The 288358-nt window shown below is 42.8% G+C and overlaps 3 protein-coding genes across 4 annotated transcripts; 2 read left to right on the top strand and 1 right to left on the bottom strand.

Annotated features, from left to right (window-relative positions):
- The first annotated feature begins 1027 nt into the window (after positions 1 to 1027).
- On the top strand, positions 1028 to 20065 carry SERTM2 (serine rich and transmembrane domain containing 2). Of its 2 annotated transcripts, none has more exons than XM_054038796.1 (2): positions 1028 to 1082; positions 16993 to 20065. In XM_054038796.1, the coding sequence occupies exon 2, from the start codon at positions 17581 to 17583 to the stop codon at positions 17860 to 17862; it is 282 nt and encodes a 93-aa protein (XP_053894771.1). In that variant the 5' UTR covers positions 1028 to 1082; positions 16993 to 17580; the 3' UTR covers positions 17863 to 20065. The 2 variants fall into 2 exon arrangements, with proteins under 2 accessions (XP_053894771.1, XP_053894770.1); XM_054038795.1 differs by lacking the exon at positions 1028 to 1082 and adding an exon at positions 7404 to 7831.
- Positions 20066 to 43336: 23271 nt separating this feature from the next.
- ALG13 (ALG13 UDP-N-acetylglucosaminyltransferase subunit) lies at positions 43337 to 100214 on the top strand. Its single transcript, XM_054039696.1, has 28 exons — positions 43337 to 43525; positions 43786 to 43948; positions 45211 to 45349; positions 47831 to 47936; positions 57027 to 57167; positions 58523 to 58606; positions 60732 to 60782; positions 61951 to 61997; positions 63163 to 63235; positions 64304 to 64385; positions 65404 to 65584; positions 66618 to 66693; positions 68287 to 68395; positions 70166 to 70230; positions 70972 to 71072; positions 73085 to 73212; positions 74113 to 74350; positions 74519 to 74632; positions 74860 to 75016; positions 77843 to 77978; positions 79335 to 79370; positions 79500 to 79554; positions 80437 to 80509; positions 81998 to 82169; positions 84387 to 84512; positions 95139 to 95179; positions 97239 to 97419; positions 99243 to 100214. The coding sequence occupies exons 1-28, from the start codon at positions 43445 to 43447 to the stop codon at positions 99515 to 99517; spliced, it is 3231 nt and encodes a 1076-aa protein (XP_053895671.1). The 5' UTR covers positions 43337 to 43444; the 3' UTR covers positions 99518 to 100214.
- Positions 100215 to 118083: 17869 nt separating this feature from the next.
- TRPC5 (transient receptor potential cation channel subfamily C member 5) lies at positions 118084 to 213010 on the bottom strand. The gene is made up of 10 exons (XM_054040192.1): positions 212633 to 213010; positions 189410 to 189931; positions 159454 to 159790; positions 154025 to 154164; positions 148292 to 148614; positions 141599 to 141794; positions 122782 to 122988; positions 122562 to 122603; positions 120425 to 120514; positions 118084 to 119213 (listed from the first exon to the last, which is right to left on the bottom strand). The coding sequence occupies exons 1-10, from the start codon at positions 213008 to 213010 to the stop codon at positions 118479 to 118481; spliced, it is 2970 nt and encodes a 989-aa protein (XP_053896167.1). The 3' UTR covers positions 118084 to 118478.
- Positions 213011 to 288358: the final 75348 nt, after the last annotated feature.

Below are 288358 nucleotides of genomic sequence, written 5' to 3' on the forward strand. Positions count from 1 at the left end.
AAGTTGACAGACAGCACTAATCATTTCTGCTCTCTCCACTTGAAATCCAGAGGTAAGAGGTTAGCACCACACTATGCAATCCCTTAATAAGGATGTTAACACCATCCCTGTAATTTAAAATATCACCTTTTCATGAGCTCATTTATCATAGTGAAACTTCCGGGATGCTCTGAATATAAAATTCTATGCATGACAATCTAATACTTAAAATATTAAAGCAAATTATAAATGGTCCCAAAATTTAGCAGCATTAACTCAAACAGAATATCCAGTGTCTCTGGTAGACAGTAATCATTTATATATAAATGGTGTGTGTGTGTGTGTGTGTGTGTGTGTGTGTGTGTGTTTTGGGGGATTGTGGGAGGGACAGGGTAGGGAGCAAACTCAGAACAAAGGCAAACATTCAAAACAGACTGAAGCCTTTTAAAAATGTCAATTCTTTGCATTCCTAACACATGAGCAAATTCAATCACAGTTTACTGGATAAAAGGAGATTGCTTTGGAAGATCACAAAAGGGGAACGGAATTCTGCCTGGAGTAAAAAGTGGGCATAATTCCCCTGGAATATCTATCTAGTACTTTACATCCATAGCTGTCAAACTGTTTTACAAAGGTTGATAAGTATCAATACCCCCCACCCCATTTTACATAGATGGAAACTAAGGCAGAGAGGTCACCCAGTAGTCAATTGGCAGATCCTGTAAGAGCTCAGATCAGTTCCCAGTCTAGAGCCTTATCCAGTGGTCAATCCTGCCTCTCCACTGAAGTCAGTATTAGCAATGCCTGCTTCTACAGCGTTGACTTTGAACCTGAGAACCCAAACGACGCGTGAACACTCCAAAGTCCAAGAAGTATGATCTCCAATCCTTATGTCTGTCATGGAAAGCGAGTGTGGCAGCTGCAGGTCATTGTGTTCAGGAGTGCAAGATGTTTGATTAGTTTTGTTTTAAAATTGACTTTTTCAGTACAGTGCTGGGAGAGTATCTCAAATAAAATAATGATGGCTACCCCCAGGATCTGGATGGAAATTTTGCCGAAGCACTCACTACAAAATTGGATGCAGCCAACTGGAGGGATGGAAGGTATGTTATGTCATTTTAAGTTCCCTCCCTACCCGCTCTTTACTTTAAGATAAAGAGTGTTCCTTTATAGACCTCTGCTCTGCCACAGCCCTTCCCTTTGTAATGTTCTAGGTTGCGCATTCGTCACCATTGTCTGCAACTGGCTGAAATGCCAGTCTTGCTCAGGTGTGTGTCACAGGCCACCTAAAAGAGAACTTTTCTTTACTTCACATGCTAGAAGAAGCATTGCAGGATTTCTCTCTCTTCTTAAAATCATGAGACTCTATATGGCAAGCGTGCACAGAATGAGAATGACCACAGAGTCTTAGCTGGCCGGGGATCTGTTAAAACTTTTAATGTGTATCTATATTATATAGAACACAAAAGCTATGTCAAAAGACCATTAAGATTGCGAAGTCAAGCACTCAAAAGTTAGGCAATGCCAGAATTAAAGTTGTTTGCGCAACTGTTATTTTGCTCCCTTGTGCATGTGCATTAGAAGTCAGTTTTTATTACATGATCTCAGTACCCCTGACTCATTCAATGCACAGAATGGATGACACTCAATTAAATGACCAGCTTTTCAATATTGTTTTCTCGTTATTTAATATGAGACTGTAGGTTCTCTTTATTGCACACTATAAAAACTTGGCACTGAAGACAGAATTATTAATTTTCATATGAGCTTCTCTATGGTGCTTAGCACTACAGTATCTGAGTGTTTCACCAACATTAAATAATTTATCTTTACAACACCCCTCTGTGGTCAGGAAGTGGTATTATCCCCATGTTACAGATGGGAAGGTGAAGCACAGACAGGTAAGGTCAAAAGTTTGCACTAATTTTGGGTACCTTGGTTGAGACACCTAGAACAGGGGTTCTCAAACTGGGGTTTGGGACCCCTCAGGGGGTCGCAGGGTTATTACATGGTGGGCTGTCAACCTCCACCCCAAATCCCGCTTTGCCTCCAGCATTTATAATGGTGTTAAATATATTTTAAAGTGTTTTTAATTTATAAGGGGGGGTCACACTCAGAGGCTTGCTATGTGAAAGGGGTCACCAGTAAAAAAAGTTTGCGAGCCTCTGACCTAGGATCTGATTTTTCAGAGTATTTAGCATTATATAACACTTCATAGGTTCACAGTACAGCTGCCATGGACGTCACTTGCAGATGAATGCTCAGCATTTCTGCAAATCAGATCCCAAATTTCAAGTTAGGCACCCAGAAAATGAAGAACACATGATTAGTGACCAGCTGTAAAAAGTCTGGTTTAAGTGATTTGCCTATCATCACAAACAGGGCTGGCTCCAGGCACCAGCCTACCAAGAATGTGCTTGGGGAGGCACCTGGAGGGGGGGGGGGGCGGCGCTCCGGCCGGCCGGGGAGAGCAGGGCCGCGGTCGGGCTTGCCGCCCTCCCCCCGGCGCTCCGGCCGCCAGGGAGAGCGGGGCCGCAGCCGGGCTCTCCGTCCTCCGCCCGGCGCTCTGGCCGGCCGGGGAGAGCGGGGCTGCCCTCCCGCGGCGCTCTGGCCGCTGGGGAGAGCGGGGCCACGGCCGGGCTCTCCGCCCTCCTCCCAGCGCTCCGGCCGGCCAGGGAGAGCGGGGCCGCGGCCGGGCTCTCCGCCCTCCTCCCGGCCCTCCAGCCGGTCGGGGAGAGCAGGGCCCCGGCCGGGCTCGCCGCCCTCCCCCCAGTGCTCTGGCCGCCGGGGAGAGACTGTCTGTGTCTGACATTACAGTACATTTTGGTCTTGCATGGGATCAGGTTTTATTCCCCTGAATTCACATGCAAGTTGTCCTCTTTAGTAAATCTTTGTCTTTCAAGAGGTAGAGGCTGCGCTGTGACTGGCCCTTGGGTAGATGTGTGAAAGGAAGAGCCAAGGTGCTTTCTCCACCTTACACAGTCCCAGTCCTCACACTCTCCTTAGCAAAGGGACTGTCCCTGCTAGTGTCTCTGAGGGTGACTGTCCCTTAAATGGGACGGAATGTAGAAAGAAGGCAGAGTCAGAGACCATCTGCATCTACTAGCCTGTGTGGTAATGGAGGGGAACGCATCATGGACCTTTCTAAGGGATACGGCAGTGGCTGTTCTCCCCCAGGCATTCCAGTAGGCACTGTGGGTACATTTCAGAACTGCACTACTGACCTGAACAGCCACTAGCTGGGCCAAAGGCTGTTAATAGGAAACTGGGCAGCCCACACACTGCACCCCTGTGAGGTACCAGTGGGGAGACAGGACAGTTAAGTGAATGTTTATAAAGCGTTTTGAAGATGTAGAAGTGCTAGGCAGCATTAATTACATGTGGCAATAATAATAATAATGTATTGGGCTAGTTGATAATCTGTCTGGCATAATTTTCTAAAAGTGCTCTGCTGGGAAAGATGGGGTTCTACAATGAACGCACCCTAAACCTTTCACACATCAGCTTAAACCCAGTCAGCCAGACTTTCAAGAGATAGCCAACCAATTTCTACTCCTGGGACCAAATCTTGTGGTCTTTATTCAGCAAAATTCCCAGTGACTTGTAAGGACTGACAGATTTGCTGCTTACCCATAGAAGAGAAGCTGTGAGGACTGAGAGGAGCAATAGAGGTTGCGAGATTACCAATACCTGGGAAAAGAAACAATGAGCTGGTACAGCCTGTTATCCTACAAATAACACGTGGCCGCACTGGACTAGCGTCATTAATATGCCTAAACACAGAACAAGCTTCAGACATTTCTCCAACTCAAAAAAATCACAGGCCATCCAAAACACCCTCAGTTAAGACTTAATCTCAATCCCTACCCCCTAGTATTTCACATGGTTGCAACTGCGAGTATGTAAGTGCCCCAAATTCTGAGATTCTGTTGAGTGCAAGAAACAATTGTTAGCAACAGAGATACACACACTCACAATCCACCAGCCCACACTCTCCCCAGCACAGAAAACCCACAGATACCTAGTGATCACAGGAGGTCCCTTTAATTTGAGGGCTTCGATTGCTTTTGAACAAAACAGCTTTGAAATAGTTGTACAGCAGATGAGTATGAGAGGAAGGATCGGAAGGGCAAGTGCTCTTTCTTCATTAAGTACAGCTGCCTTGAAAGCAGTAGTTAAAGATCCAAAGTACAGCATGTTTCACCCTGTTCATCGGATAAATTAGTTCAGATGGTAGAAGATCCCACACAGAAACATTCTGTACCTACCTACTAACCAGCATACTAAAACTTTGATTTAATAAAGAGCAAACAAAGATTTCAAGACTGGAGTGGGACTGTGGTGAACGCATGAAATGACTGGTTTACCCAGGAAGCAATTTAATTGCACATCTGTTTTTACAGTTAAGTATTACAGTTGAAAGAAGTAAGAGCCTAACCAGACCCTCAAGCCTCTGCCCCAAAATTCAGAACAGCTGTTTGAAAAATGGGACAGGCATATCTCTATTTCTCCAAGAGGATTTGAACACTTTTTTTTTAAAATGTACAATTTTATTATTGGTCAGCTCAACAAAAGTACAGAAGAAGAAAGCCTTATATGCTACTCCAAGATTAAGAGGTCATTCAGCCAGTTGAGCAATTTCCCAGCTGTGGCTGATAAATGCAGCATTGTCTAGAATTCATCTGTCTTTATTACACCCTGCCACAGAGGTAAATGAGAAATATAGGATTGTCTGTCCAGCAAACACTGGTGCTGTCCTGCAAGGGGACAGATGATTTACTGCAACGTCAACAAAGAGAAAATAAGCCAAGCGGGGAAGAGTAGATATACGGATAGGGAGAAAAGGCATTTCATTTCAGCGGTGCTCACCAGCACTGCTAGAGTCAGGGGTGTCTCAGCATTTCAATTATACACTCTCATTTTCCCAGGGCTGTAAAAGTTTCATTCCTGGCTAAAACTAGGCCCACACACTTTCTAAGAGGATGTCTGCTCAGGATTTTGAAAATTTACAGATAGTTTATATATGACCATTTTTAAGAAAATAGTACAAATCAACTTTAAATTACATATATTCTTTTCCCCCCAGATTCAGTTTCTTACACTCCTTACTGCAGGCTTATCAGGGAGCTCAGTGTCCATGATACAGGCTGTGTGGATGCAACGCTGGACAGCCTGGATAATAATGAATCAAGGAAATGGGAAAGTAAATTAAAATAATAGTAATTTTATATGGCTCGCCTTTCAGAGGGTGTGGCCTGCAGAGAAAGTGTAGGAGAATTTTAGCTTTTCAGAGGGCTACGTTTTTCATTGTCAGCGCTGGAGACTGAAACCCCCAGAAGAATGGGTATAACATGGGCAGCGAATACTTTCCCATACTGCCCTGCCAGTGTGCCTTAGGGACCACTTGTAGGGGTGAGTGAGTAGTCCAGTCCCTATTGCCCCTTCAGCCCTCAGCCGCTCTGCTCAGACTGCCACCATGGGCGCCAGTAGTTGGCACTTGCTTTTTTGAAGTGGGCAACCATCCACTAGGAACTAGTCTGAAGATGCAAAGCTAAATTTTCAATACATTCTTAAAGGGAAATGGCTCCCTGACGCATGGACATAGGGAATGTAAGAAAATCTCTCTCTCTCCCCCCTCCTAAATTAACATTGTTAGCACAAAACTTTCGTAGCCATTATTTGGAGAGTGAGGCAGATAAAGCTTCTACTTCCCCCTGGTGTATTCACTGTGTATTCCCTACCATACCTCTTCACTTTCTTGCTGAGAGGTAGTGTGTGGCCCTTCTGCTAAGCCTCCTGTGACCCATGTGCATAGGAGAGAAGTGCTACTTTATCACAGCCTTACCTTTTCTTGCCATACTACCTCCTACCTGCGTGGACTTGTCCCAGACTGATCCTTACCGAGATGCTGGAACCATTTGTATACTGAGCCCTGGTCTACACTGGGGGGGAGAGGGGGGTCGACCTAAGATACGCCGACTTCAGCTACGCAAATAGCGTAGCTGAAGTCGGCATATCTTAGTTCAACTTACCTGGCTGTGAGGATGGCAGCCAGTCGACCGCTGCCACTCCCCCGTTGACTCCGCTTCCACCTCTTGCGAGCTGGAGTTCCAGAGTCAATGGGGAGCACGTTCGGGGATCGATTTATCCACATCTAGACGAGACATGATAAATCGATCCCCAATAGATCGATCTCTACCCGCCGATCCAGTGGGTAGTGAGGACCTGCCCTACGGGTGCTGAGAGCCAATGGACCAAACTGTAAACCCTGTATATAATGGAAACCACTTCAAGCCGGAGGTGAAGCAGCACCCCTAGTTCCAGCACCTATGATCCTTACCCCTACTATAAGCAGAGGAAGCAGCCCCTCCCAATACAGTCCTTCTCTCTGCAGTGTGGAGGAGTGAAATGGTTTTCCAGTGCAAGCTTTCACAACTTGTGTGTCACCATCCCCCCGGGGGTCATGAAAGTTAATGGTGGGGGATATTGCAAAGCATTGAAAATTGTATTACAATCAAATCTCACTCCCCCACTCCCTGCACACCCTTACCTTTCAAGCTCGAGTATGCTGTGTCAACCTTTTGAAACACACACACGCACACAAATTAGATAGGCTTATTGTTATCACGGATGCATTTTTACATGTACAGTAAACATAAGGAGTTGAAAAGATTTGAACAAGAGGCCACCATTCTGAAAAGGGTTGAGAAACACTGGCCTGCTGGCTAGAGCAGTGAACTGAGATTTCCAGTTCTTGTCCTGACTCACTGTGAGATCTTGGGTAAATCACTTAAAACTTTCGGTGCTTCCATTTCCACATTCGTCAAGTGGTGAAAAGACTTACCTACCTCACAGAGGGTCTGTGGAGCTTAATTTGTGTTTGTAAAATGCTTTGAGCTCCTCAGAGGAGAGGTGCTATGTAAGTGCTAACTAAGGCATTATACCATAGCTTTGCCTCTGTTCTCACAGAAAAGAGCCAATAGAAAGTCACTAGATACCAAGCGTAGAAATGACATTTCTCATTCCAGTCCACAGTATGGTGAAGCCAGGGAGGCTTAGGTACGATTACAATGGTCTCATCTTGTAAATGACACTGATTCTAGAGACAAAAGGAATCATTAGATTACTACTCAAGAAGGCAGTGGAGATTTTTTTCTAGCAAAAACACCTTTGGGCATTAAATAAAAACTTGGGCACTCTCCAAAGAAACTAAGTTAACCAATCTCTCCTCCACGGTTAAGCTTTACTTCTTATCTGGCAGCATGGTCAAATAGCAGGACTGGTTTACAGCCCATGGGCTCTAAAGAGTTAAAGAAAGGCTTGCACAAACTTTGCTCACAGTGTAGCTTGCAGCCTCTTTGCTCTTGGTCTCTCCTCCCTCTCTCCCTATTGAGGAGAGGTAGAAGCAGTGCTAGAGAGCTACCTTTCCTTCTACAATCTAACAACTGCCAGCAGCAGCTGAAGGAGGGAACTGTCTGGCTAAGGCGGTTTCCATTCAAGCGTTCAGGCACATGAATAGAAGACTCCCCGCACCCTCCCTTGCTGAATGAAGGAAGAATATCAGCATTTATGCTGTTAAATCAGTCTGTCAGCTGGCATCTCAAGAGCCGGAATAAGAGTCGCCTCTGCCTATCACGCAGCAAAACATTTACTTCAAGAGCAGAGAAGGAGAAAGTGCACTTCGCGTGCTTGTTCGAAAGAAGATATTCGAGCTCCAGCAGTAAGACAGCAAATATTTCTTCCAAAGACCTAGCTAGTGGGGGGAGATGTTCCTAGACAAATTCTCAGCAAGTCCAAGGTCTAAACCAGATGCTCGAATGATTAGCCCCACCAATCCTGCTTGCTAGGAAAGGTAATTATGCTTTTTAAATTCTCTATTATTTTCCTACATGTTGGCACAGCTGAGGCTAGACACATTAGTTTATGCTCTGGCGTCAAAACAAAAGTATACCATCTGCCAACGAAAGAAGAGACCCCTACCCCCAAATTCCCACTGGGGAAAATGCAAGAAATGGGTGGAAATGGCATTTCAATGCTTTTTTGTGCTTATTTGACTTTTTTTTTAAAGTGTAACTTATAAAGCACACTGTGCTCTGTACCAGGGTCTTTCTGCTTCTGCCAGCCAGGCAAACGAGGATTGAACTACTAGCTTAGGAAAGCCCACGGTGGTGGTTTCGAACTGCGCCTCTTACTGTAATAATTGTCCTGATCAATCCTGTTCTCACCTCTCTGTGGTAGTTTTAGTACTGGATGGAACAGCAACACAACACAACAGTTGTCCTCAGGTTCAATGATCGTTTGCTACCTATTAAAACAAACTGACAGTGGAAAGAAAGTAAAGGAATGGAAGCATCTAGCTAAGATAAGAGCATTTACTGCAGTTGTCTAGCTATGCATTGGTTTTATCCTAGCCGTACTTACTGTGTTGCAGGGTTTGAACATCATTATTTCTCTTCCTTTGCTATATAGGCAAGGCAAACAAACTCAATCCTGAGCGTGCTGAGACCCCTCAACTCCTATTGGCTCCATTGGGAGGTGAATGAGTTCAGCACCTTGGCCCTCTGTATGTCTGTTACGTATGATGAGGGAAAGTGCTCTAATGTTAGTTTGTTTTAAGCCTCCATTTCCATTATTGACTTTTTTTATTAAACTACAGAACTTGCTTGATTTAAATAATTTCTCAAAAATAATTATAAAATTGTTATCTGTTTGGAATCACGGGGCCTCATCCACTAACATCAATGGGGAGCTGAGGGTGTGAGCAGCTCTCAGGATTGGACCATATTTTCCAAGTAGGTCAGAACCTTTTCTGAATTAACAAATATTGATCAACATCTTAGATTTTAGGGACTTTGGTTTCTACTTCTGATGCACTGCACTTTAATAAGTGTCTGTTAGTCTGACGATTAATTTGGAGGCTCCCAAGGCAGGGCAGGGAGGGTCTTTGCCTACTCAGTTCTGAATCAGACAGTTCAGATCTTAACCTGCTTTGGAAATTGGCTTTGTGCAGCATCTTTGCATATCAGATTTGCTTACCTGCTGTTACACAACCTCCATGGCTAGCTAGCGGGATGAAATGGCTATAGAAAATACCTTGAAATTCTGTTCCTGTGCCTTTTCTGCTAATAACAGAGTCTTTGTAAAACTAAAGCAAGTGTCCAAAGAGATCTGCACATTGAAATACCTGCTAGTCATTTCAAATTCTTATATTTAGCAGTGAAATGCTCTTTGACTGACCTTGGTAACTGAATCCTTTCTGGAAAAGATATAGGTAATTTCCCTACTTTCAACAGTCCAAATGAAGCTGAAGTCTCCTGATGTTACCTGCAATTCTATATTAATCAGACAAAAGTAATAAAAATCCATGCTAAATCTCCACTACTAATCTCTTACTTTTATTAATTCAAATTCTTGGCTTGGAATTAATTGTTGCATTTGAACTCCTAATGTGCTTAGCATTATACAGTCTAATTTTCAGAAGCAAGTAAAGCCATTAGCCACTCTGGTCCTTAGGGAGAGAAGCAGACTTCAGTTTTCTCTACCAGCTGAGACAGCTGCAGAATTGGGGTAAGGACAATGTTCTGCGCTTTACTCATAGCATATCAGACTACACATTGATTTCACTTCGGCAGCGGCAGAGAAATCATATAGTATTAAAGTAGGTGTATTTAAACAAGCTCCCTCCATATCTTGTATTTCCTACTAGCTACAGTGAGTCTGTTCTTTACAGAGAAAATTCATGCTTTACTCAGGCAAAGTGTGGGAATTATGGGAGTGAAATTTACTGCCCCCACCCACTCAGAGCCAAAGTACATGGCTGTAGCACAGCCTCATTCCTCAAGTCCTCTGCTGCAGCCTGTGTGCTGAAATAGCAGTGGCAGCTCCCACAATCACCACACCAATGCCATTTAGTGTGGTAAGATGCCAGCATCCTTGGGAACAGAGACTCTTGGCCCGCCCCTGCTCTCCATGCTGGCCTATGTGGGGACAGCACTGAGACCCCGTGGCACATAGGGGAGTGGTTCCAGCATGGGGCTCACATAGTCCAGGGTGCTTCTGCTGGCAGTCTCCACCAGTGTGAACTTCACCCCATACTGGATATGAATTCATTTGTACTATCACCACCCAGATGTCTCCTCTCTTTCTGTTTTTCATATGAAGGATAAATAGGCACGCCTCAGGTTAAGAATGGAAAAGTACTGAGTTTTTTAATAATGTGTGAGCGGTGTTACTAACCACTTTGTTTTAGAGAAAGGCACCCATATTATATTTTACATATATATTTGAGGCGGTCCAAATAATTAGAAATGTGGGCCTCACAAGTCTTTATATAGTATTTTATACAGATACAGGCTTATGAAAACACATTTCCAAAGTCACCAGTGATTTTGGCTGCCTCAAGTTTTGGGTGCTCAATTTGAGACAACATAAAGCACTCTGATATTCAGAAAGTGCTGAGCACCTGCCCTCTGGAAGTCACGCCCCTTTAGGGCATCATTTTGGGCTCCAAAACCAAGGCACTAGTTACTTTTGAAAATCTAGGCCTTGTTCTTTACATTTTTACATTCTGGTTTTCCAGGAGTATTGAAGTATTTAAAAAACATGGAATGGACCAGATTTATCTCTGGTGCAACTGCACTAATTCCAGGGGAATTGCATCAGCGACAGCTTTGTGCCAGTCTTCCTGGACAGGTTAATAAGTAATAAGAATGGAAGAAACTTTGGAAGAGAAAAAAGCTGGGAATCCACCAAAATATCACAAGAACTCCTGCGTTCAAAAGTGGATTTCAAAATTGGAGGTGGAGAGTATCATTTGCATAGGTGTAAACTTAAACTGAAGGAGTTACTCTGGATATACACTAGTGTAGCACATCTGGCCCATGGACTGCTGCTGAAGTTTAAATGTCATCCTTATGCTCCTAATTCAATTAAAATAATATGTGCCAATGCTACGTAAAACCAGACTCAAACACAGGGATCACAATCTGCAGAAGTCCAAGGGTTTTGTTTGTTTTCCGTGGAGCTTTTTTGCTGAAGCCATCTGGGAAGTCTGGAGATCGATAGAAGATGGTTGGGGGAGAGAAAAAGGAATAATAAAGCCTGTTTGAAACTTTCAGAAATAATATCTTTCTAAGGACAATCCAAACACTTTGAAAACACATACCGTTTTATTTTATCCTCTGCCCTCAGGAAGGCCTACAATTGTGTGCTGATAAACCAGCCTCGTTTTAAAACTGCATTTATTATAACAATGCTGTCTGTGCCAATGTGAGTGAGCATTTCTCAGCATTTCCTATAAACCTTTGATTTCTTGTAACTTGGCCATGAGAAATTCATTTGGCATAAAATGTGATCATCTACAATGCAAATTAATTATTTTAGCTACTTGGGTAAAACAAGCTTTTGCTATACTGACGGCCCAAAGGTTGTGTCCTACACTGCTGATGAGAGAATTTCAAGGGAGATTTTCAAGAGCACCGAGGGGATTTAGATGCACAAATTCATTGACTTTTAAAGGGACTTTGTCTTTTAGGTGCTTTTGGAAAATCCCACCTTTCATTCCTAGTGCCGTTCCTTCACATGCCAGTGCCACAGAAATGCAACTTGCTGGGGACGTTGCATGCTTAGTCCCCAGGGATTTGCACTATTCAGCAGTAACCATCACTACGCTGCCTCCACCTCTAATCTGGTCTACTGTGAAGCAGCATTCAATAGACAAAGAAAAATTGCACTACATAAATATTAAAGTTAACACTGATCTGAAACATTCTGCCCATTGCAAATAGCCCTAGAACAAACTCCCAGGTGTGCTGGAAAAATGGCTTTATTCCATTTTGCCTTCCCCCAGATCATGGGGCCGATGGGGGCTGGTTTAGGGCCACTTAGGAGCTGGCTCAAGGCCCGACAGGACTCACAGCAGCATGCTCTGACCGTGCCCCTTCCTGCCCCTACACCCCAGTGGGTTGAACACAGCCAGATACCCAACTCAGGAATTACTCCAGGGGAATCCCCAGCTGACTGTTTAAGCCAGCAGTAAAGCCCTGTTTGACCATTCTATCTTCCAGCAGGATCTGGCCCACCATTCCTTAAGTTATCTTTTTTCTGTTTTTAAACTGTTTGAAACAAAGGGGGATCCTAGCAAATGCTGGGAGTGGTGTGGAGACAGTGTGTTCAGCCCTTCGATAACCCCCAAGCCTAGGGTTACCATATTTCAGCAAGCAAAAAAGAGGACGGGAGGAGCCCCGCCCTAGCCCCTCCCACTTCCCGCCCCCCCAGAACCCCCAACCCTCCCCCCGTTCCTTGTCCCCTGACTGCCCCCTCCTGGGACCCCTGCCCCTAACTGCCCCCCAGGACTCCACTCCCTATCTAAGCCTCCCTGCCTCTTGTCCCCTGACTGCCCCAACCCTTATCCACACCCCCACCCCCAGACAGACCCCTGGGACTCCCACGCCCCATCCAACCACTCCCCACCCCCTGACAGCCCCCCCCCAGAACTCCCAACCCATCTAAACCTCTCTGCTCCCTGTCCCCTGACTGCTCCGATCCCTCTCCCCACTCCTGCCCCCTTGACAGCCCCCCCAGAACTCCCAACCCATCTAAACCTCTCTGCTCCCTGTCCCCTGACTGCTCCGATCCCTCTCCCCACTCCTGCCCCCTGACAGCCCCCCCCCAGAACTCCCAACCCATCTAAACCTCTCTGCTCCCTGTCCCCTGACTGCTCCGATCCCTCTCCCCACTCCTGCCCCCTGACAGCCCCCCCCAGAACTCGCAACCCATCTAAACCTCTCTGCTCCCTGTCCCCTGACTGCTCCGATCCCTCTCCCCACCCCTGCCCCCTGACAGCCCCCCCAGAACTCCCGACCCATCTAAACCCCTCTGCTCCCTATCCCCTGACTGCTCCGATCCCTCTCCCCACCCCTGCCCCCTGACAGCCCCCCCCCAGAACTCCCGACCCATCTAAACCCCTCTGCTCCCTGTCCCCTGACTGCTCCGATCCCTCTCCCCACTCCTGCCCCCTGACAGCCCCCCCCAGAACTCCCGACCCATCTAAACCCCTCTGCTCCCTGTCCCCTGACTGCTCCGATCCCTCTCCCCACTCCTGCCCCCTGACAGCCCCCCCAGAACTCGCAACCCATCTAAACCTCTCTGCTCCCTGTCCCGACTGCTCCGATCCCTCTCCCCACTCCTGCCCCCTGACAGCCCCCCCCAGAACTCCCAACCCATCTAAACCTCTCTGCTCCCTGTCCCCTGACTGCTCCGATCCCTCTCCCCACTCCTGCCCCCTGACAGCCCCCCCCCAGAACTCCCAGCTCCCCACCCCCCTGCTCCTTGTCCCCTGACTGCCCCTTCCTGGGACCCCTGCTCCTAACTGCCCTCCAGAACCCCACCCCTAAGCCTCCCTGTTCCTTGTCCCCTAACTGCCCCCTCCTAAGACCCCCCCCAACTGCCCCCCAGGACCCTACCCCCTACCTGTACCCTGACTGCCCAAAACTTTCTCCACTCCCCCCAAAAGCCCCCCCCCCCGTTTCTTGACTGCCCCCTCCAGAACCTTCCTGCCCCCGGTCCCCCTTACCCTGCTGCTCAGAACAGGGTGTTGGGCTCTGTGCGAGCGGAGCCGGACACGTGGCTGCGCTCCCCAGCACAACAGAACCCGGTCCCTGGCCCTGCACAACAAAACCCGGTCCCTGGCCCTGCACAGTGCTGCCGGACCGGGTTGCAGGAGAGGCCAACTCAGAATGCAGGGCGGCTCCGGCTCCTCTACAGCTGCTCAGGAGTCCAGCCCGGGATTTTTCTGCAGCCCTCCCAGCCGCTCGCTCTGCCGGGGGAGGGGGAAATCCCGGATATTGTGAGTGCTTTACAAATTCCCCCCGGACGCTATTTTTAGCGCGAAAAGGAGGACATGTCCGGGTAAATCCGGACGAATGGTAACCCTACCCAAGCCAGCTAAGTGGTAGTACTGATGGGACCCACAGTGAATTAGAGCTAGCCTTTTTCCCTCCAGAGAAGAATATGGCACTGACTTGTCGGCAGAACTCGTTAATAAACAGATAAATAAATAAATAACTTTTCCCTCTGAAAATGTATTTATATCAAAATTAAGATGTTTCACTTTGTTTTGTTTCAATAATGTTGAAATTAGGGACATCAAACGATTTAAAAAAGTAATCGCTATTAATCACACTGTTAAACAATAGAATATCATTTATTTAAATATTTTGAATGTTTTCTACATTTTCAAATATATTGATTTCAATTACAACACAGAATATAAAGTGTACAGTGCTCACTTTATATTTATTTTTATTACAAGTATTTGCACTGTAAAAAAACAAAAGAAATAGTATCTTTCAATTCATCTTTATCATGAAAGTTGAACATACAAATGTAGAATTATGTACAAAGAAACCTGCATTCAAAAATAAAACAATGTAAAATTTTAGAGCTTGCAAGTCCACTCAGTCCTACTTCTTGGCAGGGCCGGCTCCAGGCACCAGCTTGGCAAGCAGGTGCTTGGGGCGGCCACTCCAGAGAGGGGCAGCAGGTCCAGCTATTCGGCAGCAATTTGGCGGACGGTCCCTCACTCCCGCTTGGAGCGAAGGACCTTCCGCCGAATTGCCACCGCAGATCGCGATCGCAGCTTTTTTTTTTTTTTTTTTGGGCTGCTTGGGGCTGCCAAAACCCTGGAGCCGGCCCTGCTTCTTGGTCAGCCAATCACTCAGACAAACAAGTTTGTTTACATTTTCAGGAGATAATACTGCCTGCTTCTTGTTTACAATGTCACCTGAAAGTGAGAACAGGTGTTCTCATGGCACCGTTGTAGCCGGCATCGCAAGATATTTACGTGCCAGATGCGCTAAAGATTTGCATGTCCCTTCATGCTTCAACCACCCTTCCAGGGAACATGTATCCATGCTGATGACAGGTTTTGCTTGATAACAATCCAAAGCAGTGTGGATCAACGCATGTTCATTTTCATTATCTGAGTCAGATGCGACCAGCAGAAGGTAGATTTTCTTTTTTGGTGGTTTGGGTTCTGTAGTTTCCGTGTCGGAGTGTTGTTCTTTTAAGACACCTGAAAGCATGCTCCACACCTCGTCCCTCTCAGATTTTGGAAGGCGCTTCAAATTCTTAAACCTTGGGTTGAGTGCTGTAGCTATCTTCAGAAACATCACATTGGTACCTTTTTTGCGTTTTGTCAAATCTGCAGTGAAAGTGTTCTTAAAATGAACAAGTTGTGCTGGGTCATCATCCAAGGCTACTATAACAGGAAATACATGGCAGAATGCGGGTAAAACAGAGCAGGGATCATACAATTCTCCCCCCAGGAGTTCAGTTAAAAAAATAAGGCATTAATTAAATTTGTAACTAGTGTCATCAGCATGGAAGCATGTCCTCTGGAATGGTGGCCGAAGCATGAAGGGGCATACGAATGTTTAGCATATCTGGCACGTAAATACCTTGCTATGCCAGCTACAAAAGTGTCATGCAAATGCCTGTTCTCACTTTCTGGTGACATTGTAAATAAGAAGAGGGCAGCATTATCTCTTGTAAATGTAAACAAACTTGTTCTTCTTCAGCCAATCACTAAGACAAAGTAGGACTGAGTGGACTTGTAAGCTCTGAAGTTTTACATTGTTTTGTTTTTGAATCCAGTTATGTAACAAACAAAAAAATCTACATTTGTAAGTTACACTTTCACAACAAAGATTGCACTACAGTACTTGTATAAGGCGAACTGAAAAATACTATTTCTTTTGTTTATTGTTTTTATAGTGCAAATATTTATAATCAAAACTTTGATTTCAATTACAACACAGAATACAATATATATGAAAATGTAGACAAAGTCCAAAATATTTAATACATTTAAATTGGTATTCTATTGTTTAACAGTGTAATTAAAACTGCAATTAATGATTATTAATTTTTTGAATCACGATTAATTTTTTTGAGTTAATCACGTGTGCTAACTGTGATTAATCGACAGCCCTTGTTGAAATGTTTTCTTTCAACTTTGTTTCATTTAGACTTTTACATTTTAATATTTAATGTGTGCATATTAGATTTTTTACATTGCGTTTCAGCATTAACAAAAAATTTTTACCTCATCAAAACAAAACATTTTGAGGTTTCCTAAGAGAAATATTTTTGGAATTTCTGTTGCATGAGAAATTTTTAATTGTTACAATTTGGAATGAGATCGGGTTTTGAAATGTCAGAATTTCCCACGGGATGGAAATCCCTTTTTTGACCAGCTTTGCTTGTGGGAGGTAAGTGGGCATTTTCACACAGGACCCAGTCCACATTGGCAGAGCTTCAGCAGTCTTCTTCACAGTGCTCATAGGACACTCTGTGCCAGCAGTATCCGAGTTCTCAAGTTATAGCTGAGACATGCAGAGTTTTATGTGTAGGAAGGCAGTGGGGTTCATATCTTTTCCTCCATTAGTTTTAATGGCCCACATCTGTATAATCAGTGGGTGTTTCCCTAACCCACAAACAGGGCCGGCTGCAGGCACCAGCGTAGGAAGCAGGTGCTTGGGGCGGCCAATTCAAAGGGGTGGCACTCGGTCTGGTATTGGAGTGGCATGTCTGGGTCTTCGGCGGCAGATCCCTCATTCCCTCTCTTACTCTTTGAGCGGCCGTCGAAGTGCCGCCGCTCGTCTTTTTTTTTTTTTTTTTGGCCGCTTGGGGTGGCAGAAAAGCTGGAGCCGGCCCTGCCCACAAAGCACAGAATACTAGAATAGGAAACAAAAGTGAATTCTGCAGGGTAACAGTACCCTTCCTCTAAAGGTGTAAAGAGCCTTTGTAAACACATAATGCTCTTCTGGATTGCCGAATGGCTCACAGGACCACGTCAGCAAATTCACTTAGTACCCCTGGAAATGCAATGCTCTAATAGCGATCAGAGCAGATATCAATTTCATGTTATCCCTTTATCTGTCAGGTTGGTATGATGAGAGTACAGTACAAACTGGGTTTAATAATTCTTTTTGTTCTCTCTTTCCCTTTTAGAAAGGAAGAGTTTTTAACTGATCCTAATGACAGAATCAGTTCAATGTGGAAAGTGGAAAAGACCCCGTTTTTTTCCAAACTCTCCTTCATCTAATCACTGACACCCATAACTCTGGAGAGTGGAGATCATCAACCATATTAGCAAGAGATAAAACAAGCTTGCCAGATCACCCAGGAATAAATCATCTGGAACGTGATAGGTTGGCAGAAAATTCACTTCCTTTGTTCAAAAATGAAAGCCTGTATAGAGCTAAGCCTGGCAGCAACTTAGATCTGTCAGTTCCAGAAGAGGACTAAAGAGATTTGGGCAAATTAAAACTCTGACAGCATAAGAAGTTATAACAACAAAAAATAGTCTCTAACAGGGGCATGTGAGAAATTACTTCCAAAGGCTCCTGTAGAGCAGTTTGCTTAACCAAGAGGAGTGAAGGTCTCATAACCAACACAACTGTGCTTTCTCTACAGAACTCTGGGCAGAATTCACTTTCAGGTGTAAATTCCCTTTCTGGATTTTCTTCATGAAATGGGTGAAGGAAGGCAACATTTTAACGGTGAATAGAGAAAATGGACAAAACCTGAGAGTGAGCAATGACTGAGATTTATTTTAAATACCGTGGAAATCTTACTGGCCGTGTCCACTTGCCAACCCTGTCTACAGAAGTAAACACAACAGCAGATAAATATGCCAACCTGTACATGTACGTTGGCTTGTTCCTAACACTCCTGGCCATCCTTCTCATACTGCTCTTCACCATGCTCTTGCGCTTGAAGCACGTGATCTCCCCAATCACCACCTCTCCAGAAAGCACAGAAAATGTTCAGCAGTTTACGGATGTAGAAATGCACAGCAGGATTCCTAGCATTCAATAAGACAGAAGCAAGAGGAAGGAGTTGCATGGTTCACAAAGCACCTTTTGTTTGGCAAAATATGCATGTGCTTTGTGGGGAGGAGAACCCCCACCTGCCCATTCTGCTCTGCAATGTACTGCACCTGATAGGGCAGTATCATTTGACTCATTTGTGAATTGACAGTCATAAGATATCCAGTAGGCTTAGGACACTCCTGCCCCCTGAAGACTGCAAGCAACATGTGTTGAGAAGTTTGGTTTCTAGGAGAATATAGAGCACACGTCCTAAATAAAATCTAGACCACAGAAGTCCCGTTGCTCTCAGGAGAGACTCAGCTCCTCCTGAAAAGTTTTAATGCAAATGATAAAAGCTACTATAATGACAGCCAAAAAAACAAAAACTTACAAGAATATTTTCTGAAAGATGTATTTGCTGAGTTATCTTCCCCTCTATTGCTAGAGGAGAGTCCTCGCCTGATAAGAGACTTGAACTCAAAGTTAATTTGTGGCGCAGGCTCAAAGAGCCCACAGGGCACATATGAAAAATGAATAGTGGTGTGAAAATCCCCAGACATCCATCCCATTCAAGAAGGAAAATCTTAAATGGTGTTTTTTTCCACTTGGAATAGCACATTTGCAAAATGCAATTTTGGAAATAGAGACGTGTTCCTGCTATAAGGCCAATGTGCATCATATACTGGGGCTATTACTTTCAGACATTAAGAATCAAACAAACAGTAATAGTGCATTCCAATTATCAGAAGGAGGCAGTTCATTCAGAATGAAAGAAAATAAAAGGTAAAGGTATGTGCATGAAACAAGCAGCGTGTGTCATATTCAGAAGAGACACTGCCTCTGGATCCCTGCCCTTCCTTCACAGGAATTGCATTCCCTAAAACTAGGTTCATTTCTTTCAGCTTTCCCAATGCCACTCTGTAATTCAAATACTATTTAATGTTACTGAATTAAGTGGACATTGCTAACAGTGATAAGGTTGTTCTGAATTTGGACCTCTCTCTCGACTCCATGTAGTTTCCCCCCCAGAAACACGCCAAAACTCCCAATACTTTTCTCCCAAGGATACGGGGACAGGGGAGAAGGGGAAGGGAAGAGAATGCCAAGACCCGACACTGCAATAATAAATCAGCATACACAGCTCTGTACTCTGGAGTTATCCTAAATGACCAACTAGTGTGCTTACAAAATTAAAGGAAAATATGAGCACTGAAATAGGAGAGCAAGATTCCAATTGATCAACTGGAACAGTAAGAAAAAAATATCTAACATTATGAAACAATATGTTGGAAACGTCCTTTTAATGTCTCTCTATATAAACATATAATACCCTATGTAAAAAAATAAGGACTTTCTTCACATGGATCAGAAAAATGGCAATCAAATATAGCATCTCACTTCTGTTGAGCCACTATCTCTTGTAACGGCACTTTTTAGACAGGGATAATTTTAAACTCATATGTACTGGGCAGGTGCTTCCCCATGGATTTTAACTAGCACATCTTACCTCCTTTGCTCCTATCTAAATCTAGCCTTGTGATAAAGCTCCCTTGTGCTTTCCACTTTATATACAATTATTTGCCAATTCTGCTCTCTCCAAGGGCCTGGAAAGTGAAAACTCCCCACACACAGTGCTAAAATTAGCAATGGCACTGACTCTACAGACCTGTAACAACAATAAGAACTTGTTCTTCCAATGCTTCGGGAATTGTGGTTTCTTTGTCCTTGTCGGTCGGTTGTTCGGTGGGTTGTTTTTGACTAGAAGTCTGGCTTCTTTATCTCTCTATGGGGAAGAACAAGATGCTAAAACCACACTGGTCATGAATGGTCCACAGCAAGGATTAGCAATTATTGTCACTGCTGTTTTGACTGGAAGACTGTTTAAAGCCTCTTTCTCCACATAGAATAGCATCTTTTGTACTCAATGTACTCCACGAGATGCAGGCTCAACATGGAAAACGGTTAGTGCAGTAACTATGTAAGCAAACACAACATCCAATATATTACAGCAATATCTCCCACACAGTCTTGGACATTAGACTGTATTTGCCTGGAAAAGAAATGTAGGCCAGGTCATAGGTTATTCTGTACTCTTGTGCCATGGGATCATCACTTGAGCATCTACTAGACCAGTGGTTTTCAAACTTTCTTTCTGGCAACGCAGTTGAAGAAAATTATTGATGCCAATGAGCAATTCAGAGTGTGGGAGGGGGCTCTGGGCTGGGGCAGGGGGTTGGGAGGAGGGGGTCAGGGCTCTGGGCTGAGGGTGCTGGCTCTGGGGTGGGGCCAGGGATGAGGGGTCTGGGGTGCAGGAAGGGGCTCTGGGTTTGGGGGGGCCTTACAGATGGGGAAGGGGCTTTGGGTGTGGTTTGGGGTGTGGGCTAACCTCTGGCGGCTCCCGGTCAGTGGCACAGCCGGGTGCGGAGGCAGGCTTCCCGCCTGTCCTGGCAACGCAGACCTCGCTGTGCCCCAGAAGCGGCTAGCAGGTCCAGCTCCTAGGTGGAGTGTGAAAAATTGGGACAGGGGTGGGGGGGTAATAGGAGCCTATATAAGAAAAAGACCCCAAAATCAGGACATCTGGTCACCCTAGTGGAGGTGCACAAGCAGCTCCGCGTGCTTCTCGCGTGCAGCCACCGGACCCCCCAAGCTCCCATTGGCAGTCTGGTGCTCAGGGCAGAGCCCCATGGCTCCCCTACCTACGAGCCAGACCTGCTGCTGGCCACTTCCAGGGTGCAGCGCGGTGTCAGAACACATAGGGACTACTAGTTTTTACTGGGCGGCCGCCCGGGTCCCTGGGTGCTGAGCAAGGTGACCCAGTGCCTTGCATTCCACGACCCAGTACTGGGTGGTGACCCGAACTTTGAAAACCACTGTACTAGACAGGACCTTGGCTTAACAGTTCATCTGAGGGATGTTACCTCTAAGAGTGCAGCACTCTCCCTGTTGTGATGCGCTATCAACACTGCTTAGGAGTCCAGATTCTACTTGTTGTAGGATTTAAACCTAAATCCTGCTAAGACAGATTGCTACTAACTGAGCCATGCTGTCATGTATGTTTAAGGATATAAAAATAGGTTTACTTGATACAGTTTCATTCTTTCAGCAGCAAAAGCACAGAATACTGGCTAGTCCACCGCCATCTTTTTCAGGACCCTTTTAAAAGTGTACAAGAGCCGTAGGATTCTGACCATTCCTTAACCCATGTGGCAATTAATAGTCTCTATGAAATAATAATCTTCTATCACAGCCACCCAGAGAAGGAAAAGTTTTGCTCCCAAGAAACAGAGAGAGCTGCAGATATATCTATTTAATGAAGATATTTCAGTACAAAGAAAAATGACACACGAATTGATTTGGGGCCCAATCCTAATAGCACTTAATTCAGTGGCAGACTGGGACCCTTAATTTTCTGTTAAAATATTTTAACTCATAAAAGTACTCTTATTCAAAAATTGATTTAATAAATATATTGTAAATGAAAGGTTGATCCATTCATATTTAATCATATATTATATTTGGGCAGATAATATATTTCTATACAATACTGCCAGGAAAGGCATCCAGAGCTACCAACATACAGCATCAGTTTTCCCATCCGATGTTTTGTGTCTCCATTTCAGATAGCAAGTAGCTGTTCAGCTCAGTATGTCCCATGCCCTGGTATGCTCCCTCCATAGGCTATTTACATAAGACCTATATATATTTTTGTTAGAAAACACATATTCACACTGTATGCACTGCTTGTCTTTTTCAAGGCTAGCAAATTTTAAAGTCTGTATTTCTCAAAGAAACAAATAAAATACATGTTCTCCGTTTGTAGTCTTTTTGTTCCTATTTGTAATTTTCAGGAGCCTGGGCCTTCTGGGGAAAGGCTTTATTTGTTTGCTTCCCACTTGTCCATCTGCTAAAAATTATTTTTATAAAACCTAAGAGAAATACTATAAATCAATTCTGCATCAGCTGACTGCTTTATACTACTACCATAATGTGCACAAGGCCAGCAGCTCATAGTAGGGCTCACATGGAGGAGTCATATACTCCTCCAGCGGTCCCACTGACTTCAACTGAATCATGAGGACTGCTGGAGAATCACAGAAGTAAGGAACTACTAGATGAGATTAAATGTAAGCCCGGCTGTGCACCCATGCAGGAGAATAAGGGAATGTAAGGAGCCCCCATACTCTGTGTGGGCTACCTGTATTGCCAGAGCCTTTGCAGATCACTTCCACCCTAGAGCAAAGGACCAGGCTTCACTGACTGAGTCCTAATTTGGTTCCAACCCTTCTCCTGGTAGAGGGCAACTACACATTGCTCCTTCCTTAGGCTGGATTGTAAGGTTACAGTCCAGCCCTGTTCGAATCTGATAACCTTACTCAAACTCACAATCATCAGGAAACAGAAGCCATCACAACTGCCCTTAATAGTCCTCAAAAATTCTCCCATCATATTTAGTCTAAAGGTTGCCAAGAACCCTCCTCCCACCCTGCACACAAATTGGACATAACCGGACATCTAACTTTTTATGGGATTTATTCTTCTCTTATCCCATATGCATAACTCCCATTGACATTACTGATAACACTGCATTAATAAACCCTTGAGTGGGGAATAGAGCAGGAATGGTTTACAGTATATGCTCTTAAACAAACAGACATCTTCCCATCATTTTAATATAATATATGATGGGATATACCTACTGGAAGGGACCTTGAAAGGTCATTGAGTCCAGCCCCCTGCCTTCACTAGCAGGACCAAGTACTGATTTTGCCCCAGATCCCTAAATGGCCCCCTCAAGGACTGAACTCACAACCCTGGGTTTAGCAGGCCAATGCTCAAACCACTGAGCTATCCCTCCCCTCATCACAGGCCTCCAGAGGTGAATTTAACTTTGTAACAGCAAAGTTCAGCAAAGGGTAACCATCAGACTTCAGGAAAGGAAAACTTTCTTTTTTTAGATGGGACAAGGCCAAAAACACGCTCTTCCCAACTCTGGTTAAGAAAAGCAAATGGTATGAAATCGCCCATTAGCTTAGTTGCCTTAATCAGGGATGAAGACTTTGCTTTGCTCTTGGGCCTGGTCTTCACGAGTGTCCTTTCCTGGTGTTAGCTAACATATGGTAAAATCTGAGATCATCCACCCTGAAGGCTGGCCCTTGTCATGACAAACATGCCTGTAAATTCTAATATAGAGAGGACACATATGCTTGTTCATAATCATGTTTAATCCTGTGTCCTGCAAAAAAAGTGTGTCCTGTCTACAGTCATGTTTCACCACATAATGAATTTATGTTAAAACAGCAAAAGATTCAAATACAAACATACCTTCAGGGCTAAAAATCCTGATTCACAATCTGTCCAATCACCCTCTATGAACTTTCATGGTGGGGGGGGTCTCTGATGGGAAAAAATCCACAAGTAATTGTGGCTGCTTGATACATTTAGCATGCTTGGAAAGGACTGTAAAAATGATACATAAAAAGCATTCAAGTGTATTCTTATACATACTGATAAATACACAAGAGCTGCTGAGAAAGGATTTAGGACCTCTTCTTCTATAGGAATCAAGCAAAGCTAGGGGATCTCCCATATCAGTTTTCAGCTGCTATCTATCTACCTGTGAAGATCTGGGTTCGAATTTAATATTTTACAGCAGCATTCATTCATGACACAAACATTACACATGCACTAGTGCTGTTTTAGAGTCGTGGCTTCAAGGCATTGAGCATAAAGTTTAGACTCTATGTGGGGCTGTGTGTCCTTCATCACCCTCAGATCTGTAGAGACAATGAAGGTCCAAAAGGAATATGAGAAGTTTACAGATACTAAAGTTCACCCAGGTACTTATAAAAAAAATTACCATTTGCCTAGGCTTCAAAATGAACAAGCAAAGAGCGGAATGAAAAGTTAACTCCTAGATTACTAGATTCTCCTCCCCTCTCCCTGGATTGCTTTATATGCAGATTTCCCTTAGTCCTTTCACAACAGAGGAAGATTAAGTCCATCTTCCAAGGTAGTTAACGTTCTGTATGAACAATAACATTAAACTTGTTTTTGGCAGAGTGATTTTTATCGAAGGTGTTCTGGGATCTTCTTAGATGTGGGCAGAAGGAACTCATTCGGCAGTAGATTATATTTAGCTAATAGTGGAGGTGGGTCAATGACAATCAGGAAGGCGTCTATCCAATTCAGATACAATTTATAAATACCTATATGGACATTAATGTGAATTTAGTTTTTATGTAAATTTATAACGGGGGGAGGGGGTGGATTAATCACATGGTACTAGCCATCACATGGATAAGACCTCAGGAATGGTCTTTGTTACCTTCTCTGATTATTTTATTGTTTGCAAGCTATAAGTGTCTTTCGCTTATTCTAGGATGGTCACTTTAAAATTATTTCTCCAATAAGGTCCAGAATGACTTTGTACTCCTAGCAGCCAACCAGTTGACACTCACTCTCATGGTTTTACAGACACAGGGATCTATCCAGATGACCCATTTAATGGGTTGGTGCTATTGGACTTACCTAGTATAACAATTTCTAATAGACTACAAACTTACTAAGACTAACGGTCACATTTTTAGATTGCAAACTATTAATGGAAAATAAATAACTAGGACATACCCTGGTTTCAATTTCTGGCCTCATTTTCTCAGTGTCTGCCCTAGCAACTGCAAGCACTAGAGAGGCAGTGAACCCAACCCTGGAAATGTGGAGTGTCCCTCTGACTAACCTAGACAGAGGCACTGATGGCCCCTACAGGAAGCCCAATCCAGTTCTAAGCTAGAGGGAGGTGACACCTAACTTCAGGGATCAAGTAGAAGTTCAGGGATGTGGCTAGAATAAGGACTCATGAGAAATAAATTTTATAGGAACTTTATGATTCCAGTCATTCTTTCAGTCAATTTTCTGCATAAGTGAGTCAAACCCACCCAGGCACAGAGCCTCTGTTCTCTCTCCACCCTGCACTGAGGCTCAAAGTCTGTGGAGCACTAATGTGGCCACATATGGTTCGAGAAAGGTTACCTCCCTCACAGCCATGTTAGGTCCTAGACATTTGATCCAAATCATTGGCCCATTCACTATAAAATATTTTAAACTTGGCATTTGAATGAAAAAATGATACCTGAAGTCCTTGAACTAACTTAAGTCTCACCTTGAGTCCCTCTTCGCTGCAGAATAAAACTGGGCAGGTGTTGCCCCTCATTCCCCTGCCCCGAACCACACATACAAGAACCACATCCCAGATTTTGGTGATGCTTTAAACCTAAGCTGGCTAGCTTGTCTATGGCCATAGGCTAAAGCCTGAGTGTCACCACACCCACTTGACAGCGAGAACACAGGCTAGACTACTTGAGAGCCAAAAGTCCTCCAATGCCTTCCCACAATTCCCCCTGGTGCCCAGAGAGACAGGCAAGTTCTTCCACAATTCACTGGGAAAGAATCATAGGGCTGCTTAGCCTAGTGCATGGTTCATGAGATATGCCCCCAGAAGTCTTAGCAAGACCCAGGTGAGTGGAGCACCAGTGAGGACACAGTAACTTTAGTGCCACTTTGTAGTGTGGCTGCTTAGACCCAGGGTAGGCAAACACGGGTGCCAATCAAGCAAATAAGACATACCTATAGTTAAGACAAACTATAGTTTCTAATCCCTTAGCAACTTTAATTCAAACTAATTCAAGTTGATTGCAAACCAAAACAAAAAACAAAACATTGTTCTGTCAACATACGTCCAGTTTGTCTGATGCTGAAGCACATTTAAATGCACAGAAAGCTCCCATTTGGGTCATTGATGGACTGCTGCTATACAGAGACGGGCAGCAAGGGGAATTTCCTCCCCACCCCAACTGGCAACAAGAGTGAAACTAATGTGAGTTTCACAGTTGCTCACAAATTTTTTCACCCTACTGCAGCTTTGAAAAATTCTGAGCAGCCCTAGATGCACTGAACCTGCCAGTCTGTGAATTCATGAAGACAACACTACATTGGGTTTCACTTGGCTCATGTTGGAAAGGTTATTTTCACAACCATGCAAAAGAAAAGAAACTTTTTTTTTTGCGCTGTTGCTGTTAAATACATAGACATGAAAAGGAAGAAAATGAGAGTTCTAAACATGCCTCGTTTTCATTGATGTACTATTGTAGCATGTACTGAATTTCAAAGCTCTTCGCAGTTCTACTGTAGAAGCAACACTGAAATGACAGCTGGCAGATAAGCACAGCAGAGACAGACTCTCCACACACAGATCTGCAACTAGAAGAGCCATAATCGGAGAAAGAGGCCGGCCAGGATCAGAACGCCAAGACTGCTTTGCCTTTGTTTCACTTCTGCTGGTAACTCCATCAAGTTACAACCTGATTCAACATTTCCCAACCTTACCGCCTGCCTCTGGATCCAGAATGAAGTTATTTGCAACAAAACAATCAGAAAACGGTGTGTATGTAGTGTACTGGTTAAGTGTGTGGTTACTATGGCTAGGAGATTGTTAAAAAATAATAATTGCAAGATGGGATTTTTCCTCCCTGATGACTTTTGTCTGGTTTAGAGTCCGTGAACCAACCCCAAAATATAAACCATTTCTGAAAATTCAGTTTTCATTGAAAATTTTGAACAAAAAATAGATTCACTCTTGTGGTGTTTGAAAAGTCTTTTCACTCAATTCTGAGACAAGCTACCTCAGGGAGAGTTCATGTGTTAGGCCGAGGGCCTGGAGACTAATCCTTGAGCTCTATTACCACTCTGGCTATTGAGGAGCTTTAATAGTTCAACATCGTTGCCCCTTTTTTCCCAGTTGGGGAAACAGAAACTCTCAGATGTGACTTGCCCAAGATCACCCACTAAGGAGCAGCCAGCATTGCAATACACACACATTGACAACCAAGACTTCTGGGTCAGAGTGTGGATTCTACACTTGTGTAGAAGAAACACCAGGTAAAAGAGACAGACTAGTAATATGTACAGTGATGGTTGCACAAAAAAGGGGCATCTCTGTGGACATTTGTGTTCAAAGATGTGCAACATCTAGCTTCCTCCTGTAGGCTATGTGCTTTACTAACTCAACGCAGACTGCTGGCAAGACATGCATGATAGATCATCGGAATGATTCATCGCAGAGCACAAGATACACACGTGTAATCTAAGAAGACAAAGCTAGAGCCCAGATGTCCTTTTCCTTGGTCACAAAGAAAGAAAGTCAGAAACAAAACAGGGACCAAACCAAAGCTTTTTTAGTATGTATATTTGTGCTGAATATAAAAAGACAGATGTGAAACTTACATAGCATAGTAAGTGCCCTATAAAATCAGTGGGAGTCAATTCAATTAATAAGGCTCAAAACTCAGAATTTTAATGAGAATTCATTGTATGCCTAAATGTGCTACTGTTTTTTTCCTTAGTGCTTAGCTTTGCGCAATATTTATCTCATCATAAACAGCACCGTATATCCCTCCCCAGAAATGGTCCACTAAGTAGATGAGGATAAATACCTGTTGAGAAATTATAATACGTTTTCTTTTTTAACACTGGCTGGCCTAACAGACCAGTGAAATATGGGACTAATCTTGGACTAGATAGCACTATTCACTGGCAGTCCTTTTTCCATCACAAAAAGAAATCACCATCGTAAGTGGCAGTCGCAACAAAGAGCCAAAGGACTGAATAGTCATGACACTTAGTTACCCTCTTACTGCAAGAGATGGTTCTTCCAGGTCAGGGTTTGAACACAGGAGTGGGCCAACTTTGGGGTAGCTTGCACTCTGGCTGCCCATATCATACTTACTGTGTCTCCCCATTTAACCTCATGGACCTTAACATATCTACTCTGGAAGGATGAAGCACAGAGTCAGCCCAGCTGGGAATGGAACGTGTGGTTCCAGAGACTGTAGGCATTTCTCATTTGTTACTTAGATTTATGTTACCTCTCTAGCAGTGGAATCTGAGAAACAAGCAATATGCAAACCAAATTACAGCAGAAGGCAAATAAGAAACTATACCCTATTACCAGTCAAAGTCTTCTGAATGCAGAGAGCCTGAGATGTCTTTTCTCCCAGGAGCAACCAATTTTCAACAAGTCCCCTTTAGCGAGCTGTCCCTTGGGCTAGGATCAACTACAGTAGGTGCCTGGTTTATCCAGAAACCTTTATATAAACATACAAATGCATGTGTGTGTGTATGTATGTAGAGAGAGACTGTCTCGAATACATCTCCCCTCGCAATTGCGTTGACATATCAGTGCTCTGGCAATAATCACTTACATAGAAAAATTAATACCAGGAAGATATTTAATATAATTTTGGCTTCTCTGAATGTGATTTAAAGATGAAAGGAGGAGGAGCCAGCCCCATGTGATCAGTCAGCACTCCATGGGCCATCACCACATGTTCAGGGACCAATTTGAGAGCCACTTTCATAGGGGCACTTTTCAGTTACTGGGTTTGTCTTTTTTTTAAGGGTAGAGAGATAGGCAAAAAAAATGGCTTACTTTTTGTAGCCTCATGTATAGGTGTGTACTAGTTCTTTTACCTTTTCCTCCCCCACCAACTAAGAAAAGCTAAACCCAGTAAACAACATCCCCATCTACTTGGATCATTGGGAGCTACTGTCCAACTCCCAGGAGATTCCATACATTGTCACTGTGGTGATTATCATTTGTATTATCATAACGGGCAAATGTGGAAATCAGGGTGGCTTGCTAATCTAAAATGAGCTGTGTATTTATTTATACTGGCCTGTTCCTGGAGTAAGTCAGGTGTCATTTCAGCTAGTAATTATCTTTTCTTTAAAAAAAAAAAAAAAAAAAAAAATCTGTAAATAAATACAACATGCAGTACACCTCCTGGGAAGGCTGTTTATCTTCTCTCTTTAGTAAGTCTGGAAGATCCTTCACTCAGTGTTTGTGAGTAAGGGAGGCCTTTCTCAGGAGTGAAGAGTTATAATTAGCTTTCACCAGAGAGGTAGATATGGGAATACAGGTTTCAGGAAATTTTCACATTAACAGTGTCTCTTTAATAAGTGCTGCTAGTTTAGAAACGCAGAACAGAACACTGTATTGACTACACTGGTGTCTAGGAAAATGTTTAAGTACAGTGATCTCATTCTTAAGCGATTTTTACCCTGTTCTTTAGGAGTACTCTAATCTTTCTTTTCTATAACCACCCTCTGCTGAGTTGAATTTGGAAAGACTTGCGGCTGTATTCCCTACTCGTTTATTTTCTTTTCAGTCGTTGCAGTCTTTTGACTAATCCATAGCACAGATTTGAAATGTAACTGTCATTTTCAATCTCCTCAATAGCACCAACCAAGTCTGTGGTGGATATTGGAGAGAAGAGGTCTGAAGCACAGGACTGGCAGTCGGGAAATCTGGGTTCTCTTCCCCTCTTGGTCACAGACTTACTATGTCATCTTTCTCCCCATCTGTAAAAGGGGGGAGATACTACCTCCCAGTGGTGGTTTGAGGCATACTTCATTTTTTTTATATCCGTTGTTGGAAGACATATTATAGATGTGGAGAGAAAAATGTTAAATGTAAACCGTCTGCAATGCAGACGTGCTCCTGGGAATGAAGAAAAGCGGCAAGCAAACAAAACCTCACAGACCCTGCAGAGATGGTTGATTTCAGAAGGGGAAATATTGATTTCATTCTAAGGCTAGGTCTATACTACCCGCCTGAATCGGCGGATAGAAATCGACCTCTCGGGGATCGATTTATCGCGTCCCGTTGGGACGCGACAATCGATCCCCGAATCGGCGCTCTTACTCCACCAGCGGAGGTGGTAGTAAGCGCCGCCGACAGAAAGCCGCAGAAGTCGATTTTGCCGCCGTCCTCACAACGGGGTAAGTCGGCTGCGATACGTCGAATTCAGCTACGCTATTCACGTAGCTGAATTTGCGTATCTTAAATCGACTCCCCCCTGTAGTGTAGATGTACCCTAAGCTTTGCTTCCCCTAGCCTGGCTTCACCAAAACAGATTAAGCATGCCTGCTTTTCAGGTGCAAGAACATAAATTCTGCCCTCGGGTGGCTCCCAATGATATCACAGTGTGCGCTGTACAAGCCCCAGAGCAAAGAATGTGGCCTGTGGAGTTGTGGCTAAGAATACATTCAGTGTATGCCCTTGTTTGTCTTCATAGTTGCCTGTCTAAAGTTAACAGCCAGTCGATTTTTATTTTACTGTTTGCCTGCGCTGCATACTAAGTGCATTTAATGTTGCTGAAAGCTGCAAATTGGCAGCAATGGGAACTGAAGTCCTTTCTACAAAGAACAAGTTCAGTATGGGCTTCTCCCTTACTGCCGCATCCCGATGCTGAGACACTTCTGTGGTCAGAGCAATTCAGGGCCCAGGAACATCCTGTCTTTGCCTCTCAGTTGGGACTGGCAACAAACGTGCTAAGTAGTACTGACTGTGATGTGGTTTTATGATATGACTCTATTGACATCAGTACAGCTATTCCCTACAGAACGGGGAATAACTATTCTAGTCTAAATCAGCTTTATAACAGTAACTGCAGCCATATTAGGGCTTTTAACTGTGTTTTTTTTACCAACAGTTATATAAAGTCATACCTCTAGCCAAAATAGTTATGTCAGTTAAATTCAGTGTAAAGTTATACTAGTATAACTGTATCTACGATAGAGCTTTTACCAACACAGCTATGTCAGGGGGGAAAAGTAAAATCACACCCTAACTGCCGTAGCTATGCTGATAAAACTCCTAAGTATAGCCCAGGCCTTAAACTTAATAAAAACCCATAGTGAGGCTGAGAGGAGGTCAAATAAGTTATGATATTCTCTTTTGTCTCCTATGATAGCAGTTTCTCCCTCTCATGTCCAGAGCAGTTTAATGTAGTGAGTGGATGGCATATGCTTTCTCTGGCTGGCTAATGTATTAAGAAATGCATTATAATTGGAGTTGTTTAAGATGTTTAGGATTTCTATTCGGAATTAGTTCTTTACAGAATGAGGGATTTTTCCATTGTGGGATTCATACCATAATTAGACAAAATGATGGACTAAGCCCCAGTGGAAAGAATACACTGTAATTGGTGTTCATTTGTGCTAGATAAACCCACAGAGACAACTCTATGGTTCCTTTTATCATAGCCGCTTTTGAAGCGCAGTGTTCAGCTTGAAATCAGTATATCATTGTTATTTAAGTATCTACAACTCTCCTTAAAACTTGATCCCTCTATGTTTTTAGGCTAATAGTTCAACAGGAAGTAAGCAATCTTGTCTTCTACCAAGAAAAATAAGATGTCCTGAAGAAAATACAATCCTGTCAATGGCTATCCTCAGAAGCACCATACTGGACTAGGACCACCATTGGTCTGTTCCAATATTCCTGTGTTCCTCTGTGTCCTAGAGCTAACATCCCTGGGGAAACTTTTCACATGCTCCAAATCCTATTTGTCTGTGTGATCTAATCAATGCAGACTATGCGGGAGTATGCTCCAATATACACAATATAGAATCAAGCCAAAAGCCAACTGAATATGGTTGTTGACGAAGACCACCCCTGTTTAATCTAAGCAAATGCTATGTGTGGTCATGTTCTACTGAAAGAAGATAACATACGGTACCAATATTGAAACTTATTTATTGCATCTGGCATAGTATCAAGAATGACTGTTATCAAGGAATTAACCTTCAATACCTATAGTCCAAGCCTAAATAAAGTAGAACTTAGTTTAAGATGAAAAACTTGTCTCAGAAATCTTTGCAATCATGCTGTTAGTGTCCTAGATATCTGGAAACAACAAGTAACCCGGTAATATTCACCTTGACCACAAATGTATTTGTATAGAAAAAACACAACAATATTGTTTGTATATGCAGTTCTTGTAGCTAATTAGCACCTGGGGGCAGGTTGTGTATAAACAGAAAACAATAAGGGACCTGAAATATATCCCCAGCTGAACTCTGCACACTATCAGCTGCAGCACCAGGCAGGACTTTTATATGCACCTTCATCAATCTTCCACCTTTTAAATAAAAGGAAGATTCAGATAAAGAGAATCGAAATGGAACAATTTTATGCATCGTGACAGAGCCATGAGACTTAGTGCCCTAGAGAAATAAAGAAATGTAACACCGTCTGCTCTGAGACGAGGTTAGGCAGTTTTCTTGTGATTTTACATACAAATAATTTCTTTGACATCAAAAAAGTCACCGTTAAAAAAAATGAACTTACTAGTAACTGTGCCAACAGTGTCTTCATCAGAACTCCTCTTCAGCAGGCACCTACAGATGTATCCTCTGTATGATGCCTCTCCCTTACCACATACAGCACTTATAGGGAATCAGCAACTGACCAGGGGACTAGTAATTGGACATGGATCATTTCACAGAGGTGGCTGCATCAATTTGAGATCTGGCTGATAGTGATCTAAAGTTGTTAGAATCTGATCCTTGTTCAGTGGTCTGTGTGATGGTGATCTCAGACCAGTTCCTAGTGGACAAATGTCTATTTCCCAAAGCCAAATGTAGTGGCATTGTCTCTGCAAAGTAGCCAAGGACTGATAACACCACAAGGAATGGAGAATCCGGTCACTCCTATTGGTAGTCCCTCTGGAGTACAGCTGAGGCACACTCCCATTTCTACTCCTACTGCCCAGGCTGTACCTTTGCATAGATTAAACACCTAAATCTATCCACATCTGTCAATCCATTATTTTCACACAGACTGCAGCTCACTTAAAAATCAAATAACTAAGCTTCAGTTGGTGGCAATTTCCCTTTACTTGGCATAACCATACAATATTTCCACAGTTGATCAGTATTTTAAATGTGGTACTGTGACAAGAACAATGTTTTTTTCCACACTGAAAGCGAGAAGTTAAGTTACTGTAGTTGGAAGTGTAGGTAAATAGGCAGCCATGTTTGTTTTAGGCTGAGACAAACAGGACAACTGTGAGTTCAGCAATGTTCACTCTGGGGAAAGAGTAATGCAAAATAGTCTTGTTTTGACATTAGCACATCTAGCAGTAATCACTCTCCCAAATATAACAGACTTCTGTTTTAGATCTAAACTGGTTAAGCTACACCCTGTCTGAATTTGACCCTATATGTTTGAGTGAATTCTAGCAAGACTGATCATTAGACAGCTGACTGTCTGGAATTGCAACACATTTGCTGATTTCTGATTGAGAGAGAACACCATATTTGTAAAGTACACACAGAGCTTTCCAAATTCATTACATGTATAAATGGACTTATCTGGATTATTTCTCCTTCCTCTTCCAAAAAAAAAAAACAAACAAAAAACCTGCCTACAGCTCAAAACTTCATCATTCCCTATTTATGTGAAATTTATGTTGCGCTATCCACCATCTGGTTTGCCTCCACATAACTGATATTTTTGACATTGCTGGTGATGAAAATTATTAAAATTTAAAGAAACACAAGAAGTGAGTAGAAATATTTTTTAGCACAGATTCTGTTTGGATCAGAATCTCTAAACATATATAAAAAAAAGAGCGCTGGCACAGACTGGATAGTTCGAAGATTCTCAGTTTGAGATGCCTGAGTGAGGCTCAGAAGTACCAAAAATCACCACTTTCTATTGATGTTAGACTGCCTTTGTGGAAGAGTTAGTGGTTACAGGGCAGACCCCACCTGGACAGATAAATACATCACAAAGCTGTCATTGCTATTGGCACCCTTGGTGGCAACTTTATAGGCCTAGGAATGAATGGACAGGCCCACCAAGCTCCCCTCTCATCTCAGCGAGGAAAAGGCAGTTATGGGGGAGCTGGTGCCACCAATACCTGTGCGGTACTTGTTCTGTAGATAAAATGAACTTAAATTCCTCAATGCCACGAGACTGGGACTTTTCATAAGAATTATATTTACTAAAAGAAAACACAGTATCAGGTTCAAGCCCAATTTAAAAATTAAAAGAAGAGGATAAGCAGAGTTCAAAATAATTAATGTCCACCTTAGATGTCACGTAGAGGAGGAGGTGTACATCCCTCAGGCAGTTTTTGCTGTGACCAGACAAGCTGTCAGTCTGAACATAGCACAATTCCCGAAGTCTCATGCAGATCCCTATATCCGTCTGTAACTTTCTTGAGCACCTCCCAGTGGCTGGGTGTGGCATGGCAGTCCTTTTCTCATCCCCTGGTGCCTCTTGCAGCAGCAGGCTGTTGAACTTGGTTGGCAGGTCTTCGGTGGCTCACTCCTCTACCCTGGTTACAGTCAAAATGAACCCCTTCCAAGATAGACAGTTTTTGTTGGACTCTACTATCTGTCCTCACCAGGGTCTTCAGCCCCGACTCTGGACCCTTTAAATTCAGCTCTTTGCTCAGGCTTTTAAAGGAGCCTTGTCCCCTGCTCAGAGGTTACACCACTTTGCTGATGAGGGAACCCAGCCCCACTCATTATTTCAGGTTCCAACACCCGCTACATATCACTCACTTCAATTAGTTGCTGCTGTTTCCCTGGACCTCTTCCCAACTGGCCCCTTTATCTTCACCCCTGACCTTAGGGTTAAAGTTCTCAGGTCCTCTCTCCCCCAACTTAAGCAAATGCAGCCAGTCAAGCTTCTGTGGCCAGAGAGAAGCCCCTTTCCTTGCCTCTTTGGTCCCAGCCCAGAAGTGCCCTGCTAAAACCATGCAGCTCCTTTTATCTGAGCCTGCTGGGCTGCTGATTGGCTGCTTCCATGAGACCTCCCTAGCTGGCCTGGAGGACCCACCTTTGCTGGGGCAGGATGTAGTAGGACCACAGAACCTCCTGTAGGGAGCCACAAAGGCCAGGTACAACCCATCACACTGTCCATCCACTGTGAAATGAATGTAAAATCCATTCAGATTCTCTCTACATTTTGTTTTTACAATGAGCTTGGAAATAACAAATGGATGACAGCTAATGAAAGGGACTGAAAAGAGTAAAAATTAGTCTATTTGATGCCTTTTGAGCCTGGTGTAATGTCTGTCTGAATGTGCAGTACTGCCCTCTATTGGCTACACAATGTATCATACTTGTTCAGTGCTTTGCTGCTTTTTCAGTTTCCTCCTCAGGCGTTTAGCAGCGCTTTTAGTTAACTAGATGCTTAAGCTATTCCCACACTGCATGTACATTGTATAGCCAACAGTGGTGATGTCTATACATCTCTATTGGTAGGGTTATATTGAAAGGAGGAACAGAATATTTTAGATGTAAAGCAGGTCTTTGTGCCTGTGAAAATGCACATATACCACCTCAGGGTCTGATTACACTTATACTAACACAGCTGCCTTTGGAGAATAAAGCACAGAGATTTCAGTGAATGTGATTTGCCTGGATGAAAATTAATTTAAAATAAAATAGGTATATCCAAGGGATTGTGTGAAAATCTGAACTGGTATTGGACTCACATGGTGGATTGCTGCTGATGTATTTTCTGGTAGCTGGGATACAGGAATATCATTTCACAGAGAGCAAGAAACAGTGCCAAAGTGTCACCAGCTGAGGTTCCCTAGAGGATATGCAAGAGACTGGTTGCCAGGAAACGCCAGCCATATTGAACCTTCACAGCCAGGATAGCTCTCCCTATGTTACAGACTCCCTTTCAGCCCTTTGCAGAGGCCTGTATTTTGTCCACTATCCAAACTATTTTGTTTCCTTTTCAATTTTATGCATGTCTCTTACACTGACTGTAAGTTATTGTTTTCTCTTGGTTTATTTGAGGCCCATTTTCCATTTCTGTAATACAGCATTTTTATCTACATGTTTGAGAGGAAACTAAGCATCATGTGTATGCAGCAAACCAGATTCTCAGCTGGTATAAATCAGCATAGCTCCATCGCAGTCAGTGGAGTTACACCAATATACATTAGTTGAGGATCTGACCAAATATAGGCTAAATACCAACTTCTGTTCACATGAGCCAAGTCAGAATAACGGGGAATACCCCAATCCATTGTCAGGGCACAGAGCACCAGCACAGCTGTGCTGTACTATGGATTATACTTCAGCCCATGGACTCAGCCCCAGGCATTCAAGAGTCATGAGACAGGCCTCAGAAAAAAAAAATCACTAAAAATCATATCACATTTTCAAGCCTTTCTCTGCAGCCATAAGGGCTAGAAACCAACTTTAAAAAAATAATTCTCACATGAATCCAGGAGCTGGGGATATAACACAGACACCAAATATTGCAAGACTCACTGTAAAAGTCATGAGTTGGCAACACTGTGGACTATAGTAGTGGTCACACTATCTAAATCCCCTCCTTATGTGGAGGATTAATCCAATCAATGCACTATCCCTCTGCCACTGCCCAGTTCCCTCATGCACCTTCTCCCATCCTCTTCTCCCCGCACAGCATTCCCACTGCTTTTGGGGCCCTGTACAAGAAGGAAAGGATTTGTACCTGTTTTCTGATGTAAAGCTCTCCATGGAAATGTACCCACCTATTTTCATTTATTTATAATACTTTTAATTTGTAATATGTTTACAGTTAGATAAGTATGCAGATTTCCCCCCCATTTCAATTTCCTTCCTGCATGCAATATTTCATACATAAACTATTAAATGCACTCCAGAGTAGTAAGGGCTCCCTGGTGATAGGCCATCAATCTTGGATGTTTTAGATTAAATACATTGAAAACAGATTATCTTTGACAGGCTGGTGATGTAAGGTCAGGTCTTGCAAGGTGCTGAGTACACGCAACACACATAGAAAATGAAGGTGATTAGCATCAAAAAAAGTATCAGGCCTATTTTATATGGGAAGAATTCTGCTGTGCTTTCCTAACTTTGAAACATGTTTTGATAACAGAGCTTTGGTTAATAACTACAATGGAATAAAAGTTATGTACATTTGGGATCAAAGTTAGTTCAAAACTCATAACACATATGGGGCTTACCAAGAGGTCAACCTACTAGTTTTTTCTTTAGCAATGTGTAATATTTATTCTTACTTAACATGGCACACTCCTGAGAAGCCCTAGGGGAGTCACAATTCAAGCCAAATATAGAACACCGACAGGTATCATTCAGAAGGTTTTAGAATACAGCATAAAATGATATCTGGATGAGCATAGGCTATAGCTTTTTGGGACATGGACACACAGATGGCCAAAGCAATCTTTGATAATAAGGAAGGAGGACTGTATTCATTCCCACAACACTAACAGCACGTACGCCAAACCTCAGCATTACCAGTCATCTGAATAATAGACAGTCTGAGACTAGTGAAAACTCAATTTTTCTGAATATGCATTTTAATCTACTGATATGAAGTTTTAGGAGGCAACTAACAAGACTGAGTATCAATATTTTGTTTCTGCTTACTAATGTATTGGAGTGGCTTCGTGTCTGTACCTTTATTTTAGAAAAGACTTTCCCCCACCTACCTTTATATGATATTTCAGAACTATTAGAATATTCTATTGAAAGGTTGTTTTTGTTTTGTTTTTTAAAAATATCACTTATGTATTCTGAAAATGATTTAGAGACTTACTGACTCCGAGGCAGAATCTGATCTCAATCACACCTGTGTAAATCCGGAGTATTAACATTCAACCTAAACTCTGGCTTTCCCACATCCATGCCAATATTATATCACATCATAATATATACTACATTCAAATACAACCTTCCTAAATATCCATTAATCGGTACAGTCTGCTTTATTTAAGTTAAACAATTTGCAGTTTGGCTTGTGCTAAATTAAAGCAATAGGGCATTAATTATTATTGCCAATGAACCATCAACATGACAAACAGTTGTATAATCAGATTCACTAAATCTTTTGTGCATCTTCCTAAAAAACTCGTTGTTGTGTGTGACCTTGTCATATTAACTAACACAGGAAATAAATAGGATTAGTGCTTATTTTTGATAGTTCCTTCTCACATGTACAACTGTATATTGCATTAGGGTTAAGATAGTGTATTTGTGGTTCAGTTTCTGTGGCCAATAAAGGATTATTCTTTGCTACAAGGGTTGAGACTTGTATATATGTATTCGATATTAGATATTAGGGTTTTTGTTTGAATAAAAAAATTAAAAAAAAAAAAAAAAAAAAACACACTACCCAAGAAGAATTTTGACCCCCAACAAGGGAGAGGTGCCAAAGACTTCATGAAGTCCATTAGGTCTTCACTGATTTTATGTGGAAATCACTCTGATGCTACAATGATGGATGGCAGTAAAAAATCCTAAGGTAGATAGAATTCCTCCTGCCCTGCAGGAAGTAAGAGTCATAGCTAGAGGAACTTGGGGACATTCAATGGAAGTCACCCATTCCTACAGGCAGGAAATCTCCTAACAAAAGCAATTTTAAAGTGCCAGGATTCTCATCCTGCAAAAGCTTATGCATATGACTAGCCCCACTGTACTCAGTTTTCAGTTAATATTGCTCCTCTCAGCAGTAGAATTGCCATGTAAATAGGATAAAAATAATTTTCATCATAGTTTTAAAATGATTATTTATAGTTTTCTCAATAAACACTCCTGCTATCCTTGCTTATGTAAGTAGTCCCATTGATTTCAACGGCATTTGACACATGAATAAATGTTACAAGCTCAATCCCTATAAAAGTAAGATATGAGGAAACAAAAATTTTACCACATTCTCAGATGCTAGCTGTACTCGGTTAGCATTCCATGTGCTAACTCATGCTTATCTACAGTGACTGATGCATCATCAGCACAGGTTGTACTGGAACGGGGTACATAGAGTGGGATGTTTGCGTCATGGGCGCTGCTCTTCAGAGCCCTACAAAACAAAATTAAGACACTGTAAAACTTTTTGAAAACATTCCCATGTTCTGTGCTCATATGATAATATTACTGCTTTTCAGGAAGGTTTTAATTAGGAGACTGCTTAGCACATATGGAAATCTAATGCTCTGTACAGTACTGTATAAACAGTAAAGGGATGTGGTTATCTTGAAAATCTCATTTAAATCTGACCATTTTGATATTGTTACAAGTTAACTCCGAAAAGGTCTATAATTTGAAAGACAGAGGGGAAAACTATTTTCCCTCTGTTTATTAGTAAGTTTCCTTTGTGCTTTGACAGCACTTTGTGTATGGCCCATTGCACTTCCTCCACTAACACAATGACCTCGCTCTTGCCACAGGAAGACAGTATCAGATTTGCACTGTCCCATAAATAGGGCTTCTGATTTTCAGTTTTTATGAACACCAATAAAATACCCCCACTTAAAAAAAATAAACTGGAGTTTATCCAATAAAAACCAGCAACGGTTACTTGTACCTAAGGCTCATCTACACAAAGCAGTAATGCAGACTACAAGGGAGTGATTTCTAAAGCATATACTATAGTAGAAGCAAATATAATAGAAGCCCTACCCATATACCATATGTGTAAGATAGTCCTCTCAGAGCACCCCCTTGTGGCACAACATGGCCCTGCTGATACTGGCTTTAGCTCCATCTGGGGCCCTTGTAAGAAGTCACCCACAGACAAGAATACTGTAAACTAAGATTTCTGCTTTGTAAGGTTTTATTTATTAAGTCTCTAACAGCAAATCAAACCACTCCTTCACTCCCCCAGTCCAGCCCTTGTTCCCAGGATCCTATAGCCCTCCTCCTATGATCTGCTGCACTCTTAACTCACATAGGTTTTTCCCTTCTTAAGTCAGAAATGCCACAGCTCTCCTTTTGGGCTCTGTACTGATCATTCAGGCCAGCTGCAGCCTTTACACAGCTCCATCAAAGCTAGCCCCTTTCAACTCTATAAAGCAAAACAGGCCTCATCTCCCTTTCTGGAAGCTTCCCTTTTATTACCAGGCCTGAACTAATTTACCCATATGACCTCCCAGTCATAGAGCTACTCTAATTTCCTGCACCTGGGGAGGCAGACGAGTCACAGGTGGGAAAGGGGCCAGTCAAGCTGTCACCTTGTGACAATGCAAAGCACAGTTGCGTACAAGTTTGCCTGCTGGTTTGTACTGTGGGTCACTTTGTAAGAAAAAGTCTGTCATGTGGACTCATCTCCCATCCCAACACCTCTCTAATCCCACTTCTTGGTTCTCATAGGATTGTATTCTATGAGGCCAGCAGGAGGTATGCTTTTCCACAGGCCTTGCAAGAGGATGGTAAAAAAGCAGAGGCAAAGCTGAAACTGAAGGCAGGAAAGTGCTTAGACAGAAAAGCAGATGTGTAACTCTGACCATGGCTGGTGATGATAATCACAAACCTTCCAAGGGGCCCTTCTAAACATCAGCCGGGGCCGGAGGGGTGAGAGCAGAAAAACCCTTTTACAGTTATTTTTCCTTTTAAAATTATTTAATTTCCCTTTGATTTGTTAATCCTCACACCTCTCTTCCTCCCCCTTGCCCCCCTGCAAGCATACATAGGTAAGTAGAAGTAATCCCATTTTTCAGGGGAAGACACAGAAAAGGTAAATAGTTTGCCCAAGATGCAATAGCCTGTCAGTGATAAAGGCAAGATTAAAACTCAGGAGCACAATGGATCCTAGCCTGGTGCTCACTCCACTAGGCAATGCTTTCTGTCTCATTGCTGTTAATTTTTAAGCTCTTTGCAGTTACATGTCAAGGTAACGTGCATTCTTGGCTCTCCTGAAAGGTTTGCCTTTTATAACCTGAAGCATTTAAAATCTTTTATGTCTCCTTTGTGCACAGGATTTTTTTGAGGTCAACAAAGGGTTACCAGACACTAATTTCCAGGAGAACATGCATAATTTCTGGGATTTATTTTTAGTTAATGCTCTCTATCTGCAAGACCACATACGGAGCCAGAGTTATTTATGCTCACAGGATTCTAAATAAAATATAAACCCAAGAATTGAAACCACATTTGTCTCTTTTCCTTCTGTCTCCCATATCATGATAGTTTTAAGTGTGTGCTGTTTTGGTATTGGTGAAAGGCTTTGCTTTATTTGACCTTCAGGTAGTGGGTGAAGCCCCAGAGGAACAATAATGGCTGTTACAAAAAATAAAAAAAGAAAAGAAAAGAAAAGAAAAAAGGAAGGGCCAGAAAGACAGAGGTCAGCTAAAGGGATTGTTGCCAATTCTTGTGGTTTTAATGCAAGTCTCACAATATTTGTTTTTTTCCTTAAAGCCCCAGCTACTGGAATAAGACATTGCAAAAGAATCTCAGCTTTCATTTTAAAATGAAGTAATTTTATTTATTTTGAAGAGAAGAGCTTGAAAAAGTGGCCCAAGAACACTTTGAAGGCTCAAAAATCATTACACAAAGAAAAAGAAAACAAAAATGTATGATTAAAAAAAAACTGTGATTTTTAAGTCAATATCATGATTTTGGGGATCTTGACTCATTATTTTTTAATGGGGTTGGCCATATTATAAATGCCTTAGGACAAATATAAAGGGCTGACGTTGCGGGTTCACTCAAAGGGTACCAGAAGAGAACAGATAGCAGAGACCTGCGGACAAGACCCCTGCTCTGAGAAGGTGTCAAGGAAGACAGTGAATGCTACTGAAGGGAAACTATGGTCATTCTGCTTATTTTCCTATCTGTACTTAACTTACTTATTTTACTTTCATATCTCTACTAAAACTACACTTCTAATATGCATTATCTTACTCTTCTAGATACTCTGGATTTTCTTCATACACAACAAGTCTCAGAAACTGCTCCACTAAGAACCTTTTATGGTGTTGGTTTGTTCCCGTGGGCTCTTACAACTGTCACTGCACCAAACTCTTTCATCCACTGACAGAGAAGGGAGGAATTCACCTGGTTTTGAGAAATCGATGCGCACCAGAATGTATCTATTAAAAGCTCTTCCTTTCCTACATATACATGCAAATATAATATTACTATTATTTTAGTATACAGTTCCACCTCCAGACATCTGAATGAACTATGTGTTTGGTTAGCATTTTCCTTTAGAAACATTGTACTAGTGAGGTACTTTAGCTCCTCCACAGAGAATAGGTGGTTTGCTCTGAAGAGAGACAACTGGAGACAGGTATCAGATGGGACCTCCAGAGGAAAAAAAAACAGGAAGGAAATTAAAAGAAACAAAGTAATTAAGAAGTAGATAGTAGCAAGTTCCAGTGGGAGCAGGAGCAATAGAATTAAAGGGTGTCTACACTTCGAGCTGGAGGGTGATTCCCAGCTAGGAATCACACCCCCAGCTCAACATCCATGTAGACATACTCAAATGTGAGCAGCCACACAGCAAAGTCAGACATACCTGAGCTAAAGTGTCCTCACTGGTGCTGCACTCACCCCTGGGTCCTTAGGCGTTTGGGGGACATATCCCATGGTTCTTGGTACTGCTCTTCCCAGTAAATTGTGGAAAAACTTGTCTGTCCTTCTAGGCAATGGGGCAGGGGACATGAAGTACAGTACTTCTGCACTATAAACTGGGAGGGTTACCAGGCCAAGTAAAAGTGGCACCTGAGCTCTAACACCCAGCTAAACTGGGTTTAAAGCATCACTAAACTCAGGTCAGAGGATTTTGAAGGGGGGGGGAGACTTGAGGGTGAGATTATGGGCAACAGCTGATTAAGAGCCTGAGTTAACTCTGCAGGGACAACAAAAGTTGCAAAAATGAACTGCATTTTAACCCTGTCAAAGGAGTAGGTTTTACAGTTATTTGTGCCAGATGTCACAGGGATAGGTGCTGCAGTAACACCAACAAATAAACCACGATTATCTAAAGGCTAATTATCCAAATTCGAGTTTGTTTGCTAAAATCTTTGAAAAGTAAGAGTTACCTATATAAATGTAAAACCATGTATAAGAGTGTAGTTGGGCCCTTAAAGCACATAGGAAGAGAGAAGTCTTTGCCCAGGTCTCCACTAACCACAGCTTTGTTTGGGAATGATTGGGTATTCCCCATTTCAGGTCTTTCCAGGGTGGTTTGTTTCATTGACATTGAGGGCAGGGGAGCACAGCACAGAAAAAATATCTGCCTTTTATCTAAGCTATGTAGAGTGTGTCTAGATGCCACAGTTGGTCAGGAATTCTTGTGATAAAAATAATTAATTAAAATTAAAATAGCAAACTAGGTGTAAACTTAGCTAATTGCATGCAACCTTCCTTGTCCCTTCTCCAGTCCCCAGCCTAGCTCCTGTCTCTTGGGAAAAGCATATCTAGCTAATCTCAACATTGCTGGGTGAAACCACCACCAAATAGCAACTCTGTGCTTAGCAGTAAAGGAACACCTGGCTCTGAGGGCAGGCTGAGTATGGCTTTGCTTACCTTTATGTCAGGGTTTACACGTGATGGGCAGGGGTTACATTGGGGGCCATGTGCATGCGTCTGTTTGTGGGCAACGTGTGTGATGGACCATGACCATTTGTCACAGGGCGTCACTGGTAGGGTGACCAGACAGCAAGTGTGAAAAATCAGGATGGGGGTGGAGGGAGGGGTTATAGGAGCCTATATAAGAAAAAGACCCCAAAATCGGAACTGTCCCTATAAAATCGGGACATCTGGTCACCCTAGTCACTGGGGTGACACTGGTCCCTGGGGGAGCTGGCTCGGGGACTCGCCGCCTGCAGGTCCCTTGCTCGGGTCAGGCCCGGCTTTGCTGAACCGAGGGCGCCCCCTAGCGGCCGCTCGCAGCCCGGCTTTCCGGGAGAGACGCCGCTTGGCCGCCCCCGGACCGGCTCAGCGAAGCGGCCGGCCTGGAGCCGGCCATGAAATCGGCCTTTGTCACCGTGGGGACGACCAGCTTCGAGGAGCTGATCGCCGCGGTGACCGCCCCGGAGACTCTCCAGGTGAGGCCGAGGCGCCCTTCCCGCAGGCGGCGGGGCCTAGTGCGACCCTGGGCCTGCCGCGGCTCCCGGCTCGCGCCGCAGGCCCCAGCCGGCCTGGCTGCTCCCTGCCCGCGGGGGGGTGTCTGCTGGGCCCCGGGGCGTTCCCCTCACTCGGCGCGGTGCTGGCCCCCGGGCCGGCCCAACCCAGCCCGCCTCGTGCCCGGGCCAGGAGGCGCAGAGCCCGGGGCGATGTAACCTCCCCTCCCCCCGTCTCGCTGTAGGTCTTGCGGCGCCTCGGCTACGGCCGACTCGTGCTGCAGGTTGGCAGAGGGGCGGCGGCCCCGGCCCCGTTCCGCACGGCGGCGTTTACACTGGACGTGTTCCGGTTCAAGGAGTCGCTGGCTGAGGAGCTTGAGAGAGCGGATCTGGTGATCAGCCACGCAGGTAACGCGGCTCCGGGGGGGGGGTGTTTGAGCGTCTGGCGGAGGCAGGTGTCCGGGGTCAGGGAGGCGAGCTCTGCTCTCTGCTGCGGAGAGGCTGCCTGCTTTGGGCCAGAGCAGGGCCACTCTGGTGAGCTGAGGGGCTGGGTTTGCTCTGGGGCAGGGGTCAGGAAATAGCCTGAGGGGCCACTGCCAAGTTTTAGAGCTTTTAGCTTTGTCACTCTGATGAAGTGGGGATTGTCTGTAATAGTTTCATGACACCGGTGCGTGCCTCAGTTTCCCCTATATGCTGCATTGTTACCCAAGGGGTGGAAAAGGGCTCTTTGCTCTCAGGGCAGGTTAACAGGCATTGATATGAATATCACCTGGCTGTCTGAGCTTCAGTGGGGCATTGGAAAAGGACTGGCAGAGGCTGACCCCATGCCAATGGAGAATTTGAGAAGATAGTGGCAAATCCAATCACCGGGATAGTGACAACTAACAGCCAATGACCCAGAAGGAGAGAGATTTCCCCACCTCTGCAGGGTAGCTCAGCAACATACCAGCTCAAGGACAAAGGATGGGAAAGCTGTGAGGTGGGGGATAAGAATTGATGGCTGAAAGGAGACATCTCTTAGCTGGGAACTGACTAAGGAGGTTAGAGAGAGAGAGCTTGAACCCTGTGGGTCACTACAGCTTGGCTGGACTCTGAGTTAACTAGAATGGTGTGTGCCATGGTTTAAGCTTAATTTCTCTATGCTGACCTAAAAACGTCCGATGCTGTGTTCCAGTTGACTAATAAACCCTAATGTTTTGACAATGCAGTTGGAGTATGTCTGCAAATGCTTGATGAGGTGCATTAATTCCCGAAGAGTGGACAAGTCCCCACCAGGACTCTAGCTCAGTTGGACTCACTGAACAGAGCTCACAGTGTGAAACGGGAGTGCTGGAGCCCCAGAGGTCATGTCTAAGGAGGCGGTGAGGCCACAAGGCCCACCCTGTGCGGGAAGAGTGAGACCCCTTGGGGGGATTGGCATGCTGAAGGTGTTCCTCCTAGAGAGTTTTCCAAAGCTAGAGGCAGAGCACCAATTCTAGGGATCCGTGACCCAGTTAAAAATTTGTAAAATTTTAGTTAAAACTCCCATTCAAACCAAATGACAGTGGAATCATACAGCATAATGGGAGTATGGCCTGAGTAAATACTTCAGGGTTAATTGTGTTTTACTGCAAGAGTGTAAGGTGAAACTTGGATGCAAATACTGTTCATGTTACTGATTTCTTCTGTAGGTGCAGGCACTTGTTTGGAGACACTGGAAAAAGGAAAACCACTCTTGGTGGTGGTAAATGAAAAGCTGATGAACAATCATCAGCTAGAATTAGCCAGGCAACTATACAGAGATGGACACCTCTTTTACTGTACTTGTAGGTATGGCACATATTTTCATATCATTTGTGTCTCCTCCTAAGGGTAGAGCCAATTGTTCTCACTTTGTTCCCTTAGAAGAAATTGACAGCAGCCATCTTGACTGAACGAGTATTATTATTAATAGTATTAAGGTAGTGCATAGGAGCCCTAGTCATGGCCCAGGACCCCATTGTGCTAGACATAGTTTTCACAGTTTTATTTTACAGTGTCACTTACAACACATAGATTTATTGGGGGGTGGGAGGGATCTCTTCTCTGCAACTGTACATCAAAGGCAAAAATCAGTAACTCTTCCTCAAACAGACAATGACTAGATTGGGCATAGCTCCCTCCAGAGCTAGTCTACCACTGCTATATATTTTTCCCAAGGTAGATTACTACTAGAGTTACGCTTGGTGCTACTTTCACCAAACGGTTGAAAATCTGGTTCCAAGGTTATCATTTTTAAGGGCACTACTGATTCCGATTAAATGACAAACACTCTAAACAGAGCAAAAGTGTAGGAGTTTGAGTTATAGTTATTCAAACTGTTCAGAAAAACAAACAAACAAATCCAAACCTCTGAAGTTGGTAGAAAGCAGCACTGGCCAATAGATCTAAGTAACATACCTTGTAAGGTAAATTTAATAAAAGGCCCTGTCTCTTCAGAAGCTTCTATTTGAACTTATTTAGGTCTTCATGTTGAATACAGCCTTAAAACAACATCAGAAGTTTGGGTTGATCAACCACTATCCTACCCAGAAAGACAGTTGTTGAATAACCATTTAGATCTGACACAAGCTCTCTTGCCTTGCACACTGATTACTCCTGCTGTCAACTTAATTCTAACACCTGGTCAAGACTCTATATGGCTGTCTGTGGTCAAGAGATCTTAGGAAGGTAAAAACAGGATACAGATTGGATAATGTGAAATGCATTCACAAGTGTCTTAAATTTAAGTAATCTTATTACTTATATAGTGCATGGTACTATTAATGAATAAAATAAGATGAAGTCCCTCCCTCAAGGATCTTAAACTTAATATATACACAGAGAACACAATGAATATTATTGTCCTTCATAAGTGAAAATCATTCAGGAAAAATTAAGAAGGGAGAGTGGGAAGGCTTTAGGATACATGTATGTTTTATGATTCATGTTTGGGAACTTTGGGTTATCATAGTAATTTCTTATGTTTTGGTAAATTTAAAACTACTTCATGAGACATAAATAACCAAGTGAAAATGTTTAGTGGAAGAAGAATTTTGAGAAGGGATCTGAAGGGCAGACAAAAAAGGGAGTGTACGGTGGCTTTTGACCTGGGACAGCACCTAACCCACTCTGAATCTGGGTCCACATTGAAAGGAAAAACCATTGGTCATGTTACTCCTGGGGAAATTCGGCAACAAAAAAATCCAAAATTCTGCATATTTTATTTGTCAAAATAATGCAATATAAACACACCAGTTTCATTTATTTTGGTAATTTATTTAAACTACCATACAGGAAAAAAAAATCACAATAACTGTTCAGCATTTCCTAAACACATGAAAGTTCAGTCACAACTACTTGGTAGCCAAGACCCTGCATGCCAGTTATAATCCTGGATTTTCATTTACATTACTTTTATTTTGGTGTTCTGTAAAGTAGACTGCCACTTTAAATTGCTCAGACTTTCACACATGAGAGTCATACAGTTTGCTAATCATTGTTCTGCATTTATTTTAAATGGATAAGTAAAGTAGATCCTGAGCTGTAATCTAACCCCATTGTGCCTCTCTGGCATAGGAAAAAAAGGGAGAAAGCCCATAGACCTTCCTAGCTGAGGAGTCCGTTACTGTCATTTACAATAAGGCTCCTTTACACCACTCTGACAAGGTAAAAGACAATGGAAACATTAGCAGCCTGCTTGTTTAGTTGTTACATTTCTGCTCTGCCTCAGGGACGGAGCTTGCTTCACACTGCCCTATGCCAGTCCAAGCCCAGGATGCAGCAATAGCGATGAGAGGGACAGAGTGAGTCTCTCTCACTCATTTGCACCACCTTACTCTCTCTCCACAGACACACACACGCATATCCAGCCTCCCTTCCCTCCCATCAACCCCCCATGGTGATCTGCTCTCTGCTGCCGGCTGCTCCCAGCAGATGTGCCCTGGCTGCTGCTGAAGGGGCATGTGTTCCCCACAGATTTCTTTGCTCCCCCATTTTTCTGCAGGGGAGTCAATAAATCTGCGGAGGGTATGAATTCTGCTCCCCCCACACGGCACAGAATTCCCCCAGGAGTATTGCTGAAATAGTATCATTTTCATTTTGCTAATTCTCTTTCCACCTATGGTGTCTCTTTTCCCTCTAATGTGTGTTCTTGTTCCTAATCTAATGCCAAAGGGACTCATGTGCGTGCATGCTTTAAGGTAGGATTAGAAAAAATAGTGAAAGACAAAATACCCCCATGTGAAGTATTTAATCGTTCATGTTGCCTTTGGTTTTGCTTTGTTTTTATAGCACCCTTTTGGAGTCATTGAAGTCAATCAATTTGTCAACACTGAAACCCTTTCCTCCTGGACAGCCAGAAAAGTTTGCTGCATTCTTGGACAGAGTTATTGGATTTGAATAACTAATCCAGAAAAATGAAAATGTTAGTATGTGATCAAATTCTTCTAATGTCACTTCCTTAATAGGAAAATCCACTTATTCAAACCAACACTTTTTGTATCAACTGAACATAAATATGCCTGTTCAATTTCAACTGACATTAAATATTTTCCCATTTAATGCCAATTTAAAATCTACTGGCATCATGCTTCAAGTAACACAGTAGAAGTATAGGGTTATTTTTTGTTTGACAACTCTATCTAAAGGACTTATCTAGCAAGAGCCAAGGAAAGCCAGAAACTAAAGGCCCACAACTTGACTCTTGCAGACAAGGTCCAGATGGCAAATCCAGCTAACAGACAAAAAGATGTTTCCTTGCAATTTTCAGTCTCAACTGTGTGTAAGATCTTAAAGAGAAAGAGAGAAATCCTAAACGAGTAGCACAATAGTTCAAACTACAATCAAAAATGGCAATGGGTGGGGAAAAAGAACGGGGTAGAGGAGGCAACAGAAATGGGACTTGAAAATTTTGAACCAGTCAACAGGTGGCTTTACTGGCAGAAAGCATGAACTAACATTGTATTTAAATGGAGCCACGGTGAGAGAGATACTGGTATCTGAACTCAAGCACTGGACAACAGATGTCCTACCTTCAGTCTTGGCCAAATTCTCTTTGGAGGACATTTATTGCTGATTTACTTTACAGCAATCCCAGAGGAAATTCTGGTCTTTAAAAAGTCATAATTAGCAGCAAAATAGCAAAGGAAAGAGTCACTGTTCTTGTGTGTGAAAGCCAAACAGGCAAAGATAAAATGAAAATTCTTGTGATTGAAAAAAGGAAAATGCCATGTTGTTTTCCTGGTGTCCCCTCCCTGTCTACGATCTATAAAGCAAACAGGAATGCATAAATGATTGTCATCAGAGTCACTGAATGGCTTATGAACATTGACCAAGAGATGAGGGGAAAACAAAGGGAAAATTGCAGTGATTCTCAATTGTTCAGCCCATCCTATACCGGAATTTACAAATGTGAAACTGAACTTTCTGCTGCCCTGTACAATTTCTCTACACCAGACTACAACTGAAGGGGTTATTCACAATTTAAAGCTCCATTATAGAAAGATCATGGTGCATAAAATCTTCATGCAAACTGATGGTGGCACAGCAAATGTGAGAAAGTCCACAAAAGATCTTGGTGTTTTGGATGGTGTTTATGTTGCATAGTACCAGGCTGGAGGTAACAACTTTGTCAGTTGTAACTGAAAAGTTGGTTTTGCAGCTGACATCAAGGAAATCACACTCTTATCTTGGAGGACTTTTCAGCTGAACTTGGTGAGACTTATGTCCTTGGCTGATTTACATGAATACTCTAATACAGATGCTGACCTTGAATGCTTAAGTCAGATGACATAATTAAGATCTTTGTAGATCAGTTTTGGAGCCTACTGAAGTGAACAAAACTGGGGAGGAAGATGCAGTCCTAAAACTAACCAAAGAAGCTGTTTTTAGAACAAGCTTTTGGTTGTAGTGAAGTGAATAAAATTATTACTAAATCCATTCTACAGTTTGATAAAGCCTCAGTCTCTGTCAGGTACTAACAGCATCATCTGATCCCATCTACAAGGCCAAATAGTGTTTTAACCATATTGGGAATTAATGTGAAACCAGGCCCTCCACCACAGCAGCTTCTTTTATAATATAGCCTGGTCCACACTTGGAACAGAACTGTACTAGTTACATTTATGTTGATACATAGTTTTTATCAAAGTTCTAACCACTTCTCCCAGATCACTGCAGTGTGGTTGGGTTTTGTTTTATACTAACAGTCACACGCAGTGGTACGCTGCTAAAAAGTTAGTCTTTGACAAAATTCACTAGCACAATTTTCAGGAGAAAAAGAATCCCTGTCCACACTGACTGACACCCTGCTAGTTACACCCATATCAACAACCATGTTTTAGTGTGGTTCTGATCATTGTAAGTAGGATACAAGCCAACCTAAGCCTAAATTAATGTGCTCTTCCTCTAAATGCTCTTTAAATGTGTTTGTATGTGAAAGCGGACAGTGATGCGGTTCCAACTGTCACAGTATATGTGAACACAAACGATTGAAACAAATTAATTTTATTTCATTAATGCCTATTGAGCTAGGCAGCATACATACTTAATAAAAAGACAGTCCCTCCTCCTAAACGTTTATAATTTGTTTTGATATTTTCCCCCAAATTTAGCTGTGTGATTTTGGACATGCAACAAATATGTGAAAGGGACAGAGCAGAACAGAAGCTTTTGTTTGGAGTATTAAAGAGCTGAAAAGAGGAAAATTGGCTCAACTTAATAATTTCCTAAAAAAAAGTATGAACACACACTGTGCAACAGATTTCAGAATTCTTAATTTCAATTATGTACCTTCTGCTGACATCTTTATGTCAACAAATGGGTTTTTTTACATGTCATAGCATCAAAAAAGCAAGGCAAGGAATCTGATGTATTTATTCACAAAAATGTACAGTGAAGTAAGGTTTGTATTAGGGCTGTCAAGCAATTAAAAAAATTAATTGTGATTAATCGCATTAATAAAATACCATTTATTTTAAATATTTTTGGATGTTTACTACATTTTCAAATACATTAATTTAAATTACAATACAGAATACAAAGTGTGCAGTGCTCACTTTAGTTTTTATGACCATTTTTTTTACAGTGCAAATATTTGTATTTTTCAGTTCACCTTATATAAGTACTGTAGTGCAATCTCTTTATCATGAAAGTTGAACTTACAAATGTAGAATTATGTACCAAAAAAACTGCATTCAAAAATAAAACAATGTAAAACTTTAGAGCCTACAAGTCCACTCAGTCCTACTTCTTGGTCAGCCAATCACTCAGACAAAATAAGGTTGGTAACAATTTGCAGGAGATAATGCTGCCTGCTTCTTGTTTACAATGTCACCTGAAAGTGAGAACAGGTATTTGCATGGCACTGTTGTAGCAGGCGTTGCAAGAGATTTACGTGCCAGATACGATAAAGATTCATATGTCCCTTTATGCTTCAACCACCATTCCAGAATACATGCTTCCATGCTGATGATGGGTTCTGCTTGATAACGATCCAAAACAGTGCAGACTGACACATGTTCATTTTAATCATCTGAGGCAGATGCCACTAGCAGAAGGTTGATTTTCTTTTTTGGTGGTTTGGTTCTGTAGTTTCCGCATCAGAGTATTGCTCTTTTAAGACTTCTAAAAGCATGCTCCACACCTCATCCTCTCAGATTTTGGATGGCATTTCAACATCCCCAACAGTAATTTTCTGGCCTGGGAAGTAAGTCCTTTCTTGCAGCTGTTCGAACAGCATGGAGTTCTTAAAGATACGAGCGTCATGCACCTTTCCCGGCCATCCCACGTTAATGTCAGTGAAACGTCCCTTGTGATCTGCCAGTGCTTGCAGCACCATTGAGAAATACCCCTTGCAGTTTATGTACTGGTTGGCAAGATGGTCCAGTGCCAAGATATGGATATGCATTCCGTCTATTGCCCCACCACAGTTAGGGAACCCCATTGCAGCAGCCAATCCACTATGGCCTGCACATTTCCCAGAGTCACTACTCTTGCTAGCAGAAGGTTAGTGATTGCCTTGGCTACTTGGATCATAGCAGCCCCCACAGTAGATTTACCCACTCCAAATTGATTCCCGACTAACTGGTAGCAGTCAGGCGTTGCAAGCTTCCAGAGGGCTATTGCCACTCGCTTCTCAACTGTCAGGGCAGCTCTCATCTTGGTATTCCTGCAGGTCAGGGTGGGGGAAAGCAACTCAGAAAGTTCCAGGAAAGTGGTCTTATGCATGTGAAAGTTTCACAGCCACTGGGAATCATCCCATACCTGCAACACTATGCAGTCCCACCAGTCTGTGCTTGTGTGCCGGGCCCAGAATCGGCGTTCCACTGTATCAACCTGCCCCACTGCTGCCATGATGTCCCAATTGCCACATCCTGTGCTTTCAGGAACGTCTGCGTCCGTGTCCTCACAATCGTCCTCGTGCTGGCGGCTCCTAGCCAGGTTCTGCACATACTGCAGGATAATGTGCAAGGTGTTTACTATGCTCACAACAGCAGCGGTGAGCTGAGTGGGCTCCATGCTTGCCCTGCTATGGCATCTGCACGGGTAACCCAGGAAAAAAGGCACAAAATGATTGTCTGCCGTTGCTTTCACGGAGGGAGGGAGGGAAGACTTGACGACATGTACCCAAAACCACCCACGACAATGTTTTTGCCCCATAAGGCATTGGTAGCTTAACCCAGAATTCCAATGGGCAGCAGAGACTGCGGGGACTGTCGGATAGCTATCCACAGTGCCCAGCTCCGTGAGTCGAAGCTAGCCATGGTATTGAGGATGCACTCCGCCGACTTAATGCACTTAGTGGGGACATACACAATCGACTGTATAAAATCACTTTCTAAAGATCGACTTCTATAAAATCGACATAATTTCATAGTGTAGACATACCCTTAAACTCCTGTTTTTCTACTCCAGACATAGCCTAAATGTTTTCTAGACTCCAGGTTTGATTTATTTATACAGCTGCAAGTCCGTGTCAGAGTTCATGCAGGTTGAAATGTAAAAGTGCCAATAATTCCACCAAACTGAGAACAGAAAGTACACCTATATCAAATAAATAAAACATTGTTTTGAGAGTATCAGCATAATGTATACATATGCACACATATACACAAAGCACCAATGAAATGCAGCATCCTCTAAGGTGGGAGTGTGGTAACCAACTAGTATACCGCACAGTGCACAACAGCTAAGGATGGAAATTTTAGTCCAAGCACACCAGGAAAAATCACTGCTATTTCAAGAAGTGTAATTGGTTATTTAATGTCTATGGAGAGAAAACAGGACTTTGTTTAAAAAAAAAAGTTTAATTTATAATAAGCTATATTTTAAAATAATTTTAACCAGGGCTAAACAAGTTTTGTTAAACTCTTGGTCTCATATTCACAGACACCAGCATTGTTAGATGTGATCAAACCCAGCACTAAAAGAAGCTATCACTTGTACTAAGGCAGGCTGCCTCTAGTCTAAGGACTTGGCTTCACTGCAGAGTTAACCTGAGCTATAACTTGAGTGTTGCCCTCAGATCAAATCCCATCCACACACAAAAACTATTAACTCAAGCATGGTAGTTCTTTTAACTTGATTTGGCTGTCCAGTCAATGGAGCTCAAGTGAACACAACTCAGCTGGCAATTCAATCACTACAATCTGAATGTTATTTTACAATGTGGCTGTTCTCATTTGAGTTAGGCTAATTTGAGGCTTTAACTGCAGTGAAAACCTGGGTTAGAAATTAACAGACTGTACAGTCACTGTGGCCAGCCAGTAGGGGTGGACAGGTGAAGTAGGCTCTCTTATTACTAGAGCTAGGTGGGAAATGGTTTTCCCATCCAATGAAAGTTTTAAAGATTTTGAAATTTATCCTGCCACAAATTGTGACAAATTATAAATCTCATATTTTTATGAACTGAACCTGAATTGTTTTTTTGTTTTTTTGTTTTTTGGATTAGGTAAAATGAAATGTTTCCTTTTGATCATTCCAAAACTTTTTATTTTTATTTCAACCTTTTTTAACCTTTCTTTTTGGAGATTATAAATTAACAGAAATTTTCAAAACAAAAAGTTGTTTCAAACCAAAAATGAAACTTTTTGTTTAGAAAATGTTGAAACAGAATATTTTGACAATTTGAAACCATTTTTTAAAATAAAAAATTCAGTTTGGGAAATTTGTCAAAGCCAACCCTTTCCCAGAGTTTCAGTTTTGACAAATAAGCATTTTCCAGTGAAAAATATTTAGTTGGAAAACTCAGATCATCTCTACTTATTACTTAATTGTTCAATTGTCACAAAAAAGAAAAATACTGTTTGTATATCATTCTAATACACTGTATCATATATTCTCCTCCTTGCTCTGACCTGAGCTTTAGGTTGGGACGGAGACGGAAAAGATTTGAGATGATTCATTAACACTTTATAAAAAATGAAGTTATGTGTTTTACAATGTTTTTAGTACCTACTCCCCAAAAATTGTTCAGGTCTTTAACTGCTGGGACACTGTTCATATTTCATCCTGGATCATCTAAAGACTTGTAACCTTCTGATTTCCTATTATATGAATCTCTGTACAAGTCGCCATTTCTCTTCTATTGATCAGACACTCTAGTCATTTCTGAGCACTAGTATTTTTATGTCCAGGTCATGGCATTTTCATCATTTTTAGTTAAAGGAACAGTCTTTGATAACTTTTTACAGTACTAATATTAATGTTTTTCATTTTTTAGGTAAAAGGACTGGTTTGCTCTCTCATTGTAGGATTCTGGTCATCTTTTTGTAGTGTTTTCTACTAAACCATCAGAGGCCTCTACATTTGGGGGGAATCATGGCTTGTGGGATTTGGAAGTGCATTTAGTTTGCCAGTTCAAATCCAGCCCAAATCAATAGTAAACAAAAGTTTCAAAGAGGGTTATTTACTTTAAAGAAAAACAAAACCAGCAGAATAAAAGCATGTCCATCCAGGCTCTAGGTGATCTTAACAACAATTAAAAGCACAATCCAAAAATAATTACAAAGAAAATGACCAAATCAAAGTTCCATCCTGCAAGTTGCTCCCAGTGGTCTAGCCTCCTATGCCTCTGTGGAGCAGCTGGCAAAATCAGCCCATAGCAGCCATCAGTCAGCAAAATTATTAAAGTTCCTACTCTACCCTTTCTCTTCAAATGAATCTCACTCCTCCTCAGATGTCTTCTCAGACAAGCTTTGCAATATACCTATTGCAAAGGAGTTTTTAGTCCACAACAGGAAGAGGGGCCCTCAGAGAACATATTAAAAATCCCCATTCAAATTGGTAGTATCAACATGGAGACCAAGGATAGAATAGGCATGCACACTAATATTCTTCCACTGGTGAAAGTGCATTGTTAGTGTGGTGTAAGGCTTGCACTTCCATTGCCCCTGCAGTATTTGTTCTGCAAATAAATAGAAGTCTTCAGCACTCTCACCATAGGCACTTACAGGAGCATGGAAAAAGAGAGTAAGAATGACAAAAATGCCAGCAAGAGGGCTTTTAGAGGGGTTTTCCCCAAAGGCAGGGGAGAGGGATTGGCAATACCACCCATCAATTACACGATACTACTCTGCCATTATTTTGTCCTGTAAATGTCAAGCAGATACAATTATACCTGCCCCATTTTTTAAGTAAGAGTTGTAAGCCTTGACAATAGCCACATAGACTATTTTGTTTCTACTACTAAATAATGAAGTAATTGTGCAATTGGTATTAAATGTCACTCCTTTAAATACTGTTTTGCCTAAAATAAGTTGTTGTTTTTTAAAGTTCTGCATGTAGTTGTTTGATGTCGTTACATCCCTTATTAACACCTGATAAACACAAATGACAGCTGTCTTCATAATCAAACCATTTGTATTCAAATACTGCACTGTAACCAGTTTATCTGGTGTCCAATGGCACAACAGTGAATTTTTCTAATCCCAAAAATTTTCTTCAATGAGATTTTCACTTCCTAAATTGGAACAGGAAACACTGTTTGGTTACCACTTTAGGCCCAACTCTTGCAATACCTAGTTCACAGAATCCCTATGAAACTACTTAACAGTTTTGGCTGAGTAGAGACTGAAGGATTTAACCCCTAGTTTGCCACATGCTATTTATAGTCATATACAGGCACATCAGAAAAAAACCTCTAAATAATCAATATGAACTCAGCCGAACAAGAAATCCCTTCTCTTCCTGGGGTGGGATGAAGAACTAGACAGTATCTCTTGTCAGTATTTTATTAATTTTAGTCAAAGAACAATCAATTTTAAGAAAAAAAACTGAGATACACACATGGACCCTGAACCTGCATGTGAGTAATTTTACATGGGAACAGTCCCACTGAGTTCAAGGATTTGCAGGATTGGGGCCTACAAATATAAACAAGAAAGACAAATGCTTATTACTAACTTACTCTACATCTAAAGGAGTCTAGTAAAACAGATAAATTTTCATGTTCTCTTCTCTGATGCCTCATTGGTTAATTGTCACTAGCTCTGTGTATTAGGCACCTGTTTTTGAAAAGGAGTAGAAGAGCCTTTGCACCTGCCAAGAAACCACCCAAATCTGAAGGGAGGGGCGGCACAGAAAGGGCAATATAACCTACGAAAGACAAACCAGAGCAACTAATAGTGGAATTCCAAGGAAATAAAGTCTTTCTTTGTATTTTAAACTTTATTACATTTTGATGCATTACAAAAGACAAGTTAGACCACATATGCAAATTAGTCCTACATTATCTTCTATTATAGGCATATAATATAATACTACTTCACGCGTAAGCTAAACAGCATGCATTTTTAACACTACTAACAGTCCCTGGAGCAGAAACCGCTACAAGGAAACACATTTACGGAAACACAGGACCATCCCCCAGAATCAACACGTGTAGCTTTGGATTCGAAGCCTGTCCTTGGGGGCTGGTTCGGTTTCAAACACTTGTGATTGTTTTCCCTCCCTTGGGATGTTATGCAAGGCGAAGAGGAGTGAGCAGTCCCCAGGCCCGGATGCCAGTTCTGTAACTTTTACACTTTGCTCCTATGAGCAGCGCCATGGGGCTTGAGGCACCGATTGATTCCCTGGCCCGCTGTCCCCAGGGCCGGCTCGCTTTGCTATATGAGGCACGAGACCAGGGCCGATCACCAAAACGGGTGCAGGAGCATGGCCAGCCCGGGCTCATTGGCCGCAGCTGGGCTCCCAGCAAGCGACGCCACGCGCAGCCCCGTGCGCCCAGGGGACTGCTGCGCTCAGCGGCGCTGCCGCGCGCCCCCTCCCCACTCAGCGCATCCCCGCCCCACCGCCGTCTCCCCTGCAGCCTCCCCAGCGAGCCCCTCCTCCTTCCCCCCAGCCCCACGGCTCCAAAGCCCCCGGGGCCACAATGCTGCTGTCCTCCCACCAGCCTGGTGCCTGCGCCTAGTCCTCAGGCTGGACCCGGGGCTCTTGCCTCGCAGAAGTAGGAGTTCCCCCCTTGCCCCAACCCGCCCCCGGTCGGAAGATGCAGAAAGGCTGGAAGAAATACTTCGGCCAGAAATCCCTCAGCGAGGTCACCATGGATGAGTATCTGGCCAGCCTGGGGCTGTACCGCAAGCTCACCGCCAAAGACGCCTCTTGTCTCTTTCGGGCTATTTCCGAGCAGGTAAAAGGAGTTTCATTCCCACCCCCGCCTCCCCAGGGGGTGAAGTTGGGGGGCTCCCGGGGCTGCCCCTCAAGGCTCCTCGAGGGCTGAGCTTGTTCCCCTCATAGGCCTGACCTGGTCGTTTTCCCACCACCTCCTAGCTCTACTAGCTGCAGTTAAATACAATTTATGCCTTTGGGGAGATAATTTCACCTCTCCCTTCCCCCCGTTTTCCTGTCCCTTCTCTCCTAAAAAGAGCCAGATGAGCTTGTAAACGGGGTTCGACTTGTTTTCTTTTGGGGGCAGAGGGTGGATGGGGTTGGTTAAGGTAAAGTAGCATTTGCTAAAGTTATATTTCTGGCTTTGATGTATCCGTGTTGGCATAATCTTCATCTTTCTCTCCATTCCCAAAGCTGGAGCAGCAGGAGTTGGATAAAAGTTTCTAGTTCTGCTCTGTCCCTTACACAACTGTGTGTTAGTTCTAGTTTTGCAAAATGAGCTGTGGCTGGGGTCTAGTTTACCTTTTATCCCAGCTGCCAAAGGTTGGGTTAAAGGTTCTCGTTTGGACTAATATTCTACCAATGGTTACCTAATTAACAATCCTTTATTTTCCTTTAGCATCTTCAAATTCTTCCACTTTAAAATGTATGGGCAAATAACATAAGGCACAGATGTGCTGCCAAAAAGGATCATGCTATATATTGAGGTTCTATTTGAGTAGCTTATAAAGGGTTTTATTAAATGACTAATCATTTTCTATACACTGTTAGCCCAATGGGTCTAGAGGTTAATTACAACTATCTATCACCTAATGGTGTGCTTATAATTACCTATAGTATGTGTTGTTCAGGTCTGTAACATGCTTATAATATGGTCACCTTGTAATGTAAACCAGGGGTTCTCAACCTTTTTCTTTCAGAGCCATCCCTCCTCTCCCCTCCCCTGCCCCCAAAATGATATAAAAACTTCATGGCCCACCTGTGCCACAACAACTGATTTTCTGCATATAAAAGCCAGGGCCGGCATTAGGGCGTAGCAAGCAGGGCAATTGCCTGGGGCCCCATGCCATAGGGCCCCCGCAAAGCTAAGTTGCTCAGGCTTTGGCTTCAATCCCAGGTGGCGGGGCTCAGGGCCCTAGGCTTCAGCCCCAGGCAGTGAGCCTTCGGCTTTCTGCCGTGGGCCCCAGCGAATCTAATGCTGGCCCTGCTTGGTGGACCCCCTGAAACCTGCTCATGGCCCCCTAGGGGGCCCTGGACCGCTGGTTAAAAACCACTGATGTAAACTATATGTAAAGGGAGCCTTAAAGTAAAGTGTAATTTAAAATTAGCTGCAAACCTTCCATTTCAGTGCTTTTAAACACCTTTTTTATTTTCTAGCTGTTTTCTTGTCAGATTCATCATACGGAAGTCAGGAAGGCTTGTGTTTCATTTATGAGGGAAAACCAACATAACTTTGAGTCTGTGAGTAGACTTGTGTATTCATGATATGCAAAGTTTTATGTGTACACTTAGGAAATAACGGTGGTGTTTATACATAAACATATTATTTATGTAGATCTGTGCACTGAAAACCTACATCTCACTGTGCTTTTTGTTTTTAGTTTATAAGTTTTGGCCAAGCACAGGTTTATAATAGTACTAAACAGGATGAGAAGTTGAGGGTAAAATGCTTGCTCATTTGCCTTACTCTGTATACCGTCCATTAGTTTGTAGTCAACTTTAGATTTGTTTCTAAACCTTGGAAATATATTAATATGGCACAACGTTTTTATTTGTAAAAGGAAATACACATTTATTCTAAACATCTGATCTCTCATCTTAAGTAACTGTGATTACAGTACCATATAGACATTAATAAGCTATCTTTGTGAAACTGAAACTTCTTGTGTCTGTGAAACTATACATTTTGAAGTAAAACATGCATCTCTAAGGACAGTGAAATACTGCATGGCTCTTTAACCATGGTTTTATACGTGCTTTAATGTCACTGTACACTTTCAGTGGATGACTTCAACAACTGTAGAAGCCTGCTATTTTCACCCAGTGAAGACTCTACTTTAACTGAAGCGATAGAGGTCTGTGGTTTTCATTCAGAAGATCACAAATTCAATCCCTGCCGACAACTGCAGTGTCTTTATATACCTAGCCTCAAGTTTGTTACAATACTGCTGAATATTAGGAAATGTACTTGTTGCTGATGATGTACAATGGATCAGTGGTTGTCAGAAACAGGTAAACTTACCAGTGTAGACAGGTCCTGTGACTGCTTTGAAACAACTTGGTCCTGGAAGAGCATTCTGAATATTCTACTGGCTGTTTGAACTCTAATTCACAAATGGCTTTCCCTGCATCCTAAGGGAACAATTCTAAATGTTTTATCCACAAAATAGATAGCAATAAACTAGCTTCTTTTAGTATTATAATACAGTCTTTCACATCAAGTGATATTTAAGTGCTTTGTACACTGTGTACATACCCCCACTTAAATGCAGCTACCATTGGGGTGGAGGGATACATCCAGCTGGCTCAGAACATGCTGCATAATAGTGAGATAAGAGACTTTTTTTTGGTGACAGGCACTTGCACAAGTTACTACTCACAATTATTGCTGTGGTATTTTAACTTCCATACAGAGCAGCCAAGATTTTTACTGTCTCTCTCTTTTATTGGATAAGGCAAACAACGTGGCATTTAACATATTGAGCTCAGGAGGAAGGGCTGGGGTGAGCAATGCTAGTATTTGCACTCATGTAGGATATCTACCTTTTCCCAACCTTAAGCTATCCCTTTTCAACTTGAGGAGTAGATATAAAATTTGATGATAGCTAAAATTGTTACCTTGCAATTTAAAAACAAACATGCTTGAAAAGTCACTTCTGCAATGCACTGAATGGGAGCAGGTGGGGCAAACTGTTAAAATTAAACTATTTTCAGACCGAAGTATTAGACGCAGATATAACCAAATTGTACATTTAGTTGTGCGTGAGATATCTGGACCTTCCAATCCCTCTATATGATACAAGACATTCCCACATGCTTCCTTAATATAGCAGTGCTTCTTCAAACATAATTCTGACTTGGGGTGGGGGTGTTATTTTTCTGTTTGATCTACTGCGTATAGATTAAAATAGCTTTTCAGCAAGAAGTTACCTCCTTTACGAAGCACATACATATGCAATTGTTCCTAAATGTAGGGGAGAGGGAGAAATCATTCATGATCAGGAAGGTTACTTGTCTTATGAACATGAAGGCTGTTGTGCTAAGACCACTGCTTATATGCTGACCAATATGGTCTCATTGTTTCCTTGTTGTCCTCCTGTCCCCAATTGTCTACATCCATCTGTTGTCTTACTTAGATTATAAGCTCCTTGGAGCAGGGACCATCTGTTGTTTGTACATCACCTAGCACAATGTGGTCCTGATCCGTGACTTGGTTCCTAGGCGCTATGGTAATACAAATAAGAGAAACATTTTCAGTTTTCCTCTACATTCTTTAAATACAAAGAACAAATTCTGACTCTTAATGTTTCCAGCAGATTTAGGAATGATATGCAACTGATTAAACCAATTATATCTTCTTTTTAAGTATGTGGAAGGCTCATTTGAAAAATATCTGGAACGGCTGGGAGATCCAAAGGTAAGGCTAGATTCATATTCCTGAGGCTGAGCCCAAAAAGCTCATGATGTTTGCTGGAATGTGAGTTTGAATGTTGTTTCTGTTCTCCCTGCTAACTTTTACCTCAGTCCTGCTGTCAGATCCACATAGGCGGACCCACGCATCTGAACAGAGCCCTGTTGATTTCAATAGGACTTTGTGTGGGTGCAGTAGGACTCTGGATCTGATGGCAGGATCAGGACCTTGGTTCTTGCTTGTGGGTAAAAAAGGGGCAATGTCAAACAACAATGTAATTTAAGCTGAGGGAACCAAACATTGGTCCTGTCAGCCTGGACCTTTTAAAAGGCTGTTACAAAACTGGGTGCATGATTCATAGCAAATGTTTGACAAATTTTGCATTTTTTTCCCCCAGATGTGGAAAAAAAAACCTGCTTTCTTTCTTAAACTTATTGTTTCTTTGAAGATTTTTAACTAGTGAACATGAGCAGGATACAAGAGTATCTAAAGCAAATTTAGTATGTTTATCAAAGAAATATTTTGAGACTGCTACAGGTCTAGCTATTAGAGCTTAGCTGCAACTTTGCCCAGGATCATTGGGCCAAAAATTGAATACTTCATTGTCCCGTGTCAGTGATCTTCTCTTCAGGAATCCTCATGTCTTACAAATTTCCAGATGCAGAAGGAATCATAATTTTGCAAAAGATGGAACTGAAGTATTTGAGGAGTACATCATCACTTCACTTTGATTCTCTCTCTCTCTCTCTCTCTCTCTCTCTCAGCGGATTTTCTTTAGTGCCCACATAAATATTTTTCAGGCAGTCTCTGAGGGGTTTTACAGTTACCACTAACTTTTAAAGATTGAGGAGTAGACCCTTCTTCTCCTTGTCCATATAAAACAGTTATTGCAGAGGGCAGTATATTCAGATGTACTCCTTTATAGAGCTTGGTTTGAGACTTTTAGAGCTTTGAAGATAGGGGCTAAGAATTTTACCCAGTAGTTAGAGCTGTTCAGAAAATGCTTTTTTAAAAAAAAAAATGTTGACTAGCTCTATTAATGGTATAGTGAGGGCCAGTATAGAGTTCCAAGTACTGCAGTGCAGGCTCAGTGGTCAGCTCCATTACAGATTTGATGAAGAACAGTTATTTTCGTACCTTCTAACATGATATCAAAATATTTTTATACACTTAGGAAAGTGCTGGCCAATTGGAAATAAGTGCTCTATCATTAATCTATAAGTAAGTCTCTTCCTTTTTTTGTTTTTTGTTTTTTTTTAATTAAAATCTAATTTTGTAATGTGCTGTGAATGGTTAAGGGTGCTAACTGTGGGGCCCAGAATCTCTTGATTAATAGATTTTTAAGGTTAGAAGAGACCATGATCATCTAGTTTTGATGCCAGCTTAGCTTAGGAGTGACTGCCATTCAATGTTTATTACATGAATGGGTGGCTGCAGACCAGTTCCAGGTAAAGAGGATCCCATATCCTGAAATGTACTGAATTGGCATCCTTGTTAAGTCTCACAAGAGGACAAAGACCTGGTGGCCATGGAGATTGAGCTAACCCTGACTACTGGAGGTTTCATTGCTGCTGCCCAGGCAGTACTGGCTCTGTGAATTATCAGAGGGCTTCAGTCTCTAGTGATGTCTATTTGGCATTTTTCATAACTATTAAAATCTTTATTTAAAAAAAAAGTTTACAGTGAGAGACGAAGTGATGTGGAGTTGTGTGCACTGGAAACATCTGATGCTAGCTATAAAAGTTAACTGCCAACACACAAGTAAAACTCTGTGCTCACTAAATGGAGTGTCCTTGAAAATTCAGGAAGTGAGAAGTGCTGCTCGCAGTGTAAGCCTGGAAATGCATTTAAAATAAATTATAATTTCAGTTGACATTTGAATCTACTGCAAGCACTGTCTGTCTTGCTTAAAAAAACCCTGCCACTTCTGAACAAACAGTTTAGGAGCCTAATGGCAGAGACACTAAAACACTTTGCATCCTGTTCCAGTCCAAAATGAACAATTAGACTTCCACAAGGTTCTAATGGCACCCTGTACTAAGATTTTAACCCTTTCGGAACTAGTTAATTTAGGGTTAATTGCCTCACTATCAGAGCAATCTGTCTTGAGATCAGAAATACCTGACCTAATAAGATGCATCTTTTTATTATCTGAAACCAGACATAGTAGGTTTTACCAAATATTTATTTCAAGTTGATGGTTCCACTTTGTGAATTTAGTTATTGCTTAAATTTTATATTGACATTCACTTGTTAAGAAAAATATTCTGCTCCCATTCTCTGTTAACCAACAGTGGATTCTTCAAACGTCTTCATAACAAGTATTTGCATTAAACGCATGCTCTTTCAATTCTCTTGATTTTTTTTTTTCCCTCTTCTTGCCTAGTCGAGACTTTATTCTGTACCGGTACCCTGGAAAGCCACCTACCTATGCTACAAACAATGGCTTTGAAGACAAGGTAAGGAGATGTGAGCCAATTTTCTACTCTCCCACTCTTAGATAACTCTAATTTCACACAGTTCTAATGAGCTTGTCACTTCAGTTTTGCTCTTGTAACTCCAGTGAAGTCTCTGCACGTTTGGCACACTTAAAAAACAAAACCAAAGCTAACTTCAATAAGGCTAATGCTCCACAAATGAATTATTTCACAGTTGAATACTCTCATTGCACAGTAGTTAACCTTTTGCTAGACTAAGTTCCTGTTGGCTGCAGGAGTTATAATATTACAGCCCAGGAATCTTCCCATTTGATCAACTTGAGCTTTTCTGGGGTGAGGGTGCTCGAATACAGTTCCCGGTGGCTATTCTTTTTTAATCTCACTAGCTAGAATGAGACACTTGGATTGAGTTGCTAATGAGTAAAGGGAAGGTGGCAAAATTAGACAAATATATGGTGAAGAAAGGGCACTCTTCTCCCACCCCTAAAAGAGAGCAGACAAGATTTGGGGGTCTTTTGGGGTGTATTTTTTTCCCTCCTGGATATAAATTAATTAGCTTGATTTTTGTGGGTTGTGCATTGTTATGTAAAGCAGTAGATAGTCTAAACCCACTTGAGATTTTGACGCAATTAAAGGGTGTAGGGAAAGTTCTGTATTTAGCTTTTTCTTGTGAAATAGCTTTTCCTCTAGTTTGATACTAGTGGGCCAATAAGTTTTTGCTGTTTGGGGATTCTAAATGTAAGAGTGATTGACATTTAACTTCTAGACCATTAGTTGTTCATAAGGTAGCTGACTCACAGTAAAGTCTCTCATATTTCACCTTCAGCAGTTCATGAGATGACTAAACAGTGTCCATGTGGGTAATAGGCAAACTTATTTGTACACTTGCTACAATCCCTTTTATAGGGATCAACTCTGTTTCTAACACTGTTTGTGTTTATACTAAGCATACCCATTGTTTGGACAGCGAGTTAAAGCACTGGCCTTACAATAAGTAAAGGATTTGTAGTCTCGAGCTAGAACATCAAATAGAAAATGTTTGGTTTTCTTTCATTTTTTCCTCAAAGCTTTTTGTTTTGTTTTTTCAAGATCTTGCTGTGTTGTTCCAGTAACGGCCATTACGACTCTGTGTATACAAAACAATTTCAGGCAGATGCTGCTGTTTGCCAGGGTAAATTAACTGTTACTTCAAATACACTATTTTTAATAGAGTACCATATATACTCGTTCATAAGCTGAATTTTTTTAGTAAAAAAGGGAAGCACCAGAGAGGGGGTCGGCTTATGAACAGGTATAGAGAGGGAGAGGTGGGACACAGCCCCTCCCCCCAACAGAGGGAGCAAGGAGAGGCAGCACAGACAGAAGGGAAGAGGCGGGGCCAGAGACTCTCTGCTTCTGGCCACGCTGCTCTCCCCCCAGCCTCCAAAGCAGCTGCAGCTCCGGGGCTGGCAGGCTGCAGATGTGCCGCTTGGTCCTGCCCCCCAGAGCAGGCTGCGGCCGGCCTGGCCCACCGGAGCAGGCTGCGGCCGCCCCGCCCCACCTGGCCTGGCCCGCCAGAGCAGGCTGCGGCCAGGCCAGAGACATCCTCCCCGGCCCTCCCCAGATAAGGTGGGAAGGGGTGGGATGGGGAGAGTGTGGGGGTCCTGGGCTAGCGGTGGGGTCATGTGGGGGGTGGTCACAGGGGTTACTTCCCTGACCCCCAGTTTCTCCCCCTCTGCCCCCCTCCCCCAAATTTCCCCACCAGTTGCTGTCCCGGCCCGTCAGGGACACTTTGTTTACTTAGGTTTACCTCCGTGACTGCGGACACTCAAGGTAAACAAACCATCTCGGCCAGCAGCGGCTTATCCTGATGGCCTGTGAGCCAGAGTTTGCTGACCCCTGAATTATAGGGTTGGCTTATGGACGGGTCATACAAATTTTCCATTTTTACTTATCCATCTTTGGGGGGTTGACTTATAAACAAACCGGCTTATGATGAAGTATATATGGTACTTATCAACAACGTCTCTTTTTTGGGAGCAGAGGGGTCCTGAAGGGAGAAGAAAGTGGAAAGCTCATTAACCATTATTAATGGAGTTTAGTGTAATTGGTATGTTGTGAAAGTCTACAATGTGCACATCTGCTACTCTAAGGTCACCTGTCTCACACCAAGTCAAAACCATTGGGTTCTGTGTGCTTTGTTTGCCCAGCTGTCTTGTACGAGATCCTGTACAAAGATGTGTTTGACATGGACGAGGAGGAATTGAGAACTGCAGTTGAGATGTTTCGAAGTGGGGCCAAAAAGAACAGAAACAGTGTCTCTGTTGGAAGTGAGGATGCAAGCTTTGATTGCCTTCCTGAGAAAGTGTCCAAAACTTCATCAGAAAGGAGGTATTAGATTAAAAACAAAATATCCTGTGAATGGTAACTGATCACTTAAAGGTGTTGGAGGGACTAGCCTATTAGTTGTGTTCTGAGCTGCCACGTGGAACATCTGTGTCCATTCTCCAATGTCATGGTACTGAGCCAGTGTGAGCATATTGTGGGAAAAGCAGCGTGCTTTCCCTGGGACTAGGAAGTGAGGTGGCTGAGCAGCAACCTCTCCCACTGGCTATAGTCAACTGATACTATCAGATGGCACATTCTTACTGAACAAATCATGAGTAATCAGAATCATTGGCTTACTTTAGTGAGAAACTATTATACTTTAATTCCGATTAGTATGGCCGCAGCAATGCTGCTATGAGAAAATGAGCTGGATTCTGTTCTGGCTTGTATATCGTTAACAAAACTATGCCCTAAGTTTAGGACCAAACCCTACCATCAGTCGCAGTGCCACTGTGTAGCCCTTTTGTTTCTGATGGGGTAGTAACCAATGGGATTGTACAGATGAGAGGACAACATTTGACGTTATCAATGGTGATGAAGTGCAAGCCAGAAAGAATCCAACTTAAGTTGCTGGCTCTGGCAGTTCTTAAACACTTCTAAATTAGACACACTTGTTAAGGAGTCCTTGAGCTTTTAAAAAAAAAAAAAAAAAGTGTGTGGGGGGGGGGAACTCCATAATGCCCATGAGTGGAGCAACTGAAGGAGTGTTTAAGTTTGCAGAATGGAACTGGGCTGACCCTTCCTTAAACATAAAACAATGTTAGCTGCCACTGCATGGAAGACCTGAAATTGAAGGGGTTGGGGGGAGAGAGCATTTTATTTACAATCAGGAAAAGGTTTAGTGTGCTTGAGTGCCGCACGTGCGAAACTTCATATTTGTACTACATTATAATAGTGTTAGGTTCTGGCTTGTATCTCATCACTTGATGGCGCCATGGTTCTTCTATAAGTCATTCAACCAGTTTGATCTTGTTGATTTCAGTGCTGGCCAGAAATCTTGCACTGTATTTTATAATCCTATTTTTAAATTGCTTAGAGTGGAAGACTGGGAAGGTAATGATACTGACAACCCACCTGAAGATAAACTCAAACAAGGCACTGAAGAAGCAAAGGTTTGACAATTAAGGGAGAATCCTTTAATTCTTTCCCATTCGTGTTCACGATACTGTGATTAAGGTTGAATCAGCCCTTCTTATTTTAAATGCTGCTGTTGGGGATTTACACCTTTTTATTTCCTCAGTCTAACATGTGCATGTTTAGTTTTTAGCCCTGGTATTCTTTATCTCTTCTAAATTATTGTTGAGCCTTTTATCATATAAAAAGCTTATTTCTGAGACTCTTGTTCTCTAGCTAGCTTTAAAAAACCCCAACAAGTTTTAAAAACAATATTTGGCAAACAGTCCCTGATCTGGACTCTTACTTAGAAACCATCTAATTTATCTTATTTAATCTACTTTTATTTTAGGCACATGAACATTGCTGTTGTTCTATTTTTACCAGACCTGGCTCAAAACACTGCTCTAACTAACATTCAAGGAGCCGGGGGGGAGGGGGGACCGGCGCATGGCTACATTTGCAGATGTAGAGCGCTTTGAGTTAAACTAGCCTTCGTAGAGCGCAGTAGGGAAAGCGCTGCAATCTGTCCACATTGACAGCTGCCAGCGCACTGGCATGGCCATATTAGCAGCTCTTACAACAGCCACAGAGAGCAGTGCATTGTGGTAGCTATCCCAGCATGCAAGTGGCTGCAGTGTGCTTTTCAAATGAAGGGGGATGGGGTAGAGTGTGACAGGGAGTGTGTTGTTGTGTGTATGTGGGGGGAGAGAGTGGGTTTTTGGGGGGCTGAGAGCATGTCAGCATGCTGTCTTGTAAGTTCAGACAGCAGCAGACCTCACCCTCCTTCCCCCCCCCCCCCCCCCCGCCCCTCTCTCACACTCACAGCATTCCACAGTAATGCTTGCTTTGTCTTGGAGCAGATAAGCAGCCGGCTGTCAAACGGAGCTTTCAAAGGGCATATCCAAAACAATGACAAGAGTGGCCACTTGACTTAAGGGGATTATGGGACGTTATCAGAGCGCAGGAATGCAACACCTTGTTCACACGGACGCTGGGGTGCTCCAGTGGGGGCGCATCAAACATTATTCTACTCACAGAGATGGAGTACCAGGAGTGCTCTAGCCGTGGAGTCAGAGCGCTCTACGTGCCTTGCCAGTGTGGACGGGTAGTGAGCTAGTGCGCCTGGAGCTCCTTTAATGCACTGTAACTCGCAAGTGTAGCCAAGCCCTATATATATCTAGATCTAGATATATAATTACACACACACTCATTGACTTTGATTTGGAGTTGTGTGGTCAGCAGCTTCTGAAAGTCAGCCCCTAGTTAGTTTCCTTTCCTATTTTTACCTAGTAACTAAAAATTTTCTATCTTGAAATCAAGCAGATCGGTATAGAGTCTGTGGTCAACTTCTTCAACATGATTTCTGCTTTGTCCTCAAGCCTCAGAATCCATAATACCTAAAGACTTGTTCATATTCTTCTTAGATTCTGAACTTGAAACAAACTAATTACATGTCATAGTGGAACTGAAAGAGGCAGGGAAGACAAAGTGTATATGCTTGTTTAAAATAATTAGAACCACTGCAAGGAAAGAAAAGTGTGCCATATATTTACAACCCTTTTCATTGTGGTCCATTTTAACTGTTTTAGCCTCCAGAAAATCCGTCAAAGATGCCTTTTCCCTATAAAGTGCTAAAAGCCCTGGACCCTGAGATCTATCGAAATGTAGAGTTTGATGTTTGGTTGGACAGCAGAAAAGGTACCTTAAAAAAACCCTTTGTATATTTTGTAAATTCCTGGCTGAAAGTAAAAGTTTTATTGAGGCTCAATGATGTTATTTTATAGACTGATTTACAAGTATGTTGGACCTGCACAGGGGCTTGAGCAAATAGACATGTACCTAAAACTTAAAGGGCATTGTCTAATCCAGCAAACATATATCTGTGGAGCATACATCCTGTTACCAGGCAGAAACTTCTTATTCTCATCTCTAAGCAACCAGTAGAGTACTTCCAATCTTATATGATGTCTGTCCATGCTCCTGAAATCTGTTCTGTTGAGAAAAATATATTTGGTTCTGGACTAGAAAATGTGTGGTTTCAGGAAAGCTAAGTGCAATAGCAGAATATCGTCTTATAATGCTATTTTCAGATAGTGCTCAAATGTAAAATGGGGGCTTTATTTTTTTTTACTTTATGGTAGTGTCTGCACAAAGGCTCGTGTTCCATAAATGGGTTTGGGTTCAAAGTAATAGTAAAGGATGGGGGTCACTTAGCAGTTAGTGTGCACTCTGAACTGCCAAACGAGACAAGTGGTCCCTTCCTCTCCAGCTCTCCAGGGGCTTGAGCACAAGGGAAATGTTACGCTCTCCCCACATCTCATCTTGCATGCCAAAGAATCCCAAATTGTGAATGCAACAATAGGTTCACTTCACTCATCACTGAAATTCAGTCCAGTCCTTTCTGGGACTAAACAGAGCAGCCAGTTCCCAGTGTGCAGCAGCGCTATACAGAAATTTAGGAGTGATAAAGGGAGAATAACTTTTCAGAATTTTCCTGTCAGGGAGATTTAAGTAGATTACAAAATGATCACAATTGGTCAGCATTTGGTGTTTTCATCTCTTCCATCAGCACAGCAGCCCCTAATGCCCGGCTGGGCTTTTGACTCTCAGTATAGCTACACTGCATGCGCCTTTTGGATCTCTACTTGCACAAGCAGTGCCTCTCCTGTCTACAATGGTGCCCTTCTTCCCCCCCCCCACACAACTGCTAGTCTTTCCCTGCTGCAGGGAAAGGCTCTGGGAGCCTTTCTGTGCTGCAAGGGCCTGCCAGAGCCTTTCCTCACAACAAGGAAAGGCTCTGGCAGGAAGGAGGTAGTAGAGAGAAACTCTGGCAATTCCACACTGCCAAGCCTTTTCCCCACTGCCTCCCCCCTGCCAGAGCCTTTCATTGATGCATGTAGCTACACACCAGTGTGGATGCAGCCTGCTTTTCATTGTGATGTGTAGCTACACATACCCTACACGCCACTGCAAGTGGTATGCAGTGTAGACATAGCCTCAGTGCTGAACCAGAGGAAAGGGACATTCTTTGTTTCTGGCCCAAAATTTCTATATAGCATTGCTGCACACTGGTCCCAGAAAGGACTGAATTTAAGTAATGAGCAAAGTGATCCTGTTGTTGCATATGTATTTTGTAAAGTGTTTTGGGATTCTTTGGCATGCAAGCCAATCTGGGAGGCACAATCTTCCTCCAGAGCCCAGCTGCCGTCAGTCATATGAGACTTGTCACTATTTGTGGCATCCCAAGTTGTGGGGAGAGTGCAATGTATCCTTAGCGCTCAAGCCTTGGAATGGACTGCTTGTCTCATTTGGTAGTTCAGAGTGCTCACATAATGATGTCCAGGAAAATACAGGAGATAATTCACTCGTTTCAGCCTATAATATTTACCCAGAATTGCACTCAAGGGAACTAATAGGTAAAAATGAAGAACAGTACCTAGCTTAAACTTTCACTTTGATCTCTTGTAGAACTTCAAAAAACTGATTACATGGTGTTTGCTGGGAGACAGTACTATTTAGGAGACAAATGTCAGGTTAGTACTCGAAGCCGATTCAGTAATGATGAATTATTAAAGTTGCTTTAAATAAGTTTTATGACTTAATATACATCTGAACTCATAGGTTCTTCAGAGATTTCTTCTCTCATTCTAGCTATTAAATATGATGGAGTCATCTGAATTTTTTTTTATTATAACTTTCTGTAAATTTAAAACAAGCACAGGATAATACATGGGAAAGGGTGCTTGAAAGCGGACCATGAACCAGTGCTATAAATCCTGAAAGTAGAGGAGTTTAAGACTGAACTCTTCAAATACACAGACGCCACAGTGACTGGCACTGTACATGAACCTCAGCAGAACGGCGATGACAGAGGGACAATAAGAGGTGTTTTGTGTGGTTTTTGTTCTGTGTTTTGCAGTGCCTAGCACAATGGGTCTTGTTTAGTTTAGTTGTTGAATCATACAAGGCAGTTCTGGTTCTGACCTGTCCCCTCCCTGCCTTTCTTCCATCCATGAGGCCTTCTCTTGTTCATTTTTCTCGTTGTTTGTATCTGTTCCTGCAGTGTCTCTCCCTCTGCTGCCCACTCTTCTACTGTCTCTGTTGGGTAGGGCAGGGAGTGCTGGGCTGAGGCATTCCAAGACTCTCAAGTTAACTCAGTGGTATGTGAGCAGCATGAAAACAGCTCCTATGTTACCAGCTATTGTGGGGTGGAACCAGAGCACCATTAACGCATCACCATTTGCATTTACCTACTTCCCCCTTTATTTCCTCAGGTACGTCTGGAGTCTGGGGGTAAGTACTACAATGCTCATATCCAGGAAGTTGGACATGATGGCAACATGGTGACAGTGTTCATTGAAGAGCTGGCAGAAAAGTAAGCAAGCTGGAGATAGCCTTAGAGCTGTGTCTCTTATTTGCTGAAATCCTCCTTTTTGTTGAGTCTGCACATACACACCTCTCTCCCAACAGATGTTTAAATTGTGGCTGTCAGAATGTTTTGAAACTCTGGGTTCAGTTTCTTTTCAGAATAGAAAATAAAAACCAAACCCAGTTCTTTACCAGTTTAACAGCTTGGCAGTAGCTACCATTCCACCAGTAGCAGATGGCAGGAGTCACACCTCTTGGGTTTTCACTGAAAACATTCCAGGTATAATGTAACTACCATGCGGATAGAAAACAGAAGTCTCCTGCTGGTTGGGCTGAGTTCATGGTGAACAATGAGTCTACACAACTGGCTTCTAGAACTTCTTAGGCGTGGGACTTGCATCGCAGCTAAATAAGGGGTTGCTTTAAGTCCTTCAAGTTTGTGCTGACAACTCTCATTCAAATTCTCTCCTTGTCCCTCCCCCTTAATTTTGGGAGTTTTGTAAATGCCTTAAGATAAGTCATACATCTAGCAAAAATGCAACTTGTTGGCACATCCCAAATTTACCTCTGATCTGTCTGTATTGTTCTCTGTAAGATTAAAAAATGCAATTCTGGTGCTGTGTGCATGTTATAAGTAACAGGTATTGCAGCGTGCCCTTGAGTTAAACAGTGTACAAGAGTTAGACTGGATTAAAGATAAATTAAAAACAATTCTGAGAGTAGCTAGCTAGCTAGTCTCTGAAAACCAAGACAATGCTGGGATCCAAAAAACTTTAACAAAGGGGAAAAAAAACATTGACTAGTGTACAAATTTTACATTAGTATGCATGTTACCAGTGCTGTTACAGGGATGATTCTGCCTCTGACACTGGGTCTGTCTCTAAAGGATGAAGTTGCCATTGATGCAAGTTACATACCTATAGCAGGGGGAGTCTTGTTTCACCCTCATCTATCTCTGAAAAATCTCAAAGTAGGATTACTATATGCATGGATTAGAATGATTAAAAAGCTATATTTTAACTGTCCCCTGGTTTTGGTTAACACAGATGTACATAAACTTCTAAACTGTCTTTGTTTTTATGTGCTTCTTATTTAAAAAAAATCTGTTCAGTAAGATCTGCTCACACTTGATAGCAGCATGGCCGTCATTTTTGTCTAATGTGGCACTGTCAGAGTTCCTTCCCCACTCTGAACTCTGGGGTACAGATTTGGGGACCTGCATGAAAGACCCCCTAAGCTTATTTTTACCAGCTTAGGTTAAAAACTTTCCCAAGGCACAAAATCCACCTGCCACCACCAAGTGATTTAGACAAAATCAGGGAAAGGACCACTTGGAGTCCTATTCCCCCAAACCCTGCACCCCCCTTTCCTGGGAAGGCTTGAGAATAATATCGTCCCCAATTGGTACAGGTGAACACAGACCCAAACCCTTGGATCTTAAGAACAATGAAAAATCAATCTGGTTCTTAAAAGAAGAATTTTAATTAAAGAAAAGGTAAAAGAATCACCTTTGTAAAATCAGGATGGTAAGTACTTTACAGAATAACAGACTCAAAAACACAGAGGATTTCCCCTCTAGGCAAAACTTTAAAGTTACAAAAACAGGGATGAACCTCCCTCTTAGCACAGGGAAAATTCACAAGCTAAAACAAAAGGTAATCTAACGCATTTCTTTGTCCCAGTCTAAATACTTACTATTTTTGCAAGATTATATGATTAGTTCAGATATAGTTTAGGGAGATGTATTTTCCCTTCCCTGTTTCCTTGTTGACTCCGGGAGACACAGACAAAAAAACCTTCCACCACAGATTTGAAAGTATCTTCTCCCCTTATTGGTCCTTTTGGTCAGGTGCCACCCAGGTTATCTGAGCTTCTTAACCCTTTACAGGTAAAAGAGGAATTAACCCTTTACAGGGTAAAGAGGGATTTTATGCTACCCTTAGTTGTATGTTTGACAGGCACTGCCTTGCATTAGTATGCATTCCTGTGGCACTACTTACACTAGTATTTTTCATGTAGGCATATTGTTCCATTGGCAAACTTAAAACCAGTGACACAAGTGACACCTGTCCCTGCGTGGAATGTGGTTCCCAATCGAAAAGGAGGAAACTATCAGAAAATAACAGGCGGCTATGTTTCAGAAATAGGTTTGTACACGGTTTCAATAAGAATCTTTCCCTCTTTTGTTGTTGTTTGTTGTTTTTTTGTTTAGGGGAATGAAGGAGGTTCGTAGCAGTCTTCAAATATTGGATATGATTGAATTCAGTTGGTAATATAAAGCTCACTTCAAGGGGGAAGGATTGAGGAAAACTCTTCTTTGAAGAGGGGATGAATGGAAGTAGTTGAACTTCTGATGGGTATTTTGCTGGGGCACTTACAAATAGCAAATCCATTGAGAATGTGTTTAAAGTTAGTATTTAAAACTTCACAGACAATGTAGAAAGGCCAGGTCCCTTCACCAAAGAGATTATCTAATTTCGTTATAAGAATGATGGTAACAGCAGAGAGGGAATGAAGTGAGCAGGGGCAGGGCTACAACAATACAGTTCTATAGTAAAGCAGTGTAGACTTGTGTGCCTCTTGATTCAATAAAGGGTTTTATCATTGACTTGTTCCCTATGGGAATCACAAAGTAAGGTCTTCAGGGAGGGGTTTGAATGATGAGTACTGGCTTGGCCTAGCCAAAACTGGGAGGCCATCCTGTGCATAGGAAGCTTATTTAAACATTCTGCTCATCTACCTCTAAAGGCTTAAATTAGTACTTTAATAAGCTCACACATTTGGTTGCACTTTTATGGGTGGATGAGTGTGGTGGTGGGTTGTTTTTTTTTTTTTTTTGTTTCCCCCCATACTACATATCCAAATATTAATTTACAGAATTTCTCATATAAAATTTTCTACCACTACTTTATAATCTGAATGTACCTCTGGAGTTTCTTATTTCTCTATTTAAGGTAGTCATGTAGATCCATACAGATGTTTAACTGATCTAACTCCTCTTTTCCACTCTCACCCCCGTGTGTTTTTGTGCTGCTTTGAAATTGCAGAAATGGATATGAAATCACGGAAGAGACTGTTTAAGAAAGTTCGGGGGAAGGAAGTTTACATGACAGTGGCTTATAGTAGGGGTCAGCCAGTTCTTCCACCCCGGCTACAGCACAATGTTCCTTCAGGTCGCTCTTCTCCAATTAATTGCTCTCAAAGTTGTGGGAATATGGCATCCTATGATCACTACCGTCCTCCGAATTCTCCTCAGAGGCATGGCAGGGGATATGGAATGCCCAGGTATGAAGCCTTGGAACCCTGACAAAGACTAGTATTCATTCCCTCCCACAGTTCTGGCCCTAGTTAATCTTCAGGTATTTAATAGATGACACTACAGGTGAGTTTCATCTGAGAGACTCCGTAGGCACTTCTTGGTAACTGGATTTTTTTTTAACCCTTTAAACTTAGGGGATCTGCCCGATTTATAAACAGGAACAACATGGTTGGCCCTCAAATAGCATTCTACCCGGGTCCAGGGAAGAGATGTTATCAGAGCTATGACAATTTCTCCTATAGGTCCCGGTAAGTGAGTATAAATTTCTTTACAAAACATTGTACTACAAATAAGGGGAAAATAAGCTTTTTAAAATGGCATGATACTGAACAATGGGTAAATAGCACTTCTGCCAACGTACGTAAGGGCATTTCCAAAAGAAGTATAATTAAAACTTAATAATGGAAATATACTTAAACCCCTGTGTGTGTGTGTGTGTGTGTGTGTGTGTGTGTGTCTTGATTTTTCTCTAAAGTTCATATAGCCGTAGTCGTCGGCAAATGCAGTGTGTCAATAAGGAATGTCAGTATGGATTTGTACCAGAGACTGGGGAGGAGCCTCAGGGTTTGGAAGAAACCATAACTTTCTATGAAATTGAAGAAGGAGATGAGGCTGCTTTTCCTGCTTTACCAGTAAGTCATGAGCTAGAAGTTCATTTAGAAATGTTTGCCGAATGAAAAGGAAATCCTGTACAAATGTGCAATGTTGGGGTGGGTAGTTAAAACACACAGCTCATATTTCCTGCAATAGGCTTTTCAGACTTGGATGTGCAGCATTGAAAGATGTGGAAGGAAGCTCTCCTCTTGTTTGCCCATGCTATAGTTAGAATCTCTTAGTTAAATAACTATGAAAGCTGTAAGGAGATATGGTAGAGATTCAACTCTTATGAATTTCCTACAACTTTCTACAGAAAGTCTTGCCACTCACCTGTTGCATCAACATCTGCATTTATGCGTGGTATTAAGTGACAAATGGTTGTGATATTAGAGAACAACACACTAACACTCAGAAGCTACTTTCTTCTGCAAAAGAAAATAGCAACAACCTCCAAACTGACTTTTTCCTGAACTCCTCTTTGCACACAAGTGTCTATAAAATGAAACATACTACAGTATGTGAATCCCATTGTAGGCACAAAGCGACAGAGTCCTGTGGCACCTTATAGACTAACAGACGTATTGGAGCATAAGCTTTCGTGGGTGAATATTCACTTCGTCAGATGCATGTAAGCACAGTTATTCCCCATACGAAGACCAATCCAAAATGAAAAGTTTTAAATTCTGCAAGTAAAATGGAAGAATTGAGCATCCAGTCTAAGTTGTGAAGCCTAGCCCCTTTGGTGTCTACTCTTTAGAAATAACCCTTTTATCAGTCTACTTGCTTTTCCAAATCCTGTTGTAGGTTTAAACTAAACCAAAGTGAGTGTGCTAAAAAGTCAGTCAGTATTTAGCTCTCTGGGCTGGAGTTGAGGCATAAAACTACTTAAATGCTGACAATTGTGAATTCAGCGGTCCTGTCTTCCAGTATTTTTTTGCCACTGCCATTTTGATATAATGAATTTCACAAACCTAGATTTGGAGTATAAATTGGTATCTTCAGTGTTTACATGCCAGAAGAGAAGGAAAAAACTCAGGATTATGTTTCAGCAGCCATACTTTAGTCCCTTCTTCTGTTCTGGGCTCAACCTATGACCTTTGCTCAGCGTTCTTGGAAGAAAACATTCATTAGCAACTTAGACACACTATTCTACAACTTCCCTTTCAGATTCAGTAGCATTTAGCAGAAGTGTGTGCATCCCATTTTCCCATCCTCCCTGTATGTTTGCCTGTAGTTATTATTGGATTATTTCTCATGTTCAGCCATCTATTTTGTATTACTTTTTCTTTCATATTTCTTTTCTCTTCACTTGAAGTACTTAACGGCAGTGCTGCAGCACTTCAGTGTAGACACTACTTAAACCGACTCTCAGTGTAGGTAGTCCTTCTCCCCGAGAGGTGGTAGCTAAGTCAATGGAAGAATTCTTCTATCGTGCTGTTTACGGTAGTGGGGGTAGGTCACCTTAACTATGCTGCTCAGAGGGTGTGGATTTTTCACACCCCAGCGTGAAGCAGTTAAGCCGACTTAATTTTCTAGTGTAGAACAAGCCTCATTCTCCAGCTCAAATGTACACAGCTGTCTGCTAAGACAGGGAGAATAGAGATCAGAGGGACGTGCTCCTCTCTGGACAGAGAGGAAGAGGAAGGCCCTAACTTCAGACACTCCCTCTAGACTCGTTTCTGTGTCTCTCACCAGAAACATGTCACTCCTGCTCCTCTCTCCCCAGAGTCCTTTTAATTACTTACTATCCCTTGAATCTCTAGGCTCCAAGCCTTGGCAAAACAGTGGTGTAACTTGGGCTGGAACCTGGAAGTGTGCCGTTGTCTTGGAATTGCCCCCCAAGTGTGTGTTTGGAAGGTTGTTTTATCATGGTGTTGCTTTTCTGCTTTTTTCCCCAACAGCCCCCTATTGAGTTTAGACAGTACATTCATATGTTAAAGTCTAATTGCCCTATATGTGGTGACTTTATCTCACTGACCATGTCCCATACAGTATTCTATAAAGTTATTACATTGCAGCTCCATGTCTGCCACGGGAAGCTAAAGCCCAATTGCCATGGGAAAGCTGCTGACTCTCTTGTTTACTATGCAGTAGTAGTGTTTGCAGATTCAGGGTAATGAAGAACCACTTCTGCCCAAGCCAGGGTTAATATAAATTTGTAAATCTGGAATTCAGCAAAACTTTTTCTGTGAGCAGTGTGGCCTGTTCCAGGCCTCTTGTTCTGAGTCCCAGGCTAGTGCCCAAACCACTGACCATCATTCCTCTGATCAGTAACCAGGCAGTATTGAAAGGGGTGTGTCATTACATTTGTGAGCTCCGAGTCACAAAGTGAATGACTCGCTATGAAGGCAGCACTGGCTTTGGGCCCTGCTACGTTTCAGCTGGGAGAAAAGGGAGCAGGTTCCGTAACCACCAGGAGGATTTCAGGGTGGGATATCTCGGATCTCGTGAATGGTGAGTGACACAAACACACACTAGTTTCAACTAAGTTTAACACTGAATTGAGGTTCATGTGAATTTAAACTCTGCTATTCCAGCTTATGTTCATCTAATATAACTCTGAGGTGAGAGTGAAACAATTTGTATTATGGTCCAGCCTGGAGACCCCAATTAAGGATCAGGGCCATTATACTAGGCATTATATACACACAGAGGGAGAAGTTGGTCTACGTATATTATGAGAGACACCTGGTGGATACAACACGGAGGGAGCACAGGGTATCAATGAGATCATTGTATGTGTAATAAGTAGTGTTTACAGCAAAATTGTTTTGCCAAATCTGATTTCAGGATGGTGAGAGAGCCTGCCCCATGGTGAGTTCACTTTGTTCTAATAAAACACATTTTATCTTGTTTCCTAGAGTCAGGGTAGTCCTGCCCCAATAGTCCCTGCCCCTGCAGGATTCTGGGTAGCTAGAAGAGGCCCAAGCCCCATTCCACCCAGCAAACAGACTCTGAATTCCTCTGAGGAGGAAGTCGATGAACCGAGTGATAACGGTAAGTTCTAAATAGTCCAACACATAAGTGTTCTGATTAATCCAGAATCTCCATTTTTGTGTATTCCCATTCAATGTTTGTTTGTGCAGCCTGCGAAAGCAGATCCCTTTAGCTCTGCTGCTGATCCCCGTTGCCTTACAGTGATGTTCACTGGGTACACCGATGCCTTCCATTTTTCTCGTGCGAAGCCCAGCTTTAGGGCAAACATCTGTTTCAAGTACTTTGAGGTGTTGCACATGTGCATGCTTCTGTTTTTATTGCATGGCAAAAGGGTTCATCCATTTCATTTAATAGCTTGCCAGACTAGTGCTGATGTGACTCTGCAGGCGTGTAGCAAGACAACTCATTGCTTGAAACATACAACCTAGATTCCATTTGGTGAAAGTTACTATGGCCTTCGGTGGAATGGAATAAACTAGTATCTTTATTTTCTTCTGACATTCCTCACAAAGTAATACATTTAGTTGCTTTGATTTAGTTTGTATATCATTAGTATGCTTTTAGCAGTAGCCTTGGGTATTCGCATCTGCCTTATTGACAAAAAGGAGCATGTCCAAGACACCTTAGTAATCTTTCTAAAAGTGCCAATGGCTCCTTTTTCATCAATCACGGAAGCCAGGAAGGGCACCCAGTTTAATATCTCTTGATTAAAATGAGTGGTATTGGAGAGTGTACCAGTATAGTTCGTTTCTCATTTCCCTATCCCTTAATCCTCTCTCAAATGCGTTGCCTATTAATTACAGTGTATAAGGAGTAAAAGGTGCATTTTTTCAGATACTTCATTGTAGATCTATTTATACATAAAACACTTTGTAAATAGTGACTAGAGGATGATAGGAATATAGTGTTACGGATAACTATTGTTTTAAAGGATTTTGCATTTAAAATCATTATGGGAATGCAACTCTTGAAACACTTGTGGCTTTTTTCTCCATGTGTTCTTTACTTAACTGTCTTAACCTTAACTCATGTTACACAGAGGTGTATTAAATTAAGCTATAAATTTAGCACTACTTTTCAAATGAATGTAAACTAGGGCCAAATTCTTAGATACATCTAGCTACACTTCATTCTGTACCTCTAGATTCAAATTCGGATAGTCAGGGACTATAGATGATGATGTGTTTGACTTTGGACTACTTCATTAATGTCCCTTGAGCTGTGAAAGAGCTGACCACGCAATGGTAGATGTTTGTAGGAAAAAGCGGAAACGGTGCAATGTTGGTGTATCCCATTCTAATATCCTTTTTCTTAAGATGGCTCAATTCACCTTTGCTGGTGACTGAAATGTAATTCTGATCTTTTCAGTGTTTTAACTTCTTTCTGAAATGAAGCTATCCATTTCCTCTTTCCTAGGGGAATTTCATGAAGAATATATGTACACCCCTTCAGGTCAGTAAGAATTGGACTCTCCCATATTACACACAGTGAATGTAAAACAATAGTTTATGATCTCTCACAAGTTTTTGAAGGATTAGATTTAATACTCCTGTTTCAATTAATTTTGCCCATGCCCTCCAGATCCAGACTGTGAAACTCCAACAGTATTTAGTTCAGCAGAGACTACAGCAAACTTGGTAAGCTTTAGTCACTGTTTGGATTAGGCTTCCTAGAAACACATAACATCCTTCAAAGAAATTGGCCCTGGAAGCAAGCTTAGTGTAGCTGCTCAGGGGTGGTTTTTAGGAAGAAGGAATAATAGTTCCATTTATATTTCACATTTCTCCAACACTCTCCCTTCCCCCCCTCCCCCCACCTTTTCAGCTAGATAGTGAATGCTTGTCTCTGAAGGGGATCCTATTGAAATGAGACCTCATTACAGTATCATTGTAAGGTTGGTCTTTAAATCAATGCACAGTGCTTATCAAGTATATGCACATCCTGGTGGTGGCTTTTACAGTCTGAATTTTATTTGTAAGAGTTCTGCTCCATGTCTGTCCTCACACTTTTGTGGGGAGAAGGGAGGTGGAAAATCATCTGTTTTTTGTAAAGCCCTGATTCTTCCCCCTCCTAGTTCTGTTTTATACACTACTCTTCAAGTCCCACACCAGTGTATGCTAGCCTTCAGAGACAGGACTGGACCAGACCTTGCCTTTGAAATCAATCAGTTTGTTAATGGGCTTGGAGAGGCTATTGTTTAGTGAAACAAGGTGTTTTCTCTTCTCTACCCCACGCCCCTGCAGCTTGCTGGTCCACAGATCAGGTAATCAAGTGCAGTTATAGAAGACTACTCTGCACCTGCCAGTGCAGAGAGCAATTGTGAACTGGCCTAACTCCAGTTAATTTAGGGGTTTTTTAAGCAAACTGCAAGATTTTTGAGTATATTTTTAGAAAATTAAAGAATAACTAAAAGAGTGTTGGGTTTCTGGCACACACACACCCCCCCCCACTCCTTTTCCCCACAAATCTTGTAGCCTTGTGGCTTCTCTACATTTTAAACACACCGTTTTGCTTTGAAATCTCTTCAGGATGGAGGGACAGGCTCTGTCTCACCTCAAGATGGAGTTGCTTCATACAACTATTCCCAGAAGGTAATCTCAATCATGGACCATTAAGTCACATGTGACCATGGAAAGTTGAAAAATTAATGAAGGAAAACAAAAATGAACCTTTTCTGCTATAAAGAGGTGGTCTGCCTACCTGTGTGTACAGGGTTGGGGCTAAATCCTACTTGCTTTATGATGTGAGTAGTCCCGTTGACTTTGATAGTCCTACTTGAGTCAGTGAGGAAGCAGGATTTGGCCTTAACTGCATTAAACTTAGACATCATTTGCTCGCCCCCTCCCCACTCCCACCCACACTCTCTTTCTTTCTCTTTCTTGCTGGAATACTTTAAAAAAAAATCACACCGTACTGTAGCTTTTCACTTGATTTAAACACTAGAAGTGAAGTGATATTGCTGATTATTCAATTGCTGCATGAATTCCTTCAGAATATATATTTGAACTCTCAGTATAGCATCTCTGTGTAGTGGATGTATTGCACTTGTTCATTTAATATTGTAAGCCCTCTCATGGAAATGGTGAAGTTTTTTGCTTAGCATTTTATGATGTAAAATGCCATGTGAATCCTAGCACAATATAAATATTGATATAATTTAAATAAAAATTGAGGGGTTCTTGATAGCAGATGTTCATTATTCCATATTCTCTGTAGTATTTTCAGCCTAACTCCTTTATGCTCCTCTGAGTATCTCAGCCTAAACATATATGAAAACTACCAGACCCAGGTACAGAACCAGGGCGACTTTAAGTGAGGAGTTAAACGTTGTTACGTTGCTGATCAATTAGGGAACATGCTCGTTTAAAGTTGTGTAATGCTCCCTTCTAGCATTGTTTGGCAGCCGCCTGCTTTGTCTACTGCTTGCAGGAAGAGCAGCCCCTTGCAGCTAGCTGCTGGGGGCTTGGAACCAGGGTGGACCGGCAGCCCCCCGATCAGCTCCCTGCTCCCCTAAGTTCCCTGTGCAGCAGCTGCCTGCAATTCAGCTGTGTCCCTCCCCCCACTGCCATGTGCTGCTCCTGCCCTCTGCCTTGGAGCTGCTCCCCGGAAGCGCCTGCTTGCTGTGCCAGGGGGAGGGAAGGAAAGGGGGAGGCTAATGTCAGGGTGTCCCCCTCCCCCCTGCTCCTGCACCCCGCTTACCCCATCTTCCATAGAGCAGGGCTCAGGACGGAGGGAGCTTGCAGCAGCTGCGATCTCAGCAAGCTGATCTAATTAACAAGGCAGTGTACTTAAGGGAAATGCGCATCTCTCCCTCCATTCCTGCTGCCTTGCAGAGTGAGAGAGTTAACCCTGGAGGGCTCAGCCAACTGCTAGTTCTTCATTTAGCAGTAAGGGAAATATCCCACCCTCTGACTCCTCCACCTCAACCCAGCTTCACAACTATCATCACTGTGTACCAGTATTAAAGGAACATAACTACAACATTAAGTGAGGAGTTACTGTAGTATTTCAAAGACGTGTGTGGGGGAGTTTAAATCAAAGTTGGCAGTGTATTGAAAACTCTCCTGGCTCTTTTGCAGGTGATGGTGAATTCTTCAGTGATCTCAACCTCCTCTTGTGTTAATAATGCCCCAGCAACAGTCTTTTCCTCCAGCACGGCAGCAGCCACTCAAGCCAATGTTACCACATCCCTTCCCCCCCAGACTGCAGTGCAGCCCATCCTGGTATCCCCTTCTTCTGCTGGAAGGCCAGGTAGAGTGTTAAGATACAAAACCGTAAATTTCAGGTTCTACTTCTGTTTTCTCACTTCTCCCCTCTCACCACCCAGAATACACACTGATGAGTTCTTCGGGGTATTTCCATAGAATGTGGTTCACTTTGCCATGAATCTTTATTACCCTCACTGCTGACTTTCCTCATATGGATCACATTTTGGAGGGAACACTGACAAGCAAGGTTTACAGCTCCTTGGAGTCCCCCTTCAGCAGAAACAAATATAGATGGCTCCCTAACTTGCATAGAACTGCACCCATCTAGTCTGGTATCTTGTCTTGGACAGTAGCTGGTTCCAGATGTGGGTTACTCTGCCCCCAGCATCAGGTCCCATCCTTGTCTCTAATAGAGATTGTCTTAAGCACGAAGTTTAATATTGTTGCCTCTTAGCACAAGTGTCTAGCCAATATGCAAGGCCTTGCTGGGTTACTGCTGTAAGGAGTTGAAATTGGTGACATGGGTCAGGTATTTCTTCGGTGCAATCTCTATTTACAAAGAATGTACACAATGTCCTGTTTCCCTGAACACAGTAGGAACAAAGCTGACACTTTGCTTGCTCACAATTTCCAAACTTACCTTTCCAGCCAAGCAGCTCTGTCTCTGCTCCCCACAACTGCAACTCTGGATTCCTGCTCACTTCCTCATTTTTCTGCCTCTCGTACACACAGCTGCAACCAGTTAATGTCTCAGTCACTGTACTTGCAATCAATCCCTGGGGAAATCCCTCAGCCCACATGGGTTAGCTGCTCATTGGCCTAGTACCTCATGTGGTGGCTTCCATTGTCTCCAGCTACCTAACTCCATAAAAGAGCTTAATTGCTTTTTCCATTTAGCCTGAATGAAGGCTGGCTGGCATACCCATCAGCATTAACATGGTCTCTGATTGCCTTGTAGATCAAACAAATGCTTGATGGCAGCCATCGGCAACTTCCAACATAACAATATCCCACCAAAGCTTTTTATCATCATAATTCTGGATATTTTTATATCCATATAAATGTCTAATCCCTCTTTGAACCGTGCTGCTACTTTGCCTCAGTGACTTTCTGTGGCAATGAGTTCCACAGCCTAACTATACATTGTGTGATGACATTTCATTTTTATCAGTTTTAAATTTGTCACCTTTACCTTTTGTTCCCTCCTCCCTTAAGTTATGAGACCAGGACAACAGAATTTCCTTAACTACCTTCTCTAGATCATTATTTTATATAGAGTGCATTAATTGTATCCACTCTGTCATCTGCTTTCTATGATAAACAATCACAATCTTTTCAGTCTCTTCATATGAGAGTTTTTTTCCATGCTCTCAAACTTCTGTACGCTCCAATTTCATTCACCTTCCATGGATTCTAACTTTTGCTCTAGTCTCATTCCTTTTTTTCCCCTCTCCCACACCAACCATCTCAATTCATAGTGTGGTTTTTTGTTTTGTTTTTTGTTTGTTTTTACATTATGGTTAAGTTACTTTATGTAATCACTGCAGCTTGCAGTTATGATTAACATTGCATTGTGTGGGTTAGCCACTTGGTGGTGGTGTGACAAATAAACTTCTACAAACAAATACACTTTTTGTTTCAAGGGGCACGGGCCACTTGGAATCTGGTCAGTTTAAAAAAAGTGTATACAGTAGTTTCAACTACTACCCCACCCTGAACCTTGCAGTCATTTTTTGAGTTTCATAATCACACTTCCCTAACTTTTTAAAAAACAGCTGCCTATGCCATCCCTTGTGGCTGTGGGGAAACGAACTACAGTAACTGACTATGCAGGGGAAGAAGTGAAGCTGACTATACACAAAGGCTCAAATCCTTAAACGTATTTAGGCACCTAACTTCCACTAGGAAGCCTTAAAAATGCACAAAATAAATTGCAGAAATGTCTTTTATTAAGTTGTTTGAGTTAGTCATGTCTCTTGTCTTGACTGTAATAAGAGTAGGTAATACATTTCAAACCAAAGTGAATTTAATTACGCAAACCATAAGACAAAAGGGGATTTTAAAAAAATCCCCAAGATGTTTTTAATTTGTCCAGAAGGAATGCTAAATCCTTAGAACAGAAGCTGATAACTATACATTTAGAGAGCATGATGGCAGTTCATACTAACTGTACTGGCTAGTAGCTCACTTGTTTTAAAACTGTTGAAAATCTGATTTGAGACTGAATTTATTTTTAATTTTTTTTAAATTTTTTTTATAGTAGTGATTCCGTCAGTGCCATACCCATATCATCCAGCTCCCCCTCCCCCTGTCAGCGAGGTGGGAGATAGTAGCAGCATTCCTCCACCTTACTCCTGCGATCCCAGCGGCAGTGATCTACCTCGAGGTAAGAGGGATGCATTCTCCAACACTGTGCTCTTTCCCTTGTGTCAGCTGGCGCTCTCCTGATTGGAGATCACTGCTGTAGGATATACAATCTTTTTTACACACAAGATCACTTGTTAAATTTAAGTGCAACCCAGGATCTACCCCACCCCTGACCCGCTCACTCCATTCTCCCTCTTCCTCCCCACCTCCCCCCAGTCGCTCGCTCTCTCCCATCCTAACTCACTTTCACTGGGCTGGGGTAGGAGATTGGGGTTCGGGAGGGGGTGCGGGTTCTGGGTTGAGGCGAGGGGTTCAGAGTGTTGGAGGGGGCTCTGGGCTGGGCCTGGGGTTGGGGTGCAGGAGGGGGTTTGGGGTGCTGGCTCTGGGAGGGGGCTCAGGGCTGGGGGAGGGGAGGTTCAGGGTGCATGAGGGGGTATGGGTGCTGGTTCCAGTAGGGGGCTGGGGATTGGGATGTGGGCTCCCGCCAGGCAGTATTTGCCTCGGGCAGCTCCTGGTTAGCAGCGCAGTGGGGCTAAGGCATGCTCCCTGCCTGCCCCAGCCCCACGCTGCTCCCGGAAGGGGCCAATGTGTCCCAGTGAATCCTGGGGGGGGGGAGGCACATGGCTCCGCGCACTGCCCCTCTATGTAGACACCACCGCCGCAGCTCCCATTGGCCACAGTTCCCCATTCCCAGTCAATGGGAGCTGTGGGAGCAGTGTTTGCAGGCAAGAGCAGTGTGCAGACACTCCTGTCCCCTCACCTCACCCCACCCCACCCCCTGGGGCTGCAAGGGCATGCTGGCTGCTTCTGGGAGTGGCATGAGGCCGGGGTAGGCAGGGAGCCTGGCACACCCTACTGTGCCACCAGGGACTTTTAGCAGCCAGAGATCGTGATAATCTGGGAGAGTTTCCAGGATCAACCAGTCAATCGTGATCGACCAGTTGGTGACCACTGTCCTACAACAAGCTTAACAGAGAATATTTGTAGTGAGGAAACACTGCTCTGTACAGATGATGCAGAAGAGAAGGGACTATTAAGGTTGGTTATGGGGTTGGGGTATGCTTAATTTCACAATTTGGAAAGAAGCTTGTGCAGAGGTCTCAGGAGTGTGTTATGGAAGATTCAGCAAAGTAATTAACTTGTGGAGAAATAATGGGAAGCCCAGAGTTGTTTCAGCTGAGAGTCGCTTTCTGTTGTGATTTTTTTGTTGTTGTTCCACATAAGAAGCCAGTGAAGAATATGTCAATTGTTCCTGCCATAATTTTGAGAGTAAAGTATAATATAGGGGAAATCCTGGCCTCATCAATGTGAATTTTGCCATTGTCTTTAGTGGAGCCCAGATTTCATCCTATGGCTTTATCAACTGGAGTGTATATACTTCCCAGTATACAGCACGTTCACGCTCCTGTCCCTGATTATGCTGATGGTTTGTTTTTTTGTTTAATATCTGAAACTTACTACCAGTAGTAAACATGAAGAGAACATAAAGTTTGGCATCAGCCTTCAAGTTTTAGGCAGTGGTTTGCATCTTCTGGCTTCATCTCTTAAGTGGTAATGTTTACATCAGTCTGCTGTGCCCTGTCTTGAGAATTTCCATTAACTGTGCAAGATCACATTATACTGAGCAGTTTGGTAAATGACATACAAAATACTCTTTTTATGTTTGGAGTTAGTACCTAATAAATATCTCTCTCCTCCCTCCTGCCCTCTATACCTCTCAAAACAAAGTCAGAAATATATAATTCAAGAGAGCTTTGCTTGCTAATCCAATGAATGGCCTGCCCTCAATCTCTGGCATTGGCAAAATGCCTCAGTCCTATTACCAAGGGTGTGAGCACAATGGCAAGCTGTTCAGCATATATGGAACCCTCTGGATGCCCATTTGTGCTATATACCGTATACCATGTATATCTACAGTTGGAGGCTAATGAAGCTGATGATGAGCTGAGACACAATGTGTCTTGTCAAAGAATTCCTTTATCATCTGAGTATATAGGCTGGGCAGTTTAAATAAACTCCTCCCTCTTCTCTTACTCTTTACACAATCCTTTGATAGTGTCCTGCCTTGTCTTGTTTTGGGCTGCACCGAGGTTAAGCCTTCAGAGGAAGGGACTAGAGGAAAAATCTGTCAATCAAACTGCCTGTCCTTTTGATACAGACCTGCTGACTCTCATGATATAAAGAACATAGGCTGGAGAAAGCTAGAGCTCTGTGTAAAATGCAGGCACATGGGAGAAGGGTGTGACTTGAATTCTGGCTATAGCTGTACGTACGCTGATACTGCAGCACATACAATAGCTACAGTTATTTCTGCCTTCTCTGACTGGTAGTGAGCACAGAGGGGAGGCTATTTTTGGCAGTAATGAAGCCAAACTAGAGGTGAGCCGGAGTGTTCTCTAGAGAGCAACAGTGTGAGTTAGCTAGCAGCTTTGGGGTTTTTTTTTTTTATTCTAATAGAAAATTTCTGCTCATGGGTTGGTGTCCTCATTTTTTCTGCTGGATTTTTAATTAAATACACTGGGAACCTGGGATATGTTACATCTATGGCTACCTTGGTAACATTCCTCTGATACAGGAGATGACAATAGTATAGGTTTATACCACTGAACTCATTCAACAGTATCCAATTTTATCTCTGTGCTTCCATTGAGGTTTTGGTAGGGAAAGCGCCATGATGCTGCATCCAGATCTATCTTTGCAATGTATTGAACTATCTAATGTTGTTCAGGTCACACAACTTCTTGTGTCTGCAGCTTCTTCCAGCTGTCCCTGAATTTCAAAGACATTTGAGTACTTTACATCAGAAATTCTGTCACTTTGGTCTCTACTAGAGAGACTGCCCTCTATGAAGACTGAGAGCTGAAGGTGAACTGGCAGTAAACGTGGCTTTCATATTATTTATCTCAACATATTGCTATCTAGGGAAGCAACTTAATTTTTTAGGTTGTTTTCCCAATCTGGCAGCCACTTTTGACAATGAAACAGACCTAGGGGGAGAAGTCTGCTTTAGGCAATCGTCAAGAGTGGCTCTTTCATCTTGAGAGAGCTGTTAATGTAATGTTCTCCTGGTTCTTGCATTCAGGCCCCGTTCTAGTGCACTGGGACCTTCAGGCCACTTGACCCTATAATATACTTTTTCTGAGCTGTCCTTTGCAGCAGTTTGACAAGTGTTGAGCAGTCATGCTGCCATATTTTGCAGTGTCCATGTTCTACAATCTGGAGTGGCTGCCTCTTGGACAAGTGCCCTCTGAGGTCCTGTTTTCACTTCTTGCAGTCTTGAATTTCAACTTCTCGTTTGCTTTGTCCTTTTGCAGTACATTACAGAATCAAGCCCATGCTGCTTGTGTCCTTTAACTCCCGCTGAAGAAAACAGGAATTGAGGGTTAAGGGTTTTCAGCACTTTCATAGAATCAAGTGTTAAATGTGCAGAAGAGAATCTGGAGCAGATATGAGCTGAAGATCTTTTCCATAGAGGGCCAGCAGTTCTGTATTTCTCTCCCAGTTCAACCACTCCACAGAATTTTTTTTTGAGCTTCCTTTGGGGAAAGGCTCCAGACTTTTTTTAAATATAGTGTCTAGTATGGATTTTAGGGGAGAGGACTACAAATGAGTCCTGTGTAGTTTTAATATTAAGTATTGTGGTAAGTGGGCATGTTGCCTTAGTTTGTAATGGTTATGAAGCTTTCATTAAGGCATCCATAGGCCTGTGAGCAGGGAGTGACACAAATATTATATTGGTGTGGCAGTGCCTTTATAGTTAAGCTTGTGCCCCAACTTCTGTGTATAGGTCAAGCTTTCTAAGTCCTCCAAAGTGGACATGCTTAGTTGGAGTCACTTGAATTTGATGTGCCTCAGGAGGGTGCAGGGCAGCGTAGGGGACCCAAATTTGAAGCCATTGGAGCCAGGGGTTCCAGAGACGTCTTCCCAAAATAGTCATTTTAAAAAAATTTCTACGTGGCGGTGTGTGGTTTTTATTTATTTGCACAGGACTGGAGAGTAAACTATTGATATGACATTAGTCAAAATGGTCTCAGTCTTTCAAATTTTACCCAATATAGTGCATGGCACCCGCTAAATCTTTGGATGACCCAAATTGAGAGCTGTATTTAAGAAGGGGAAAAAAAAGAAAAAAAAAAAGGAAGATGTTAACACACTATGCATGAACCAATAGAGAAAAATGGCTAGAGGGTTTCCATTCTCACCACCATTTTATATGCTCTAAAGCTCGACTCTTGTAAGTACTGTAAAATTTGAATGGCTAATTGGATTGCTTTGAAATTTGGTGTGCCTCCGTGGCAGTAGCATTCATGATTCAAATTTGGGGTCATTGAACCCAGGCGTTCCCAAAGAGCACCCCCTCCCACCCAAACACCAGATTTCTTCTGCTGCCTTGCATTGAGTGATCTGACTGACTGACTGAATTAGACCTCTGTTGAACTCACCCTTCAATTAACTAAGGAAAAGTTAATTACAAGCCCCCACCAAAGACAAAGGGCGTTCTGAACTGAGTGACTGGAGGTTGCTACAGTTTGAGTTGTGGGTGGCAACTTGAGTTTAAGAGGAATATAATCAAAGGATTTTGGGGAGCAGGGTAGAAATTTGACGTGTGAATTCTTCCTGTGAAGTGTGAAAGTTTCTAGGTGGGTTGTGGTTTTTCGGGGCGGGGGAGGGGAGGTTGTGTGTAGGCTTAGATCAAACTGTTGATGTGATGTGGGTCAGAATGGTCTCAATCCATCAGTTTTTACCCACGATAGTGCATGGCAGCCACTGAGTCTTTGGGAGGCCCAAACTGTGAACAGCATTTAAGAACACGTTCACTTCACCTACATAAATGTGCAGCCTGGAAGGATTATAGTGCGTATGCACCAATGAGGAAATGAACAGTAAGAAGGTTTCTAAGCACCCACTTTATGCTTGCCTGGGTAGTTTGAGGGAATATGCAGATGCCACTGCCCTTGTTGAGCACCCTGTCACGGATGTTTCTAGTCAGAACCTTTCTACACCTGTGCAATAAAGATTTAATATCTCATGTTGCTTGCTACAGGTTGTCTGTTATATTACAGCATGGATTTTACTTTGAGGTGGTTTACTGTGAACACAGCAAAATAGTCAGCTGCTGGTCTAACCAAAGTTGATGTTGTTGGGAACAATAGCACTAGAGACAGAGGATTTTGTCTGGCGGGGGTGGAGGATGGGACGAGGGAAAGGGGTTGCAGCTGCAGAGGGCAATATGCATGGGTGATGGGCAGCTCTCTGGTTGTTTGAGAACATCTGTATCTTACTAGTCCCTGGGGTATATGGAGAGGTGGCTAATTTATTTTGGGGGCAGATTAATGTGGTGTTTCCAAAGACATGTCGTGCGGAAGTTTGGAACTGACCGCACCGATACTTTGACTGCTGAGGGAAAAGAAATGCATGCGCTGCCAAGATTGCCAGCTTATGAATCCTGGGTGGTTCCTGGATCACGAGGATGCAAAAGTTGGCAGGAGCGTGAAGAGTACCCCTTGAAGTGGGGCTTGCTGACTGCAGGCTGCTTTGGCTTGGTATGCAAATTGGGGGGCATGATACAGACACTGCCTAAATGACTACTAACTCCTGCCTATAATATAGCTTTTTCCTGTTTAAAAAAACGAAAACAAAACAACTAGGGAATTCGGTGGCAAAAAATGATGAAAAAAGAGGTAATATTGGTTGGTGTCATCCCTTTGAGTTTTGCTTAATTTAATGTTTTGCAAATGTCTGAAAACCAGGAAATGTGCAGTTAAGGTGGCTCTTGTAACCTTAACTCTTCCCTCTTTCAGCAGTGTCCCAATACATCCTGCTAACACGCACACCTTTACTCTGCCATCCCTGCAGTTGCTGAAATGTAAAAACTCCTCACTTCCTTTTACAGCTCATTCAGTCTCATTCACAGATTCTATCTAGCACTATTAAAGGACAAAACAGAAAAAAAATCTGGTTTTGCTCTATTTTTGTTTAAAGCTTGACTGAACAGATGTGCATGTTACAAGTGTTCCTCTTGGTGTAGGTTGGTAGTCACTGCAAGAGTCAGAGCGACCCAAGTGTTTTTTAATGGCTTTCATACATCCACATCTCTTTGAACTTTCAGAATCTGTTCTGGATTCCCCTCCCTACAGAGTTAATTTAGGATGCTTGCATGCGCGCACTCTTACTGCATGCACCATTATATTTATTGAAGTTGTCAATGTCTGGTTATTTTGTGAGTCCTGTGTTTGAGACAGTTTCTCCCTCCCTGCATTAGCATTCCAGACAGATCAGAGACTGCACTAGTAAAACTCTTATCCAGAAAACTATTTCTTGAGGTCTTGTAAGGTGATGCTAAATTCTTGGTGACTATGATTGTCTTGTATTTATATATGAAGCTCATTAGCCTCACAGCTGCTCTGTTTGGCAGGTGTCACATTGTGGCTATATTTTACTGACTACTATTCTGGTTTCTGTAAACGTAAAAGAGCATCGTAAACAAAAATGGGCTCCCTCCTGCATTTGCTGCTGATCCAGTGTTCCACGGACATCACTATCTTCAGTATTAGCCTGTCATTTCATTCTTCTAGTGTCTTATGTTCTGTTATCTTCACTATGTAATGGCTGCTCCATTCAGCGCTTAGAACTGATGCTTATTTTGCATAGATTTGCATAATAATTGAAAAGTAAAATTAGATTTTTTTTTAATTTACCCTAAATGTGAATGAGTCTGCTGCTAGATACTATAGAGAAAGCATTTATGTTGCTCTTTCAGCATACTTTAATGCTTCAGTATCGTTATGGTTAACATTGTCACAGCCAAAGCAGTGTCACTAGGATGGCCCTCAGGGTAGGGTTACCATATTTTGTGCCTCCCAAAGGAGGACACTCCCACGGGGCCCCGGCCCCACCCCCCACCCTGCCCCCGCCCCAACTCTGCCCCTTCCCCCAAAGTCTCCGCCCCCTCCCCTGCTTCCCGCGAACATTTGATTCGCGGGAAGCCTGAAGCAGGTAAGGGGGAGTGTGGGGGGAGGAGGCACGGCCCAGGCTGGCCCCGGCCCTGGGGAGCCGGGCCCGGCCCCCGGCTGACCACCCCCGGCTCGCCCAGCACTGCGGTCCCCGGCCCGTCCCCTGGCCGAGTACCGCCGGTCCCCAGCCCGGCCGCCGGCCCGTCCCCCGAGCCCCTGGCCTGGCCTGGCACTGCTGGCCCGGCCCCCGAGCACCCGCACGGCCGGCCCGGCATGTCCCGATTTTCCCGGACATGTCCGGCTTTTTGGGCTTTCCCCCTGGACGGGGATTTGGAGCCCAAAAAGCTGGACATGTCCGGGAAAATCCAGACGTATGGTAACCCTACCTCAGGACATAAACTCATTGCCTGCAGGGGTGGGGAAGAATTCATGCATACATAGAACAGATAACTGGATAGATTATGGTCTGTTTTGAAATGTCAAATAATGAGGGGTGACCCTAGTTGAGATGGAGAAACTAACCATCTTTCATTCCATTCCATGGTCAGGTTTTAATTCTTTCTTTTTTAAAAAACTAAACAATCTCAAAACCCTGTAAATATCAATAAAATGAAATCCTGAAGTACAAAATTAAGTGGGGGTTTTTAGCCCCATGGTCCTGCCCAAACAGATTTCCACTAATATTTCTGAAAATGTGGGAGGTGTAGAACTTTTTCAGCTCACTTTTAGAGATTGGGAACAGAAGCAGTAGTTGACATTTTCTTAAAATAATCAGTAATGTGTGAATATCTTGAGATTACCTGTCTTTAGTGAGTCCATGTGGAGCTTTGCCTCCCTTTCCTCTTTGCCTATTTTCCTGGATTGTGTGTGAAGCACAGAGAAATAGCCTCCTGATTGCTGCAAATCACAATAAACCAAGTGCAGTGCAAGTTGGCATGCAGTGAAGAACCCTGCAGATCTGAGCTGGTAATACTCTCCTGTTCACACAAAGCATCTGTCTATTTCAGATAAGTGCTATAGCTTTTTTCTTTGCTGTATTGCTGTAGAGGGCTGAGAGATTAGAAGGAATTTTCAGTTAACTTTAATGTAGGCCCCTAATCTGGAACTAAAGTTACCCATTTCTTTCCCTAATTCTCTGAAATATAGTCAGTGAGACCAGCCAAGAATCTCATGTTTTACTGTTGCTCCTACCCATTTCCAAAATTGCACTGTAGAACAAAAAACTGTGTATTCCTGCCAGAATTGCAAATTTGAATATTCTAGACCATTTCACATTTGGGAAGAAGTAGTATGTTTGAGTTCAAAATCCGATTTGTTCTTGGTGAACAGTTTGAGGTCATCCTCGCTTTTGGGATTACTCCTTAGTGTACCATATAATTGCCCAGGACTATATTATCTCTTCCCTGGGAAGGAAGCAAATAAATTGGAAAATGGAAGTTGGACGGGTGTAGAAAACTGGATGCATTCTATCCTTCCAGGTGTCAGCGTCTGTGTAGAGAGAGAGGTGGCATGCTTTTTTATTGCATAGAGCTAGAAGACGTGGGGGAATCCTAATTTACAACTCCACAAATCTTGGTACTGTGTGGAATGCTGCCCCACCATGCTACTTGCAGGTCCCCACTTCCCTTAGCAGCACGTATATCTTGGTAAATATGCAAATCTTGGTGCCTCAGAGTAACAACTGCAGAGCAGGAATTAATAATGGGTAGAGACAGTATTCAGTTTTGGCTGTTGTTGGGGCCTAGTCATACATGCCATAACCATATGCATTTCTGTATGTGTAGAGTGGCTGCAGATGAATTGTTGCTGGTTTATGATAAGGCAGCTTGCAATGTACTCCTTCCTCCTCTGCATGCTTCCAGACTAGCATTATGAAGTTGTCTTTCCATAGTGAAAATGGAGGGAGCACAGGCCCTTGGAGAAAGGTCTGTAGTATTCTTGTTTGCAGAGAAGATGCTTATCAGTCAAATCAGTTTGGGAACATAGTATTTTAGTGACCTTTTCGTTGTTTGCATTACATAGAATGCAAAATTTAGTTTCATTGAGCCACATTTTGTGAAGCAATTTTCCCATAGAATGTCACTTTCTGTCTTAATGTTTTACTACCACAGATAGATTTATCAGTAAATAATTGTTGGCAACAAACCTAACCAATCTGTAATCTAGTATCTGCCAATAATTTCAGATAATGGCTGCATCTTTCCATACCTTTTTACTGTGATCAGATACATGCTAAATTCTGGATTTCATATTCTGTGTGCATGGTGTTGGAAGTCCATAATAAGGAACGTTCACCTTTGCTCCTAGAGAGACAAGGTGGGTGAGGTAATGTATTTTTATTGGACCAACTTCTGTTGGTGAGAGAGATTTCGAGTTTACATAGAGCTCTTCTTCAGGTCAGGTCCACACACTCACGTCCGCTGACATTTCATAAGACTCTTGTGTCTAAAGTACTGTTTTAACAGAAGTAAAGCAGACTACATCAGAACCCCGTTTATCCATTCTAATTGGGACCAGGGCCAGATCGGATAATCAAAAATCCGGATAAGCCGGAGAATGGGAAAGTACAATGCTGCATCGCCATCTAGTGGCCACAACAGACAGTGTCCCCTTATGGACCTGTGTGTGCTGGTTGTCCTGTTAACACTGATGGCAGGTCTACACTATGGGGTTAAGTCGACCTAAGTTAAGCAACTCCAGCTACATGAATAACGTAGCTGGAGTTGACAAAGCTTAAGTCGACTTATTGCAGTGTCTACACCAAGCTGGGTCAATGGGAGAAACTCTCCCATTGATTGATTTACCTTACGCTTCTCGTTCTGGTGGAGTACCGGAGTAGACGGGAGAGTGATCTGTGGTTGATTTAACGGATCTTCACTAGAACCGCTAAATCAATCCCCCTGGTGGATCAATTGCCGCAGCATCAGTCCACGGTAAGTGTAGACATATCCTGAGAACTAGGTAGTGGAGGATCAAATAAACAGGATTCTGTTGTACATGTATAGCAGCACTTCTTACAATTATTCCCCTTGCCCAAAGAAACAAATTAGTTAATATGTAAAAACATTAATTTAAATTACAAATCTTTTGGAAGTTGCTTCCAACGTAAATTTTACGTCCACGTTTTCAAAAATGACTGTTTTGGGCCTTAAATGTTGGTTGCCTAATTTGACAAACTGTTAGGTTTTGATTTTCAGAAAGTGTTTGAATACTGAACCTCTGAAAATCAGGCCCTATTGAGTGCCCAAAATAGCCAATCACTTCTGGAAAGCTAGGCCATAGTAATTTATACTTTTTAATATATCCTCATTTGTTTTAAGGTTTGTAATAAGAGTTGATGGATTATAGTTATTCTGTGAAGAGCATCATTGAACAAACAATTTATAGCAATACATTAATTTTAGTTTTGGCTTGTTAATGTATTACTTGTCAAAATGTTTAATCCAGTTTTTATTGTGCTAAACTACATAGATTGTTTACACGTGTGCTAACTTCAAGAATATCACCTTTGAAAATAGTCAGATTCTGAATTCTTTATTCTAAAAATACATTCAGAAAAAGAATTGCTGTCTGATTGAACAATTTTATTTTTATTCATTTACATAGCTTTAACAAGACCACAAACAGAGGACTGTTTCTGGGTGGTTTTTGTCCACAATCCTCAATAATGATAGTATGTTTTCTAATTTCAGATACAAAGGTATTGCAGTATTATTTTAACTTGGGCTTGCAGGTAAGTGCTTGTCAGATATGGTATGGTAAACCGCTTGTACAATATCACCTGTCTTGACAGATGCATTGATGTGTCTGAACAGGGCTTTTAAGTGTTCTGAATTTGCTTCCTGTGCACTTGGCTATTAGTACGTGCATGTGTGCATGGAAGAGACTAAATTTACAGTGCAGGAAGTTTGAGTTGTAAATTGTGAAGCTCATAAAGAGCATCTACATGTAGTGAGTTTCATGTCGGTGGCTTTATGAAGATGGATGGGTAAATCCTTGTTCTTACCATTTATATGGAAAGCGTAGGTAAAGCAGAGAAGTTCAAGGTTAAGTGCCTGGTCAAGTGCCTATTGAAATCAGTGGGAAAATTCTTCTGGGTTCCATGTGTTTTGCCCAAGACAATTGAGGAAGTCAGCAGGAACAGAACCCAGGTGCCAGATTTTGATTTCTACTACAACAATTAAGTCCATGGTAACTCCTCACTCCCAGCTGATGCTCAAACAGCCATGTGATCTAGTTGACTTTAGAGTTATTAATAATCCAGGGGTGAAACTTGAGCATTATTATCTAGGTATGGGGCCCCAGTGCTCAGGGTTCCTACCGACTCTATGCCCTTACCACCCACCCTATGATGGTAGAGGGTTCTTGGCACCTGTCAGGATAAGGTCCTTACAGAATGCAATAAGACATTCTACATTATAGAAATTACTAATAGAGACTAAATTACTAATAAATATAGAAAAGGTATTGCCAGTATGTGGCACACCAAAAAAGGTGGTATGAGATGCTATTGCTCAGCAGGAGGGAACTCAGTACAGGAACTCCTCACTTAAAGTCGTCCCTGTTAACGTTGTTTCGATGTTAAGTTGCTAATCAATTAGGGAACATGCTCATTTAAAGTTGTGAAATGCTCCCTTCTAACGTCGTTTGGCAGCTGCCTGTCTTTCAGGAAGAGCAACCCGTTGCAGCTAGCTGGTGGGGGCTCGGAATCAGGGTGGACCAGCAGCCCCCCGATCAGCTCCCCGTTCCCCTAAGTTCCCTGTGAAGCAGCTGTCCCTCCCCACACTGCCATGTGCTGCTCCTGCCCTCTGCCTTGGAGCTGCTCCCAGAAACTCCTGCTTGCTGTACGGGGAGAGGGGGAGAAAAAGGGGGCTAATGTCAGGGTGTCTCCTCCTCCCCCCTGCTCCTGCACCCCGCTTACCCCATCTTCCATAGAGCCAGGGGGACACACCACGAGGGAGGGAGCTTCTAGGCAGTAGCTGCTGTCTCAGGTCTCAGCAAGCTGATTTAATTAACAAGGCAGTGTACTTAAGCCTGGGGTCAGCTACTTAAAGGGGAAATGTGCATTTTTTTTGTCTGTCTGCCCTCCCTCCTTTCCTGCTGCCTTGTAGAGTGTTGCGAGAGTTAACCCTTGAGGGCTCAGTCAATTGCTAGTTCATTTAGCAGTAAGGCATTCGCTGGGAAATATCCCACCCTCTGACTCCTCCACCTCAACCAAGCTTCACAATCATCATCACTGTGTACCAGTATTAAATTGTTTGTTTAAAACTTCTAGTGTGTGTGTATATATGTGTGTGTGTGTATATAATGTGTATATACACAAGTCTTTTGTCTGGTGGAAAAAAAATTCCCTGTAACCTAATCCCCTCATTTACATTAATTCTTATGGGGAAATTGGATTCGCTTAACATCCTTTTGCTTAGTCGCATTTTTCAGGAACATAACTACAATGTTAAGTGAGGAGTTACTGTACTAGAATCGCATCTGCCCTCTGATTCTGATGGAATAGATAATACTGATATGTTGCAAACTAACACCTATGCCAGCCTCTTCTGCAGTAGAAATTCCTCAAAATGCCTTCTCTTCCTGTATGTTAATGTTTTTAACACTTTTAATTCTTCGGGAGGGTATAAATACAGTTAAGAAAAGTGCTTTGGGGGGGTGGGGTGTTTTGGTGACTTTCTGGCAGTCTGCAAAATATAATCTGTGTACAACATTAAGTGCTACTGAGGTTGGGGGAGGAAAGTGCACACGGACCATAAAACTTCTCTCCTTACTTTGAATTTCCTAAGTATTACCATCAGAGCTATTGGCATTCCATGGTGTACATGCAACAGGTACCACCGCCATCACCTGTAGAAGCTTACTCAGCATACACTGAGCCTGCCCCCATGGTGGATCAGTCAGTACCTCAGTTGTACACTGACGTTGGGAGGAATGATGTCCGGCAAGTTCCCCTGGAAACAGCAAATGGTTAGTATTTTAGGCTGACCATTTGTGTATGTGAGTGTGAGCCATTAAGTAGAAATGGGCATCCTATTGTTGATTTACCAGTTGACACGACATAATTGATATGGTCCTTTTTCCTTGCTTTGTCAAATGAAATTGCAGACCAACGTGACTCACTGCTGTAGCTCACTGGAGTAGTGTAATGGGCCTGTTTACATTTCCCATTAGATGAGAAATGATGAATTGCATATAATGGCCTCTGGAATTGATGAAAACGTGTGTGTGTAGGGAGGGTTAAAATAGAGTACTGATGTAAAATGAGGATAGTGTATGATCTGTCTAGGTGGGTGACAGGAGATAGTCTTGTATCATTTTAAAAATGATTGTTCATTATCCACAGCCAGGAATAGATGCTGGGGGAAAAAATCAAAATTGACTATGTGAGCCCTGCTCCTTTATAGGCTATCTTAGGGTTAGGCGTCTGCTGTTTCTAATATATTACTTAAGTTTGTGATTTAGAATTGCTGATATTCAGGGCTAGGTAACACCATCAAGAAACACAAATAATATTTTTGGCTCTACCTTGGTAGACGAGCTGCTTTTCTAGGAAGGACTTTTTTCCCAAAGCTGTGCGGGAGGTTGAGTGTTTAAAAAGTTTACTTTTTTTTTTTTTTTTTTTTGGCTGACCCACAGCAAACGAAAATGATGCTTGTATTTTTAAAAAAACAAATCCTAAATTTTGAGTACTAGTAGCTTTTTCCTTTGTCCCTTTTTTTTTAAAAAAGGAATACTGGAACCATGGTTAGTGGACTCTATTAGATGTCTTGGCTATCTAAACCGCCATTATCGCTGGCTCTCTTCCACTGTGTATGAAGTTACAGCAGGGGTCGGCAACCTTTCAGAAATGGTGTGCCGAGTCTTCATTTATTCACTCTGATTTAAGTTTTTGTGTGCCAGTAACACATTTTAACGTTTTTAGAAGGTCTTTTTCTAGAAGTCTGTAATGTATAACTAAACTATTGTTGTATGTAAAGTAAATAAGGGTTTTAAAATGTTTAAGAAGCTTCACTTAAAATTAAATTAAAATGCAGAGCCCCCCAGACTGGTGGCTAGGATCTGGGCAGTGTGAGTGCCACTGAAGATCACACATGCCATAGGTTGCCTACCCCCTGAGTTACAGCAACACTTAGCTCAACCCAACAGTTTTGTAGGTTTATTTTGAGTTGGGGGGGGAGGGAGGGAAGGGGCTGTGTTAAATGAGTAGAAGATGTCAAAGGTCAGATGTCTGGCCTCATTAAAAAGTCTCTGATATTGCGCTAATTGAGTAAAAATGGTGGAAACTGGCATATCTTTGTCACAGTATCTTGCCAAAACTATTAATTGATCAATGACCATTACACAGGCTTGCAGTTTTGCTGCAATTATAACCTATTCTATTAAGTTTCTTTACCCCATATCCATCACCATGGTATCTGGTCAGAGGTTACAAAAAGAGGTGTTCTTTCATTTTGTTTTTTAAATCCCCTACTGCCCACCAGAGAAGTTCAAAAAGGGGATTTGCCCTTCCTCTGAGCCTCAACAAAATGAAATACAATCAATAGGCAATGAATACTTAAACAGACATGGGACACATCTGTGAATGAGCAGGTTGCCTTCCAGACTTATTCAAGAGCCGAGATGGTCTCCTTGTCAGTGTACACATCATATGGGCATAAATTGTTATTTATCGAGATAAGTTCTGTGTTGTCAGGGTCTAAAATTGTTTTAGTTGTAATGAAGGACTGCATAAAAATGCATTGCATTAAAAATGGCCAGAATGTTAAAATATGTCATCTATGTGTTTTCAGGTACTTTCCAAAATGTAGAGCCTCCACCTCCATCCCATGGAACAGTATATTATCCAGTAGTGACAGATCCCTATGGCCAGCCACCATTACCTGGGTTTGACTCTTGCATCTCTTTAGTACCTGCCTATCATTATGTTAGCCCTTGGCATCCCGCAAGTCCATCGTATGGTAATTCTTCACGACTTCATAATACTGTAAATCCTGGACAGTTGCATCAAGTCAGCTATGTTACCTCACCTAATCCTGTATCACATTATGTACCTCAAAGTATGTAAGGCCAAGTGATGTAAACTCACTTCTTGCACTAAAGTTTTCTTGTTTTCTCTGTTAGTATTGTTTCAGTAGTGGCTGGTAAGCTGTTTTGTGTGTTTCATTTACATGTTTCTCTTTTGGTTTATATTAATGGTAAAACTCTGTTTTAGTAGTCTATATTGGAAAGTAAAACTATTGTATAGCAAAGAACACGAAGCTTATATTCAACTGTACATAATATATAACAATGCAATTTGTCTTTCATGACAGTATATATAAATTATCACTTACCTTCATCAATCAGTACAATGTATGGAGGAGTTACTCTTGCACAAGAAAACGATGTATCTTACATATTTTACCAGTTTGCTTGTAATGGTAACCTATTTCATTACTTAAGCAGGAGAAAGGTTGCGTCCCAGTCCATTTGAGGAAAGTCATTACTATTGAAATAGGCTGCTTTTCTCAGTTCTGAACAAAACATATCAGCCAGGTGTGTTCTCCAATAGAAACTACTTATTTGTAATCGTTGCTCTTTCTCTGTTTAATTTTGTTCAGTATAGTCTTGAGGTATTAGAAGGTGGGAGAGTGCTCGGCATTGTCATGTTCTGCTGTATACGGTTGTATTTGTGAGAGAGCCTTGGTTCACGAAAGTCACCCTGCACAAATGGTGGTAGAAGTGGTGTTTGACTTGCACTAAATAAACAAAAAAGCATCTAACCTATGGAAATGAGTCGTCTTTTCTGACCAAAAAACCCTCCTTAATGTCCCTGCGAAGTAGATTAAGAGGCTTGTGTTAAGAAATCACATAAGTTTTGTGGGTTTGTTTTGGTTTTTTTTTTCTTATGGGACATAGGAGACAATTGGACTGAACATAGTCCCCAAAATTCCTGCTTTGAGTCACTAGTGAAATGAGGATAACATCATCAAGCAGAAACTTGTTCTACTGCCAAAAAGCCAGTGCAGTACAAAACTACTTCTGTTGCTTTTCAGATGGTAGTCCAATGAGGCGTTGCTGTACAAACGGATACTTTTCCTTGTCATACTCACTGAGGACTGTTGTGTGCATGTGACACACGTGCTCTCTCTTACACTGAGGTCCCTGTGGTAGGGGGTCTACCCCACACAGTTGGTGAAAGACTTAATGTGGGCTTGAGAGGCCAGTTAACCCACCTGATTGCACTTTGAGGCTAAGCAAGGCCTCATTAAATATGAATCCCAGCTGGGTAGTGCTATAAAGAGAGGCAGCCTGAAGCAGAAAGAGGTTGCAGGGAGAAAGGGAAGAACTCTGCAGTCTCTCTTGGTAATGAGAAGGGGAAGACCTGCAGGAATAAGAGCTCCTGCAGGGTAAGGAGGAAGACCAGGGAGTGCTACCTGAAAGACACAGGATTGGAGCAAGCTGTGGCTGATCCTGACACAAGGACAGGAACTGGGCCTCTGAGAAGAAATCCTGGGTGACGATGCTCATTACAAAGAGCCCAGAAAGGGTTAGCGGAAAAGGCTTGAGGGAAGGCTAATAGTAAGTAGTAGTCCAGGAAGGCAGTGCCAAGGTGTCTAACAGAGCAGAACTTGGCGGCTGTTTTATAGGGTCCTTGAACTGGAACCCACTGTAATGCAAGGGCTTTTGTTCCTTGATTAGCCCTTTGGAAGATGGCGTTAAGCTCCCTGATTTAAAGGGATGGATAAGAGCAACTTAATGTCCTGAGAGAAGGATGTAAGCATCATGGGGCAAAGAGTTGGGGTCAAGGATCAGATGTAAGGACATTCTGTCCACTCAGAAGAAGTGGGGAAAAAATGTGACGTGGTGAGAGAGCTGAGTAGTGAGAAGAGGATCCAGGGGGATCCAGAGCAACTGTTGGAGGGGAGCAGCTAGAGAGGAGTCCACTTTTTTACTGCCCCAAATTTGTGTCAATGGGAAGGTGACTTTCCACAGTTGTTGGGGTTTGGATTTGACATGGCCTTGATGTTGAGGTGTTTGTTTCCATAAAGGCAAGAAAAATATAGGGTTTTTAATTAATTAAAAACCCTAAATTTAATTGTCAATTTTTAACCTTATTTACACTGTGTATACTTGTTCCCTGGTTGGGTGGTGCCACCAATTTTGAAATAATTTTATATCTTCTCTGTTGGTCCATTTTTTTTCTAAAGCTTTGAGCGTGTATTGGTTATTGATGGGCTGACACAGCTTGACATCACAACTGCAGTGAATACTCTCTAGGGTATGTCCCTTTGGGAGAATTTTCATTAAGGTTCCCTGTGTAAAATTCTCTAGAAAATAGTTTCCTCTTCACCAGCCTCAGGGAAAAAGTGCTTTCCACCATTAGGGGTTTTTAAAATACCCTAAATTTCTTTTGCTCTAAATTTAGCTGCTGCTAATTGAAGGTTAGTAATTGCTGAAAGTAGACATCCCACCAATAGGACATGCTACCGATCCCTATTTGGACAAAGGAGCTTAACTTTTTTTAATTGGGTGACTTTTTGCAATGTTCTCCTTTTCCCCCTAGCCCCACCCCCATCACCTCCGTGCCATAGCATACAAAGAATGGAAACTGCACTTCAAAACGTTTGTCAAATTCTATAAGGATAGTCCTGGTGTAAGCAGATATTAGAGGACATGTCCTAGAATTAATTCAGAATGTACAAACAGTTCAGAGTTGTTAAACTAGATAAATTTTGATTCTCTAGAATTATTTCAGAACTTCTAGGTCCTTTGATGGGTAGGAGGCTCTAACTAAGCCTTATCAGTTTATAATGGTAAAGACTTGATTTTGAGACCTTTAAAATAATGGGTAGTGGTTGTCTTTAAATCCCCTACTCGGATTAGAAAATATTAACTTTAAATTCTAAACCACAGAAGTCAGTGGCTTTTTGTTTTGTTTTAATTTGTATCTGTTTTGTTGATTTTATGGAAAACGCCTCAAGAATATAATTACTCAGACTCCTAGCAGGATAAGCTAGTACATCACATCTGTACCTCTGCAACATCTTGCTTAGATTATAGGATTATTCTGCTTGAAAAAGGAAGATTAGTTGTGGCAAATTTAATGGCTTTCAATGAAGATGAGTAGAGATTTAGATTTTATCAACTCTAGCTCTAAAGAGAGTTGCTACTGTTCCTTCTCTGGTCAACTTGCCAAGTCTTTGGACTGAAACTGTTGAAGTAGCTGCTTTGCTGCAAGAAATCATATTGATACTTAGATCTCAAATCTTTAGTAGCTCAGAACAGTAAGATGGCATCACAAACAGGCATGGCTATGGTTTGCCATCTTAGTCATTTTGGTACCCTGAAATTTAGCCAATGAAGGTGCAAGCATGCTGGTTGAGCTCTCCAACGCCAGTTAGGGGATTTGGATGTGCAGTCCTCATTCCCATTAATTTTAATGGAACTTGAGTGTCCAAGTCCCCTACCAGTTTTTGAAAATCAACTGTTGAATCTTATTACTCGAAACATAGACACCCCAACTTGAAATCTAGTCACTCTTTTTATACATAAATATGTGTATATGTTCCTGGTTACCAAACACTTGATGGAAGCTTTGTATCTTTTGACATGCAGCTTTTCCATTTTCTTCTTCCTACTTGCTTGTTTCAAAGAGCACATTGTAATATTCAAAAAGGTACATGCACATTCTCTCTTCCCCACCCTCCCTCATAGGAAAGGAGAAGGAAAAGAGGTTACTGCAACACAAACCATTCCTCCTTGGAACAGGTTTTTTTTAGTTGTTTAACCTTTTGAGTCATGTGACTGACTTGCTCTTTTGAGTGCTTTTTTTTTTTTTTTTAACCTGCCTGATCCTTAGAACACATTAAAATGTTTGTATCATGGAGACATCAAATGCTTTTCCATGTCAGACAGCAACTCAGTCCATTGCAGACACCATCTATTGCAGCCAAAGACTGAATGGGACTCCTCGGAGCTTGCTCAATTCTTCCTCTTAATGGTCATTGTTGAGCAGAATATGGAACTCCTTTACTTTGCCTTGTCATGTACATCACCACCTTGCACCGTCAGTGAGGACTGAACCTGATGCATCCAGCACCAAAAGCACGAGCCTTTTTCACCTTAGCTAAAGGAGTAATTGTTACTTAGTCGTGGTAATAAGCTGTTGTTCTCTCTGTGACGGGTTGGATCACAGAAACCCCCTTGGGAGCTGCCACCCGATGTGCAGAGACTACCTCTGCTCCTATTTTCCCCACCAGCTTAGGACTCCAGCACCCTGTCTTGCTGAGCCAGACACTCCCGTCTGCTCCAACACAGACCCAGGGTCTGAATCACTTGCCCCGAAGCTGCAAGTTTACCTGAAAACAGCTCACAGCTGTGTGCTTGTCTTTAGCACTCAGATGCCCAACTCCCAATGGGGTCTAAACCCAGATAAATCCATTTTACCCTGCATAAAGCTTATGCAGGGCAAACTCATAAATTGTTCGCCCTCTATAACACTGATAGAGAGATTTGCACAGTTGTTTGCTCCCCCAGGTATTAATCCATACTCTGAGTAAATTACTAAATAAAAAGTGATTTTTATTAAATACAGAAAATAGGATTTAAGTGGTTCCAAGTAGTAACAGACAGAACAAAGTAAGTCACCAAGCAAAATAAAATAAAATGCGCAAATCTATGTCTAATCAAACTAAATACAGATAAGTTCCTCACCAGTTCCAGAATGCTCCCTTTTACAGGCTAATCTCCTTTTAGCCGAGGTCCAGCAATCACTCACATCCCCTGTAGTTACTGTTGTTTGTTCCAGTTCCCTTAAAGTATCGTTGGGGGGGGGGTTGAGTGACTCCTTCCTTAGCCAGCTGAAGACAAAATGGAGGGGTCTCCCATGGGTTTAAATAGACTCTCTTGTGGGTGGAGACCCCTCTCCTCCCTCCTATGCAAAGTCCAGCTCCAAGATGGAGTTCTGGAGTCATCTGGGCAAGCCACATGTCCCTGCATGACTCAGTCTTTACAGGCCGAAGCCATTGTTCACATGGTATCTTGCATGTCTGCAGGAAGACTTCTTATGTGGATTGGAGCATTCCAAGATGCATTGTTCCCCAAAAAGAACAGGAGTACTTGTGGCACCTTAGAGACTAACAAATTTATTAGAGCATAAGCTTTCGTGGACTACAGCCCACAAGTGTTTCCTGATCAGGTACTTAACCTGCCGAATTCCTTCCTAAAGAAGCTGACCTAATGGCTCGCAAAGCTTACTTAGAAACCAAGCAAGCATACAGCCCATGTTCTTAACCTCAAGTAGAAAATGATATATATATGTACAAATAGGATGAATAGATACAGTAGACCATAACCTTTACAGAGATATATTACATGGCACAGGCAGCACAAAACATACTCCAGTTATGTCATACATACATTTATAAGCACCCCCCCATAAAGCCTTATGGGGTACGCTGTCACACACTCTGTAGAGCAGTGGCTAGAAGGGGACATGAAACATCCAGCATGTTATACTTGGAAATATGTATGACTTACTACCTATGTAACTGGCATGTGTAGTTATTGGAGGGGAGGCGGTTCCTTGAACATGTAGTCCAAGTCTGGGCATGAAAATAACTTGGCTTTTAACTCTTCCATAGGGTCAGACAACACCTTCACACTTTTCTATTAGTAAGCTGGTAGCTCCTGGGGTTATTTTTTCCCCCCTTTTAATGTGTAGCATAACCTGGACAGAATGTTTTGGGTATGTGTTTGCGCACCTAAGTGATTTCACCTTTGGTAAGAAGGGGAGCAGAATAACTTAGTATTGATTTTCAGCATGGGCAATTATTTTCCTTAAGATTGGCTGTCTCTTACCCGCGTGCTCTCTGAAGTACTCAGCATTATGTTGTATTTTTAAAGTGAGTAATTACACTTGACACTGGTAATAGTGTGTGTTGGGTTGTTGTTTTTTTTTATTCTGCAGCATGTTCTGGCAGAGAGTAGGACCAGAGGGCTCCAAATCTGTACAAGTTTATGCTTGCCTTGTAGTTTTTCACACTTTTATATAAAAGGCAGAAGGCCTACTGTAAATAAACTCAGCCACTTCACAAAAATTGTGTGTGAACAACCCTGGACCTTAAGAAAATTCAGATCCAAACATCTCTTACTAAAGTACAATGTTAAAACAAAGTGATCAATAGGGAAAGGTCCTGCATTGCTTGTACTTGAAGTAACATATCAACCGCACATATCGTATATTTGGAGTGAGCAGGCTATACTTTTGCTCTGTATCTACACCTCGTCACCAGACACTAGAATGGATTTAACCAATTAGTGGGCTCTGGGAACCAGATTCTCATTTTAGTTACTCTGGATTTACAACAGTGTAACAATGCAGAGTAACTCCACTGGTGTTACACCTAGGGTGACCAGACATCCCAATAAAATTGGGACCGTCCCAATTTTGAGCTGTTTGTCCCGCATTCCAACCGATCTCTGGTTGGGATGCAATTTTTGTCCCGATATTTTGCGCTGGCTTTTTTTTTTTTTTTGCTCTCTTTCATGCTCCCCTCCCCGCCGGTGTCCCAATATTTTCTTCATCTCATCTGGTCACCCTAGTTACACCCAATGTACCTTGCCCCATGCCTGTACCCTGCACAGGGGACTTTATGTGGGACCTTAGTGCTGCTTGCAGAACACCTGTTAAAGCTGCTGCCTAATCATTGATGATAGCTCAAGTCCTGGTTTGATCTTTGCACATTAACATCCATAACATTCCACACGTCTTTTCAGAAGTCTTTCAATTTTAAAATTAATCCATTATTAAAGACAATGATCATAAATACTGCAGAAAAAAAATCCCCTGTGTAATTCTGTGTGCCTGTGACATTAGGCTTCACTGTTATTAAAGATCAGGCTACAGCACAGTGTTGGTTTCTCCCCTCCCCTCTCTTCCCCCCCTCCCCCCTGCACAGGAGCACTAAACCAAAGGTCTTATAGTAAGCAGCATTTTCAGATCAGTTATCTGTTTTGCTCTGTGCCAAGCCTTCATTTTAATTTTTCTGTCCTCATCAGTATCTCCCTGAATATGATGCAGTCTTTTCTCATTATATATTATAGAAATGTGCTCCCAGCAAAACCTTTGATCCAAACCTTGAAAGGTGTTCAAATTAGAAATCCAAATCTATATTTTCCAAGTGGCTCCTTTCTTCATAATGGAAGGAGATGATAACCTTGGATCCAGACTTTGGGTGGTCTGAAATTGGGATCCAGACTTTTTTTTGCAGCTTGGGTTCCTAGCTGACTGTTTTCGTTATCTATCTGAGCGTGACCGTTAGGGTGTTTGGATTTCAGGGATGAAATCCTGGCTGTATTGAAGTCAATGGGAATTTTGTCACTGACTTTGGTGCTAGGACTTCACCCCAACATACCAGTATTTGCACCCCTCATTGCATATGGTGTTACAAAATGGATGTTCTAGCTACCAGACACTCATTGGCCTAGGTGCTCAGTTCATAAATCTAAGCACATGCACAAGTCTCCACAGTATCACAGGCTTGGAGTTCTCCCAACAGCAATATACCAGAGTTGAATGTGGTTTGGTGTGTGTTAAACCTTCGCAAAGGTTCTGCTGACCATGGTACAGATATACGGATCCATTGCTGTTCATAAATATTTATTATCAATAGGCAGCTGGAAATGTTACATCTGAAAAGGTAGAAACACCTTGAATTTCATTAGACATACATTTTTGGAAAAAAGTAAATGCTTTTTATTTATTTTTCAGTTTACAATTAAGCTAAAAATACACATAAAATATTTTCATTTGTTATGTACATCATTTCTCTTCATTTTTACATGTGTTTGGGAATGATACAGAGTTTGCACTGCTGGCAGAAAATAGATAAGTAGGTAAAACTAACTGTTTGTTTGTTTTTTCCTCCAAGGAGGCTATTATTTAATGGCCAAATCCTGAGCCCTCACTTAGTTTTTACACAGGCAAAATTTCCACGTAAGGGCAACAAGATTTTGACCAAAAGTTTAAAAAACCAAAATTCTCCCACCTATTGTTTTTAATCCTCTGGAGTAAAATGCCATTAAAATAAATATGTTTAGATACCAAACTGTTTCTATGATTAAACTCGGAGAAGATGCAATTGAATGATAAAGACATTGCAAAAAGATGTTATTTGTCAAAATAAGCCCATTCCCCTTGGGCCTGCCATGTAGGAAAATAGAATACTTAAACTTCCTTTACCGTCCTTTCCCCTTCAACAGATCAGTCTATAGTTCCCAGACTATATCATATACATAAATACAGCTTAGCTTTTAAATGAAACTGCATAATACCCCCAAGTAGCTACACTTAAAAAAAGACAAACCTCAAAAACAAAGAATTTTACTCTTAATAGTCAAAAAGGCATCTCCTCTGAATTTTGTTGGCTAAAGATATCACAGTGTTTTGTTAGCTAATTGTGCTAGGAAGGGTGGTTCTTTGATCATCATTCTGTATGTGTGTGTGAGAGAGAGCAACCACATCTTGTCACTCTGTCTATGCCACCAGTGTGAAAGTGAAAAAACAAACAGTAATGGAGGAAGTATTCAGAAGTGGTCTCTGAAGACCATTAGAGGTGCTGTTTTTCATAGCTGCTAAACTGTTCACTAGACATTGATCTCTGGAAGTTTTTCTGGAGGTCACTTTCAAGGTGGTTTCTAACAAGTGAGTTCATGTTCTTTTTCCTCTCTTTTGCTTTGCACACCTTTAAAAATCGAAGGAAGAGTGATGGTCCTTTATTCAACAGGAAAACTAAGATTCTGAAAATAAGGATCCACCACTTCCCCCACATTTCAAACACCTCTGAAGATAAAAGACATTTTCTTTCTTTCTGCATCATGATTTGACTTGGAACATTAATCACTCCTATGGCAAAACACATTATGAATAAAAACACAACTTGATTTAGCCTTGTACGAATGGTACTGTCTAAAACAGGGAAAAGAGTTGTAAGCTAATTTGTACAGGAAAGGGAATAATATAGCCAGATAATATAATATAAAAGGAGTAAAAATGCTTGTTTTGAATGGCACAAGCCAAAAAAAAAAAATCTTGTTTTAGTTCTGGGAAATGATTTCTAGTAATTGGGTTTCATTTAACATGTTTAGTAAACTACAAACTATTTTGGGAACACTTTATTTTAGAAGTTCCATCATTGAGTTTGTTTATTATTTGCTGTAGATTCACTGATTCTAATTAATTTCTCCATTATGCATTTGAGTCTCACAGGTGCTTCCCTATGGGTGACTCTGCTTCGACATCCCAGCTACACTTGTGCTACCTCCCTCTATGACATAAGGCTGCAATATATTGGTGAGACTTGATGTCCATTGAAACCCACTCTTGTGAGGAGAGGAAGGGATAAATTATGCCTTGTCTATTTCAAAATTGGCAGAAGGCATTTTTTGTTAAACAATTTCTTTTAGTAATTCCAGGGTTTTAAAAATGGTTCAGACTTGTTTTCCCATGTGCCTAACCAAACCCATCTAAAACTAGTTTTTAAATGTAGCATGCCACTGGACCGGTAGAAATACTAATGTATTTATGTGGAAATCAGCCATGGAGACTGCATAATGTCTCAAAATTTACGCCTGTGGCAATGCTAATGAGCTAAGGATTAGCACCATATTGGCACTGAACCAAATTCACCAACATTTAACCTTTTCCAGCAAACATAAAATATATATATATAATTTTTTTCTTCTAGATTCCAGTTTTGGAGCAGAAAGGGGAAATGCTGGAAAAGCAAAAGCATTGCAATCCATCCCGAAGTAGGAAGTACTAGTAAGCTCACGAAAATAGCTGGTTCTTGCACAATTTTCCATTTCAGTTTGAAGCCCCAGGAAGAAGTCAATGCTTATCCAAACTAAACCCAAATTCTAAGTCTTTTGCCATTTGCCCATTAGTATAATGCACTGTTCACTTCCCCATAAAAATTCTCAGCACAATCCCAGTGTGAAATGGGCCAAATCTTACAGTCCCTCTGCTCATTCAGTGTAATGGAATGCTAAACTGTATTGTACTGTCCAGCCACTAGCTGGAACTGTGTGTAAAATACCTTATTTAGAGCCAACCTTAGCCATACCTGGCAGAGTATTAAAGGATCTTTAATGAACACATCTGGTATATATAACCAAGCTCTGTAGTCAGTCCATATCTGGTACAGGAACATGACATGGTGTCAGAAGTAAACTAAGAACAGAAAGAGAAGGAACAAAGCAACAAAGGTTACAGGATCTCATGAAACAAGATTTTGCAAGATTTTGCATTGCTACCAAGCTCCACAAAGAAACTGGAGATATACAGGTATCTTCTTTAATTTATGCTATAGGGAAGCAGGCAGAGTATATCTTTAAAGCCTTTGACTTTACTGAAGACAGTCACAGAGATGACTATGAAAGGGTCCGGGTGCTGTGTTTGATGTGTACTATATACCCCAGAGAACTGTGGCTTATGAAAGAGTGTTTTCAACAGAGAATTCAAGAACCAGGAGCAAAGGTTGAATGTTTTATAAGAGCATTGCATACATTGGCTGAAAACTGAGATTCTGGGAATGTAAAATATGAAAATATCAGAGACAAGCTCATTATTGGGTTAACATAAAAAATCTTTCCCAACAGGTACAATAAAGAGAGATTGAACCCTAGCCACAGCTATGCAGATAGCAAAGCAGTCAGAATTAGTCAAACAACGAAACAAAAGGTAGGAGCAACTTGAGAAACCTGAAACTAGCTTAGAAACTGTAAACAGATACTGGAGTGTTAACACCTTGTCGCTGTTAACAGTTATCATAAAACCCCTGAGGCAAGGAGAGAGAACACCCAAGCTAAGAGGGACAAAATCCAGCCTACATGCACAAGATGTGGAACAAGTAATATCTCAAGAGATGATGCATGTCCAGGCAGAGGCACATGGTGTAATAAATGCATGACATTTTTCAGCTGTTTGCGGCACCAAAGCAGTCAGGGAGTGCTCATATTAGAGACAATCAAGATCCATTGTTTCTGGGATCTATCATATGTGACGATGGAGAGCCTGCCTGAAGAGTGAAACTGAATATTCATGGCAAGACTATTGACTTTAAAATTGCCCCAGGAGCTGATGTCACATTCATCTCAGAAGCACTTACAATCACCTTCAACCCCTCCCAGAGTTGAACTCACCTGACACAGCTCTGACTAGCCCTGGAGATATTCTGAACTGCAGGGCCCAGTTCATCACAGAAACAATTTACAGAGACAAAAGCCTGGCATTCAGAGGCCTTGGCTACACTGGCGCAGTACAGCGCTGCAACTTGCTGCGCTCAGGGGTGTGAAAACGCCCCGCCCCCCCCGAGCGCAGTGAGTGCAGCGCTGCACGCTCGGAGAGGTGGAGTACTTGCAGCGCTGTGAGAGAGCTCTCGCAGCGCCGGCGGCGCGACTACACTCGCGCTTCACAGCACTGCGGCGGCAGCGCTGTGAATTCTCAAGTGTAGCCAAGGTCAGAGTGCATGTGATCAGAGGATCACAGACCAACAATCTTTTTAGCTGCAGTGCAGCCAGGATAGGCCAAGTGGGAAAGGGATGGAGGATTGATGATAAGGGGCTTTTGAAAGGAGATCCAGAACAAATCAACTTAAGAGACAATTCTGAACCATACAGTGTAGAAACATCTCTGCCAGAGATACCTTAGAAGAGACTAGCGGCAGATTTTGTGTGAATTCAAAGGACATTGTTACCTGGTTGTCATGGATTGTTTCTATATTATATCACTGGGAAAATAATGTACTTGAAAGACATGTCACAGTGTTATCGAGATACTGAAGTGCACTTTTGCTCACTTCAGTATTCCAGAAGAACTAGTGACAGACAACAGACCACAATTAACTGCAGCAGAATTTGTCATTCCAAATTAAATATGATTTTGATCATATTACTAGCAGCGCATAATACCCACAAGTGAGTAGAGAGGCTGAGAGAGCTATATAGGCAGCCAAGAAAATACTACATCAGGAAAATCCATTCTTTGCTCTTCTGAGTTACAGATCTACACCAATAGCAGCTACTGGATTTAGTCCAGCACAACTCCTGATGGGAAAACAACTCAGAACTACTGTTCCAATTTTGGAAAAGAATCTGTCTCCAAAGTGGCCAGGCATGAAGAAAGTAGCCAAATCAGATAAAAAGGCTAAAAGAGCATATGAACATTTTTACCACAGACGTCTCTCGGAGAACTACTGGGTCTAAAACCTGGTGACACTTTGAATAAAACTGGATGGAGAAAAGGGATGGACAACTCCAGCTGTCATAAAGAAAAAGAATTCAGCACTCTGATTATAAATAATCAAGACTGACAGTGAAGAGTTCAACAGAAACCATCGACATCTACAATTTGTTTCTCAGAAAAAGCAATCAACAAAACAAACTCTACAGATGGCAGAACAAGAACGCGATGACTCAGGGATTCTCGAATGACCACAGCCAGTTGTTGCAGCTAATGGACAGCCAGATGACGAAGTTGTTTCGTGTTCGGGTCAGATAATTAGAAAACCAGTACAATTAAGAGACACTTAACACTGATACGTACTGAACTTCAAAGATAATGTGATATTGTAAATTGATATTATACTGTTTAGCCACTAGGTGGTACTGTGTGTAAACACCGTATTTAAAGCTAAACAGCTATACCTGGAAGAGCATTAAACGATCTTATGATGAACATGTCTGGTGTGTATAACCAAGCTCTGTAGCTAGTCCATATCTGGTACAGGAACATAACAGTCTGCACTCAGATTAAAATCCTTTTGAAGTAGATTAGAACTTTTCCCTGAGTAAGGACTGCAGAATTTGGACCTAAGATGGAAGCAAATAAAAATAGCCTCATGTAAGCTGCCCATGCAAATCTATGGCCACATTTGGGAGTGGTGAAGGAAGAAAAAACATGAGTTCAGTGTAATGTATGTTATATAGACAACAATAGGAAACATTTCTAGCAGGGTAGGACCTGAATCTCTTCCCATTGAAATAAATTGGTTTGCAATTGATGTCACAAGGATCAAGATGGGGCTTCACTCACAACTTCTACGGGAGTTACACAACTTTTTCCTTGTACATGATGCTGTGCTACATCTCATAATACAATTGTAAAGTGTAATTGTACAGCGGTTACACAATTCCCATACTACACGAGCATTCCCTTTTTTGTGTGCTACGCATCCCTATTGATTATGTTAACTCCATGTCAGTAATAGTGATTTTCAGACATAGCTCCCATTGCCAGCAATGGGTGATGCATCAGACCACTCACTCTATGGGGTTAATTATATATGGTAAAAGTTATCCTATTCCTATTCAAATTGCTTGCCATATGTACATGCAGTAATGCTAGACTGTACATGAAGCCCTCTTGTTACATGTCTAGTGCATTAACCAATTTTAATCTCTAAAATGTAAGGTGTTTTATTTATACACTAATTATATATCATTTATTTAAATATTACAACTCTTGATATTTACATTTCTTTCTATTTCTGCTAAAAATATATTACATATCATACCATTAGAAAAAGAATGTGGAACACAAATAAGTACAATAAAGTAACATTAAGGGTGAGACATAATCCCATGAAAGCAAGGATGTTCAGAGTTTAGGCTGCTAGGTCACCCTGCTCTTGGTACCTGTCAACTGCAGAAATTTTCCTAAATCCTCCCATCTGACAAGCTTTGTGGAAAGCTGTCACAATTGACAGATAAAGCCTTACCTGAATTAGTTGTAAGAAAATAAATGAAAATATTTTACTAATATTGTCTGCTTACTGTATACAGCGCCTTTAATCTGAGGATCTCAAAAGTGCTTACAAACATTAGATAATTAAGACTCACAGCCCCTCTCCCCTGCGAGGTAGGTACGAATATTATCCCTATTTTACAGATGGGAAAACTGAGGCATAAAGAGTGGCTAAGTGACTTGCCCAAGGTCACCTAGTGAATCAGTAGCAGAGCTGGGAATAGAACCCAGGATCCTTGACTCTTGGTCCTGTGCTCTAATCACTAGATATGCTTCCTCTGTAGAGATCACTTATGTAAATATTCAAGTATTTGTATATCTACTGATGTCTGCAATAAGAGTCTGCAAAGATGTCTTTACTTAATTTCCTGTTTCTGAAATGGGTTCTTTAATCTCTGACCTCAGTATAAACACCTCAGTTTTACTTATACTACATCTTAAATGTAATTGTGTGGTGTCATGATCAGTGGTTCCTTTTTTGAGAGTGTCACTTTGAAGAGTTGGGAGATCATATGTAATTTAGGAGCAATCTCACATGAAAAGAAATCTAAAGATCTGCAGAAGGGTGTAAATATTCTTAACTTTGAGTTTCTTTGCACATGTTGAGGGTTAGTGTTGAAACACAAAGAATAAAGGCCAACCAGAGCTGTGAGTGCGGAACTGATGCGTGCAAAAAGATCTACCCCCTACTACTACTTTCCAAGGAAATTCTCAACATCACACTAAATTTTACTCTCAGCCACACCCATGGGCAATCTAGAGAACAAAAAAATGTTTCAATGAATATTTCAACTACAAAATTTCTTTTCAACCAAAACAAAATGTTTAAATGGAAAAATCTTCATTTTGGTCAAAGTTTTGGGATTCTTTGACTCAATTTTTTTTAACCAAAAACAATTTTTAAATAAGAAAATAACTTTTTTTTCCAATTTTCACTTTTGGTTTTTATTTAAGAAAAGATTTTTTTCCTCGGGAAACTTACCATAAAAAATAGTTGGTGTTTTTTAACTGGCTTTAGTACAACTAACTACAGAGGGGTCCTACTGCCATAGTTGAAGAGAAATTTGCTCTTATTTAGGGAGTGAAAATTATCTGAGCCACAAAAATCCCCAGAAGACCCAGTCAAGGGGCCATGGTGGCACAACATACCGCTCTCCCTCAACTTAACTTTACCATGGATCTTTGTGTCCTTTGTGGGCACAGCAAGGCAAAACATCTAATGCTGTTTGCACGGATGGGGTTTATGAATCCAGAAGTCACTATTGCATTCTGTTTATGCATTGCTATGAAGTGGCAACTACGTTGCATTGTTTGATGTGTGAATTGGCCGATACAAAAATGCTGCAGTTGAATGACAGGCTGTAATCGCAGTGTGCTCACTGTCCTGATGGAAGTAAAATCCCTTCCACACTCAAAGAGCCATGAACCCTGATTGTAGCCCAGTCTCCTTGAGTTCAGCTGATAGAATCTGCATTGCCATCCCAGTAGTGATTTTTATTCTTACTTGCTAGGCAGGGAACAGAACTACGGCTGGCCAGCCCCGTTCAGAGTAAGATTCATAAACTACAAAGTCGGTAGGTGAAGCATGAGGGGATTTCGGACACTATCTCTGCCTCCAGCTAACTGCTCTGTCAAATGCTTGCATTCCTAAACAAATGCTCGGTCAGGTTGGTTTGTAAGTCTTCAGAAAGTGCTTGCTCTTGGGTGGGGATGCTCCTTTCATTATTCCCTCCAATCCACCCTGAATACCATCCTTGTGCATAGCTGGCTTTGGGGTATGAGTATGAAGGGAGGCTGGATGTGTTTATGAATGAGCAGCAACCACCCTCTCGTCCTGGGAATTTGCACATTTTTGGTGTGCTTCGTTCCCCCTCACAAGAAGAGAAAATGTAGCATCAAAGACAATTCAAACCACCTTGTAAGCATGAGAGCCTGAAAGCTGTTGAGCTGATGGTGAAAAGTGCTTTTCACTATGCCTTAACTGCAGGACAGGCTTAAATATTTCGGGCTGAATGTTGCATGGGGCTCCAGTAGCATAGCCAATGCAATTTGCAATCAGGAACTCTACACCAGTGGCTCATCTTGCTGAAAACCAGAGCTGGCTTAGAGCCACAAAGACCAGACTGAGCTGCACTGAAACGTTCCAGAACGTTGCGTGCTGAGACCCAAGGTTTTGTTTTGACCCATAATAGAGATAGAAGCTAGTTGCAAATTTCAGATTTATAGCTGCAATTTTCTGAAAGCTCTTGGGTCTAGGATCCCGGATTTTTGGTTTGGGCTCATCCGTACTGAGAGGCGACCTCATTTGTAACATATGGGTGTCCAAAGGAACCATCTGCCAAAACAGCTTTCCTACTGGCAGAGAAACTGATATTTAATAATCAGGCAAAATGTGTCATGCTTGGGCGTTTTAAAACAGGAAAAGTGCTACTGTATCTGGGAGTCCCTGGCGCTCCAGCCACTTTTCAGAAAAAATGGGTGTCACCAACTGTAGACTCAGATGTTCACCATGTTATTACAGTAAACTCTTCTCCAAACACAATCCACAGCCATGTGCAGTTAGGACCTGATCCTGGAAGTCTCAATTCCATTCCCTTCAGCAGGAACTGAGCTAGCTTAACACCTCCTAGGATCAGAACCCTGGAGATCACTGCCCTGAGCTAACCAGGGTAGCTTTCTTTTAAGGGAATCTATGTATCAAATCAGGGGTGCCCCTTACATCTGTCTGTATTTCTCTTGGGGAGAATACATGCTGCCCCACGTGCTCTACTGAGCTCCCTTCTTGAGCCACTAGCCTCTGCACATTCAGGCCCTGATTTAAACAAATCACTTAGGCCTTGGCTACACTGGTGCTGTATAGCGCTGCAACTTGCTGCGCTCAGGGGTGTGAAAACGTCCCCGTCACCCCCGCGCAGCGAGTGCAGCGCTGTAAAGCACCAGTGTAATCAGCGCCTGCAGCGCTGCGAGCTACTCCACTCGGAGAGGTGGAGTACTTACAGCGCTGGGAGAGAGCTCTCACAGCGCTGGCGGCACGACTACACTTGCGCTTCACAGCGCTGCCGCGGCAGCGCTGTGAATCCCCAAGTGTAGCCAAGGCCTTAATATCCTCCTGCAGGTCTACTTCCACCGTGATTCCTGTAAGAAAGCAACTGACTAATGGCACGGGAGAGGGGTGATTGGTGCTAGTCTACATATCTCAGCAGCAACAACCAAGAAAGTTCTGTTATCAAGCACTGCGCTATCAGAATCGCCATCTTCATCAACTGTATGTTGTATTACATCCCTTCCCCTTTGTCTGTGTGTCTCCTTAAGGCTGTGAAGCTGTTTGGGGCGGGGACAGTACCATCCTTTATGCTTACACAGCACCTAGCAAACTGTAGCACTACTGCAAACAAATACTAAGGGATATCTACTGCCGTGTTCCATTTTGGTGCAGCTAGAATAGAACCTGCAATGGGCAAAGTTCAAAGGCTGGTTTTAAGGAATGCAATTAATGAAAACAAGGCAGATGTTCTTTCTTAGCGCTTGATAGCACAGCAGGAGATCAGTTTTCTGCCTAAAACATTGTACCATCCCGGACTGAAAAATCTGTAGATAACAAAAAGTTAAGGCAGCACTAGAGATGGGCTGAAACCACAAAATTCAGATCTGAATTTCAAACAGCAAGAGATTCAGGGCGGCTCAGATGTGGGGCTTTGGTGCAACCCATTACAAAGATATAGGAGCCATTTTTAAATTTCAGATGGTGGGTTGTATTTCAAACACAGGCAGGGATGTTTGGATCTTGGATTGTAGTTCAGTCCCATCTTTATGCAGAGCCCTATAACTATGCCAGTCCCTCAATTTCTCTTTCAGTGTAAAAGGAGTAAGTAACTCTACTTCTAATGAGAGGGATAGCAGATTACTAAATGTATCTGATAAACGAAAAATAAGATCAATATAAGCAGAGCACGTAACTTAATAGAAGATGGTAACTGGCTGATAAACTTTTCTCATTTCAGTAATAGTTTACATTGAGACTATAATGTACAACCTTAAAAACACACACAAGTGAAATAATCAGAGGCTGTATTGCTTAAAAAAGAAAAAGGCCAGTTATAAGTGGAAACCCCTTCTGACAATTCTTCCAGTTTGGCTCTTAGTCTCCAGTTAAGCTACTTTTCACTAGCTGGTACTGTGGAGCAGTGAAATGAGGAGAATGTGCAACATGCAGCAAGGGTGGCTTGAGCGGAGGTCCATGAGTTCCACTGCACCCACAAAAATGTGGCCCAGATAAACTGGTGTGCACTGGGGGCACTTCTTCAGGGCCCTCAGTTCAGGTTTGGCCCGGCTGCCCCCCTTGGTAATAAGGGGGCGACTGGGACAAATTTGAGTCGGGGGTGGTGTGACCTGGTACACAGGTTCACAGACCCACTCGGATTTTGTGCTTGCCATTGATAGTGCAGGGAGTGACTCACCTACCCTGGCCAAATCCAGATCTCACTTTGGATGAGGCTCAAGGTGACTGGGTCAGGGATACAGCTCCCACCAGCAGCGGGGCTGGAGCTCGAGGAGAGGCTGGACCAGCCCCCAGGCTGCATACACAGCAGCGGCCCCCCAGTCCCCATGGAGAGGAAGCAACCCCCCTAGGCCTTTGACTTCCCCCATTCCCGTGGGGAGAGAAATGACCCCCCCCGGCCCTCTTTGACTCCCGATCTCCTCCCCACCTCCCGTTCCTGCAGGAAGAGCAGCGACCCTCAAAGGCCTAGGTCTACTATGATCCCCCTACTTTCTCCCCCCCAATCACTGCACCCATTGAATCAAGAGGCAACATCTGTCTCTGACAACCAGATAGTTTAGATTAGGAAAGAAACTATACAGGTCCTTTACTCTGCCACCAAAATGTCTGAGGTTTATGGGATCTGAAGACTTGATCTGCATCAGTAAAAGAACCTTGGGGGTTACAGTAAGCGCATACAGGCTAAGCATAACAATTGGTAGGGAACAGCAGTCTGCACCTCTGCTGCTTAGTATTGAACATCCTTAAAATTGGCCCAAACTGGTAAATAGTTCAGCATCGGTGAGTGTAAAAAGGCAAATAAAAAAATGTGGTAAAGGTGGCTATAAAACAGGCTAAAATAACTAGAGTTCTACACCCGATGCTAGGGACCGAAAGGGAATCCTGACTCTGAATCATCGGTGATAGCAAACAATTACAAATATTTAGCTATGTTCTCTAGCAGGTGTTTAATAGCTTTACTTATAGCCGAGTTGTAATATGATCTTCCTGCCCATCTTTCCACTGGTTTATAAGCAAGTCACAGGTCTCTCCCCAGGAGTCAAACACATCCTCGGTGGAGTCTATAAGTTTGGAATTAGAGGAACAAATATTGGAAGCACAGTGAAGAGAGCTGGTACAAACCATAGGACATTCCTTGCTCTGTCCAGTAAGTCTCATGTTCCCACTGTAGTCCACCTCATTGAGGTTAATTTCACTTTTGGAACAGTTCTCTTCTCTCTCTTTATCGATCTGAGAATATTTAATGTCTTGCCACATGTAATGTGGCTGAATAACTCCATCTGAAATAGTGTACATAGGCTCTGAATTTGGCTCAGGCACATGTCCATTCATCTTCGAGAAGAGGAGACCCAGTCTTTTGAAAGACTCTTTCTTGGAGCTCGAAAGTCTCTGAACCCTATTCCCGTTTCGGACGAAAGAGCGCTTATTTATTCCGTTGCTTTTTGGTTTCTCTTCCACAATTTCGATCCCAGACATAGTTTTAATCAGAGCTGACACCTTGAAATCTTTTTTCTTGTTGTCTATATTGAAAGAAACACTCTTGGCTTTAGCTTTTTCTCCAGCACCATCCTCATTGGTTTCATCCTTTTGGGAGACCTCTGTGCTGCTAGTAGAGTAACTTCTCCTCTGGGGTTTCCTGTTTCCCAAGAGGTCAAGAACTTCATAGCGAAAGCTAGATATGTCCTGCTTTAATTCCTAAGGCAAGGGGGAAAATGAGTTACACTCAGAAGCTTCATCTGTGACATGAAAGAATGATTGTATTCCCCTGAGAGGAGTGTTCAAAGTTATGCAAATGTCTGATACCAAATCACTATGTACAAGAATACCAGATAAATCTTTCATTATTCAGCGGCTGAAGGAACATTTTAGTAATTCTGTGCCTAGAGAGAGAGCCTCTCTAGATCTCTATGTCTCTAACAGCCATTAGACCAGCCCTCTTGACACCAAGAAAAAAAAGGAATCATTGTTTTTTAAAAACCTAATGAAGGTGTTCACGCAAGGGGTGAATGGGGGCGGGAGGGGGCTCTGCTGAAATTTACAAGCATTAATGTGACTCAGTCTTAGTTGATGGGCCCCACATTTAACTTGGGTGACAAACGTTTCCCTCTTTGGGGCTGACTCCCCCAGAAACTCAAGCATACTAAGGAAAAGATATAGCCCATCTGTCACACACACACACTGTGATGTTTAATCTGTTGATTGTCATCTAAGGGCTGGTCTACACTGGGGGGGGGGCGGATCGATCTAAGATACGCAACTTCAGCTACGCGAAGTATCTTAGTTCGACTTACATGGCCGTCCTCACGGCGGCAAGTCGATCGCCATGGCTCCCCCATCGACTCCACTTACTCCTCCCACCGAGGTGGAGTACGGGCGTCGATTCGGTGATCGATTTATCGCGTCTAGATGAGACGCGATAAATCGATCCCCAATAGATAGATTACTGTCCGCCGATCCGGCGGATAGTGTAGACGTGGCCTAAGTCTGTCTCTTCATGGCTGCCTTTGATTGGTCTGAGACCTTGCATAATCATATTCCTTGCCACTGGTGTTATTGTTCATACACACAATCTTTGGTCTTATCTAGACTAGCATTTAAAAGAGTGATGTTAAATGAAATTAGCTCAATCTGATTAACACCTTCTAAAATCCTAGTCCAGACAAACCGATTGCACTTTAGAACATGCTAAACTACTAAAGCCTAGAGGGAACCAGAGGGGGACGGGGACCTTGCCTGCTCACAAGAATGCACATAGACATACATGTCACAGGTATGCTCAGAACAAATAATACTGGATAATCCTTTCATCAGTAGGTCTCAAAGTGCTTTACAAAGGAGGTGGCATCACTGAATGTAGCAAAAGGAATTGTTATGAGAGGCAACTGTATTACAGAATAATGGATTACCTTAAAATTTTCTTCAGTTAATCCCTCGTTGGTTTTGGAATTTCGTATCATTGCTGCAACATATCTTTTCACTAGATTTCTGATCACTTCCTGAAACATAAAAGAACATGAATGATTCAGCTACCTACTTATTGAGGCCAAACGGGGCAGTCTCATTGTGTTTTCACTATCTGTGACGTCTCTGTCCCACTGTTTGTGGAGTCACAGACCTGCCTTTGGTGTTGAAAAATGGGACATGTTCTTTCAAACATAATGAAGCATTATACAGAGTTATAGATCTTGCATCTTGAAAGCTCAGCAGTTAAGCATAATAAGTCAAAGTCCTGTACTTGCGTTGTGTGTATGTAACAATGCTTGTGTGAGAAGAGATTTCATGCCTCAGCCTTCTTAATTCGATACATGATTTCAAGCCACTTAACTTCTCTGCCTTGCTTTCCCCATTTGTAATATGAGGATAATTACCCACATCGCGGGGATAATATGAGTCTTAATTGGTTAAAGAATGTCAAGTGCTTTTAAAATTACAGTACAAGTCTCATATATATGCCAGGTATTATGGAACTGTTAAATATGTCACTTGGAGATTTGTTTTTCCCACACTCATGAGTCATGGACATCTCCATAGCGAAACAAATACATTTACTGAAGAACAGCCAAAACTTGCTAGATTCATTTCGAGCCACATTAGTCCACATGGATATAAACTGGGGTCCCATTGAAGTACATGGGAACCACGGACATCTATCCAAGGGTATAGTCTATCCTGAGGGTGATCAGTCTAACATATGTTAACGGCTCCATCCTGTGAGGCTCCCAGACCTTGAGCACCTATTACTGGTACTGGGATCTGAGGATGCTCTCCACTTCATCGGATAAGCTCTTAGTGACTTGCCCCAGGTCTCTGACTCCTTCTGTGGTCCTGGGCTATTCAATTCAGACTGAATTTTTGGTGGGAAGAGATCCATTTGTGCAAATAAAAGTATGTGCCCATTTGCCCCTGCCTTTGTGCATGTTATTGCTATAATTACATAAGCAAATTGGCTTTTAGCCACTGTAGATGTGTTCACAAACACAGGTGTGCAATTGAACACACATTTTTCAGCATGTCAGTAGGCCTCTTCCCACTCCAAATGTTGCCCTCAACCTCTCTGTGCCTGTAAGTGGGGAGAGTAAATCTAGGATGCATGTCCCTCAGGCAGATTGTCAAGGTGAATTATTTAGGGCAGGATGTTCAAAGGAAGCCTTAACTCCAGGGGCATCTTTGAAAATCCTCTTTGTCAACATCCCGGTGAAGTCAAAAAGCTCCGAGAACTACATTTTCAAGAATGACCGTGGATGCCTTGACTTTGTGGTGCCCAGCTTCAGACAGATAAGAGAGGCCTGAGTTTCAGAAAAGTACCAAGCGCCTGTTCTCTGAAAACAAAGCCCCTTTAAGGTGTCTCAATTTTAGACATCTAAAAAGTGAAGCACCCAAAAGCATGAGTCACTTGTGAAAATTTGGCCCGATGTACTATGTAACATCATTCAGAGGATTTATTATTATTATTGTTTTTCCTTCCAGAATACTGGTATAATGCATTCAATTGGGTTCAAGCAGCTGGTATTGTAAATACACATTCATCCCGTTATAAGTTGAATCTGATGAATTCTTGAACCCAGGCAGGCTAAGAATAAATAGAAGCTACAAAAGTCTTTGCAGTAGAAGAAAACATTCCTCTCATCTGAGCCTTCCTCAGTCGTAAAAAGACCCCGATTGCTCCTTATTTGTGATGAGTCTCTGAATTCGTTGCAAAAATAAGGCTAAGCTTTTTGACTTTTTAAAGCAGCAATTTTGATGAGGATTTCACTTCACCGCGTGACCAGGCATGAAATCTTGGCTCCACTGAAGTCAATGGGAATTTCACCCAGCTTTTGCACTGTATTTGAAAAGGTGAAAGGCCACAAGTGAGTTGCTGACCTGAGCCGCCCAGACCATTTGGAAGAAGCCATGCATATTTTATTCCACAATGAGCCGAAACCTCTTAGCGCTTGTACACGTGTCAAAATACATTACAGCACTTTGCAGCCAGCAAGGTGTCACGAATCAAGCACGAGCAAGAAATAGGCAATAAATGACTTAATGTACTGGAGGCTTTACCTGGTAATGTTGATTCTGAATCAGGTTGTCAGCATGCCGTTCCTGCAATTAAATAGGTACATGTATATTACATGGGCATCAGTCACGTCTCCCACTGGCTCTTTGGAAACTGGCACAGCAGTAGCCCACTACTAAAAGCAAAGGGATACTGGAATCTGTGAGCCTGAATTAATAACTAATACTCTGGGCAAATGAAATACTAAAATATAAGGCTCCTTACTGTGAATGTTTTTAGGTTTTCATGCCTCTTCTGTTCATCCTCAGAGTCCATGTCTGGGCACAGTTGATTGTGGATCCACTTACAAAGATACCAGATTGACTTGGGACTTGGAATAATATTAAATGGAGGTGGCAGAGTGCCACCTTCATCAAAGTAACTCATCCACAGCTTTGTCCGTGCAAACTTCCACTCAATATCCGCGTGGTCCTGGGAAAGATGGAAACAAAATGTTACTAGCTTCAGGCAAGCTGCGTTAGAGGGCACATTGACAACTACTGGATATGTATCAGCTTAAAGGTTGAGTCCTGCGAGAAGGTATCTGTATTAATTCACATGTACTGAAGGGGATCTCACATGATGAATGAGAGACGAGTTCAGTTCCTCTATAGCCCTTGTCCGTGTAAATACAAAATTGGTATGAAATGTAGCATAATACTGAGAAATGCAGCAACACCAACATTTAGTGAAAAGTGTTTCCCATGTTCGTCATTTAAGATTTGTCCTGCCACTATTAATGGTTTCATTGACACCTAAAGCTGAGCAAGGAAAACCATTCCTTAGGCTGAGCTAGCACCAGTGAAGTCATCCACTATGAGAGGAGAAAAAAGAACTTTTCAACTCTTCTTTTCAAATATCATTGTTTTCCCTTTCCTAGTCTGCAGGTGTATAGAGACACTTCTCTGGGAAAGGATCTTAAACAGTTGTTGTGTTTTGTTTTTAAAGCTACTCTTATTTTAGGGCTCTTATAAATTTTAGATACAATAAAATCAATCTTGATAAAAAGGATACATTTTATTGTGCACTAGAGTCTGCATCATACTTATGCAAAGTTAAAAACACAATTAGATGCATTTTGCCTATTTTTCCATTTTCATCCTCATTGGAATAGTTCACATGTATCTAGTGCATTGCATCCAAAGACCTCAAAGTGCTCCACAAAGATGGGTAAGTTATTAGCCCCATTTTCCTGTTGCACAGAGAGGTGACCTGACTGGCCCAAGGTCACAATCAAGAATGATGGCCCTACTTTGCTGGGTACTGTATTAACACGTAACACAAAGATGATTCCTGAGCCAAAGAGCTTAAAATCTAAATCTGTGAAATGTCTATCCATAAAAGGGGTTTGGAAGCATTGTTTCCTGTCTATGGTAATAAATCTCACATTATCTGCGGAGAGACACATCTGACTTGAGCCAGGATTTATAGACACCCTCCAGCTTTTCAAACCGGATCATGTGCTATGTCTTTTGTACTTTAATTTAAAAAGTGTCACTGTTTCATATGCTATGTAGAAATCATACTACTGGGCACAAAAGGAAGAAGATTGCTTGAGTCCTTCACTCAGAACAGTACTCCACACAGCTTACAACGTGACTCTGAATTGCAATGGTGAGGATGTACATTATGTATTGTTATCCACACAGGGTACAGCACTGGGCTGAGAGCTGTGACACTGAAGCTGTTTGGCTGTTTAGCATTTATGTTAACACTACCTCACATCAGATGACAATATGGCCTGATTCACACTGCGCTGGGAGGGGGCAGCCATGGAATTTTCTGCTTGTGCAGCCATTTCCATGAAGGGTGGCGTCTGCAAACCCATCGGACTGGGATGCTGGTCCCCAGAGCTGAACACTGGAGGAAAAGTGTAGGGTGAGGTGATGTGATTGGTTGCATGTGAGCATGTTTGTACTAAGCATTCACTAACTACAGCACAGCACTGATGCTGGCTAAGGTTCCACCTACACTATGATAATGGGCACACTGGGTTCTTGGCTACATGGCATTGTCCTGACTTGGTTAAAATACAACCAGGTCTTGCCAGTTGAGATGGAACAGAACCATGTTTTGATCCCGTATCCACATCATGCTACAGCTCTGGATTTCAACAGGGCTGCAGCATAAGTCAGGAACACATTCAGTTCAGCCCACACAGGAAGCATGTCAGATCAGCACCACACTGTAGCAGGGGCGTTGAGACCATTGAACCAAACTGCAAACCCCGTATATGATGGAAACCACTTCAAGCTGCAGCACCCCTATTTCCAGCACCTATGCAGTGTAGCCAGGTTTTCCGCACTGGTAGCTTTCTAAACATAGGTGGGATCATAGAGGCGGTTTGCCTTGCCCTTTGGCCTATGTTACATTTTGACCAGATCCTCTGGATGGGCATAACAATAAGTAGCACCAAAAGGCATTAAAAGAAACAGCATCTTAACTTAACAGACAATTGGAGCCGAGATATATGCAGCCGCATGAAAGCTTTGTAGGCAGCCTTCTCCCAGGGAATCTACTGGAGCTGTGCAGGAGGGTTGCATAGAAAGTAACCAGACCCACAGAACCCTGGCTACTACAATAGCCAACAAAGATTTCTCTTCCTCATTGGCCAGAAGGGCTGTACTATCCGGAGTACAGAGATGCTAGGAACAGCAGCCTGAGCGATGCTAATACTTTTAAATGGCCTCCGTTTACTGGGGAATTAAACTTTGCACTGAATGATGATGAATTTTAAATGCGAGACAAATTTTTGGAAAGGAAAGGTGGGAGAGAATCCTTTTCCCGGCGCACGTCTGTGTGTGCATAAGTGCACAGACATTCACAGTATCACAGCTCCACTTCCTGCACTTTGCAACATTTTGTTATATGTTTGCAAAACTTTCATGCTGATACCTAATCCCCCCAGCAAAACTCAGCGCAAGGCCGAACATACTAAACACTTACATGTCTAAAATCATCCCAAGTGCTCTTTTATTAGCCTTTTTATCCATGTGGCTGATCCCAGGTATTTTAGTAAATATAGCAATGTGGTAAAGAGCTAGCAAGTCTTTATTTATTATTGGACAACTGCTTTGCCTAGTGTTATATTTTAGGCCAGGCACTGAAGTGTTTGTTATTTCACAGAGCAGGTACATGGACGGAGTTGAAATCCATGAAAATTGTTGTTTTCCTGTGGACTAGAAGAGACCAAAGTTGATATGTTGTTGCAACTACTATTCTAATTTGCCTCTATGTGTTTCTAGGTCAGAGACAGGAATGGGAAAAGAAACTAGCTTCAGAGATACTAGAGAGAAGGCTGTCAGAAACTGCTGATCAGCTTGTGTCCTGTAACAGGAGATTTGATAGCCCTTGTATAGATTACCCTAGTTTGTGTCATTGCAATTTCTATTCTTATTCATGTGTCTAATTTTCTTTAATGTCACTAAGTTATTTGTTTCAATAATGTTCTGCAGTTGCAAGTTGCACAGGTTAGTCATATGTTGTACAGAGAAGTATTTCTTGATTCACAAACCCAAGTCTCTTTTGCTACAGCTTCTGGTTCTTCCCTTGTGCTACTTTCTTGCTCTTTGTGGGTCACTCTAATCTTCTGGCCACTGGTGCATCAGCATTTAAAATAAACACAAGAATGGCTAGAAGATGGGATTGTTCTGCATTTTTCTTTCCTTTTTTAATGGTTTTCTGTATATTTTGAGTATGACCTTTGAATCTGTATGTAGCTTAGTGTTCAAACCCCATCCAGGGATTGGCAGAGAGCTCTCTCTCTCTCTCTCTCTCTCTCTCACACACACACACACACACACACACACAAGATCACAATTGCCCACTCTGGCTTGCAAGGTCTGATAGGGTAGCAGGGCTTGGCCAGCTGTGGTGAATTGGTGGTACCTAATTTCCTCCAGCATGTTATAAGAAGGCTGAATGCTGGCTGGAGGACCTAGTTGGTAGTGGGAGATAAGTGGTTGTTGCAGGGAAGAGTTATTAGGAAGGAGGCAAACAGCTAGTTTTTTGTTGTTGTTTTGTTCGGGGTGGGGGGTTTTAACCAAACTGACATTTTGTCTGAATTAAGCCTTTTTAATTTCTCCATTTCAGACCAGAATAGGGCCCGGGGTGTGTGTGGGTGTATGTGTGAAGGGTGTGGTGTGGGTGTAAAGTTTTGGGGTAATTTTGTTTGGCCCCTGTAAAACTAAATGTGCCCATCTCTTGGGCTGGGAGAACCCTGGTCCCAAATCCATTTAAGCTTCACCTGATTTGTCACACACATGCAACTCTAGTATGATTTCTTTTAAAAAGACAAACAACTTGCTAAAATCTAACCCAGATTACCCAATCTTGTCCTCATTTGCTACTGTGAATTCCCCGGAGATTCCAAATCAAGCTTGTTTCCGTTATTTGCACAGCTGTTTTGAGAACCAGAATGATAAGGGCAAAGCTATTTTGGTGGTAGTTTTACACTGGGACTGTGCAATGGAAAGGCTATTTATTTTACTGAGAGCATTTGTGTGTGCCAGGCAACTACCCTTTCCATATTCGAATCCCTCCTTAGAACACGGGTCAGAGGCAAAGTTGTTCAGTGATCACCTACCACAAAGCAAAGTACTTTTTAAAAAACCATCTGTCCTGCTTTGAGTTTTGTGCTTCACTGATCACTCAGTGCATTATAGGCCAAACTCATTCCTTCAGCGCACTGAAGTTAGTGCAGCTATCCCAGGGATGAATATGGCCCTATGTATTTGACTTTGTGATCAGCTCAGTCTTGAGTGTAAGTTCCTCAGGGAAGGGACCGTAGCTTTCTCTGTGTTGTACAGGGCTCAGACCACAACTGGCATTTAATAAGTAAGAAAAACCCCTAATAAAGCAAGTTGATAGCATTTCTTTGAGACGTGTGTTTATGTGAGGGAGAAGGGTGCTGCCGTTTCACAGAGGAATATTAAAAGAGAGCAACTTGGATAAAATGTCACTCTCGGTAGCATCAGTCATATTCCAGGTATCTCAACATACCATCCAGAGCAATTCACTTAATGCAACCTGTAGTGACAGCAGACAACAGGAGTATTCTGTACTTCGCACTGACAGCTCATCTAGGCTTTGGCATTGTCACCACTTCTACTGAGAGAGAGAGAGAGGGGAGGTTGGCCAGGATATGAAGCTTATCCCTTAACCTTTCACCACAGCCAGGCAGAGCAGAGAACTGACCTTGGGGGGCCACGTTCAGCAGGCACAACTCCAGTGGAGGTGCGGCACCTCCCCCACCTTGTATTGCAATGTCAGCCTGGGCTAGGAGCTCAGGTCTTGCTGGGACCCATGCCACTCGCACCCCCATGTGGACATCCTACTCATGAGCTGGGCGGACTCTGATTCCCAGCTTATTTGTCATTTTTAGATGATTGTTTTTTCCATCCGCTAGTTCCACATGTGCTCTGCAACATGCCCTTGTTGCCATAGCAATTCTGTATTCATATCAAGATTAGATTTCACTGCCCTTTCTGCGGGCCACGTCCGTGCCACTTATCCTGTCCTCCCTCCAGGTCATCACTCGCTGTTGTAGCCTTAGCACATTTTAGCTCTTCTGGCTGAGTCAAAACCGCTTAGCCCAGTCAGTCCCCAAAAACGCAGGGCACGGCACACAGATATTTTTTTTCTTCCAAAGAAATGTTATCAGGATCCACTGCAATGAGGCTACACGGTAATGTCTGCACAATCCTTTGGCAAATCCCTGCCAGTTAAAGGGGTAATTAATCTTGTCTAGAGATCCCCATGTGGAATTGCCGCGGCCATCTTATTTTGATGGCCATGAGGATTTTCTAATTCAATAGCAGTGCTGTATTCGCAGATGTGCCAGATCTGAAATAATTACCTACTACACTAATTATCCAGCATAATTCAAGCACTAATCTCAAGCTTTATCGCTGGGTAGAAAACCTGTTATTTACATTTTTTTAAATGTTTTATAAAGATTCCCATTACCATCTCCCCTTCTCCCCTCCCCCCAGCCACATGGTTTGAATCATGCTTTACCAAATAATGGGCCAGATCCTTAGCTGGTATAAATTTAGCATAGATCCATCAATGGAAGTCTGTCTTATCTAACTATCTTAAGTGGCCCCATTAACACGCTATCTGAGCACCTCACAATCTTTAAGGTATTTATCATCACAATTCTTCTGATAAGTAGGAAAGTGCTTTTAGTTCCATTTTACAGATGAGGCCCAGATCCACAAAGGCATCTAAATCCCAGACTTGGTTACCTAAGTCCCAGTTTTGGCTCCACTGCAATCCACAAAATTCCCACTAAACCAGGGGTCGGCAACCTTTCAGAAGTGGTGTGCCGAGTCTTCATTTATTCACTCTGATTTAAGGTTTCGCGTGCCAGTAATACATTTAAACGTTTTTAGAAGGTTTCTTTCTATAAGTCTATAATATACAACTAAACTATTGTTGTATGTAAAGTAAATAAGGTTTTTAAAATGTTTAAGAAGCTTCATTTAAAATTAAATTAAAATGCAGAGCCCCCCCGGACCAGTGGCCAGGACCCGGGCAGTGTGAGAGCCACTGAAAATCAGCTTGCATGCCGCCTTCGGCACATGTGCCATAGGTTGCCTACCCCTGCACTAAACCCTATAGGCGCTTACTCACTTGGTGCCTATGTTTTCAAGGTAGAAGTTCCCTAGGTGCCTATGTTTCTGCCTCTGGGCTTGTGGACAGCTGCCTCACTCTAGGCATCTGGACACCTATCTCCCACCTAAGCCCGAGGCGGTGGGTTCTCCCATTCGTGGATCACTAAGCAGAGATAGGCACCTAAGTCCAGGCTAAAGGGAGGCACCCATCTAAGACATACACCCCCTGTCATTGGCAGCTCCCATTGGCTAGTTTAGGTGGCTCCCCACCTAGCACACTGGCTAACAAAGCTATCTCTCCCCTTTCATTGTATAACGAGACTAGACGCCTAACTCGGGCTTTGTCGATCTCAGCGGTGTTCCTGTGAGTTTCTACGTGCTGCAGTGCTCAGCGTTGCAAGACCGAGGCCCCTTTGTGGATCTGGGCCAGAGAAACCAAGTGACTTGTGCAGGTTTGCCCCAGTTTCCTGAGTCCCAGGCTAGTGGCCTAATCACAGCACCACCTTCCCGCTCAAGTCAATAGAGTGATTCCAAATTTACACCCACTGAAGATCTTGTATCTTAGTACATGAATGGGCTGCTTGTAGGTCAAGTCAGGCTACGTCAGCACGTTGTGTCAATACAACCCATCAGCTACAATATCACCCAAAGAGAATACACTCAGCACACGGGCCGTCAAGCACTCCGACATCTTCAAATTTCATTTTACTGTACGTACAATAATGAATCCCCACTAACTTCATCCTCTCCCTGCTAGACTGAGGTGCACGAGTGTCTTTGCTCCCATTTTTATGACAAGGGGAAGAAAATGTGTTCCAAGAACACCCACCTTTCTGCAGAAAAGGGGAGAGATCGTTATCAATCTAGCCTCTTCCTGTTCGGCCCCAAAAAGGCTCTGTGTGCTGTTCACATTATGTTGTTACGTGACAGCAGCTAGTGGGCTAAGTTGGAATCAGGCTGCCTGGCAGGGATAGTTTTCTGCTTGTCACAACACCCTTTGCTTGAGTATGTCACAGGGAAGGTGCAAGGTGGCTCCCCCTTCCCACAAGGGCCATTAGCAATTACAATCCCTGCACCCAGAGTGTAGGGGGACTGCTCTCTGCTAGTGCCCCAAGAAGCACCAGACTCCTCAACAGGTCACTGAGATGGTGTGGCATCACACAACCACCAACACAGGCCTGAGTCTAGTACACCCAATCCAGCCCTCAGTTTGGGGGACAGAAATAGCACTCCTCGTGTGTTAAGCTGCCTGGGCATAAAATAAAATGGAAGCCATCTTCAGTATAAGTCCTGCATTTGAAGGTACCTAAAATTCTGCCAACGCTTTAGCATGAGTCTAATTGCAGCTTATTATTAACTACAGGTCTGCCTCAGTCACATGTCACTCCCTGGAAAGGCAATTGTTACTATGAACATGTCCATCAATTATAAATATTTATTGCAAGTGCCTTTGGGGATTACAGTGCCACGCACATACTCAGTGCCCAGTAAATAAGAAGAAGAACTAATTATCTTTGTTTCATTGATCAGTCTTTCATAGAAATGGATGTGTCCATTTGGCAAGTCGGCTGATTTTGCCAACTTAAGGGAAGCATTTGGTGTATGTTTGGAAAATGCACACTCCAGCATCTCTGCTATTTATATCTTCCGTGGATAGGATACATTTGGTAATTAAAATCTTTGTTCTAGCTTACACTGCAATACATTCCACAAGGTATTTGGGTTATACACACTAATTACCTCTCATCTCCCAGTAGCATATCTAATGGAAACAATGACAGCTAATGAGGAGACCTGGGACTATAATATTTGGGGAAAATATAGAACCACGTTCCAGGCTGTCCTTTGTGCTGTTCGATTATTTTGGGCTGACAAGCGAGATGCATGTGGCACAGCTCTATTCTTTTCCTCACTAACATGCCAACAAGTTCAGTTTTGATTTGAATACCCGCATACATCAGAGCAGTATGAAGGTGATCAAGCCAAATAGCCCCCTGAAAAACACCAGCAGGAAGAAATGCTGGGAACGATATCAACAAAGGCCTTGTTAATCCCGCTTCCCATTGTTTCTCCGATAGCGCAGTCTGAAAAGAGCCTTTTCTGCATACCGGCTAGGCTGATAGCATTACCAACACAAATACGTTACCTCACTACCTACTGCTGTGTCAGATTGAGTCATCCACACCAATCAGCAGCAAACAACTGAAGAGCTGTGGCGATGCATCTAAACGATGCTAACGCTGCTGAATGTATTACGTGCATGGTAAAAATGAACCTGCGATGCTTCAGTTCTCCGCGTGCCCCCCCCCACATAAAACCTTGCCTTTGCCTCATGTACATAGTATGTTGGATTTGGATCTTAATGATCCAGTGGAGAAGAAAGCTGATGCATTTTGCTATTGAGCAGGTGGAACCCAGAAGCAAGGGGGAGATAGAAACCACATTTTTCCACTCTGGATTAAAATATGGATTTCAAACACACCAAAATGTGTGGTGTTTGCATCCTAGGATCCAATTAGGGCCTATTATAAAGGCATAAGACATTTTCAAAATTGGGATTCTGGTTTCCAGCACTCCCAAGATTCAAGGGTATTTTGGGTCTCAGGCTTTGGTTCATCTTGTTCTAAAGGTAGTGGCCGTTTGCAATGTTTAGTTCTGGATTCTGATTATGGATAACCCCAAAGTACATTTGAGGTTTTTTGCCATCATCTTCTACAGTCGGTAAATGTTTACTAGTAGATTTCGCACTTAATCGACCAGAAAGGTAGCGATACAGTAACCTCCTTGTAAGCCTAACCCTGGGAGATGTTTTCTCAAATTGCTGGGATTTTCTTGACTCAAAGCAAAGAGATTCGGTATGAGATTTGTTACTCATCCATCTACCTCTTTCCGCTCCTCTCCCAATCCTCCACTGCATTCCATAATCCCTTTTTGATTTTTATGACTTCATCTCCTCCCATATACTCCTACCCCATCCTAGCATTCCCATCCCAAATAATAAATAAACAAACAAAATACATAATTAGCAAGAAGCCTGAGTCATTAACCAAACCAAACATATAGTGTTATTGCGGTAACCCATGTGCTGTGATTCCCCTCCCCTCCAATTGTCTATCTTCACTTGCTACAATTTGCTCATATTTAGGTGGTAAGGTCACTGGGGCAGGACTATATCTCTGGTATATTTTGTAAAGTGCCTAGCACCAATGGGAGCTCAATGCCTGCTTACTGAGGTCCTTACACACAGATTTAGGTGACTAACTGTAAACTCCTATGTTTGAAAAATGTTAGCCTAAATGCCAGGATCATTTAAAAATACCTCCTTACGTCAAAAGAAAGGAGATTATTATAAATTAATAACTGATCAAATATGTTCTTTTGCTGACCTTTGAGCTGCAGATGTGGCATCGAGCCGTGGGAGTGGGAAAGCCTTTATTTTTCTACAAACTCTGATACTAGGGGGCTATAATGAAAGGGCTGACAGGGCCTTAACTATAGAGTGGCAACAACGTCATGCTGTAATCACATTAATCCAGACCAATATTTACACCATAGAATTCTGTTTCATTAGACATTCTCCAGCTTGTTTTATCTGGTGGGGTCTATCCTGCTTTACCTTATTAACATTGATTTAGTTGGTAGACTGCAGCTTGTTGAAAAATGAGTCCCTAGAGTTTTGGAATCCTTTAAAAAAAGCCATGTTTCCGAGGGCTCTTAATGCATCTGTTCGTATTGCCTCCTCATCAGCTGGGAATTCCCCCTCTCCCCCCCATTAAATCCCATTTGATTTCTTTTCCCCAGATAAAGCTCCTTTAATATATATTTTAGGAATATGTTGGAGGGAAAAGAAAGAAAAAAGACAGTAAGAGAAGCAGAGAGAATATTTTCCCTCTACATTTTGATTATGTTGTTGTTACTCTTTTAACTAAAGGCTCTTTAACGCAGCAGCCTGAGATAATGTTAATTCAGCTTGTCAGGTCTGAATAAAGAACAGGAGATTGCGGCAGGTTGCAACCTCTGTGGTTCCATCTGGATATTTTGATTTCCATCATGTAACTATAAGGAAACCTTGCTGTGCTGTAGTGGGCACAGAGCCACAGACTTGTCATATGGGGCTCTGCCAGGCTGAATGCAACAGGGAAAAGAGAACCCATCAATATTGTACTTGTGAATGTCTCTTTATCAACAAAGCAAACTGGGAGTCATGGGTGGGTTTTGAGCTCATCCTGATCCTAGACTTGCCATTTAACGCTTTCGTTCCTCTCAAGAAGCCATGAGCTGGGTGGCTAAAATGCTACAAGGGGGTTGGCTTTGAGATAAAAAGCAACTGGAAGGATTTAACTGCCTGGTCCTGCTGAGCCCTCTCAAGGGTATAAGGGTTTACAGGGTTGGGCCCTAGGACGGAAGCGTACTATTTGCTTATTCTTGCAACAAAAGAAGAATGCAGCATCTGAAGTCAGAGCACATAAACTAGATCCATCTGGAGGCCCGGCAATAGCAAATGAATATTAACAGCGTGATTCAAGTCCACAGGTGATATGTAATTAGGCCAAAGCCAGTGAAAACACAAACAGTTCTACATCTTCAAACGAATATTTTAGCTTGCTAGCAAACCAACAGTTAAACTCCCCTGCACTGCACAGATAGGCTCACAGTCTGATTTTACACACGGCCTCCTGTCGCTGCATTGTGGAAGCACCACACACCTTTGCTGCGCCAACCCTCCCTTCAGTTCCACATGAAGCCTTACAAGGTGTCCCCCACCAAGCCTCAAATGCTAGAGATATACTAGTGGGCCCTGTGAATCAGGCAGCTTCTCGCGAGCTTCTTTTCTTACTGCTAAGGAAAACAAAGGCTCACCATACAACTTTCCCTACATCTCATGTACAGAGATGGGGCTACAATGCAAACTTGATTATCCCAGTATCGTAGGAGACATTTAATACACGTGGATAACTGGAAGAATTTTCAATGTAGTGAATAGGCATCAGAGGACATGACCCACTTTTGGATAGCAGAGTAGCAGCTAACTGAGGTTTGGGTAATTGCGATTATGTTGTAGCTAAAAAGATTCCTGGGCTAAAAATGCACTTGTGCATTGAACACAGGAAGTTGGTTTGCAAATTGGAATTACATGCACAATGGTATGTGCATGCACGGATCCCCGAGCTGCATGTGCACACTGGATCTTTTGGGTGCCCGGTTTGTGTGTGCACTTTAAACATGTCGGCCTCAGTATCTATAGCGTCTTACCATCATAGTCCTTCCTGAGGCCTACGTCCACAAACTGTGTCAATTCCACTTTCTACATTATTGTGCATAATTATTAGCACAGCATCATAACGGAATACACCACTCAACAAGGACAAAGTTACATGGTCTTTGCCCAGGGGATCTTACCATCTAAATAAAATTAATGCAAAATAAAATTGGGGGACACATAATGATAAAACAGAGACTGACAATCCATTTGCAGAGCAAAGCTAAAGGAGAGGTGTACACATCCCCCTTTAAAACTCAGTTGCTTTGCTACTAGGCACATATGCAGCTTTGAGAAACACCTGTCCAAATCCGCATGTACAAGAAGAGCATAACTTCATTTCCTGCTCTACTTCAAGGTACATAAACAAATGCAAGCCTTGATTTGTCTTTGATAACAAAGAATAGGTGGACCCGAAACAAAATCCCAGATCCAAACACTTCTCCACTCTTTGGGGAAGCTTGGATACTGATCTAAACGTTGCAACTGACCTCACTTCTCTTACGGACTGATTCACAATGTCTAAACACATCCTCATTCGGGGGCAGTTTGGATCCAGATTTAGATCCAAGTTTTGTGGCTTGGACCATCTCCTGAAAAACCCATGAGACGAATCAACAAAATTGACATGCAAGAAAACTCTCTAACTTGATACATGCCATTATTCATTCCAATACATTCCGAACTCCTTTTCCCCACTCTAAGAAAATGTAAATTGACACAATGCAGCAATATCCACAATGTCTCACAGTCAGAATGATGAACCTAAGCAATATGCAGTGATGTGAGCAGAGAAGGTTAAAGTTTTCATCAAGCCTGCAGGTAGCAAACCATTGTGACAAGTGAAATTCTGACACACATTACAGTAGACAGTAGTTACAATTGTGGCACTGAAGGAGTTAAATTAATGCACAGAACCAGAGGAACAGAAAGCCAGAGAGGTCAGAGGTAGGAGAATTTCTTGTGGGAAATCCACTGCTGTGCTGTGAGCAATGCAATAGGTGGCTGAAAAATCTCTTAAATTTATCTGTGTCTTAATTACTATGCTGTCTGCTGCTGGCAAAGCAAGAAAATTCCATCTAAAATGCTCCTAGATTTGTAGTCAGAATTTCCTGGTAGTGTTAATTTATTTTTAACCACCCATACCAGCTGTTCTTGTTTACTACACATAGACCCTATATTTTTAAGGAGAATATTTGCCATTTTGTCACCCTGTCTCTCCAATAACAATGTCCTAATCCAATGTATTCCAATACAGGGTTTAAAAGTATGTTCCTATTTTTCTGCCCAGTGTCCTAATTTGTATTGCTCAAGCATTGGCAGGTACGTTTTTACTAGGTCAGCCAATCTGCTGTCAGTGATACACGTGCATTTGGCTGTGATTTTCAAGTGTAACAGACACTTGAGATGACACAGCCAGTCATTGCAATCCTCATTTTTGTGGGAAATGTTTCTTAAATCTCCTATGACTTGATTATCTCTATGGGGGAATAATCATCTTCCATTTTAGCCTGCAAGATCCCAGAGCACTGTCCCAAATGTATACTGTGTATAGATATTAGCCACCTCTCAAAAGAGTGGTACACAACAGCTGCCTCGCAGAGCACCACAGCACTACACAAAAGGAGGTGAGGGAAAACATCCTACCCTGTGAACAATGCAGGAGTGATTCACAAAGACTGGCTGCAAGAGGCCAGTTGAATTTGGCCTGGGTGCTGGGAAGAACTCTCCAATTCTTGCTAAAATTGCATAGTTTATTAAATAGCTATAAATGCTCAACATCCTATTTTATAAAACAGCCAGTAAACCCATGCTGGAGTGTTGGCTCAGTGCCACTGGCTGAATCACCAACACTTCTTCTTACAGATTCCTAGATTTTTCTTGGAGGCTTCCCATCCAAATACTAACCAGCCCAGAACCAGCTTAGCTCAGAAGATCACAGCCCCAGGATTTTCTGAGTGCAGACAAGTGATGGCTTCAGCTATTAAATGTATCTTTGGTCACGTTGCTTTTGCTGTCTGCACAAGGTTAAGATAACTGTTGATATTGCTCCTGTGAGGAACTCCCACAGGATATCACAAAACTCCTAGAATCTGAATCCATCTGGGCCATGATTTCACAAACCATGCTGAATGTTTACCCTTGCAAAATGCATGTGCATCTTTGGTCCCAGAAAAAACTGCATTCCTGTGTATTAATTGGACCTAGCATTACCTATAGAGTTATAGTACACCTTTCACAAGCATCAAGGTGCTTTGCAGAATTACCATCTATACATGCAGAAGGACTCCTTCACTTCAGACGCAACCAAGCGGTGACAATATGAGAAATAATTTATCACATAAACTGACCTCATTACCCACCCTGTTACTTTATGCAACTCATGAATGATGGAGCTACCTGGCCACCCCAGTCTCATGAAGATAAATTTCATTGTCCTTCTACTTGTCATCAAGGCATATTCCTTGTGCATTCATAACTTGATGCTATTTCTGTCACTTCTGGACAGGAATTTAGATGAGGGAACCAATCGTGCGAGACGTACAGTAGTGTTCTGTGCTGCTATATAGAACATTCTGATCCTCAGAAGTTGATGAGGCCCAGAAATGTATTGAAACATAATGAGGTGTTTGGATTTTGTCTGCCTTCTTGTTTGTGAAGTGTAGTGACTCCCATGATCAGATATTGACAATGGTTTGGCAAACTGGAAAAGCATGCGGGCTGTACAGTGAAAAATCAATATCTAAATTGCCACAGGGTGCTCCCCAGGGAACAGACAGTTACTGAAGTCTGAAATAAATTGGTCCAAAAATCATATAATTCTTGCAGCTCAGTAGATTGTGAGTCCCCTTAAGCTGTGCAGAGGTTATGCCATGTGCTTGCCTTACTGTGTCTTCTGCAGTTATTCTATGGCTTCATGTTATGCTTTTTCTAACAACCAAGAACTAAACCCGGTCTCTGGGAGAACTGACTGAAAGCAAGGAAGACCTAGATTCTCCCTCTTCTAGCCTCACCACAAATGCAGATGCAGAGATGAAACACGCAAGGAAAGATTTATCACAGTGATATTATTTGGTCTTTTGCTCCTCAGGTCTGCGAATGCTGCTGAGGCAGCGGCGCACTCACATGTGGGAGGCGGGGAGGGGAAGAACGAGCTGACAGCGTTGCTGAGGGGCTCATTAACAAGTGGTGTGGATGAGCTTTGACTGGAATACTGCCCATTCCATCTCTGGGACGCGGTCATGCTAAGACATACTCCCTCACCCGGTTGTTTTGTCAGGGTTCACTCTTCTGTGGGGACTTGACTGTGACAGAAGGCTTTTCACTGGGGGATGTATAAAATGGACTCCACAACTCTCCAGGTCTCCTGATCCTCATGCAGTGGGCTGCTGTTATCTAATATGCTTTATATCACCAGCAAAGATAGCATTAAGATAAGAAAAGCTGCCCAATTCAGCAGCCAACCCAAAAAGGGGGTTTCTGTGAAGGCGGGTTAAGAAAATGAACCACGATCATAAAACTCAACCAATATTAATTAATAGCAGTTAGGGAACATATTGATTCATCTATAACCCTTAGAAGAGGCGGGGGAAATTTTCTAGCCAGGAGGAATGCTGTAAGCCACCAATGCAGAAATGCCAGCTTTAAGAATTGAGCTCTTTGCAGGTTCAGTTTGTGCTGCGTCGGGACAGCCAGTAGCTGATTATCTCTTGCCTTCCAGGCAAATGTCACTGCACTGTATGGGAATTTCTGTATTACATATTAGGTGACAAGGAAATCATCTACCATCCCCATCCGGTCACTGTCACAAGCTATGGTAGGAAGCGACCATTCCACTCAGCGACAGCTTGACAAATTTGTCAGTGTGAATAGCTTATCTGAGCCCTTTGTCTGCTGATCTTTCCCAGAGAAGACATAGATTTTGATGCAAGAGTTCACTATTCATGATTGTTCCATAAACCATTTATACCAACAGTTTTCAGTGTATGGGTTGTTCAAACTGTGCACCTCAGCTAATTGTTATTCCTTATTGATGGTGTCTGCCTGGCTATCTAAATCACGTGGTGGTGTTTCTGGTTTTTGATAGGATGGGCCTTTATGTAAGGGGACTGTTGCCCCTTATTAACATTCAGTGGGGGGTGTTTTGGTTGGCTAGCTCCCAGCACTAAAAGGGGAGGGGTCGATGGGAAATCAGGACCCTGAGACTGACAGTCCCCAGGAAAAATGGCGAGAGGCCAATGCTCCAGGTCAGCCTGATTGACAGGGCGGGCAGCTAATCAGCATGACAGGAGGCCAGGGTGGGTCCCATCCTCTGTGTGAGTTGGAATTGCCTGGGTCAGACTGAGTGGGGCCGAGCTAAGGAGAAAGCAGGGGCCCAAGATGAGCTGGGGAGCAGAACCGTGCCAGAGCCAGAGGGGCCAGAGACGCAGCCCAGGGAGAGCAGATCCTGTGCTGGGAGCAGAGCTGCAGCCACAGAGCCAGGTGTGGAGAGCAACTGGGCCCAGCCAAGGGGGGACCTTGGGCAAAGGGCCCAGCACAGAAAGACACCCTAGCCAAGGGCCCTTGCAGGCCAGACCGGGAGGGGGACCTTAACCTGATGGGGGGGCTGACGCTGGGAAGAAGGGTCCCACCACTCAAAGCCTGGAGGTGTGTGGCCACCACCATTGCAAGTGTCCAACCCGCAGCATCCCTGCAGCACAGGGCCTGAGAAGGAAATCTGGGACCTACAAGGAACAGACTGTGAAATGCCCTGATGTCCAGAGACACAGTTTGTGCCACAGAGCGGGGTGATGTGTTTTTCCTTGTTCTTTTATTTAGATTAATTGTTAATTAAACAACTTGTATTTGCTTTAAATTGTATGGAATAATCAGTGGGTCAGGGAGGTGCCCAGTGCAGAGAGGGTGCCCCGGAGTGGGGACACCCTAGCCCCTGTCCTAGGTGACCACAGCATGGTTGGGGGTTGAGCCCCCCCAGGAATCCTGGGCCCAGCCTTGTTGGGGTTACGAGGACCCTGCCAGACAGGAGAGTGGAAGGGGAGCCCTCAAGGGCAGGGAGGCCTCTGGGTAAAGGGAGTGGGAGCGAGGACTCGGATTGTTTCGCTAACCCACTTCACCGGGGTAGTGCAGAAGCCAGGAAAGTTCCCCACAATAGCGGGACCATTCCCCCGCTTACATTTAAACAGGAGAATAATGAATAGGAAATAACAACAGTGAATAGTAAATACCACGGTTCTCATGACAATCTTTGGTTTTGGCTTTGTGTCATCTACAAGCCTATCTGAAGCCAGATAAGGAAGAGGACTGGAAAAGCATGTCAATGAGGCAGTCTGGGTTCCCCATAACGCCCCCCAGAATCTGAAGGGTCAGTGCTGTTCAGAGAGCACTGAAAGCACTGACACACGCTGAAAACATTTATGCCTTTGTAGTGATCTATTTTCCAAGTGGCTGGCAAGATTAAGGGCCCGAGTCTTTCCATAGGCTTTAATGTGAGTTACATCCCTAGAGCAATGTAGTTCTCCCCTGGTGGCTAGAGGCTGTTTTCAACTTAGCTAGCTAGTTGGGATTGGCATGAAGCTGCTGTTGAGTTTGGAACAGGAAGATGCAAGCAGGGGGAGGGATAGCTCAGTGGTTTGAGCATTGGCCTGCTAAACCCAGGGTTATGAGTTCAATCTTTGAGGGGGCCACTTAGGATTTGGGGCAAAATCAGTACTTGGTCCTGCTAGTGAAGGCAGGGGGCTGGACTAGATGACCTTTCAAGGTCCCTTCCAGTTCTAGGAGATAGGATAAACAAGGTCCAGACGCTCCTTTGTATACAGGCAGAGATTAAAGTATAGTGAGAGCTCCCTCTCCTTGCCCTGTTTTGGGGAAGCACTGCTCCCATACACCTTCCCTCCTCTGGCTGGTAAGGTGAGAACTCACCAGCCAGGGGAGTCTGATGTGGGAGCAGCAGAAGCTGAGGTGAATTTCCTTTTTCTCTTCATCCTCGTCCAGAGTAAATAATGGCATTGATAGAAAGGAGGGTGGGAAGCCCAGCAAGAGATGTGTCAGACCTCTGTGTCACTGGCCAGCTTGGGGTCAAACATTTCTTTCATTTCAGATACTTTTTGACTTTTGTTCCCGTTCCCAGATGATCCAACACTGCATCACCCCATAATGTCAAGCTCCATGATGACAGCAGCCAAAATTGTCACACACACCCTCTCTCCCCCCCCCCCCCCCCCCCGAATCTAACCTACTTTAAACACTATGTACACAAGGTTTAGTCTCCCTTCAGGCTTATTTACTTAAGGGACTTAATAAAATATAGAATGATGCCTTCTCAGGATCACAGACTGAGGCGTTCTTTTTCCTCTCAACCTGCAGTGCCTAACTCCTCCTGCTCAAATATCAAATGTCATTCAGAGTCCAGTTTTCATAACATTGACAATGTGTCCCCAGTTCTGCCTTTGGGTGTTCAAACGGGCCCTTCGGTCCTTCAAATGAGGGTATGGTTTTAAAGACCAATTTGAACACTCAAATGGAGAGTTGGTCAAGTTTGAAAGTGGACCCACAATGCCAGACATAACTGAGCTCAGATCCTGCGTTCAGTATGGGCGTTATCCTAGACTCAGTGACTTCAGCATTGCAGGATTAGGCAATTACAGGATTGGTTTGCAGTTCAGTTGAGAATTAACTGATTTCAGTTGGTCCATTTTGGAATCAAAAGTTACAGAGGTGGCTCGTTGCACGTATGAGGAAAGAGGGTTTGGATAATGATAGGACTGAGTAGAAAAGACACCAGAAAACATTTAAAAATGAAACAAAAAGCGGGGGAAAAAACAAACCCTTTAAAATAAAACCACCCAGTTGCATTGGGTTTCCTGTGTGCTCTAAAGTAAGTAAGTAAGCTGTTAATGGCAAGGTGATTAATACTCCTGATGGCAGAGTTTAAGAAAAGATAGGACAGTTAATAGCTGATAACCTCTACATTCAAGAAGCATTACAGTCTAGCAAAGCATCATCCATGAGCACAGTCTAGTGACTGGAAACTCCACCACACCGGCTGTGGAGTTGTTGAGGAAATAGCCCCAACCATCCTGGAAGAAACCATGGGACACAAATGCTGCATGTAAAGCAGATAGAGCTTGGAGAGAAAATCGGAATGGAAGATGGAGGGACAACTTACAGCGATGAGCTGGTAGGAGTTGTTCATCATGGCTATGAGCATGTTCAGCAGCACGACCAGGGAGATGACATTGTACGTTCCGAACATGGTGGCCCCGACAAACTCCGTGAACTCATGCCTAGCCTTCACGTTGGTGACGTAGAGATTCAACAGACCAAACACGGACCAGAAGAGCGACTGGAGGGTCTCAAAAAGTCTGCAAAAGACAAACTGCACTTTACTACTTAGGTCTGGGGGGACAAGAAAAACAACTGGGTCTCTCTGAGCCGTGTCTGTGATGAGGGTGAGTACAATGGTGCACTGCAGCATAGGGCTTTCTGCACCATAGCCATGGTGAGGGTGGGGATTGCCATGAGGAAGATGGGTACTGTGGTGCACTGCACCATAGGGCTCTATGCACCCTAGGCATGGGGAGGGCAGGCTGTGGTGCACTGCACCATAGGGCTCTGTGCACACTGGCCATGGGGAGGGCAGGCTGTGGTGCACTGCACCATAAGGCTCTATGTACACTGGCCATGGGGAGGATGTCAAGTTGCACTGCACCACTGGAGCCATTCAGCCTTCAGTGCACATGGGCAGGCTGCATCCCTGCATTCACACTGAGATGCGTGTGCTGAAGAGCAGAGCCTATTCCTTCCTTTCTGGAGGGTCAGTATGTGCTTCCCCCTTGCAGGCTACAGTCCATCAGCCAGTGCAGGAGGGAGCTGCACCCTGGCCCACAGTGTTCTCAGCCCTGTTTGGAGTTTCAGTGGCACTATGACCTCCCCTGTCCTTGTGCTTCGGGGGGGTGCAATGACTAGGGCCATCACTGCCCCTGACAGGTGCACAAAGAGATTCCCCTACACACACAGAGGGACAGACATGATCAGGCCCCTCTTGTTAAAAATTTCCATGCCACAATATAAATAATCTTTTCCATTCCCACAGTGTCTCCATCATGAAGAGCACTACATGCTCAGGCAACGCTTCAGTCACCCCTGAAGTGCAGCATGGGAACATTATGACAGCACACAGCCCTACTGCATCACTGGAGAGGAGGGAAATATCACATCCAGCTGAATCTCCAAGGGTGATATTGGCAGAGAGCAGGAAATTACCTCAATTGGATATTAACCAGGACAATGAGGCTCAGACCCCTACTCTGTATCCTCGCATCACAGGTGGTCAGGGACCCCTGTATTATGGCTCATCTGAATGGCAGAACCTACCACAGTACAGTGCCCCCAGCATTATGCAGGAGCACTTGATCAGTACTGACTCAGAAGAAAGTGTGTCACCTAATTAATGCAGCATGATAGAGTTCTCCTTTGAAGTCTCCTGACCCCACTTAACTTTAGAGCTGTTGAGATCATCCTGGGTTGCTATGGCTTCCGCCATAGACAAGTGACCTTTTGCAGTCATGTCAAATACATTATCAGGATTCTGAATAATCACTCCTTTGGGTATTATTGTTTCCAGTTTGGGGGAGCTGACATTTCTAGCTACATTTAAGATGTTTTGGTTTTGTCCTAGGGTCAATAGATGGTTTTTTTAAAAATAATCTTACTGTAAAAACCAATAAAATATTACTTAAAAGAATATAATCTATTTTGGATGTGCCTGAAATATTAGGAATCTGTTGTGTTGGTTGTTCGTGCAGTTAAATTCTTTTGGCATTCACACCTTTACTATCCATAGAGGAGTTGACATTCTTTACAATTTTAACTCTTGTATTAAACAGTCTGAGTTTTATAGATCATGGGCCAAATTATGAAGTCCTTATTAGTCAAATAAGGACGGAGTACAAATTGAATAAGGACCTAGGGATTTGGCCCCATTACTTAAATCTGTGAAACTGTGTTGTAAAGAAAAAAGCAGATATGACACCATAAATCACATGACACAATCAGTACACCCACTTTTAAAGGGACCACGCCTGTCTCCCAGCTAAACAGCTGAACTCATTTGATTATTATTAACAAGGATAACAATACCTAGCCCTTATATAGTGCTTTTCATCAGCAGTTCTCAAAGAACTTTACAAAGTAAGCCAGTATCATTATCCCCATTTTACTGATGAGGAAACTAAACTGAATTTTTAGCAAATCGTTTGTAAAACAATAGACAAATATTTATTATTTTTTAAGATCTAATACAATGAATGAGGTATCGAATCATCCTAACGAGCCAGAATACCAAATAAATGAAAAGTCAGCCAGCCTACTGCTCGACCCAAATAACATTTAATAGATTTAGCCAAAGGAAAAACACAAGAGCTATCCGGCAAACCACCCACCAACAACAGGGAATAACTCTCTCGTTGCATACAGAATGGGGACAAGCAGAAGGAAAATCTAAGTGAGGGGAGGGAGGGAGCAGACGTAAAGATGCCTTATAGCCTGCACTAACAGGATTAACCAAGGCCTCTGGGAGACATTGTGGCAGGTAGTTTCATCACGGAGGGAAAAAGACTTCCTTGGTTTCCTGCTTGACTATCTTGCAGAATTACATCCTCCCCATCCAGCCATAAATCTCAGATGGGAACATAAGATGGAAGGTACCTGTTCAAGGATTTAGGACCGAGGGGTGAAATTCTGTCCTCAGCCACACTAATATTAATCTGGAATAACTCCTTGAGGGTGAATAGCACATTACTTTGGATTTACACCTTTGTTACTAAGAAGAGAATTTGATCCTAGGTTAAGAAGGAACATTATATTTACACTCACACACGACCCTGAATGGCACCCTAACATTAGCAGCCAGAGCAGCTTATCAGGAGCAGATATAACAGACACTTTTTTTCCTGAGGGCCAAATTGTATGACCTTTACATTCATACAATTGCATTTTACTCCCCACAGAGTGCCATTGATTTCAGTGGGGCTCCTACTGGATTAAGAAACGATTCTGTATGAGCAAGGGGTTCATACCCTAACCCAGAAACAGCAAAGCTGATGTATGTGCTGCGATTTTGTATAAAAATAATATTTTGTTATTCTTTCCTCTCTCTTTATGTAGTACAATCACACACTGCCCACAGTGTCTAACGCGGGACCCGAACCAAAAGGCCATGTCTATTGTTAGGCATTTTTGATGAGGCTCACAATATTTTAGAGGAGTATTCTTTTAGAATAGAAATCATTTCTGAAATTTGAACTCTGAGCATTTACCGGGAGAAACAGCAAAGCTCAACGGTCCTCTAAAAGCATCTGAGGAAAAGACAGTTCCTGCTTCACCCTCCGGTGCACCGTTAACCTCCAGCAAGGCTGCAGTTTTTAGTGTGTCTTGGAGAAAATGGCAACCCAGTTAACAGCATCCCTCTCAAGACAAAATGACACTGCAGAAAACAAGGAGCCACCGACTCCCTCCCACCCCCTCTTAGTTGACTGAGCCTTTGTGATAAATATATTCCTCAGACTGCCTGTCTAAGCAATAGACACACTCCACTTTCTCAAGCACAGTGAAGCCAAAGCATAAAAATGTGAATTATTAATGGCTTCACCTTGTCGCTGTCACAAAGGAATATTACTTTTCCTTGAGCTGTGTTTGTGGGGCAGAAAATTTCTTCACAACAGATATTAGACCAGGGGTCGGCAACCTTTCAGAAGTGGTGTGTCGAGTCTTCATTTATTCACTCTAAATTAAGTTTCACGTGCCAGTAATACATTTTAACGTTTTTAGAAGGTCTCTTTCTAGAAGTCTATAATATATAACTAAACTATTATTGTACGTAAAGTAAATAAGGTTTTTAAAATGTTTAAGAAGCTTCATTTAAAATTAAATTAAAATGCAGAGCCCCCCGGACCGGTGGCCAGGACCCGGGCAGTGTGAGAGCCACTGAAAATCAGCTCGCGTGCCGCCTTCGGCACATGTGCCATAGGTTGTCTACCCATGTATTAGACCCATCCTTGGGGAGTAATCAGAAATAATATGACAGTAAATAGGTATCATATTTTAAACAAGTGGTACAAACACGAACAACTCCTGTTTCTCCTTCTCTGAGATTATAAAATTAGGTCCTATTATATGACTGCCTCGGAACACTTTTAGAAATGGAGGGGACTCATTGGAAGCATTTTGCATTTCTCCTACCACTAAGGTGGGATGAATTAAAGCCAACTTGAGGTAACATTAGGCTTGATTTGAATTCACGCCAATACTGCTCATTCTAAGAGTCCCATAGATATAATTTCCTATTTTGCAAGTTGCCCATTCTTAGCAAGTTGCACATGCTGTGTGTCTGTTTGAAGAGTGAAATGTCAGCTTGCCCTGGGGGTGTTAATAATGACTATTTAAACTTTTAAGAACACGGTGAATAAACTTCTTAAGCCCGGCTCAGACAAAAGGGCAATGGCAATGTATTCTGCCCCCTGCCAAAGGGAGCTGGGTCCTAATGTTCCCCACCCACTGCTACTTTGTTTTAAACAAACCTCTGTCCCCAGATGCCGAGCCCCCTCAAATTTCTCTTTGTGAGGCAGTCTCATTGGCAAGAGGTTTAAATGCACAGCAGTACCGGAGAATGAGTGGTCTGAATTTAAAGAGCGCTGTCAAGTTGATTTGTGCACTTTCTGTCAAGTGGTTGTATATCATTTTTTAATTCCCCATTGTGTGTTACACCCTCTTAGAAACTTGAAAATCACCTCCTCCCCCACCCCCCCGGTGACCAAATGTGCTTTTTTCTTTAGTCAAACAGCTGTTATTTCCTTCATTGATCGGATGGCACTGAACGCAGCAAAGTAACTGGCTTGCAATAAAGATGGGCCCAAACAGAAATCCCAGGTAGAAATACTCCCTCCCTCCTGTACCCTTCAACTCTAGGGTTGTCTGGATCCGGTTCTGACCTCAGAGCTTCAGGCCTTTCACTTGTTAGAAACTTCAATTTATAAAGTACCGTGTCCTGCCAAAACATTTCCCTCTGTGGATCAGCTTTAACTCAGCTCCAGGAATAATGTTTGTTAGTTAATTTACTGCTGCAAAGGGAGCAGAAAACATTTTTGTAGGGGCATTAACATTTTTTACCAGAGGATAAAATGAAGGGCTTTAATTCTTTTTTCACTAACACCACGTGACTCTCTTCACTTCAGAGGTGTTACTCCAGATTTATATTGGGCTAAATGAGTTAACCAACCCCTCCATGTTTCTGATTTGCAATGATTGAAGAGCTCTTCTAAGCAAAGAGGGGGAGAGGGATAGCTCAGTGGTTTGAGCATTGGCCTGCTAAACCCAGGGTTGTGAGTTCAATCCTTGAGGGGGCCACTTAGGGATCTGGGGCAAAATCAGTACTTGGTCCTGCTAGTGAAGGCAGGGGGCTGGACTCAATGACCTCAAGACCCTTCCTGTTCTAGGAGATAGAATATCTCTGTTATTTTATTAAAAAACAATTATAAAGGAGAATGACAACATGTCTGTGCTTCTTTGAGATCTGCCACCTTTGGTACCTTTGATCATGAGGAGCTGTTGACATGTGGCCTCTGGCAGGAGTGGATGTAATTTCACATAAGCGATTCTGCTCTTTTTAAGAGGAAAGCATTAGCAGAATAGTCGGAGCAGTTGCTCTTCTGCCCCGAGGCCTGGCACACTTGGGGTCTGCCAGCACCTGGATCTGATAACCTCATGGACAATCCTAAGGATTTGGGCAAAAGATGAATGGAGAATTTGGGAGCATAATGGAGAGTTTTATTTGATCCAGTATCAAGTGGTGAAAAATAATCTCTTCTGCTCATTTGTGTTTTATTTATTTATTTTCTATTGTATTTTTCAAGCACTGTAAAAGCACCAAGAGCAATTGGACTGGTGCTGATTATTATTAATATTACGGCTATTATTCATTAAAATAAATGCACAAGAAAGACAATTCCAGTTATTCTTCAGTTTGCACTTGTTTTTTCAGCCGTGATCTGTGTCAGTTACCATCCCAGCAATTTATATAGCAGTTCCTCAGTAAAGAACTAGCATTTCCTCCAAGTCTCATCACTGATCTCACCTACATCAGTGTCAATAAAATCACTGAAGTCAATAGTGTTACAACCAGAACAGGTGAGATGAGAATTTAGCTGTATCACCGGGGCTATAACCTATGCTATGTTCCCAGGCTTCAAGTCAGTTTCATTCTTTGGATTTGACTGCATAGAGCACTTGTTATGGCCCTAATGTATATTATTTTATATTGCTGTTATTTATCATCATTTTAGTTTATTTTATGCATAGATTTGTTCCTTCACTTTTATTTTATACTTTCTTTATTTTTTTCTCATAATCACACAAAAACTATTCCTTCTGAGGAGCAATCATGATTTTCTAAAGGATATTGAAATTATACAGGGGGCGTTACTAAAATATCTTCCAGTGTATACATAGGGTCCCATCCTGCACTGAATGGGAGATGGACCAGAGGACCTGGTGGTAGCAGCTCTTTTCATTGTTTAATTTCTCTGAGATTTATCACCATTTCCCTCAGGTCACAAACATTCCATCATATGGAGAGACCTTGTGCTCTGGACCGAGGACCTTGGTCTCCCATTTCCAGACTAAGTATCGATCATGACAGCTAAAAGGCAGACTTCAGCAAAGGATCTGCCCCAGTTAACTCAGACCTTCCTTACATAATCAACCAACTGGCCTGACAACTAAAGGCATTGGCAGCCAGTGAGTAGAGACTGTTAAGATAGGAAGTAACAAAACTCAGCATTACAGAAAGGGAATGGAGTCTTACGTGGAGAAGGCATTGTTCTGTTTCTCACATCGGATCCCCTTGCAGTTGTTGGGTTCCTCCGAGGCACTGGTCTCATAATAAAAATAAAGCTGGTTCAGTCCATTGGCAAAAGCCAGAAGCACCAGACAGTAGATAAAAAGGAATTTGAGGATGTCTAGCAGCATGCGTCCCAGAGAGATCTGCAAGGGGCCCAGGTGGGAGTTTGCTGTAAACAGGGATATGAGACGCAAGGAACTTAAAATGTTGGATATTGCAAAGAGAGCTTCTGCAATGAGTGTCGGGTGCCACATTTCCCATTCCTCCCTTGGACGAGAACCATTATACTGAAAGAAATAACAAGGGTACAAAAATTAATGGTGCAGTAAACACTTTAACATAGCCCCGAAAGCCACAATTGCTAACAACATTTCATTATGCAGTACACTAACCAACTTTTGATTACTTGAACAGATGGTGTTCAAATCTGGATCTCAGTTAGGGTTAGCTAATGCTCAGGGTTCAGGTTTGAAACGCTGAAGTGGTTAAGGCTCAGGTTTGAATTCAATGGAGTCAACAGCTCACAAGTTGTTCCTGTGGCCCCTGGGGGGATGCGTAGGGTGTCAGAATAGTTAGGGACGCCCCTCATTGGGCTGACCTACAATGGTGTAACAGATCAGAATCAGATCTTTTAACACCAGGGCTGAATTTGGCCTCTTAATTCTGTTCTGTTCATTTACCATGTACCATATAAAAAGGCCAAAAATGTTCCTAGAATGGCGAATACAGTAACAAGTATTTTATAGCAACTGATAGATTTTGTAACCTTTAAAATAAACATACTGTTCTCTGATGGAGGTGTCTTTGTAAGGCCCTTCAGTTTAAATCTTAAGGTCCAATGCATAAAAATCACAACTTTTCAAGGAGATAAGTAGAAGCAACCATGGGCTTCACAAAGGAGGAATTAGGCATTGCAACACTAAACATCACATCGCCTAACTTTTCAGCACCCTGCCACCTTGTGTAATTTGCACCCCCAGGTGAGGCAACCAGGCTCCCTCTGCATTGTGTAGGAAGAGTTAGGCACCTAAAATAGGGATTCACAGAAGCCAGCCTGTGGAGTGGGGAGCTGTCTAAGCTCACCTGTAGGAAATGCTGAGGAGTGGGGTGGGACCTAAGCCCTGCCCCCAAAGAGAATTATGCACCTATCTCTGCTCAGGATTCACAGCCAAGCGATGAAGTCTCCCCTGGAGTTAGGCACCTAAGCCATTTCAAGAATAACAGGTCATGGTTCCCCTCCTCACCACAACATCTCCTTAGCCCAGTGGTTAGCACACAAAGTGGAAGACCTGGATTCAAATCCCTACTCTGTTGGATTCAGAGCAGGGAGCTGATCGGAGGTCTCCCATGTGTGTGTCCTACCTACTGGGATCAGAGTCATTCTCTTGAAGGTCCAGTGAATCTTTAAGTATTTCATACAAGGTGGGAGAGATTGAGAGAGACTCCCCTCCCATAGCCCAGAGCAATCATCTGGGAGACCTGTCTTCCTGTCCCTGCTCTGAATCAGGCAGAGTGGGGATTTAAACCCAGGTCGCCCACATCCTGGGTAAGGGCTTTAATCACTGGTCTAGCAGAGTTAAAGGGGGAGGCTCTACTGGCCCCTGGCTGTCCGCTGGGTGTATTAGGCATGCTCTGAGAACACCTACCAGATCAGGCCCTGCAGGAAAGGTAGGCAGGGAAATGCCTAGTTTGTGAATCCTGCCAAGGCCTAGGCATGCATTAGGAAGTTAGCAACTTAGTGGTCAGGACTTAGTCCGCTTTGCCCATGCCCACAGACAGCAGTTTAGGCACCTAGGGGACTTTAGATGCCTACAGGGTTAGGTGGCAGCTGAGCGATGGTTTGATCAGTGCTAGTGACAGGCGCCTAAATACTGCTTGAAAATCTAGCTGAGATACAGTGCAGCTGCGTTTCTACATGACCTCTGATTGCTTCTGACATTTCCAAACTGTTCTCCACTGCCACGAACACCAGGGACTCACTTTGTTAATTGGATTTGAAGCTGGCCCTTACATGTTAACAAACAGTGCAGAGGTTGTTATCTCTTTGCTAGTACCTCAACCATATATATGTGTATACATCTATAGCTCGGTGAGAGAGAATCAAATACTTGGGAAGCAGATTCGCATGGAAGGTTCAAAATTCTGCTTTGCGTGCTGGCGAGAAACTTCCCAACAGCACGTGGCTCTCTGCCAGGATTTAGAGTCAGCTGCTATGAAAAAGAGCTTGACAAGGCCTTTTGCATCTCACAGATCTTTATTTTAAAAATGGCAATTTTTCAAGGCCGTGTTGTAATGGCACCATATAAATCAATGGAACCCCCTCACTTGGAATGTTATGTTCAGTTCTGGTCAGCCCAGCCCAGCAAAGTGCATAGCAGAAATAGAAGGGGTTCAGAGATGTATAAAGAAAATGATTAGACACACGAAAAGACTGAATGGTCCAGGCTGTTTAGACACCAGAGAAAGGATGGGTATAGAGACTGGGCTCTCCCATTTACCCTTTCTCATAATACAAGAACAAGGGGATACTCAATGACATCGAAAGGCAGGTCATTTAAAACTGATAAAAGGAAATACTTTTTACCCTACACTTAATTAATCTGTGGAGTTTATTGGCATTAGATAACATTGAGGCCAGAGTTTAGTAGAATTCAAAACAAATTAGGCATTTGCACAAATACTTAGAACATTCCCAGTCACACGAAGAATTTGTAGAATATCAGAAGAGTTATAAACCCCAGTGCACTGGGGCACAAGCCAACCTCTGGGTGACAAGGATTATGAAGACACTTCCGTTAGATTATTCCACATCTGACCAATCCAAGGTTTCTTGCACCTTCCTCTGAAACATCTGACACTGACAGATGCAGGATATTGGATTAGATGGACTATGGGTTTGATCTGGCATAGCTACTGGAATTGATTAATGTATCCAGGAGGCCCAGGGTGCAGAGATTTGGGGTTCCATTTTGAATAGGTGGGTGAGGGAGGAGAAGCTGAGAAGGGAGCTGTGCAGGCAGAGGACACCTGAAGAATGGAGTGCCAATTGCTGGGCATTTAGTGGCTTCCGCTGTGCCCGGCAGCCTAGGGGGCAGTTCTAGGAGACAGCACAGGAGTGGATAGGTGGGCCAGGAGGAGGAGCTGCAGAGCCAGGCTGTTAAAAGTCAGGGGTACTATCTAGTGAGACTGCTGCAGTCCTCTGATATCGGAAAGGGACGTCAGGGCTGAAGGGTTAGGACATAGTGAGGATGTGACATGGAAGGTGTCTGCACTGTAGCTGGGACTGAACCTCCCCACCCGGGTAGACAGAGTCATACTAGCGGGGCTTGAACCACCGTGCTACAGATAGCAATGTGGACATTCCACCAAGGGCAGAAACTTGGGCGTGGCCCCTAGGCTGCTGCAGCCCAGACCAAGCTGCACCATCCCCACTATTATTTTTAGCAAGGTTCTAGCCCTGCTCGAACGAATTGGTCTACCCAGGCGGGGAGGCTTGCCCCTAGCTGCAGTGTAAACATACCTATGGATGTCCAGGGCCTGCAGAGGCTCAGTGGGATTAGCCACCCTTTCAGCTGTATGATTGCATGAGAGCGTGGGCGTTTGCATACCAGTGTGGTTTTGTAGGTATGAATTCCTCGTTCATAAAGACAACGTGTGTAGCTGTGTGTTTGCAGATATGCATGGCTTGGGTTGTGTGTGCTGCATGTGTTGTGTATTTGTTGGTGTTTTAGGTGTTATTGGTGGGTATGGGGGTAAGTGGCTGTGGGTCTGAGAGAAAGAGAATTGCCAGGTTGCTGATTTGTCCCTGTGACTTACGATTTCCAGCTATTTTATTTTTATTGCTCACAGTTCAAAGACCAAATGTTCAAGTGTTTAATTTTCTGTCCTGCTGTAAATGTCTGGAGAAAAAAATGTAATCTGGCTTTGCTTTGATACTGACGCAGAACAACCTGATCAGGGAGTAGCTGCTATCTTGGCATTCTTTTTGAAAAGTGCTAATTCAGCGGTAAGCAGCCTTCTGCACTTTAAAATGGCCCCCGTGCTGGTCTGTTTATCTGAGAGCTCATATTATAGCCTTCCTGTTTTAGCTAGCTTGTGAAATATTTAGTGTCCCCGTCTCTCTCCTATCTCCTTACGTTCTGACTGGGTACAAATGAACAGAGAACCTTGGAACAGTGAACTTCCCCAGCAAGGATCTGAGTTCAAGCTGCTGTAAAATCTTCCCTTGTGTACATAGTGAAACCAATGTTATGGAGCAGCAAAAATGGAAAGCCCTAATTGCTGTGGGACCAGCCACATCCACAATGCAGGGGAGGAGGTCAGGTTATGGAGAGCCCCACCTAGGGACCACTGCATCCCCTATGTACCCAGGAGCTGTCCTCTGTGGAGGATCTCTTCTAACCCTAGAGGGTGGGGGGAGAGCTGGGAAAGGGGACTAGTGAGTGTGCAGTGATGTAGATCTACTGCCCTAACCCCCTCGCATAAAGAAATGTTCAGAGTCAGACCTGTGTCTAAAGCAGCAGGAAGCTAAGTCTGGAGTTGTAAGTTCAGTGGTGTACGGCCTCAGAAGCAGGAACTCTGGGGATAGGGTGACCAGACAGCAAGTGTGAAAAATCGGGATGGGGATGGGGAGTAATAGGAGCCTATATAAGAAAAAGACCCCAAAATTGGGACTGTCCCTATAAAATCAGGACATCTGGTCACCCTATCTGGGGAGCTGGTGGGGAAGGACTCTCCCAATCTGAGTACAGGGTTACTTTATGTTTGACTTACACCACTGTAACACCACTGACTTCAGTAGAGTTACTCCTGATTCACACCAGCATGAGAGGAGAACCAGGTCCACAGACTCTGTGAACACCAGAAAGATTAGAGAAAACTCTGAGCCGGATCCTGCAAACACACCATTCCCACTAAAGTCGATGGGAGACTCTGTGTTGAGGGAATGCAGGGACTGTGCTGTGTGTGTGTGTGTGTGTGTGTGTGTGTGTGAGAGAGAGAGAGAGAGAGAGCTCTCATTCAAGTCAGCGGGAGTCATTGTTGAGGTATTGCAGGGATTGAACTATGTGTGTGTGTGTGAGAGAGAGAAACAAAGAGAGAGAGCGCTTCTGGCAGTCCTCTGGCTTCAAAGCTTCACATAAATTAATTTAGAGCATCAGATGTTTATAAATCTGAAAGGTGCATTTGAAGATGAATGGGGTGATATGCACTAGCTCAGTTAGTGGAGCTGACAGTAAGGAATCTGCAGCACCGTTGTAAAATCTCAACAGAATATTTTATCATTTTCCCCATTTACATTATAAAACTCGAATTGTTTTCGGATCTCCCTATTCTGGATTCATTGTTACAGTGTAAATGGATTTAGCACAGTTGAAAGGTACTCAGTGACCATTCAGAAACTGAGGTTCACTCTTTACCCACAGTTACAAGGTGGGCAGTGGCTATGTGAACTCCCCCCACAACACCCAGCCAATGTGCCTCAACCTTAATCAGGCAGTACAACCTGTATGTGGTGAGAAACATGCTCATTCTCCAAGCCAATTCAGTCACTGGCTTTCCTACTGAGTTTGCAAACAAGGATGCCAACTAGTACCACTTGTGATGTGGGCACCTGTTCATGCTGAGATGGAATTTCAAGGTTGACAGATAATTTCCCGTGTACTATAGTTTTCATACACATCCACCAACTTACTGTACCTTGACATAAGCAACAATTTTCAGGGAGATAGTTGCAAGGTAGAGTGAGTTCATTGCAAAGTCCATCAGATTCCACCAGTCATGTACATACTCATTGAATCCACCATCCCACATCTCCTTGATTTCTCCCCAAATAAAACCTGTGGAAAGAAAGAGAGTTTATCTGTATGGGGGAACATTACTGGCCATTAAAGCAGAACAAATCCAATGTAATAAAAGGCAATTATAAATTAACTGCTTGGGAAAAAATGCCTCATCCTTTTTCCTTTCCTACAAAATGTAATAAAGCTGCTTACCGAGCGTTTTATAGCAGAATAGGAAATGCAATCAGAAAAGAAATGGGGCAGGCTTAAGCAGTCCTGCCCAGTGCTTCACATACAAAGCACAAGGAGATGCTGCATGAAACACACATTCATTTTAACTGTTCTAGGCCAAAGTTCCCCTTTAGAAAGTGTGGGTAACCTGGCCCAGGGAAATTTTTATTGATTTAAATAAATACAAGATTTGAGTTAATTTATTTGTCTTAGTTATTAATAGAGCACCCACCGCTGTAGTATCTAAGGGTAATTCAGTGCTCCTTAATGCTTTGACAGCCATGAAGGCTGATTTCCCTACACTTATCCATAAGACGGGTGACAGTAACACAAGCTTCCCTCCATCAATCTGCCTCAGGCCTGAGATGGAAGGATCACATCCATTCTCCAGGCACATTCATTAAATATCACCTTATTCCATGAATAGCACCATTGACTTCCATAGGACTACTTGTGAACAAGCAACTACTCAGCATGAGTAAGGGTATCAGAATCCGCCTTCAGTTTACAGACTCTTTGCTGAGGCTGTCAGTTAGAGTTCCACTTACCACCATTTGTGGTGGTGGGTTTTGTGACGTGGACGTTTGTTCACTAGGAACTGGACTGAGACAATCAACTTTCACAAATGCCAGCCCCCAGCCTTCAGCAGGGAATTATTCTCACTTGTTACTAACCGAGGCTAAATTTGCCTACAGTCGTGACGAAAGGCTCCATACCCCGTTACCACTCCCCTAAGTCATCTAGAGTAACATTTTCGAAAGAGTCTATGTGATTTCAGAGCCTAGGGCCCATTTTCAATGTCACTTAAGTGTTTAGGAGCTTAAGGGTATGTCTACACTGCAACTGAGTCGTATGATTGTAGCATATGTAGTCACACCCGATTTAACTTAAATCTACCTAGCGCAGGTAACAATAACAGTGAAGCCGCAGCAGAACAGGTTTCAGTGCAGACTGTACAAACCTGCCCTGGACCCTGGGTACACACTTGGGTAGCTCGCCTGAGTTGAAGTCCACGCTGCTGCAGCTCCATTGCTACTGGCCCCTGTGCTTGCTAGATTAAAGCTAACTTGGGTATTGAAAGTCAATGAGACTTAGGCTCCTAAGTGCCTAAGTGACTTTTGAAAATGGGACTTTTGCTCCTATGTCCCTTAAGCACTTATGAAAACGTTACCCCTATCCCCATATATTTTGCATTGTTGAGTTTACAACATCGGACGTGACTCAAGAACCAAGACTTAAATCAGAAAAGAAAAAAAATGCGTCAAGAGAGTGGCTAACAAACATCTGACAACAGAATTATGACGTGATCCTTCAAATTGGGATATCAGTTGAGTCTGTTTTCTAGAGCTATAAAGGTTCAATATGAAGAACAAAGAACAGGGAAATTAATTGTTGCAAACATAAAGACATCAATCACATTTTCTTGGCTGATGCCTGATAGGTCACTGGTCAGGTCAGCAGCATGTTATGACCAATAAGGTATTTTTATTACAGCTGTCTTAAAATCTTTGTTTGTACAAAGTAAAATAAAATAAAAAAATCAATGGAGCAGCTTCTGCTGAAGAACAACTATGTTGTATTTATTGTGAGTAATCATAGTTAGCATTGTTACTATAGTTACTGTAATACTGTCTGCACTGTACGTGCCTGTTCTCTCTCTCTCTCTTACAGATATTTCATAAATAAAAAAGGACACTAAAATAGTAAATTCTTCCCTACAGACACATCAGCATCTTATTTGAAGGTCTGTTTTTCTCCATAGAATTTCATATAATTTAAACATGAAGTTGGGGGTGTGGGAAGTGGTAGTAAAAAGGGATGGGTTCGCTGTTTATTCCAAGGTTTGTGCTCACATGTACATTTCAGTTGCACATTTGCTAATTCCTATTGTTTGTAGAGTACAGAGAATGAGGCTCGGGCTGTGTGAGAGCTGCGGGGACAGCCTGTGTGAAGTAGCACAAACTCTCCTGTGGTTTTGGTAGAGTTGGTCACAATGGGAAGAAAGTTTGTTAACATTTTTGCAACTCTGTCCTTTACCCATCCTTTCATGCGCAGTTTGAATTTTCTAAAAATTGTCCTAAATAGCAGTAAGCCTGGTAAAACATAGAAGCAACATTTTTGGTTTTATTTGGAAAAAGAATGTGGCAGTATTTTGTCCAGATTTTGAAATGTTTGAAATTATCCAACCATTTCTAGTCTTAGAACAAAAGAGCTGTTTGAGCATGTAAGCCTAAAGATGGGTTTTTGAAGAGATACTTGTTATTAATTTATTATTCACGCTCCCCTTCCGGTGCTGCAACCTGACTGTCTTTTCCTGGCCCACTGCAGATTGAGGGACTTGGGAGACCTTCTTGCTCAAGACTGGATGGTGGTGCAGATGGAGATTTTTGATACATTAGGTTCATCCCTCGAAAGAAGAATAGCGCTATAAACACTGTGCTCAGCACAGAACATGGGACGGGACAAGAACACCTTAATTCACCTGTTCGCCCCAGTTCATCCAGGAACCTTTTCCAGGGATTCCCACTGTGTCTGGGGAATTCCCAGATGCCATGTTAGGGCAACTCAGCATCTCCTCTATGCCACCAGAGCAGCACAAAGAGGATAGAGAAAGCAGACAGAATCTGACCCCAACTAATTTATCCTCACAACACAACAAGGTAGGGACGTTTGATCACATCTCCACTTTACACCTGGCAAACTCAGGCACAGAGAAATTAAATGCAGAGCTCGGCAGAACATTTTTGATTAAATTTCATTTCAGTGAAATATGCAGTTTTGTTGAAGTCAAAAAATGTTGTGGAGATGTATCGGTTTCCATAAAAGTTTCAGCAGGAAGGCTTTTGGGTCTGGGGAGAGAACAAGCAAGAGAAACCCGTATATCTGGGGGGAGGGGAGGTTATTCGGTTGACCTGGGATGGAGGCTAGACAGGTACAAGTCCCTGATTTGGAATGATCTAGGCTAAAAAGCTCTGCTGTGGAAACAGGAGGAGCCAGGCCTTGCATCTGGGTCTCCCACACACTAAAACAGCGGAAAGGTTTGGTTTTCATTCCAGTGCAGACCGAAAACAAATTTTGAAACCTCATTGTGGTGCTCCGGTCAGCTCCAGTTAACCGACCTGTCCCAGGTGAGACACAAAGCTTGTGGTACAGCCAGGAGTTGAACTCCTTTGAGTCCTAAGCCAGGGCTTGACCATTCTACAAATCACCCTTCTCATAGAATCATAGAATATCAGAGTTGGAAGGGACCTCAGAAGGTCATCTAGTCCAACCCCCTGTTCAAAGCAGGATCAATCCCCAACTAAATCATCCCAGCCAGGGCTTTGTCAAGCCTGACCTTAAAAACCTCTAAGGAAGGAGATTCCACCACCTCCCTAGGTAACCCATTCCAGTGCTTCACCACCCTCCTAGTGAAAAAGTTTTTCCTAATATCCAACCTAAACCTCCCCCACTGCAACTTGAGACCATTACTCCTTGTTCTGTCATCAGGTACCACTGAGAACAGTCTAGATCCAAAGACGGGCCCAAAGTGAACGTGCTGGGCCCAGAACCTTAGGGCTCAGTTTAAAATAAGTCCAGGTTTGAAACGCTGGACCTGATTGTACGTGCCAGCTATAGAGCAGGAAGATGGCATCTTCATGGCAACAATGCAGGATAAAGCAATGTATAAGGGTTGACTTAATGGGGGAAGCTGCATCATGAGTGGCTTTGCGATGTCACATTTGGTGGGGGGGGGGAGTGAGGCAACAACTCTCTCTTATTTTATACCTTTTAAAAGCAGTTGTATTCACATGGCCTCTAAATTGGGTGAAGCACCTGATCTTGCAGGAGTGGCTTGCTGGAACTGAGAGGGGTAGCCGGCAAGAACACTAGTGTGGAATTTGCCCTCTGCCCATATAATCCTTGGCAGATATTCTTCTTGGCCCTATAGCCTGTTTTCATCAGGAGAAGCAGATTTCTCTTAAGGGAACCTCAGAATGAGACTCCAGCCTAAGACAATGGTACATGGGAGCAGGTACATTTTAACACAGGAGCAAGGTAGAGTAAAAGAAGCCAGATGTGAGCCTAATGAAAGGAGAGCTTGTGTTTCCTATGTGAGTCTACGAGGTTTTATTTGCCACAGTGTGCATTTGAGCTCAAGGCAGCTCAGCTTGAAAGCGGAAATGAATCTGACTCATCAAACATGTATCAAAATGTGGTTTTTTTGCTCTTACACTTCTGATGGCTCTTTAAGCTGGGTCCCATGCTACCATATCGTCTTTATTCTTTGCTTTTGTGAAACATACAGAACGGGGAAGCTGTCACCTGTTTTTCTTTACAATTAGGGCTGCACTAATCATATTGGAATAGGCAGCTTCTACTTTGACATTTCAATAACCAGCTCTCCCTGGTTCATATTGGAGAGCTAGACTGTGACTTGGATTATGTGCCAGCACTGGGGGATGCCCCATGTGCAGGTTACATTGGGATTTTGTGCACAGGAGTAGGTGGGCACTGTGCCTGCTGACTCCCCCCAAGTGTAGATGGGTGGGTAGGGTGACCAGATGAGAGGGAGAAAATATCGGGACACATGGTGGGGGGGAGTCCGCGGCGGAGCAAAAAAAAAGCCGAGTGCTGCCGGCGGAGAAAAAAAAAAAAAAAAAGATTGGTCGGGATGCGGGACAAACACCTAAATATCGGGATGGGTGGGGAATGAGCAACGAGGGAGCAGACTCTTAGCTCTGCCTCCCCCATGCACCAGCCAGGATAAGAGTGTCACAATTTGTTGCTGATATAGGCCAACAACCAGTTATGATGCCCCTTTTCCACTCAGAGCAAAGGGGAAGCGAGGAAGGAAGTGTGCATCAAAGGGCCACAGTATCTCTCGCGGCTACCCCAGGTTGGTGCAGCTTCCTGAGGGCTATGCCAAAAGACACAGTAGATGGCAATAAAAACAACAAAACAGCCCCAGTCCTATAGTTCCAGAAAAAGGGCAGCAGTTAATGAAGTTTCTGAATTTGGTTGCCAAACCTATTTACATGCAGATAACACCGAGACTAGCGATGAATCCACATGCAGTTATCCTGAGCGTATGCCAGTTGAGGCCCAGGCATATTTGTGTTTCCTCTGATTTACCTAGAACCCAGGGTAGGATCATCCATTCAACGACGGTGGGAGGTGGCCCCTGCACATGGAGATCAGTCCTGACAATGTGCTGCGATGCCAGAAGTAGCATGAAGAGGAAGGTAAGGTAAGAACCGGTGTGGCAGATAAACTTTATAAATGGCTTTTTAATGAACAGTCCCAGCCTGCTCTTAGGTGCAATTAAATATGCCACAGAAAGCACAGGAAATAGCAGTCCAATGGTGATGCAGGTCAAGAGCTTGACTGCCCAGTGTTTCCGCCTCCATCCTGGAAAGCCGTCGTACCAAAGTGTAGCTAACAGCTGCTGGCAGTTTGGCTGAGCAACAAACTGGAGAGGGAGAAAAAGGGAAAAGGTTAGAAGGACAAAGATGCAGAGGCTTTTCCTGGACAGTGATCATCATGCACTTGGGATAATGTCCCTCTTTGGTCATTCCCGGGAGCTGCATGGCCAATATGCCCCTCCATTTTCCTCTGGGCTCCTAGTGAGCAAGCTGCAGTGCACCGTGGCAAGCTAGTGAATAGCCTTTTACAGGGATGGACCTGTTTTGTTTTGTTTTTTTTACTCAAGATGAAAACCTGTTGGGAAAGAAGAAGAAACGCCGTGTACCTCTACCCCAAACACCAACCGAGGCCTATGACAGAGCCAGGGATGGCAACCAGATTTCCGGAGTCCCAAGCTCGTATCTTAACCATGAGGCTAGTCTTTCCCATCAAGGCGTTCTGATAATCAGCCTTCCAAATAGGGGCGGGCACGAAGTCACACAGTTAATGCGCCAGGCCCAGAATCTGCCATTTATGCAGCCTTGCAAATAGGGCTAAATTGGGCCTAAACCTGACATGGGTATGTAGGTACAAAGTGAAAGCAGCTATCCCCAGTTAAGCCACCTCTAAAGGGCCAAGCACAGTCATACTCCCTCTGTTCAGAGATGGGGCACGAGCTATTTCAAATACAGTGTGAGGGTGTAGGCAATGGGTGGGGATACAGCCTTGTCCTCTGTCTATTGGTCAGCTGAGCTGGCCTGGATGTTAGGTTTAAGCTTTATCAGAGAGCTTAAAAGACACTCCACGCTTTCTCTCCCAGAGCAAAATGCTACTCAGACGTGAGTAAGGGTGTCAGGATAGGAAGCTGGATATCGGTAAACTAAAGTCTGAAGGAAACATTTCTAGATTTGGGGACAGTTCTCCTGCTGATCCCGGCTGTGGAGATCTGTGGCATATTCCGGACCAGTTCCGTATGCAGGTCAGGAAGAGAGGGGGATTTTACATTTTTTTTTAAGACAGGCAAGATTTTAATGCTTAACTGTGCTCTAAGAGGCCATTTCTGTTTTTTGTATCCCTCGGTAAAACAGTCACTGGTCACACGTGAGCCCTAGTGCTAGCGTTACATAATTAACAGTTACTCCGAGCGTCTTCTATTCCCAAGCTGCTGCTTTTCCAAATGCTTTTTTCAGCTTTTGGCAGACTCAAAAGAGCACTTGGCAGCATTTAAAAAATGATTTGGAGACCAGATAGGCAGGAAGAAACAGAGGTGGTAAAACTCTGTGTGTGTGTGTGTGTTTGCATGTGTGCCTGAAAGTGAACATATGCATTTGTGCACGCAGGCAGGCACATGCAAATATGTGTGTGTGTGTGTGTGTGTGTGTGTGTGAAGGGCTCGGCATGCGAATGCATGTGGTTATGTGACGTTCCAACAGGGAACGACTGGTGGGAAGCTGGATGCACTTTTGGTGAGGTTGTTTGTTGTCAAGGAAAGGTGGGCAGTTGTAAAATATCTGAGACTAGTCAGGGAGAGAGACACTTTTGATCACAGAACAAAAATGACACTTTAATGTTCAGTTCTACTCTGAAAATGACTTTGAAGAAATGGGCTCATGGGATTCTACATTTATGGTGCCTGAGTGACTCCATAGCAAAAGTGCTTAGTTTACAAGTAAAAAGATGTTTTTTTCTAACCACCAGTCCTACAAACAGCCTTAGGATTCAAAACTCAAGCCAAGTTCTTTCTGGCTTGTGCATCAGCATCAATAATAAATATTCTGCAACCAGATGCTGCCCTCAATTACAGCTGGGCAAGCCTATTGCTTTCAGAAAATTTCTATTCAGAAACTTTTCGGAACAGAATGTATATTAAGGGCCCTATCCCCATATCCAATCCGAGCTCATTGCAGGATGGAGGCATAAGTGCTTGCTTTTTGCCTTGTGGTTTTTTTCATCCCCCTTGGTGGAGTTATTCTTAAACTCATAGTTGATCGAAAATATTCCTGTGGGATTTCTTTGGGACTTTTCACTCACACTCTACCAGTTCTGCATTCAAGCTAACATGGAAAACCCACGACCTTAGTTCTAGCCATGTCATTTCACTAAGGACTTGTCTACACCAGGAGGGTTTTATTGTTATAGTTATACTGGTATTGTTAAACCAGCAAAACCCTCCTAGTATCGACACAGTTAGATCGATATAAAAGTGCTATATCGTTATTACTGCATCTACACTTGGGCTTTTACGGCATAGTTTATTGGTTAAAAAAAAATCACACCCCTAACCAACATAGCTATACCCGTAAAACATTTAAGAGTAGACCAGGCCTCTGAGATTGATTAGAAAATAGATTCACTGTGGTGAGTAATCTGAAGATGACAGTATTATTTGTTATTCATAGAGTCTCCCTGGAGAAGTGAGATTTGGTGTTTTATAGTGTTATTAATCCCCAAGTCACATGTACATTTAGGAGACAGTTATGTGCTCTTTGAGTCATTTCCAAAAAAATGTATCTTATACCCAGACCTGTTCATGGGTCCTACTGTTGCCCATCAGATGAGTTCAGATTTGACATGGCAAAGTCACTTTCATAATAAAGGTTCCTGCACATACCCAAACCTTTTAACTATCCATTCACCACTAAAACTGCATAACAAGACTTAGCTCTTACAGGGTGCTTTTCATCCATGATCTCAAAGCTCTTTTTAAAGGTCAAGCAGTATCATTCCCATTTTAGAGAGGAATAAACTGAGACCAGGAAAAAAGAAAAATGACTTGCCCAACATCACACACACCAAGTCAATAGCAGAGCCAGCACTAAAACCTAGGCCTCCTGCCTACAAAGAGAGTGGGCAGGCGCTTGAGAAAAGCTTATATTCTCTCCTGAGTATTTGAACTATAACCTGAAGGACTGCTGGCATCCAAAAGCCAGTATTCTCATGAATGCACTGGTGAAGGGGGCTGGTGGAAAGTCCTTTCTCAGGAGCTCTCTCAGCACCTAAAGACAGATCTGGGAAGAGTCAAATGATGATTTACTGTTCAAAGGGGGGGGAAAAAAAGAAATTGACCAATTTATAAATACAAGATAATCCCTTCCTCTTCTACTATAGCTTTTTAACTGTAGTTCACTTTGAAAACCCACATTAAGGGAAGTAATCAGCCAGTGATTAATTACAGAAGGCAAACTAACCTGTGACAAAAGTCAGACTGAATTTGAATTACCCTTTAGGAGGGACTTAATGCCATTATTTTTTGTACATATTGACTTGGATTTTGTTCACCTATCTTAGGCTCTGTAACAGATTCCCCATATAAGAGATGGCTAAATTTGCAGGAGCAGGTAATTCAAATGGATGGATTGACCTGCCTGAGGGCTAAGAATAAAAGCCCCAGAAGGAGCAGCAGATGTCCGTGGTGCGGGACATTTATTTGAGAGAGACAGATTGACACAGGAGGATACTGGAAAGGAAAATCAGAGGAAACACGTTTGCTTTCATTTGACTTTTAACACCCCCCTAGTCACTGGACAACAGTTGGTATGGTGATGATCTAAGGAAGACTGCAGGGTGCTGTTTCCCAGGACCACTCAAAAATGCTATTGTAATATACCAAGATTATAGAGAAGAAAATAAAAATTCTACAGAAAAACAACAGAAATCATTCATTTCCTTTTCCTCTTTTAATCTATGATTTCAGAGGAGTCTAAATCACCGGTTGTGCTTAAAATCCAATGGAACAAAAGACATGGAAGAGTCCCTTGCCATATTTTTTACATTTAAGGCCTCAGACAAGGGTTCTGACTGGATGTTTTCTACAGTAACTTCCATAGTAATGAGTAGTATGTTTCCTAAAAAAGATCAGCAGTGACTTTTTTTTATGTGGGAGGGGAAGTATCTTATAAAATATTTCTTCTCTTTATTCCATATAATAAAAAGCAGAAAGGGGAGAAGGAGTTTATTTCCCCACCCTCACACTGAAGCAAACCCAGAGCCACTAGAGCAGTGGTTCTCAACTTATTGCGCATTGTGGGCTGCATATGTGGCCCACAATGTGTTACCTGGGCCGCAGGGGCCGGGTGGGAGGGCAGTGGCAGCCTGGACCCCGACCTTGAACCCAGGACCCCTGCCACGCACGGGTCGGCCTTTCACACACAGCTGAGCTGGGCTGTAGCTATGTGCTAATTGGGCTGCGTGTGGCCTGCAGGCAGTGGGTTGAGAACCGCTGCACTAGAGAAATCAAAATGTTTTTGCTTCTTCTGTTGCTTGTGCAACTTCCAGGCATCTTAAACGCTTTCTCCCTCACGCCAGCTTAAAGGCTCATTTTTAAAATGTGCTCTGCTTTCTTTTTATCTGATGTCAGTTCTACAAAGAGAAGAGAATTCATATATCATGCACGGGACCCTTTCAAGATCAGCTCAGAAAAAAGGAGTGGCAATAAAAATGCCATTAAATCTTCCGACCAAGACCAGCCCTGCCTTACTAAAAATGCTCCAAAGGAAATTTAACAGTAACAAAAACTTCTCCAAAATGGCAGAAATCATTGACAGCCCTCCGATTCTCACACCAGGGCTGAGCACCTGCTGAGTTAGCCTTTTACTGTCCCCAAATTCAAAAATATAACGCAATATTTATCGCGAATTTTAAAATATTATTCCGATGGCTTTAAATCTCAAGCAAGTTAAGGACCACAGGGGAAGAGGCAGAAGCTTCAGCAGCCATCTTTTTTCTAGTGACCAGCAGATCAAGGGTTGGGGAGCAACAGAGACTGAACCTATGATGGAATAAAGTTGTGTTTCAGTGGAATGTCCATTGTTATCAGGGCTGGCTGGGGACGCCATAGGCCATTCATTCCTGTAAAAGATGATTATGGTGCCAGGCACTAAAATAAATGAACAAATAATAAAAAGCTCAACTCTAGTGCTTTTATATATGGAGTAGTCCAAAGCTGCATACTTACACTTTGCACTCATGGAGTTTGTTTCATCCATAGATCTCAAAGCACTTTATAGAGACAGCGACATTTTATCGTGCCCATTTTACAAATGTACAAAACTGAGAACCCCAGAGAGATGGTGACTTGCCCCAAATCACCCACACTAAACCAGTGTCAGAGCCAGCCACTAAAACCTAGCTTCTCTGAGTCCAAGTTCATTGCAGCCACTGCTGTATACAAAAAATATCATTTCCCTATCTCCATCTTGCCTTCATGTAAAGCGAAGTTGCCAGTGCTTTCTGGCAATTCTTTCTTCAGTTCCCTTATGTCCTCAGTCACAAACATTACTTTCATTCTATTCTATAATCCTTCTTCATTTGCCATTGCTAGAACTAATGCATGTGACTATCACATTTATTATTTCTCATGAACATACCAGATGCGACAGGCTTTGTTATCAACTAACGCTGTTGCACTGTGAAAAATGAGAGATCTGGAGTATAAAAAAATTGCGTATGCTCCCAGTTTTATAATATTGTTTCTGACACAATAACTTCCTGAATCAATGGCTGGTTTATTATTCTAGGCACTTCTTTTAAAAATGATGAGAATATGATGCCCAAACAATATATCTTTTCAATCAATAACAGTCAGGATATCTCGTATTTTTCTGTAGAGATATGGTGCTCAGGGAGTCTCCAATCTTCTCTTCATTTTCTGGGAGAATTGTCAAGACAAGACATCTCTGTTACCACTCTGAAGCCATGACAGATAATCCTGTGACAGTTGCTTCAATGAAAAGGAATGTTCTTCAAAGGTGCTTTTAAGAGTGTACTCTGCTTATACATGAATATAAGCGTACAATGGTATTGAGTAGAGCTGGCTGAAACTCGGGATTTCTGGTTCATGGGAAATGTCAGTATTTGGAAATATAGTTTCGTTCCAGGCTCTCAGGGCTACCAACTTGGGAGTTAAGCAGCATAGGGACCCAGCTGTCCTCAGATACTGGAAGCTCTGCTTCCACCCTAACTGGCTGGTGCTGGCTTGGAGCAGTCCACCTGTGGTCTCCAGCAGCCCACAAGAAAATGAGGCAGGCTTCCATCAGAACCCTGCCTGTGATTCATCAAAAGTGCATCAGACCAGAGATGTTCCTGCAAAACATTCTAAGTGCCACAAATTGGGCATTTCCTCTCTATTCTTGAGGTTGTGTTAGTTGTTGGCTTGAATTGTCCCCTCTGTATCACAATCAGTGGAAATGGAGTCAGAGGGCTCATGTTCCCTGGAGGAGCTATTGTTGAGGAGACACCAGGAGAACAAGAAATGCAGGAGTTAGGCTGGAAGTAACTCAGCCATGTGACCAGAACAGTGCACAGGTTTTAATGAATTTCCACTTGTTCAACTCTTCTGCACTCAGCTTCACTCTTTGCTAATGAAACATGGTGGTGGCATCTGAGCGGTGAGTTCTCTGAAGTGCAGCAGCTGGCAGCATGAGCCATGGCACTCGGTCTGAAGCCACCCAGAGCCCTGGATTTGCAACACCAAACCTAGTCCAGCGATGGGCCCAGTGGAAGGAAGAGTTTAAGCTGTTCCCAGACCCAGCCATGGGGGAGGATGACAACAGCAGGAGAGTAACCTGTCCTGAATCAGCGAGTCTCTCAAGTGCCCCCTGGGGAATTCGGCCATACAAGCCTTGGATCTGATCAGAGTGCAGCATCAGAATTTTATAGCTGCTGCTTCAGAAGCAAAAGGGAGTCCCCTGAACTATGGAGACAATTTTAAAAGCCTATGGGGATGTTTCAAAGTTGACAGGTGCCTTGAAGAAAAACTGCCACTGGAAGTAGACCCCATAGCGGAACTTATCACAAAGGAAAATTCCAGTGGCAATATGTAATCCAGTATGCAAGGAGCTAGAAAGTCTGAGATTATAGGTGTCTCATACCACTGGTAGAGGCCAGTACAGCCTGGGTAGGCAGCATGGTGTGGTATAGAAGCCATCAGGAAAATTACGCAGCTGCATAGACCCAAAGCGACTGAAAAGATGCCACTATCTATAATTGATGACATCTTGCCAGAACTCTCCAGAGCCAGAATCCTTACGATCTGTGATACAAAGAACTGGTTTTGGCATATATGCCGGAATAAAGAGTCTAGGACGCTGACAACCTTTGCAACACCATTTGGTCTCTACAGATGGCTGAGCATGCTGAAGGACATAAGAGGTGTTCCAGAGAAGACTCACTCAATTGCTGACAGGACTGACTGGTGTGAAAATATTTACAGATGGTATCCTCATTGTAGGCAAAAGAAGTAATGATACTGATGCCAAAGGAGACCATGACAGAGAAGTATAAGCTCTTCTTCAGCGATGCAGTGACAAGAACATAAAATTCAACCCAGAAAAAAACGTGACTTGTGAGGTGACATATATTGGACATCTGCTCACAGCAGAGGGACTGACAGCAGAGCCCAAGAAGATCAAAGCAGTTATAGACATGCCAGCTCCAGTGGATGTGAAAGGGGTACTGTGCTTCATAGAAGTAATATATTTTCTGTCCAAATTCTGTCCACACCTGGCTGCAGTACCACAACCCGTACATTAACTCAGACTGTTGACTGGGTATGTCCCCAACAGCAAGCATTTGACATGCTGATGCAAATGATATTGGATACCCCTGTGTTGAAGTACTATTAGCCAGAAGTGCAACTGGCACTCCAGTGTGATGCATTAGAGAAAGGATTGGGTGTAGCTCTTTTGCAGGAGCAGCCAGTCGCTTATGCCAGCAGACTCTTGTCAGAGACTGAACAGCGGTACGATGGCTGTGGTATCTGGAGTGAAGCAATTCCATCAGCACACCTGTGGCCACCCAGTAATAGTACAATCAGGGGTGCCAAACAGCCCAGCGCAGACACTGATGGAACAAAAGACCAAAATCTGCTACCAATGAGGGGTGACCTGTTGCAGCCAGAGGGATGGAGACGTCACTGAGATGAGCTGGCTAATGATCTGAGAAAGCAGGCACTAGAGTATGACAAGTCAGCCAAGGATTTACCAGCCTTGGAGACAGGCACTTTGAAAGGATATAGCCATTACAGAGACATGGAATGGACTAAAGGAGTGGTGAGGGTTGTAGTGGCACCCAGGGTCGTAAGAGGTGACTCCACAAGAGGGACAAGTGATCCGAAGGAACAGGAGACATGAGCCAGCAGACACAAACCCAGAGACACAGAGATTATCACAGAATGGAGAGGGAGAGAACTCTTCAGAGGCCAACCCCATGAAGAGGGAGGACTCCAGAGAGCTAGACTCGCAGATAGAGAGAGTTTCCCCAACAGGCAACCACAATGGGAGTGACCTATGTCAAAGCCTGAGTAACCAGTTGAGTCTGTGGTAAAGATAAGACTCCAACTTGGCTATGTACCAGCACCTCAGGCCAAAGTGGGGATCTGGGCATCAATTATTTGTTTTGAATGTTTATATTAAAATGTTTGTAAAATTGGGAAGATGTATCATGATCAGTGGAACTGGAGGGCCAATGTTCCCTGGAGGAACTTTTATTGAGGACACCAGAAAAACAGAACACAGGGAGTTAGACTGGAGGCAACTCAAGCACACCGACAGAGCAGGGCACAGGGTTTAATTGTTCAACTTAACCTGCATTCAGATTCACTCTTTGCTAATTAAACACCCTTGTGTGGAAAATCCTTTAGAAGGGAATCCTGAGTGAGAAAATTTAAGCAAGGAGATGCTCCACTATCATTCTATTAGACAGGCTCTGTCCTCTTCTGTTACAGAAGAGGATGGAGCTCAGTTGGTGGTAGCAGTGATGAGACATATATTTAGGAGGAATTTCCTAGTGTAGACAAAACCAGTGGGTAATATCACTTCTCTGAGCCAAAGTTTTCCCATATGTAAAAGAGAGATGAATATATTCACCTCCTGCACAGGAGGGGTTGGAGGTTTAATTAATATCTGGAAGCCATTTTGTGGTTAAAAACTACATAAGTGCAAAATATTTTGGTTTGTTTCTTCCTGCTCTGAGTCCTGCCAGGATCCCTTTTATACCATTTGGCTTATAGTTGTATGGTGCTATTACAGAATTTCATTTTCTGCATTCATTAAATATAAGGAGATATACCTATCTCATAGAACTGGAAGGGACCCTGAAAGGTTATTGAGTTTAACCCTCTACCTTCATTGGCAGGACCAAGTACTGATTTTGCCCCAAATCCCTAAGTGGCCCCCTCAAGGATTGAGCTCACAACCCTGGGTTTAGCAGGCCAATACTCAAACCACTGAGCTATTCCCCCCCATCGCTTGTTTCTCTGCTAAGGGGAAACATTTTAAAAGGAGCATCTGCTAGCTGGATTATATTTTTATGCCTAATCTTTACATTTTAGGTCATCCATACTATGCTCAAATATTTTCAGTGTTCTGTGTCACTAATATAGACGTCAGATACACAAACTCTATTCCTTTCCCCCAATATTCAGGAGGTAATCCCTTATCTCTCACAATTACATGTAATTTAGGATTAGACCACTGATGGGTTAAGATGTGAGTGCCTCAAGAAGCAACTGAAATAGCTCTGAAGACTTCATTTTGTATGAGCATGATATTGCTTGGAGTTTTTTTAGATTATCATCAGCGCTGCAAACAGCCTGTTCCATTTTGAGTTTATTGGAGGTCCTTTCTTGTACTTGCTGTGCAATGCTCTACATAGATGAATGAGCAAGAATCTGTAACAGCCGAGCCCAGTATTATTAAGCAGGCTCAAGTTCTATTGTCAGTTATACTGGGGTTGCACCAATAGAACTGAGAGCAAAATCTGACGTAGAGTTCAGAAAATTAACCTCTGTTCCTCGTCTGCCACTCCTATTTTGTTAGATTAGCCCTTATTTGCAGTGTGGTATGCTACAGTAATAGTCCAAAACATCACAGTTTAACAGCAGGGATACTGTAGCGTTTGAGTCCACTCCTCTAAAATACAATACTATAACCTTTCTAAGAGAAGTTACTTTTGCTTTTAGAAGACTGATTCTGATAAATACAGTGGGCCAAATTTTGCCATCAGTTACGCTCATGCAAATTCATTGTCTTCAATGCAGTTGCAGAAATGTAAATTTAATTCAGTGCTTTATGGGCTGTAAATTTCCCATTAACTCAATTCTAGCATGCCAGTAAGTGTAGACAAATGCAACAGCTATTGTGTTCCCAGCAACAGTTCACATGGCATTCAACGTGTATTTCACAGGTCATTGGTTGCCCAGAGCAGCCACACAGAGGCACTCCCTTGCTCCTCTGCACTGTCTACACACCGCACAAGTCACAATGTGGGAGAGAAGTCTCTTCAAGGCCATGACTCCCCTGTCCTGTGCAGGGTGTGGGCAGGCAAAGGTGGGAATGGACAGAGACTTGGCTCCCCCCCTCCATCTCTCAATGTGCTACCAGCAGGGCTGAGTCTGTGCAGGGGAGGAGGAGTACATCTCCCATTATTGGCAATGGCAGTTCTGCATGTGGAACAAAGGGTAAATGTGGCCCTTAGTCTTTAAAACCTCACAGGTAGAATAGGTCTACTTTATTTCCTAACATTTGGGATATATATAAAAGTCCTATGTTGTGATATCAAATATCAATCTTATCACAGGCCTTGGTCCAAACTCTAAACCTAGTTCAAGTCCACCAAATGGCACCAACCTTAATGCAAGCCCAGGGCCACATAACAAGCCCCACCATAACCCTAGCTTGGATCCACAAAATTGGCCCAAACAGTATCCCTAACCCAGGGCCACCTATGAAACCTAAGCCCAGCCCAGGGTTGCCTACTGGCCCCAACCCTAACCCTAGTTAGGGAAACCTACATAGGCCAACTCTAATCCTAGCTTGGGGCCACCTACTGGCTCTAACCTTAACCCTACCTCAGGTCCATCTAGGTAGCCCCAATCCTACCCCATCCTGAGGCCACCCAGTAACCCGAATCCTAATGCTAGCTCACGTCCACCTACTAGCCCTAACACTAACCCTATCCCAAGGCCGCAGAATAATCCAACCCTAATAGTAGCTCTACTCCTAGCCCTACTCTGGGGCAACTGATCAACCTCAACCCTAATCCTAGCCTTGATCAACCAACTGGCACCAACCCTAATTCCAAAGTGGTTGTATCATTTTCAATAGTAAGTAAAATTGTTTCAGTGGGGACTTGGTATCTTTTTAGCAATAAAGTGTTTGTTTTTCATCTTTTAGCAAATAAAGCATTCACTAACTCCTACTGGTGTAGGTTAAAAGTGAGTTTGTGGTTCTACATGATATAAATTAGGTGATCTCCGCCTAGTCTTCAGAGATAGGATTGTGTGTCAGGAACTACTACACATAAGACCCAACTGGAATCTATGGAAGTGGTGCAGAGACAGTCAAAGGCAGAATTTGGCACATATTGCACCACCATTTAATACAAGCAGCTTTGAGTGAGAGGATCACAGGGCTCTCACAGTGATACGCATCCATTTTTCACATCTCAACCCTCTCATAAGGAATTCAATGAAATTAAATGTAAATAAGTTTTTTTTTAATGGTCCCGTTCTGTGCTCTAAGATTCTCCTAATGTGCCTGCTCTGCTCAAAACAAGGCAAAACACAATTAGACCAATAGCCGAAGTACTTTTAGCCCAGCATTTATTTTGAAATTGAGGGAAAGGACTTTTCAAGAGGAAAGGAAATTTTACGGGTGAAGTAAAACCGGGATAAAGGAGATGGATTACAGTGAGGAGGTAGAGAGGAAGAGAATAGAGAATGTTGAATTCCATCTGCCTTCTGAGGGATACAGGCCTAAAGCAGTGTGGCTTAATGTGTAAAACTTTAATTTGCTTTATCTGAAATCAGGTTTAGGTTAACAAGATCTTAAAAGCCCTTCTATCCTTAGGCCCTGTAAAAGTAAAGGCAACCTTTCACCCATTTAAGTCACTGTCAATCCCTAATTTTTTGTTGTGGTCCAGAGACCCTAAGATTATATTAAGAAGCGCTGAGTGAGTGAGATGTGTGAGTGGGCTACAAACAATGAGAGTTATCCCTAAGCCATAAATCACATCCAGGGAAGTGGTGAGTTCTTAGTGGATTAGGAGCCAGATAAACCCCTTCATCGTTAACGTAGAGGAGAGGGTTGAAGCCCTTTCCATGGAGGCACCACATGTTGGTCCCATGCTCTTGTATTTTTGAAAATAAAGCCCATGTTTGTGATTTAGGATGGTTATTGAAAAACATCTGCCAGTTGGAGGGGAGCCTCCAGAAGGGACCAGAGATTAAGCTTGACTCCACACAATCAGGTTTGGAATGTGTTGTTGGGGCGTGAGAGCTGTGATTCCCCAAATTGCTTAGAAAATCTCTGAGGAGGTGCTCTGGGATGTAACAAGCTCAAATCACAACTTTAAAGCTCAAGGTCAAGGTGGAAGAGGTGTTCCTCTCAGGTCATCACAATGGCTGATGCCCCAACTTTCCCTGGACTAGTCCTAAGGAAAGAGGAGACCCAGACTTCCACAGACCAGCCAAGCCAGCTGCCCAGAGGAATCCCATTGGCCAGCATATGGTATTGACCACAGCCAATACCACCTAGTTCCCTACACTGTAACCCCTGACTCTGAAGCTCTAAAGACCAAGCAAGTCAAAGAGCAGAACCTTTTTCTTAGATAAGTAACATTATTCCTTTTTGTTTCTTATTTTAACACAGTCCTGGGGATGCCTGCAGTTAATTTACTGATTTTTCTAACTTTTTTGAAGGGTGAATGTGCGTGTATGTGTTTAGGTAGTAGCACATGAATATAAATTTATATTAGAAAGGCCCTATTAATCATATACCAACCCAAATTCTAAGCAGATCCTACCCCACATCAAAAGGTGTCACCCTGAGTTCTTAAAGGTGTCCAGAGTAAATCACTCTGCCCAAAAGGGAAATCACAAATGGCTGACCATTGCTGTACTGAAAGTAGAGAAATTAGCAGGGAGGGGGAAATGGAACACATCCTTCAATCAACACTTAGTGGCATTTCAGGACTGAGAAAGAGACTACATCTCCTTACATGTCTGGGATGAGTATGTATAAGGACTCCTCACATATTACAGTGACCTCATGGTTTTATTATAGACATTATATGTCTTGACCAGGTGTTGATTTCATTCCATATTCTTGTCAATGTATTAATTCCATTTTATGTTACTGTTAATTCATCTATTTATCAGTTTGATGCTGACTGTGATCTGAACTGAATCACTGCACTGTCTGATTTTTAATTGGTTAGGGAAGTAGAGTAATTTAGGAAGTAATATGCTTATTTAGTTTTATATTTTGTCTGCTTATTATCTTAATGAAACCCATAAAAAGTACATTGAATTGGGTTCTCCACAAAATGCTGGCAAGGCTCAAACAAACTAAAGGGAAAGGTACTTTAATAAAAACATTGATGAGCCACCTGGTGCTGCCCCTAATTTAATAATTATATCCCCCAATGGCCTTATGTGGAAGTCCAATGGGAAATGGTGAGACCCAGATAGCTAGGTTTCTAAAACAACCAGAAGTAAGATGGAAATGACATGTGGCTATAACTGTGCCTTCCAGCACAAAGTCATTGGGCCCTGTCAGATCGGTGCTTGTCATATAAGTGAAATATCAGCCTCCTCAAATGTGCAATGGTGCCATCCGTCACATTAACAAGAAAATCCTCATATAGTGTAGCACATTTCTTTTTTAACTTTGACCTAGTTAACAACTGCAGAGTTATTTGCATTCTGCTGTTCAGGTGTCAGCTGTGGATTGAGGAATATCTAGGAACTGTTCTTCATGAAACACTTCCTGGAGGAGAAGTGGGGGGAGGAGAGAGAGAGAGTGTGTGTGTATATATATGTATGTTTTCAACTCAACATTCCACATCAGGAATCCTTAAAGATCATTTCCTTTTTGTCAGATAAATAGTTATGGAGCACTCCCATCAGAAACCACATTGCTTCTTATGTTTATGGTAGTATTAACAGCAACGTATTGATGCAAAGCCAAAGCAAATAACAGCCATTACTGCCACTAAGAAGACAACTGACAAGGCCTAAAGGGTTCAAGAAAGCAGAGTGCTTCCCAAATCACTCAAAATCCTTCTGCTGGCTAATCAAGTGAGCTTCACGTTTCATATAAGTAAACGGATGGTTCCATATTATATTGTTTCCTCTAATCCCGTCTCAAAACATATTAGCTGAAACTGACCCATGAATCTCAACTCAGGGTCTCTTCTGCATTCGGTAGTCACAGTATAGTTCCCACTGGAACTAAATGCAAACCCAATTTGAACCGCAAATACTGAAGTCTTTTCTCAGTCCTTATGCAAGCAGAGCTCCCATTGTTACAGGTCTCAGAAATAGGTATTGGGAGCTTTCTCAGAACGTAGTGGATAGGGGTGGGCATGCTGATTTTTAAATAAAGATCTTTTCTCCCAAGAGTATTTCCAACATTTAAATTAAAATGTATTAACAAAAATCCAGGGTTTTAAAGGTGACTGACAAAGATTTTATTATAGATTAGGCCCGTGTCCTTTTTTGCTTCTTTGTTACTAATAAAAAAGCCTGAAAATGTTTTTCTTCTGCAGTTTTGTGTTTGTTTGTTTGTTTGTTGGTTCTTTTTTAAACCTTAGAAATATCAAATCTGGTCTTCCCTGGATTTGCTGGAGAACTTCTGGGAGGTCCCAGAGATGTCTATTGTGAGGTCCACACCTTAATACCCTGGGTGATGATGTTGAATCTTTGAGAAAGACTACCTTTTTACAAAATATTAATTAGTCACTGGAATTAAATTGTGCGGCAAACCCAGGACAAACAGCTACAAAAGGGGGGGGGTAGTAATTAGTCCCAGGGGGTTAAAAGGCCTCTCCCAATCCACTGAGGAGAGATAACCACGGGGAAATAAGGTGCAGCTGGAAAAGGGGTTACCAGGGAACTAATTAGGTTCAGCTGGCTCCAACTGCTTGAGACCTTTTTAAACCCTCCCCAGCGTGGAAGGAGGGGGGAGAGAGTGAGAGAAGCTGCCAGTAAGCTAGGTGCAGCAAGGCTCTGAACCCTTCCAGCAAGGAAGGCTGCGCTCTGTCCCCAGAAGGGAAGAAAAACAAGCACAAGGGACTGACTGAGGGAAGGAATAGCCAGACCCTGTGCTACCTACAAGGATTTGCTTTGCCCAAGCCTGAGTCTCCAAGGCTAAAAAGGACTGAGCCTGCTGAGGAGAAGAAGAAGGTACTTTGCCACAATAGGTGTTAAAAACCCCCCAGCAAAACCCAAAATGCTTGAAGCAGTTTGGATAAAAGTCTTTTCCCCTCTCATTTGCTCCACTTTCACTCTTTTGGCTTCTTTGGTGTCATCATTTCACTAGTTCTCCAGTCAGTATGCTCTTCCAGCCTATACAAGACCTGCATTTCAAAATGGAAAAGGAGCAGAAAAAAACCCTTAAAAAAAAAACTACCAACATCTTTACATCCTTTCTTATACATCATGAAGAAGAAAAATGGGGCAAAGTCCAGTTTTCTTTTCTTTGCAGATTGCCTTTAAGCAGTCTGAATAAAAATCTTTTACAGTTAATCAGGTTTCACTTTCTTGGTACTTACAGTGTTATCCTACTAGTTCTCCAGCCATCACAGAGTCCTCCAGACCTGAATTTCTGATGTAAATAAACAAACAGAAAAAAATCTTTCTATTAAAAAGCCCCTTTCAAGACTTCTTTTTACTTAATAAAAAAAGTCTGACTTTTATGTGTGTGTAGCACGTCCCCTTTAAGAAGAAGTCATTTTTAGATTTGTAACCAAACATGTTTACAATCCAAGAGGCATTGATAAATCACTGGAAAGAAAACAGTTAGGTAGAATGATGTCAATCCAATCCTAATCTTCTCACTGAGGGCACTACTGGAAATAAATCATAAAATATAATGTTAATTCATATACTGCATCTGCAAGGTTGGAGTTTGGGGCTGTGGACGAGAGGTCTGGTTGAAAACAAACAATTTATACCCCAATAGGAACCCAGCATATTTAATTTTTTTCTTCTACCACGAAAGAGTATTTTCCAGGAATGGTGTTATTTTCTTCAGCTTTCTAATGGTGAAAATACATGGGGGAAGGAAAGAATGGATCTGTGCACTGTGAACACTTCTCACCTTGCTGGGAAGCCCTACCCTATCACTCAATTGCAGAATAAATCACTGTTATACAATGAGGGATACACATGCTCTGCAGAAGCAGGCTTGCTAAACCATCAGGGTCGGTGGCAGAACAATGAGAACACAGCAACTGCAGTCACATTATAAATGCCATTCTGAACAAGATCCCAATTTGGGAGGACTATAATGAGTCAGTTTATCCATCACATTCACTCTCACTTTCCCAGAATGAAGAACTATGAAATTATCATGTTTCTAATCATGACGTATCCAAATGGCTTATTTTGATGATGCATCTATTGCAGACATAATAGACACCGGGAGTGAAATCCTTAGTCTGTTGTCTGTGGGCTTCACAACACATTCCCCTGATGAGCTCGAGAAAAGTTGAAACCTACTCCAATCAGATCACTAATAGCACCATTTCCACCACCAACAGGAGGCTCTGTATAAAGACTTTTCCCCATGGATATTAATATCTTTGGGCATCTCACAAACTGGAGTGTGAATGATATATCCTTCAATGCTAACATCAGGGTAACTGGAAAGACTGTGAGTGGGTGGTGTAGACCTTCAAACAAGAGAAGACTGATGAATTTGTTTCTAAGATACACAATATATCACTTCTTTCCCCCATTCCATATTTCTCTGTTGTCTTTAGAAAGCAAAATCAATCATGTCCAGTGCCATAGCTTGGGCTTTCAAAGCCCCTCCTATCATCAGCAGAAAGATTGATGCAATCTATGGAGCTAAGGGAAATGGTGTACCCCCTTAATCATTCAAGTATGCTCTTGAGTTCATGACAATTTCCTTTTACTTTCAACATTCCTTCCCTTCTCTCTGTCCAAGATGTCATTCAGACCAGAGACTAGGGGCAAGAAAATATTAATAAAAAATTATTCTTACCTTTGTTGCCTGATACATGTTACCACTAGTCAAAAAGAATCCTGACAGTGTTATTCATCCATTACTAGATGGTAGCATTACCAAAAATAATGCTGCAAAACCAGAAGTGTTCAATGCATATTTCTGTTCTGTTTCTGAGGATGGTGAAATACTTTCACTCCAACAGTAACTAAGGATGATGATCCTCTGAGCCATGCAGTCCCTTGAAAAGCCAGTTTTAAACGTCTTGCCTTTAAAAAGCACACTAGAAATAGTCAGCTTTGTGTTATTATACCTCTAGGCAATGTTGCATTAAAACAGACAAAACCACTGGAAAATATCTCTGCACCTGACTATCAGCAAAAAAAATGTCCTTGGCTCTCCATCAAGAAAACTGAATGGGATTAGAAATAGATATAAACAGTGTACAGTAGATTGGCTTTTATTTTCGCATACTCCACACCCCATCCTTCATGAGCCTGCGATATTTTTATAAGCAAACTGAAGTGCCCTTAGAAATTCTCCAGGTTTACTCGAACTCTCTTGGGGATGCTGCACATCTAATTTGACACACTCAAGACACAGCTGAGCAATATACAGCATGGCTGGAATGATTGTCCATACACTCAACTAATATATCTCTAGACGCACTTGTCTATATAAATGTTTTGGGGAAACAGTAACTCAACTCCTTATCTTAGGAAACAACTTTTAAGGCTATGTCCTAAAGTGAAAGTGGTCAAAAATAAAATAAAAACCCCAACAAAACCCATCTGATTCCTTCAGATCTCCTGTCAATGATTTAAAGAGTAAAGTGAGTAATAGCGATTGAGGGTAAGCCTGCCATGAGGGAATTCCATACAGTCCTTTGAGCTCTCAGTGAAAGTGTTAAGCCATCCAGGGGTAGATAAAATGCCATTTTCTCTCAGCACGGTAAAAATGGTTTGTGTGGCATTTAAATGGGTCTGATTCTCCCTGGCCGTACATCTTGTGGAATCATTTACACACACACATGAAGTGGGCCTGGTTCTCTGCTGTGTCGTCCTTGCATAGTCAACGTCACCTGTCAGTAAAACATGGACACAAAGCACTACCGGTCAGAATGCTGATGTTTTGCCCACATTGACTTAGTGCAGTGTAAAGGATTTCACAGGGTGGAAGGCAATTCATAATCAGGCAAAATGGTGCATAACGGCACCATTCTGGCTTAGCAGCGTTTTATGCTCACTTTGCACAGGTGCAAATGACTCCTCAAGGGGCAAGGCAGTGGAGAATCTAGTCCTTTAGAGCTGATTCCCAGCGGCCACTTTACACTACTCTGTCAGCGCCTTAAAGTGGGCATAAATTATATTCTCAATCGACCTAAGGTCCCTTTTCACTGCTAGAGCAGTGGAAATGAGAATCAGACCTGTTGTCTTTATAGTTGATTGTGTTTTTAAGTAACTGTCGAGAAAGCCTTTCCTAGACCTGAGGAAGAGCTTTGTGTACACTGGAAAATTTGTCTCTTTCAGCTTATCCAATACAAGTTAGTACCTCACCCACCTTGTCTCTCTAAGGAAGCCTAGAGTTTTAGAGAAGTGACTTTTTCCCCTTCTCCTCTCAGTATAAATTCCATTGATTTTATAGAGCTTAATTCTTTGGGAAATTGATCGGAGGAACATGGATACAAAACCACCAGATCTAATCAACACATTCATACTGTGCCAAAGCTGCCTTACTTTTTTTGCACACCATGAAGGAATGTAGCGCAACAATTAGATCCCTTCTGTCTTCTAGATAAATCAAGTTTGCTTGGTATTTTGAAACTCATGGCATGCAACCATTCCACCCTTAGGATTGTTTCCATTGCCAGGAAGATTGAGAGGAACACTGAGCATTACATAGTGGATTTGAACATTTATAAACAAGAGAAATGCTATGAAAACCACCCCAGGGCACATTCTAATCTCTCTTATCATAATTGATTCTTCTCCTCCTGTGTAAAAAAGTAATTACCTTCCAGGATGCACATTAGCTTATCCAAAAATAAACATGAACAGCTATATGTTTTATTTTTTCCCACTCTTTGCCCCCAAAAGGAAAGTGCTCTTACTCAGAAGCTACATATTTGTCAGTTTATAAAATATTTGCAAATGTAACTTTCTGGCCAAAACGAATGTAGGGCTGTATACGCTGCAGGACTGAAATGACCCATTTTTTTGCCATTGTGAAGATAAAATAAATATCTGTGTTAGAGACACAACAGAGTCTTAAGGAAGAAGGGTGCTAGCAGATAACAATGTTTCTAGTTCCCTTCTTGTCTGCAGTGATTTCATGTCATACATCAACTCCAGCCACAGGATGGGGGGACTCAGATAGAGACATAGGGATGCAATTTTCAGGTAGAGAGACAGGTGCCAAGGCCAATGAGATGCATATTAGAGCATCCCCCAGAGAAGAATGCATTGCACTGATTCAGGTATGTGCTAGCTAAGCCACTGGGATAGTTTCCTCCAACTCACTCGGTAGAGTTGCAACCCATGGTGGACAGCAAGGGTCTTGTGTCAAGTCTTGACGTAGGTGGTGTGACTATCATGTGCGTTCAGCCCCAAGGGGGGAGAGGCTTGGTTAATTTTTTGCTAGAACTTGGCCCAGATAACCAGAGTTTCAAATGTATTTAGGTGTCTTAACATGCATAGAGGTGCCTAATGGGATTTTCAAAAGCACTTACACAATTAAGGGCCTACCTCCCATTGATTTCAGTGGCATCTTGGCAACTAGGCCCAGAATTTTAAAGAATTTAGGCATTGTGGAGCTCAGCATTGCAACACCTAAGTGAATTAGGCTCCAAGTGCCTACATCCCTTTTGAAAATGAGATTTAGGCACCTACATTGACTAAGCAGTGCAGTGCTTGGCACAGCAGCACCTAAATACTTTTAAAAATCTGGGTCCTAAGATGATTAGGCACTTTTAAAAATCTCACTAGGCACCTCGCTGCATCTTTAAGTACCTTAATGCCTTTGAAAATCTCACTGACTGGGTCAGCACAGAAACGGTCAAGACTTCAATAAGCAAGAACTGCCTGTGGCCTTGGCCATCTTTTCTCATTATGATTCTTTTAACGGCACATTCAGAATTATGGAGCCATTAAACTGTAGTGAGAACTTGAACTTCTGTTCCTTTCACACAGCCCCAGAAGAAAGGCAGCACACCGGGAGCAAATCTGCAGTTCCAGCACTGGGGTGTGATGAAGGGGGAAAAACCGTCAGTCGGGGGATGTCTGCAGCACTGTGAACAGATGAATACATTGAATAATATATCTGGGGTATAATTGGCCTGATTCTGATCTTGCACCAGTATGAATCACCAGTAACTCAAAGATCAATCCTTAAAATATGATGGGTCTAGGTAACCTCAGCACCCTGTTTTGGAGGGAAAGGCTCCTCTATGGACTCAGTTAGAAAGTCTTGAGAATGTATCTACATAATTAAGGTAAAGTGAACTCAAACCACATTCCTTGGAAACCTTTCATACTCACCACACTCAATTAAATAAAAAGCGGTGTGGCATTTTCAGCAGTAATTAGGCTACAATTGACTTGGGGTTATGTACTGCTGAAGATGGGGACAGATGCTATTGATCAAGGTGTAGCAGGGTGGTTACCCCGCTCCTGTCCTGATGGGCTTAAAACAGCCCTAGGAGAGGGCTGTGGCAGGGAAAGCAGCTACTAGGCTGATTGGAGAAGCAGCCGCACCTGGGCCACGCCCCAATCAGGCCTCAGCTGGCTGTATATAAGCGGCTGGGAGGCAGGAACTCAGCAGTCTCTTTCTAGCTGTAGAGGGAGATGGACCTGGCTGCAGGGACCTGAACAGGGTACCTGAATGGAGCAGGGCTGGGGAAAGGCAGAGGAGCTGGGGAGGCTCCAGCCTGGAAAGCCCCAGGCTGCGGTCTAGCAGAAGGCCAACGGGTACTGGGGGTTGCAGAGGGCAGCCCAGGGGTAGGAAAAGGCAGCAGGTCCAAACCCAACCTTGCCAGCGATGAGTAGGCTGATACTGCAGTCTGCCCCAGGGCGAGGGGCTAGACAATGACTGGCAGTAGATTTATACTGAAGTGAGGTGGGGATAGTGGGTGGGGGTTCCCTGGGGAGGGGAGACCCTGAGAGAAAGGGGTTACTGCCAAGGGGCAGCACCCCAGATAACAGGGCACCGGGTCTGGGAGGGACATGGGGGTCAAGTGGCAGCGGGACACCGGCCTGCAGAGGGTGCCCCAGAGGCTGGATGAGCTAATTCCCAGAGACAACCAGCAGGAGGCACTGTAGGGGTGAGCCATCGCAAGAAGGAAGAAGTGGGACCGCTGAAGACTATAGCCGGAGAGGAGATTAAAGATAATCTAGGCATGGCGCAATATCTCAATGAATATTTTGCATCGGTGTTTAATGAGGCCAATGAAGGTATTAGGGATACTAGCACCGTTACAGAGGGGCATACAGGATGGGGGATTACTGCATCCGAGGTAGAAACAAAACTAGAACGCCTTAATGTGACTAAGTCGGGTGGACCGGACGATCTTCATCCGAGAATATTGAAGGAATTGGAGCGGGAAATAGCAGGCCCATTAGCAATTATATTTAATGAATCTGTAAACTCGGGGGTGGTCCCGTTAGACTGGAGAATAGCCAATGTGGTTCCTATTTTCAAGAAAGGGAAAAAAAGTGACCCGGGTAACTATAGGCCTGTTAGTTTAACATCAGTAGTGTGCAAGGTGCTGGAGAAGATTCTGAAAGAGAAACTAGTTGAGGACCTTGAGGTTAATGGCAAATGCGATAAATTACAGCATGGTTTTACGAAGGGCAGATCGTGCCAAATGAATCTGATCTCCTTCTTTGAGAAAGTAACGGACTTATTAGATAAGGGAAATGCGGTGGACCTAATATACCTGGATTTCAGTAAAGCGTTTGATACAGTACCCCATGAGGAATTATTGGTTAAAATGAAAAACATGGGGATCGAAATGAAAATCCAGAGGTGGATAAGGAATTGGTTAATGGGGAGAATGCAGCGGGTCGTATTAAAGGGTGAATTGTCGGGCTGGAGGGAGGTTACTAGTGGAGTGCCTCAAGGTTCAGTTTTGGGACCCATTTTATTTAATCTATTTATAACTGACCTCGGGACCGATTGCAAGAGTGGGCTGATAAAGTTTGCAGATGATACGAAGGTGGGAGGAGTTTCAAACTCGGAGGAGGACAGGGATATTCTGCAGGGAGACCTGAATGAGCTTGTGAATTGGAGTATCAGAAATAGGATGAAATTTAATAGTGAAAAGTGTAAGGTGATGCACTTGGGGATGAATAATAACAATTTTAGTTACAAGATGGGGACGCATTGGTTAGAAGTAACGGAAGAGGAGAAGGACCTAGGGGTCCTTGTGGACCGCAGGATGACTATGAGTCGACAATGTGACATGGCGGTGAAAAAAGCCAATGCGGTCTTGGGGTGTATTAGGCGAGGTATATCTAGTAGGGATAGGGAGGTCCTGCTTCCGTTGTATAAGGCGCTGGTGAGACCTCATTTGGAGTACTGTGTGCAGTTCTGGTCTCCCATGTTTAAAAAAGATGAACTCAAACTGGAACGGGTGCAGAGAAGGGCGACTAAGATGATCAGAGGAATGGAAAACCTGTCGTATGAAAAGAGACTAGAGGAGCTTGGGTTGTTTAGTCTGACAAAGCGAAGGCTGAGGGGGGATATGATTGCTATCTTTAAATATATCAGAGGGATAAATACAAGGGAGGGAGAGGAATTATTCCAGCTTAGTACTAATGTGGACACAAGAACGAATGGATATAAACTGGCCGTGGGGAAGTTCAGGCTAGAAATTAGACGAAGGTTTCTGACCGTCAGAGGGGTGAAATATTGGAACGGCCTTCCGAGGGAAATGGTGGGGGCGACGGACCTGTCTGGTTTTAAGATTAAGTTGGATAAGTTTATGGAGGGAATGGTTTAATGGTAAAACATAGTAGCCAAGGAAGACCAAGCAATGGTAGGTAAATAGTATAATGGCCAACAAGGGTCAGGCTAGAGACTCTTGCCTACATGCTCGGGGTATTACTGATCGCCATATTTGGGGTCGGGAAGGAATTTTCCTCCAGGGTAGATTGGCTGAGCCTCTGGAGGTTTTTCGCCTTCCTCCGCAGCATGGGGCAGGGATCACTAGCAGGAGGGTCTCTGCTGATTGAAGTCACTAAAACACAGGATTGGGGACTTCAACGGCAGAGTCCAGGGAAGGGTCTTGCGGCCTGCATCATGCAGGGGGTCAGACCAGATGATCATAATGGTCCCTTCTGACCTTAAAGTCTATGAGTCTATGAGTCTATGAGTTTACACAAGGCAACAACTCAGGCCCAGATCTTTAAAGGCATTCAGGCGCCTCAGTCAGTGGGATATGGGGAATTGCTGGTTCCCAGGTTCAGAAGGCAGGAGATATAAGGTTTATTTCTGGCCCTACCACAGACGTCCTATGATCTTGGACAAGTCACTTAAACTATCTGTAATAGTAGGGCCAAAAATACTTCCCCTGACTTATCAGGATGTTGTGAGGCTTACTTCATTAGCAAAGTGCAATGGCTCCTTAAAATGACTGTCAGCTCTCTGGAGAAAGGACTGTCATTATCCAGCCCCTAGCACAATGGGGCCCTGGCCTGATTAGCCTCTGTTGCAATATAAACATTAAATAACAACAAAGGTGATAGAGGAATGCAAAGTATTGTTCTGATTGCCCATGTATATTGCCAAGCAGCGAATCCTAACAAATGAAATTAAGTTAAGTCAAGATACTATACATGTAAAGATATGGGGCCAAATTTTCAGTTGACTGCCTTACCTGAGCTCACAAACTTTGAAGCACTATTAAAGGTAAAGGAGGCCACTGAAATTGACAGCTGAGAAGCAAGGGGTGATTGCACTGTGGACTCCTACAGTGCCAGATTGCTACCGATTAGTCGGAAATCATTTTGGAGGTGGAATATCCATAATATGGGCCTCTGTGCAGGTGTGCAGGGTCATTAATCATCTCCTGCTACACAGGCCGGTGACTCTTGGCAATGCGCATGGCATAGTGGCTGGATTTGCAGCGATGGGGTTCCCGGACTGCCATCGGGTGATAGCACATATATCCCTGTTTTGGCTCCAGCCCACCTTACCACATTAAAAAAAGACGCAAAAATTATGGGACACAGATGGCATTATGGGTGGAGAAAGTTGCAGGAGGGAAACTTGACCTCTTTCCCTCAGCCCCCTTGCCACGCAACTTGTGTGTCCCCTACAATGCATTACAAAATTCCCCAAAAGGGCATTACAAAATTCCACCACAGGTTAGCGCATGGCACAATGGGATACCCACCCATGATGCACTGCACTTTGTGTTGACACAAGCACTCCTGGTGAGGATGCAAAGAGCTGATGCAAGCAGTCAAGTCTGCACATGCTGAAGTGATATATTAACTGTGGCAACTTTATGCAGAAATAACCTGCATTGACTAAAGTTTGTAGACATGACCTGCGACTGCCACATCATTTATCGTTAACATAATATTTGCTAACAATGGAGAGAAAGCTTCCCTGACTCAGGGCCAGGCAGTAAGTTCACACATGGAATAGCATAGTTCGGCTTCTGGGAAAGGCTCTGAATGGAAGCATTGCCATCTGCAATGAGCCTTCACTAGGGCTTCTCTAGCAATCATGAATAATGATCTGTCCCTGTGTCAATACATGTCTAGAGCCTGCTATGTTTTTGCTGGTCTAGGCAAGGCGGGATTGAGAGATATTTAAACACAGAAGCCTGTTACAGAGCGGGGTCCATGCTTGCGTACAAGATGCCCACTGACTTTGGAGCTAGTGGGGCAAGATAGCACCATTTTATGCTCCTACTCAGTAGGAAAAGTCTCCTAAAAACAAGTGCTCTCTCCTTCTTCCTCTCTGTCCCTCTGGAAAGTGCTTTTAGTCCAATCTTTTTCAATTAAGATAAAAGGCGTTTCCCCATGTCTGTCACCAAATGTCCCTATTTACAGTTTTCACATGTTGGCAAGGATGTTTATATCTTGCCTGATGATTTGTTGTTATTATCATTATTACGATAAGAAAATTGCGCAACAATTAGAAACATGCTGTGGGTGGGCTGTTTGTATTCATCACTTGTTTGCAAACAGCAGGGAGCTGTGGGGGTAGATCAGGGTTGTTGTTGTTTCCCTTTGGAGGCACATTCATTCTGGCCCTATGCAGCCAGACATTGCAAACGGAAACTGCACTGATTTAAACTGACAGTTCAGTGCTTGTGTTCCATTTGACGTCATTTACACACTGGAATTGACATACGCACGCCAGTGAAACATACGGAGTTACGCAGCCAGTCAAACCCGACCAAAAAAAGAGGCAGAAAAATGTCAAAAAACAATTAAACAAATTACAGCTTTACAAAGTGTCAATACAGTGCAGCCTCCCATTGCAAATAGTGGCTCAAACTTAATCCAGATCCATGCTGTTTCGCTACTAACAAAACACAAGGCCCAGTCTCTTTACAGACTCCTGCTTGAGCGCTTCTGAAGAGCAGCAACAGGATAAATGCATGTCCGGAGACACCTGGAATCTGTAGTGATCTAAGGCAGTGGTTCTCAACCAGGAGTCCACAGAAGTCTTCCAAGGGCACACAACTCATCTAGATATTTGCCTAGTTTTACAACAGGCTACATAATAAGCACTAGCGAAGTCAGTACAAACTAAAATTTCATACAAACTGAGAAAATCAGCAATTTGTCAGTAACACTGACACTTTTGTATTTTTATGTCTGATTTTGTAAGCAAATAGTTTTTAAGTGAGGTAACACTTGGGGTACACAAGACAAATGAGACTCCTGAAAGGGGTACAGTCATCTGGAAAGGTTGAGAGCCACTAATCTAAGGTATCAAGTATCAGAGGGGTAGCCGTGTTAGTCTGAATCTGTAAAAAGCAACAGAGGGTCCTGTGGCACCTTTGAGACTAACAGAAGTACTTCTGTTAGTCTCAAAGGTGCCACAGGACCCTCTGTTGCTTAATCTAAGGTATGGTTTTTAGCTCAGAAAAGTGTGGGTGCGGGCATGCTGCCAAGCACCATTCCGGTAAAAATAAGGCCCAATCCTATAAGGTGACAGGCAATCTACACTCGCATTGAGGTCCATTGCGGGAAGTGAAAGGCGCCCTATGCTTTGAAGTCTTATTCCCCAAAATCCTGGTGGGACTGCTGAAAATAAGGAACTGTTGTGGTCTAATCAGTGTGCTTATTTATACTGTAGTTACATAACAACCTACCCTTGCCACTTTACCCCATTTACGATCCCCTCTGTAATTACCTTTAAGGATGCCACCAGCTGGAGTTTTTGTGGGACTGCCCTGATTTTGACAAGGCCATTCCAGTTTCTCCACTGCGTCACTCATAAAAATATGAAAATAAATAGAGTAAAATATTTTTTTCTCCTCCCAGTTCCAGTCACAGCTTCCAACAGAAAAGCTCTTCCAGTTGAAGGATCTGGCTGCCTATCTGATCTGTCTTAGGACGCGTCTTCACTACCCGCCGAATCGGCGGGTAGCAATCGATCTATTGGGGACTGACTTATCGCGTCTAGTGAAGACGTGATAAAATCGATCCCCGATGACTCTTCCGTCGACTTCGGAAATTCACCGTGGCAAGAGGCAGAAGCAGAGTCGACGGTGGCGCAGCTGCCATCGACTCGCCGCCGTCCTCACAGCCAGGTAAGTCGACCTAAAATACGCCACTTCAGCTACGCTATTCACGTAGCTGAAGTTGCGTATCTTAGGTCAACCCCCCCCCCCCCCCCCCCGTAGTGTAGACCTATCTTAAGTGTTTTGTATAGCGTCCATCACCATAATAGCTAAGCATGTAGGGGGAACATTTTCAAAAATCCCTAACTGATTTAGGAACCTAAGTCCCATTGGCATTGAGGCGTCTATGTCACTTAAGTTCTTTTGAAAGTTTTATCTGTCGTATCTAAGGCGATCTGGGCAGGAGTGGCCAGCTGCTCCCGTGTCCCAGAACACATTTCAGTAGGGAACTCCGAAGCAGCAGCAGCAGCTAGAATTCATTTTAACCGTTGGGTAGCTTCAGCCTATGAGATGTGCCCTTAATAAATAACACCTAAATGTAGTGTGAGTCACTCCTAAAAGCTGCCACTGTGCAACTCGAGTGCTTGGCTTCCAGTATGTCAAAGCTTCTCAGTCTACAGCAGTAATAGCACGATGATGCTGACGTCTGTGATGTAACGGCAATGCGTCGTGATGAAGTGATGCCACATTAAATGTTAATGACACCCCATTACCACACTGAAAAACATCACAATGTGACATGACATACATTTTAGTTGGACTGTGACCTTATTTAACTTATTCAGTGAAAGCCTGGCCCAACTGAAGTCACAGGAAATTTTGCCACTGAGTTGAACATAGCCAGGATTTCATCCAATGTGTCTCCCAGGTCCACTTAAACGATTCCCAAACTCCATCAGTGTGAGCAATATCACAAATCCATATGAAGAATAACTGGCATGGCAGTATTTCACTCTTAGTCCAACCTATAGCTTATCAGTGTAGCAATCTGTTATCATGTGTTTCAGAGTAACAGCCGTGTTAGTCTGTATCCGCAAAAAGAAGAACAGGAGTACTTGTGGCACCTTAGAGACTAACAAATTTATTAGAGCATAAGCTTTCGTGGACTACAGCCCACTTCTTCGGATGCATCCGAAGAAGTGGGCTGTAGTCCACGAAAGCTTATGCTCTAATAAATTTGTTAGTCTCTAAGGTGCCACAAGTACTCCTGTTCTTCTTTTTGTTATCATGTGCTAGATATGGCCAAACTTGAGGCTCTAGCCTTGCTCTTTGCTTCTGGGGCTATATGCTCTGCAGAGATAGCAGGCCATGAGTAGAAGATGGGAAAGATGCATCTTCCACCACTCTGCAATTTTCCCTCTGGTAATGTGGAGCCGACTTTATGGCTATGGAATGTGTCATGTTGAGCTCTCCTCATCCAGGACAATGGCTTCAAGGAGGCTTTAGGAAACCCTCCACCCTCCCAGGTGGAAAACAAATGCGATGGACAGTAAAATAAATTAAACTCCTTAACCAGGTCTTTCCCTTTCCAACCCAGGGCTGTCACAAGCAAATGGCAATTGATATATAATCTACTGAGTTCTGTCCTTGGTTTGGGAACAGAAAGAAAATCCAGAGTCAACTAATGAAACCATGTCCATAGAACTAATGAAACCATGCATTTTGCTAGAGTTAGATTCATAGCACTTGTCTATTGAATGGTACTGAAGTGTCTCTGGCTGTACAGGGCTTTTGGATGGCTCTCTCTCATGTTTTAGCAGAAGCATTATTTCCTTTTTCTGGCACTAAAGGCAGTAGTTTCCATTTCTGGTTTCTTCATCCCTAGAGCTTGGATGAAGCAGAGCCGAAGAATCAAACTGGGGTTTTTCAGGTGTGAAGTAATATTTTTGTATGGCTCTGTAGACAAAGGTCCTGTACCCAAATGTGAGAAATATGAGTTTAAACTAGTATTTGCTTAGTAGCAACTGTGATCATTACGGTTGCAAATTGTCCACCATTACCCTTGTTAACAACATGCCCATAACTTTAATTGTGCAGTCACATGGGTTTGGGCATTTAGAATGTATGTAACAGGAATTTGGATATTGTAGGCCACACTTGAACTGGTGGAATAGGAGCCAATAAGATGCCTCCAAAAATATTGTTACGCGTCTCCTTTTGTCAAGGGCTTTTTCCTTCCTTTTCCAGATTTCTCCCCTTCTTCCTACCAGCAGTAGTGAAATGAGGGAGCCCATCTATAGCTCACAACTTTGAACACTGTTTGCAAATCCATTTGCAACCAGAGTGCCCACCAAGGGCACAGAATCACGGTTTGTGCTTCACTTCAGTGTGTTCGAAATACAGCTGCAAACAAAACAGGGTGAGCATTAGGGATATGAAACACACCAGAATCATCGTCCTTAAGGCGCCTTCTTTGTGACGCCTACTCAAGGCTTATTCAAATCCTCTCTGATTTTCTTCACATCTCATCACTGCAGAACTACTTAGGGACACTGAGCCTATTGTAGTCACATCCTCTCAAATTTCAAATCCACGGGCTCTGAGAAGTGGTGGGATGATGAGAGCTGTTGATACTAGCAGGAGTTCCCTTGCACAGGCAGTCTTGCCACTGGAAAGGCCCAGGGCTTGGACTTTAGAGAGAATAGGAAGATTACTGAGGGTGCCTGGAAGGGGATTTGGTGCTAGCATCTTTAGTAATCATTAAAGGCTTCTTAGATAGCTATGGGCACAGTTTTAATTGAAGTCTGACTCACATCTGTCCTAGACAGAAAATGAGGTACTCAATCAATGCTAAAGCAGGATGGCAAATACCTAATCTTGATCTTGTGGCGCGCTGCACCCCTCCCTGGGGATACTGTGGGCCCCGAGTGCTCATTGACTTCAGTTGTCATTGAGGGTGGGTGGGTTTAGAACCAGCTCTTGTAGCTCTACTTGCACCTGGTCTTTCTTTCAATCCAAATACGGTCACAGTCCTGGTGTTCCCTCAGTGAACACAAGGTAGGCCAGGAAATAAGTCATTTTACCCAACACATGTGGCTTTGGCAAACCCCCACATTAAGATGACTCTTACCTCTTTCTGATGATACTTTATTGCTACCTTTAGCTTTGCCAAATCATGACATTTTTGGGGATCCAGCTCCTCGCTCTGATCATCCCTGTGGTTGAGAATGATCTCCAGTTCCCTGGAGCTCCGTGCCTGGTCCAAAAGGTCCTTAGCAAAACGTTTGCACTGCTGGGAAAGCTCTTCGTATTCAGCCTTGAACTCATTCTCCACTTTGCTGAGCTCCTTCAGCTCCCAGCCCAGCCGGAAGGCTGTCAAAATAGGGTCCTCACTCGATAAGGCAATCAACGAAGGGCTGGCTAAGGCTTTGTAGATGTTCAGCCTTGACCTGGAATGCCTCAGGCTGTCCACCTCGGAACTGGAGACACATTCCACGCAGTTGCATCTGATCTGGTGGGGGCGCGGTATTGTTACCCGTCTTTGGACAAGCAGTTTGATGATTTCGTAGTTGTTGGTGTGGGCCGCCAACATTATTGGGGTGATATCAGGGGTGAATTCTGAAAATTGGGTGTCCATCATCAAGGTAGGGACCTACACATAACAAATAAATACATAATAATAATAATAATAACAATTAATAATTAATCATCTCATTCAGGGGAGTAGGAAATAGACATTCATCTTGTATAGTTATACTAAACACGGTCATTCATAATATTCCACATTCAGCAAACCTTATTTACTCCCCGTTCAGGCAAAAGTGCCCAGTGCATCACTGCAGCAATCCATGGCCCTTTAATTCACATGCTGGTATAAAGGTTGCTCAATAGTCCATGTTCATTTTTATAAAGGAAGTTGATAGAAAGAAGATCCTAATTCATAAATTGCTACTGAAAGGACAGCTGGGTTTGTGAGAGAAAGGCCCAGGGAACCTCACAAAAGGAGAGCGCCCACCCCCAAACAATCAATATATTATTATTATTTATTTATAATACAGTAGTGCCTTGGAGTCCCAGTCATGGACCAGGACTCCACTGTGCAAGGTGCTGTACAAACACAGAATAAAATGACGGTCCCTAGTTGAGCAAAGGGGTTGCTAACTTTTTCCCTACTCTTTTAGTAGGAGCAACTCTCCAAAGGAGGAGAATGTTACATAAATGCCCTCAGGTCACATTTTTTTAAAAGGTTTGAAAAATATTAAATGTAAAATTAATGAGCCGCAATCTACTACCAATCAGCCACTACAGGGTGTGCGTTATTCGGCTACTGGTACAATTTTCAAGTAGTTAAAAGCTGAGGTTAATGTTCACTCTATTCTGATTCATTACTATATTCAGAGTGCAGAATTATACTGAAATGCTCATACAGACCCACGCCTCAGTATGTTTCCATTTGCAGCATAGGTAGCTCTTTTTGTTGTGTGTTAATAATCACTCAAGCGTACTGTATTTCATGTACCCTCCGCACTCACTCCTGTGGCTGACATTCTGCTGCTGAAAGTGTGATTGCAGGTTATGGTGAATAGCAGGCACATTTCCCTCTTGTGACTGTCAGAGGCATGTCACAGAAGGATTTTAATGACAAGAAACATTACTCAGTCCATTAAAAAAAACACTCGAGCTAGTTAATAATCCTTTTATCTGACACCTGTAACATGATGTAATGGTGGTTGTGAGCAGCAGTGATTGAACGTGGGCATCTAAAACCCACATCTGGGTATGGAAATAGTATGGCGGGCCATGAATGCTCATGAAATTGGGGGTTGGGGTACGGGAGGGGGTGAAGGCTCCGGTTGGAGGTGTGGGCTCTGGGGTGGGTCCAGAAATGAGGAGTTCAGGGTGCAGGAGAGGGCTCCGGGCTGGGATAGGGGAGTGGAGTGTGGAGGGGGGGGTGAGGGTTCCAGCTGTGGGTGCAGGCTCTGGGGTGGGGTGTGGATGAGGAGTTTGGGGTGTAGGAGGGTACTCTGGGAGGAGACTGGGGGGTTTGGAGGGCTGGAAGGGGATCAGGGCTAGGGCAGGGAGTTGGGGCATGGGAGGGGGTCAGGGGTGTAGGCTCCAGGCGGCGCTTACCTCATGCAGCTCCCAGAAGCAACGGCCTGTCCCCCCTCTGGCTCCGACGCGGAGGCATAGCCAGGCAGCTCTGCACGCTGCCCTATCTGCAGGTGCTGCCCCTGTAGCTCAGTTGGCCGTGGTTCCAATGGGAGCTGTGGGGGCAGCATGCGAAGCCCCCTGACTGCCCCTACGCATAGGCGCCGGAGGGGGGGGAGGTGCTGCTGCTTTCAGGAGCCGTGCAGAGCCACAGCACGCACGGAGCAGGGCAAGCCCCAAGCTGGAGTGCCGGAGCGGGGAAAGCCCCGGACCCCTCTCCCTGGCAGGAGCTCGAGGACCAGATTAAAACATTTGGAGGGCTGGATGTGGCCCCCGAGCCATAGTTTGCCCACCCCTGCTTTAGTAGACTCATAAACCTCTATGCAGTCCAGCCACTAGAGCAGGATTGAACGCCCGAGAGGTACACTTGGGGCTACCATCTGTAATAATTTCCCCCAAACATGCAAAAGGCTAGGTGGGTTGTGTGTGCTGCTGGTGAGAATGGCAAAGCAGATGACCGAGCTGGCTAGAAGTGCCTGTGCTTGAAAACATAACAAGGTGCTGGCCTGGTTACAGCAAAATAGGAGTTAATTCTCCAGCAAGCCACACCCAGACAGGTGGAAAGAATTGTGTTAACAAGGCAGAGCTCCTGACTGAAGGCAATCAGGAGCTAAGGGCTTACACCCGGGAATCCTATAAAAATGGCTCACTGGGTGCACTGAGGGCAGGAGTGGGAGGATGGTTAAGGGGGCACTGCACTGCTCTGCTTAAGAAAGCTGTATCTGTTTTCTCTTTGTAAAACAAGGTGATTATTGTCTTTTAAGAAACCTATTAAGCTCTTGGCAATAAATAGCATGGAGGGAAGCTCTCTTTGCAAGAACAACAAGAAGTCTGGTGGCACTTAAAGACTAACAGATTTATTTGGGCATAAGCTTTTGTGGGTAAAAACCTCACTTCTTCAGATGCATAGAGTGAAAGTTACAGCCTCTGTAACTTTCACTCTATACATCTGAAGAAGTGATGTAACTTTCACTCTATGCATCTGAAGAAGTGAGCCACGAAAGCTTATGCCCAAATAAATCTGTTAGTCTTTAAGGTGCCATCAGACTCCTTGTTTTTGTAGATACAGACTAACATGGCTACCCCCTAACACGGCTACCCCCTAACACTCTCTTTGCAAGGTTTTTGCTGGTTGCTCACTCTGCCAGTTTAGTAATATACCTTTCTAAATGGCAAATGAAAGGTACAGAGTTCACTTGGCCACATTTACTAGAGTTTCAATCCTAAAATAAAATGCATGTATGAGTACATAATGACCCAGTTATTTCTCTCTCTTGTATAGTCAGTAGCTATTGGCTACAATACCCAGATCCTAGGCTTCAATTTTGAAAAGAAACTATTTTCCCCTCTGTAAACCTCATTATGATCAGGAGACAGGTTTAATTTGCTTCTTTCCTGATTGAATGTGCTGTATCTAGAATTGTAAAGGGAGCATATTCAGCCTTCTATGAATGATTGATTCAGGTTTCTTTAAGTAAAAGACATTTGCAGACAAAATAGTGACACAAATGGGGAAGGAGCCAAGCCAAGCTACCCTGGACCTTAGCAGGCTTTCAGAATTGGACATCCTAGCCCTGATCCGTTATTATTGTCTGCATAACAGTAGAGCCTAGACATCCAAACCAGGGTTGGAACTCTGTGCTAGGCATAATACAAACACATAGTGAGAGACAGTCCCTGCCTGGAAGAGCTTACAATTGAAAGCAACAGAGAGTGGGAAGGGAAACAGAAGCACTGTCAGCTCTGGGTATTGCGCAAGGTCACACAGCAGTTCACTGGCAATGTGAGGAATAGAACCTATGTCTCCTAATTTCCTTTGTAGTACCTTAAGCACGTACAACTTGGGTCTAGCTCTAATTACAGCTGTATTACAAACCAAAGCAGCAATAGAGAGACACCTGGTGAAAATGAGGGCTGCGATGAACCTTTTTTTTTCTTTTCTTTCTTTTTTCTTTTCATTCCTAATTGATCTACGCTAAAGGCAGTCGGCTGGCCAAAAATTTTACATGTTGTGACTTTTTGGTGCTTTTGCGTCAGGAATTGCTGGTTTTCAGACACAGATCTTGGTCTGTGACTCTTCTGTTTAAAAGTTGGCATTATGCAGAGAAATCCTCTGCTGATAATGCAATATTTGATGTATTGTCATTGGATAATGACAGCCTCAGTCTGTGGCTCAGCATATATCTGCATTGTTCTCACAGGTTGAGCTCATGTTTAGGTCAGCTTATTCCACATTTTAGGCTAAATTACAGTGATGGAAGTAGAATAGGAATAAATTATTTTACCCCAAAGACTGTGCTAAACTCTCCCAAGGTTATTTTCATTAAGTGACCTGAATAACAAATTCTTTTCCATTAACCTCATCCCCTGACACAAGCTGTTATGCTGAATCCCTCAGAACCCCACTGTCAGTTCTCACATAACAGCATGTGCCTTTCCTGCATTTTATCTCGGTAGTGTCAGCTTCAGAAATTAAAACTACCATTTATAACCACTGATTGAACACTTATTAACATCTTCCTTGAGTTAATCCTCACGAGGCTGGGCTACTCACCCACCACCTCATTGCCTTTTTTGACGATCCTGCAACGAGTGATAATTGGGTTTTTTAACTAATTCCTGTCCTATTTTGGAAACATTGCCGTTTTCCCTCACATGGAGTCATTGCTCAATCTACTTCTGAGTTTTCAAACCACCAGCAGAAACACTGTTTTATTCATCATTGGAAAGGCAACATGTTCTAGTAAACAATGCACAGGACAGGGAGAACAAGGGCTTGTATTCCGGTCCAGGCTGTAACATTGAGCAAGTCACTTGACCTCTCTGACTCAGTTTCCTCCAGCTACAAGAAAAAGGTAATATGCTCTTTATAACGTGCTTTAAGATCCTTAGATGACCGATACTCTATAGATGCTGAGTAGTTATTCCTTTCCACAGTTAGAAGATGAAGACTACTAGACTACACTACACCTCATAAAGCAATAACTTCCGTTCCTCAAGATGAACCACAGTGAAGAACCTCAAAACCAAAGCTATTCATCTAGAAGAGTATGTGGGTCTCATCTAGCCACTGTCTGTTTTGTCATAGGTTGGATTCAGAACCACAAGGGGTTTATTTTGAAGTTCTTGTTTGGACAGAGCTGGGAACAATTGTTCTTATGAGATTTTTGGCCCAAGGTGATGATCCTGTTCTCTTTCCAGGCCCTTCTCAAGATTCACTTCCACTGTGGAGCCTACAGGAAATTGCTAGCTGATAACGACGAATCAGGTGGCCAGCAGGGATTACTGGGACTGTTTATTAATTATTTATTGCACTAAAAGAAAACCTGCCAAATTGTTCAAATCCTGACCCTGGGCAGCTACCTTTTCTTAGGACAGTTACCCTCATCTTGTTACACCCACTTGTTATATCTTCTTTTCACCTAGAAGGACCCACCTGTTACTATGTGATTCTGCAGCACCCTGCAAAATAGGGCCCTGATCTAAATGGATATAGAGGCACTCTTGGAATACAATTCAAAAAGTAAATAATAATCTCGTGAGAATGCTAATCATGTGACATTTCCCCCTATTAAAGATAGCAGAAAACACCTGAGAGAAAGTGAGCAGGAAAGATTTCCACCATTTGGGCCTGAAATTCACAAGAAGAGTTCACAAGATTTCAGTGCCATCAAACCCAGGCTCAAGTACTAGCTCTGATTCAACTTCAAACCTGAATCTTCACCAGCAAGACTGCACAGTTTTGCCCCAGTCTATATTTCCGAACCTATCACACACCCCTTTGCTCTGCCAATGAAACCAGACTTGACATCTCATTTAATTCTTTCTCCCATCTTCACGGCTTTCTCTGAGGAGTAGAGAATGAGATAAGGAAAGTCAAACAAAACCTAAGCTTGGACTCTTCTCTGGGCTTCCCGGTACATGTTGTTTTAGCTTTATCTACCTCTTAGTCTGTACGCTTCTTGGGCCAGGGACAGGCTGTATATCTGTGTCCTGTATAGCATAGAGGGTATTAGCATGTTGATAGTGCTTACAAATAATCAGTAATAATGTTGACCTGAACCTTACCTGATCTGAATTCATCAGCTACTCAGCTCATCTCTAATTCATAAATCAGCTATACTGGACTAGTGTAAAAGTGTGATATGAACGTTTACTTAATGTGGCTGTTAATTAATATCTGATAGAATGAAAATCTAAAGGGTTTCCTGATTCAGAGTGCAATGCATCACTAGACAAAAGATCCCCTGGTACAATCTCATGTATAGGTCCAACTACAACACTTGAAAACAAAACACGACAAAATCAGAGTCTGGATAATCTACTGACCAATGAACCTTTATTTGTAGTATATCAATTTTCTATGCACAATTGTAAAGGAGCCACATGTTATCAACTGCCACAAATGGCCTAGCCAGCATCTGTAGGTCTAAAACAAAGAGGATTTTGCAGCATAAACTCTCACCACCTGTGAAACTTGAGAGACAATAGTCACAGTGTGGCTGGGAAGATACCTTAACACTGGTTGTCAGTTCAGAATCACTATCCTGTTTGTGACACTTATAGATTCTGTTCTGAAAATAGAGAGACATGGGGGACAGAGTCAGTGTTAGACTACAGAGCGGCTATTGGCAACAAGGGCTTGAAAACACATACGGGATCATGTGACTTTTCTGATCCCACCTCCCTGCCAACATCCATGATACAGACTTTCTGGACCAAAAAGGTGTTTGTGTCTTTTTCTATTGTGGGCCTCTTGAAAAATGCAACATTAGCTGATACAATGAAGAGGATGCTAAACATCAGTTTTAAGCAGTGATTCCAGAGATACTGATTTCAAGGCCCTATCATCTTGTCAGATACACCTAGAGCTTGTCTATACTTACGCACTGGTTCGGCGGCAGGCAATCGAACTTCTGGGTTCGATTTATCGCGTCTTGTCTGGACGCGATAAATCGAACCCAGAAGTGCTCACCGTCAACTCCGGTAATCCTGCTTGGCGCGAGGAGTACGCGGAGTCGACGGGGGAGCCTGCCTGCCGCGTCTGGACGCGGTAAGTTCGAACTGAGGTACGTCGACTTCAGCTACGTTATTCACGTAGCTGAAGTTGCGTACCTTAGTTCGAATTGGGGGGTTAGTGTAGACCAGGCCCTAGAGAGGTTCTTTACAGGGCTAAAACAGTGACGATGCACAATGCAGTAACAATGTATAAACACAGTGGTTGATTTTTCAATACAGAGCAATTCATTGAGTGAAATTACAGGGTTAATTAATAAAACATGGTGAATGCCACCATCTATTTGGTGACAGGAAAAAAGTTCTAGGCTTGTCTTTAGACTTGTCATGAACATCGTTTAACTCTGGCACTAAGAGTACTCAGTTGTAGGCAAGCTTTCAGCCATATTGGCCTGATCTTCAGTGGTCTGACTCCAGTAACTTCAATGGAGCTAAGCTAATATGCTCAACTGAGGATGTTGCCTTTGGGACAAATTCTGCTTTCAAACTGCATCAGTGTAAACCCAAAAATGTCCATGTACCTCAGATTTACAATGGCATAACTGAGAGCAAAATTTGGATCTATACCATTTTCAGCACATTGTAGTAGCCAATCACTAACCAAAGGTAACTATATAATACAGTACTTATATTTTAAAATGTTGTCAAGGCCAAAAACACTGGCCTACAGTAAGCACTTTAGTGTTTACTTTGGAAAACAATGCAAGAGAGGGGAAACATATGACTTTAATACAACCAGCTCTTTTTTAGACAACGATGATAAGAAGCAAAATAGATATTCAGCCAGTCATATTTGCTCTAGACTGTTTTAGTTTTAATTTGGCTGCTTATTCATGTGTTTAAAACCCGAGATGTACCCCTGGGATAGCCTACGCAGAGCTAGCAAGCATACTTAGGGCATTTGACAGTGGCATCAGAGTTGTACCTGGCTTGTCGTGCTCAGCCGTGTGTTTAAGAATTGCAGTGTAGCCAAATAGACTGTCAAAAGATGTCACTATTTATGGCTCACGCTGCAATAATAACTCCTCTTTTGTGGAGAAAATATGAAAAGAGAGAGAGAGAAGTCTGTACAAGGGAAGGATTTTGCAAATATGTCTAAGTGGCCTAGCACTGTTCAGTCTGGAATGAGCACGTCCTCCTTTACGGGCATAAGCATATCTATCAGCAGTACACTGCATAAGTCACTCTCCCTTCCTGATGAGAATGAAAGAAGTAAGATGAGGCAGTTGATGTTTAGACAAAGAGGGAGGGTAACCAATGCATAGTCTCCTCTCCTGATCCCAGCAGGATGCTGTTAATAATTAGATAGCTTGTGTTTATACCTCTTGTGTTTTAAATTAAATTCTCCTGGTTTGCTCTTAACTGAGGCAAGGGACACAACTTAAGAGGAACCTACTGGAACAAGAATCCAGTTTGGAAGGCTCATCTCATGTCGTAAGGAAGTTTTAATTCCATTATCAGAGGGGTAGCCATGTTAGTCTGTATCCACAAAAACAAGGAAGAATCCGGTGGCACCTTAAAGAGTAACAGATTTATTTGGGCATAAGCTTTTGTTGGTTAAAAATCCCACTTCTTCAGATGCATGGAGACTGAAGAAGTGGATCTGAAGAAGTGGATTTTTTACCCATAAAAGCTTATGCCCAAGTAAGTTTGGTAGTCTTTAAGGTGCCACCCGGATTCCTCATTGTTTTAGTTCCATTGATTATAAAGCAGCAAGGATTGGATTCTGTGCTGTAAGGATTTGAACGACTGCATCCTCTTTTATGTTCATGACTTCTGATTTGTACAAACACAATTGAAACATTTATGATAATGACAAGTTACATATTGTGTTGTGATGTGGCTCTCTGATGCTTCCACTCCCCCAGTTAGTAAATGTATCTCTATTATTATTCATTTACAAGCGCAGGGCTAGCTGAATAATATTTGTTAAATTCAATAGAATAAACAGAGGACCAAATTCAACCTTGTTTACATTGAGAAAAATCCGGAGTAACTCAACAGAGTTACTCCACACTTACAGTGATATAACTGAGATGATGGGGGGGGGGGAGATAGCTCAGTGGTTTGAGCATTGGCCTGCTAAACCCAGGGTTGCAAGTTCAATCTTTGAGGGGGCCACTTGGGGATCTGGGGCAAAATCAGTACTTGGTCCTGCTAGTGAAGGCAGGGGGCTGGACTCAATGACCTTTCAAGGTCCCTTCTAGTTCTAGGAGATGGGATATCTCCATTAATTATTATTATTAATCTGGCTCACAGGGTGACTGGCATTATTAAAGCTTTGCCAAAGCCCAATTGTTCCCTAGTTACTTGCTAGACATAACAATCATTTCCCAAGATCCTCCAGCAGCAGTTCAGAAACATGTCTAGGTAATGCTGATAAAGAAGTAAATCCAACTTAGCCCCTTTACTGCAGTCCACATTGACGGACGTGTTAGTGCAGATGAGAATTTTTTTTCCCACTTAAAAATATAAAGCACTATTTCTTCCCTTTGTCATTTTGTCATTACGATTTGAAGAGCTATTCATTGATGGGAACAGGAGTGTTGATGACAACATAGACCGGGGTGGCCAACCTGTGGCTCCGGAGCCACATGCGGCTCTCCAGAAGTTAATATGTGGCTCCTTGTATAGGCACCGACTCCAGAGCTACAGGCACCAACTTTCCAATGTGCTGGGGGGTGCTCGCTGCTCAAAAACTGGCTCTGCCACAGGCCCTGCCCCCACTCCACCCCTTCCCATCCCCTCCCCTGAGCCTGCTGTGCCCTCGCTCCTCTCCCCTGCCCCCAGAGCCTCCTGCATGCCATGAAACAGCTGATAGGGAGGTACACAGAGGGAGGGGGAGGCGCTGATCGGTGGGGCTGCTGGTGGGTGGGAGGCGCTGGGAGCGGGGGCGAGGGAGCAAATGGGGGGCTGCTGACGTGTTACTGTGGCTCTTTGGCAATGTACACTGGTAAATTCTGGCTCCTTCTCAGGCTCAGGTTGACCACCCCAACATAAACTAAAGCCTGACAATAGTGGGCTTTTTGGTTTGTTTTGTTAAAGATGGGAAATTCGTCTTGCTGAAGGGCTATCCACTTCCAGTCCTGTTTAGACTTTGTCCCAAATAAAGGGTTTGGAGCTCCACTGCACCTTACACATTGTACGATTTACAGATAAGCATTCCCTGAAACCCAAACATGCTGAAGTACAGTCATTGCATGGTTGGCAATTTGCAATGATTATCAGGCATAGCATATAAAGTCATCTGCTTTTTATTATTATTATTCAAGATTTTTTCTAAGGTTTACTCAGAAAAGATGATTGCATTTCCAGCCTTTTTAAATTACTTCATTCGACCTACACATTCCCAAGTCAGACAAAACGGTAACAGGGACAAGATGTGCTAACACAATTTAATATTTATGCTATCTATGGTCTTTTATGTCATCTTCTTTTCATGTAGAATGCCTGCCTTTTCCTGTAATTTATTAATACATGTAGGCAGGGTATGAATCCTTGTGTTTCAGTGATTAAATATGTGACGGCTTTTGTTTAGAAGAGGGTTTTGTTTTGTTTATAATTCCTACTTAACCGTATTTCTTTAAATTTCAGATTTGATAACAAAAGAGCAGCATTACAAAAAACTATGCAAATGGTTATATCTGGGATCACTTCTGTGCTGGACTTAATGCTGTCTGACCCTGCCCAATGGTCTTCCACAAAACAGAGCTCTAAATTTACAAAGCAAATTCCTTAGCTCTCCACCCATTTTGATTTTGTTAGGCCAGGCTGGTGGGTTTTGTTTTTGTAATAAAGAGCAGAACATGAAATTTGATGCTACAGCTTCTGAACTAGAAAGTGAAAAGACCACAGAGTCGTTGCTGACAAAAAATAGCAATTTGGAAAATAGATTGCTTCTCCCAATAGGAAAAAAAATCAGAATTCGTAAGATCTTCCTTTGCTACCAGGTTTCAGAGTGGTAGCCGTGTTAGTCTGTATCAGCAAAACGAACGAGGCGTCTCTAAGGTGCCACAAGGTACTCCTCGTTCTCTTTGCGACCACTTATCCAAGACCTTTCTTCATTGGTTCTAATGCTATCACTTAAAAACCATATCGTTAATGACCCACTTTAAATGCTGCTGGAACAAGATCTGACTCATCAATAGAATCAGAACTTTGGCATTTTCTTTCTACGTGGTGAATATTCAAGTGCCGCACCTGAGTCCTGTTCACATTCCCATGAACTAAATACCATGATGCACGCTGCCCTGAACCATCTCAGTTCGGCTGGTGTGCCAACATGCTCCTTCAAGGTAGACTGAAGTGGAGAGTGGCCTTTGGACAGTCTCTACAGGATTTCCACTTTACTAGTAAGCAGAGGTGGGAAGTATTACAGAAATAACATTCTCAGTCCCAGAGTTAGGGGGAATCAAGTATCTGGTCACTAGTAAACACTGCATTGTCAGGCACTGTAAAGTGTAAGTTATTGCCACGGTGTAGGGGTAAGTGAACTGCAAGGGTAGATATGGGTAATTCCAGCATTCTGAGCAGATCTAGATGAATACTGCAAAAAGTACCTGTGAGCTAGAGCCTTGCCATATGACCGAATTTGATGGGACCCAACTAAAGTGCTTGGGTCATGTCAGATCTGAAAACTCTTGCTCATGGGGTCAGGGCAGCGGCAGCTGCATGCCCTGCTCCTGTCAGCCACGCCACCTCATTGTGTTCTGTGTGCACTGCAGAGTGACTCTGCGAATGAGCTGCAGCACGTCTCCACAGCACATACAGCACAGCTAGGAGGTGGTGTCTGGCAGGTGCAGCGCATGCAGCTGCTGCTTCCCCAGCTCCACAGGCAGGAGGCAGTTGGAGACAGATCACACGTATGGGATGAGGGAAGCAAGAAGCCCCCACCAGGTCAAGCCCCAAGGACATGACATAGGCAGCATAGACACAGGTCAACATGAAGTGTTTGGTTCTAGGTTGGGTCAGTTCTGAAAATGACTCAATACTCTTGGGTCAGCTTCAGGTCAGTTGTGGTTGGGTTCGGGTCCAGGTCTGGATTGCGCTTTAAGATTAGGCCCAAGCATTAGTTTTTAATAAAATCCATGAATTTGTTCTGGTGGGGCCCACAATATGTTCTCTTCACTTTCCTCCAACACTCACCCAGGCAGACTTTCCTTTGAAAATATGAATGAGAAAGTGTTACCAATACTCAGGGCACAAATAGATATTCATGAATATTCATGCTTAAAGAGTTTGAGTGTCCAGCTTGAAATCTCTTTCTGGGCTTGGGAGGCACCCAGTCAGGAAGCAGAAACAAATATGTGATTTAGGGGACCAATCAAGCTGCACAAATAATGAAGATCGGAAGCCACAGTCATGGTGTTTGTGAACAATCCCGAGCCTGAAATATGTTGATTAACCATTACGTTACCAAATATGTTGATTAACCATTACCACAACAAACTAATCAAAACAAATGTTTGTGTAGAAACAGCAAAAGGATTAAATTTGTTGAACAAAGAGTTTGTTGCAAATAGTTCACCCAGCTTTAATTCGAGCAGCTAGCACCCAACTCTGGAAAGGCACAGTGTTGTGTGAGGAACTTTCTTCCCCTGTTCTTGGATTTCTGGTCACCAGATTGATCAGACAGCTGAGCTGGCATGATATTAAGCTACAGGGGATCAATGAAATTTATTTTTATGAGCTACTAGGAAGTGACATAGGGTCATGTTGAGCTCGTTACTTGAGGTATTAGGAACAACACTCTCTTAAATGAGTAAAGAAGGTTCCTAGTGCAGCGTCCATCATAGTTCCAATTCCCTGACCTTCTGTCTGTCTTTGAGGCAGGGAGTATTTCTTCTGTACAGTTGTTGGTGGAAGGGACTTGAATATATTATACAGAGTGGACACTAAAAGAAAAGAGTCTGGGCAGTTCCTGGAGTGACTGAGGATGTGGCTGAGACACGCACCCTGCCACAATCTGGTATATCACCCTGAGGATGTTGTTCCTGGTTCTTCCACACATCCAGTCTTTGCTACCTACTCTGAGGTTTAAAATATGGCTTTTTCCTGATTAATGTGATGATTAAATGAAGTGGTGATTTCTCTGCTGTTGGTTTAATTAGATGGACTCCATTTCTGACGCAGTTTTCACTGTCAAAGGCCTGTTGCTAACTGTAGCTGTGAGTTCTTACTACAGCAATAAAAATAATGAAAAGCTTGGATGCTGGCAGAGCTGTTAGACATTTGAGCTGCAACAATCACTTTTAGATTTTCAGAAACAATCTTTCTTCCTTGTGGTGTCTTCAAATATTCCCATACCCAAGTACCTACAGCAAACTTTCTTCTAGTACTACAGTTCCCTCTGAACCTTTTCTGGGATAACTCTAAACCCTTCCAACTATTGTTAAATCTTTCCTGTTCCACTGAAACTCTTGTCTCAGATGCTCTGATACAATGATGAAGGCCACAGAAGTTCCTAGACAGGTGGTTACATTTAGGCTTTGTGCTCCCTTTGCCTGTTGTCAGTTTCTGATGTCCTGCACTTCACATGCTCCTCTCTGTGACATCTCAGGCAGGTTGGCTAAGGCATCTTCTCAGAGATGTCCTAGAACTAACACTGAAGTTGTGCTTCCACCATAATCACTATGTGGAGCAGTACGTGCACCGCACATCCGTTTGCCTTGCCTCTCCATGGACACCATTCCCACATTCATTTCTTCCTTGGTTTACCGTCTCAGCATTGCAGCTCTGGAGTTTGATACCACTGTGCTGCGAATACACAGATCCCTGCTTTTCTTTAATACTTTAGTAAGGTCAGAGGCAATGGTCATTCCTTTTTCTACAGGAAAGAAATATAAGGGATGATCTCTCTTATGGCTCTGAAAAGAATGGGCAGTTCACACCTTCAATCCTCTCACTGTGTAGAGGTCCTACCTAATCCCACTGGTTTCCAAAATTTTTCATTCTTTCGTATCTAGTTTTTATACCACGATCATCTCTGTGGTATCTAAGCTGTTTCCTTCATTTTCATAACCATAGTTAGTTACTCTGTGACTCAGTTACGCTTAAATTGAGGTATGTGGAAAGGTTAGAGAAACTTTTCTCTTGTCTCTTTTAGTTGAGAAGAAGTTCCCTACATGATTATGACTACTCAACTGGAAACACCCTCACTCAAAGAAGTAACCTAGCTTTGGTATGAATGAAAAGGTTTAATGTATCATATTGTTTATGGTTCATGAAAGATTGCCTTGGGGCAACAAATCTCTGGTATTTACTTACACAGAGATTAATACAGACTTTTATTCATCAACTCATTTGAAACAGGATTTTCGAGGTCAAGTTTAAGTTATCAAATGTTATCAAGTTTAACAGCCTGCTTCTATCAGGTGTCTGAGGATTATTAACACAGATCCTAAATATTGTCCTTCATTCCCTACAGTGTTTTCTGCAACAAAAAACAACAACAACAACAAAAACAATTTTCCCCTGGGCTTATTTCTGCAGTATTTTTTCTTTGGAAGATATGGGGATTGGTGTCTGTTGAGATCTCATTGACTCATGGGGCCTTTGACCATCGAAACAAATCCAATCAGAAGTATCAATACTGAAAACACTTTTTTGTATTTTAGTCATTGAGACATTGCATTTCAGTCCCATCTGTGAACCAGATTAATTTGAAAGCAGCTGCCTGGGGCAAATTACTAATTATGGCGGATAGAATCTTGGCAGATGTTAATATCCTCTTTATGTAAACATTTGATGTTAGCCCTGATTGACATGAGCAAAACAGCTACCCAGGAAAGTGTTGATGGGTAGACCGAGGACAAAAAATTAATCCAGATAATTGATAGAAGTTCATTTCTTAAAGAACAGAAATAGGGTTCAAAATTCAGCATAGACTGTACATTTTATGTTAGAAATGAACATATTGCCATGAGTTACAATGTATGGCAGATTCATGCAAATTGCATGTATTTGCACTAAGAGAAAGCACTCAGCAAGGCACCTGCATTATTCTGTAAAAATAGCATAGGAACCAATTTAAAAAAAAACCTTAAGTGCCCTCGGTTCTAATTCAAAATCCATTAAAGTCAATGGAAAGACTCCTATTGTCCTTCAGTGGGTTTCACTGAAAGATCAGGCCCTCAGTGAGGGAGTTATCTGGAAATACTATTGCTTCTAAAAATAAGATTAAGATTCTTATGGAGAAAACTTTATAAACATAATGTAAATTTTCAAAGGAGTGGATTCTCTTTTGTAAGTGCAATTAATATCCACACAGGTTGCACCTACAGGCTTGTCTACATGGGGACATCCAGGAAAATCTGATTGAACTAAAAGTGTGAATTTGAAGTGGATTCATTAAGCTGCATGAAATCCCTATGTGGACAATGTCATTCAGAATTAAAGTGGCCTGAATTTGTTTTATCTTAATTCACATTCGAAGTACCTGTGAACACATTGGGAGTTGGATCAGGTCCTTAGTGAGCATGGATGTTATTCTCTACTGGGAATGAAACATATCAACCTCTCCCTACAGTCACTCCATTGATTAAAACAAAGGTCAGAGTCCCAGTACATGACACCTCTGTGGCTGAACCCAAAATCTCCAAAAGGGGTCACTGTGGGTCACAACTGCTGTGACATTAACTTAGCAATGGAATTATTCTGTGTATAAGTGGTGTAGTCTCTTTAACGGTTTCATCTAGAGACCTGTAGTACGGTGCACAGAAAACTGTTGCTGTCCATTGTAATGATCAGACAGAAGAGACCTTGTGAGAAATGCCAAGTTCCGTGGAGGTGAACCTAAAAGGAAATAGAGCTACTTTAACACCTCATTGTTCAGATATAATGTGCTACGTCAGTTCCCTCAAAGAGGCTTTTGCTTGTCCCTGTCTCTTCTAAACTTCCAATGTAAACAAAATCGCATTTCTTTCTTTCCAGACACATCTGATACGAGCCAAGCTGCAGCGCTGGAGAAGTGTGTTGTTATAGTAACTGGCATATGACATATCACTGCAATTGTCATAGCGCATTCAGAAAACAGCAGTTTAACATCAAAACCGCAGTTTAACAAAGGCGTGAGGAGCAAAGGTTGCCTGCTGGGTTTAGTAATGGCATATGAAGTCCTTTGCTGCTGTGTCGAGCTCACCAATTTGAATCGGGCTCTGAGAGGCAGGGATGGGACCCTGGCACTCTCACAGGGAAAAAACAAACAAGCAAAAAGCAAAAGCTCTTGCCCTACTTTTGAAACCACTGTAGACCCTACTACCTGGAGATATCGTTATATAGTCCCAGGCCTGAGCTGGGGCCAGGGAGAGCTTCCATAGGGAGCTCCCTTGTGTGTCTGAGGGGTGCCCAGGTTAGACCATCTATTAGAGTTATATGGGCCCATGGTGCCCACGTTCCAGCAATATTCAGAGCATGGGGGCCCGGCTCCACCAATGTTCAGGGCCAGGTCTCTCTCCCCGGCCCCACCTGCCGCCCGCACAGTGTCCCCCGGCCCCGCCTGCCGCCCCCACGCACCTCCCCCGGAGCATCCCTGCCTGCACCCTGGGCAGCGAGTGGCTGCCCTGCTGCTCCACGCTGTGTTCCCTCACTGGCCGCTGCTGGCTACAACAAAGGGAACAGCGTCGGCATCAGGATAAGGCGGCTGCTGCGCCTCCAGAGGGGGTGGAGGCACACATGTGATGGCAGCCTCCCACCTCCCCTCCGGCACCCACCAGGAGACAACTCCGACTCTGAGGGGACTTCCTGGAGTCTGGACCTGAGCAGCTGGGGCTTGGGTAAGTGTCGGACTTGTGACACCCTGCCCCCCCCTGCACGCAGTCACCACTCCTGCCCCTCACGTGGCAAGGGGCAGCCCCATCCCTCCCCTCCCCTCAGTGAGGCTACGGTGAGGGACAGCAACAGGGGAGGAGGTGCACACGTGATGGCAGGCCCCCCCTCTCCCGGCACTCACCACAGGGGAGGCAAGGGGGCTTCCTGGACTTAAGCAGCTGGGGCTTGGGTGAGTGTCATGACACCCTGCCCCCCACCCGCAGTCACCGCTCCTGCCCCATGCGGGGCAAGGGGCTGCCCCCTCCCCCTCCCGTAGAGCATTGCAAAAGAAGGGGCTCCGTTTTTGTTTTAATTTTAGAAAGCATTTGCTTTTGAGTGTTATTGATCCAAGAGTGCTTGGTTGTTTCCGTATTCAAAAGAGTATTAATAAAGTTGATATACTTAGTTAAATAATTTTTTCTTACGATAGTGATATTGTGCAATATAGGGAAACTGTTAAACGCTTACTGTTTCCAGTCCATTTTTACATTAATATTAAAATATATATATTGGCTTACAAGGCAGTTGGGGCTGGGGGTGGGACTTGGAGCCATTCTGGGCACTACCAAAAATTATACAAACCTGCCACCTCCTGCACTCTGCAGCTGGTTGGTCCAAGCCATTCTGTGAATCGTTTGTGGGAGGAGTGGGCTTGTGGTGTCTTCTCCTCAGCCCTTCCACTGTGCTCCCCGGTGCACAGTGACTACAGTTGTGGCAGGCACTTCAGCTGGCTGTGCAAGGAAGGAGGGATAGGCTCTTTGTACGAGGAGCCGTGTACAGGCCAGCCACAGGCCAGCCCTCAGTATTTTCAGACAGAAAGCGTAGACCATATCAGGCTGTCTGTATATGTCTATAAGATTAGTTATGTCGGAAGGTACTAGTCGCCTGCCATCGGCCAAAGACAGTCACAGACCTCGTTCAGGTGAATGGGTGTGATAAAGTGCTCTCCTTTGTGCCCAACATCAGGAGCACCTGAAACGCTTTTATAGGGCAAAACAACTGATGCCCCCAGTGTGATGTCAAGAAAGCGTGGTGCTAACAGGGTTTCCAAAGCGCATAACTCAGGGCTGGGAGGCTGGAAGAAGGCTGTATGTTAAGCAGCTAGGAGTGAGCAATCAGAGCCCCAGAGCTCTCTCTCTGGCCCCTGGAGAGAAGCTGAGCAAACAGAACGCCTCTCTATGGAACAGAACTGACTGCGTCTGACTTCAGTTTTCTGCAAAAAAGAGCTGCCCGTGTGCAGTTTTGTGCCTACCGCTGTCCAGGGAAACAAACCCTTGTGTATAAATAAACAGATTGCGCTCAGAAAATAACCTGACTCCATGTCCCTGATTTCTCCGCCATACAGAAACCACTCTGCAAGGCTTGGATTTCAGCTACTGCTCAGCCAAAAAGGGGCAACATTTTTATTATTACTTGGCATGAATGTGGACACTCCAGGACCGTAATGTCAGCCGAGGAGGACCTGAACACGTGCACACACAGGCATACAATTCAACTTCAGCTGCTATTCTGTGCTAAGAGGATTTCTGGGGTACTCTTGTAAAAGATGTTTGGTGGGGAGCCACCCTAGGACTTCCCCAGGAAAGGATCCAGTAGAATGTGCATTGGCACTGCTCTGAGGTTATCATAAGGATTCTGAATTCTGACACAGGCTGCTCCGGGATTAGCTTTGTGGGTTGAGCCATGTGTCCTTATTGTGCTTAACTAGGCACTTCTTTTCATTTCATGTGATAAAACTGTGCATGAAATGAATACCAATTCATTAGTATTGATGAGGCTGAAGAGCTAAAAACCCAGTCCTGCAGCCGTCTGCAGGCAAACTCCCAATGAGGTCTAAAGAAGGGCCCGAACCAAAACCGCAGATCAGAACGACCTGAAATTCTGAGATGGTATAGCTAATAAATCCTGGTTTGTCCACCAGTTCTTATACTGACCCAGGGCCACTCAAAATGGGAATGAATTGGGGCTTGTGACAAACCTGTTTTTTGTCAGAATCTTTAAGGCCAGGAGGGACCATTAGATCATCTTGACTGACCTCCTGTCTATCACAGGCTGTTATATTTAAATTAAATTAATGGAGATATCCCATCTCCTAGAACTGGAAGGGACCTTGAAAGGTCATCAAGTCCAGCCCCCTGCCTTCACTAGCAGGACCAAGTACTGATTTTGCCCCAGATCCCCAAGTGGCCCCCTCAAGGATTGAACTCACAACCCTGGGTTTAGCAGGCCAATGCTCAAACCACTGAGCTATCCCTCCCCCACATTTCACCCTGTGACCCCTGTATTTATAGATTCATAGATTCTAAAGCCAGCAGGGACCATTGTGTTACTTAGTCAGACCTCCTGTGTATCACAGGCATTGGAACTTCCCCAATATAATTCCTAGAGCAGATCTTTTAGAAAAACATCCAGTCATGATTTTAAAATGGCCAGTGATGGAGACTCTACTTTGACCCTTGGTAAATTGTTCCAATAATTAATTACTCTCGCCATTAAAATTTTACACCTTATTTCCAGTCTGAATTTGTCTAGTTCAACTTCCAGCCATTGGATTGAGTTAGACCTTTCTCTGCTAGATTGAAGAGCCTATTATTAAAGATTTGTTGCCCAAGTAGATGCTTATAGACTGAAATCAAGTCACCCTTTAGCCTTACGTTTGTTAAACTAAATAGACTGAGCTCCTTAAGTCTATCATTATAAATCGGGGTTTTCTAATCTTTTAATCGTTCTAGTGGCTTTTCTCTAAACCCTTTCCCATTTATCAACATCCTTCTTGAATTGTGGGCACCAGGACTGGACACAGGATTCCAGCAGCAGTCATACCCGTGCCAAATACAGAGGTAAAATAACCTCTCTACTCCTACTCGAGATTCCCCTGTTTATGCATCCTAGGATTGCACTAGCTCTTTTGGCCACAGCATCACACTGAAAGCTCATGTTCATCTGATTATCCACCATGACTCCCGAGTCTCTTTTCAGAGTCACTGCTTCCCAGGATAGAGTCCCCCATCCCGTAAGAACGGCTGACATTCCTTGTTCCTAGATGTATATTGAGTTAGACCAAAGCATGTCAGTCCTCAGGAGACTAAACTGTGGCACGCCCCCACGGGGAGAGACTGAGGTGTTCCTAATGTCTGAGGCACCTGCAATGGCAGGGAACTGATTAGGTGAGATACATTCTGATGATACTAATGGCAATTCATGCTCTATGCTGCAGAGCTAGGCAACCGCTCTCACCCCCCACACAGACACACAAGGTCCTGCCAATCTGACCTGGGGGGGAAATTCCTTCCTGAACTCAAATCTGGGGATGAGTTTGATCCTGAGCATATAAACAAGAAACACCAGCCAGACATCAGAGGGCAGGTCTACGCTACCTCTTAAGTAGATCTAACTTACGTCACTCATGGGTGTGAAAAAGACACCCCCCCTCCCCTGAGTGATGCAAGTTACAGCGACCTAAGTGCTGTCCACATGAGTGCTATGTCCTGTCTCCAGCTATAGCCAATCTCTGATGCTTCAGAGGAAAGCAAAACAAAAACAAAAAACCAATCCAGAATGCATCTAGCCAACTGTGCACTGGAGATCAAATTCCTTCCTGACACCAGCAGGTGATTATACTAGTTTTGATTATACTCACTGTCTTAATGCAGAGCTGCAAGTGTAATGAGCATGTCAAAGGCAATCGTGTTCTCCCCCCACCCTTGAAGAAAGGGGGTGACTCTGACAATGAATCTGATTTTGTGCCATCTGGATCCGATTCACTGGAACCAGGTGTATTTTGTGTGTTTGGGGATTTTATTGGGAACATTTTGCACAACTGTGTGTAAAATGTAACTGTTATATCAGGATGAAAATTGTTTTTCCTTAACAGACATGCACAGTTCCCACTGGCATTAATGGAACACACACACACACACAAAGATATAAACGTTGCTGTAGAAAGAGAAGATAGATACGTATATAGTTAGTGCTTTGAAATGTAGCACTAAACTAAAGATGTTGGGTCCAATCCTCAGCTGATGTAAATCAGCCTAGCTCCATTGGCATCAATGGAACTATATCAACTTAAAACAGCAGAGCAGTGAATCACTAGGAATAAAAAATTCTGGATTACAAGAGAACTTTTTGAAGCCCACATAGAATCACAGCACTTGTGTTTAACCTCCGCATTTTCCCATTATACTGAAGACCCTTTCAATAAAGCTTGAGTTTATCTTTAGTTCTGTGCTACCTTCTGCCATTCTGGTATATCTCTGAACAAGATAACCAGTCTTTCTAGAACAGTGAGAAAAGACTACAGTTCATTTTCCCATGTATGGTCCATATTTTGCCACTAACATCAGGATAAAACAGAAAAGTAGTATTTCAATTTAACTCTGTCAGAAAATATCTATCTATCTATCTATCTATCTATCTATCTATCTAATCTTCCAGCAACATATTTCTAATTAGTATTCAAAGGATTTGTGGAATGGTATTGTTTCTGAATTGTAAGTTATCTTTGATTTGGAGTATTTCTTCATTGTTTGCTTTGGATTATTTACAACTATTATCAAAAAGCTGCACACTGGGGCGTTTTGTGGTTAAATCACATTAATCCCTCAATTCTTTTATACAACAGGGAACATGTTCCAGTGGATTTCAGAACAGAAATTAGGCATTGGAATGAACAGATAGGTAGATAGATGTTCTAATCAAAGGACAGGAAAAAATCTACAGTGCATCTAGTATTACATACACAAAGCAGTCCATTTATCAGTTAAATTAGTTGTAAATGAGGATGAGAGAAAAAATTGTACAGTGGGCCCTGATCTTGCAAACACTTTTGCATGTGCTTGATTTTAAGCACATGGCCATTCTCATTGACTTCAGTAGGACTGCCCATGTGATTAATGTTAAGCACATGTGTAACCCATGGTCTGTTACAGGTTCCCCTCTGTGCCCAGGGCCGGCTCTGGCTTTTTTGCCGCCCTAGGCAAAAAAGCCACCTGCCGCCCCACCCCCCCTCCAGCGCGGCAGGGGAGGGCACCGAGCCCTGCCGCGGGCCCGCAATCCCCGACCAGCTGGAGCGCCGGGAGCAGGGCGGAGAGCCCAGCCGGGGCTCTCCGCTCTCCCCGGCGGCCAGAGCGCCAGGAGGAGGGCGGAGCGCTGGGGGGAGGGCGGCAAACCCGGTTGGGTCTCTCCGCTCTCCCCGGCAGCCAGAGCGCCGGAGGGAGTGCGGCGAGCCCACCGCAGCTCTCTGCTCTCCCCGACCGGCCGGAGCGCCGGGGGGAGGGCAGCAAGCCCAGCCGGGGCCCCACTCTCCCCGACCGGCCAGAGCGCCGGGGAGAGGGCGGCGAGCCCGCTGCGGCTCCGCTCTCCCCAGCGGCCGGAGCACTGCGGGGAGGACGGCGAGCCCAGTTGCGGCCCCACTCTTGGGCCAGAGGGTCCCGCCGCGCCGCCCCCCTCCAGGCGCCGCCCCAAGCACATGCTTGGTGGGCTGGTGCCTGGAGCCGGCCCTGTCTGTGCCAAACCACAGAGGAAATGAGTTATTGCACCCCACAACTACAGTGCTTTATTTCAAGCTGTAGTAACTCATGCTCTTTGCTCTAGAGGTCTCCAGTTCAATCGCCAGTCTGTTGTATGGCCATGCCGTGCCAGTGCATGGCAGTTGTCATACGTGTAAGTGATGAAGTCAATGGGACTGCTCACCTGCTTAAAGCTAAGCACATGCATTGGTGTTTGCAGTGTGGGGATCTATCTTTGAAAAGTGATTCCATGTATTAATAGCAAGAAAACAATAGCTTAGGTTTATATATTGGAATTTAATTTAAAAAACCACTAAATTGCTACACAAAGTATCTATCTGTAAATCACTTTACCCACATCCTTAGTTTGGGATGTGAAAATGAATAGTATCTGAAACTGAAACTGCAGGGGGAATTTAAGTAAGGCAGAATGTGATTACGCAGATTGGAAATTGAGCAGGAGACCAGGACTGACACAGCTACTCTTACAAAAAGGACCAAAGAATCTTTCATTAGGATCTTCATTTTGTTTCCTGTGTCATACAGCACCTCCAACAGCACAGTACCCCCACACCACCTCCCCAAACTCTTCTGGGACACTGGCTCAGAACTGATTCAGAGGGAAATGTGCTCTCTACAGACTCAACAACATCCTGGGATTTTGCATAGTGATGTCATATTCAATTCATAGCCCGGCCTTATCTAGCTGAGTCTGTGATCTGTCCAGCCCCTCTGGAGCTTCTGATCAACTGGGTAGCTCTTACCAAACCATTAGCTAATATAAACATTCCTTGCCTGAATATTTGACTAACCTGCTTTTCACCACTTGGCTTCCTGTAACTCAGAAGCAGCTCCACGGCTCCAACCACCTCCTTCCGTATTGCATACAACAGAGCATCTCCCACGTAAATACTGTGGCTCAGCAGTAACTCCATGATCTCCAGGTTTTCATTCTCTATGGCTATTAAAAGGGCACTGCGTCCGAGAGGATCCATACAGTTAATGTTGATGTTGTAGTAGATTTCAGCCTCTTGCAAGGCATGTTTCACACTGGCATAGTCCCCCTTCTCCACAGCAATGAGATAGGCCTTCTCTTCCAGCGAGAGCTCTGCCTCTGCTCGCACAATCTGCAATGGGATCCGGTCTCTGTATGGTGAATAGTTTACCTTTTTGTAGTATAGCTGGGCCATTGTTCATAGTGACTGTGCAACCTGTTTGGAAGAAAGAAGAAGGACACTTAGAGACTGAAATTACAGCAACTACTAGCTTCCGTTCAAGTGGGACAAATTGCTGAAGGTCAATTGTAGTGAAAGTTTCTGATCCCTGCGTCCGGGCTTATTTTCAGTACAATGAGTTTAATATTCCCCAACACTCATCAAATGAGGGGTTACATGGAAAAGTAGAAGTTGCAGTGTCATATTCCTCAGGACAATGCGCAAAGTGACACTGGTTGTACTTTAAATGCCATGCCAATGATATTCTTTATCTGCTTACCAGCACCAGCTGTTGTTAGTGGACTATCCATCAAATGTGTGAATAAGTGGATTTCTCACCTCTGCTGTTTCCACTCAGTGTTTTTCCTCTCCCTTTATAATCATTGGGCCATGTCCTCAGCCGGTATAAATCACTATAGCTCCATTGAAGTCAATGGACCTGTGTTGATTTACATCATCCAAAACTAGCCTGATATACTTAATGAATTTTCCTTTTATTATGCGCTCTCTTGCTTGCTCTTTTTTTTTCTTTCTCCCTTTGAAGAAGGGCTTCATTTCCCCCCTGTGTTTATACTCTGACCTGGTCATGGTTTTATTTTAAAATCTTAGCACATTTTTTAAATTTAACTTTCTCCCATTTATAAATAGGTCCTGAAGATGGGCTCACGTTCACAACACACTCCAGCTCCCTAGAGTCAGCAGGGCTGCCTGCAGCCTAGGAAAAAACTTCCTTTGAACAAGTGTAGCAAATTGAACTTCAGCTCCATCCCATCACTACTTACTAGCCCACCAGGCTACCTAACAAATAGGCCAGGTAGCACATGGGATGGAAAAGCACCACGCTGAGGGTACAGGGGCCTTCAGCCATTGTTTAATGTTGTTGTCTGCAGGCTGGGGCCAGTGAGGCCCACAAAGTCAGTATCGTAGCAGCACATAAGTTAAAAACACCGGTTAGAGCTGTTTGCCCAATGCAGAATTGTTCCACGCAGAAAATTTAACAGGGTTTGTGTCATTCAGTTTTATGCCAGGTGGCAAGGTGAGATTTTTAAGGGGAGAAAACAGATGGAGAAGGAGGGTTTTGTGATTCACACGCAGGCCTGGGAGTCAGGAGGTCTGGGTTTTATTTTTAGCTTTGCCACAGATTCCCCATACAAGAGCCGACATCTTTTTGTACTTGTGCTTTCAATGATGTGATCAACCTCCATTTTTTATGCTGAAGTGTGGGTATGTCTGACTCCTGTCCTTCAGGAAATATCTGTATCTTGAATTCAGAACACCATATGTTAAATGTTTTAAATAATGAAATGAAATTTTTAAAAGTATGCTGTCGAGATTTACAAGCCAAAAAATAGACCAGCTTTCCATCTATCAGATCTGACCTTCTGTAACCCAACCAATTATTCACTTGTTCTATCCAAAATAGAGAGTTTATTATTTTCTTACTGCTAGACTACCAATAAATCAACCAGTTTAACATGTTGTCCTGCACGTGCACCGGGTTTTTTTGTTATTGTGATGCCTTGTTTATGTGTGCAGTAAAACTATCAGTGAAGGTGGGGAAAATATTTTCATTCCATCCACTTGTTGTGCAATGAGTGCAAATACTTTTTATTGTAATCTGCATAAATATCTAAATCTGAAGTGTGTGTTCACAGCATCTCGCTACTTAGTGTGAAATTTAAATTTCACTGAATAGGCTGCGGGGTTAACCAGTCAGACCTGATGTGGCAATTTCCTATTGTACAGAATATTACACTACAGGTCTATCTCTGCTCTCTATGATGTGGCTTCAGAAGTGCTTGCCATAGGGCAGCTGCATTTGGTAGATTAAGGACTGAATCAGATTCTCTTTTAGCTCGAGTATTTAGGGCAGGGGTGGCCAACCTGTGGTTCGGGAGCCACGTACGGCTCTTCAGAGGTTAGTATGCGGCTCCTTGCATAGGCACCGATGCCGGGGCTGGAGCTACAGATGCTAACTTTCCAATGTGCCGGGTGGTGCTCACTGCTCAACCCCCTGTTCTGCCCCAGGCCATGCCCCCACTCCACCCCTTCCCCCCAAGGCCCCTCTCCCTTCCCACAAGCCTGCCATGCCCTCGATCCTCCCCCCTCCCCTCCCAGAGCCTCCTGCACATGTGAACCAGCTGATTGGGGCAGGCAGGAGGTGCTGACTGGTGGGGCTGCCGGTGGGCGGGAGGCACTGGGGGCTGGAGGGCGGGAGCTGATGAGGGGCTGCTGACGTATTACTGTGGCTCTTTGGCAATGTACATTGGTAAATTCTGGCCCCTTTCTCAGGCTCATGTTGGCCACCCCTAGTTTAGGGGCTTGTGTTTTCTGAAACAGGAAGATCCCAGTTCTATCCCAGCTGTCACCATGAAATTGTGGGTGAGTACTGGCATGCAGCAAAGTGACATCTGTGAATGTCTTAGGAGGCCTTATATTTGTTAGAACGGGTTAGGCATGTCAGAAAATGCTCTGTGAGAACCGCTGCTACTGATGAATATGGGCGTATTTCTCAATTTGCAAGAATTACAGCTCCACTCACATCTGTTTAAACCATTAGAAGCACATATGCTTTAGACACAATCTGAGATATGGTTCAAGCCTTACACAACCAGTCTTAAGTACTTTGGCTTCGTTTCTTGACGCTAAACATAGTGGCTTCTGTTATTTTGTTGTACATATTGTCTGTGGCATTTGCGTGCTTAAGTGACGTAACTTAAACAGACAGCGCAATGTGCTAGGATGGTAGCCAGTGAGTAAGGCAGCCAAGCCATTCCCAGACTGATCATTTTCTGTGTCCCCCCCCTTCTAAACATCTAAAAATCTAGTCTAAAAATCACAGTCCTTGCTGACATGGTTATGCCAGTTACATTTGTTAAGTGTAGACTTGGCCTAAGTGACTTAGGAGCCAGCACCTATTGACATTAAATAAGACTTAGGCTCTTAAGTAGTCAAGAAACTTTAAAATGGGGCTATATGTCTCCTATGTCACTTAGACCTGGTCTACATTACCCTAGGTCTAAAAGGCATCATTCTGGCCAGAAAGATGGGAGCTACAACACAAGAACGTCAGGAGGTTGCAGGGAGTTAAGGGGCTAGTTCCGTTGTCCTGGAAAGATTTCCATGGGTGTCAACAGGTGATGGAAAGGGTCTGAAAGCAAGGAAGGATTGAAGTGACCCTCAGCAAAGTGAGAGTGATACAGAGGACCACATGAGAAGGGAAACATCATTCTCTTGTGAAGATTGATGTTTCAACATGCCTGAGATCTTTTGGTGAGAAATTCGAGTCCAGCTGGACATCTTTTACTCCTGTTTCTATTTGATTTCATGGAATTTTTTGCAAATAGTGGGCCAAATTCTGCAATGATTTTCGATCACTGCCACCCTGTGGAAATCAGTGGAGTGGCACTGGGTGTAAATCACTCCAGAATTTAGTCCATTGTCTTTCCAATAGCTTTTTGTAAAGGAAAAAACCCACAATTCATATTAACTTCTAAAATAGGTAGATCTTGGCCCCCAGTATAGCTTAAGGCTCTGATCCATCAAAGCATTTGCTTCATTTCAAGCACGTGAGAAGCCCCATGAAATCAGAGTAGGAAAACTTCATCAACTGAATTATTTGCTCCGAATTATTCATTCAGCTCTGTTAAATGCACTGTCACTTGTACAGCTGCTCCCCCCTCAAACAAACCGTTGCCGGCGGTGGAAATGATAGCGTGCAATGTCCAAGCTAATATATTTCTCATTGGGTTACACTGCAGATTGACCAAGCTGTTTGTTAACTCTTGTTTGTCTGCTCAGATTTAGATCTAGAATGGATGAGGAGGGGTTGTAGATGGAAGTTCTAATCTCGTTATATCTTTCCTGTAAAATCGGGACATAAAGCCAGCCATAGCAAAATGATCACATATACTCAGATAGCTAACAAATTACCGCAAGTGCTACTGTATAGTGTGTCACTCACTTTCATACTTCACTAGCCTGCTGTGAGCAACATCATACGCATAAAGAAGTAATGATTGCTGATCAGCAGATTTGCATTGACCATTGCTGCTTATTTATTCTAGAGAGAGAAACTTGCCCTCTTATGAGCATTTAGGGAAATGAAAAAAAAATATTGGTGAACTCAAACTCAGAAAAGATCGTGTGTAATTCCCAGGGACATCAAAGGGAAGCAGCAGCGAAGTATTTGAAATGTAGCAAAAACAGAAACATGGTTGCTGTTACACAGTGACTGTAATATACTGAAATCTGCCCAGAAAGCTTGAAAAATACACATTTTTCATTTGACTTCCTTTCACAGAGCAAAGTCTCCTCCTAGCCAAGTTAATATTTGGGACTAGGGAAAGGTGTTCTGAATGGTACCTGTGCTAGATTTCAAAAGCATCAATGACTATATAAACCCCATGTCTCCACACAATAAAATGCAGAGCATTGTGAAAAACAAGAGAACCGGGTAATAAATTGCATATCACACGGTCCACACTTTATCATTTACCTTTGACTATATTGCCTGCCTCAAGCTCATTTATTCCCTCTTCATCAGATCTACTTGTAATATTCCAAACCTTCAAACAGCTTCAAAAAGCCGCCATTTTTATTTAAGCTGCCTGTTAAAGAAATGGGAGTTTTATCCCTTTAAATTTATCCCATTTAAAACCTCTATAAATGATCTGAAATAGCTTTTCTGTATCCACAGCATTAAGGTCTGAACTCTCGGCATCTTCCAGGGTATTTCCCATTGGATAGATTGGCATTGCCACTTAGCAAAGGGATAAAGTTCCTTTCTAGTGCTGCAGAGTCAGGAGACATCAGAGCTCAAATATGTCAGTTCTCCACGACTGAATACTGCCCATCCTTGACTTTGGGCCAGTGTAGTTTTGGAAGGAACAGTCCACAAACAGGGAGGAGGAAAGAAGCCTTTCTCTGAGTTGTAGCTGAAATAAAATATGGCTCTTGTTTGAAGCTATTGAGAGATTTCATACATTTCATGGCATATGCAAAACCCAAAGAAGAACTCTATCCCCATCCCATTCTAAAGCATACAAACATAACAACACTAGCTTAGGTTGCACCAGATGAGTAGGATATGGCTCTGTCTCCAAGAGGTGCAAAAATAATAAAAGAATTAAACTCCTTTCAATGTAACAACATTATTTTCCATAACACTTCTTCCTCTGGAGGGATGCACACTGATAAGCTTCATAGAAGAAGTGGATTTGAGGAGGCACAAAGGTGGCATGGAAGATGGCACAAAGATAAGACTGAGAGAAGGAAACAAAAGAAATGGTCAGGTGGGAAGCTTCAGTGACATGAAAGAAGCATTGGGGATGTAGGAAGAAATGAAATCAGGGAAATCTTATTACTAATAACTATATCTCTCCATAGATAGATACTAGCAATGATGGGGACACACAGCTGCCAATCATAAATGCTGCTTTCTGCCACTGGGAACATTTCATGATATTTCACCAGATTTTCACAAGATAATTTCTCAGGAATTTTTGGCATTTGTTTGCTTCTGCCCATCACATTTCACAGAATATAATCCAGGGTGTGACATTCTAAAATTCTCATCCCTTGAGACTTCTGGTGAAGACTTAAAATGCAATGAGTCGATGTTAGTTTTTTTCCTTCTAATAAAATAGGACAATCTAGATAACTGGTTTATTTTTTATCACTTGTTTTCCCTGATGATTGACAGATAGACAGGCGACATAAATCACCAGGGCCTAACTATGTAATGAAAGCAGAATGTATATGTACATATATATAGTTTAAATTCAGGAACTCATTGCTGACAACTGTTGTGAACATCTGCCTAAGTGATGAAAACAAGAATCAAATACTCAAGAGCCACCTTTCCTGCTTGATGGAGCTCAGTGTGAACAGCCGAACGAAATCGCAGATTGGAGTAGTCAATCAAATACTGTATCTGTCACTGTGCAAATAGCACATTAGTTGTTCCCTTTTAGTGTAAGTGCATTCTGGAAGAGGTTAACAAAATTGTGTGTGGGTAGCATTAAATGTTGTCAATGCATCTTATGTCACTTTGTCCTATGCTTGTATGGCAATTTTTCCTCCTTGGTATCTCAATGAAGACATCATCTGCACTTTTCATTCTCTACCTGGGGCTTGAGCTCTTTGAAAACTAGTAGGTTGAATTAGCTCTTTAGTCATCCTTAGAGGCTGTGAATTTAATAATATTGATTAATTTTAAAAGGTTGTAAACCTGTATTCTGACATAGTCCAGAAGGGCTATTTAAGTAAATATTATTACATTTACTTAATGGACCTACTGAGTCTGTGATTGGATCCTTCTTTTAAGTGCCTTAGTTCTTAACTATGCCGGAACAAGCATATGGCCTCAGGACTTTTGGAAAATAATATTTATTTTTTATCTTCCACAAAATATTTTTTTCCTTTTGCAAAAGAGACAATACATACTCAGTACAACACTTTTTCCATGGAGTTCAGTGGGAATCCTAAACCCCCCGCAAACTCATGAAGTCCCTATATCACAGCCACCACCTTTCTGGTCAGAAGCAGAACATTCCCTGACAATTTTTTAAAAACAAAAAGAGCCCGAATAAGCATATTCCCTCAGGAGTTTTGGAAAATAATATTATTTTTATAACCTTCTGCAAAATATTTTGTTTCCTATCTCAAAGGGACACTACCCTCTCAGGAAGTTTAAACCCAACACTTAGGTAAAAATATATTCCCCTGTAGTGATTGCATCCCAAAGATTGTAACATTTTATTGGTACTAGGCCATGAGAACTAGAAAGTGAAACTGACTGCTAACAAAATTAAAATTGACTAATCTAATTTCGTTGCCCAAACTGAGTGAAATGCTGAATGCAAAGAGACTACATGGTGAAAAGCAAGTCCCCAATTCTGCAAGTTCCACCCTAGTTGATCCAGCTATAGGCTAAATTAACTTTTAAAAATTCTTTCAAATTTAATTCCTAAGGTGGTTGTCCGAATATATGAGGTCATTGTGGTGTTGTATATAATTTTCTAACCTTACAGAGGCTATTTAAAAAACATGTGATACAGGCAAGAAAAATTAATAAGCACCCAACTCAGCCATTGCTAGATAACTCCAAAGTTGTGATACAAATTCACAAAAAACAGAATATTTCATTAATGGTGACTCAAAATGTCACAAATGAAGACTGAAATTTCAGCTTTAACTCTGAATTTCCTATCTTTGGTGACATAATTTTGAAGTTATTTATGTGTGATTTGGAAAGCTTAAATCATTGATATAATTCTTTCTCCTTGTATAATCAATTGGATGAGTCACAACAAACTGCAAAAAATTAACACCCCCTTCCTTTTTTTAACATAAAACATATAACACACTTGGTGCTTTTGGCGATCTTGATAGACGTTTTCTTCTCCCTCTGACCATAAAACTCAGCTGATGACTTGGGACTCTTATGCCCCAACTTGCAGGCTGATCTGCATAGGCAGACCCCTGTACTGGTGCTGAACCCCCTGATCTTCAATGGGGCTCTTTGCAGATGCAAGGGCCTGACTGAGTGGATCTCACTGCAGGATCAGGGCTTAAGAGTCCCACATCCTAGATGCCAGCTGAGATTTATATTCCGAGTAGAAGAGGTCCTTTTTTTAAAGAGGTGGCATTTTAATATTGTACAATGCACTGAATGTAGAACTCAGCATTGAGGCAAAGTGAATTTTATATGCGTGTGTGACAGTCGGGGTCCAGATACCCCAGGGGGAGAAGAGGGAGTCTGAACCCCAAAGAATAAGCAACTGAATCAACTTATTGTATACAATATTATTATCTTATAAAAGTGTACCGAGTACAATGCCTAAAAACTGGTGTCAGGTTGGTCATGAATATCATTCCCTGATGGATGGATGGATGGATGGATGGATGGATGGATGGATGGATGGATGGTGTGTTAAGATTTATGTATGTGTGCTGAAAATACGTTCCTAAAATGTGTATTGGGGGCTGACTTGATAAACAAGTTTGTCCCAGTCTAAGGAATGTTGTTTTGCCTATTTGCCCGTCTCGCCAATGTAAATTGAGCAAGGTGATGCCAGAGACAATGGAAGTTACATTTCAATATGAGTCAACAGGGGAGGTGGGAAGTCAACAGGAAGAGACAAAACAGCAGAGGAGAAGAACTTTATCTAGGGATAGACACTTCAGAAGAATACATTTCCAAGGTTTGCTGTACTATACAAAGGAGGGGAGAGAACCTCTTTGTTATCCATTGCTTATGTGACAAAAAGAGGCCAGTGCTATGGGAATCTGTGAAAGGTGGATCCATCAGCAGGGTGGGTTGAAGACTCTGAGAACTGACTGTAGGTGCGGAATTGCCCGAGACCACATTTATAATCTGTTAAATTTAGACACTAGAAAGCATATTTTTACTTTTGTTTTGTTTGTGACCATATCTTCCTTATTTTCTCTTGCTCTGTATCATTTACACCTATGTTCTTTATTAATAAACTTATCCTTAGTTTTACTATAAACCATGCTGTGTATTAAGTTAGAGTGTGTCCTCAGAAAGCCAACAGGCTAGCGTGTACGCTGTCTCTTTGGAGGCATCAGACTCAATCATTTCTGTGAGTGTCCAATGAGAGGGACCGGACCCTGCAGAAAGATGCCTCTGGGGAACTGGGGTTCACTGGATGTTACCTGCAAACTTGCAAAGCAAGATTCAGATGGGCAGAGTCTCAGGAAGTTTGCTAGTGAGGCAGACATCTGGTGATATGACAGGAATCTGACACACAGTTTACGCTCCAGCAGAGCTCACTCGTGCTGAGGCAGAGAGGTAACACGGTGACTTATGGTTCTGGTCTCCTGACACATGCACACACTCCCTTCCCCTGGGGCCCCCTCCCTGGAATATTCTATTCTGTTCTGCTTAGACTCTAATACCATGCCCATCACTACGGTATCTGAGCACCTTTACAAACCATACATTTGCAATCAGAAGGAGAAAGTTATTCCACAGCAGGACAAAAATTTCTTCTAAAGCTTTTCTCGGAGGACCCTGCAGCAGTCAGGCTGTGGCTGGCTGATTGACATGCACAGTGTTTGTATCTCAAGGTCTGTTGCCAGTCAAGAAATTTATCTGCAACCAAAAAGGCCGATATTCTCCCTTTCATGTCTGATGTTTCCCATTGCTGCTTTTTTTCTCCCTTGTGGCTCCTTCTGCTCCAAACTCTGGGATCTGTCAACCTTGATATTGTCTTTTAACAGAATTTTCCCTTTAAAATGCTGGATTCAGAGAGTATGGTTCTATACCGGCGTGGCTTAAATAAAATATTTTCTATTTGCACCTGGTGGGATTTTTGCAAGTTGTGTTAAAAATACAAATTATTTACATTCCGGCTTCATCTTGTAGGAAAACCTCTTAATAAAGTCACTAATTGTTCCAGGGCTGGGGGAGTTGGAGGACACCTGAAATGGGACTAATAAGAAGCCCAGTATTCTGTGAGGGAGTCTCCGGGGAGACAAGAAGAATCATGCTGGCTAGAGAGTGTCCTCCCATGTTTGTTATCCACTAGCTGAGACTAGAGCAGTTCTCATCTAACACCCTGCACTATCCAGGCCATAATACATGTACAGATGCTAGGATAGAGTATCTCCTCTAGCAGCTAGAAGTGTGGGAAGTTAGGCACCTAAATACCTTTGAAGATCTGGGCCGTAGTACCTGAAAACTAAGGGGGCAGTACTGTCTGCTGGTCAGAACAGGGGATTGGGAGTGAGAAGTTCCTGAGTCTGAGTCCAAGTTTTTCTACTGAGTGGATATGTGATCCTGAATAAGTTGCTTAACTTCTCTACAGCTCTTTTTTTATTCACAAACCCTCTACACGGGGCTGCTCTGAGGCTTAATGAATTAATGTCTGTTAGACATTTTGAGATCATCAAATGAAAGATGCTAAACAGGCTCAAAAATATTATCACTAATTTATCTACAGATTTTAATCTCTTAAGAAGTTTGTCACGGGTGAGGATAGTCAAGTTCTGGAATTGGCTTCCATGGGAGGTTGTGGAATCCCCATCATTGGAGGTTTTTAAGAACAGGTTAGACAAGCACCTGTCAGGGATGGTCTAAGTTTACTTGCTCCTGCCTGAGCATGGGAGGATGGATTAGATGACCTCTCATTTCTATGATTCTTTAAATTGCAGCAGTCCAAGCTCTTCGATACTGCCCCGCAGCACGTCTGCATTAGGTGGCTGCAGTGCAAATTTCCCTAAGGTAGATAAGTCTGGTCCTCCTGGAAATCTCAAGCTGAAATGCCAGCCCATGTCCTGAAATCCTTTGCTGATGCATATTGAAAAGCTACCAGACCGACTCCTCTTATGATCTGAGAATGTGGGAAAGTGCCTTTAAAATAGACGTGGGGTAGGCTGGAGGCAAGGGAGAAAAGACAGTCTTATTGCGGGTATTCATCTTCAGCTCAGAACATTAGAATGGTCCATCAATTTAAGATAAGCCTCTTATACCAAGATTTATCAGCAGGACAAAGAGCAAGTGTCTGGCCTGTGAAGAATGACAATGTCAAATCGACTAATTACCTTTTGTACTTTTTCTTTTTAAACATTCTGATTAGAATAGTTGTACTGAGATAGAATATTGGAGGATATTTTGATTCATTACTAATTTTTCTTTTAAATTAAAAATTTGTTTTTTAAAAAATCCCAATCATTGCAAAAATAAAAGCCAATCTATATGTTCCATTCCATAGCCAAAAACAAAAAAAGGCAAGTGCCTGAATGATTATGCTGATGCTCTCCCTAGTGGGAGCTGCATTTCCCAGGGAGCAGACAAACTGATGTTCTGTAAGCCATAGCAACTCCATTGACTTTCACTTGCACAGCTGTGGATTTGGCCCACAAAAGTCTAAATGGTATCCACTGGACATGGATGGAAGTTAATTTTTCCAACATTTATTAAGCCATTTTGGAGGTCACATTTAACCAATGAGTGGTAAATTACAGAGAGCAATCTATTCTGTGGCGTCTCCACATTGTGTAATTCAAACAGGTCCCCAGAATTATTCCCCTGGATTGACAGAGGAAATTATCACTAGTTAGGTGCCCAAATGGGCATGGGATGCCTTCTGATTGTTAACAAGAACAATAGCGCTTACTAGGGCATTGATCCTGCACTGAGCAGGTCATGGGCAGATGCCTCCCTCTGGAGCAGTGGTGGGCAACCTGCGACCCACAGGCCGCACACGGCCCGTAAGGGTAATCCCTTGGCGGGCCATGACACCGTTTGTTTACATCGACCATGCACAGACACGGCCACCCGCAGCTCCCAGTGGCCGCGGTTCACCGATTCCGGCCAATGGGAGCTGCAGGAAGCAGCGTGGGCCGGCCACCACTTCCTGCAGCTCCCATTGGCCGGGAACGGTGAACCGTGGCCACTGGGAGCTGCAGGCGGCCATGCCTGTGGAGGGTCGACGTAAACAAACTGTCTTGCGGCCCACCAGCAGATTACCCTGACCGACCACATGTGGCCCACGGGCCGCAGGTTGCCCACCACTGCTCTGGAGATTCCACATCAGCACAGGAGTCTGGTATTATAGAGAAGAGAAGCATCTCCCAGTATGGCCCCATCTGGAAACTCAGTACAGTTTTCTTTCCCTACCCTTCTAATCTGCATACACTACACTAAGGCTCAGTGAATACCGGGAAGTTGCACTAATGTAACTACCCTGATGTCAATTACTGGGGTAAGTTGTACTAATAAAAACCCCATTTTGTATTGGTACAGTGTTCCAAACATTTGTGGCTTACTTTGGTGTAATTACATTGATACAGATACATCACTTCTAATTTCCCTCGTCTAGGCAAACTATTATGTATTCTGGGTGAGTGGGTTTAACCCAATGTCTTCTATAATCTGTGGGCATAACTGAGGGTGAGAACGGCCAGCTCTAGATTTTGCAGGTGAACTCAAGATAACAAGCAACATCTCATCTCCCACCAAGGGAAACGAAAGTAGGAACCAATATTAGGATTGCCTGCATTTTATTAAATAACAATACATTCTCTCCAGGTCCATATAATTAGCTGGGGTGCTTGAACTCCTGGAAATATGGCCCTTGCAGATTCTGGGTGTCCCTGATTTGGCTGGATCTGTCTTGAAAGCAATGTATTTTTTTTAATGAAATATATTTCCCAGATGAAACTGCTACTGGAAACAAATGGTCTCCATCGGTTTGGAACCCAAATGCAGTGTTCCACTGACCTGAAACCCACCTCCTTTCCTGGCACATTTCAAAGCAGCTTGATCAGAAGGCGTGAGAGTGAAAACACCAAAAATGGAAATGGAAAGCGGGGGCATGCAGGGACCAGTGTGCCATAGTCTGCAAAGAAAAAAAAAGGGGGGGGGGGACAGAGTGCTCGATGTATGTTTAAGCCATAGATAGGATTCCAATATGGGATTATTTCTGGTGTCATTAAAAGCGTTTAGAAAGTTGTGTTTAGAAAGTTTCTGCTGGTTCTGGAAGATTATTGGTTCCAGCTGAAAGAGAAAGGAATGTCGCTGCTACACGGCACATTCAGATACTAGGGAGGAGAACAACAAGACAGCAGCAAAGGGAACCTTTCCATTGCTTCAACATGTGTTCTGAGGAATAAAACAATTACAAAGGGAAGGGTTGTGCCATTGCAATCACATTGTTCTGTGCAGCCAGAATATCCTATATATCAGCTCGTAATACAAGGAGAGGGACGTTGTCCCAGGATTGAGGCCCAGACACCCTGGATGTAGGAATAATTTGCTCCCATTGTGAGGCACAAACCTGACTCCTTCGCCTCTAACAAACTGATCTGTGCTAGCAGTGAGGTAGTTAGAGGCACACCTGCAATTCAAGGGGAGTGGAAATAACACAAGATGAGGAACCTGTGACCTGAAGAAATCCTGCAGCATGCAAAACATGAATGCTGGCCATCATCCAGCCAGAATACAGCACAGGGAGAGCCCCAGAACTCCAACGTCCCCAACAGAACAGGATCAAAAGCGTCTGGGCACTGTTTGAGGAAGGGAACCAGGGGATAAACTAAGGGTTGGCACACAGTGCAGAGGTATGAGCCAGGGGTAGGGAGGACAATCTATAATGGCAGGCAGAAAGATGGGTGAGACATGAGTGTGCAGAGGAAAGGAGATCTCAGAAAGTGCAGATAAGCTTTGTAAACTCCTCTGAACTTCCCAGGGCTTACCTGATGCAAAGGTCTATTAAAATGCCATTCTGTCAACCGCATCACCCCAATTCGCAATAATTGGCACCATTTTGATCAGTCTTAGAGGATGCATGGGCCCTAGAGAATGAATTGCTTTCTCACTTCTAGAAGTGATTCCTTCATGTTAGGGCGAGCATATTGCTAGGGTTTGGGGTGTGCAAGGGAATTGCTCTGCTCCTGCTTGGGCTCTACCTGTTACGTGGGGATGAACTGGCTGGCCTGTTTTCCCCATAAGCCCCTCGTAAACAGGCTTCATGCAGGGAATCTCTGCAGGGGATACAGCCCACAGTCCACCCACAACATAGCAGCTCGTGGGCCCTACCTTGGCCACTGGTCAAGCCCTTGGGATGGGACAATGGCTACAAACCCCTACCAAGAATCTTGTGTATGCTTCTTCCATGTGGAGATTCAGTGGCCATGGCCCCACTCTGAGTCCCCATTCATGGTCTATCTTGTGGTGGTGGCGTGAAGCTCAATTCCCTCGAGCACAGCAAGTGAGGCCTCAGGCATGGGTATTTTGCGTGTGCTGCCTCCTGTAATAGGGTGTACAAACCCCATACTGGGCTAAGGCAGCCCTGCCCCTCCAGTCCAGCAGAGTATGAGGAAGCTTAAAAGGGAGCCTCTCAGATCACAAACAGGAAGGCTGGGGAGGAAGATGGGTCTACCTGAGGACAGCTGACCAAGGGTGCTGAAGAAGCCTCGCTGTGAGGAAGAAGACTGCCTGCTGAGCCCAGCTGGGGCTGAAGGTTTAGTTGTTATTTCTTTTCTTTTGCTCTCTTCTATTGGGCTTGGAGGCTTTGGGGAAGAGGGATGGTAGGAAGGAAGTGACCCTGGGAGGCAGCTCTGGAGTTACTCCTGAGTGCCTGACGTGACGCTGCATTCTCTGACAGGGCTCTGGGTCAGAGCCTGGTGGAGTGGGGGGTGGGGACTAGGCCCCCCCTACCAAATGCCCTTGTTGCAGGAGGGACATAAATCTCATTTCCACCCCTCTTCATCCCTCTCTAATAAAGAGAGGGTAAGGACATTGAAAACCCTGAGGCAAAGATAAGCCACATACAAGGGTTAGGATCTGCACCAAAGGCCCTTCCTGCTGGAAAGCAAGAGACTGGAAACTGGGTGCGCTAACCATTAGACCCCCTGTCGCTCTGAGGTCTCTCCTACACATCCGCATACTGTCCCAGAACCAATTTCATAGAGGGTAAATAGGAGACTTCAATTGCCAAGACGTCTGCCTGTCTATATTAATGTTCCCATCTCTTGGAGCCTTCCATGAGAGAGGCTCCTTCTGTGAAAAAAAAGATTACTTAAAACAAAAATCCAACCAAGCTACTAAAATGACCCCCTGATTAGGTGGCTCCATTATATGTGTAACCCCTACCACAGCGAAGCATTTACAGTTTATTAATTTCCTACTTCTCTTCACACGGCCATCAAAAAGGCGTGATTATAAAAATGCACCATTGTGCAATCACAAGACAATCACAGCCTTCTATCTTCTCAGATACAGAAAGAACATGAAGCTTATTATGTCTGCCCCACGTCACCACTGCATTCCTCCTCTTTTGAGGTGTGATATCTATTCACTTTCAGAAAAGAAATGTCAGTTGAACCAAGAAAGTGTCAAGCAAGCAACCCCATTGTCTTATCTGCTAATACAGCACTAATGTAGCATGGCACCATTATAATTTCTCATATTCTGCATCCACATTCTCTGAACCCATTGGCTGTGATCTCTAGCTGCTGCAGCTACCTACAAGGAGCCTTTTTCTGTTACCACTATTGCTTGAAAAGAATTGTAATCACTTCTTCAATCAACAAGATAATCATTGAACAGAGTCTGTAGCAGAACTGATGCCTCGGTACACCGTCACAGCGGCTTCGTCATTGCTATCAGTATAAGGAAGCTGCCCATTCATTTAAAAAAATTAAGGATTATAGAATAGATAGCAACATGTCAAATAATTACTTGGGGCGGGAAAGGGCTTTTTGGGGAGAGTGTCAAATAACTCGCATTATTATAATCATTTATACTTTGCTTGGGCCAGATCCTTAGCTGATATAAATCTGCCCAGTTCCATTGGCTTTGCTGGAGCTACACCAGTTTGCAGCAGCCGAAGAGCTGGCTCGAACTAAAAATGTAGCTATTTTCTAATATAGCTAGCTAGTGCTTCAGATGTTTATACAGCGTTCATCATCTGAACACCTATGAAGACCCACAACTCAGCATAAAGTCTTCCATGTTTACTAAACAGCAGGAATATAGCACTTTCTCTGCTTTCTCTTTTTAATTTTATCCTTCAATCAGAGGTGTTAGAAAGAGAAACAAACAAAATCCCAAGCCCAGGTATCACACTACAGTCATAGATTCTGCTTTCAAAGAAAAGTGTTTTAGGAGGCAAGATTCACACACACACACACACACACACACACACACACACACACACACACTCAACTACTTTTTAATGTCACCAGGATTAAAACCCAAGACTCCCTGAGGTCATTTTTTACACTGCAACAAACATAGAGTGAAAAGCCAACCCGCACAGTTTCTGACCACACAGGCATGATACTCCACCCTCTTGCCCCTTGAGTGGTCACGCGCACCTCTGCAAAGCAACTGCAAAACATGGTGTAAGATGCTACTGTTTGGACCAGGAAGCATTTTGCACCCTGTATAAATGTAATGGTGATGCAAGGGGCAAAGCAGTGTCAGGATTTTGTTTCTTTTTGCCATTTTACTATCCTCATAGTCAAAGTGGATTGTTCCTTGCTGGTTTGGTGGAAATGAAAGGAACCTTTGGGTTTTTGCTCATTTTGAAATACTAACAGGAGAAAAGGGATCCTTTAACAGGGATCCCGCCACAAAACCCAAATTAGGGTGTGAATTTTGAACATTCTGAATTCCTGGGTTATTCAGATCAGGGAGGGGTTGGTTCAAGTTCATTTCTGAAACAAACCCTCCAATGTGAGCTATTTGGTTTGGTTACAGTGCTGAGAAGGAGAACCACTGTTTTAAAAGCAATGGGATTTGCGGAACACACTGTTTTATATTAATGGAGATTAGAGATTATCGATTTCAATGGCAACACAACCAGTTTTTACCCTGCTCTGTCATCTTGGTTTGTTTGTTTAAGTCAGCCCTGCTCTGGACAATCTTCACTGCAGCTTATGTTGAGAAAGACTCTTGACAAAATGACTGCCTCGATTACTCAGGCTAGGGGGCCATTTTTAAGGAAACAAGAAAAATTGCACACACACAAATATCAAGGAACAGCAAGAAGAAATCTTTGAAGAAAGAAGATGGGTTTTTCTCCTTGACAAGGCTAAACAAATAGGATAATCTGCAGATAAAAATAAAAACTGTGCATGAAGATCTCATAGGAAAGCAGCTGCCGGTCTCAGATTGGAGAGCTGTGATAAAGCTGTAATCAGAAAGTGTTGTAAATTGTTGCATATTTGAAGATTCACAGAAAGGCTGGGGGAGATAACAACACATTCCTTTATAATAGGAAAATTCTGGTCTCGGGAGAATTAGGCATGTGAATTTAAAAGACATAAATAAATGCTACACAGACATAAACCAGCCTGGAAAAGGAGTTATGCTGTAATATCCCTTGTAAATAAGGGAATTGATGGGATAGGGGGATTTGCTTTTATTAATGCCCTAATAAGGTTATTGAATGATTTCTCCAGCACAAGACTTGCTCTATTCAGTTATTAGATAATTCTTAGAATGTGAAGTGGGAGATTTGGGTCAGAAATTTGGAGGAGTAAGCACATTATTTCATAACCTTTACATCTATATTGCACTCTTTGGCTAACAATAATACTTAGCTCTTATAGTTTCTCAGCCATAGATCTCAAAGTACTTGGCAACGGAATGAAAGTAGCGGTCTCCTATTTTATAGATGGGTAAATTGCAGCAGAGAGAAGAAATGACTTTCCCAAGGTCACACACTGGTCATTGGCACAGAAGGAATAGAATGCAAGTCTCCTGATTCTGAGTCTATTGCTCCATCCACTGGACTAAGCAATTTCCCGGACAGAGAAACACAGGCACATGTCCCTCTCCTTTGGCTGATGGAGTCTGAGAGATTCCAGGTGATGATGCCCTCATTCTCTGGTGTTAGGGTGACCAGACAGCAAGTGTGAAAAATCGGGATGGGGTTGGGGGGGTAATAGGAGCCTATATAAGAAAAAGACCTAAAAATCAGGACTGTCCCTATAAAATCAGGACATCTGGTCACCCTATCTGGTGTGTGGTGAGTGTCTGGATAGTTCATGCTGCGGCTGCAGTTAGACTCTGGAGACCTGCTAACAGGAGCACAGCTAAGAAAAGAGAGGAGGAAATAATTTCTGTTCAGAATCGAGGGTGGGACTCTTTGTCTGCATTGTTATGGAAGCAACGGAGGGAAGAGACAGGATTTAAGCAAGTTGAGTGTATGTGTGAAATCCAGGCCCCATTGAAATCAATGGCAAAACTCCCATTGACACCGGGATTTCACCATATATTCAAAATATTGTTATACTATGAGGGCCTGATTTAAAACCCACTGAAGTCAACTGAAAGACTCACTCCCAAGGGTCTCAATGGGCTTCTTCAGATCAGGCCCTTGCTTTATCATTAGCCTAGGCAGCGAGCACTGGCTAGATACCTGGGCCCACTTACCTATTGAAAGAACATATTTTTTTTAAAAAAAAAGAGAAAAACAATCTCCAAGGGTCTTTCATGCAAATCAAAGGCAGATGACCCCATCTCATAGATAGATAGAGATAGATGGTTCTACTGCATTGGCTAAGAATCAGCATCTCTCTAGGGGAATAGGGTCAGTGGCTCCCTTAACAGTGATACAGCGTATATTCTCTAACCCCCTATACTGGCTCGCTTCTTTGTGAAGGGTTCCAGGGCCTTTTCACAACCTCTCCACTGCAGAGATCTTCCTTATCCCTTATGATCAAGGACTGGGATTGTAGATGGCTCCTTCCCAGGGGACCTATGGGCAAAAGACATCTTGTGCTCTCTCTCCCCAGCTTTGTGCACCCATGCAGGGCCATCCACAATGTAGGTAGTGGATGACAGGTGTGTCTTCCCAGGCATGTAATCTGTTCCTGGTAGGGTGGCGTGCTTTGCTCTTGTAAAATGTGATTCTAAAGGTATGTGATGAGAAGTGAAACAAATACAGTTAGCACAACCTCATTTTAAACTTCCCTTACAGCTCTGTCACGCATCTGAGCAAGGAACAGGGCTGTTATGTCACATTTTGCAAAGCCTGAAAGATGCCCCATATTGGATGTTGTCCACTAGTCCCTTAAAGGGACCCTGTCACACTATTGTGTTTTGTTGTTTTGCTTTTCCTTTTCCCAACATTCTCTCACCTGGTGTATGATTTCAGTTGCTGTTCCTCTTTACTGTCTTTGTTTCTGGAGACCATTTGAGGCTGCATTTTAAAATTCCCTTTATTTTTCTCTTGGATTACAGTTTGGAGTTTGCTTTCTTTTGAGTTAATTTGTTGTTGCTTCTAATGGACAAGATATTTCTGTTTTCAAGAGACATCTTCAATTAGGCTCTTTGTAGTTTTTCTTCAAGGGGGCCTCATTCTTTCTGTTCTCTGTTTTTAGATTCAGCTACAGTATAAAACTGCCTAGGCTTTATTATTAAATTGAGGTATATATTTTCAGGCTAAACATGTGCATATATACAAAGCAAATGCACAAATATACAAATAAGGCTTTGCATAATTTTGCTGCTCTATTAAATGCAGATACTTGCAAGATCTTCATTTCCCCACGCTTCTTGCTTCCAAACCTCTGCACCTGCTAATTTCGTAATTTTGTTTTCAGTTTGTTGAGGCTTGTGTATTCTTAATTATGCTAATGAGGACTATACTCTTTAAAATATTAACATTTTGTAAACTTTAAAAAACTATTTTAATTTAACTAGTCCTCATCCTTGGGTCTGTCTTCCCTCCAGAACTCAGAGCCCACTTCAGAGTTTTAGTTCTCCCTATCTAGACCCCCTTGAATCTCTTCCTGCTGTTCTCTAGTCTACTTCAAGGGACCCCCAGCTCAGCTCTTACACACCCTTGCTTGGCCTTCTTTATCTGCTCTCTAAAAAGAGGAGGCTCTTGGAAGTTAATGAGCCTCTTCTCTGAGGCAGTGAACACCCTCAACTCCCCTTGAGTTATGTGGGAATTGATGGCACTCAGCACCTCCCAGGAGGCTCAGAAAATCTTGTGTGACCTGGACTCTCACTAGGGTCCATCAACTCTCCAGTCAGCTGGATTTTTTCAGTGCTGCCATCTACCTTTGCCCCTCTCTCATTCCCTCTCTGCTGCTCCTTTTTGCTCCTCTCTCAGCATCCATCTCTTCACTCCCTCCGGGATCTGAGGATCATCAAAAGACCTCCCAAAACTCCAGGAGCCTGATTCTCCACAGCCTGGCACATAGTATAGTCATTTATACCTGTGCAAGATGAGTGTCAACCACTACCAAATCTGAATCCTACACTCAGCCACCCCAATGATAACATTCTTCATGAACTTTGCAAATGTGCAAATGATTACGCAAGGTGCAGTACAGAGGAGAATCAAGTCCTTGTGCCCTGATCTTGAGTCCAGCTGAGCTGTGGACAGAGGAAGTGAAGGCAGTAGGAGTTATGTGACCATATACTACCTTTGCACTCTCCCAATTCCTAGGGCTGCCAGGGGCCAATTCAGCTGCTGTTATAAATTAGAGCAGCCTCAGTGCTGCTCCAACTGATGTTCACAGATAATATCCCTAAGAGGCTGTTTCTCTAGCTAGGAATCACTGGAGTGCAGTAGTACTCCATCCGTCCTCCTTCCCCATCTCTTGGGATACACCCTGGCCAGGCAGTCAGTTATACCTGGGGATAAAGGAGATGGGGCCTAGATCAAGATCTGGTCTGTGCTTTTTAGTAGCTATAGCTGGTCTACCTCCATACATCCATGACTTCCATGCATCGCTCGTCTTTTTCCCTGAACACTGCTTTGCTGAGCTGGCTTACGTTTCCTTGGCTTTTACAGAAAATGTAGGTCAGAGACATGTCGAGCATTCATCAAAACTGTGATTTACTGCACATGAAAGGAATAGTGAGCACTGAACCTGAGAAAGAGAAATGTGACTAATTGCCTAATTTACCCAAACAAACATCTACCTGATGAAAATCTTTGTTCTTGGCTTGTTTGTATCTGTCGACGTGCATTCCTAATGTGCTTTTTGCTGTGGTATCGAGATGCTGGTCTTTTTTGAACATCTACACAGAACTATTTAAGCCAGAGGCAGAAAAAGCCTAGTTGATCATTCCGTCCATCTCCCTGCCAAGACAGGGTTCCTGTTTCTTACAGTACAGGTGGTTTATAAGATACCAATTTCTGCCAGTGGAGAAGAATGTGTATCTGTGCCCAATGACCCTGAAGCGAAATACACCGGCATTAAGGGCGGGAGCAAATTAACCTAGAGCTAGATTAGCCCTGTAGGGGGCAGTGTGAGCCATTCCGGCCTCGGGGGAGCATCAAGGAACCTTTTCACCTCAGGAGACACAATCTCTTGTAGGGCTGCCCAGTGCACGGCGGGGGATATGTACCTTGCACAGTCCAAGGAGATGCCAGGAGCCTCCAAATTATTATCTTTTGGCAAAATATCATGAGATTATTTTTAATCTCATGATTTTTGAATGGTTAACATTTTTGCTTCCTCTGGGCATGCCAGGCCGTGCACTTAGAGCCAATCAGTCTCACCACTGAAAAATAACACTGTTACCATTGGGCCAATTTAATGCACCAGGTCATTGTGTATTTTGCACAAAGGAATATTTTAATATATTAAAGAGCCAGCATCAGATTTTACACCCTGGCTCATATGTAGCATGAGAGAATCCCTTTGATTTATTACGATACACATGACATCAGTTTTACACTACCTTTGGCAATGACAAAAGACATTTATGTACATGCCTGACAAAGCCAAGGGGACTGATTCATGTCTTTCATCTGTGTACATGCTGCAGAAAGCCCCTATAGCTGCCAGGCAGAGCCCCAAATCAACTGGAGAAAATATGGGCAACACAAACAATAAAAGACTGATGTTCTTCATTACCTAAGCACGGCTGCAGCAGTCTGTTTAGAAACACAGAAGTGCAAACTGCTTGTGTACTACTGGATGGGCATTATTTCCATAATTTCTCTCCTAATTATAACAAAACATTATATACCGGATTTTTCTGAGTATTAAGGGCTTCATCTTGCAAACACTTACTACAAGGCATGATTATGGTCCATAAATGATCCTTATATGGCCCCCATCATGTAGTATCTGAGCATCTCAGTCTTTAATATATTCAGCTTCACAACACCCCTTGAGATACTGACGTGCTGTATCCCCATTTTACAGATGATGAATTGAAGCACAGAGAGATTAAAGGATTTACCCCAAGTCACCCAGGAAGTCTGTGGTAGAACAGGGAATTGAATCCACATCTTCCAAATTCCAGGCTAGCATCCTAACAACTGAATCATCCTTCTTTCTTCTTGTGTTGTGTAAGGACTGCAGGGTGAGTCCAGGTGTAGAAGAGCAGAGACTAGTTGCTTATAGACTAGCACAGAAGTCTTCACTAGCTAAGTTTTCATTGGCTCGGGGTTCATAAACAGCCAGTATGTGTTGACACACCTAGTGGCGACTCTCTGACGATATTATCTTGTTCTCCGGAATCTCAGCTTTCGTATGAAACATAAGTAAGTCTTTAATCATTAGGGTTGCAAAGAAAACTGCAGAAATGTGACCTGAGTATAAGTGATGCAGAAATGTCCACAAATGTGTCCAGAGAGCCTGAAACAATAGCTCCAAAGGGTGTGAACTACCCCCTTCATCTCAGTAAGGGGTTAACTCAGATGTCCACAGATGATGAGGATTTAGATGCCAGCATTGTTAACTTTCATTTCTCATAGAAAGAAGGAGACGGAAGCTATGTCTACACTTCAAATGCTACAGTGGCACAGCTGCAGCACCTCTTCAGTGTAGACACTTACTACAGTCACAGAAGGGGTTCTTTCATTGCTGTAATAAATCTGCTTCCCCGAGAGGTGGTAGCTAGGTTGACAGAAAATTTCTTCCATTAACCTAGAGCTATCTACGTGTGGACTTAAATTGGCTTAACTAGCTTGCTCAAGGGTTTGGATTTTTCACACCCCTGAGCAACCTAGCTGGGTAGATCTAATTTTCTAGTGTAGACCAGCCCAGAGACTTACAGATTAACAATACTTGCTGTGAGTTTGTAAATTTACTGTAGATTGGTACAGCACCTAGCACAATGAGGCCCAAATATTCTTTGGGGCCTCTAGGTGCTATAATGATTTCAAAAATGCATTTTCACCCTTCCTTCCTCCCTCCTTCAATGACGTTTTTTCACTGCGCAGCTCTGATTTTGGAGATATCTTCAGAACCTTTCTTTTCCAGACATTTGAAGCAGATAAAGTTACCAAATAAAAAACAGACCAAATCGGCTAAGCCCAGCTCATATGTACAAAACTACTGGAAAGAACACAAAATGAAGATTTTTTTTTATAAGCTCATTTATAACAATGTACATGATTATTATGACAAATGCCCATTAAAAATGGAATTTTAGCAGCCATACTAGTCTAAACATTGTTGCATGCATCTCATTAGCCATTAGCATTCTTGAATAATGTCCATTAAATTTTACAACCTGCAGTCAAATTTTTGCAACAGTTTGGCAAACATGACTGCTAAAAAGAGGATCCGCGGAAAAGCTTGAGAAGCTGTGTGCAACATTCCATGGGAAAATTGGGACGCTTCTAAGATTCTGCATTATATATGGACAGATTGGACTGTGGTCTTGAGATCACGAGCCATTGGATACAGCAGTGTAAATCTAGAGTTACTCCATTGACTTCCTTAGAATTACCCTGGATTCACGCTGGTGTCATTGAGGTAGAGTTTAAAAAAATCTTCATGAAAGGCAGATTACCTAAAACATTCCAGACCAGATTGTGGCACACTTCTTCAAGATCATGGTTACCATACTCCACAAGTGGTCCCATTAAAATCAATGGGGCCACTTGTGGAGGAATGCCATGACTACGCTACAGATTTCTGCTAACACACCTATGCCAGTCAGGGGTCTGAAGAGTTGTGGTCCCTGATCGACATAGCTGTGCCAGTAGAAGCCCATAGCGGAGAGGCAATTATAACAGCAAAACTGGAGCAAGGGACCAGAATAAGCTGTACTAGCAAAAGCACAGTTTTGCAGGTACAAACTGAGTCCACACTAGCAGGACATTGCCAGCATAGTATGTTAGTATACCTGTACTGGCAATGTGTTTCTAGTGTAGATGTGGCCTGAGGGGTTACCCAATATAAGAGCATCAGAATCTGGCTGCTAACTTATACCTGCAACTGTCCCCTCTCTTTTATAGTTACATTCCATCACCATTATTGGCATAGTTTGTAAGCAAGGCAGTGGAAGGGATACTCCTTTTATGATTCTGCAGCAGTGTGGCAGAGCTGTTAGAACCCCACATCCAGCCACATGAGAATCCCTCATGGTCCAAGCTTTCCACAAGGTGTCTTATGCTACCACTGCAAATTCTAATGCAAGGGACTTGTCTGGGATTGGGGGGGAGGGGGAGAATGCTACACACTGCGAGGATTCCAGGTGGAACTATCGCCAATAGGTTGCTGGGGAGACACTGCTGCAAGGAGCTAAGTTACTTCAGAGGCTGCACTGGCTTCTCACAGCAGCTCTGAAGTGGGACAATACAATGTTGTCTTAAAAAAAAAACAAACCTTAGTCCATCTCTACCTGGCCTATGAGTTTTCTGCTGTGACTTTAAGAGTTCCAGCATAAAATCTTGGTTGATATGTACATATTCATTTTGCATTGGTGTAAACTGGACTAGCTCCATTGGCGTCAATGGAGCAAAAGAGTTACATCAGCTGAGGATCTGGACCAAGGGAATCTAGTCAAATAATTCCCTCACCTTTAATGAGAGCTGGATCACTACATCCACTGGCACATTTTGAGAAGGATGTTCTAAGTTGTTCCATAAGGATGACTGGCTGGAGGCTGGCTCCATGATGACACTGACTAATCCATTCAGGTAACTTAGTTGTCATTTCATGATGAGAAAACTCGAATGTCAGCCATAAACATTTCCCCCTTTTCGTTTTGTTGTTGTCGTTGTTTTCTTTGGAGGAAAAGATGGGCGAATGCTGGCTCTGGAGGAAAGTTAATGGGCTGCTCGCTCTGAAAACTATATTTCTGCCCAGATGCCTTACACTCTAAGCTGCCTCAAAGCAAGCTTAAGCACACTTCCCTGGCAATGCCATCAATTCTGAGCTGTGTGGAACGGCTCTGTCAAAGGCTGACAGGCACTGTTTATGATAGCTCACATATGCTGTCCTTAATGCCTGATCAAGATAAAGGTGCGATCATTTAAAAATGATCATCTCTCCCTAGGAAAAGAGTTCAGATTGCCATTTCAGTTCAGATAATATTTGATGACAGCTATGCTGCTAGACCCCACTCTCTCACTCACTGAGCCATTCAGCCCCCCCCCCCCCCCCATTATTGACAATGAAGTTGTTTGTTTGTCATCTTCAGACTGAACAGGAATGACATTTCTGTTGCAGTGCAGTAAAAGGTTAGCGCTTGCATAAGCTGATAAATATGAAGTCAAGGTGACTCTGCTTTATCTATTACATTAGCATAGAAGTGCAAATCCTTAGGGCACACATAAAAATCTCAGTAAGCAACATAAGTAACCACTGCACAGCAACAGAAAAAGTCCAAAGGAAAATGCGTACATTTTGGAGAAACTATATGTAAAATGATGAGAGGCAAACAATCATGCAGTGTGGTAGGCTGTATCTATGCAGATCACAGAACTAAACAACCTTGAGGTATGTAGGATGAATATTCCCTGCTAACTCAAAAGATGCTGTTTTCTGTTTGACTCTTTTTTGGTAATTACATATGCACAAGACGACCAAACTCTTGGAACAGCATCAAGTTGATAACTCTTATGTAATCAGAAAAAAAAAGGCTCTCTCCATAGCTTTTTTCAATGTTTGTCCAAAATAACATATTGCAAGAAAGTGAGAGTCAGTTTTATCTGACTGCTGGCTTTGAGATTTCAAATAAGCCCCTTACAGCAGTTCCCCGCTAATTAAGAATCCCCACACATTTAGATGTGAACTCAGTTCAATAAAACATTTAGAGCTCTTCTGACTTTTAATTTTTCTTTTCAATGTCAGCTGTTAAAAAAATTATACAAGATAAATTCTGTTTCTTCTCATCACTCCAGCGACAAAGGAGCTAAATTGTTTTAAATACATTTTAGAGCATCCGGGTCTGATTCTGCTCTCACTTACACTGATGTAACCCTATTGACTTCAGTGGAGTTACTCCCGATTTACATTGATGTTAGTGAAAGCAGAATCGACTATTCTGGCCCAAATGTTGCTCTGTTACAGTGGGGTTTCTCCATCAATGTCAGTGGAGTTACCCTGTATTTACTCCAGTGTAATGAGTGCAGAATATGGCTCTCGCTCACTCAATGGGGAATGCATTGATTAAACCTTGGTAGCACATAAAAAGAAGGGGTATGTCACTATCCCCTTCACTTCTTGTTTCATTGGCACTCATGTAGCTTCTCCCACATAGCTTCTTCTGCTAGGGTTGCCAGTTTTGGTTGGACATGTTCCTGGAGGTTTCATCACATGATATAATCTTTAATTAAGGATCAATCTTTAATTCCTGGAGCCTCCAGGACAATAACGGAGGGTTGGCAACCCATTCTTATGCTTTCAGACCTAGGTCTTACAACATTCTGGCCTATTCTATCCTCACTTCTACTTCTAGGGCCCTCTTTCCCTAAAGAGCACAAAAGGAAAAGATGCAGACATAAAAGCACCAATTTAGGGGAGCCCAGATTATACCTCAGAGTCCCCCAAACGATTCCGTGTACAAAGACTTCTTTGGGTATGTGCTTCAGCAGAGCTCCAAGACCAAATAAGGAAGTAGGGCCGCATCTGAATTGCTAGAAAGGTTCTTTCATGACAGTACAAATGATAAAAGGCAGAGATGACATCACACAGAGAACAGTGTTGGTGAGGGAACTTCCTAAATCACTCGAGCAAGGCATCTGTTAATTGTGTTAAAGGCTGATGAAAAAAGCTGCACAGAGGAAGCCGTTTCCTGTGCACAAGAAGTCTTAGTGGCCCTATAAAACCCAGGAACTATGCTATGTGTTCTTGAGTACCATCTACTGGCACTTTATCTATTAACTCTTTATACACATACAGACACAGAGCACTCTCATAGCATATCTCTGCCTATTAAGGAAATGGAGTAATTTCAATTAACTATGTAGTCTTTCAAATGAAGAGGCAACTTTAAGAACATAAGAATGGCCATACTGGATCAGACCAAAGGTCTACCTAGCCCAGTATCCTGTCTTCTGACAGTGGCCAATGCCAGGTGCCCCAGAGGGAATGAACAGACCAAGTAATCATCAAGTGGTTCATCCCCTGTCACCCATTCCTAACTTCTGGCAAACAGGGGCTAGGGACACCATCCCTGCCTATGCTGGCTAATAGTAATAGCCATTGATGGACCTATCCTCCATTAACTTATCTAATTCTTTTTTGAACCCTATTATAGTCTTCACAACATCCGCTGGCAAGGAGTTCCACAGGTTGACTGTGCATTGTGTGAAAAATACGTCCTTTTGTTTGTTTTAAACCTGCTGCCTATTAATTTCATTTGGTGACCCCTAGTTTTTATTGCTCTTCTATTTGTGTAGTTTTATTTTGAGTCCCTTCCTTCTCTTGCGAAGATTTCTGGGCTGCTAGATTCTCTGGCATCATGTTCAGCAACTCCTAAGGGTCACCCATAGGTAAACTCCCCTCACAGTCATCAGTCTCCCCAACATCCACATTCCTGTGCGGTACTCATTTGGGTCATCCCTTGAAGACAATTGTTCCTTAGCTGTTAGGCCATAACAGGTGTGGCAGTAGAATTGTTCTTGTACTTCTATCACGTATGACATTGGTGCTGCTCATTGCATACGTGTTCCTGAGTTCCATCTCTTGTTTCTGAAATTAGAGGCTGATTGTACTCTTATTGGCTGTCCTATCTGGACTTCAGGGAGCACTTTGGTACCTCTGGAGGAGCACCATTTAGTTTGCTAGCACGGTTTAATCTGTTCCGTCACTTTTCTACTACTGGCTTCAAAAGTTGGGTTGTTTTTTTTCTGTATTCAGTGTATTATTTGTTATTTTTTATTTGTCCTGAGGTGTTTCCTAAGAGCCCCAGTCATGGACCAGAACCCCAGTGTGCTAGTCGCTGTACAAACACTGAACAAAAAGATAACCCTCTGCCCCCAAAGATCTTATAATCCAAGTAAATGTGGCCATTTTGATTGCCAGGCTTCCGTTGTTCAGCCATACATGGTTTGTCCAGGGAGGCCCTGAAGAAGCTCCAGTTTTCACATATGTCCCCATGCATTTGTATCACAACAGGCAATGCAATATTTCTTAGTCATTGCCAAAGTGCCTCAGTGCCTCTGATAAGCGACAACAAAGAATTAAAGGAGTAAAAAACTCACTTGCTTCTGACACCATTTTAAGAGCTGATGTAAACAGCTGCAGGAAGGAAGCCATTTGCAGTGCATCACAAGAAGAAATTATATTGGTTCCATGAAAATCAGGAGCTATTTGTACATATTCTTGCATGCCAACTACTGCCCCTTAGCAGTTAAATATTTCCATAACTACAGGCACAGAACACTCCGGTAACAGGTTGCATAAGAAGAGAAACTATGAGCACAGCATTGAGACTAGCCCAGGTGAATAAGGCATGATGCCTCTATGCAGCAGGGTACTGACAGCTCGTGAAGGTGACTGCATTCATTCCACCACTCTAAGATGGGTAGCAGTAAGAACCATTGTCATTAGCTATACTGTTGTGTCCCTTGCTGTAGGGAAAGTATAGTGTTCAGTTGTAATGAATATAAAAGGGATTCTTTACTGAAACCACTGGACAAAGCCAGGACCTGATAGTTCTCCCTGGCTTGCCTGACTGAACACGGTTTGTGCTGCATAATGGTACTGTACAAGGTCTCCCTAAATCCTAATCTGGACTAACCAGTCATAGAAAGGACGGCTAACTAGAGCGGTGTGGATACCTGAGTTTGTGGTGCCCTGACAATTCCAAAAAATCAGGGAGAAAAATGGTTGGCCCATCGAAGTTGTTTAAAAAAATCATTTTGGTCAAACAAAACGTTTTCTGTGACCCGAGACAAAGTTTTTGTTTCAATTTTGAGCTTTTTTAATTTTTTTTTTAAATGGACGTCATTTTTGTTTCAAAAATGTCAGTGAACCATTTTGTTTTGATTTAAAAAAAATCCGAAAAAAAATCAATCTGTCAAATTCCACACATTCGCGAAACGTTTCATTTCAGTTGGCTCGAATCTGAATTTTTCTCTGACAAACGGTTTGGCTGAAAAATTTTACCCAGTTGTCCTGTTAACTGCACTAAAAATACATGATAGGCTGGTTTAATGGGAGTAGGTGTCAGGTTTTCTGCTAGTAACCAGTGTTGGAGACAGATTTGATCAAATAGTACAATTAATGATGGCAGGCGTTCATGCAAAGACCAGCCATTCCCCAAACATTCATGTGAATAGGCATGGTCAGGCTGCAGAGCCATTTGGAATTTGAACAAAGATTTGCAGACATCTTTTTCTGCACTATCCCCCCAGCTCCGGTTGCAGTCTCCAGCTAGTCTAAAATTTTTCAGCCTGAAGAGGATATTTTCTATATTAATTGTTCATGTATTGTAGGTTCTATTTAGGACCAACGTTGTGACAGGCTTGACAATGACAACCAATCCATACAGACTTCAGAAGGAAAGCAACTGCAGGACAGCCACAACCAAAGATAAAAAAAAAATCAACTTAAATAAGACAACAATAGGTCCAGTTACACACTGGTTAATTAAGAGGCAGATTGGTGCTTATTCATAGCATCAGTCACAATATTTAAAAAACTTCTTTTTTATTGCAGACATTAATTTTTTTCTGGGCTGTAGAGCTGCCTATGCCTTTAACATTTTAAATAAAAGGAAACACTAAAGCTTGATTCTGATCTCACTTACACGAGCTTTCTACTGATGTCACTCCACTGGAGTTACTCTAGATTTACACCAGTGTATCTGAGGAAAAAAGTCTGGCCCATGGCCTGCAGGAATGCCTTTCCACATCAACTGCCAAAGATAAGAGCAGTATTAGCCTTCACATTACAGGAGCTTCTATCAGTTATCACACTAGGGTCCTCCACTTTAGAGTGCTTCCTAGCTGTTTAATTAGCAGTCGGGATGAAGGCACACTACTTTGCTTTGCCTCATGCTCCCAGCTGTCAACTACATGCTAGCATTGGGTGTATGTTAAATGCTCAAGTCTGAACAGTGCCTGACTACATTTGGCACGTGGGTCAGTCTGTTGTGACATTTTTTGTTGTTAATCACAGTATGCCATTAATGGGTTGGGGGTGGAAATGTTCCCCGCTGCCTTCTGAATTCTCCACTAATGCGGATCCAGATTCCCTATTTATTATCACAAATGCACACTGTATTTTGGGGCGATGAAAGATGATTAAAATAGGAAACCATTCATCACAAATTCTGTGTAAGCTTCCTTCAGGCTTTGCTTTGAATTAATAAATGGAACGAAGCAATAGTCTTGAGTGGCAGAGGACTGGGAAGCAGAAGATGTGGGGTCTAGTCCTGGCTCTGCCACAGACTTCCTGCATGAACATTGGCAAGTTGCTTAAGCTTTTTATGCCTCAGTTTCCTGATCTGTAAAATGGGGTTGAAAATCCAGTTCTACCTTACAGGCATGGTAAAGGTTTAATTAACTTATACAAATTGTCAAGCCCTTGTGATCCTCAGTCAGAAGGTGGTTAACATACAAAATTTATATCTTCTAGAAATGAGCAGGGAAGGAGGGCCTGATTCTGACTGAATCTAGCTCCATATTATCTGTATCACTGGTCTTTTAAACTTTAGCATGAGAGCGCTTAATGGACTGCATTCTAATCTTCAAGCCTCACTGCTTACTTGTATCTAGTCAAGGTTAACTTAATCAGACCACTGTACAACTAGTTACATGTATGGTCTTGTATAAACATCTACAGTGCCATAATGCTAAAAGTGAGGCAGATCTAACTGTCAGAATGAAGGTTTTATAGACTCCCACCAGGGCTGCATGCAGCTTAATTTCAAAGCCCTATTACTTTTTTAAAAATACAATAATAATATCTTACACTTAAAAAGCATCTTTCATCCTGAAGGATCTCAAAGTGCTTTCGGAGTATAAGGAAGCATTTTATTTACCAACAAAAGGACGCCAACTCTGAGATAGAATGCATCAGCAGTTTAAAAATAATGCAGCAACCCTCCACAAGAGATTAGGAAAGGAAATGAAGAATTTTGCCTAGAATACAATCTTCAAAGCGACTTTTGATAAGCAGAATATAGGAGGTTGTCCAACCTAATGCCCACTTATTTCTACAGAAACCGTAGTAAAATGTTTGACACAAGTGGTCAAGTTTTATTTCTCATCTGGAAATCAGTGCCTGCAGCAACCCGCTGTCCTCTAACACCATACTGGGGCATTGCTTCAGTACTCACTCAGCTGGAAGAGTGCCACCTACTACATCAACACTACTACTTGCTGTAGCAGCCTGGATTTTCCTTCACGTGCCACAAAAAAATAAATACCAAATCGCCCACCACAAACAGTTCATTAGCAATCCACAGGTGAAATTTGTTTGAACAAATACTTCGGAATAAAGAAGACAGTTGTAGGAATCAGGTTAGTTTGCGAATGATTCACAAAGAGGAAAAAAGGGATATTATTATTATTCAGCAAATAATGTATTGGCAGTGATTATTTTAACCCACTCTTTTCATGCTCATCGGCCAGTTGCATGGATGTGACATGAGCTGGTGGTCTCTTTCCATTTCATACGGGACTAGTGTCCATAATACAAACACCAGCTGGCTTGTGCTGGGGGAGGCCAAGGACTGAATGTGGCATGGAGACTGAATTACCTTCCCAAGCGTATGGGTGGAGTCCTTCAGAGCTGAAGGACATTGGCACTGTGGAGAGAAAGGGGAATCTTGCCCTGGCTGTACCCATTCTATGGATAAATAGTGGAATTCAGTCTCAAAGGCTGCCAAACCAACACCTTTCCTCAGCACTAAATGAAATAACCATTTAAAAAAGACTATAAAAGAGCATTGGCATGAAAAGGTCTGTGCAGCAGGATTGCTGGACCTGCAGGTGCTGTGGGTCTGTGAAAGTGTCTGAACTGACTGCTTTATTCTTTTTCCCCTTGGTCAGCCAGAGCAAATCCACACACACAGTCTCCACTCACTTTCATCTGGCAGCCTATAAATATGCACTAACTGTGCTGGGGTGAACTTGAACACACTCTCAGGATGTCATCCTGGAAGAGAAAGAAGGCCGCTTACAGAGTTGCTGTTGCTTACACATCATCTGCTCCTGCTCTGCACATGCACACGCGGTTCTGGGGTCACTGAGAGATACTTCTCATCTGCTCTGAAGATAGAAAGACAGGGAAAAATATATTTCTGGCCACACAGCTGCTGGTGCAGAAAGTTTCCAAGCCCTGCCCTGCCCTGCATGGGTCTGTATCATGGTTGGGAATCCTGTTAGAAAGACATGGGGGTCGAAGATGATCTTTGTCTCCACTACTTCACTTGGCTACTGTAAGAGGGACAAAGAAGAGTTCAAACTGGAGCTAGGGTGCTGAAATTGGAGCAATTACAGCAGCACTACCCCACAAAGACACTCTGAATACTTGGCACCACTAGGTTTGTGGCACCGCTAGCTACTCAAGCCTTATGAAAGTGAAAATGAGTCATTGAGACATTAGTAAGAAGGACATTTAAGATGAAGGAACGTTCTATGCCTGGGGCCAGATCCTCACCCCTTGTTCAAGACATGATTCAATACTTACTGAAATGAATGGGAGTTTTTCCATTGACTTCAATGGGCTTTGGACTGGGCCCAAGGTTCATTTGTGCCATCAATACACTACAAAAGGATCTTAAATCTGCCTAAATGGCTGCTGAGGATTCCTTTGGCAGTTTGACCCTTTGCCAGACACAGGATCAATAGCGGAGGATAGAAAGCTTAGAGCCACATTGCTTCCCACTCTGTGCATCTGAGGATTGAGCCCCATATTTCTAGCTCTTTGATTTGAAGACACAGGGACCAAATAGGATACAAAGCTCTAAGGAGTCTGACTCAGATGCAGGAGATACAGCTCTTTTGTCAAATAGATTTCAGTGTAAATCTGCCTAGCTCTGTGTCATTTGTATGTAAATCAGTTTTCTAATGCTGCCTTTGAGAAAGATCAAGAAGATACAAATGACAATTAGAACACACCCTTAACACCCATGCAGATGCTGTGACTCCCACAGAGCTGTCTTGCCATGAAAACTCCAAGAAATGGGTCATCCAGCTAGATAAGGACAAATGAGAGCAAGGGGATGGGGTGGGAGGTAGGAATCTTTGCTTCCAGTCCCGCCTTCAGATGTAGCAAAGGGATATTTAACATCTGGAAAAGCACATCCATACCCAGCAAAGGCCATTGATTATTGTGGTGAATTATTTCAGCACATTTTGGAACAGGCCTGTCCATCTCTGGCTTTCTGCTGCCAGAGCATCTCTTCTCAGCCAGACAGCCGCAGTCTCAGGAAAGACAGGTCCAATAGCAAACAGCGGAAATCATGCTGTCCCGCCCAAAGTCACCATTAATTGCCAGACAGACTAACTGAATTGTTGCTGATTTTTCAAATCCATGAATAGACCATCAAATAATTTATAGCAGATATTTCCAGTCTGATGCTATCATCCCTCCCTGTGGCGAACAAGATCTGCTCAGCTCCTCTTCCCTCATCTGTCTGGAGGAGCTGCAGCAAGACGAGAAGCTATGATCCCCTCCTTATCCTTCCCCACATTGGTTAGTGTCAACTTTTCCTCCTCTCCCCAGCTCATTTAGAGCTGAGCAAGGTGGCCCTGTATCTTCCTGGTCCCTGATAATTGCTGCATTATATTCAGGAAGTCAACCTCATTGCAATTTGAGTGTGTAGATCCAAGAAGTGCTCAGGAAGTTTTGCAAGCCTGGAGTCTACCCTTGCAAACCTGGACTGCTCATGTGACATTCTGTTCATCACAACCATAGAAAATGGCTGGGTCCCAGTGGGTGAAGACTGTGAACATGTCCCTAGCAGGAATTTTAGCCCCACAGCTTGAGTCCGAGTCAGTTGACTAGGCTCTGCAACTCACTGCTGGGTGGACATACCCATAAGGGCTAAAGATTAAAAATAAGAACAATGGGATACTTTTTGCAAAGTACCTGTGTGCATCCCAAGCCAATCAAATTGATTATTCCCATGTGCAAGCTAAAGATTTTTGCACTTTCATTGCCACTGATGCTTTGTACCACTAACTGCACTCTTTTTCTACTCTGATTTGTGTGCACTGCAACTTTGTCAAGTTCCCATCAGCAGCTGAAAAAGCTAATGGCTTTCATTATTTATTTATTTGTTCTTTTATTTATTTCCTAAGACAATGGTTTTGCCATGTTGTTACAACATGGGTTTGCCTTGGCGGAGCCATTATGTAGCTCTTTAATTAACACCTATTGATATTGCTGAAAGGTCACGCTAATTGCTGCTGTCTTGTGTTGTGTTGGCTTAGCGTTACACATCATGTTTGAACTCTCCAGCTCAAAGTTCCAGGACATATTTTTCAGGGACATGATAAAATGTCATTTTTTGCTGCTGTATCACTGAATCTCTCACTGTTGAGGACCACAGGGTCCCAGATGTGGCGTGAGGGGAAAACAGGGTGCTGACTGATCCACACTGCAACCCCGTTGACATCAATGTAGTTGCCTGTGTGAAAGTCAACCCTGTATTTGGTCCAGAATGCACAGAATTTGGCCCACGCTATGAACAACTCTATAAAAATAATAACACTTATTTAGACATTTGAAGATTTCAAAGCATTTTATAAACCTGAATGAATTCAGACTCTCAGCCTCAGTGCGTGGCTGTTGGGCAACTGGCATAAAATAAGTTGGTGATCTCAGTGGACAAGGGTCCACAGCACAAAAAGGATTAATTGGCAGGAATTAACACTTCTTTATAGCCTATGCGCAACGTGCCTCAGGTGGCTTGTGACCAGGATTCATCACCGAATTTGGTCCACTGGTCGAATCATTAACTTCCTCGGGTACTGACGGGGAGTGTGACATGAACACTAATTGGCTATGATAAACAGCTAACATCTCAACTGTAGAAGAGATCCCTCCAGCTCAGGCGCATTGATGAAGCTGTATATAAAATCAGAAATATGCTACCTGCAATAAACTAGCTCTTTGGATACGTACAATACTTCAGTCTCTGGGGTTCTCAGTCTGGCACTTTCATGAATATTAAATTCCCATGCAAAACAACCAAAATAATCTCCCAGAATGTGGTGTTAATACTGTACAGCTCTATTCATCGGAGAAATTACTTGATTCCTGCATAAGGACAGTCCTATGGAAGGGCACAAATGGCTCCATGTATTTTTTTTCCATGTCCTACTGACCTATACAGCCGACATATGCCACCGCAGGGAAACTATTTTTGCCTGGCAGTTTGACAGGGGGCCGTGCATAGAGAGCCAAAAGACCTGTAAATAATGCCTTCTCTCATCTCAGCTAAATTACTCACAGCCAAATCACTCTTGCATGGCAGCATGGAGGCTATTTTCCAAAATCATTTCAGTCAGCCATGGGTTCATAGTGATTTCATAGATGGTGATTTGTTTATTTCTGCCAGGGGGTGCCTTCGCTAATCAGACTTTGTGCGTCTAGATAATGTGGTGGCTTGCCAACTGCCTATATTTATACCAATGTCTTTGACAGGAGGTGCACCTACTCACCAGCTAATCAGACTGTTTGATTAGGTTACAGAGAGAGCCACTAGAAAACTACAGGAGATAAATGTGAAAGTGAAGCTTTTGAGAGTTGTAACATACCGAACCTCCTATTCCTCGTCATAGATTCTGAATCAAACCATCACACTGTGCATGTCTATACACAAACACATGCAGATCCCTGCACATTATTCATACAGATAAGAACAAATATAGCTACAGAGATATTGCTTGTAACTTAGTGTGACCAATAAGAACACGTGCCCTACCAATATGAAAATACAGATTTCAACAGATTTTAAAATATCCTTTAAAGCTTTTAAACAGTGGTTTCACACTGTATTATGTACAGTTATTTTAGACCCCAACTTTGAGCAACCTTAAATCCTTTCTAATCTAAGGAACATCCTCCTGACAATGGCTCAGCTTGCTCCCCATACATCCACACACAGAGGGGAATCCCTGTGTGCCGATCTTCCCATGCATGGCACAAATGCGGGATCCAAGGTTGATGCAAGGGGAGGAGTGGATACTGGGTGGACCAGGAGAAGGTGTGAGCGGACCATATTGGTGTTGGGGGAATGTACATCATTTCCCTCCCTCCTCCAACCACAGAGAGATTCCCCAGAAAGGACAATAAAGTCTGGGGTTGGACTATGTTTTCCCTGGATCCTGAAGCCAGGGGTGTCCCTGACTGTGACCTCCAATGTAACACTGTCAGGAATCAGGGTGCTTGGAGCCAGAGCAGGTATGGAAACACATAGCCTCTAGCTGGATGGCCCAGGCCTCCCACAGATACCCTTGGATCTGCCTGGATCCACAAGGTTTGAGTATGGACCCTGTGGTTTTTTCCTCTAGGGAGGGCAATCCTTGTGTTCCCAGAGGTCAGGTGCTACCTGGGGAGAGGGATAGCTCAGTGGTTTGAGTATTGGCTTCCTAAATCCAGGGTTGTGAGTTCAATCCTTAAGGGGGTCATTTAGGGAGCTGAGGTAAAATAATCTGTGGGGGATAGTACTTAGTCCTGCTATGAAGGCAGAGGACTGGACTCAATGACATTTTAAGGTCCCTTCCAGTTCTACATTTCTATGATAGTTCTCACTGAGAAGATTTTCATGAAAACTTAGCCTGCTCTTTCCAACCCACGCTTCACGAACCTTTGCCTGCAGGTTTTACATGGAAGGACCTGATCTGGGCCTAGAATTGCATCCTTGGTTTTAAAACATTTCAAACCCACACATCTTTTCCCTCTCTGCTACCCTAGCATGGTCCTCTTTTTTCCCCCCTCAATGTAATCTCTCCTCTTCCTGGGGTGATATACTTCTCCTCAGCTGCACCTCCTGTTCAGAGTAGCCTTCCTGTTTCTAGCTACATATATTTTCAAATCTCATCTTCTGCCAGGGCCCAATGCTGCAACTCCTTATTCATGTGAACAATCCTTACAGGGAAAGTCCCACTGGAACTGCTCTGCTGAGTAAAAATTAGTCATGTGAATAAAGGTTTGCAGGATTGGGCCCACAGTAGATGAATTGGGCACCTGCATGGTACTTGTTACCCAATGGAGCAAAGAATTCTTGTTGCAGATAGGACAGTTTCATTAAAGTGACAGTTTTCTTGCACCTACCTTGATCTTTCAAGGCAATGAGCTGGCTGAAGACAGTATGATGAGGAACTGTCATCCTAATAATCCATCTATCTAAGGCACCTGTCACTGTGGTATCTAAGCACTATTCTCTTGTTTCCATCAGGAAATGTGTGGCATTGCTGAGAACGTCATTGACTGAAAACTTTCTAATATTCCATCGTACATTCTAATCACCAGAATTAATTGAGCTAGAGGCCAAGTGAGAGAATGGCACCTCCCCTTCATAATGCAGAGCAAAGGCAAATTGGAAAGCTCAGAACAACTGAAAGAGGAATTAGAATTATTTCACCCACTGCACCAAAAGTACAACAACCACACCTTAGCATGATAGGGACTGCTCCCTAATTGGGGCCTCCGGCACTACTGCAATATAAATTCTTATGAATAATAACAAAAATGAACAATGTCACCAGACCTAAGTGAGGTTGGAAGTGATGAAAGCTCTTTGAAATACTAAACTCTACCCATAATAATGAGCACTTATATCTTATGCCCACATAAGGGTTTTTCACCCTGAAGGATCACAAAGAACTTTGCGGAAGATAAATGTGGACACAGGAAATTAACAACAGGATGACTAACCCATCCATGAAATGCAGACATGTTCATAATTCTACCTCAGTTTTCTAGTAACATCACAAATCATTCCATACTTAATGTTTACGGAATTTTACTAAGAAGACTTAATGGAATTACCTTGTTGCATCTTCCATGGTTAACCCATGATTTACTATTGCAGCTGGTTAAATACTCCCCTCATTTAATAAATAATTCAACAAATAAAGTATTCAACAAATATTATTTCACTAGCTCTGGATTTTTTCCTTTATTTTACTGCAGCAAAAGCGAATGTGTGTGTGTGAGTGTGAGAGAAAGAGAGATGGGAGACCCAGTGACAATCATATCTGACTGTTTGGGGAACTGTTTTCAAACACTTAGGCCAAAAGATTGCATGGAGAACAAATAATACTAAATCTCTAACAGCCTTACTGTCCTAGTGAGTCAGCTACAGTGACACCCATAATTGTTAGTAGTGAAGATTTGCCACTAGAATCTTTTCTGTCCAAACTTATTGCGTGAGTGGACCTCTCTCTCCATGCATGATGTTGTCAATACAAAGCAAAAGTTGATTTGCGCAGAGGAAAGGCATACAAGGAAAACCATGGGTTGAGGCCTATACATTACTAGAACACATACAGAACTACTCTGATGTCTCCCAACTCCAGCTCATCTCATTCTCACACAACCTCTCATCCTGACATACAAAATGCCAACAGAAACACTAAACCTATCGCTAGTGACAGCCTCTGTCTAAAGACTCTTCATTGCTTTCCCTGCAACATTCTGCATGCCTAAATCACTACATTTTAATATGGAGCAACACTACAACACCTCCCAACACCATTTCTTCAGCACATTGGCACTAGTGTTCTAAGGGTACATCTACACTACAGGGGGGAGTCGATTTAAGATACGCAAATTCAGCTACGTGAATAGCGTAGCTGAATTCGACGTATCGCAGCCGACTTACCCCGCTGTGAGGACGGCGGCAAAATCGACTTCTGCGGCTTTCTGTCGACGGCGCTTACTCCCACCTTCGCTGGTGAAGTAAGAGCGTCGATTCAGGGATCGATTGTCACGTCCCGACGGGATGCGATAAATTGATCCCCGAGAGGTCGATTTCTACCCGCCGATTCAGGCGGGTAGTGTAGACCTAGTAGATTGAAACAGGAGCAGGAGCTCTCAATGCACCAAGCAGGGAAGCTCATGCAAGCCGAAGGAGGGGCCCTGTGCACTCCCCACGCCCACAATGTAATCCCCGATTGCCACTACATTATTCCCTTAACCAACAGTGGTAGCTCATCCTGGATCCTGAAGCATGAGACTGAAGGTTCAGAGAGCTGACCTTATCACTGCTGAAAAGGGATAATGCTTCTCCCATAGCCTTACAATGAACTCAGTTAGACACAGGGGGCTTGAGTGTCCCATGTCTTAAACCTTGACCCTAATCAGTCAAGTGCATTCGGGTGTGTCCACTTGAAAGTGGATATGGTCAGGGTGCCTCTATATCACAGTGATCTGTGGCTGCTAGAAGACCCCATGAGAACCCTTGGTAGCCAGCATTAATTAAAATAGCCTACAGGTAGCTCTAATTTGTGCCAGGGACCAACTTAGCATCAAGTTAAGGAAGCATACAGGTGGCTTAAAGTCACCTTCTTGTCCCCTTATCCCCCAGACTATAATGGTAGAAGGGGTCTGGGTCCTTATGAGCTTGTTTACACCTAGGCAATATGAGAGTATTTGCCCACCACCATAAATGAATGGACAATTCTGATTTAGTAGCATTTTACCTTTATTTAGCAGTCACTTTGCACAGCTGCTCATCACTAAAGAAGGTGAAAGGTAATGAGAAATCTTTGGATGTCTTGAATCTGCTAAATTTGATGAGACTTGCTGACAAATGTCTTGTCCTTGAACATAGCTTTGTCTGTTCTTTCATGTTCTCCCTTTCTCTCTCTAGCCAGAAATGCTTTGCATGTTTGTTTACTCTGAGCTACATTCATCTGAGTCATTCAACAGCCTTTCCCCACTAGCACATTACAGTGAATTCTGAAGCGAGGCGTCCGTAAGAGAGTATTATGTTGCTGTGAATATGCCAACAATGGGCTAAATTCTAGCCCATAGCTTGCCATTAGAATGCCTGATTGATATTAATGGGGAGTGTTATTCAAAGATCAACAGCATAATATGGCCCTTTGTTTCAGTGACCCTGGTTTTCATCTGGAGTAACCCTATAAATCAAAGGAGTCCCTCCAGTTTTACATCAGTATAACTGTGAACAGAGTTTGTCTCACATTGTGCCAATGATGCTACTGTACTTAAAAGAATAATCCCAACAGTATCAGACTCATTTTAGCTACACTTGGGTGGTGGTTATCAAACTATTCAGTCTATTGTGAGGAATAATTATTTGCACATGGTTTTTAGTAAACTTCTTTTTCCGAGATAAGTTATCAAGACTTGTAACCTTGAGAATCCAGGGCAAACATCTTGTGGATGAGACCCAGACTTCAGTGAGATGACAATACCATAATTTTGCCTACTTAAAAAAAAATCCACATAATCAGGAGACCTCAGTATTGTTCATCTGAGGATTTTTTTTATGATTGCCTGAAAAATAAATCTTTGCAAGAAATGAAATAATCAAAGAGATTTGCGTTATCCATTATCTCTGAGATGCAATCCTGAGCAGAAACTAGTTTGAACATCTAATTTAAAACAAGAGAAGGTTAAGAAACTGATACATTTTAAATATCCAATAAATAATCCAACAGATGCATAGTTTTAGATTGTAAATGAAATATACCAAAGAGAAAGGGAGACAAAAGATAGACGATTAAAAAAAAAAACATTCTCCCGAGAAAGTAACAAAATTTTATGAATGTTCTGTGTGTTTACAAGTCAAATCAAAGTCAATTGTAGGGTACTTCACATTCAAGCCATTTCCCATCTAGTTCCTTTTCACAGTTTGAAGAAAGCGAACACCTGGGCTCTTTTTAGTTTTTTTCACTAAAAATGTGCCTGGCAATAATATCTCAAATTACACAGTTATTGTCTATCAAGGCTTACATTTAGCTGATAGCTTATTGATCTCTGCTAGCTACATTTCAACATTAAAAAAATCAAATGAAATAACAAACCATAGCATGGTAGAGAGGGGAGTCTAAGAGGCTCACAAGGAGCCTAGTTAATGCCAAGAGACTTGTGCATGCTCCTGTATATAGATATATTCAAAAACATTTATAAGCTAGATGGTCTGAAATGGAAATGAACTGAACTTGCTTCAGCTGATATTTATCCAGCAGTTCTACTTAGGGAAGATGGGTGTAAATATTCATGAAGTGAACAAACTACATGTATCATGTAGTGTCGTTGTGTCGTTTTCTTCTTCAGAAAGTATACTCAATAGTTCCTACTAGGGTTTAATATTCAGGAAAGTAGGCCTTTCTATTTGTCAACTGTATTAAAAGACATTTGGCTACACATTCTTAATAAGCTAACAATCTGAGTTCCCCTTTAGCTCCTAAAAAGCATTTTTGGAATAATAATCATTTGCACTGATATAGCATCTTCCTTCCCAGGACTGAAAAGTGTTTTGCAAACATAAATGTAGCTTCACAACAGTCCTGTGAAGTAGCTAAGCATGATTATCCCTATTTTACAGAGATTGAAAGCAAGGCACAGAGAGTCTGAATGACTTGATAAAGGACACGCAGGAAGTCTGTGGCACATCTGGAAATAGAAACTCCTGACTTCTTCCCCTCTCTTCCCCTACCTTAGCCATGTGACCAACCCTTCTTCCAAAAATCTTCCACTCCCATTTTACACACTGTACAGGACCTTGCATTATGTAAGGGCATTTGTTACAAAGTGTTCCACCTAATGCAAAACCTGTTTCTTTTTATGATTTGTCCAACAGGAAGATTCTCAGACAAAATATTTGAAAAACACAATGGAAAAATTGAGAGAAGGTGATCAAGTGGATTAAAAGTCCAAACACCCTTTGAGGCAGCTGTGAAAATGTAGGACTTCATATAAAATCATTGGAATGGATAACTCAGAAGTGTGTGGAAATTTAAGGAATAATTATACCGTATCCTATGCATAGTCATGAGCTAAAATGATATTATCAACATCACTAATAATGACAAATAGTCACAATTTCCGTACACAAAAGACACAGCTAAATAACAAATAGAATGAAATCAAACAAATCAACTTCTGTGAGTTCTTGAGAAACAAAGATTGGAGGGGTTGTTTTTTGTTTTTGTTGCACTGGGAATCTGATAGATTGTTAGGCATTTGACAGTTTGTAATTTATGTAGTTTGGGGTTCATAGTGGAATTTTATTTTTGAAGTTATGGCAGAGAACATCCTCCTATGACATCACACTATTAGTGGTTCTGGTTTCAAAAGCTGTGGATCAGTGATATGACTCACAAATGTGTCACAGAAATGGCCCATCTAATAAGGTGAAATAAATTTATAAGTGTACATAATATCTAAAGTAAAATCACATGACCACACAGGTGGCTGTTATAAAATTCACGATATATATATTATAATTTAGCAGATGGACATAGATATGTAATAATCTGGACAGCTAAAATTAAACACGGTCCATTAGATTTAGAGTCTCTGCATCACCATAAACTCTTGCAATGAAGCCAGCTAGTCTGGACTTTATTATAAGTTTTGATGTCCTCCTGATTTGTACTCTAATCCGACCAGCTGGCAACTTGGCCACTTCTGCAGTAATGAACTTCCCTGTGCAAAAAATAAATAAATAACCAACCAAATAAATAAATGCAGCCCATTGTGACCGTGATTCACTGTATTTTCTATCTGCATGGAGGGAGGGGGAGAAATCCCTGAAGCAACTAGCAGTCTCCTTTCAGCTTCCTTCTAATGTGACACGGTGCTTAATGTACACTATCCTAGGAAATATGAAGAGGAGATGCTATAAACATGTAAAAGCCGGGGATATAATTTCAGGGAATGAAACAAGGCGATCAAAGGGGTCGTAAAATCTGGGTTTGAGCCACCCAGCTCTAGGAGGCGTATAAAGCAGGGGAAAGCAGGCAACCCCCTAAAAGGCTTTCGCCAGAATATCACGGGCAAGCGGAAGTTATATATATTTTTTCTCTTTTTTCCCACTGACCTCCTAGAGTTGAGGCCAAAAAATCTCCTGGTGGAAATCCGACGGGGGCCAGAGGAGGGCTGAGGCGGGTTTGAACAGAGCGCTAGCGCCTGATGGAGGCAGCTGTCAAAGGATCTGTGGGGCTGGAGCTGGCAAATCCGTCTTTTCAAACTGGGGCTCTGCCTCCCTGGTTTCCCTGTCTCTCCTGCCAGGCGCCCAAATCACAGACAGTCTTGCCCACCCGGCAGAGAGAATCGCCGGTCCCTACAATCTGTTGCTCCCCTTCTGGCTGCCTTTTTAATAAAGCGCCCCCCCCCCCAGGCCCCGCACAGCGGGAGACTCACCTAAGAGACGCTGCTTCGAGCTCTACCCGCTCAGGTCCCCGCGGTCCATGTCGTGCGGTCCATGCCTCTCATTTGTAATCCGCTCCGGCATGAGCCTGGCAAGGACAAGCCGCGGCAGGTCCGGGGCCACCCATTTCCCTCTAATTCTTCCCAAACTTCCCCAGCATCGCTCGCCGCGGCTCTCCCCACCTCCCGGCCGGGGCTCAAACCCACTCAGGGCGCCGGTGGGAGAGAAGGGAGCGCAGCCCCCAGCATCACCTGGTGGATCGCCTCTCCCCGCGCCTTCCCCCGCCACTCCTGGGTCCCGAATTCAGCGGCGAGCGGGTAGGGCTGCGACCCCCCTCCTCCTGCTGCTCCAAAAATAAATAAATCTACGCACAGATGCACTCCGGAGTCAGAGCTGGAGGGAGTGAAACTGACACACGCTGCACGCGCCCCATCACACACACTCACACACCCAGGCTGGGTGCAGCGACTGATTATCTCAGCCACCACCACCCCCCAGTCCCCTCTCCGACTGGCCTGGGCTGCAGCCCCCTGCTTCTGCAGTTTCTGGAAAATGCCATCGGCAGGGATAAGCAGGAATGGCTTTAAAAAAAAATACACACACGCAAATCCGCGCCTTCTTCCTTCTCGCTCTGTCTGGCCCTCCTGGTGCTCGGAGGTTGGATTGCCCCTTTGGGGGGAGGGCGGGGGGGCTGTGAGCCGCAGGAAGCGCTCCCCTGGGGGGCGAGTAAAGAGAGATGGAGAGGCAGCAGCCGGTCCCTAGTCAGTCAGCGAGGAAGCCAAGTTCTCCCTCGTCCCCTCCAGCAGCTGGAATAGCCTCTTGTCTCACACCTTGGAGACGACAAGAAGGGGGAAAGGTAAACGCTGGATCGCACTAGGGCTTACCGATGTGTGTGGCCCCTCGGCCCCCGACACTGTGCCATCAAACAAACCGGAAAACGAGTCTAGCTGAGGCTATTGCACCAAAAAAAAAAAAAAAAAAAAAAATCCACCCCTCCGTGGAACCCGGAGCACGAGCTCTGCGAAAACCTGGATCTGGCACCTGCTGGAGCCACTCGCATTCTGACCCCGAGGCCACCAATTCTAGTGCCTGAATAGAGAGTAACTGCTCCCACAGCGCCAAAACATGTCTGCACCCCGGGGCATTAGAACAAGACGAGCGCCACCAAAACACACATCTGGCGCTTGGATTGTGACTGGATCCGTTCAGTGTTTAGCCCTCATCCCTCAGATTTCATGGCGGGATCAGCGAGCCAAGCGGAGCTGGTCCTACTGCATCAGAATGTTCTGCACGTGAGTTCCACAGCAATCACAGATCCGGTACCTGGGTCCACCTGGATCTTCGCAGTTTCTGACTCCGAATCATAAATCTATCCTTCCCTGGAAAAATCTGGACCCTGGAGTACCCGTGCCCAATAGCACTAGAAAAACATGTATTCAGTACCTGGATGCTTCCAAATTTTAACCCCAACCCCAAATTGTAATAAGTAAATATAGCAGCTCCTAGTAGACCAAAATCTCCAGACCCTGCAGGAGCAGCACAAAAATATATACCTGACACTTGACTGCATCCAATTAGGTTATTTTTTCAATCCCCTCCTTTCCCCCAATCCTACCAACAAAACAGAGAAGTGCACTGCTCCATGTAACGGTAATAGCAGAACAAAGAAACCTGGAGCCTGCTGGTTCCATTGCCCCCAACACACCGAACTGTACAGACAAAATAGTTAGCACGTGCTGTTGCTGCTCCTATGTGACCAGAAAAATCCAGGCTCGTACACATCTCAGTGCAAACGCAATACAAAAACCATAACCAGCAACTGGTCAGTTTTGGACATGAACCTCTGAATTCTGCTGCAGAAACAGACATCAAATGTAGCTGCTCCTAGTCCACTACGAAAATCTGTCTCCCGATGCATCCTGACACAGGAGCACTTGAAAACTCCAGATATGAATCTACATCTTTCAGGGTCTTGCCTATTTTTTTTTCCAGCTAGATTCCCAAATGTTTACTGTCTAGGACAGGAAGCAATTGTAACCATTCTTTGACACCAGATTGACCTGCTTCTAATACATGATGTTTCGGGGAATCCACAACAAGCCATATCTGACATCTTGATCTTTCTAGATCCAGCCAAATTTCATGCCAGAACATTGACATTTGGCAGTGGAACTGCGCCAGTGCATGATCCCATTGTACGTGGTTTTAGCTGATCAACTCTTGGTTGAGATTTTCCAAGCAGTCTAAGGAATGTGGAGACATATTCTCCATTACCATTACACACATTTTGACGGATCTGTGTCTAATCCCCCTAGACTACTTGCAAGAGTCTCATTACACTGGTTACAGACTGAAGCCAGCGAGATCCAGCTTTTACCGTTCTCCTGGCCAAGAAAGCTTCCCTCTTCACCTGCTGCAGAACAGAGCTCAGAGAGGCAGCGTTTCCCTTCCGTTCCCCTGCGCCTATCCCCATTTCTTTCCCTTCTTCCCCTTTCCCACTGATTTTCTCCCAGCCACATTTTCCCTCCATTTTCTTTTTAAATTCAGAATTGCATTTTATTTCCCCCCAAACTGGTGGGCTCCCCTCTCCCTTGGAAAATGCTACGATGTCTGTGGTTTGCTAGTGAGCAAAAGGTGGATGCCTCCAGGACCAGACCAGCTGGTGGCATAAGGTACGTCTGGGGAGGGGAGAGGGGAGCACGTGACGGAAGAGCAGCGTCACAACAAGAGGAGCTCGTGGCAAATTTACCTACCGCACTGGAAGGTCACCCAAAATCAAGCCTGTCTGAGGATGTGGAGGGATGCTCGGCTTGTGCTGTTGCTGTGGGTGTTTGTTGATTGTGCAAGGGACCAGAGGGGGGAATATTTAGCCCTAAAAAAAAAAAGGAGTGGGGGGGGGGCGGAGGTTGGTTTTACAGCCTATAGTCACATTAGTAAATTGCATCTCTGGTCTTGCACCACAAGAATCAATTGTATGTCCTGCCTTTGACCCCAGTGTAATTGACATTACAGGGATTGTCTCAGCTCTTAAAAGCCTCAAGCCGCTTTTGAAGGAAACAGTAGATAGATAGTTAGAACCCCTGGAGGGATCCACATTTTGAGTCCCGTCCAATGTTCCCCCGGACTGATTCTCCTGGAGTTCTGAGCTGGGCATAGAACCAGACCTGTTATAACTGTATCTAAAGCATTAACATGTGTCTCTATTGAAGGTACCATCATCTTTATGATCAGAGTGTTTATTGCCTGTTTGTGCTTGGGATCAAAACTTGGTTTTTAAAGAGGTGTTTGTAATTGGCCTTCTAAACATGTCAAAATGTATCCAGTCATATTTAATTATTGTTACCATGTTACTCCAAATATTATTGAAACGTGTATTAAAAGATGAATAATAGATACAAGTACTCTGCATTTATATAGCACTTTTCATAGGAAAGCACTTTACCAACAAACTCGGTTACAAACCGTGCACAGGGACCACTTTATCCATCACTGAAATGCATCCACCTATGAGATGAATTGCGACAGATGCTTTAATAGTGTACAACAACATTGCACAGTTTTAGGGAAGAGAGTGATGAACTCCTTATCCAACTGAAACTGCATAGATCTGTAGCTAGATATACTAGAGCTACTCAAGTTAGAATATGAACAGGCCACTAGGATTAACAAATACTTCTCTCCTTGCAAAAAAATAATAATAATAATCAATTCAGTCTTTCATTACTAGTGGTTAGGAGCCTGTCCTGCTGTACAAGGGCATTGGCTAATGCTGATTAGAGCTAAGTAAATCATTAATAGCAAATAATTTATTGAGAGTTTTTATCCTCTCTTCTGCACATAGACTGTCCAGAGGCAGATCATGATTTCCTTGAATTTACTTATTACTCAAATTTAATCAACCAATTTTTGAGGTTTATTTTGTAATGCTGTGGATTAATTGTAACCTGTTTGCTGTACATATTGGATACTCCATATTTGAGGTTTGAGCTGTGTTGGTTAGTTGCAACTGGCCACATAAATGACATGATATTGTCCCTGTTCCCTGTTAAGAGGAATGTAATTTATAATTAGGGGAATGGCTTGTAGAAGCCAACAGGATACTTGTAGAGAAACCCTCTGTACATATGATTAGGCTGATACGGTAGGCAGCGGCAGACGGCTTTAACTTGGGAGAGAAAAAAAGAACTTTTTTACCATTCTGCTGAAAATATTTTAGTATCCTATAATAAATCTTAGGGTCACTCTAGTGATGCTTTCAGGTGTATTTGTTTAGGTGACTTTGTCTTATGATTTTTCTCTCTATTTCTCACCTGCTTCCAATAAAATATCTTTGCATTTAACACTACCTGGCTGGGGTCTCGAAACTATTAGTGGAATAGTTACTGATGGGTGCGTTGGAGAGACAAACCAAACTCTAACCTTGTGGAGAGAAGGGTAGAGATAATAGTTTGGGTACAAGGTCTTGTGCATCTAGGAGGCTGTGATCTCCATCCCAAGAGATGCCAGAGATAGGCTGATGAGGGTCGTTGTGGGCAAAGAAAGAAGTGAATAACCAAAACAGGTGCTATGTGTTATTACACAGGTGTTCCCTTATGTGGGTAGCTTTTGGTTAATCTAGCCTATACGTTCAGCAGTGTGAAGATATAGAGAACATCACCCAGGGAACCCAAACTGCAATGGCAGTGGAAAAAACAAACAAAAATGCTCATATCTTCATTTTTTATTTACTTTCAGCGCTCTTTTTTCTTACCTTATAGGTGACAGGCTGATCTACTCATCTGGATTTTGATGGTTAAATCTCAGTCTAAACATCTTTGGGTGATTAAAAAAAAATCAGTTTAGGAAGAGCAATTTTAAACCAAATTCCTGATCAAAATAACATATTCCGTTTGTGAACGTTCCCCCCATAGCAATAGGCCTGATCTAAATTGAGACATAAAGGATAAGATTTACAGCACTCTGGCAGTGTAAACAACATGCTAGCATAAATGAGAATCAGGACCCAAACTCTTTTTTTACATGCCTGTTTCTGTTTCACAAAAGCTGTACAGCACCTGTAATTCCAGGAATGCCAGAGATGTATAAAATGGTCTGGATTTTTCTTTTTCCTTCTGTAGCTTTAACATACAATAAAATAGGACAGTATTCAAGCCATAAAAACAGAGGGGAAAGTAATTACGCCTATAAATAATAAAGACTTTAGACAATGTCTTTTATCTCACTAAAAAAATGCATATTCCTTTATTGTGCAGAAGGGGAGATTTTGCATATTTTAATTAAATCAGTTGAATGGTTGGAGGGGAAATATCTGCTTAGCCATCAAGCTCTTTATTGAAGAAAAGTTCCCAAAGTTCAGGAACCTGGAGAGAGCTTTAAATCTCAAAGGCTAAAAATAATTCGCCACTTAGGAAAATGCCATAGCATTTTTTACCACTGCTTTAGATGACTTCAGCTAATCAGAATATGGAAATTAAACTAGGAAATTAGAAATCAGGATTTTTAAAAAATCCTTAAAATTTCTTTTGCTATTAAATGGACACTGCATAATCCCTTGAAACTGCCCTGTTAATAATAATTTCAGCAGGGAATGATGCAATCTGATGAACTGTATCTTGATAGGAAGATGAGGGCAGCAGCAGGTGATTCAGAGAACAGCAGGAGAATTTGACACCTCTTTTTAGGTAGTTTCTGTATTCTTTTATCTGGACTTTTTTTATTATTGGTTCATTGTCTTTAGCTTCAGTGTAAATATCCCAAGCAAAAATTCTGGCCCAGGTTGTCAGCTAGTGTAAATTGCTGCCCCTCCATTGAAGTCAATGTTTGCAATGGAGCCACACTGATTTACAGCAGCTGAAGACCTGTCCCACCATATTGACCTTAAGATGGGTATGCAAATCATCTGTTGTTCCCTCTAGGCCAAATTCAGAGGTGAAGTTAAGGGTAGCTGGTATACCGTACCTCTCCTCCGCCCCACAATGTGTACGTTACACTAGTTAGACTCCTGCTTGGTTCCCTTTCTTTGCTTAGGCTACGTCCACACTTAAAATGCTCCAGCAGCACAGCTGCCGCACTGCAGCTGCACCGCTCCAGCGCTTCAGTGTAGACCCTCACAACAGCAATGGGAAGCGATCTCCCATCTCTGTAGTTAATCCACCTCCCCGAGAAGAGATAGCGAGGTTGGCAGAAGAATTCTTCCATCAACCTAGTGCTGCCTATGCCAGGGATTAGGTCAGTTTAATTATGTCTCTCAGGGGTGCGAATTTTTCACACCCCTGAGAGACATGGTGGGTCAACCTAACTTTTCAGTGTAGACCAGCCCTCAGACTCACCTAGGTTCACATCCTCTTACCAGCATGTAACTTATACCCCTTTCTTCCCACTCATACACAAACACATACACAATATCTCCCTGTTTGGACACTGAGCTGGTATAACTCACATGCCAAGGGGACCAATGCAGAGGTGTGTAGAAGGAAGCTTTAAGAATGTGCAAGTTAAAGTAGGTCATCCCCAACTTTAGTTGACTCCTTCAAACACATTCCTCCTGGTCCTCAGGGGGGAAAGCTATACCAGCACAGACTCCTTTACAAAAACATATGGGTGCAAGTAGGTGTAACAGAGTCTAATTGAGTATAAGGGAATCTAGGTCTCTGACACTGCAAAGCCCCCAGTGAAGTCAGTGAGGCTCTATGCAGCCAGAGCGGTCAGCCCATGCGCTATCATTTGCAAGAGTCTAAGTGAGTATAAAAGCCTCTAACTTACACCATCCCACAAATCATGTTTGAATTTAGGCCATCGTCTCAGGGTGAAGATCCCTGACTCACTGGTTGTAGCTCTTCTCTTCCTGTCTAGGTACATGACATCAAGCTAACACCATGACTGCTTCCTTTCTCATTGCGTCAGGCTTGATTTTTTTAAAGACAGCATGTAAACTAAATAATCATTCTTGAGCCAGTCACAGTTTGTGTCTGATTCAGTGATTAAAACTATTTTAAATCCCAACACAATCTCCCTTTAATTTTTCTACTTTCTGTCCTCAGCTGACAATCTTCCTTTCTTCCATTCACCTCAAGTGACTTTGCACTTCAAGAAAATCACTGGATCTCTAGCTAGATATAGAGAATTATTGGCAGCTTCATTAGCTTTTCATCCCAAGGCAGATGGGCAAAGTTAATGCTGTCATATGCTTGAGAGAGGGGGCTTGCTGTCAGTGCTGCCGGTAATGGGTGCACTGTGCGTCCCCTTTTAGTGCGGCCCTGTGTGTCTCCTGCTCATTCCCATCAGTACAATCTGTGTAAACAAAGAGAAACCCTGCTGATTAGACATGGGCGTAAAGTGCCAACATTTGGATCCCAAGTCCAAAAACTCCACAGTTGAGGGGTCATTGTGTCTATAATTTATGGTTTAAGTTCAGATCTTTATAAAGAAAGATGCTCTTTGCAAAACTCAGATCTGGGTCAAATCCTGAACACCCCGAAAGCACAGGAGTTTTCAAGGGCGTTGAGGCAGGCCCAGCTCTCTGAGAGGGAGCCGCCAGTTTCAGCAGACTGCTATGTGTGCTGCATCTGTGCAAAGCCCCAGTTTTTCCTAACAGCTTCAGAAAATGTTGTTGGGCCCAGTAGCCATGTATTATGCCTGAACATAAGATGACCATTATAAGACTCCAAGGAGCCTATTAGATAGCAAATCTACCCACCATCTACTTGTCTGTGTTGGTCTAAGGAATATAGGAATTGCCATACTGGATTTGGCCAGTGGAAAATCTAGTCCAGGATCCTATTTTTGACAGTGTCCAGAAGCAGGTGTTTCAGAGGAATGCACAAATCCTCCCACAGAGGACAGTGATGGAATAAGCTGCCCAGCAAGGCCGTTTTTTCCCAACCCCTAACAGTTAGTGATTGCCTTCTGTCCTGAAGCATGAGAGTTTTTACCCCTTTCAAAAATACAAACCTCTCCTATCTGATGTAGCAATGGATATGCTCATTATCCGGATAAATGTCTCATTCTTTTTGGAATCCTACTAATCTCCAGACTCAATGATATCTAGTGCCAATGAGTCCCACAGACTAATTATGTGTTGTGGATTTCTTTTTCGTCAGTTTTAAATGTGTTGACTTGCAATGTCATTGGATGTCCCTGATATTGTGAGAAAGGCTAAGGAAGAGCACACAATTTAGCTAATCTATACTATTCTGTAGTCTGTATGGCTCTATATGCCCTGTGTCACATGGCTCCTCTCTAAACAATCCCCACCTTTTCAGTATCTCCTCACATGGAAGCCTTTCCATGCCTCTAATCATTTTCATTTTATTCAGGACACTCTCCTATCGCCTCTACAAAATGACTGGATCTAACCTCCCCTGCCCTTAGTCCATAGCCACCTGAAAACACCTAAGACACTGCTGCTATGCTATTGGGCCACCTATGGCCAAATTCTGATTTAATTTACACGTGGGTTAATGCAGAGTGATTTCTTTAATTTCAGTGGTGTCACACCAGCTTTACGTCCATATAACTAACGGCAGCATTGGCCCTGCTGTATAAATCCAAAATGTCCTTCTATGAAGGTTGGAAGCTATTTGCTGGAGACAGAAATCCTCATGAGGGACTAATTTTGTTTCCTTTATAAAACTGGGTGCACTTAGGGGAATACAAGTGAAACAGAAGCCATTACATACAATGGGCTTGAATTTACTAAATAAGAAACATGGGGATTATCTTTTCTATGGAAAAAGCTAAGTAAAACTTTTATGAAAAGGGCCTTTAGCGCTCATCTCACTGCACCTTACCAGATAGATATGAGATCAGTGAAGGAGCTGCAGTGGAAGTGTAATAAACTGATTATCACTTACGACAGCTTTATCACAAACCTGCCATTATCATGGGATTTGGTGCAGTATTTTAGGGTGAAAGGAGCAAGTAGTTTTATGTATCAGCTTCTGTTTGCAATTCCAAGCAAGATCATAGACTCTTTAGTATATAGCCAAGGAAAAAAGGTATCAGGTATATTTAGGATATAGAGGTGAAAGGTAAGTATCAATTAATGTTGTAACACAGGGCCTACAAGGCCTCAGGCCTGTAAAATATTTGGTTTAGACAGATCAGGCATTAGGATTTAGTAGGGCTACCATACGTCCGGGTTTCCCAGGACAAGTCTGGCTTTTCGCTCTTTAAATAGCCATCTGGGGGGGATTTCTAAAAATCTAAAAATGTCCGGGATTTCCCCCCGATTGGCTATTTATCGACCGAAAAGCGGCTGACAGGGCGGCTGAGTGCCGCTCGCATTGGGGCCTCGGCAGCCAAAGCCCCTTCCCGTCCCCCTCCCCCCATGCCTTGCAGCCTTAGCACGCCGCCTGGCAGCGCTGGGGGGTGGGGCTGTGCGCCTGTGAGGGAACGCAGCGGCGGGGCTGGCAGCAGCGGCCAGAGCCCCTCCCCTGCTTCCCCCCTCCTCCACAGCCTCAGCACGCCGCTCGGTAGCGCCTGGGCAGGGTGGGGCGGGGCACTCCTTGGGGCGCGGAGCCAGACACCTGCTCTAAGCCGAGCGGCACGGTAAAGGGGCCGGGGAGTTGGAGAAGAGGGGGAAACAGGGGACAGGGAGCGTAGGGGGTTGGATGGGTCGGGAGTTCGGGGGGGGCTGTCAGGGGGCAGGGGTGTGGAGAGGGGTTGGGACAGTCAGGGACAGGGAGCAGGGAGGGTTAGATGGGTCGGGGGTTCTGGGGAGGCTGTCAGGGGGCAGGAAGTGGGAGGGAGTGGCTAGGGGGCGGGGCTACCGCCCCAATGGAGTGTCCTCTTTTTTGAAAGTTTAAATATGGTAACCCTAGATTTAGGATATGTTAGCATAATAAGTAAATTAATAATAAATCTGCTGAGCTTGTGTCTATGTTTGCGATATGCTGATGTTTTGAAAATAACTGCTGAGTTTGGCTAATAATGTCTACACATAGACAATAGGCACCACAAGGTGACTCTTGGTAGCCAGGGAGAAATATTAGATTTCCTTAAGGTAGCCACCTGTTACTATGGTGATAAGGTGATGTAAAATGTTAATGAATATATGGGGGAACTAATGAGGAAGGGAACCCCAAGAGTAGCGGGTTGTGAAAGTTCAAATAAAGAAAAGGAGTTAAAACCTTCATAAATATGTATGACCTCGGTGGGCATCAGCACAACACAGTAAAACAGCTGGATCCCAGCCACGTTCCATGGTGGGGTGTCACCAGGATGATGACCACTGGTGGCAATGATGATGATGATGGGGGTGAGGATGAGGATGAGGACTAACACTTTGGGTTTTTCCACAAGGCATGATGTGAGTGAGACATATATTATGCATTCTGTACTGGTATCTCTCCCCTTTGCCAGATTGCAATGGGTGTATTGTTTGGTCAGTTAATAAAAGTAATAAGTATAGAAAGAGCACCATGTCGTCTCTGTGGTGCTCCATGGGGTCCCCCTTCTATTGACAACCTCTCCACTGTAGTCTGTCTTGTGGGGTGAACTCTCACAGATTAAAGTGGGTGTAAACCCTCAGCGTGGGTGGGTAACTGGTTAAAGTAATCCATAACTATAAATTAGGCTACAAGTAGAAGGCTTTAAATCTGAGCTTCTTGTTCTTGCAGTGCATATTCCCCCACCCCAATAATATTTCCAACAAATATCCTCAATTCTTTCCTTTTTATCACTCCATCTTTATTTACAGCACCGCCCTTCATTTAATAAACCAATACAATTACATTAGCTATAATGGCTTAATTACGGTATATGCATGATTAGGATGTTTAGGGATAGTGGTTATGAACATGACAGGTTCATTTGCATTATTGTCATTAGTGTGCTGGATAAATCAGTGTGCTTGTTAAATAACTGTTTAAGAGGGCTGGGTTACTTTCCCTAAGACCGCAACCTGGAAGAGAAGAGCTAGTTTACCAGTCTGAAACTTCTGCAAATTGCACTAGTTTCAGGCTGACAGATGGCATGCAATGCCTTTTTTCCAACTCAGCAGAAAATGGAAAAATATAATAAAGAGACTACAAAGATCGGCGTCTTTATCAATGACTTGAAATCTAGTGCACCATATGCTGAGTACAGAAATATTCATCTGAACAAATTAAAGCACGGCGTAGACTGGATTTCTGAGTTACATGTGTTCTTTTTCATAGACTTTGCTGATAAGTTTTATTCATTTATTTTGGGCATAATGTGTAATTGCCTGCAATGACAAGTTGGTGCTATGATATCTTGTTCCCCAATCCCTGGTAGGACTCCTTTGTATCAGTGCCCAGTGCAGTACTTACTGTACAGTCAAGTGGAATTTCATAATAGAAAATCTGTAGGCACCAGCTGTTATTCCACTTCCACTTCAGTTTGCTCATTATGGTCCTGAATCAATTCCTGTTAAGGTCAATGGGAAGCTTTTCTATTGACTTCAGTGGGCGTTAGATTAATCCTTGTCTTCTGGGCCAAAAGTCCCTCAACCAAGAGACATCTCCTTTGCACTTCACACTCAACCCTGACGTTTTTGTAAGGACTATTATTGTTGCTTTGTGATGATGATATAAAGAGCCTTGGAACCCTCACACACCCAAATACAACTGGAAGTGTTATTTTTTATTGGTATCCAAGGATGGGTGGGCTTTGGGGAGTTTGTGGTTTGAGGAATCCCTCAAACTGTTTGCATGGGGAGGGTTGAGTTCACAAGAGTTTTTCTTTTCCTGTAAATTATATCCATGTCTTCCCCTCCCCATGAAGGGTGGCTGAGTTTAAAAGCAAAATTCTCTAGTTACAGAGAAACTGTGCTGTGTATTAGGAGCAGAAAGTCATGGGCTAAAGTCAACCATCAGGTCACTCCACTGAAAGCAGTGGAGATACACCATAGATTAATTTGTCTAGCTGTGTCAAATAGAGGATAATAGATTTAAATCAAGAATAGATGTTTTTCTAAAAGATGTGCACTAGGAATTATTTTGGGGAAGTTCTATGTCCTGTGTTATATAGGAAGTCAGACAAGATGACCACAACGCTTCCTTCTGGGCTTGGAATCTATGAGTTGTGAATCTATGAAAGCACACTCTTAGCAAATTAACAAGTAAACCCCACAAAAGCTAGGCTAACAAAAGTAGATCATTTATACATGCTATATAAATAGGATTCATACTATATGCATTTTTTCATTGGATTATTACTTTCTATCTGTTTTTTTCCACACAACTTCTCTGTGTTTGCTTTTTAATCTCCCTTTTCTTGACTCCCTTTTTCAACTTTTATCCCACTGGATTCCTTCCCTCTCTCCTCCTACTTTCACCATCTTACCACCTAAGCATAATGTGCTACTTACACTACGTCTACACTGCAATCGGGGGTGTGATTGCAGCTCATGGAGGCATACACAAGCTAGCTTTTAATCTAGCTAGCTTGCTAAAAATAGCAGTGAAAACACAGTGGCATGGGCTTCAGAGCAAGCTGTACAAGATCCCCCTGAGTACATACTTGGGTTTTTAGTATGTGCTGAAGCCTGAACTTAAAGCTAGCCTGGGTACATCTACGTGAGCTGTAAATCACAGCTTTGATTGTAGAGCAGGCAAGCATCAGAGTCCAATTTTCAAAAATGCTAGTTGAGATTTTCATAGCCGTCTAGGGAATTTAAATTTAGACACATATCTCCCATTAGTTTTAATGAAAGATCAGTGTTTAGATCTCCAAGACTGCTTTGGAAATTTCAACCAGTATTTGCCTAGGTTTGAAATTAAACGAACCAAATGCTCCCGGCCACTTTGTCACTGCCAGATATTGTGGTCTTTTAGGATTTTATCAAGGCACTGTATTTTCTCAAGGGCTGTCTCTCTGAACTCAGTGCAATGGCCAGAAGAGGCTGCCCATATTATCTCGTTTACAACCTCCAGAGTCATGACAACAGATGGCCATTCCATTTTCATCCCATTTCCTCATGAGGATTTCAATCCCATTATGACGTTGGCTATTGTGCGCCAGATTTTCAATGTCTGATTCTAACTATAATCTGCACGTGTAATTAAACAGAGATGAACTATGTATGTTACTGAATAAGATGTGCTTGTACATTATGTAGCAAACAAATTGCTTTACCGTCGTTCAGTGCAGGTATTTCACACCTCCAGTTCAAAGAGAGAAACACGCAGACATCCTGATTCTGCAAGGTACTTAGGTACATGCCTAACATTAAACACATGAATAGTCCCACTAAAGTTAACTGATGGGCAAAAAGTTAGGCATGTGTTTAAGTACCTTGCCAAGCCAAGGCTAGAAATTAAGATTTTATATATAAATGAAGCCAACTGTGGCCATGATTGTTCCCAGGAGGAAATCTCTGTGACACCAGGGCATGAATTTTGGCTGTGGCATAAGGACAATCAGAGTCAGGGCTAACAACAGAGAAAAAGACATACAGAAGGACCTGATCCTGCTCTCACTGAAGTCACATTTTACCATTAATTTCAATGGGATTAGCATCGGCCCCTACGTGTAAATATTGCAATAGCTAAAACTATTAGTCAGTGGTAATTCTGAAATGACAGCACTTAATCATTTTCTCTCTCTCTCTCCCCCGCCCACTCCCTTGCCCCATGTATTCTGCAGGGGTAAACTAATAGACAGAATCTGAGAGTATTTCAAGGACACTTACATAAGGACATGGAAATGTTTTCTACCGAGAGAAGCCATTCAGCCCATCAATTTTCATTCTTTTCTAGCACTCCAGACAAGATAAGAGCAAACCAGAAATGTGCTCAGTTCACTTATTCATCCAGATAAAATTATTGAGGCAGCGTGTTCAATTAAAAAAAATCACACCCATTTCAGTGTCAGTGTAATGTTAGTGTCTGGAATGTTAGAACAGCTAAGGTGACTTACAATAGCAAGATTTAGGTATTAACATGTCTTCATTTAGGTGTGATCATAAACAACACAAAGACACTAAGAACTAAATTACCCAGAAATCATTAATAGAAAACGAATAACTATAGCAGAAAATATGGTTAAGTGGTTAATTATTTAGAGAAAAAATCCTCGTTCTTACCTTTTGTTGAGTTGATAGACTGGCTTCATTCAGGTTCTTTGTCTCTCTCTGAGCCTATTACTATATTATTTCTTCTTTTCCTTATTATTTATTTCTGTAGCACTATAGATTAGCATTTTAAAGATGAATACAGTGAGGAAGTCCCTACTCAAAGGAGTTAATGTTCTAAAAATCTATAATCTTCCCCACTATTCGGGTCCAGCCAGATCACTGGAGTTAAGTTGAGTAGGCCCAGGACTTGACCTCCAAACATGCTGCAGAAAGTGGTCCTGGTGATTCAGTAGGTGACACTCCTCTTCTCTACCACAGCATTATGGACCCGACTCAATAAAACATTGAAGTCCATTCCTATCAGGCAAGCTTTAACACATGCCTAACTTTGACATCAGTGAGACTTTAGCACATGCTTAATCACCCATCTGAATATAGATGCTTTCCTAGATTAGGATCTCTGTTAGGTCAACTGTGCTAGTGGAGGTGCCATCACTTGAACGAGATGTGAAACTTAGATACTGACCACTTTGGGTCATTACGCTTCTTGAAACAATGTTAACTGGTTAAATTCCAGCTGGGTTACTTTAATTCTTCTTACTTAAATTCCCTGTACTGTTTCAGATGGAAAGGCATATTTCTAACTTCTCATCCTAAACTTTCTGTCCTACATGGTGTAAAACTGGTCTACCCTGTTGGAGAGTAACTGTATTTCAGTCCAGAGATGATCACATTTCAGTAATAGATTAAGTGAACCCAGTGTGTAATTTAAGATCGTGAAACAATGTAAGGTAGTCCAGATTGAAGGTTCTATACAAATGAAGAGTCATTCTTTGGGTCACTGCTTCTCCCCTCTTTACGCCCATGTAACCCTATTGAAGTCAATGGGCTTGAATGTGCTTTGAGCTGGAACAGAATTTGGCCCTTTGTCTCTGTTTGTATTAAATAATTACAGTGATGTTGATCTTCAAGAAAAAGTGGACAAGGTGGAAAATATATTTTATTAGAACCCCAAATACTTTCAAATACACAACATTTCAAGTATTTGTGATAAATCATGAAAGATCCTGAAGTTTGGCTCTATCTTAATATATGTATTAGCTCAGGGGTAGGCAACCTATGGCATGCGTGCCGAAGGCGGCACGTGAGCTGATTTTCAGTGGCACTCACACCGCCCAGGTCCTGGCCACCAGTCCAGGGGGCTATGCATTTTAATTTAATTTTAAATGAAGCTTCTTAAACATTTTAAAAACCTTATTTACCTTACATACAATAGTTTAGTTATATATTATAAACTTATAGAAAGAGACCTTCTAAAAACGTTAAAGTGTATTACTGGCATGCAAAACCTTAAATTAGAGTGAATAAATGAAGACTCGGCACACCAATTCTGAAAGGTTGCCGACCCCTGTATTAGCTCAATAAAAGGCATGGAATGATCGACCTTGCCCATCCAAGTTGTTGTTATTTATTATTTGTATTACTATAGTTCCTGGCAGCCCCGGTCCTGGGGCAGGATCCCATTGTGCACACAACAAAATAATGGTCCTTGTCCCAAAGAGTTTACAATTATTTTAATTGTGTCCATTCCCACTCCTGCCAAAGGCAATTGCCAAACTCCTATTGACTTCAGAGGGAGCAAGATCTGGCTCATCATTCTTGTCATTATCATTTTGAACCCTCTTCTGCTTTAATCAGAGCTTTTATGAACACCAGATGGTCTATTGCACTCTCTACAGGTGGAGACTTCTAGTGAACCAGGGAGCAGAGTATGGCATTTCCTTCTGACGTCACTGCCCCTTTGTTCTGTAACTGTGCTGCAAAAATGAAATGAGGAAATATCAGGAGAAGAGGAAAAGGAGAACATTCAAATCAAATTTTAGTGAAGCTCTAGCAGGATTCAGGGGAAAAATACTCAAGATCCATTGAGCCTCCAGTAGTGCTTGAACGGAGATATGTTCTGGTGAGAGATTGACTGGTCCACTAAGGCCCAAGTCCTGCTCCAGAAAACTACACCAATGCAGGACTCCTTCCATGCAGTTCACTTTTCAGGATCGAGGCCGAAGTTTGGATCCTTAAAGTCTGGGGGTTTTGCTTCAGTCCATTCTATATAGACTGGCTGGCTGCAACATTTGGATCTGGTTTTACAGTCACATTTCCCAGGCATTCAGGATGGATGAAGGAATTTTAACTCAGTTCTGACATATTCTTTCCGCAATTATAGCTATTCTTCATTTGTCCATTAGCTTCTTTCATGAACACAATGTATTCGTTTTTAAATGCCCAGAAACTATTCAGTGAAAAGCTGCTGGCAATTACTAACTCTCACAACAGCTTAGCACAATGAGGGGTAATTATTGTCAAAATCCCTTTTTTTTTTTCACAACATGTTGAAGGAACTTTCAATTTAGTTTTGTTCATTACCAAAGGTTCCCTTTATAATTTTAGTATTATCTTGATAAATGTGAGTAACAAAATGGTATGTGCTTTATTGCCGCTGTTACCGTGAGATTTCTTGCTGTTGATTTAATATCAGTGTATATCAGATTTCTTGACATTATTTAAAGAAAAATTAAAAGGCTTTTGCATCTCAGCTGTTCTTTTATAAAAGAAATGCACTTCTGCTCTGTTTCTCAACTCTGCTTTTTGTCCCACACAGGTAAGGGGGTGGCTCAAATTGCATAACCCATTTGCTAAGAGGATGAGTGACTGAGTCATTTCACAAAGAGAGCTGACCACTTAGTACTCTGATCACAAAGCCTAGAGGTTGACAATAACATATGTTTTGTAAATGTAATGCCAAACAAAGAAGGAAGAGGAACTCCCTCTTGCTGAACGGGACTGCTGTTTTCTTCCTCCTTAGCAAGTTATAGAATGCAATTTTTGACCCAAAAAAATAATAAAAAAAATAAAACTGGACAAAGTCGTAGGAAATATCATTAGGGCCGGGGCGTCTGCAGAAATTTAAATTTGATTGCTTTTGTACGAGCACATTAAATACACAAAATGAAAGGTTTGCATGAGCCCCGCCCCCCAGATTTCTCAGGAGGCCTCTGGTGGGCAGGCCCAGCAGCTCCCCCTGGCAGCGACTCTGTCCCTGCAGCCGGAGCAGGGAGGAAACAGCAGGACGGTTGGCTGCCGACTGAGCTCCTCCTCCTCCCATCCCTACAGCTGCTGTTTCTCCTTCCCTGCTGCTGGAGTCCCAGCACTGCCACCTGCTTTGCAGACCGCCCACTGAGGTGAGTCAGGGGGTGGAGGCAGCGGCAATGCCTGGGACTCCAGCAGCAGGGAAAGAGAAGCAGCAGCTTTAGGGTGGGGGGAGGAGGCGTTCAGCCAGCCCCCCTGCTGGTTCCTCCCTTCCCAAGCTGCAGGGACATACAGAGATTGGGGGCGGGGAGTGCCCCTGCTTGCCACCCCCTTGTGTACACCTCTGGTAAGGGCAAAAGTGTTAACAAAATGCATGCTGGGAAAATGTTCCCCCGTGCAAAGGTCCTGCACAAGGCCTATGCCTTACTGAAATTCCATTGTGCGGGGGGGAATTTCACCCATTATGATTTATTGATATAGAAGTACTTGACATGAGACTCACCATGAAAAGTGTTAAGCACAGACTGTCTGTATACTGGCCTGTCTTCTCTGAACTTCCCTGCCACTGCTGACTGGTGCTGCTCCATCTGTGGTAGCAACCATAGAGTACTAGTTAAGGGAGGGCACCAAGCAGATGCCAGTATTTTAAGCACCCTGTCATCTAATCCTGCTCACAACAGCTGCACACAACATGATAATAAAACACCAGAGCCTTGTCTGTACTAGGTCTCTTATCTGTTTAACTCAAGCTAGTTATTGCCCTGTTTGTCTTAGTGGTAGGATTCTTCCTGGTTTGTCTGTACAGCAGAGTGTGTGTGTGTGAGTGTGTGTGTATGTGAGAGGGAGAGAGAGATTTTCATCCATTTTAGATACTTATCAACTATCTTCAGTGCAACCTGTCAGTAGAACCATTAGTTTTCCCTTCTACACTGTTCACCTGTCTGCTGATCTTGTAAAGAATAACACTGCTTGTTTTAAGGTATCATGCCTGTTTCTCTACAATGCATAACTGGATTTCTATTTCTCAGTTACAGTTCCTTTAGGTGAAAGGCCCATGGCACGCTGTATGACAACTCCTGTTCACATGGGAATTGGAGAACAAGGCCAGGTCATGCCCTTAGATATGCCCATGTGGCACTGTCTAAACCAACAGTTGTTACATGTTTGCATCCAAAAGCAATATTTGGCTTCGTGTAAGTAAAGTAACAGGGTAACTGAATTGTATAAAAGGCTGGGTAATGTAATGACTGTCATTTAGAGTTGAACTGTACATGCTACAGTAGAATAGGTTGCCATGGGTAGGGTGACCAGACAGCAAATGTGAAAAATCAGGACGGGGGTGGGGGGGTAATAGGAGCCTATAGAAGAAAAAGACCCAAAAATCAGGACTGTCCCTATAAAATCGGAACATCTGGTCACCCTAGCCATGAGTAAAGAAGGGGATTCTCTTTCCTCCCACACTTGATATCCATCATTACCTCAGTGGCGTGGTGGTATATGAGAGCAGATGTGGTCAGCTTCTGGCCACTGCCGAGGGCAGGATCTCAGACAAGATGGACTTTTGGTTTGATCTACTATAGGAAATCCAATGGGCCAGATTCTTTAACGGTTTCAAAATCATTTACCCAACGTATATTGGGAGAAGCATGCTAAAAATCGATATTATACAAGAGTAAAACCAGTTTAAATGAGAAGACAATTAGGTTCTCTGTTCCAATGCCGCGGAAAAAAATGCATCACACAGTAGCATATCCTTGTCATAAAAGTGCTTTTCCCTTTGTCTTTATTTACACATAAGATACAGAACTCAGATCTCAGATGCACGCAGCAAAAAAAAGGAAAAATTTCCTCCAGATTATAAAGATTTGTCATTACATTTATTTCCTCCGCTCCCTCTTGCACATTGCTTTCTGCTGGGGGGGGGGGGGCTCAGAGGAGTCAAAGGAGAGCATTGTTTTGAAAAATACATTCTTCCCATTAAGGGGTAGAAAATTAATTTCCTTCATAGAGTCTATAAGCATATTAATTTAAAACTGAACTCCACTGAACAAACACTGTGCACATGGCACACATTTCTCATACTGCTCACCAGAACCTGTTCCTTTGCTTTTCAGATTTTGAAACCTTATTGCAAACGGAGAACATGAATTTTCTGTTTGTTTTTTTTATCCCCATGTTCTGTTCCCAGAACAATGCAAAGCTAAAAGAATTTCAAGACGAGAGGCCTCAGTCTCTTCCCATTCACCCAGCTGTTAATCAGGAGTAAATGGGGTTACACTGCTTTAAAAGTGTGATGCTTCCCTGAAAAGTGATAAGGTAAAAATGGCAGCTTCTTATTCACTAGCTGTGCACCCTAAATGCAGTTAGAGTCATAGCTGCTTGTGTTAGTGACAAAATAAATTTTTCCCACCTTTTACTCCTGTTAGCTCTGCAGAGGCAACGCAGCTATGGGAGAAGCAGCTGGATTGTATTCTGTCTTTTGCATCATCAATCTTAGTTGTTAACTAAGGGCCTGATTCTCCACAGCCTTGAACCTTGTGTTGAGATTCATGCCTGTGCAAAGTGTGTGTAGAATGTTACCGTTTCCTTTTGGTAGCACTTTATATCCAATTTGAACTCATTTGGCATGTAAGTAAAGATCTACATAGGCTACAAGTCAGTGGGGAACCAGGCCCTGTTTTGCAAGGCCTAATTTGCCCTTGGTCACATCTGTGAAACTCCAGTGACAACAATGAGGTTGCAGAGGGTTAAGTGAGGGCATAAATTCACCCACAGAATATTAATAATGATGCACAAAACAGAAAGAACCCAACTTAATTTTCAAATGTTAGGTTGAGCTTCATTGTAAACTAAGCAATATGAAACACAATAAACATAGAACCCCATGATATTTTTACAGAATCGCCGCTTATTGTTTTAAATGCAAAATCATTCAATCCTGCAGGATCATTAGGTAGGATATTGAGATGAGATTATTATGCCATGTGTTGGTTAAACCTTATTTGCGCTCTACATTCTCGAATGTAACTAGAAAGAGCCCAAAATTATTCATATAGGCAGAAATGTCACTATGGAAACAAAGAGCTAGTTTAATTTAGTTAGGCCAGTATCAACAAAGCCTGCTCTAATAAGCCCAATAAACAGGCACAATCTGCATTAGTGCTCACTGAGGAACAAATAAGTACACTGAGTAAAGGTAAAAATGTTTGGGAGGAGAACAAAATGAAGAAGATATTGTACTTTCAAAAGCTTAGGGCATCAGCTGCAATCAGAAACAAATCCTTCAATATGAAACATGTAAAACAATTACAGATATATTGACAGTCCATATTACAATATTATACTCTCCAGCAATTCATCACAGTGCCTCACCATATCTATGTTTTGAGTGCCAGGGACAGCAACTTGTGCAAGCCTATGACCTTTGCAGAACAAAGTCTTGCTAATAGGCTCTAGTCTAAACCAGCTGACATGTTCCACCCGTGCAAGCCCTTCTAAGTGATCAGATTTTTGTTGTTCTAAAGGCAGTAGGAGATTGTATTCATCAATTAAACTATTTTTATCTAAACACAGTAACCAGAGCCCGCTGTCTGCAGTCCTGAGCTCCACCTTTCAAGATGGAGAATGACTTTTGATCTCTGAAGCCGCACCCCACATCTTCCTGTAACAACAGCAGCTGCTTCACACAAGATTGGCCAGCTGAACACGTAGTCTTGAAAAGCAAATGTTGAATGTACAATGCAAACAGCTTTGTTAACGGAAACAAAGTTGTAATTGTTAGACTCCACATATGTCTGAGCAACATCTCAGGCAAGTATTGAGGCACAATCCTGCTGTTACTGGACCTTGAATATGCGGCTGTTTGGGGAGAGTTTACTGTGCTGATTTTCCTCCTCCCATCATTCATTTCTTATGAATTTGCCTGACTTCACACAGAGTGCTCCACAAGAGATGCTGCTCTAACCATTTTCCCGGCAGATTTATTCTCTGTGGGGTCTTATTCTTGGCTGCCAGAGGAGTGAGAAGAACACATAGGAAATGTGATTGTCCCTGAAGAATAGCACAGGAAAAAATATCACTTTATTTTAGGCTATCATTCCTCCTTTAACAGCAAGCATGCTCATATATCACCAATGTCTAAAGCCAATTCACACTGAAAATACAACTAGAGCTATTTAATGCCAACATTTTAAATGCCTATTAGACACTTAAATGGCTGTCTGGACACCAAATTGAGCACCTAAATGCAAGACAGGCATGTAGGTAATTTTCAAAGGGGTGCCCTTGGGTGCGAGCAAGGAGCCCCATTTGTGTGTTATGGGCATGGCCAAAGATATAGCTGTCAAAGTGGGATTTCAAAATGGACAGGGGCCACCTTACCCTAGCAAGGTTTAGATGCCCCAAGTTAGGCATGTTCGGAGCACATATTAATTGATCAGCTCTGGTTCAGGGTTCTTTTCAGGGTTAGATTAGCACTGGAGATGCAAAGTATGCTTTTAAAACCCTAGTAACTTGACCATATCAAAAATGCCTTTCACCAGACCATTAAAAGGTGCATCTATGATGAGCAATGGGCTATAACCCTGCCAAATGTATGCAGGACCTTTAACTCTTCTGTTCAAGAAATGTTGCAAACCTGTTTAGTATCAGCAAGAGTTGGGAGGCAGAACTTTAAAAGGGTGCGGGTTCACTCTCTTAATTCATGAGCAGCAACCAACCTTTTTAGCTCAAACTTTTAAAATAAAAATTGCTCCTGGGCTGGCAAGTCACTTGGCCTCTAACAGAAAGTGAACACAAAAATGCTCTGCCCTTTCAAAGCCTTAGCAGCAAGAGGGAAGACTTCCTTCAGCCATAATCCAAGATGAACGTATAGGGCCAATTTCTCCCCTCAGATATGCATGCATAATTGGCAGTGACTTCAGTGGAATTTTTGACCAAAAGAAGAGCGATTCCCCCGGCCCATCTGCCCATCCGTCACCATCATTGTCACCATTATCATCGTCCTTCTCCTCCAGGGTTCTCATCCAGACTCAGCTCGGTCTCTCCATCAGCTTCTCCTCTGCTGATTTATAGTCCTTGCCTCTCAGGTAGGGGTTACCAATGAGGCACACAATGTAAACTTGTGGTGAGCACCTGCTTATCTACCCATCCTCCTTAGCAGATTAGCTGTTTGGGGAGGGGTTAGCTCCAGTCCTTTGTAAAGCCAATGTAAAGTCCTTTCCTCCCATTTGCAGGAACTAGGCAGATGTAACTGTGAGGTAGAATAAAGAATGGGTTAGAGATCTGGAAACATCAATCATCATGTTTTCTTTCCTTGTTTGTGTGAGAATTGCTGTACTCAATTCTCTAAAGTGTTCTCTGTCTATTCTGCCTCATCCTGGAAAGCATTCTCTGATACTTTGTACAGAGGACACTACACAGTACATACAAAATAAACTGTATTGTAGACACTTTTTCTGTGCCTGGGATCACATGGGGCATAGATGGAATTAGATTAACATTAATCACCACATGTTGTACGCATCAGAGGCAAGATGTCAGGTGCCAATTGAACATGATTCTAGACAATGAAATCCCAGGCCTGCTCCACGTTGGTATTCTGCAACATCAAGGAAACATCATGTCTTTAAGCACTCCGGAGAAGCATCTCCTTAAGTGGCACTGTGGTTGCAAAAGGGCTTAGTCTGAACAATTGGAAATCCTATAATAAGTTGAATATAGTAGAGTGGTTCCTCTGGTAAGAGCAAACACGCAAACTAAGGAATAATTTTGTCCTGTGTGGGAGGGAAATCTGAGAAATCTGAAGAGATTTTACCTGTGTTCTTTCAGCTAGCTGAGTAATTAAACATAGGGCATGACTTATATCTCTCCATATATCTGCAATTGTCTTGGCTAACTTGCTTTGATGCATGGAGTACTGGTTGTGAATTTCCTAGCTCTGTGGGTTCCTCCTTCAATTCTTCTCTTTCTTCCCTGAAACAAACATAGTAAAATGACAGAGCGGTGGAGAAGGGTTTGTTTTCATGACTCAGCCAGTGTGTGTACACTATATGTTAGTTAGTCTTAAATTGTACATAATGTATTTGAAAATAGAATGTTATCCACATAAAGCATGTAAGAAGGAAGGAGGCTTTAGGCTCCTGGTACTCAGTTCTAGATGAAAAATGCCAAATGGTGATCAATTGTCTAGTGGGCAGAGCAAAGGACTGGCTATCAGATTTCCCAAGTTTTATTCAAATCTCTGCCACTGGGTTGTTGTGTAATCCTGGGCATGCCATTTATTCTCTTTGTCCCTTAGCTTGCTGGTCTGTAAAATGAGTATGATATTATTTACTCATCTCACAAGGTTGATTAATATTTGTCAAATTAGCTGAGGTTGGTAGTGAAAAGTATTGTTTTAGTGTTCCTGTGCAGTGCTGATAAGTGTTAAGTACAGTCTTTCCCTATCCACATATTACTACACTGGTAACTTATGTTCCTGACTGTAACCATCTGTATGGGGATGAGGTGCATGGAGCAGCTACCAGCCAACATATGGTTGTATATTAGCACTAATTCTACAGTGGAGACAGGTGCTCATTTTGTGGCTATTCTGTGTTATACAGGAGTTCAGCTTGGTATCAACAACAGGATAAAGGAGTGACTTGTTCTCTGCACCTTTAGAATCACTCAGCAACGCTTCTATCTCCAACCCTCTCACTCTGCCTTTTTACCTCAACCTCACTTCCCTACAACATCTTAGAAGACACTGTCCAACACAATCATGACAAAAATCATGTGGCATTGCTAACAGACATGGTTTTCTCCCCCCCCCCCAACCCTGAAATTAATTTTTAAAGCCAAGCAATTGATTCATTCTATTTTTCATTTTTGTCTTTTCTTCTGCAGCCCATCATTCCTCAAATTGTCAGTTAAACCATTTTTTCCCTTAAAACAATCATGTTTATTAAATTTGAATGATTGATTTTCTAATCCTGAAAAATATTAATGTCTTGATGCCTTGTGGGATTGCATCTCTGATCTAATCATTTCTCCTACATGGAAGACTTCTGGTTCTAGGCTGCTCAAAAGTAGTTAAAACAAAACCAAAACAACCAACAAAAATCATTGACTTTGAAGGTAAGAAGGAAGGCAATTTTCCAATATTTCCATTATCTGATTCAGATGGTGCAGCATATGGGATACAATTTGTAAGGATCATCATTCCCTTTTCATTATATGTGTGAAAGTTTATAGTATGACCTTCATCTTGGGTCCTTAAACTTCTCACTTCCTTAAATACTCTATTGTCATTGAGATGAAATTGGAGCCATATATTAAGAAAGAACAGTACAATAGTGCAACAAATATAACTGAACAGGAGGAGTGGATCTTACAGCACTTCCAAATTCCTCCATGTTTGGAAATGCAAGCATTTTATTTCAGTTGGTTAAAATAAGCAGAATTTCTAATATCTTCCCCCAGAGCAGAAAATGGAACTAATACCTCTGTAAACTGTAACATCCGTGAGAGGAAGTGGTCTTCATCATAAGTTATATTGAAGATGTTTTCATTTTCTTACACTGTTCTTTGTTTTCAATTCATCTGTGCGAGAAGGATTTCCCTTGGAGAACACTGAAATTAAAGACTGAAGCTAGAATGAATTAATTAATTTTACTGCACATGTTATTTCAACTGTCTCTTCTTTCAGTAAAAAGATGAATGTAGTTTGCTGTAGTCCCCATAACAATGGTTCTGATCAACTACACTAAGGAAGATTTTAAAATCTGATTTTAGCAGTTCTCAAGGACTTGTGTTGTAGTCTTTCATTTCTCAATGCTAAGAGTAAAACATTCATTAAGGAGTAAGGGCTCAGTGTCCTAAGTTACAGGCGTCAACTAGGCAGTGAGCTTTGCCAAGCCTATTGATTCTGTCTAATATTTCTCCCTATTTTTTCCTCGTGATTGGATATGTACTCCATATTGACACTAAAAGAGTTAACTGGAGACAGCAATTAATGCCTCTGGTTGCACTGTAGACTGGTCTGGCCCAAATGAAGAAGAAGCCCGGCTGGGTGGTGAGCATAAAAGGAGGAAACCCAGATGAGAAAGAGACTGCAGAGAGAAGCAGGAAGAACTCTGTAGGCCCTCTCTGGTCACCAGAGGGTGGAGTAAAGACCTAGAGGCAGATGTACAGTAAGCTCAGTGAGGGGCTGTAGGAAAGGGCCTGAGGGAAAGCCAAGGTAGGAAGAAGATGAGTCTGAGGGCGGAGACCTTAGTGGCTCACCACAGGGTCCTGAATGGGAACCCAGAGGAGAGGAAGAGTCTGGGTTCCTCTACTGGCCCACTGGAAAATGGGGTGCAGAAACACACTGGTGCAAGTGGGGAGAAGGACTATTGAGTTTGGAGCCAATCCTCCAGGGAGAAAGTCTTGGGATGTATCATTCCACACAACAGCAGGAGGATGACCCTGCAGTATCTGGGAAGGGGTGAAGAGTCTTCGGAGAAGAGAGCCCCGATGGGGTGAATAGTTACGTGTATTTGAGTTTAGTTTTTTGGATTTTGTTTATGCCAGAAGGGGTGGCACTAAATGTTACCTGTCCAGAAGGCTGAGTCATGAGAAGAGAGACCACTGTAGGGCTGGAGCAGCTGTCAGCAGGGCAAGGCCAAAGGAGATCCTGCCATGCCACACCTAGCCATGAGTGGGGCATGCCAGAGGTGAGTCAATTTGACATTCCTCACTTTAGAATCTCTTAAAATCTAGTCAAGATATAGTAATATATAGAAAATATAGAGAGACTATACTATATAGAGAAATATAGTAGTCAAGAGCCATCTCATCTAATCTATTGAATTTCTAAGCACCATTATATCTGTTTCAAATTTTAGGAGTATTCCTGATCTGGCATCTTTCTAAATTCTTTCTTGTCCTTTCCCAATCTGGCATTATCTTTGACATAGGACTGTGGGGAGGGTTTCTTTTCCATTCAATACTCACTAGCCTGAAGGATGAGATTTTTTGAGTCCGCTACTGATCATGATCCCCACCATAGCAAAACAATTAATTTTAACAATTTTCTGTTAAACTTCTAATAATATGATTAAGAGCCTCCTAATATCCATCTGCCTTTAATGTGTTCAGTGAAAGTCTAAGTGTGGAAAATATTTTAAATAACAAATTGATCTTCCTCTGACTGACACGGTCAGATTCACCTTTTTGTTTTGACCAATGCAAATAAATGGTCTCTTAGTCATGTTGAATGTCCTCCGAGCACTAATCTGAAGAATCAACAGGTTGAATCCACTAGTCAAGAATGGCATCCTATGGGCTTTTAAAATCTAAATGAATATCATCCCCTAAGGAGAACACTAAATTTTACACTGCTCATTAGCAAAGTAACTATTTGAAGAGTGCAAAGTACAATGTGGCCTAATGCTGAAGCTGCTATTGCAACAACAAAGTGCTATCCTTTGAATTCTGTGTGGAATAGGTATAAAATAGGGATAATTTGAAAATGCATATACCTATATTATAGATCAAAAGAACTTGCCATTGACTTGTTTTCAGTTTTAAAGCCCATGAGGGTTTTTATTACATCCATGTGCTTAAATTCTCAAACCCCTTGACAATGGGGCTATAATTAGACAGGGAATCAGTTTGCTTAATTCTTCTGGTGGTTCACAACACACTTTCGCAGGGCCCAATCCAAAGCTTCCCACAAACTTTAAAGGGTGTTAGGCAGAGTCTTTGTGGAACAGCGAAGAATTGAAACGAAAACATAACTAGCAAAAAGTCAGTGCATACCATGATAATTACTAGCAATGAAGACTGTTGTTGCTTTCCTAGGAAGAAAATTCCTTTCCTATTTCCAAGTTGTATACCTTCTCTCAAAAGTGGCATTTAAAAGTATCAGCAAAAGATTGTGCCTTTAGACCTTAGAGTTCACCAGAAAAAATCCATTATGGATATACATCATCATATTTTTTTCAAAGATCACCTAAGCAAGCATTCAAGCTCTGGATCTAGCAATGCTAGGTCTTTGTTCAAAGCACCTAGACCCCATCTCTTTAATGAGAGCTCACTGAAGATTAATGTTCTCCATATGTCTTTTAAATAGATTCTAAAAGGCTGACCTTCTCTCTGAAATTGTCCCTCTGAGATATAGGGCAGTACGATTGTTCCTTTCATTTTTAATTCTGATTTGATTTGTCATTCATGTCACTCCCTCTGTGTTTCTACTGAATGTATTTTAAATAATAAATTTTAATTTAAAAAGGCCTTTAAATGCATTTCCCATTATAGAATCCCATTATCCATGGCTGAGTTTCAGAACTACTGTATGGTATGGAACTCCTCAGTGGTTTCATATAATTCCACAATATATTTCTGTCATTTTCAGAAGGAATGTCTTGGTTCCAAGTCTGATAGTAGCAAGTAGTGGGGCCTTTTATCTGGCACATTCAGTGCTTTGGAAGGTGAAGCAGTTAGAGTGGAACTCCCATGGCACCAATCAATTATATATATTTCTAAATTTAGAAAATATTTTATTTCTCCTTTCAACCAAGCAACAGGAAGAAGCTGATTTGCTGTTTAACAGAAATCTCCTCTGAATTTCTGGGATGATGAAAAAAATGAACACCAGGTAACTCCCAGTCCAGAACAGTCCTCACTCATTCCTAAAACATAAACAAGCATGGCCACTAATGAGTCATTATTGTGCTGGTTCAGATCATAGACCCCAGTTTTCTGATGCTGGCAAAGACGTAATAAAGTGGATCATAGAATCATAGAACTGGAAGGGACATCGAGAGATCATCTAGTCCAGTCCCCTGCACTCAGTGCAGGATTAAGTATTATCTAGACCATCCCTGACAGGTGTTTGTCTAACCTGCTTTTAAAAATATCCTCTGACAGTGTTTATCCCCAGGGGTCTGAATGGTGCATTTCCATGGATGAGCTAAGGGGCCCAACCCTTAAACTCCACAGATTCCCCCAGGATTTACATGAAGCCAGGTACTTTGCATCAGCTCTGTGACCAGGCAGCCCTCTTGTTCCTTATTAGCACTGCTTCCAAAGAATCACGCTACCAGAGACTATTCCTGGCCATCATTATCCCTGCAACCCCATGAAATGGACGGTTCTCCACCATGGAGGGGTTCTATCTTTCTGTGGGAATCTCTGCAGGGCTTGTGCAGGAGATGTGTCTCTCTAGACCTATCCCCACACAGCATGGGGCTACCCACTCTTCACCTATAGCTAGCCCTGCTCCCTCACCACATATGATTCCAACCCCATGAAAATTCTGTGTGAAATCTTAGAAAGTTGAGGACTCTGCCACAACGGCAATGCCCTCCTCTCCGTTTCTGAGCAAGAGCAGCTGGTGACCCACACACGGATGCACCTCTCTGTGCACAGAACTTGGGGCAGATGGAGAGGAAATACTAGCAAGAGAACCATGAACCTGTCTGATTGCAGCATAGCAAAAACAAAATGTCACCCATTTTTGTCTGCTGGGAGCTTTGCATGAAAGAGCCCAGGCTAATTTCTATGAATTAAAGGCATGGTAGTGACAATACAAGTGGTTTTGCAGTGGATGAGCAATGGCTATGCTTGAGTTACATTTGATGGCGCACTTCTAGGTTGCATCTTCAGCACCATGTGGATGTGTTTCTGTAGCTGGTATTATCCTGTAATTGTCAATCTCTCTCACTACATGAGCGGAGTACAATATGTCTTTAGCCCAAATAGAGATAAAGGACAGTACACACCAGGTGGCACCCTGGCAATTTTTTGTCATCCTTCTCCTAACCACTGAATAAGAGCATTTGCTCCTTTGTGGGAAACTTCTAAGACAATTGAACTTTCTTTTATACCGTACTTTTGATAGAAGTTACAAGCTCAAAAAGCTCTGTGGAATTAAAAATTATAAGGCAGTAGGCTGTATACAGTGAAAGAGAAGGAAAGGGTTGTTTAATAGTAGTGGGGGGGAATTAAGGACTTGAATCTGATTTCACTTACATTGGAATAAATTGAGTACTCCACTGAAGATAAACTCTAAGGGATGAAGGTGACATGCGAGATCAGAAATTTTCCCTAAGTCAGTGTCTCTCAACCTTTCGGTTGGTGACCCCTTATTAAAATTCAGAAATTTTCATGATCCTGTTACATGTACTGTAAGAGTAAAAATATATCAATTATAACAATAAGCTTATATCATGTATTTGTGTGTGTATGTATTTTGAGAGGTTGACAGAGAATACTTGACCTTGAAGGGTCAGGGTGTGTAAAGAGTGGGGGTGGAAGGGAATGGGGATTTTCTTTGCTTTAGATCAGGGATAGGCAACCTATGGCACACATGTAGAACGCAGCACGCGAGCTGATTTTCAGTGGCACTCACACTGCTGGGGTCCTGGCCACCGGTCCGGGGGGCTCTGCATTTTAATTTAATTTTAAATGAAGCTTCTTAAACATTTTAAAAACCTTATTTATTTTACATACAAGAATAGTTTAGTTATATATTATAGACTTATAGAAAGAGACCTTCTAAAAACGTTAAAATGTATTACTGGCACGCGAAACCTTAAATCAGAGTGAATAAATGAAGACTCGGCACATCACTTCTGAAAGATTGCCGACCCCTGCTTTAGATTAAAATAAAATTTGCAATGCCTCCATAAATCCATAAGGACCTGTACTGGCTATAAGAGGAACTCACAGGGTGCAAATGCCGATGTTGGCCCTTTGCACAGGGGTGAATTTCACTCCAGCAACTTTTTACTAAATACAGCACAGGTCAGTCTGTAGTCAATGACAGGCACCCACCAAGACTAGCCGAAAGGTACATAGTATTGGCTGCTCTACTCTGGTTGTAAGTGGCCAAAGCAAAAGCTTATGCAGCACAAATGGGACTGTGAATGCTGGCCCAGCAGCACAGGAAAAAATGTTCCACACAGTAAGCCAGCACCTACAGCAGCAACCCCCACTCTGCACGGGTCCCAAAGGAGGGCACTTTGGTGGCCGCTGCAGAAGAGGTGTGGCTGGGGAAATAAAGCTGAGCCATCCTCCATGCCATAGAAATAAGAAGCACAGCAGCTATTTTCTGAGGAAACCAGTAGCTCCACTTGCTAAGAGCATCTTGAGATTGTGAGGATGTCCACACCAAGCTGAGTGGACCTTCCACTCCCACGCAGAATCAAGCTTATCAGTTGCCTGATGAAGTTAGGCCTGCAGGTAATGCAGGAGATATGAAATGGACCACTACAGGGTGCTCTGTCTTCTGCAAAGGTGCTGTTTGACGTGTACAGAAACCATGCTCAGAGTTTGGTCGTCTTTAGCCATCATTTCAGAGATCAGATTATATTAATCACATCATGCATGGGGGTGAGATCCGAAGAAAAGTAGGCCTTGGAGGAGACAAAGGGGGTTACCAGCACCTCTCGACCTTTCTCACTTCACCCTGCCTTGATGGATATAGAGTAAGTGTAGTCTATAGGAAATGGATAGTATCCCTTAAAGTTAGGGAGCCCTCTAGTGTCTTCTGTTGCAAAAGCCATCAGAACCTAAAAGACTAGCAGTGCATATGCAGTGCTGTTGTCGCTTTGTTGGTCCCAGGATATTAGAGACAGGTGGGCAAGGTAACATCTTTTATTGGTCCAGAAGTTGGTCCAATAAAAGATATTACCTCACCCACCATGTCTTTCTTGTAGTGCTTATCTGTAGGTAGGCCTTGTACGTTTGTGTATGATTAGATGGTTATTTGGAACGCAGGTGTGTCTCTGTAGTTTCCTTATATTCTTAATATAGTGCAGAGAGGAAGGACCCAACGGTAAGGATGAGAAGGTCCCTCCCTCATGAAAAACTATTTGGAGCCTGGTGAAAAGCAAAGAGATGCAGCTCTTGAAATATACTTAATGTGGGAATGGAGGAATCATTTTAATGGAGTAATAAAATAAAAAATTATCTGTCCGGTTTTCAAATTAATTAAATAAATATGAAAGCTGACTTCTTATTATTTTATAACTCATTCAAGATGCACAAAGTTTATCACCTTCATTTAATACTGAACATAAAGCATTCCCCGTTTATTGCTCTCCCCCAGCTGTACTGTTCAGATTAGCATTCCACCTCACTGTAGTCCAAAGAATTGTCAGACATAAAATAGTATCGGGTGTGGGAGATGGGAGAGAGGAAGACAACAGAAGGAGAAAACCCTCGGGATGGCCTCTCTGATATTTGTGTGAGGATCCTGCCTGGAATACACAGAGTGTCCTTCACTAAACCTGACCCTTGCACATTCCTTGTAGGTAATGAATAATTGATCCTTGCATGCAGGATCCTTATACTTGTGTTGTTATGAGTGGGCTCTCCAAAGACAATCACAATGTTAGCTTGTGGCAGGCTGTCATTATTACTGTCACTTGTAAAAGTGATTTATTTATCAACGTCTGTTTCATCTGATGATTTCCAGATGCTGCTGCTGTGCATTAATCATCAGTGGTAAATACGGTCTTAAAAAAGAGAGCAAATAGCTGGTTCCTTTTGAAGCTCTAGGCTCGCAAGCCTTTGCCAGTGCATCCGATTGGTAGGTTTCATGACACAGCTTCAACTAGCAATAACGTTCATGTTAATATTATTCTGTGTTTGCATTTGATGTTTAAGACTTTCCAGTTTGTTTGAGAAACCAACAAGGAGATCTGCTAGACCAGGCATGTTATTGGGTATTCAAAGCTCTTGCTCACAACATACCTGTTTGATGCAGTAGATTGTGTGTGTGTGTGTCTGGTAGATAGGTAAGACAGCATACGTGTACTACAGATACTGGGTCGTATCTAAAAGCCTTCCCCACCATCACTAAATGACTTACCGGTACTTTGGGGGCAGCTGCCAGAAAAATGGAGCATGATGATTAGGTATAAGTACTGTATTTATCAACCGAATATTTATAATGTCCCCATCACCAGAGTACGTAAGTGCCCATTTGAATGTGTGCAGGTCAGAGAAGTATCTAAATGACTATTGTTAAAAAAGACAATGAGGTGCCACAATTAGGGGGGCAAGATCCATTCCTCATCAAGAAAAAGGCTGAACAGATTCTTGGTAAATATTGAGATTTAACTCTCTTTCTCACACTCAAACATGCATCCTGTTCATCTTCGATGCTCCCATTTTTTGGAATTGCCCAGAATATCAGGTGAGCTCATTCCTTCTCTGACTG

This window comes from Malaclemys terrapin, chromosome 9, assembly GCF_027887155.1.
Source record: "Malaclemys terrapin pileata isolate rMalTer1 chromosome 9, rMalTer1.hap1, whole genome shotgun sequence".
NCBI lineage: Eukaryota > Metazoa > Chordata > Testudines > Emydidae > Malaclemys > Malaclemys terrapin.

Coding starts and splice junctions, on each gene's coding strand:
- TRPC5 (XM_054040192.1), bottom strand. CDS start 213,010: ATGGCCCAGCTATACTACAAAAAGGTAAACTATTCACCATACAGAGAC. Junction 122,989..141,598: donor ACTCCTACCAGCTCATCGCT/GTAAGTTGTCCC, acceptor CATCTTTCCCAG/GACCACGCGGATATTGAGTG. Junction 120,515..122,561: donor TTCAGAATCAACATTACCAG/GTAAAGCCTCCA, acceptor TTTATGTTTCAG/GAAGTGATCAGAAATCTAGT.
- ALG13 (XM_054039696.1), top strand. CDS start 43,445: ATGAAATCGGCCTTTGTCACCGTGGGGACGACCAGCTTCGAGGAGCTG. Junction 58,607..60,731: donor ACCAACATAACTTTGAGTCT/GTGAGTAGACTT, acceptor CTTCTTTTTAAG/TATGTGGAAGGCTCATTTGA. Junction 66,694..68,286: donor AAGGCACTGAAGAAGCAAAG/GTTTGACAATTA, acceptor TAACTGTTTTAG/CCTCCAGAAAATCCGTCAAA.
- SERTM2 (XM_054038796.1), top strand. CDS start 17,581: ATGACTGAGATTTATTTTAAATACCGTGGAAATCTTACTGGCCGTGTC.